Here is a 288,358-nt window from a genome sequence, read left to right as displayed (position 1 = left end):
GTCCAGTGGTTAAGAATCCTCTTTGTAATGCAGGGGACACGGGTTTGATCCCAGGTTGGGGAACTAAGATCCTACGTGTTGCAGAGCAACTAAGCCCAGGCACCACAACTACTGAAGCCTGTGTTCCCTGGAGCCCTCTCGACACAACTAGAAAGACCCAATGCAGCCAGATAAGTAAATAAATATTCAAAAAAGGAATATTATAAATGTAAATTCAAACTCCTCAAGGGGCCACTGCTGAGAACTCCTAGGACTGTGAAGGAAGTGCTATTTGAATATGGGGAAGAAGAGATCCTTTTGTGTATTGACTCACAGTTGGGCAATTTTGTTGCCTATGGAGATTTGAAAAATAGAAAGGGTACTTGAAATAGTCATGGGCTTGACTACGGAGATTTCTAGCCAGGATGCAGAAAGTGCTAACTGGCTCCTTCTACTGATTATGTAACTACATACTGTATTATTCCATCTATATCTATTAAGTTCATGTCAAGTCGCTTCAGTCGTGTCCAACTCTTTGTGACCCCATGGACTGTAGCCTGCCAGGCTCCTCTGTCCATGGGATTCTCCAGGCAAGAATACTGGAGTGGGTTGCCATGCCCTCCTTCAGGGGATCTTCCTGACCTAGGGATTGAACCTGCGTCTTCTATGTCTACCTGCATTGGTGGGTGGGTTCTTTACCACTAGTGCCACCTGGGAAGCCCATATTAAGTTCAAGAACATGCAAATTAAGCTATGATGATGGGAGTTGTAGGAGAGGCTGGCTTCCTCCAGGGAAAGATGAATTGACTGGAATAGGTCATAAGAAAACCTTCTAAGGTGATGGAATATTGTAAAGCTTGATCTGGGTAATGGTTACATGGCTGGATACAAATATAAAAAATTGTGCTGTACAATTAAGGTTTGTGTATTTTTACTGTGGCAATTATGTTACAATTAAAGCTAAGTAAATTGGTTCTGTCCTGGGAGATCTGGGCTTTCCTGGTGGCTCAGATGGTAAAGAATCTGCTTGCAATGAAGGAGACCTGGGTTTGATCCCTGGGTCAGGAAGATCCTCTGGAGGAGGAAATGGCAACCCTCTCCAGTATTGGGAATTCCACAGCCAGTGGAGCCTGGCGGGCTACAGTCCATGGGGTCTCGAAGAGTCGGACACAATTGAGCGACCAGGCCCACCTGGGAGATCCAGGGGCAGTAAACACACGTGCAATGAGAGAATTCTTTTTGCAGTGCACCGCCCTCTGGGCCAGGCATCAGTAGGGCTTAATAGGGCATCTGTTTATTCCTTTCCTTCAATATTAGTGAAGAAGGAACTTCATTTTAGTATCCGAGAATCTTCATACCAATCATGATTTAATCAGTGCTATTGTACTTCTTGTTTTCTGTTAGAATATTATTTCATTTTTCATCTCTCTCTCTGGAGGTTCTTACGTTAACTTTGCTCTTGGCATTTCACTTTTGACTTATCCTGATTTTGGAAGCCATCACTTTTCATCATCATTTTTATTGTATAGCCTTTCAGTGTCAGTTGTTCCCAAATCCATCTTCAAATCACAGTCGAACAATTCAAATGTTTGAATTTGAAACAATATGTTTCATATTGTTTATGGCTCTCATTGTCACTGTGTAAATTACCTGCCCTTATAGCATAATAGCTTTTATCATTAGGAGAAGCTACGTTACTTTGTATATGAAATTATATCTTGTTTTCTGACAGGTAATCTGGTTTTATTCTTCCCTTTTTTCCTCCTTAGCTTGAGATAAATTCACTGCTTATTGTGTGTTCCAAATTTAAACCTGACACCTAGAAAGAAAAGTGACAAACAGGAAGTGATTGAAGGAAGAAGCTCTTCCTACCATGTTTTTGATACCATCAAAGCAGACACTTTTTGTAAAATCTTTTTCTTTTTGTGCACAAAGGTGTGGGATGGTAACAACATCCATTTATACACTTATCCTTCTGCTAATAAAAAAATGTCATTGAACCATGAGTACAGTCTCTTCCAGTTCTCATACATAATTTGGTTTGAATCAACAAATTCTTGCCTAAGATTTGGTCCAGATTATTTAGTTGAACACCCTTTGCTTGAAGAGTCACACACCAGTGATGATAATAAAACACAGTGTGTCCCTTTTGGGACATTTTCCTTGACCCTAGACAAGAGTAACTGCATGAAAGGAGGCTGTCCTCTGTTGACTTAACGTGTGAACTTTCAGCCAATCTCTTAGATACAAGTGTTTCCACCTTCTAAACAAAAGTGAGATTGGAAATAGGCCATGGTTAAGGTGTGAAATTCAGGATGTTTCATAATCATGTAGGCCAACCCTGCTTAACTTTTTAGATTAGATTTTTAATTGTCAGAAGAATGCACACTCACCACAAACACTGAGACTGCGCAGAAACGCGTCTCTCCCCTTCCTCACAGCGAGGTCATGGTCCGCTTGCAGGTCCGCTTGCAGGGCTCTCTGCCTTCCCGTGTGTTTTCCGCTTAAACACCCCATGTATGTACACAACACGTTTTCTTTCTCTCTTCACCCAAATGAAGCTGTACTGGACATAATGACCTACAATTTATTTTGTTCACTTAAAGTATAATGTGGGTATCTCATCTTGCTAATAATGGTTATCTTTTGTTTGTTTTTTTTTAAATGTGGGCCTTTTTTTTTTTAAGTCTTTATTGAATTTGTTACAATATTGCTTCTGTCTTATCTTTTGGTGTTTTGACTTCTAGGCATGTAATGGGATCTTGGCTTCCCAGCCAGGGATAGAACCCACACCCCCTGCATTGGAAGGTGAAGTCTTAACCACTGGATCACCAAGGAAGCCCCACTCGTAATTTATCTCTTCAAAATTTTGAAATAAAAAATTTTGTGGTTTATTTTAAAAATTGTTTTTACTTTTTACAAAAATGTATTTTCACGATCAAAGTTAAAATGTTACAAATGGGACTGCAGCTCTTGTTACCATGCTTTGATTTCTGTCCCGGCCTCAGCACTCTCTGGGTCGCCCCTGTGAGCAGCTTTGAAAATGTGCTTCCAGGCCTTATTCTTTGCATTTATGTGCCATTACCTACAAATTCATAACAATTTATACTATTGCTTTGTATATTCATTTAACTTAATCTTCCATGCAGATAATGTTCTACCTTGTTCTTTTTCACTCTGCAACTTTATCTGGAGACCTGTTCATGTGAATTCACACAAATCTACCCCCATGCTTTCAATAATGTAAGGAACCTGCCGGCCAGTGCAGGAGACATAATAGATGCAGGTTCAATCCCTGGATCAGGAAGATCCCCTGGAGGTGGGCATGGCAACCCACTACAGAGTTCTTGCCTGGAGAATCCCATGGACAGAGGAGCCTGACAGGCTATAGTCCATAGGGTCACAAAGAGTTAGAAATGTCTGAAGCGACTTTAGCACACACATATGCACATTTTGCTTAGCACCTCCATTATTAATAACTGTTTTGGTTGTTTCTATTTTTTCATGCTTATCAATAATGGTATATAACTCTTGTAACTTTAAATGTAGTTCCTTATATAATAAATGCACAAAATGTATACATTTATTAATGCATTAAAAGCAATAAATGCCTAATAAAAATTTTAGGTTATGACTGGAATTCAAATGGTAAAATTTTATTTAACTAATAATAAATTGTATTTAACTGATAGCAAATTTTATTTGTGATAGTATTTAATTTTATTTAATTGATAAAGTCATGTATGGATGTGAGTTGGACGGTGAAGAAAGCTGAGCGCCGAAGAATTGATGTTTTTGAACTGTGGTGTTGGAGAAGACTCTTGAGAGTCCCTTGGACTGCAAGGAGATCCAATCAGTCCATCCTAAAGGTGATCAGTCCTGAGTGTTCACTGGAAGGACTGATGTTGAAGCTGAAACCCCAATACTTTGGCCACCTCATGCAAAGCGTTGACTCATTGGAAAAGACCCTGATGCTGGGAAGGATTGGGGGCAGGAGGAGAAGGGGACGACAGAGGATGGGATGGTTGGATGGCATCACCGACTCGATGGACATGAGTTTGGGTGGACTCCAGGAGTTGGTGATGGACAGAGAGGCCTGGTGTGCTGCGATTCATGGGGTCGCAAAGAGTCGGACACAACCAAGCGACTGAACTGAACTGAACTGACTGAACTGATAAAACATGTGGAAAAACATGTGACTTTGTCGATAATTTTGATGATATCAAAACGATTCCTTTTAGTTTATGACAGTACTTTTTGTTCCACATTCTTTCCAACCACTGGTATTATTAAATTTTGGGTCAGTTTTATTTCTGGCTTTCTGCTGGGGAAGTAGGGTTATCTTCTTGTGGTTTTAACATTTATTTTCCAATATCTTTAAAGTATCTTTTTCATATGCTTATTGATTATTTGTTTATCCTTATTTGTGAAATGTTGTTGTCTTCTGCATATTTTTATTGGGTTGCCTTTCTTTTTCTTAATGATTTGAAAGATTTACTTATATATTGTGGATGCAATCTTTGTCGATTACGTGAGTTACAAAATACTCTTTCACTAAGTGAAAAAAAAATGCTTCCTTTTGCACGGGAACAAAGGAGGTTACTGAGAAGTGGAATTACTGGGTCACAGAGGTACATATTTTTTTGTTTCAATATATTCTGCTGAATTGGCCTCAGAACTGTCTGTAGGGATTTCAGTTCCCCTCGTTTACATTATTGCTAACACTTGATATTGTCAGATTTTAAAATTTTATCAATCTGATAGGTGAAGAATGCTCTTTAATTGGTTGTAATTTGAAATTCTCTGATTACTAGTGAGCTTTAGCATCTTTTCAAATAAGGATAAACAAATAATCCATAAGCATTTGAAAAGATACTTTAAAGATATTGGAAAATAAACATTAAAACCACAAGAAGATAATCCTACTTCCCCAACAGGACTTCTCTGGTGGCTCAGATGGTAAAGCGGCTGCTTACAATGTGGGAGATCTGAGTTCGATCCCTGGGTCAGGAAGATCCCCTGGAGAAGGAAATGGCACCCCACTCCAGTACTCTTGCCTGGAGAATCCCATGGACGGAGGAGCCTGGTAGGCTGCCGTCCATGGGGCCGCTGAGAGTTGGACATGACTGAGCAACTTCACTTTCACTTTTCACTTTCATGCATTGGAGAAGGAAATGGCAACCCACTTCAGTGTTCTTGCCTGGAGAATCCCACGGACAGGGGAGCCTGGTAGGCTTTGGTCTATGGTGTCGCACAGAGTCGGCCATGACTGAAGTGACTTAGCAGCAGCAGCATTCTATATCAAGACTGTGCTGAATGTTGCAAGGTTTACATAGGGGCAAGGTATAATAGCATGAGAATTTAAGAGAGATTTGATGTCTCTGCTGTTGGTGGTGGGAGTGGTGTATTTGAAGGAGCCCAAGGTTATAGAGGGTCTAGTGGTATTTAAGATATTTCTTGATTTTTATGGAAGATTATAAGTGGCCACAAATCTTTGACACTGTTCCCCCTGAATGTGGATGGGACTGTGACTGCTTTGATAAGCAGAGGTTGCTACTAGTGACACCCTGCCAGTTGTGGACCTTTCAGGGGACTGGCTTTGGTTTCTGAATATCCTGGGTTGCCATGACGACCTTGATGCAGAGCAACAGAGGAGAGAAGGTGAGCCCAGCCTTTCTGCTGCTCCTAAGGCACCAAGATAAGTGAAGCCATCTTGAAGCTTCTGGGTAAGCTTAGCAACCTTGAACAGCACCCAGCAACACTCCTGATCCCATGTGCCTGAATTCCTGACCCAGGGAATTGTGATGCATAGTAAACCAGCTTATGTTTCCAGTTAGTGAGTTTTAGGGTGATTTATCCGCTGGAGGAGGGCATGGCAACCCACTCCAGTATTCTTGCCTGGAGAATCCCCATGGACAGAGAAGCCTGGTTGGGCTATGGTCCATGGGGTCACAAAGAGTCAAACACGACTGAAGCGACTTAGCGTAGCACAGCACATGCAGCAATAAATGACTGGAACAAAAGCCAATATAAGAGTATGATCTAAAAAGAAAGTAAATCCTGCAGTTGTAGTTTAAGGCTCAACACAGAGCTTGCAATGTGAATTCCTTGCAATGTAAAATTTTCACTTATTTTATAGTAACAAAGCACCATTCTTTCATACATATGCTTATTTATTTAAACTGAAGTATAGTTGCTTTACAATGCTTTGCTAGTTTCTGTTACACAGGAAAGTGAATCAGCTACCTGCTTACACATACGTCCTCTGTTTTGGATTTTCTTTCCATTTAGGTCACCACAGAGCATTGAATAGAGTTCCCTGTGCTATACGGTAGGTTCTCGTTAGTTTTTTTTTTTTAACTCTTCATCTTTTTAATTGTTTATTTATTTTTGACTGCGCTGGGTCTTCGTTGCTGTGGGCAGGCTTACTCTGGTTGTGCAGAGTGTGGGCTTTTCACTGTGGTGGCTTCTCTTGTTGCAGAGCACTGGCTCCAGGATAAGCACAGGCTTAAAAGTAGTTGCAGCGTGTGGGCTTAGTAGTGAGGTGCACAGGCTTAGCTGCCCAGCAGCATGAGGATCCTTCCAGACCAGAGATAGCACCTGTGTCCCCTGCATTAGTAGACAGATTCTTTACCAATGGACCACCAGGGTAGTCCATCATTAGTTATCTTTTTTATACACAGTGGAGTATATATGTCAATCCCAATCTCCCAATTCATCTCACCCCCCCACCCCACCTCGGTGTCCATGTTTATTCTCTGTGTCTGGGTCTCTGTTTCTGCCTTGTGAACAGGTTCATCTGTACCATTTTTCTAGATTCCACATATATGCATTAATATACAATATTTGTTTTTCTCTTTCTGACTTACTGCACTCTGTACAACAGACTCTAGGTCCATCCACATCTCTACAAGCGGCTCAATTTCTTTCCTTTTCATGATTAATATTCTATCATATATATGTACCACATCTTATTTATCAATTCCTTAGTTGATAGACATTTAGCTTGCTTCCATGACTTGGCTATTGTAAATAGTGCTGCAATGAACATTGGGGTGCATGTGGTTTTTTAACTTTTTGTTTTCTCGGTATATGTCAAGTAGTGGGATTGCTGGGTCATATGGTAGATTTATTCCTAGTTTTTAAAGGAATCACCATACTGCTCTCTGGGCTTCCCCAGTGGTAAAGAATCTATCTGCAATGCAGGAGATGGGGGTTCAATCCCTGAGTTAGGAAGATCCCCTGGAGGAGGGCATGGCAAGTGACTACAGTATTCTTGCCGGAAGAATCCCATGGACAGAGGAGCCTGGCAGACTGGAAGTCCATAGGGTCACAAAGAGTCAGACATTTTTGAAGCAACTTAGCATGCATGCATACTGTTCTCATAGGGGCTGTATTAATTTACATTCCCACCAACAGTACAAGAGGATCCCTTTTTCTCCACACACTCTCTAGCATTATTGTTTGTAGATTTTTTGATGGTGGCTATTCTGACCAGTGTTAGGTAATACCTCACTGTAGTTTTGATTTGCATTTCTCTAATAATTAGTGACGTTGACCATCTTTTTATGTGCCTCTTGGCCATTAATATGTCTTCTGTGGAGAAACATCTATTTAGATCTTCCACCCATTTTTTGATTGGGTTTTTTCTTTTTCTATATTGAGCTGCATGAGCTGTTTGTGTATTTTGGAGATGAATTATTTTTTTGCAAGTATTTTCTCCTTCTGAGGGTTGTCTTTTTGTCTTGTTTATGGTTTCCTTTGCTGTGCAAAAGCTTTTAAGTTTCATTAAGTCCCATTTGTTTCTTTTTATTTCCATTATTCTGGGGGGTGGGTCAAAAAAGATCTTGCTGTGATTTATGGGAAAGAGGGCTCTTCCTATGCTTTTCTCTAAGAGTTTTATAGTGTCCGGTCCTACATTTAGGTCTTTAGTCCATTCTGAGTTTATTTTTGTGTAACTGAGAGAGACTGAGTGACTTGGCTGAGGACTCATAAGGGATTAGTGGCAGAACCTAGGACAGAACTTTGGTTTCCTGACTCATTGGAGCCTTTTGCAATTATCTGTACTGCATCATCAGCCCTGAGCATGTGCGTGTGGGTTGTGCACAGACCCACTGGGCCAAAGAGATGACTTGGCTTCAAAATTGTGTAACTCATTAGTTTTAAAACTATATTACAATCTGATTTCTAGGACCAAACAATCATTTTAATCGCCAGTGTGTGCAGTGGTGTGCTGGTAAATGTGTAACAACTGCTTCTTTGAAAAACAGAAGTGTTCTAAGTTGTAGCATTTGCTAACTGCTGTGGTATAGATGAACCCACTGTGGTCAAATTCAAGCTCCCGCTGTGATGTCACTGGGTGTGAACTTGGGAGCTGGGCAGAAGAGCATGGGGCGAGATGGCCCAGCACACCTGGGAGGACACCCCTCAGGAAAAGTCAACGTAACCACGCCCGCCTTCCTTTGAAAGGGACCCATTTGAAGTAACTATTCACAAAAAAACTCTATAAAATTAGTCACTGTATTGCTTGCTTCATTGAAGGGCTGAAACTTTTAAGTACACTTAAATATGATACGCGGATCAATATTTTAATTTACTTATAGTGTATAAATAATGAATCTTTGCCAGAAACATTGATAGCCCTTGTGAATAATACTCACCAAATATTCCCCTTGCCCCTTGCATCTCCCAGCCTCCTTTGCTGCTGGGTCAGGCCCACATGACAGGTTCAGCTCAGTGGCTTATGAATGGAGGGATGTGTGCCACCTGGGGACCGAGGCAGCGCAGACTTGTGAGTTCTCCCTGCTTTGTCCTGCACAAAGCTCGGAGGTCCAGGTGGAAGCAGTGGCATCACATGATGAAGGGAGCCTAAACTCTTGGATCATTAAATGGAAGATGACTTTGCAAGAATGAGAAATAATTTTATCTGTGTTGAAAGCCATTGAAATTCAGGGGTTTGCCCCTATACCACAGTGAAGATTATCTTGACTAATACAGTTATAAAAGCAACTTGAGAGCCAACTTCCTTTTCAAGATAGTTTTCATATATCTCAACTGGCAGAAATAAGAAAAAGACATGACTTAGAAGCAGAAGAATGAAAGTGAGATAAAAATGAGTGTCCAGATTTTTATTAACCAGCAACTGTTTCTGATGCTTTTTAATATGAGAATAAAATTCATAGAGTATTAGGTTGCCTTATAAGTATATAGCATTGATTTTTTTCTTTGGAGGTCTAACGAGTACATAATAATACTTACATGTCTCTTTTAGAGCTATCAAATCATTTTCATGTCCCATATGAATTCGTTTCTTCATTTATTTATTCATTAAACAATTATTTTTGGAATGTTGGTGGTGTTCTGGTGTGAAATTCTGGGAACATTATGGTGAGAATAAAACAGCATAGACTCTACCTCCATGGAAGTTGAATCTAGGGGGTTACACAGCTGTTAATCCAATAACCTAACAAGGCCGAAGGTTATGAAGGAAAAGCATGGGATACTGTGAAAATGCAACAGAGGTATTTCTTTGATGAGTTTGTGGTTGAAGTGGTAATGCAAATGACGTTCCCTTTCCTGAGGAAGAGACATTTGAATGAAATCTGAAGGATCAGCAACACTTAAATAGAGGAGTATGCGGGAAGACAGTATTAGTTTCTTCCTGCTGCTGTTAACAAATCACTACAAGCAGTGGCATAAATGAACACTATTCATTATCTTACAGCTCTGGGGTTCAGAAGCCTAAAATGGCTCAGCAAGGCTTCATTCTTGCTGGAGGCTCCCGGACAGAACCTGTTTAAGAGAAGGGTGGCATCTTCCAGATTCTAGCGCCCACCACAGGCCTTGGCTCCTGGACTTCTCCAGGCAGTGGCATTAGTGACATTGCTCTGAGGTCTGCTTCTGTGGTCAGCTCTCTTTCCCTCTGACTTGGAACCCCCTGCGTTCCTGTTACAAAGACACTCGTGGTCACATTGGACCACCCAGATAATCCAGATATGCCTCCCGTCTCAGCAGCCTTAGTCACATTTACAGAGTCCCTTTGTCACATCAAGTAACATATGGACAGGCTTTGGGGATTACGACATGGACATCTTTGGGGGCCACCGTTTTGTCTACCAGGGCATGTGAGACAGAGAGAGCAGAAGTGATGGAAACCCAGACACAGAGGGAGCTTGTCTCATGGCAGAAACAGAATGAGGAGCGGTGGCCAGAGTGTCACAGCTGGGGGGCAGGGACCCTGCTTTGAGGTTGGACCAGAGACACAGGCCACACTGGGTCCTGCAGACACCTGTCACCTGAGCCAGCTCAGGATGCTTGTAACAAAATACCCTAGGCTGGGTGGCTTAAACCACAGACGTTTATTTCTCAGAGTCCTGGAGGCTGGGAGGCAAGGTCAAGGTGTCAGCCAGTCCGGCTCCTGGGAGGCCTCTCCCTGGCTTTCAGACGATCATCTTCTTGCTGTGTCCACGTGGTGAAGACAGAGGACGAGTTCTCTGGTCTCTTCCTATAGGATCTCATGTCTCACCCAGACCTAATCACCTCCAAACACCATCACCCCCACGGACTGGGGCTTCAACATATGAATTCTGGGGGTGAGGAGCAGCATCTCTTCACAGCATCTGTGAACTACTTCACAGGTATAGGTCTGTGATTATCCTGGAACTCTTGGAAACATCTCTATTTGCCAAGAAGAGATCACCTAAATGAACTTTCAAGGTTGTTTCTAGCCCTCAAGTACTGTGGAATTCAAATGTACCAACTAAAATTCTTAATAACTTAATCTTGTAAAATGGAGATAATATTAGTGTCTGCAACACAGAGTTGACGCAAAGAAAAGAAAAAACTCCTTATGTAAAGCATTTATAACAATTTGGGGCACACAAGAAGCAATATGTAAATATTAGCAGTTATTCTCTAACTATGAAAATAAAATCTTATGGATCTGTAAGGATTTATACTATAGTAACTTGTTTCTGTGGGATTTTTAAAAATTGTTATTGGAGTATGGTTGCTTTACACTGTTGTGTGCCTTTCTACTGCACAGTAAAGTGAGTCAGCTATATGCATCCACACACCCCCTATATGTATATATGGATTTCCTCCCCATGCAGGTCCCCACGGAGCCCTGATAAGAAGAGCTCCCTGTGCTGTGCAGTAGGTCCTCTTTGCGGTGGTTTGGTCACTCAGTCATGTCCAACTCTTGCGACCCCAAGGACTTTAGCCCACCAGGCTCTGTCCATAGGATTTTCAAGGCAGGGATACTGGAGTGGGTTGTCATTCCTTCTCCAGGGGGTCTTCCTGACCCAGGGACTGAACTCTGGTCTCCTGCACTGCAGGTGGATTCTTTACCGACTGATCCACCAGGGAAGCTCTGTGCTACACCGTTGGTCCTCATCAGTTACCTGTTTCATACATAACAGTATGTATGTGTCCATCCCATGTCCCAGTTCTCCCCTACCCCATCTTCCCCTCTTGGTGTCCATGTGTTTGTTCTCTATTTCTGCTTTGCAAGTAAGATACTCTGTAACACTTTCCTATATTCCACATATATGTGCAAATATACAGTATTGGTTTTTCTCTTTCTAATTGATGGCACTCTGTGGGATGTTTACATGAAAGATGAGTTTGAGTTGGGGTGGGTGGGGGATGAGGAAGCAACAGAAGCAACAAAAACGCAAACAAAGTGGCTATCTAATCATGTCCCCGGTGAATCCAGTTCAAAGGGACAAGACAGACTGAGTACATCACAGAACAAATGAAGCACAGTTTGAAAATCTCTGGGAATTCTGAGACATCTTAGGCTTCCCTTGATGAAGCTGAAAATTGTGGTGAGCAGAATGCTGGACCCATGGAGTACTGTCAAAGGACAGGGGCCACTTATCCAAGCTAGACGTCTAGTGCTGTCACACCGATGCGACAGCGAGTGGCACTCAAGCATGGACATGGGCCATTTTAGTCAAGATAAATACTCCTCTGGGCTGTAGTATACTCTCAGTTGAGATCTGCTAAGGCACGGAGACATTGTTTGAAGTTACTTCACGATGACAACTTTTCTATACAGCTTGTAAGAAGCACCGTCCCACTGACTAGTAAGTGGGGCTTGTTGTTGTGCAGTCGCTAAGTCAGGTCTGACTCTATGTGACATGGACGGCAGCACACCAGGCTTCCCAGCCCTTCACTATCTCCCGGAATCCGCTCAAACCCATGTCCATCGAGTCAGTGATGCCACGAACCATTTCATCCTCTGTTGCTCCCTTCTCCTCCTGCCCTCAGTCTTTCCCACTATCAGGGTTTGACGCTGGTTGAATTTACACTGTTCTGGGTTGAGTTTCCCCAGAATAGACACGGGAACAAGGATTTGGGTGTGAGTAGCTTATCTGGGAAGCGATTCCAGGAAGTAAAGTGAGACAGGAAGAGCAATCAGCCAGTATAGCAGGAGGTAAGAGCAGACTTCTGCTGGGGGGACTGGGGCCCAGCCCCTCTGGAGCTCTTGAATGGCACAGAACCTCCCTAGGACTGTCTTCTCCCGGAGGGAGAGGGATCCAGGGTATGGACTTTCTAGTTCCCATCCGTTGTTGCCTGAGGGTGCTCGAGGGAGGGAAGGCCAACATTTGGATGGGGGTGAATCTTCTCTTCAGGTCAGAGAAAGGCCGCCTGCTTTGAGGAAGAAGCTGTTAGCACCCACTGGACAGAAAGCACCCAGAGAATATGGCCCCTGCTGTGTGGATCGCAAACGTCACATTCTCAGCATCTATGAAATACACTGAAATAAACACAGCATGACTCAGACCCCTCTCACCTACCCAAGGCATCACTCTAACAGTTTTCTCCTCTCTCCTCTGCGTCGTCAAAGCTTTCCTCTGAATTTGCTATGTTTTTCATCATTATAAACACATGCTCTGCCATTTTCCCATCATGACCCCAGTTCTCCCTCTGGTTGATGCCTGATTCTGCTCCGTCCATTTACAGAAAGCTCACTGAAAAAAAAATTCTACTCTATGTCTATAATTATTTTCCTTTACTTCTGGAATCAATTAGAAACATGTTTGCTCCAATCACATAATATGTCAAAAGGCCACCTGTGAAAATCAACAAAAAGTAAATAGCTTTATGCTTGGTTTGTTTAGTTTTAGTTGTTTTAACAGAGAAAGGAATGGTGCTGGTAACAGACAGAAGACCCGTCTCTTGCTGTTAAGTTAGTAATGTGTTTAGCAACTTACAGACAGACAATGTCAAGGTCATCAGTACCTTTCATGACAGCAAATCAAATGATCAATTCTCAATCCTATTTTAGTAGGTGTGTTGAATTCAGTTGTATATTCTTTTTGAATTTTATTTTTTAATTGGAGGATAGTTGCTTTACAATGTTGTGTTGGTTTCTGCCCATATTACGCAATGTGACTCAGTCATAAGTATACATATGTCCCCTCCCTCGAGAACCTCCCTCCCACTCGCCCTCCCTCTAGGTCATCACAGAGCACCAAGCGGAGCTCCCTGTGCTACACAGCAGCTTCCCACCAGCTATCTGTTTTACACGGTAGTGAATATATGTCAATCCCAATGTCCCAATTCAACCCCCTCTCCTCCCCCCACCCAGGTCCACATGTCTGTTCTCTATATGTGTGTCTGTATTCTTGCCCTGCAAATTGGCTCATTAGTATCATTTGTCTAGATTCCATATATATGTGTTAATATACAATATTTCTTTTCTCTGACTTACTTCACTCTGTATAACAGGCTCTGGGTTTGTCCACCTCAGTTCAACTGACTCAGATGCGTTCCTTTTTATGGCTGAATAATATTCCATCGTACCATAACTTCATCCATTCATCTGTAGATAGACATCTAGGTTCCTTCTATGTCCTGGCTATTGTAAATAGTGCTGCAATGAACATTGGAATACATGTGTCTTTTTGAATTCTCTTTTTTTGATAAACTTTTCCCCACTTGGACATCACGTTCTCTTGGTTCCTCACACCTGACTTATTTGTTTCTTTTTGCTAAATCTTTGCTGGTTTCTCCTTATCTCTCTGACTGCAAAATTCTGGTGCATCTCTACCCCCAACCACAGCCATTGGACATCTTCTCTTTACACCTACACTTTGGTGGTATCTATTGGTTCAATGACTTTAAATACCATTTGAATACTAATGACTCCCAAATTTATCAGCTCAGGGTTGTCTTCATAATCCATTTCCATTTCAGTGGTTCTTACCGCAGGACCTTTATCCTCTCACCTGGAGGATACTTAGGAATGACTACAGAATTTTTTGGTTGTCACCACTGGGAGGGCAGGGCCCGGGTGCCACTTGTATTGAGCGGGTAGAGGCCAAGGATGCTGCTAAACATCTAACGATGCACAGGGAGCTCCATGACAAAGGGTAATCCAGCCTCGGACATCCACAGTGCTGGGAGGACCTGCTCCACTCTCAATGACAGCCACTCAGTGTGTCCATGGGACGCCTGACCAACATCTCAAATAACAGCTCTGAGACTCAGCTCTGACCAACGCAGCCTTCCCCAGTTCGATTAAGGGCATCTCTACCCTCAGAGCTGCTCAAGCAGTAAATGTTGGAGCCATCCTTGGCAACTCCCCCAGCACACAGTCAGTCCATCAGCAAGCTCTGTGGCTCAGTCTTGATATCTCCTTAACTTTATGCTGTTATTCAGGTTCAGATCAACACCATCTGCTACCTGAATTACTGTCCCCACTTCCAAAGATTCCCACCACCCCATCCCTGGTTCCCTGTAGTCTTTCTGCACCCTGAAAGCCAGTAGTTCACTTAAAATACAGATGGAGTCAGGTCACACTTCTGTTCAACACCTTCCACTGATCTCTGTTGTCACTTAGAGAAAAAGTCAATGTCCTCGCAAAATAATTAAAGGTACATTAGACTCATCAACAAAATATGGAGCAAGAAGAAGCCTTGCACACAGCTTGTAAGAGCATCCAGTGGCAGAACCACTTTGGCGAAGCATGAGGAATTATCTGGTAAAGATGCAAGTTAACACATCCTGCAATCCAGCAATTTCACTCCTAACTATACAACTGGAGTCGACAAATTCCTGCTCCTGTGTATAGCAAATTGTTCACAACAAAAACTGAAAATAAGTTAAACATATATAGATAGAAGAGTGGATAACCAAGTTTAGGCACAGTAAAACATGAATGAATTACAGCTACACCTGCAACATGGATGAATCTCAAAATAATATTAAGAAAGAAAAGCAAGTTGCAGATGAATAGTGGAGTGGGTTACCATGCCCTCCTCCAGGGGATCTTCCTAACCGAGGGACTGAATCCATATCTCCTGAGTCTCCTGCATTCCTCTTTACCATTAAGCCACCGAGGAAGCCACACATATGTATACTTATGCATACATATGAATGTATGTATGTGTTGTCCCCATTTCCAAAGATCTCCCCCCATCCCTGGTCCCCTGTAGTCTATCTGCAACCTGAAAGCAGGTAGTCCTCTTAAAATACGGGCGGAGTTAGGTCACACTTTTGCCCAACACTTTCCACTGACCTCTGGTGTCACTTAGAGTAAAAGTCAATGTCCTCTCAAAATAATTAAGTAATGTGTACATATACACATACATATATTCATATATACATGTAAGTATATATGTATGGGACATGTAAGAACTGACTCATCTGAAAAAACCCTGATGCTGGGAAAGATTGAAGGTGGGAGGTGAAGGGGACGACAGAGGGTGAGATGGTGGGATGGCATCACCGACTCGATGGACGTGAGTTTGAGTAAGCTCTGGGAGTTGGTGATGGACAGGGAGGCTGGGCCTGCTGCAGTCCATGGGGTCACAAAGAGTCGAACAAGACTGAATGACTGAACTGACGGACTAAGTATGGCTTCCTCGGTGGCTCAACAGTAAAGAATCTGCCTGCAATGCAGGAGACTCAGGAGATATGGGTTCAATCCCCGGGTCGGGAAGGCCCAATCCCTGGGCGTGTAGGAGGGCATAGCAACCCACTCCAGTATTCTTGCCTGAAGAATCCCATGAACAGAGGAGCCTGGCAACTATAGTCTATCAAACAGTTGCAGAGTCGGACACTACTGAAGCAACTGAGCTCACACACACGCGCTTATATGCATGAGTGATGCACAAAGGCATTTAAAAGAATGATAGATATCAACATATATAGTTGATAACTGTCAACAAAAGGTAAGACAGTGATCAGCACAAAATGCTGGATACTGGTTACTTGGTTGGGGAGGCAAGAAAATATGCTTTTAGATGAACACCCAGATAGTTAACATCAAAGGATTTTGTAATACAAGTTTTTTGACCCGGGTGGTGGGTCATATATGATACTATAATTTTTTAAACCATATGTACACTGTATATTGTGCCACACGCAACTATTTTGTGTACATTGTACTAATATAAATTTCTATGGAATTAAAAGCATGAGTCTTGCATGTGTAAACCTTATATACTACATCCTACTGACCCAAAGAAGTCAACTGGTGCTGAGTTTTAAAAAACAAAACCTCCAAGTGTGCACTATACTCTTCTGTACTATTAGTTGTTACTTCCCTTATAGCTGTCATGTGACATGAAAATGAATACCAGGAAGGCTGCTAAAAATTGGACAGCAGTGATAAAAATTTTTTTAGTTAGTGTACAGATGGTTTATGAGCCAAGGATTTGGGAGGAAAATGGCACTGTTTTAGTTACCTATTAACAAATTACCAAACACTTGGCAGCTTAAGACAACATGCCTGTGTTATTTCAGTTTCTGTGGATCAGGAATCTTGCCAAGCCTTAGATCCTCTGCTTAGGGTCTCACAGGACTGGAATCAAGGTGTGGCTTTGCTGTGCCTGTGGCTGGGAGCTCTGAGCTTTGAAGCTCAGAGTTCATTTCCCCATGGCTGTAGGGTGGGATTTAGCTCTTGCTGGCTGTTAGCTGGAGGCTATGTGCACACGCAGAGGCTGCCTGTAGTCCTAGTTACGTGATCACTTTTCCTACATGACCACTTCCTCCATCAAGGAGAGACTTTAGGATACAGTTGTCAGCGAGAAGTGTCTTGCATAACATCATGCACCCACGGGAGTGATGTCCCAACACTTTTGCCATATTCTTAAGGGGAGGGCATTGCACACAGGCATGAACACCAGGAAGGGAGGTCGTGGGGGCCACTTTAGAATCTGCCCACCATGTGCACACATGAAAAAAAAGACGACTGATGAGAGTTTAATGAAAGTTCTATTTACAAACAAAGGTATGGGCAAGATTAAAAGCCGCCAAGAGGGCATGTGAAGCACGGACACCAGGGAGGCTCCATCACTCCCAGACTCAGGGACGGGCTGAGGGGGAAATACAATGGGTGCAGAGGGCTGGCTACCCACCGGCGGGTGCAACCAGGCAGCACAGCCACTGCCAACTTGCCGTCTAGAAGGGAGAGAGTCAGGAGCATCAATAGTTCAGCCAGCAGTTTCCAAAGCGGTGTGAGGACTCTCTGGTATCCTAAGAACTTTCATAGCTACTTGTGTTGTTTTCTCTCATTTTGTCTGGAACATACAGTGAGTTGTTCAGGGACCGCATGATGTGATGTGGTAACAGATTGAGTGGAGAAGCAGATATGAGAATCCAGCTGTCCTCTGTTAAGCCAGATATTAAGGAGATTAGCAAAAATGTAAACCCTATAAGTTTTACCACTAACTGTTACTTGTTTGGGCTTCCCAGGTGGTGCTAATGGTAGAGAATCTGCCTGCAATGCAGGAGATGTGGGTTGGATCCCTGGGTTGGGAAGATCCCCTGGAGGAGGGCATGGCAACCCACTCCAGTATTCTTGACTGGGAAATTCCATGGACAGAGGAGCCTGGTGGGCTACGGTCTATGGGGTCACAAAGAGTCAGACACGACTGAGTGATTGAGCAGAAATTGTTTGTTTGGAAAAATATATTTTTTGTAAAGCATTTTAATTATTTTACTGTATTTTGGAATTATTATTTTCAACTACATTAGTAAGTTAATGTAAAAATTCCCAATAGATGTAATTTTCTCTGTATCATTATCTATATCAACATCAATCTATTTTATCATGTATCTATATCAACAGATATAATTTCTTCCAGTTTTAACTTCTAATATGGTAAAAATCAATGGGCACAACTTTTGTGTTAATTTTTTATATCCACAGACATAATAATTCTTATCTTTTAAGAGTGTAAATGAGTCTTTAGACCAAAATGTTTGAGGTCTGTTGCCAAAATCCCATCCTTCTTCCACTTTCTGCTGTCCTAAGGGTGGTTCCCATCAGTGAAACAGAAGTGGAAGCCAGGGGAGAAGCCGTCAGCCTGGTGGATATAGCCCCAAAGTCAGACTTCCTGTGACCATTTTGGTCTTGTCTTCATCCTTGCTTCATAGCACTCAGCCCTGGGTCAGCTCTGATCCACTACAGTGCTTGTCTGAGTCAGAACTGTAGATCCTGAAACAGACATCTTATTCAGACCCCACAGCTCCATCTGCCTGGCATGAACACTTGGATGCCATGAAATATGGTCAGAACACACAGGCTTCACCCCTGCCTGTAGTACACACCTTTCAAGACTCTTCTACTTTGGTTCTTTTAGACACTGAAGTATGGCTGATTTACAATGTTAATTTCTGCTGTACATCAAAGTGATTCAGTTATAGACATAAATATATTCCTTCTTAATATTCTTTTCTGTTATGCTTTATCATAGGATACTGAATATAGTACTTGGTTATTTTTAGTCTGTGGTTTTCCAGAAAACTCCTGATGGCTTTTAAAAGTCTCTTGAGACTGGGAAAGGTTACAGGGATTTTGACCACATGTAAATATTGACCTACTGATACATACTTTTGTCTCCGCTTAGATAGTTGATTTCAATCGGTGTACAAGGCCTGACTGGTTCTGAGAAAAACAGTGAGGCTGAATTTCTGAATCTATACCACTGATCAGAGTTTGTCCTGTGGGTCCCAGGGCTCTCAGCACGCGCCTGCCAACCTCCCCCCTCTCCTGTGAAGATTTGCACACGCATGGGGGCTTATCCTAGTTTGTTCTTTGCTGTCTTAATTCTTTTTTCTAACTTGATGTCTTTGGTGACGTGATGTTCTGTTCTCTGCATCTTAAAAGAGAAGGGTGTTCAGGCTGACTGCTTTGTCATGAACTAAAGAGTGTGGGCCACAGGTGCTGTGTTAGGATGAATCCAAGTCATGTCTCTTATGATACAGTATTGGACTTCTGCTTTCAGAATTAGGGAGCAACTAGAACTCTGTTGGGAGGGACATAAAGCAGAGACTGTAGAGGGATCGACTCTCTGTGATGAAGCGATGGAGGCTCAGGTGGTGGAAAATAGTGCCTGGTAGATCTCGTAGGGCTGACTGGGATGAGGCTCAAGCCTTTCAACACAGCTCTCTGCCGATGAGAACTGGCTGACACCAACCAAGCACTGACTAGACAGTGCTTTCCTTGTTATTTGTCAGCTTCTGTGGTTCCCAGCCTCTCAGATTTCCTCATGGTCTTCATGGTCTCTCTTGGTCATTTTTATCCTGTATATTCCATTCTATGAATTTTAGTATCTGAATCGGACCTTGCTCTTTCTCTTCTATTTTTTGACTTTTGTCATCTTGTATTGATTTCTTATTTAGATCTTGGTATTAATAGCTGGGTGCAATAGACATCGAGCTTGGGCAAACGTCGGGAGATGGTGAGGGACAGAGAGGCCTGGTGTGCTGCTGTCCATGGGGTCACAAAGAGTCAGACATGACTGGGCAACTGAACAACAACAATAGTTAATAACTCACAGTTAACTGGCTCCAATATAAGGCAACAGAAGAGCACTTTCTACAAACTTATAATGACATATTCTAGCTCAGGATTCTAGCATCTAGCCTGTCATAGGCATTCCACAAATATTTGTTGAATGAATGAATAAATAAATGAATCAAAAATAGTCTTTAAGCTTCCATAACATGCACAAAACCACATATTTTTAGCAACAATCACACATTTTTATAACACAATTATCAGTCATATTACCTTGAAAAGAGAGTATAAATGTGTGGATATTTTTGATATGTTTGAAAGCAAAGCAGAGCATATACAAAACAGAATAATAGTAGGTAACTCAGACATCTATAGCTCAGTGCCAAAAAAAGGGTGTTGCAGGTTAAATGTATAAATGATAAACATGTTAAGTAAATCTCAATGGCTCATAAATAATAAAGTATAAGGTACTTTACATAAAGCAAACTGTGTATGTATTATTGTACTTTACTTTTAAGAGATGTTTGGAACAATTTATAAGCTTGACACTCAGAAATGAGTGATTCCTTCAGGATTCTGTTTTTCTGGCACAAATTCCAAGAGAAACAAGTATAGTTTTACACTTTGTCTCTGTTCTCCTTTAGTTATAAAATAATTTCTTCCTGAGGGATAGAGAGATGTCAAGACTTCCCTGCTTCCAAGTTTTCCTGACACTAGGCTATAGCAGATGGGTGTCTGGCTAACACCATTCCCATGCCTGGGAAAATACCACAATACTTTTTCCCCAAGTGAGCACAGACTTATCAATACTGACTTCCAGGTAACTCTTCTGCTGATCTTACCTGACTTCTTCAACTTAGGTTGTTTTTTACTTGAGGAAAAATATCATTTGCTAAACACCAGTCTCACTGGTGTATTTTTTTTTAAAAAATAGTGATTTTTCTCTTCTAAAGGGCCATTTTACCAAACATTGCCCTCCAGTGAGGATTTGGAGTTTTCTTTCTTTGGCGGATGCTTTGTCACTGATATTGCTGAGGCCTAGAGTCATTCTCAGCTCCTTGGAAGCCCAGAGTAGAGATGTCCATGTTTTGGGGAAGAGAGCAGCAGAAAGAGCATCCAATTGCCTCCATGGAGTGTTAGTCAGGCCCCACATGGGTCCACTTTCTTCTTGTTCCAAAATGCACTGCTGGACTCCAACTTGCTAGTGATTCTCTTGGGTGCAACTTCCCAAGGGTTATGGCCATGTCAGTCCTGCTCACTGCTGAGCGTTGAGTTCCTAGAAGTGCCTGGAATAGAGTGTGTGCTCACAGACGATGGAGGGAAAGAAAGAAGAAAGGGGGGAAGGGAAAACAGGAAGGAGGGAGGGAGGAGGAAGGAAGATAAGCTTGTTATCCATTCTTACTGCCCTGCTTCTCAGGCCTGCACATTCTGGCGCTGATTGCCGCTCTTATTCAGTGAACTCGACCCCATCCTCCGTACCCTTCCCCTGGATCATTTGTCCTGATATCTGTCTGTCCCCTTTTGGCTCTTGATTACTGTTCTAGTGAGTCAGTTCAGTTGCTCAGTCATGTCCAACTCTTTGTGACCCCATGGACTGCAGCATGCCAGGCTTCCCTACCCAGCACCAACTCCTATAGCTTGCTCAAACTCATGTCCATCAAGTCAGTGATGCCACCCAACCATCTCATCCTCTGTCCTGCCTTCAATCTTTCCCAGCATCAGGGTCTTTTCAAATGAGTCAGTTCTTCGCATCATGTGGCCACAGTATTGGAGCTTCAGCTTCAGCATCAGTCTTTCCAATGAATATTCAGGACTGATTTCCTTTAGGATGGACTGGTTGGATCTCCTTGCAGTCCAAGGGACTCTCAAGAGTCTTCTCCAACACCACAGTTCGAAAGCATCATTCTTCAGCATTTAGCTTTCTTTATAGTCCAACTCTCACATCCATACATGACTACTGGAAAAACCATAGCTTTGACTAGATGGACCTTGGTTGGCAAAGTAATGTCTTTGCTTTTTAGCATGCTGTCGAGGTTGGTCATAGCTTTTCTTCCAAGAAGCAATTTTCTTTTAATTTCATGGCTGCAATCACCATCTGCAGTGATTTTGGAGCCCAAAAACATAAAGTCTGTCACTGTTTCCACTGTTTCCCCATCTATTTGCCATGAAGCAACTGAAGGGACTGGATGCCATGATCTTAGTTTTCTGAATGTTGAGCTTTAAGCCAATTTTTTCACTCTCCTCTTTCACTTTCATCAAGAGGCTCTTTAGTTCTTTACTTTCTGCCATAAGGGTGGTGTCATCTGCATATCTGAGGTTATTGATATTTCTCTCAGCAATCTTGATTCCAGCTTGTGCTTCATCCAGCCAGGCTTTTCATATGATGTACTCTGCATATAAGTTAAATAAGCAGGGTGACAATATACAACCTTGACGTACTCCTTTCCCAAACTGGAACCAGTCTGTTGTTCCATGTCTGGTTCTAACTGCTGCTTCTTGACCTGCATACATATTTCTCAGGAGGCAGGTAAGGTGGTCTGGTATTCTCATCTCTTGAAGAATTTTCCCCACAGTCTGTGATCCACACAGTCAAAGGCTTTGGCATAGTCAGTATAAGCAGAAGTAGATGTTTTTCTGGAACTCACTAGCTTTTTTGATGATCCAATGGATGTTTGCAGGTTCCTCTGCCTTTTCTAAATCCAGCTTGAACATATAGAATTTCATGGTTCACATACTGTTGAAGACTGGCTTGGAGAATTTTGAGCATTACTTTGCTAGCATGTGAGATGAGTGCAATTGTGTGGTAATTTGAAAAATCTTTGGCACTGCCTTTCTTTGAGATTGGAATGAAAATTGACCTTTTCCAGTCCTGTGTCCACTGCTGAGTTTTCCAAATTTGCTGGCATATTGAGTGCAGCACTTTCATAGCATCAACTTTTAAGATTTGAAATAGCTCAACTGGAATTCAACTACCTCCACTAGCTTTGTTCATAGTGATGCTTCCTAAGCACCACTTGACTTCACATTCCAGGATGTCTGGCTCTAGGTGTGTGATCACACCATTGTGGTTATCTGGGTCATGAAGATCTTTTTTGTATAGTTCTTCTGTGTATTCTTGCCACCTCTTCTTAATATCTTCTGTTTCCATTAGGTCCATACCATTTCTGTCCTTTATTGTGCCCATCTTTGCATGAAAAGTGCCCTTGGTATCTCTAATTTTCTTGAAGCCGTCTCTAGTCTTTACCATCGTATTATTTTCCTCTATTTCTTTGCATTGATCACTGAGGAAGGCTTTCTTATCTGTCTGTGCTATTCTTTGGAACTCTGCATTCAAATGGGTATATCCTTCCTTTTCTCCTTTGCCTTTAGCTTCTCTTCTTTTCTCAGCTATTTGTAAGGCCTCCTCAGACAACCATTTTGGTTTTTCACATTTCTTTTTCTTGGGGATGGTCTTGATCACTGCCTCTTGTACACTGTCATGAACCTCTGTCCATAGTTCTTCAGGCACTCTGTCTATCAGATCTAATGCCTTGAATCTCTTTGTCACTTCCACTGTATAATCATAAGGGATTTGATTTAGGTCATACCTGAATGATCTAGTGGTTTTCCCAACTTTCTTCAATTTAAGTCTGAATTTGGCAATAAGGAGTTCATGATCTTGAGCCACAGTCAGCTCCTGGCCTTGTTTTTGCTGACTGTATAGAGCTTCTCCATCTTCGGCTGCAAAGAATATCATCAATCTGATTTCGGTATTGACCATCTGGTGTTGTCCATGTGTAGAGTCTTCTCTTGTGTTGTTGGAAGAGAATGTTTGCTATAACCAGTGCGTTTTCTTGGCAAAACTCTGTTAACTTTTGCCCTGCTTCATTTTGTACTCCAGGGCCAAATTTGCCTGTTACTCTAGGTGTTTCTTGGACTTCTTACTTTTGCACTCCAGTCCCCTGTGATGAAAAGGACGTTTTTTTCAGGTGTTAGTTCTAGAAGGTTTTGTAGATCTTCATAGAACCATTCAACTTTAGCTTCTTTGGCATTAGTGCTTGGGGCATAGACTTGGATTACCGTGATATTGAATGGTTTGCCTTGGAAATGAACAGAGATGCTTCTGTCGTTTTTGAGATTGCACCCAAGTACTGCATTTTGGACTCTCTTTTTGATTATGATGGCTACTCCATTTCTTCTAAGGGATTCTTGCCTAGTCGTAGATATAATGGTCATCTGAGTTAAACTCGCCCATTCCAGTTCATTTTAGTTCACTGATTCCTAGAATGTCGACATTCACTCTTGCCATCTCCTGTTTGACCACTTCCAATTTACCTTCATTCATGGACCTAACATTCCAGGTTCCTATGCAATATTTTTCTTTACTCCCATCACCAGTCACATCCACAATCGGGCATCCTTTCTGCTTTGGCTCCGTCTATTCACTGTTTCTGGAGTTCTTTGTACACTCTTCTCCAGTAGCATATTGGGCACCTACCGACCTGGGGCGTTCATCTTTCAGTGTCATATGTTTTTGTCTTTTCATGTTCTAGCAGCCACATATGATTTCTTGACGCTCTAAGGGTTGTAGCTTTTGTATTCTCTAGTCCTTAAAATATACTAAGTAGATTGCTTTTTGCCTGGAGTAACAATAAACCCTGACTCATTGCTTTAAACAGCAGGAATTATCAATGTTTCCCAGAATAAGAATTCCAGAGGCAGAGCAGCTCTGGGTGTGATCTGATCAGGGCCCTGCCTCTGCTCCTGGGGTCTCACAGCTCTGCCTCCTCTGTGTTGGCTCTTCCCCCTGACGTCCCCCCCTGCCCCCCACCCCCACCCCAGCATCTTCACTGAACCACCCGTTTATGTAGGAGAACCAGAGCCCTGCACTGGGTCTACACCAACGTAAGTCCCTTCCCTGGGGCTTGGGAGAGACAGACTCCCTTGAAGTCTTTGAACTTGAACTGAAACCTGGGAACTCCAGGAAAACTGACCTCTCATTAATAAGGAAGAAGAGAGTAAGTGTTGGAAAAACAATGGTCTTAGTTAAGTTACCCCGGAAGCGGATCCTAAAACACTGCATAAGTTAGGGGCAGGAGCCAGGCAACACGGAGGAAGAAGGGAAGTGAGAGAAAGAAGGGGAGGTCGCTAGTAAAGGGCACGTTGTAGGTCAAGTCACAAGGATGGGCGGTGAAGTTCACCAGGCTAGGGACGCTAGGGTGGGGCCGCGAAGAGTCAGACACAACCGAGTGACTTCACTTTCGCTTTTCACTTTGACACATTGGAGAAGGAAATGGCAACCCACTCCAGTGTTCTTGCCTGGAGAATCCCAGGGACGGGGCAGCCTGGTGGGCTGCCATCTATGGGGTCGCACAGAGTCGGACATGACTGAAGCGACTTAGCAGCAGCAGCAGCAGCAGAGTTACCCCAACTGGCTGTGCTGGGGGTTCCTCCCAGGCGTGCTCACTGCCCTACCCCCACCCGGGCCCCCTACTCCCAGCCTATGCCCGGTGAGGCCTAAAGAAAGCCGCCTGGCTGGGAGCTGGGGATGCTTCCGGTAGAACCGGTGCCCGCCGGATGTGGGAGGGGCGCTGACAGCATCTGCTCCTGTGCAGGGCAGGCTGTGCCATTAACACTAGCTGTTTAAATTTGTCATTTCATTCTTAGACTTGTGGAACCACAGGGCCAGACCCCAGTCTAATCTAAAATAAATGTAATCTTCATCAAACCATGTGCCTTATAAACAGGAACAGTTGTTCCTACTGAGCCACAGAGATTTTTGGAAGGAATTCCGTGTTCCTGATTACCCTTGAGACTCAGATGTCAACTTGGAGAACAAGTGGTGGCAGGGGTGGGCCCGCGGGGAGGCCTGCATCAGATGCTTTTCTATTTTTCATTCTTTTGTATAACGCTGTATATATTTTTTAACAAGGCATAACGTTTTCAAAGGAAATATCTTTTTAAACAGGAATGACAAGTAGCTGTAAGAACTTTTTTAAAGACTCAGTTTTTAAAAATTAAGGCGATACTTTTAGAGCAGTTTAAGGTTCACAGCAAATTTTAGGGGAAGGCAGAGATTTCCTGTATACCTCTGACCTCACACAAACAGAGCCTCCCCCACTATCAAGTTCCGACCCCCCCACCCTGCCACCCCGGGGCAGAGGGCGGGGTGGTACATTATAGTCACCCCAAGTCCGTAGTTTACCTTACTACTCACTTTTCGTGTTGTACATTCTATGGGTTTGGACCGTGATGTATTCATTATGGTACCCAAAGTATTTTTACTGCTCTGTTCATCTCTTTATCCTCAACCAGTCTCTGGCAACCACCAATCTTTTCACTATTTCCATAGTTTTGCCTTTTTCAGATCACTACACAGTGGAAATCATGCAATATATATCCTTTTCAAATTTTTTTCACTTATGCATTTATGGTTTCTCTATGGCCTTTCATGGTTTGATAGCTCATTTCTTTTTATTCCTGAATAATGTTCCATTGAATGGATGAACCAGAGTTTGTTTATCCACTCACTTCCTGAAGGACATCTTGATTGTTTCCAGTTTTTAACAATTATGAATTAAGCTACTATAAATATCCACTTGCAGGTTTTAATTTCAACTCCTTTGGGTAAATACTAAGGAGCATAATTGCTTAATTGTTTCAGAGTATACTTATTCTTGTAAGAAACTGTACAAATGTCTTCAAGAATGGCTCTTCCAGTTTTCATCCCCCAGCTATGAATGAGAGTTCCTGTTGCTCCACATCCTCACCAGCATTTGAGGTTGTCAGTATTCTGGATTTTGCTATTTTAATAGCTGTATAGTGGTAGCTCATAGTTTTAACTTGCATTTCCATGATAACATATGATATGGAGCATCTTTTCATATGCTAACTTGTCATCTATATATCTTCTTTGGTGAGGAGTCTGTTAAGATTTATGGGTCCAGTTTTAAAATCAGGTTGCTTGTTTCTTATTGTTGAGGCTTAAGAGTTGTTTGTATATTTTGGGTAACAGTTGGCTTTTGCAAATATTTTCTCCCAGTCTGTAGCTTGTGTTTCTGTTCTCTTGAAAACATCTTCCACAGAGCAAAGTTTTGAATTGTAATGAAATCTAACTTACCAATTATTTCTTTGCTGCTATCTGAAAAGTCATTTCTCTTATATAATCTTCTAGAAGTTTTACAGCTTTGCAATTCACATTTAGGTCTATGATCTGATTTGAATTAATTTTTGTGAAGGGTGTAAGGTCTGTGTCTAATTTTACTTTTTTATGCTTATTTTTTAGATGTGCAAGTCCAGTTGTTCTGCCATTATTTGCTGAAAGAGTATCTTTACTGTATATTGCCTTTGCTCTCCTGTCAAAGATTCAGTTAAGTCGCTCAGTCAATGTTTGACTCTTTGCAACCCCATGGACTGCAGCACACCAGGTTTTCTTGTGCATTACTAACTCCTGGAGCCTACTCAAACACATGTCCATCGAGTTGGTAATGCTATCCTACCATCTCATCCTCTGTCGTCCCCTTCTCCTCCTGCCTTCAATCTTTCCCAGCATCAGGGTCTTTTCAAATGAGTCAGTTCTTCGCATCAGGTGGCCCGAGTATTGGAGTTTCAGGTTCAGCATCAGTCCTTTCAATGAATATTCAGGACTGATTTTCTTTAGGATGGACTGCTTGGATCTCTTTGCAGTCCAAGGGACTCTCAAGACTCTTCTCCAACACCACAGTTCAAAAGCATCAATTCTTCGGCGCTCAGCTTTCTTAATAGTCCAACTCTCACACCCATACATGACTCCTGGAAAAACCATAGCTTTGACTAGATGCATCTTTGTTGGCAAAGTTAAGTTTTTACTTTTTAGCATGCTGTCTAGGTTGGTCATAGCTTTCTTTCCAAGCAGCAAGCGTCTTTTAATTTCATGGCTGCAGTCACCATCTGCAGTGATTTTGGAGCCCAAAAAAATAAAGTCTGACACTGTTCCCATTGTTTCCTCATCTATTTGCCCTGAAGTGTCAAAGATTACTTGACTATATTTATATGGGTCTATTTCTGAGCTCTCTATTCTGTTTCATTGATCTAGTTGTCTATTCCTTCATCAATACCACACTGTCTTGATCACTGTAGCTTTAAAGTAAGACTTGAAGATGGGTGGGTTTGATACTCTAACATTTTTGTCTTTCTTATTTTCCTTTGGGTCATGATTCACCTTTTTTTAATTTTCTCCTTTCTACAGTATTTTGTATTTCAATATTATATTGGTTATTCTGAATGTTTTGCCTCTCCATATACACTTTATAACCAGTTTGTCAATGTTCACAAAATAACGAGCTGGGATTTTGACCAGGATTGCACTCATTCTATACATCAAATTGGAAAGAATTGATATCTTAATAAGTCCTCATATCCACTAACTTGAAATATTTTTCCATTTATTCAGTTTTCCTTTGATTTTGTTCATCAGAGTTTTATAGTTTTTCTCATATAGCTCATGTACGTATTTTGTTAGATTTATACCAAAGTATTTCATTTTAGGGGGTGTTAGTGTAACGGCACTGTGTTTTTAATTTCCAATTCCACCTGTTTATTGCTGGTATATAGGAAAGTGATTGGCTCTTGCATATTAATCTTGTATTCTTCAACCTGACTATTATCACTTATTGGTTCCTATAGGTTTTTGTTGACTCTTTTGGATTATTTTACACTGTCAGTCATATCATCTTCAAACAAAAAAGTTTTATTTTTCATTCTCTCTCTATATGTGTATGTATTTTATATATATCCTTTATATATACATACATATATACCCTTTTATGTCTTATTGCATGTTAGAATTTTCAGTATAATGTTGAAAAGGAGTGGCAAGAGGGAACATCCTTATCTTGTACCTGATCTTAGTGGGAAAACTTAAGAGTTTTTCCACCATGAAGTATCTTTTTGAACTGGCTATTAGCTATAGATTTTTTAGTAGATATTCTTTATCAAGTTGAAGAAGGTACTCGTCCACATTTTTCTAAACTAGAAAAGTTCAAATGGAATCTCTTTCTGGAGAGGGCATAAATAACTGTGAAATAAGGAGATTCATTTCAGTGTTGTGATGGGTTGAATTGTGTCACCCCATATTTATACATTGGTGTCCTAACCCCAGCACCTCAGAATGTAACCTTATTTGGAAATAGGGTTGTTGCAGTGTGACTTGTTAGGGTAAAATGAGGTCATCCTGGAGCGGGTGAGCCCCTACTCCAATAGAACTGGTGTTCTTATAAAAATAATAAGTGGTGAGGGACAGACCCACAGCAAGAAGGCCACATAGATGTGAAGACAAAAGTGCAGGAGATAAGCCTGCATCTAGAAGCCAAGCAATGCCAGAGAACTGCGAGCAGCCAGGAGACAGGCTGGGAGCAAGTTCTCCCTCAGAAAGAACCACCCCTACTCGGACCTTGATCCTGAACTTCTAGCCTCCAGAACTGTGAGAACATACAGTTCTGTTGTGTATAGCACTTGGTTATGGCAGCCCTAGAAAACTAATACAATGTCTGTGAAAAATGTCATTTTAGAGCTAGTGTAATTGCTACTCAAGATTTTTGAGAAAGGTTGTCCTGTTAGATGTGGCTAAGTGTTTGTGTTCCTGGTCACTCTTTTGGAGGGGGCAGGGCACGTGACTGGTGGGATCTCAGCTTCTCAACCAGGGCGTGGGCCCAGTCTCTTGGTTCCAGCAATAAATCAAAAAGATTTGGGTCTCCTCACCCTGGTTGCAGGTGTGAAGGAGACTGTGTGAATACATATTTCAGGAGTAGTCAGACCTGTGCAGATTTTTCAGGACTAAAATCATTACAGGAAAAACATTTCTGTAGTGATTGCTGAGAACTTTCAATAATTTTCTTCAGTAATTTTCTTTTGTGAAGCTGTGTAACCCCTCCCTTGCTGTGACGACCACTTATGACCTGTTTGTTTAGTGAGGCTGGTTAGACCAGTGTTAGAGAAGGCATGTGAGCCTCAGAGGGGAGATTGGGTCACCTTGCCAGGAAAGTTGGGATACCGGGGCTGGGGTGGGGTGGGGGAGAAGATGAATTACAGTTCTGTGATTCAGCTCAATTTCTGTTTTAAAAGGAGTCTTTGGGACTTCCCTGGTGGTCCACTGGTTAAGAATCTATTTTCCAACATAGGGAACTCGGCTTTGATCCCTGGTAAGGGAACTAACACCCCCACGTGCCATCAAGCAACTAAGCCCAGTACGCTCTGGAGCCCGAGCCCCGCAACTAGAGAGCCTGAAAGCTGCAACTAAGACCTGACACAACCAAATAAATAAATTTTTAAAAGTGACTTAAAAGAAAAAGGAATCCCTCAATGGCTTCTCAAAAATTATTCAGCGCCCCCATTCAATAAATGTTGCTGCAAAATTCCATGTGCATATTAAGTGTGTTACTATGGGAGGGGGGAGAATGTATTGTTTTCAGCAGAGGTTCAATGCGAAGTACAAAAAGTGATGTTGACAATAATTTGAAAATCTCTTTGTCAGGTAGTATTGGTTTTTTGAAATGCTGTTAAAGAAACAAGAGATGTATGAGATGTGAGTTCAATCCCTGGGTCGGGAAGATCCCCTGGAGGAGGGCATGGCAACCCACTTCAGTATTCTTGCCTGGAGAATCCATGGACAGAGGAGCCTGGAGAACTACAGTCCATAGGGTCGCAAAGACTTGGACATGACTGAGTGACTTAGCCTGCATGCATTGTTTATGTTTATGATATTGAAGTACTCTGCACCAAGCAATGCTTTGCCTTTCTGCTATTAATGCTTTAAAGGCAACCAGGTAGTTATTATTGTTTCTACTTTGCAGATGATAAATCAAAGGCTTAGAGAAGTTAAGTAATTTACCTGAGGTCACAAAGCACATGAAGGGTCAGGACTCATATCGGCCTGTCTTGCTCTGAAGTCTGTGTTCTTATTCTCAGTCTCCTGCCTCCGTATTTGATAGTAGTCTTTCTTTCTTTTTTTTTTTCTGGCTGCACCCTGCGGCATGTGGGATCTTAGTTCCCCCACCAGGGATTGGACCTTCACCCCCTGCACTGAAAGTGCAGTCTTAACCCCTGGATGGCCAGGGAAGTCCCTTGATAGCAGTCTTTTGTTTGAGTCTCATTAAAGCCAGCTGTAAGTGCCAACTACGGTAGGAGACATTTTTACATGGAAAGGGACTATAAACAAAGTCATCTGAATGGCAAATCTCACCTCCGTGCCCTAGTCCATAAGCATTAGAGAGGGAGGGAGGCTGTTATTACGGTTACACTGGGCTACAGAGTGGTAATTCGGTTTACTTGGGGCCAACCTGGACATCTGATTCTCTTCCTTCAAGTTTCCCCTGGTCTTCCTCACCTTTCCCACATCATATCCCTTAAACCTCCCTCCAACCTCCCTCTTGGCCACATGGGCCCCATTTCTGGGTGGTAAACACATGCCTGCTGGTTTCTGTCTCAAGGAGTTGGCTGTCCTTCTGCTTGGAATGCTTCTCCCGACCTTCACAGGCCTCCCTTCTCACTGCTGAGTGTGTGTGGGTGCTCAGTCACGTCTGACTCTTTGTGGCCCCATGGGCTCTGTCCATGGGATTTCCCAGGACAATACTGGGAGAATACTGGAGTGGGTTGTCATTTCCTACTCCAGGGGATCTTCCCAACCCAGGGATTGACCCTGCGTCTCTTACATCTCCTGCATTAGCAGCTGGGTTCTTTATCACTAGTGCCTCCTGGGAAGCCTGCCACTGCTGAGACTTCAAATATTCCCTCCACAAGAGCCGCCATGGTGGATGTCCAAGGCTCCCCCACCCTTCACTCACCCACTTCCATCACAGCCTCCTGCAACTCCTCCCCAGCAGTTGGCATGGTACTTCTTCTGCAGGTCCACTGTCTGAGTTCCTCCACCAATGACAAGCCATGACTGGGAGCAGTTTCTCAAAACACACACGTTGCTTAGCTGGCTGCCTTTTAGAAATGGTAGCTACGCAAATAACTCTCCTGTCTGGAAGAACAGAGATGCTTTTGTATGGAGCATAAGGATCTGGGCCCGTCTGCCTCTTCATCCTCCCTAACCATCCGGCTCCTGCCAGCTCTAGTCCGTCTTATAGCCCCTCCTGGTGGGACTTCCCTTCCTCTTTCATTATCACACCTTTCCTTCTTCTTGACCGGGGTTGGCACCTCCACTGGAATTGTTTCACTTCCCTAAGCCACGCCCTCATCGTGTCCTGCGTTTCTATGACGCCAACACCCCCACACTCTGTAATCTTTATCTGGCTCATTGTACCTAGATGCTACCGGGGCATTGCGCTTGCTCAGTGAATGAATGAATACACAAGCATGCAGATCTCTCAACATACCTGCTTCACTCTTCACTCTCTTGGATTTTTACATCTTTGCCTTTATCCTAAAAATATAACAGTTCTACACACCAGGCATCAGCGCCGGATTTATCACCACCTCCTGATTCATCTTCAATTTGTAGATGTTAGGAGATCCTGCTGCCCACAGCATTAGTGCTAAAACCTGCAGCCTCTTATTAGCTCTCAACATCTAATGAGTCACCGCATGCGGTACTTGTTTAAAACTGTCTTGCTTTTTTTCCAGTGCCTGGTGCCAGGCATCTGCTCTCTTGTCCCTTTAACAGAAAGTCTCCTTATTGCCATCACTGTGGTCAAAACTGGTGACTACACCTGCTGTTGGATTTTAGTGGCTCTCATGGAGTGCAATCAGCTGTTGCTTGAGCTGTCTCACTTCAGCATTAGAATATCGGTAGATCACATCCTGCCTGGCACAGGGCAGTAGATACACTGTCCCAGAAGCAAGCTAGATGTCCTGACTATCTCTGAATTAGTGTGATGCTGAAGTCAAGATTATGGGCGTACATGTACCCCTGACCTCTGCCAGCTGTACACCAGATGATTGTGGAGGATGAGTGTGAAATAGTGGCAACTTTTACTTCTCACTTTCTTATTTGTAGTCAGGCTAGGGCATCTAATTCTTTAAGGATGTTAGTATATACAGAGAACATCCATCATTGTTCAAGTTGAGAAGCCGTGTATTAGGAGCCCTGGACCAGGACTGTATGAGTCAGATCTTAGTCCCTACATGCTTGTTTATCAGGGCTTCCCTGATGCCCTGATTCAGTGGTAAAGAATCTGCCTGTACTTCAGGAGACCCCGGTTCAAGTCCTGGGTTGGGAAGATCCGCTGGAGAAGGGATAGGCCACCCACTCCAGTATTCTGGGGCTTCCCTGGTGGCTCAGCTGGTAAAGAAACTGCCTGCAATGCGGGAGACCTGGATTCGATCCCTGGGTTGGGGGAAATCTGCTGGGGAAGGGAAAGGCTACCCACTCCAGTATTCTGGCCCAGAGAATTCCATGGAATCGCAGAGTCGGACACGACTGAGCGACTTTCAGTTTCACATGCTTGTTACCTGACCCAGGGTAAGGGTCAGTTTCCTTGCTTGCAAAGTATAAGTTTTAGAAGTAGACAATTTACAGGGCTCCTGAACAGGCGATGTGTTTCCCATGTATGACAGACTACATCCTCCTCCTCTTCCTGCTCATCATTCCATTCTGGTTGTTACTCAGTCAACAAAAGCAGAGAACCATCCATCTGGTAGATCTTGTGTGTGTGTGTGTGTGTGTGTGTGTGTGTGTGTGTGTGTGTGTGTGTGTGTGTGTGTGTGTGTGTGTGTGTGTGTGTGTGTGTGTGTGTGTGTGTGTGTGTGTGTGTGTGTGTGAAAACAGATTAAATTTTAATTACTACCAACATCACACTTGAATTTGGCCTAGGACAAATCACATTCGGTGGAGGAAGAAATGATGAAAGTATCCCATCACATTTTAAAGCTATTTTAAAGTTATTACAATAAATTGCCATAATTCATATCCCTGTTCTGTTTCTGCCTTCCTGTCCCCCTTCCTCAGCACGCTGTTTTGTCAGATCACAGTCAACAGGGGGCTTATTGTAGCTGCTCACAGGTCTGTACGGTGAACTCAAGGAAATTTCTGAATACTTTTTCTTTTTAAGAAGACTACAGAAGTAACACATGCTAGCTGTAACAAATTTAAGGAATACAAAAGAGAAAATGAAAATTGTAGCCCAAACCAAGCAATTAAAAATAAACCTTTTCCATTCCAATTCCCTGCCTGCATGTAAGTCATTTCAGTTGTGTCTGACTCTTTTGTGACCCCATGGACTGTAGCCCACCAGGCTCCTCTGTCCATGGGATTCTCCAGACAGGAATACTGGAGTGGGTTGCCATGCTCTCCTCCAGGGGATCTTCCTGACCCAGGGATTGAACCGAGTCTCTTATGTCTCCTGCATTGGCAGGCAGGTTCTTTACCAGTAGTGCTGCCTGGGAAGCTCAATTCCAATCCCAACTCCCAGGATTACCATGGATAACATTTGGAAGTGTATTGGAGTATATCGTTTCATATGTCTGTTTGTCTATGTGCTCACCCCTAAAAACCAACAAGTCCCATTTTATCTGTGACTCAGGGCCCAATTCAAATGGCATCTTAATTTCCTTGATTGTTCAGATAATTACTTCTGTAAGTAAACCTGGGTTCCCTGAAGTCTTTATCTTTTAAAAAATATTATTTCCAACTTTATATTTAGTGTTTTATTTACACACTGATCTTCCCTGTTATACACAAACTTCTTGAGGATAATGTATGAGTCAAGACTCATCCTGTTATAAGAGATACAACCACAGCTTAAGCAAAACAAGACAAGTGTTATCTCAGGACTCCGAGTCCAGCAGGCTTCAGGCATGGTGGTCCAGGGCCTCCACCTCCTTCTCTCCTGAGCTCTGCTTTTCTCAGCGGGGCCTCTTCCTTCTCATAGGCTTTTGTTCACATCCTTTTCACTGAAAAATTCCTTTTGAAACAGCATCTCTTTCTTGATGAATCTGGCAAAACAGTCCCAAACAAGACTCTTACTGGTCTATCTTCAGTAGCTAATCTGCCCTGAGCCTGTCACACAGAGTAGAAGACAAGAATGTGCTGATAGAAGGCCTGGGTCGTGGTTACCAACTTGTGCCTGAGTATGTGCTCGAGGAGAAAGCAGAAATGGATGCCAGGGATCCAGAGATGCCCTGGACATGGGTCCTCATCTGACTCTTGGTCGTCTACGGTTCTCAGACGGTGCCCTGTTTTGCACTTGCTTAGTACTCAATAAATATTTGCTGAGCAAAATGACCACGTTCATTAATTACTTTCTGCTCAACAGCAGGTGAAGAAGGTGCAATGATCTTTCTTCAGGTATTTTGAGCTCTTTGAGGTCTATTAACAAAATTAAGAGGACCAAGTTTGCTGTCTCGAATTGTTTCTTTAAAAGAGTCCCATGAAGGACTTCTCTGGCAGTCCAGTGATTAAGACTTTGCCTTCCAATGCAAGGAGTGCTGGTTCCATTCCTGGTGGCGGCGCTAAGATCCCACATGCCTCGCAGGCAAAAAACCAAAAGATAAAACAGAAGCAATATTATAACAAATTCAATAAAGACTTTTAAAAAGTGGTTCACACAAAATAAAAGCATTCCATGTAACTGATTTCTTGTACGAGGAAAAGAAAGTTCAAGGGGAAGGGATGCCTGTCTCTTGTAGCAAAAAGTGGAGAGAGAAAGGTACTTATCTGAGGTCGCTTCCCTGTGCCCTCCTGCCTCACTGCCCCTGGGTCTGCACCAAGATGGCACCAACAGCTTCCTCCCCACTCTGGTTTCCCACTGGCGTAGCTTACGGGCAGCCCCTGCAGAAAATCAGGGGCAGGAAGTGGGCAGGGTAGGGTGTGGGCTCCTCTCACCTCTGCATTGCCAGGTCATTCTGGGCTGGCTGCAAGGCTCTTCAAAAAGCCAGAGTGTTTCATAGGTTTGGGTAATGGTTCTTTCCTTGTGCTGTTTCAGTCCCGAGGATGACAGTGGTTACCAATACTGTGTGTGGATGATTTTCCTAAACCCCTTTCACACCTTTATAAACACAGCTGATCCTTGAGTAACACAATTTGAGCTGTACAGGCCCACTTACATACAGATTGTTTTCAGTACTAAATATTACAATCTATATGGTCTGCAGTGGGTTGACTCCAAGGATACCAGGGAACCGAGGATAGTGAGTTATACTCAGGTTTTGACTGTGTAGAGGGTCAGCACCCCAACTCCTGTGATGGGGGGGTCAACTGTACTCTACTCCCCTAACTCTCCTTAAATTTTCAGGTAGATTCCATATATATGCATTTAATATATGATATTTTGTTTTCCTTTGTCTGACTTACTTCACCCTCTATGACATGGTCTAGATTCAACTGCATCACAACAGTGGACTCAGTTTCATTCCTTGTTATGCCCGGGTGATAGTCCATTGTATATATGTACCACTTCTTTACCCACTCATCTGTTGATGGACATCTAAGTTGCTTCCATGTTCTGAGCTATTGCAAACAGTGCCGATATGAACATCAGGGTACACATGGAATCTAGAAAAATGGTACCGATGACCCTACTTGTGGGGCAGGGATAGAGTTGCAGGCCACAGAGAATGGTTGTGGACACAGGGTGGGAAGGAGAGGGTGGGATGGACTGAGAGAGCAGCAGTGACGTTTACACGCTATCACTGTACAACAGCTAGCTAGTGGGAAACTGCCGCACAGCACAGAGAGCTCAGCTCAGTGCTCGGTGATGACATAGATGGGTGGAATGAAAGGGTGGCAGCGAGGTGCAAGACAGAGGGGAATATGCGTATACATATGGCTGATCCATGTTGCTGTACAGCAGAAACTAACACAACATTGTAAGGCAATTATATTCCAATAAAAAAAATTGTCAGATAGAGTGTTCTCTGCATTCCTGTTGGTACTTGCCCAATGAAAACGGAAAACAAACAAACAAAAAATCAAAGCCTATATTCTGATAAACTTAAGGTGTTTATTTTAGAGGGTAGAGTGGGGAGGAAGACAAGTTGGTTTCTTGAGAGCTACATCTTTGGAACCCTGAGTCTTCATACACTGTAACATTTGCCTCATTAAAACTACCTTTGATGGTCTTTTTTCTGAATTCTATTGGTACAAAAAACTTTTTGTTTTAAGAAATAACATTATTCCAGCCCCAATAGCCAGTAGCATTTATGAATTTTAATATTTTGAAAGCTAGAGTTTTACTTCTAGAGACAAAGAAAGCATAAATCCATTGGTCCTCTTAACTAATGATATAAGAAAACAGGAGGCAGGAAAAACGTTTCATTGATCACCACTGCATTGAAACCGTTTTTAGGAACCTATTTTAAAGGAACTAGCGAACAAGTCCATTTTCATGGGGCTCGAATGAGAAAACATGCCAGGAGTTTTAAAAAAGAAAAGTGTTTCTCTCCTTTCAAGTAAAGAAAATTAATATTAAGGGATTTCAAATGACTGTCTGCAAGCATTGTGACCAGGTACGTAGTTTCATCACGTTCTTTGGTTTTAAAGTGAGTTACTTCTGCAGTGAAGGTAAGGATGTATTATTCTCCTTCACCGTGACATTTACTCCCAGGCTGTTTATGCCAATGCGGCTGCTGAGAAAGTCAGTGCTTTTTCTTGTTCTTTCTTTTTTCATTCTCTTTCCATTTTAAAGGCATACATGTGAGTCATCTGACCCAGGTTGCACATGAACTATACAGCATATGGTAGGGGTAAAGAACGTCGTCTTTTGTTCAACAGTTTTTTTATTTCTTTCCAGTCTTTTGCTTCTCTGGTCCTCAAATAAGGCTAATTACAAAGGGGAAAAAAAAAAAGGTGGGACTGTTGGAGAGGGAGGCTTTAAAACCATTCCTTTTGCAGCAAGGAACAAAAGAGAGTACCAAGGGCATGGCTAGGCCTCAACAAAAAAGAAAAGAGAAAAATCACCTAATGAGGATGTCGAGATAAGTGCTTGTGAAGAAAACTGGCAAAAAAGAGCTTTTAGTCTAAAATCCATAAATAAGTGTGCATCAGATGGGTACTAGAACATTTTTAACAAGACAGGCCATGAAAACTCTATCCCTCTATGCAAGAGCTGCACACCTGACAAAAATCTCCTTTCTTTACAAGACATTTTTTCTTTCAAATATTAATTTAAAAAGAAATACTTGAAAATTAAGATGTTTTATTCATGTCTCTGAATCCATTATAGAGTGGGTACCACATAAAGAATTGTTTTTGAGATATAATTATCAATGCTGCTGGCTTCTTAGAGGTCAAAGGTTTTGCATGAATATATGAAGTTGCTCATGAAGAAAAGCTGAACAGAGGATATGTTGACCTTGGAGACTTTTGTAGCATTTTCACTGTTCAAATGGAAGAAGCAGTAGATATAGTTTAAGTTGTTAACTCTATACAGCTCTTCTTTCTGTCTTTTCTGATATGTTTGAGCCTTGCCTCCTCTCCTGAAATTGGGAGACTGGTTTTGCTGTATTGGAAGCAATGATGATTCAGACATACAGAATGTGACCTCAATGGCACCCTACTCCAGTACTCTTGCCTCGAAAATCCCATGGACGGAGGAGACGGTAGGCTGCAGTCCATGGGGTCACTAAGAGTCACACACAACTGAGCGACTTCACTTTCACTTTTCACTTTCATGCCTTGGAGAAGGAAATGGCAACCCACTCCAGTGTTCTTGCCTGGAGACTCCCAGGGACGGGGGAGCCTGGTGGGCTGCCGTCTGTGGGGTCGCACAGAGTCGGACACGACTGAAGCGACTTAGCAGCAGCAGCAGCAGCCTTTGGTTGTTCCCTCAGCCAGTGCAGTAATCTTTTCTAAATCAGTGGTTTACCTGGGCAGGTAAGCACCCCGGCTCTGAGGTCAAGTAGATTTGTATTCAAACGGTGCTGTTACTGTCCTCCCTCTGTATCTGCAGGGGGTTAGTTCCAGGACCCCTGTGGATACCCAAATTAGTGAATATTCAGGTCCCTTATATAAAATGGCTTAGTGAACTCTGCCTTCTGCACCTGTAGGTTCTACATCGCCATGTTCTGCATTTGCAGGTATGGAGTGCCAACTGCATTTACTAATGATATTGGCCAAAGTATTTAACTTTTGTAGGCTCACTTATCTCATTTGTAATACTGGAGATAAAAAGTTTGCCTATCTGAAATATTTATTGTGAAAATCAAATGAGAAGATATTTGCAAAGTGATCAGCATACTGCTTTGGTGCATGGAACACAACCCAGTAAACGGTCGCTCAGTGGTGTTCGACTCTTTGTGACCCCATGGACTATACAGTCCATGGAATTCTCCAGGCCAGAATACTGGAGTGGGCAGCTATTCCCTTCTCCAGGATATCTTCCCAACCCAAGGATTGAACCCAGGTCTCCCGCATTGCAGGCATTCTTTCCCAGCTGAGCCATGAGGGAAGCCCAAGAATACTGGAGTGGGTAGCCTATCCCTTCTCCAGGGGATCTTCCCAACCCAGGAATTAAACCGGAGTCTCCTGCACTGCAAGCGATTCTTTACCAACTGAGCGATTAGGGAAGCCCTAATAAATAATAACTATCATTATAATTATAATCTCATTGCAATCCTGAGAACCTGCACTGTCCTAAATAGTGGTTCACAACCCTCCTAGAATCAGTGCCACAAAGATGAATATCAGGCTCCTGATACTCATAGGTTACAAAAAAAAAAAACACAAAAACCCAAGAAACCCTACCTATAAATAAAGGAGAGAGAAAAAGAAAGTAGTTTATAATGAAAGAGCCACATGTTTACTTAAATTAGAATCCACATCAGTTTGAGAGCTACAAAACTGACTGTTTGGTATTGAAACACCAGAACCAACATTGCAGTTAGGAGCATGATATTTCAAAATGGAGAACATGTCTTTGTAAAATTATGAACAAAACAAAGGGCAATCTTCCATGGATTTACATGATAGATACATTTCTGGAAAGGTCAGTGAATCTAAAAGTTGTGCTAAATATACTTTGTGTTAATATGAAAAGCAAAGTTAGGTTTTCATCATTTTAGCTTTCATCATTAAGGCTGACAAGTGACATAACTGAGTGGAATGCAAACTAAGAGGGGACATCCAAGAAACAACTACATACTTGTGTTACCGAAAGTGGGTCTGGCTGCTCACCACTCAAAAGTCAACAAAGAGGCAAGGATGGTGGAAAGGAAAGTTAGATTTATTTCAGAGGCTGGCAACAGGAGATTGGGTGTACTTCTGTCCAAAGGCTAAATCCCCAACCACTGACGATCAGTCAGCAAGAGCTTTTATAGGCAGAGGGAGGGGGCTACATGCAGAGCATGGTCAGCTCTGAAATGTGCTTTAAGCCATAAACATAAAGCCAGCAGTGATACACATTATAAGCAGTTATACTTTGACAACTTCACTAGACAATTTCTTTATCCTGAAAACTGGAGTCAAAAGTAAAACAATAAAATCTTTTCATTAGAGTTTAACAAATTTTTTACTAATATTTTTTTCTGAGATGACTCAAGGGCCTTCTGGAAAACTCAAAGTTAGCTAGAGAAACAAACTTACAATCTTATCAAAAGCAGCTCAATATTCCAGGAGAACTTTTGTTCTCTTAACAGAGAAAACAAAATTGTCTTGCATCATTTCTCTGTTAATAACAAAATTAATTTACTTACCTAATTAAATTCAATCTAATCTTAATTCTGACAATGCACAGAATTTTTTCTCCAAGTTCCTTTTTCACAAACATTTTATCACTTTTTTGATCCATATTAATTTATCCCTTATTTTCCTATACATAAGCCACCAGCCCCAGGAAAAAATTATTCTTTTTTTTTCTCAACAAACATATCTTCAGTCTTTATAACTTCTCTTGCTGGCAGCACATACCCTACTTCCTTCACACAGTGAAATGCTTCCCTTGTCATTTGTACATATTACAATTTTCAACCCTTGAAAACCTACCAAAACCAAGAAACAAGTAACTGAACGGTTATACCAGAACTTTCTGACTGGCAAACTTAAGAACATATTTCATAAACTCTAAGAAATATATTGTTTTCATAACACAATGTCTCTTTTATGGTACAAGATGTGTGTTTAATAAACCTAGCCCTCTTTCCTCTCTTTTGTTTTCTTGGCTTGTAGTTTTACTTATTAACTCAAAGCTGAAGTCTCCACAAAGTGGGTAGTTTGCATTTTAAGGACATGATAAGAGTTAACGTCAAGCTTTCTCTTAGTCATATTTCTGTTCTCTCAGGGTCAGAATTCTGAAAGCAATATTTTATCAACCTAACTTTCTTTAATTGCGTATGCACAAAAGAACCAGTTTTGGAGTTTTTAAAGTTTCATCTTAGCCAATTTTCTCCAAAGCATAAATAATACATGGGCAAAAAGTCATCTTTCTTTTTTTTTAGTCATGGTTTCATAGCTTAAGTTTTTCTGAGTTGAACCTGAATTCCTCATTTTACAAAAGGCAGCAAGAATACCAATCCCACAAATGGAATACGCGCTCACACACCGGAAGACAGAACTGTCAGAAGCCCTCCAAAGGAGGACCCATAAGGAGTCCCAGACAAACACTTGTCGACACAAATGGGCCTCGATGGCAGACACACGTCAGAACCGACTGGCAAAAATGCCCAAACAGCACACTTGGTGCTCAAAGCAGAAGTTAGCTGGGTGCACACCGGTGGACTTACTGCCCGCTCGTCCAGAGGCGTCTTCCCAGTCCAGAGGCGTCTTCCCACTCCGCCGAGGAAAGCGTACCTTGGCCGCCAGGGCTGAGCAGGGGAGAAGCAGGGAGGATCCCAGAAACAAAGCTTTGGCAGCTGCTAGGAATGACCCTCAAGTCCACTCCTGCGGCCAGTGAGCCAGGAGCAACAGGCTTCTCACAGGCCCCCCAGCTGTCATCATGGCGGTGGCTCCACTTGGGAAAACCTCGGGAGCGAGATACCGCGAGAAACGCAGCTTCCTGTTGGCGCCAAAATCCGTTCTTGAAACCGGGTCCAGGTGCTCACAGCTCAAAAGCCAACAAAGAGGCAAGACTGGTGGGAAGGAAAGTTTGCTTGTTTTCAAAGGTTGGTAACCAAGAGCAGTGGGGGGAGGACACCTGTCCAAAGGCCCACTCCTTCCTCCCCCTGCTGACAAGTCTCCACAAAGTGGGTTGTTTGCATTTTAAGGACATGGTAAGAGTTAACTTCAAGCTTTCTCTTAGTCATATTTCTGTTCTCTCAGGGTCAGAATTCTGAAAGCAATATTTTATCAACCTAACTTTCTTTAATTGAGTATGCAGAGAGAAGTAACACAAGTTACTTTCACTCACTGGTGACACCCCTGCCCAACCAGAGGAAGTCAAGCCGTTGTGCAGAAGACTGCAGATTGGAACTACTGGATGAATAGCCGCCAAGACTACTGAGGTAGGCTGAATAATGGCCCCAAAATATAAGGTCCTAATACTGAGAACCTGTGAAACCACCTTATTGGAAAAGAACCTTTGCAGATGGGATTAAGCTGGGGATCCTGAGGTAGATCCTAAATGACACAAAATGTATTCAAATAAGATGGAGTAGTTGTGATATTGTAATTTATTATAGGAAATATATATTTTATCTTAATCCTGTTCCTGGCACGGAGCTTCTAAAGCTCTTTGAATTTCCTGTGATGAGAGCTATCAAGGTGTCTTTTGTTGTGTTAATGAGTGACTTAATAAGCCTCTGGGCTCCTCCCCACAGACCTGACTGGTGTGTCTCTTCCATCTGTCTGTTCCTGAGCTCTATCTTTCCACAATAAATGGGTGATCCAGTAAGTACAATGTTTCTTTGAATTTTGTGAGCTGCTCTGGCAAAGTAATCAGACCCAAAGAGGGTGTTCATCAGAAACACCAGTGGCACACGGACTTGCAGTTAGCATGACTTTGGGGAAGGGGGAGAATGGCCATCCTGCAGGACTGGGCCCTTGACCTGTGGTATCTAACACTCCTTCCAGATAGATGGTGTCCATGAGTTTAATTACAGGACACCCTGGTAACAGAGAGGTGCTTGGCGGTGTGGAATAAAAACATACGTTGGAATCAGTGTGGAAATCTTAGAGACTGAGGGAGACTTGACCCACAGAAGAGCAGGAGTCAGAGTGGAGGGATGTTGCCACAAGCCAAGGATCCTGGTGTTCACTGGAAGCAATTCTCCCCTGAGCCTCCAGAGGGAGCACTGCCCTGCTGGCACCTTGGTTTCTGCCCAGAGATACTGTTTTGGATTTCTGGCCTCCAGAACCTGAGGGAATAAATTCCTGTTGTTCTGCACCACCAGGCTTGTAGTAATCTCTTACAGTTGCCATGGGAAACAAATAGAATGAAAGTATCGGGTACTGTAAATGTATTTTAGACTCACTTTGGGACAGCTAAACCAGTCATGACCATGACCACATTAAAACCAAGCCAAGATGCTAAGCTGCTAAGCACAGAGGCATCAGGCGAGATACCTGGACTCAGGGACTCACAGGACTGAAAGAATCACAGTGGCATTCTGCAGCAGTTTGTACTGCACTATCCTCACTACCTTAGAAAACTCCCGTTACAAGTTATAGTTAAGTTTGGAAACAACCGAAACTTACGACAGATAAATGGATAAAGAAGATGTAGTACATATTAATATATACAATGGAATATTACTCAGCCATAAAAGGAACAAAACTGGGTCATTTGTAGAGATGTGGGTGGACCTACAGCCTGTCATAAAGAATGAAGTAAGTCAGAAAGAGAAAAATAAATATATATTAATGAATATACGTGGAATCTAGAAATATGGTGCAGATGAACCTGTTTATGGGACAGGAATAGAGAGACGCAGACATAGAGAAAGGACATGTGGATCTGAGGTGGGGGAGGGGGAAGAGGAGGGTGGGACGAATTAGGAGGTTGAGATTGACATATATTCGCTACCATATGTAAAATAGGTAGTGGGAAGCTGTTTTATAGCACAAGAAGCTCAGCTTGGTGCTCTGTGATGACCTAGAGGGGTGGGATGCAGCAGAGGTGGTCCAAGAGGAAGGGAATATATGCACATATATAGCTGATTCACTTGTACAGCAGAAACTAACACAATGTAAAGCAATTGTGTATGTGTGTGTGTGTGTGTGTTAGTCACTCAGTCATGTCCGACTCTTTGTGACCCCATGGACTGTACCCGGTCAGGCCCCTCTATTCATGGAATTCTCCAGGCAAGAATACTGGAGTGGGTTGCCATTCCCTTCTCCAGGGGACCTTCCTACCCAGGGATTGAAACTGGGTCTCCTGAATTGCAAGCAGATTCTTTATCTTCTAAGCCACCAGGGAAGCCCTGTAAAGCAGTTATTCTCCAGTAATTTGAAAAAAAAAAAGAAAGAAAGAAGTTTATCTGTGGATAACCTTTCCAAAAAAAAATACTGTGGTCCCGGGGAGTACAGATGCATGCAAGAAACTGGCCCAAAACTGGCAGGAAGAGAACAGCAATAGATTCGTCTCTGGTCTGTGGTCTGGGAGAGAGTCGACTGGCTGAACTGGCAAATGACAACCAGGGAAGATCTCTGAAGGGTCTGGACGCTTCTCACGTGTTCCTGCGGGAAGGAAATCTAGTCAGCACCTGGGTTCCTGAGATCAAACAGATGGAGACACAAACCACCGTGACTTGGCATTTAAAGGAAATGTAACAAGAAAACAAATTTTAAAATCACAGTCCTTACAAAGCTTGGAAAAACATACAACTCTATGATCTCATTATACTAACAAAGAGACCTAGGCTCACAGGAGTCAGAGTCTCAGTTTCTCTGTCTTTAAAGTCAGGAAGATAGACAAGATTATATGAAGTGCTTCTGCTTGGTGGAGGGAACGGCTGGCAGTGGGGGAGCGGGGTGGACGGTAACCGAGTGTTTGCTGAAAATTTTGCTGAGTGTAGACAGTCCTTCAATACCTGCTTCTTTTTTTTTTTTCTCTTTAAATCCAGGCTTCTAGGGTTTTGTTTTGTTTTGTTTTTTAAAGTCTTTATTGAATTTGTTACAATATTGTTTCATTTTGGCTTTTTAGCTGCAAGGCTTGTGGGATCTTGACTCCCCAAACAGGGACTGAACCACTGGACCACCAGGGAAGCCCCCAATACCTGCTTTCCTATAAAACTTTAAGGTTGGGAATTACTGCCTCATTGTAAAATGTACTATTTGTTGCTGAGGCTTTTGTTGCCTGTTGTTTCTGCCTTCTGACAAACCTTTGGATATTGGCCAAGAAAGGCTAGCTTGCTCCTGGGCCAAGTGAGGGCATGTCACTTTCTCACCTGGAAAGAACCCTCTAGAAAAGGCCATTTCTCCTTGTATTATCTACTGGTCTACCACCAACCTCTAGGCCAAAGCTGAATATATATTTTCTGTCAGCCTCCTGTGTGTCTGCTCCAGGACCAAGCCTGAACCTGAAATTTCCTTTGTGCCGGAGAAACTTCCAGACCGGCCCCCCACTCCCCACTCAGCTTCTCCGTGGGCGATAAAGCAGCAATTTCTGGCACCAGTGTCCAAACAGCAAATGAGAAGTGATGGTTTGCGTGGAAAGTACTGTCTGGGAAACAAGAAAAAGAGGCAGCGCTTGTGACAGAGCTGTTCACACTTTCCCTGCACAGCTGGGAGACATTAGCTGATCTCTCCAGACTGGTCTGCTTTCTGGCACCGGTGAGTTAAAACCCCCCAGAGCCTCCAAGGTAAGCTGGACTTCTATCATATGCATTTAGCAGCTAAATCAGCAAAAGTCGTTTTCAAATATTCATGCAAAGCTGAATCTTTACCCAAGGTCAGGAGTTCAATAGAAGTTAGCGCGCGCGCACACACACACACACACACACACACACACACAAAGGATTTGTGGGCAGGAGGCAAGAAAAGAAACAGAAAATATGGATTATCTCGGTTCAAAATCTGCTTTCTCTTGGAGGGGGTTCGTGCTCTGGAAAGTCGATAAAAAATAGTTCTGCAATAAATAATGTAGAATATATAATATGATAGAAGGATGGATATAAATAACATTTCTATGTACGTTGAATTCCACATCTGACACTATTGAGTGGATGAAAAGCAGGTTAAGCATTTGAAATTTAGTAAATAACCCCCATTTTAGAATGCTTTCTTCACTACACTTATATCGAGCAGTCTGGTCTACCTCCATCAAAGGCTGTCAACTGATTTTATCCAAAAGTAATATGAAAAATATGTTTAAAATGAAATTGATTTAGTAGCAAAATGTGGGGGGCTCAGTCGCTTCAGTCATGTCCTACTCTTTGTGACCCCAAGGATTATAGCCCACCAGGCTCCTCTGTCCATGGAGACTCTCCAGGCAAGAATACTGGAGTGGGTTGCCATGCCCTCCTCCAGGGGATCTTCCTGACCTAGGGATCAAACCTGTATCTCCTGCATTGTAGGTGGATTCTTTACCCACTGAACCACCTGGGAAGCCCCAGTAGCAAAATATGCAGTCTCTATTGCCTCTGTTGACATATCTTAAACCAGATACCAGAAATGTTGTTTATGAACACGTTTAAGATCTTGTGTTATTTGCATAATGGAAGGGAAAAATATAAAACAGAGCCTCAGAATAGAAAATGGATTCCAGCCCTACCTCATGATCAATTAACAGTGAGATTTTCAGAGTATCATGTGACTATGAAGCTCAGTGTCCTGCTTCCTTCACTATAATGGGAACTTAATTATGAAAAATTCTACTTTTCTCAATATCAAGTGATCTGTTAACAGCTTTTGATTCCATAGTCAGGTGCTATCTCTGTACTTTTTGTTTCAGTTCAGTTCAGTCGCTCAGTCGTGTCTGACTCTTTGTGACCCCATGGACCACAGCACGCCAGGCTTCCCTGTCCATCACCATCTCCCAGAGCTTACTCAAACTCATGTCCATTGAGTCAGTGATGCCATCCAACCATCTCATTCTCTGTTGTCCCCTTCTTCTCTGCCTTCAATCTTTCCCAGCATCATGGTCTTTTCCAGTAAGTCAGTTCTTCACATCAGCTGACCAAAGTATTGGAGTTCCAGCTTCAGCATCAGTCCTTCCAATGAATATTCAGGACTGATTTTCTTTAGGATGGACTGGTTGGATCTCCTTGCAGTCCAAGGGACTCTCAAGAGTCTTTTCCAACACCACAGTTCAAAAGCATCGGTTCTTCGGCACTCAGCTTTCTTTCTAGTCCAACTCGCACATCCATACATGACTACTGGAAAGACCATAGCTTTGACTAGATGGAACTTTGTTGGCAAAGGTCCTTTTGTTTATACCCACCTTATTCCAGAAGAAATTCCAAGTTGCTCTATGGGCAGCTTATAGGATTTTGAGGTAGCCCTTGGATTTTAAGTGGTTTTCTTAATCTAAATGTCAACATCAGAACGGATATTGAAAGCGTCAGTTCTACCTTAAAATGGCTTACAACAGGGTTGAATCTAGAAATTTTCATTTATAACTTGCACCTAAATAATTTCATCTTGCTCACTTAAATGATCCATGTATTCCATTCTGCCTTGACATAGAGAAAAATTTAAAAAAGACAAACATCCTTCCATATGTTAATGATATCCATATGTTAATGATATTAAGATTATATTAACATTAATATTAATATTGTATATTATATTAATATTACAATATAAGAATGTCCTCAAGGACTAATGGGGGCTTCCCAGGTGGCTCGGATGGTAATGAATCTGCCTGCAATGCAGGAGATCCATGTTCGATCCCTAGGTCAGGAAGATCCCCTGAAGAAGGGAATGGCAACCGACTCCAGTATTCTTGCCTGGAGAATCCCATGGATCGAGGAGCCTGGTGGGCTGCAGTCCATGGGTCACAAAGAATAGGACGTGACAGAGCAACTAACACACCCAAGGAGTAATGGCACCTGCTGGCAAATTGCTAATTTAAACAAAAAGAAAAAAGAATTCTACTCAAAGACCACACTTTTGGCATTTATTTCATAGATCTGTGGTTGCTCTCTTTTCTAGAGCCAGTGGCTCATCAGAGCAGAGCTAGAGAGACGAGAGACAAATAGAAACAGCTCTGGCCTTGCCCACCCCTCAAATAGGAGCATTTTCATTGATGGTAGTTTTATTTATTGGGCTTGTACATAAAATTCATTTAAAGAGAAGGATTTCTGTTTAGATTTTTATTTTATATTGGAGTAGAGTTGATTTACACTGTTGTATTAGTTTCAGGTATACAGCAAAGTAATTCAGTTATACATATACATATATCTCTTCTTTTTCAAATTCTCTCTCCTTTTTTTTTCTTTGCCTTACCACCTCATGTGGCACGTGGGACCTAGTTCCCTTACTAGGGATTGGGAATACGAAGTCTTAACCACTGGACCACCAGGGAAGTCTCTCAAATTCTTTTCCCATTTCTCTGTTTTTAATGTTACAAAAGCTTTTTATTTTATTATATTATTTTATATTGACATATAGTTGATTTACAATGTTGTGTCAATCTTCAGTTGTGCCGCAAAAATGACTCAGTTTTACACATATATACATTCGTTTTTCAAAATACTCTTTTCCATTATGGTTTAGCCCAGGAGATAGGATATAGCTACCAGTGCTATACGGTGGGCTTCCCAGGTGACTCAGTGGTAAAGAATCCCCTTGACAAGCAGGAAGCTTGGGTTTGATCCCTGGGTCGAGAAGATCCCCTGGAGAAGGAAATGGCAACCCACTACAGTATTCTTGCCTGGAAAATCCGATGACCCGTGATTAAATTTTTAAAACTGTGTTGCCAATATTTAAAGGCAAGTCATTTTACACAAAAGTCTGGATTTCTGGGCCTCTTGACAATTGGGGAGAACTGAAAACACTGGGACCTCGTTCCCATAGATAGCCCAAGCTGGGTGCCGGCTGCTCCTGAGAAAGTCAGAACCCACCAGGCCCCAGGTCCCCGCACATCTGTCAGCCAGAGTTGAGGGGTTCTGTAAGGAGAGCACTCTGAGAGTACAGAGAAAGAAGCAGCAGAGGGTTAGTCCTGACAGCCCCCAGCTCACTACATTTTGGCATGTCGCCCAAGAGGCATGCCTGCTCGAACTCCAGCTTTGTGGCTTAGACAAATTGAGCTTGAAGGAACAGAACTCGGCAGCTTCCACCAGGGCATGGTGCAGCTTCAGACAGATGGGGATTCAGCTGCCTGATCTCCTTGGTAGCATTTTATGAAGAGAGGCTGGTGCTAGCGGGGTTAACTTCAGGTAGAACCAGGACAGCATCAGTTTCCTATCACTGTATCTAAGGATAGTTGATTCAGCTCTGATTTTATCTGGAGCTTCCCTGGTGGCTCAGCAGTAAAGAAAGAATTCGCTCTCAATACAGGAGCGGCAGGAGACATGGGTTCCATCCTTGGCTTGGAAAGATCCCCTGGAGAAGGAAATGGCAAACCACTCCAGTATTCTTGCCTGGAGAATCCCATGGACAGAGGAGCTTGGCGGGCTACAGTCTATAGGGTTGCAGGGTCAGATATGACTGAAGCAACTTAGCATGCGCTGCTTTTATCCAACAGCCTGGCATCTTCCTTCTTCTCCAACTTATAGTGATCTCAGAATCACAGCTGAGATGAGTCAGTTCTGGAGGGTTGTGAAAGAAGAACTTATCAAACCTATTTGTATCATGACCTGCAGTATGGATTATATTGTGTCCTGTATACACACAAACTCATACGCACACAAGTTTTGTGTTCTGGCACTTGCCTTTGCTAAGTACAAATATCCCATTTTCTGTTCAAATCTAGTGTTTCATTTTAAAAGTGCTGCTTTTCATCTACTATGCTGATTTCACAACTGCTACTAGGTCATGATCTGAAGTTTGAAAAACATGATTTAAGAGACATGTTTATTTATATCCTAGGTTTTTAAAGTTCTCTCTCTACACTAGTGGTCGTAATAAAGTAAGGTCTATCTGTTATTATCTTAGGTCCTTTAAGATGTGCTGTAATTATGTGAATTATGTGAAACAATTATGTTTCATTTTGCTTTTATTTTTAGGGATGTAAAAGAAATCTGATGTATTAGTCAGGGTTCTCCAGAGAAACGGAACCATGAGAATATCTATTGATATATAAGAGGAGATTTATTGGGCTTCCCTGGTGGCTCAGACAGTAAAGAATCTGCCTGCAATGTGGGAGGTTGTAGGTTTGATCCCTGGTTCAGGAAAATCCCCTGGAGAAGGGAATGGCTACCCACTCCAGTATTCTTGCCTGGAGAATTCCGTGGACAGAGGAGTCTGGGGGCCTACAGTCCACAGGGTTGCAAAGAGTCGAACACGACTGAGCGAGTAACACTTTCCTTTTCTAGAAGAGATTTATTATAGGAATTGGCTCTGCGATTAGGGAGGCTGAGAAGTCTCATGATATGCCATCTGCAAGCTGGAGACCAGGAAAGCTGAGGTGTATTTCATTCTCAGTCCAAAGTCCTGAAGAGACAGATGGTAGAACTCCCATCTGAGTCTGAAGGCCCGTGAACCAGGATCACTGCTGGAGGCAGAAGACAGTGGATGTTCAGTTCAGACTGAGGGTAAATTCATCCTCCTCCCGTTTTGTTCTCTGGCCCTCAGTGGATTGCCTGACACCCACTTGCACAAAGGAGGTAACAATCTGGTTCAGACCAGTCACCACCTCAAACGCTAGTCTCATCCACAAACACCCTCACAGACACAGCTGGAAGGGGTGTTCAATCATCTAGCTGGGAATCCCTTAGCCCAGCAAAATGAGCACACAAAATTGACAATTACTTTTGGGCTAATTTGGTTTTCTTTTAACATAAAACGTTTACATGAAATCAAAGACAAAACTATGAAACTGATTGCACTCAGATAAGTGGGGATTCCATCTCTTTCCTTTTCACCTTGCGCCTTCCTTCCCTTTATACATAACTATTTATTTTTATTTTTAGTTTATTGTTCCATTTAAAAGATCACATGGACTTTTATACACCTTATCTGTTAAAAAGGTAGCATAGTATAAACACTGTTCTAAAGAGGATCGTGCTTAGGAGGCTATAGGAGAAAGTTCTCCAGGTCTTAAGTTGCAACTCTTATAAGAATAGTTATTTTTATTATTAAAATTCAGTACATTTGGTATAAAATCACAACTGTTAGGCTACAACTCTGGTAACCTGAAGAGAAACATTTCATTCAGTGAACGATTATATTTTCAGCATTTGTTATGTGCCAGGTACCGTCTTATTAATCTTCATGACATCATCATTAGTCATCTATTTTATGTGCATGTATACTAAGTCAGTTCAGTTGTATCCGACTCTTTGTGACTCTGTAGACTGTAGCTCACCAGGCTCCTCTGTCCCTGGGATTCTTCAGGCAAGAGTACTGGAGTGGGTTGCCATGCCCTCCTCCAGGGGATCTTCCCCACCCAGGGATCAAACCCACGTCTCCTGCATTGCAGGTGGATTCTTTACCACTGAGCCACCAGGGAAGCCCCTGTCTATTTTATACATGGTGTCAATAGGGTGTATATGTCAATCCCAATTCATCCAGCACAGGCAACTCTACTCAATGCTCTGTGGTGACCTAAATGGAAAGGAAATCCAAAAAAGAGGATGTATATGGAAACAAAGTGAATGTCTGGTTCACTTTGCTGCACAGAGAAACTAACACAATATTGTAAAGCAACTATACTCCAATAAAAATTAATTAAAAACATAATAATCCTTATGACTTCCCTATGAGGTAAGTGTCATTATAAACTTCATTTTGGAAATAGAGAAACTAAGGCAAGATGGGTTAAGAAACTTGCATTCTGAAATCCCAGCTCCTGAACGGCAGAGCTGGGCTCTGCACTCACACCCTGGCCTCAGAGTTCAGGCTCTTGGCTGGTACCTGTCCTCCAAGGCCAAACCTTTACCTGTGTCCTCTTGTCTCCTGTTGTCAGCAGCTTTGCAGTAAACATCCTGAATATTAGTTTTAGTTCAATTAGTGTTTTCTTGTAGGATCATTTCTCTAAATGAATTTTTGAGTTGAGAGGTTAAGCATATTTTAAATTAAGTATTTTGGAATTTTTAAAAAATGATCTTTAGCTCAAGAAAGTGAGAAAGAATCCTTTTGAGTATACTGACAGTGTGTCCCCATGAGGTTTTTTTTAATTCAACATACAGTAAAAAGTATCCAATTTGATTATATGGTTCAGCGTTTTGACAAATGTATACAAATGTGTAAACCCATGTAATCAAAACCATAATCAAGAAATAGAACATTTCCAGCAGCCCCAGAAGTTTCCTTGTGCCCCCCTTCAGATCCTGCGAGTTTTGGGAACTGATTCCTTTTACTTGAAGTGCTCTGTTTAGAGAGAGAAACTCTGGAAACAGGCCATCTCATTCCCAAATGAACTATCTCCAGACGGAAATTAATTTTTGTAACTGTCTGTCTTCTCTTCTGCTAGGTCCATGTCAGAAAGCATGGACTTGAAGCTGTCAATATTAAAACTGCTTTCACTATGGAAGCAGAAGGCACGCATCCACTGGGCTCTTGACACCAAGCCTAAATTTCTCACGTTTCATGGCCATGCCCACCACAAGCCCAGACTTTTTGCATGTGTATATTTAATTTTCATTTTGATACAGAAACACTTAAATAGCTGTAATGCCTGTTTCCCTGTGGGAGTGTTGTATATCTGTCCAAAAGATGGGAAATTTCAGTTGTTAAATGATCAGGAAATGTCACTTTTAATCCAAGAATAAAAATAACTTCTATAGACATGACCAACTAAACTAGTGTATAATTATGAAATATTATAACTTTAAATGGTCATCTATGTACAAGAAAACTAAAAGCCAAAATTAAGTGAAATGGCTGGTACAAGGTCCTGTTATTTAAGGAATAGTTGAGATACTCCTGGGGATATATCCAGAAGGAAAACTGTAATTCAGAAAGATACATGCATCCCAAATGTTCATTGCAGCACTGCTTACAATGGAAGCAACCTAGGTATCCACCAACAGATGGATGGAGAAAGAAGATGTGGTACATGTAGACAAAGGAATACTACTCAGCCATAAAAAGGAGCGAAGGAATGCCATTTGCAGCAACATGGATGGACTTAGAGATGATCACACTAAGTAAAGTTAGACAGAAAGACAAATACTGTATGATATCAATCATATGTGGAATATAATTTTGAAAATGTTATAAATGAACTTATTTACAAAACAGAAACAGATTTCAAAAACAAACTTCTGGTTATGGAAAGGGAAATGTCAGGGGAAGGGAAAAATTAGGAGCTTGAGATTCACATACACACACTACTATTTATAAAATAATTGTGCTACTGTATAGCACAGGGGATTCTACTCAATATTCTACAATGACCTATATGGGTAAAGAATCTGAAAAAGAATGAAGGTATGCATATGTATTAATATAACGGAATTACGTTGCTCTATGCCCAAAACTAATACAACATTATAAATCAACTATACTTCAGTAAAATAACAGGAAAAAAGAGAAGTTGGGATAAAAAACTTTTCTAATAGGATAAACTGCCTCTTCTTCTCACACCCCAGCCCACCATCTCCATCTCATGTTCTTTTCATCAGTATTATGCTGCCATTCCATATTGGCATTCCTCAGGTATGACAGTTCCCAGACGAAAATGACAAATATTGTATTCACCGCACTGAGGAGATTGTCCTGGCCCTCATTCTGCACTGTCATCCAGATATCACTCACAAATCAGCCTGATTATACCCATCGTCATACTGATTTGGTGTAACACACATCTGCTCAGGGCTGCCCTTGTGGCTCAGCTGGTACAGAATCCGCTAGCAATGCGGGAGACCTGGGTTACAACATGTGTCAGAACTGGAAAACGTAGGACACTTCTCTGCAAAATTGCCACAGAATGGTTCCACCTGGTTACCAGTTAGAAAGGAAGCTACTGCATGCTTTCTGGAACATTCCCTTGTGATCACATGGGGAGCCCCACAAAACAGTTTGAGCTCTGTAACCTTGAAAACTAGCGACTTTTTAATTGAAAAACAAAGCATGTCTTTTTGAAAACATTAATGATAAAATATTAAATAAATACAATGAAAATTGTCCCCAACATGTAAAGATTGACTCTCACTATTAATATTTTGTTGTATACTTCCCCAAACTTAAAATTTCAAGTATTTACTAGTTTAGTTTTCATAGCACAATCAATACATGAATAACATTTCTTCCTATTAGACATAGTACGGTATATTGATCAATGGCACAGACCCGAGATTACCTGGTTACCATCTAGGATCTGCCAATTACTAGTTGTGTGACTGTGAGTAAGTTCATCTTCCTGTGCTTCAGCTTCCTCATGTGTAACATAGTGATAATTTTAGTGCTTGCTTCCTAGGATTGTGGCCAGAAGGAGACGAATTAATATATGTAAAGTATTTAGTAGCAAATGACATATTATCACTGCAGTATCATCATAACTGAATTTATTTCCAGGGCAGGAATAGAGACACAGACATGGAGAATGAACCTGTGGATACGGGCTGGGCAGGGGAGGGTGGGAAGAACTGAGAGGGTAGCATTGAAATATATCCCCTACCTGTGTAAATAGACAGCTAGCAGAACACTGCTGCATAGCCCAGTTCATTGCTCTGTGATGACCTAGAGGGCTGGAATGGGAGGGGTGGAGGGCGGCTAAGAAGGGAGGGGACATATGTGTACTTATGGCTGATTGTTGTGTGGCAGAAGCCAACACAACATTGTAAAGCAATTATCCTTCAATTAGAAAATGTGTAAGGAACCAATATCATCATGACTAATAAAAACCCTTTAGCCAATGCAGATTCACTGAACATCCCCCTTGCTCACCATCTCTCTCCCCCGTTCCAACCCCCTCTGCAGGGATGACCCAGATTAGACTCACAGCAAAGAACCCAACCTTCCCAGTGGTGTGATCTCTAAGGATAAATTTCTGAGCGAGTTCTGGCTCCCACTAGAGTTAAGAGGGTTAAGAGAAGGAAACACTTTCAGCATCTTAAGGATGCTTTGTGGACGGAGTGAAAGTAGAGAGGGGCAGGAATTGTGGGGCCGAAGCTAAATGGTTTCTCAAACGGAGAAAGTGACCGACTGTAAAATCGCCCTGCTTCTTCTGCAGGTTTAGGTTGGAAAAAGCAAATGATCTCAGGGCTGCCCTGGCCAGTCTTGACTGTTGCTACCAAGGCTGGGTACCATGGTCTTGACACACTTCTACAATGCTATGTCACAGTTTGTACCTTTACCTGCATAATTAGGGACAGTAGAGTCAGACTGTCCTCTCTGCCATTTCAGAGACTTTTGTCCTCTGAGACTCAACCTCAAACATCTTCGTCCGTGTTTCTCACCTCGTGTTGTAGGATTTGTCATCCTCTCTGACTGCGGGCTGGTTTGCTCCGCGTGGCTGGAGACATCACTTCGTGACGGTTCACAGTTTCTCACCTTGTGCTTCTCATCATGGCTGGAGAAGGAAGATCTCTTTTTACTTAGTTCGAATTCTGGGCAAGGTGGGTCTGCATTGGGTCGGGTGCTGGGCCGCTGAAATCAGCAGCTAAGGATGCGGCGGCTGGTGGGAGAGCGTGTGCCCCAACAGAGGCTGGAGCCGGGGGGCCGGCGCTCTCTCAACGACGGTGGGGGCCGAGCACCTCCGCCACGACCCTTCCTCGGTTTCCTTCTGCGCTCTGCCCCGCGTCCCTCAGTCTCATTACTCAGTGCATGCTGTGGGTGTGACTTTTGCTCTTGTGTGCCACTGGCGCCATCTGCTCCTGCCTCTCTCCTTTGATGTCATGATGCAGATGGCAAGGCCACACGGCGAAGCGGCACTTGGTCCAGTATGGCAGCTCGGGCTCCGGCCCGCCCACCCCGGCATCAGGGCTGCTGGTGAGTAATCCAGCTCATGTGAAAGTCTAATAATGGAATCACTCTTACGTTTAGGTTTAGCCTCTGAAATCCCATTATAAATGACTGGAACTAGATGCACTCTTTCCAAAATATGCATCTTCTACAATAGCAGTGAATATCTAGGATTGTTTAAAAGGTAATCCAATCGATTTTTTAATGGATCGTGACAACTTGCTACTAACAACCCAGGAAAGTTCAGGAATATTGTTCCTATTATAAACAATAGAAAATATCTTACAAATATGCTTGTTAATTTGACCATGTAGGTGTCAGAGCTAATCAGTCAACAGCTACAGCTAATGCAGGGAAGAAGAAAAATTAATATTCATTAGACTCTTGTTTACACTTCTGTTGTCAAGGTTAATCAGTTTGCTTTAAGCACAACATTTCACTCTTATTAAAGTCATTAGTGCCCTTCAGTACATAAAGAACACTTGGGTTCACTAGTGTTTGATTTATACTTTGCACACATTGCAAAGGGAGCCATGCTTAGACCATGTTTTTCTGCGATGTAGACATAAATCTTTTTTAGATCAATCAATTATTATTCTTCACAATAGAATAATAGCTAAAAAAAATGGAACCAAAATTTAGGTGTTTGGTCATATTCTCAGTTGCAGACAGTGATTCCACTTTTCAGCTTTAACACATGCATTACATAGACCCAAATCAAAGCAATCTCTACCAGCGCTGGAGATGCAAAAAGGAAAATTTGGTATTTTGTTTACCCTTGTGTCACAAATGATCATTGTAAACAACTGTGATTAGAGGGGTTTTTTTTTGTTTGTTTTACTGAAGAATAGTAAACTAGCTTGCATTCCACAGTTGTAATCTTACCAGGGGCTTCCCTGGTGACTCAGTGGTAAAGAGCCCACCTGCAATTCAGGAGACGCAGGCTTGATCCCTGGGTTGGAGAAGGAAATGATGACCCACTCAGTATTCCTGCCTGGAAAATCCCATGGACAGAGGAGTCTGGCAGGCTATGGTCCATGGGTTCAAAGAAGAGTCAGACATGACTTAGCGACTAAACAACAACAAATCTTATCAGAGGATTCACTTTTCCTATTTCAAATAGGAAATGGCTCTTTTTAGTAATTTTTCACACCCCTCCAAGTGTGGAGCTCGTAATCTGATGGATATCTCAGCCGGATATCATTCTGGTTTACTTCTCAACAGCAGTTTGCGCAGGAGAAGTGAACCTGGGAAAAACTCTCTCTGCTCTTAATCCCATGGAGAAAGTTGATAGAAGTCATGTAATGTGGATCTCAGCTTTCACCTGTGCTTCCTTAGTGCTTAGTTCCAGAAATGGGAATTATGATGGCTTACTCAGCAAAGACTCATCCTGACACCCAGGCACTTCGAACTCTGAAGCCTGATCAGGATACATCAGCATAAGGCTCAGACTCCATGGAAACAGTCTGTTCTTTAAGCTGCAATGGGGCTGTATTGTTTTTCCTTTTTTTTTCATCCTGTGTCCCAATGATGAGGATGCTCTGGAGGAAATGCCCCTTAGCAATAAGAAGTAGAACAAACAATATTTCTTCTGTATCCAAATTTACACGTTTTCATGACAGTGAATATGGAGGGGCCTCAGAGGACAAAGACTTGTTTTAGTAACTGCTGTAAGAGGACTGAATATTAATTATTCTCAAAAGAAAAAGTTATTTTTAGCATGTTGCTTCTGAGACTTAATATATTCATACAGTAGGAGAGTTCATTCATTCCTTGGTGGGCCATTTGTCATCCATTCTGGTAGTTTTTTTTTGCCTGAAAGCTCTTAAAAATAACTGGATATTCCATTGGAGCACTCTTGACATTTTCTGTAGACAGATGACATATAGAACTTTCAGCAAAAAATAATCTCCACAACACCATAGAAATGTTGAGTACAGTATTTGGGAGTAGCATTAATTATTTATGAGTGAGAAAAGACTGAATCTGCTGCCATATTGAAAACAGCCATCTATCTGGCCTGGAGTCTTGGTTTGACTTCTTTAAGTTATTTACCACCTAAATCTGCACTGCCTAATACAATAGCCACTAGCCACTTGTAGGCATTAAATTAAAGTTTAAATTAACTTAAACTAAATAAAATGAAAACTTAAGTTCCTCAGCCATATTTAAGTATTTAGTATCCACAGGGGCTGGTGAGGAGAATATTCCTGTCATTTCAAAAACCTTTATTGGACAATGTTAATATAAAACTTAGGCAGTCCTCATCAATCACAAAAACAATCTATTCTTCAATCTCTTTAGAGATTTTCATTTGTTTTGCTGAACAAAAATCTTTGATAACTCTAATTATTTGTATATACTATACAATAAAAAATAGATCTAAAGCAAAACAAAACCTGGCCCAAGAAAATAACTGCAAAGTATTTAATATTCAATTTTTAAAAAATCAAACTCCCTGTTTAAAGAATAAGCAAGCAAACATATAACACACTTTTGGATTCAAATCGGGAAGAGTATCAGTTATATACTTTCAAAGTGTAAGTTGTATGAAGTGAATAAGCTAATAAGTATATGGACCCCCTTTTTCAGTGAGGATTTGAGGATGTAAAATACATAGACATCATGGATGCAACACAACAGTGCCTTGTTAAAAGCAACCACAGGCACATTTCTAATCTCACCCTCAGAATTCACAATAAGGACTCCCACAGTTATTAGCAAGCACAGAAAATAGCCTAGCTGGCTGACAAGGAATCCTCTTTCAGGTCCAGTTTGTCAAAAATGCACCAGTACTAGTTAGCCTAACATCTTGACCACATTTATGGTGTCAATGATTATATAAAAATCCTTAGAGCACTCTTTTTCAGGAGATTGAGATTGCCTAAGAAGGAATACAAAAACCCAAATTATCATGAAGCATTATCACGAACCCCTGGAACTCCTGTTTCCCACCAGGTCATCCTTTGGAACACTGGTGATGCCTCCAGGCTTTAATGGTACAGAAGCTGTTAGGTTTTTAATGAGGACGGACTCTCTGCTGGTCCAGTGGTTAAGGCTCCACACTTTCCATGGAGGGGAGGTGGGTCTGATCCCTGATGGGGGAACTAAGATCCCACATGCTACGGGGCAACTACTGAGCTCACAAGCTCTGGGTCCCTGAGCTACAGCTAGAGAGAAGCCTGCATGCCAGAAAGAAGATAGTCCACACATCACAACTATGGCCAGATGCAGATAAGTAAATAAATATGTTTTAAATGTGAATGGATTCACACTTACAGTTTCTTCTGAAATCTGATGTAAAGAACTGAGTCCATGGCTAATCTCAGGGTGATTATGTATTCATGGAGATCTAGTGAAATTCTTTAAGATTAGATTTTAGAAGTAATACGTTATGGGAGACAGAAAATCCAGACCTTAGAGACTAATTTTGATTCTTATGTAAACAGTGGGAATCAGGAGAACATTTGGGTGTTGGGAATACACCCAAAAGGTTTGGCTAGAAATAAATCCTTCTATTCTCCCCTCCTGGAAAGGAGCTAAGACTGATTGATCAGAGGGAATCTGTAACTACAATAGATCTTGATTTTTCTCTTCTCTTCCTTCCACTTGGTCACGGGTCCAACACAGCTCTCAGTTCTAATCACGGTATTTATTCCTATATTGTATGTGTTCTCGGAGAAGGCAATGGCTCCCCATTCCAGTACTCTTGCCTGGAAAATCCCATGGACGGAGGAGCCTGGTAGGCTGCAGTCCATGGGGTGGCTAAGGGTTGGACACGACTGAGCGACTTCACTTTCACTTTTCACTTTCCTGCATTGAAAAAGGAAATGGCAACCCACTCCAGTGTTCTTGCCTGGAGAATCCCAGGGACAGCGGAGCCTGGTGGGCTGCCGTCTATGGGGTCGCACAGAGTCGGACACTACTGAAGCGACTTAGCAGCAGCAGCAGCAGCAGCAGCATATGTGTTCTGGGCACATTAGCAGTTATAGGGTCCAAAAATAACTGGTTAGACTGAGTGTGTGGTAAATGGTGCATTTTTGATTGCACTTAAGATATTTTCAACTTACTCCGGGTTGAACAGGACATAACCCCATTATAAGTCAAGGAAGGTCCTTATATTCATAGACACAAAAAAAGGCATCTGTGTTGCCTTTTGTGACAACATGGATGAAGCTTGAGGGCACTGTGGTAAGTGAAAAAGTCAGAGAGAGAAAAACAAATATTAAATGCTCTCATTTATATGTGGAAAAAAAAAACCTGAATCATCCAGGGAACTGTGTGCAATATTCTGTAATAACTTCTATGGCAAAAGAATCTGAAAAAGAATGGATACATGTATATGTACAACTGAGTCAATTTGCTGCACATCTGAAACTAACACAACATTGTAAATCAACTATGCGTGCTAAGTCACTTCAGTTTTGATACCTCACCCCACTGTGCTCTCTCCCAGGGCAGTGAAAAGTGTGTGAAAGTGTTGGTTGCTCTGCCATGTCCAACTCTTTGTGACCCCATGGACTGTAGCCTGCCAGGCTCCTCTGCCCAACGGATTCTCCAGGCAAGAACACTGGAGCGGGTTGTTCCCTTCTCCAGGGGATCTTCCCAACCTAAGGATCGAACCCATGTCTCCTGTGGCTCCTGCAGATTTTTTACCACTGAGCCACCAGGGAAGCCCCGTATGCAAATATAAAATCAAAATTACATTAAAAATTTTTTTCTAAAAAGCTGAATCGTAGAAATAAAGAGCAGAATGATGGCTGTCAAGGGTACGAGAGAGAAATGAGGATGTGAGAGGAGTGAGAGATGTTGCTCAGGGGGCGGATGCTTTCAGTTATGAGATGAATGAGCTCGGGGCACCTAATGTACTGCCTAATGGCCATAGTTCACACAGTATCATACACTTCAAAGTTGCTCAGAGGCGTTCTTAAATGTTCTCACCACCAAAAAGAAACAGTAATTGTGTGAGGAGATGGAGGAATTAATGACCCTTATTGCTGTAATCATTTTGCAATATATATGTGTGTGTATTAAACCTATACAGTGTTACATGTCAACCGTATCTTAATAAAGCTGGAAAAAGAAGAATTCTACATTATCCCACATGTGCATATGATAGCAAATGATGAAAGGAGATACTTCTTCCATGACTCTTTTAAGTGTCTAAACTTAGTCATTATCTAGATGTTGGAAGATCAGAGGGAAGTTGGAGAAATAATAAATCTTAACACGAGTCGCCATGAGAGCAAGCAGAAGCTCATGGAATTCCAGCCTGCATTCATGAGTGTGTTCCAAATGTGATGGCTGATGTCTGCTCTGCTCACATTATGGAGGGGCTGTACTTGCTCCAAGAGCCCAAAAAGTCAGAGGTTTTTTTTTTTTTTTGGTGGTGCCATGCAGCCTGTGGGATCTTAGTTCTCCAACCAGGGATCAAAATGGAACCCTTGCAGTGGAAGCTCAGAGTCTTAATCACTGGCCCACCAGGTAAGTCCCGAGTATCTCAAAGGAGAGAAGCAGAGAACAAGCTGACAGTCTCTCTGTTTAGCATAAGGCAGAACCTGAAAATTTTGATTCAGGGAACTGGAGAAGAAGAAGTTTTTGTTCTGTATCATTCTGAGTCAGGGTTCTGCCCTCTGCTCTCTGAGATATCTCTCAGGATATTCATCTTCCTGTCTGTTTCAAGTCATTTGTGAAATTTGAGGCTAATAACCCTGAACACTCATCATTCAGGATGACCATGCCTTCAGGTGACTGAAGAGCCAGCTAACCTGGACTCAGTCCATAAAGGCATCACCTGTTCATGCAGGAAAAACCTGCCGGTGAAGGTGAGTTGTTCTTGGGCTACCCTAGCAGTTTCCTCCCATCCAAGTACTGATCAGGCCCGACCCTGCTTAGCTTCCAAGATCAGACAAGATCGGCCACGTTCACGGTGGTATGGCTGTAGACCCCAGGAGCTTCCTGACGGGAGATGTGCAGGTCCTCTGGCCTTCCCTGACTTTCCCACCCCTGCTGAAATGGCAACAGTGGTTCCGGATGTCTCATTCTCACACTTTGTAGTTCAAGTTTCAAGCTGGGAGCATGAGAGCAGGTAGGGGAATGAGCGAAAGAAAATTCCCCAAACTGCCCATCTCCCTTCAAGAAAGAGGCAGTGTCTTCCAAGGACCCCCTGGGCAGATTTTCCCATGTCTCCTTGGACAAAACAATTCTCTCGCTGCAAGAGAGGGCGGGAAAAAAGCATCTGGTTTGCCATCCTCTGGGGCAGGAGAGATGGAGAGACAGAGCTGGCCACCTCAGACCAGAGCCGTGAATATTAAACGGGATAAAACAGGTAAAACCATGTTCACAGGCACACGTTGGGAATATTCAACAAGAAAACAACACTTAGTTGCTATTGTTATTTGCCTTGAAGGGAGAGCATTTTAATGGAGAGACTTTTTTTTTTGCTTCCTTTACATGTTTGAGTGTAGTGATATCTGTGATGAGAACAGAATTGAAATCATAGTAAGTTTCTGTTAGATCTGTTTCAAAATGATGGCTTTGATGGTGAGTGCACCATTAACACAGTTTTCAAGCAGGATTAAAATGATCTCTCTTCTTTAGGTGGGAACATGTAGTCTGGGATTACTTAAGCTTCTACATTTCTACACTGTAACCGCTAGAGGCTCAAGACACAAGGTCTTTCTCTTAGCTTAAAATGGACTTAATTTATGCTTCCTTAGTGGCTCAAATGGTAAAGAGTCTGCAGGAGACGCGGGTTTGATCCCTGGGTTGGGAAGATCCCCTGGAGAAGGAAATGGCAACCCACTCTGGTATTCCTGCCTGGAGAATTCCGTGGACAGAGGAGCCTGGCGGGCTATAGTCCATGGGGTCGCATAGAGTCAGACATGACTCAGAGACTAACACACACTTTATGTATGGGGTTAAATTGCAGTGTTTTGGCTGGGTCCAGAATTTCTAATATGAGGACATAAGCAATGATTAAAAGTCCACAATTGTGGTGAGATAGGCAGTTCTTTCACGATTATCAGAAGAGAGCCTTTGCCTAGACACTGAGGACTACAAAATAACATTAAATTTTTTTTCGTGTTGAGAGGTACAGAACTCCTTTTAGTTCTAGACCTTGAAATTCCAGACACTGTTATCTCTTCAAATTAAAAATGAGCACTGGATCAGTAGCTTTCCCACACTTTTTTAATCGGTTCATCTACATTTTTTTAAGGTAAGAAATGGATTTATTTAGAGAGAAACACATTCCACAGACAAGAGTGTGGGCCATCTCAGAAGCTGAGAATGGCCTGGAAGTACGGTGTGGTTAGTTTTTATGGGCTGAGTAATTTCATAGGCTGATGAATGGGAAGATTATTCCAACTGTTTGGGGGAAGAGGCAGAAATTTCCAGGGATTGGGCCACCACCCACTTTTTGGTCTTTGGTGGCCAGGCTTGGAACTGTCATGGTGCCTGTGGGTGTGTCATTTAGCCTGCTGATGGATTACAATGATCATCCATTCTGAAAATGATGATTTATTTCCCATTTTATGAGTTTCTCTGTCCCATGAGCATTCTCCATCCCTTTGTTAGGATTTTGTGAGTGCGCTATGAACGTGTTAGGATGGTGTAAATGATATTTGCAGTGTATGATTTGTTTCCCCGCCTCAAGTCTGCCAGGAGAAGGCAGGTTTATATCTCGAGAGACTCTCTTACCAAGCCCAAGCTTTAAATCTATTAAACTTGTACAGATGCCAACATACCATCTTGATATAACCCTGGGCCCTGAAGTACATGGACAAGCAGAATGACAGCCACGTTGGAAAACTATCTCTGACAAGAGTAGCTGGTTGAAAAACACCAGCAGTGACTGAACCAGGGGAAAGGGAGACTCTCTCAAATGGAAAGAGGTGCTGAAAGTTACATAAACTCTGCCTGCGCTATTTCATGCTTCTCTAAGCTATCCGAGGAGCTCACAGCAGACACGCAGAGCTACTTACCGAGAAGCTTAGGTACTTGCTTCATCCCTCATCAACATCTTCCGTCTCTTTCCAGCTGGCTTCCATGCTGCCACTCACCAAAGCTGTTCTGCTCGAGGCACCAAGGACCCACACTTGGTGACACTTTACGGCTATCTTTCTGTCTTCACCTTCCTTGTCTTCTGAGCATCATTCAACGGGGGTGACGATGCCTTCTTCCTGTGTGGCTCTGCTGACGTCAGTCTCCCTGTGCTGTTTCTTCCAGTCCAGCTGTTCCTCCTCAAGATGTTTTCCTTGGCTGTTGTTGTTCAGTTGCTAAGTCATGCGTGACTCTTTGCAACCCCATGGACTATAGCACTCTAACCTGTCCTTCACTGTCTCCTAGAGGTTGCTCAAATCCGTATCCATTGAGTCAGTGATGCTATCTAATCATCTCATCCTCTGCTGCTGCTTTCTCCTTTGGCCTTCAATCTTACCCAGCATCAGGATTTTTTCCAATGAATTGGTTCTTCGCTTCAGGTGACCAAAGTATTAGAGCTTCAGCTTCAGCATCAGTCCTTCCAATGAATATTCTGGGCTGATCTCCTTTAGGATGGACTTGTGGGATCTCCTTGCAGTCCAAGGGACTCCCAAGAGTCTTCTCCAGCACTACAGTTCAAAAGCATCAATTCTTCAGTGCTCAGCCATCTTTATGGTCCAACTCTCACATCCATACATGATTACTGGAAAAAGCACAGCTTTGACTCTACGGACCTTTGCTGGCAAAGTGATGTCTCTGCTTTTTAATACACTGTCTGTATGTTAAGTCGCTTCAGTCATGTCCAATTCTTTGCAACCCTATGCACAGTAACCCACCAGGCTCCTCTGCCCATGGGATTCTCCATGCAAGAATACTGGAGTAGGTTGCCATGCCCTCCTCCAGGGGAGCTTCCCAACCCAGGGATCGAACCAGCATCTGTTATGTCTCCTGCATTGGCAGGCAGGTTCTTTACCACTAGTGCCACCTGGGAAGCAATACACTATCTAGGTTTGTCATAACTTTCCTTCCAAGAAGAAAACATCTTTTAACTTTATGGCTGCAGTCCCTATCCACAGCGATTTTGGAGCCCAAGAAAATGGGCTCTTTCCTTGACTCTTCTTGCTTTACTCCAGTTCCTATTATTGCAGGTCACTGATCTTCAGTTGTGTTCCTCCTCCTCTTTCCTGTGCACACTCTTACTAAGTCTTGACATTTCATCTTTAGCCAAGGCTGACCCGTCTCCCGGGAGGAACTTCTCCTCTGAATCCCATCTCCGTGAGCGACCAGTGGCTTTCACACCAGACATGTGCAGAGGGAGTCAGGCTTTCCCTTCCCCCACTACCACCATGTGACTTAATTCATGTCCCACCACCCCCAGCCCCCGCCTTTCGTGGAAAACGGTACCATCACCCACTTAATTAATGACTCCTTAAACCTGGGAGTCATCCTTGAATACTCCTTCTCTAGTGCCTTCATGACCAGCCAAGCAGCAATTCCTGTCAGTTCATCCTCCAAACTTGTATCACGTTCATCCACTCCCTTTCTCCACCCCCACCACCGCACCTGGTCTAACTACCAGCATCCCTCACCTTGTGTGATGCAGCAGCCTCCTAGCAATGCTCTCAGCTTCTTTCCTTGGCTTCCCAATAATTTATTCTCGGCCAGTGGTCAAAACTAGGATCATATACAACACCCCCTACTCAAAACTCTGGAAAGGTTCTTACCACTCATTAAATAAAACCCAGACTCCTTACTGGGGTCTAGAGGTGCTTTACATTCCAAACCCTGGCAATGTTTTCAACATCACAGCCATTCTTGCTCTTTCTGACTGAGCCTCTGTCCAGCTGATCTAGTGCATCAGCCTCTTCTTTGCTGCAGGCCCTTTGCCCTTGCTGTTTCTTCTCTTGGAGTCGACTTTGGTGCTTTGCCAAGCTTACTCCTCCAGCTTCAAGTCTCAGTTTAAATGCCACCTGATCAGGAATGCTGTTGTCACTACTTTACCTGTGGATTTATTACTTTGTTTGTTTACTTCTTATTTAGACTGGTAGGAAGACAGTCTTTTCCTCTGGAATTTCAGGCACATTTAGAGGAAAACCTGGAAAGGATACGAGAAGCAGACGCAACACTAGTACTGGGAAGACAAAATCAATTATGATGAGAAGGACCCCATTTGAACACCTCTTGTGGATCTTTTAACTTTCTACCAAGAATGATAAGCTCTAAACCCACTGGGGTCTTGCAGTCACTGAAATGATTGTGGTGGACTGTGAGTAGAGTAGTCAGGTGTGGTATAGCTTTCAGTAGATGTCTATGCAAAAGGACTCAAGATGCAACCCTAAAATGCTGCCCAGAGACTTCCCTGGTGGTCCAGTGGTTAAGACATTGCCTTCCAATGTAGGGGATGCAAGTTTGATCCCTAAAAACAAGAGAGTTCCAGAAAAACATCTATTTCTGCTTTATTGACTATGCCAAAGCCTTTGACTGTGTGGATCACAGTAAACTGTGGAAAATTCTGAAAGAGATGGGAATACCAGACCACCTGACCTGGCTCTTGAGAAATCTGTATGCAGGTCAGGAAGCAACAGTTAGAACTAGACATGGAACAACAGACTGGTTCCAAATAGGAAAAGGAGTATGTCAAGGCTGTATATTGTCACCCTGCTTATTTAACTTATATGCAGAGTACATCCTGAGAAATGCTGGGCTGGATGAAGTACAAGCTAGAATCAAGATTGCCGGGAGAAATATCAATAACCTCAGATACACAGATGACACCACTCTTATGGCAGAAAGTGAAGAGGAACTAAAGAGCCTCTTGATGAAAGTGAAAGAGGAGAGTGAAAAAGTTGGCTTAAAGCTCAACATCCAGAAAACTGAGATCATGGCATCTGGTCCCATCACTTCATGGCAAATAGATAGGGAAACAGTGTCAGACTTTATTTTTGGGGGCACCAAAATCACTGCAGATGATGATTGCAGCCATGAAATTAAAAGATGCTTACTCCTTGGAAGGAAAGTTATGACCAACCTAGATAGCATATTTAAAAGCAGAGACATTACTTTGCCAACAAAGGTCCATCTAGTCAAGGCTATGGTTTTTCCAGTAGTCATGTATGGTTGCAAGAGTTGGACTGTGAAGAAAGCTGAGCACCGAAGAATTGATGCTTTTGAACTGTGGTATTGGAGAAGACTCTTGAGAGTCCCTTGGACTGCAAGAAGATCCAAGCAGTCCATCCTAAAGGAGATCAGTCCTGGGTGTTCATTGGAAGGACTGATGTTGAAGCTGAAACTCCAATACTTTGGCCACCTCATGCGAAGAGTTGACTCATTGGAAAAGACCCTAATGCTGGGAAGGATTGGGCGCAGGAGGAGAAGGGGACGATAAAGGATGAGATGGCTGGATGGCATCACCAACTCAATGGACATGGGTTTGGGTGGACTCAGGGAGTTGGTGATGGACAGGGAGGCCTGGCGTGCTGTGGTTCATGGGGTCACAAAGAGTCAAACATGACTGAGTGACTGAACTGAACTGAGTCTACATGCCTCACCACCAAAAAACCAAAACATAAAACAGGAGCAGTAATGTAGTGTATTCAATAAAGACTTTAAAAATGGTCCATCTAAAAACAAAACTTAAAATAAAATGCTGCCCTTCAGAAGCTAAGCCTGGCTAATGGCTGAATTTGGCCAGTGAGTCACCAGTTCAAGATCCATACCTAGATATCTCTCATTTGTTGAATACATGAGAGCATTCCCAGTTCTATACACATCAGTTTTATATGCTTCAGTATGTACATTACTAAAAAAAATATCGAGTCATAAAGAAAAGTCTGGAAGCATATATTCTTTACCTGCCCTTTAGACATTTTTCTCTTCTTCTATCAGTGTTTTTGAAGTATTACAAATTATCATTTTATATAACCATATTTACCTAACTTAGTTTCTAGCCTGAATGCTTGGAGGTGACTTTGAAGGGGACTTTGGAAAGCTCTGAACCATCAGAGAGATCATTTTTGTGTGTTAGATCACCACATCTGTGTATTGGGAAAATCACCCCAGAGCAGTGTGGAATAAGAATTAGAAGTAGAGGAAGTTGGGACAGTGGTTAGCAATGACTGTAGTCATTTAAATGAGAACTGATGACAGCAAAGACAGTGACTTTGGAGAGATGGTAAAGAAATAAACTAGAAAATCCAAGTTAAGAAAAGCTACATCAGACGTGAATTCAAGTTTTAAGTTTCCTAACAGTCATGGCAAAAACAGGATATGAAAGATGTTATTCTACAAGAATCATCTTGTAAAATACACAGCCAGGACCAAACTTTCCTTGAACTCCAAGAGGAATACATCAGGAATGCTGTGCTGTGCCCAGTCACTCAGGCTTGTACAACTCTTTGCCGCCCCATGGACTATCGCCCACCAGGCTCCTTTGTCCATGGGCAACAATACTGGAGTGGGTTGCCATGCCCTCCTTCAGGAGATCTTCCTGACCTAGGGATCAAACCTAGGTCTCCCTCATTGCAGGTGGATTCTTTACCAACTGAGCCACCAGTGAAGCCCAGGAATACTGGAGTGGGCAGCCATTCCCGTCGCCAGGGTTTCTTCCCAACCCAGGAATCAAACTGGGGTCTCCTGCATTGCAGGTGGATTCTTTATCAGCTGAGATACCAGGGAAGCCCACATAAGGACTCTCACCCTGCAAAGAACACTGTGCATGCATATGGTTGTGTCTTATCTCAGCCTTTGATGAAAGACAAGGGTAAAATATTAATTCATATTGTTAGTAATAGTCATGATTATTTTGAAACTGTTTATTGTTAGAATCAGGCAAAGAAATAATTTTATTAATTGAATATCATTAGATACCAAAATTCACAGTATATAAGAAAGGAGATATAACTATAAAAGCAAATAAGTTAAATAAAAAATTGTAAATTTATTTTAATATTAGTTCATACTCATGAAATATTTTTTTTGAAAAAAAAAATCCTAGTTCTGTCCTTTGAAAGGCCTGTGGCAATAAGCACCTTTATGCTTAGACTGTGGTTTCTAAATACCATTTCCCACTAAAAGGAAACAGTGTTGTTGGAGTAAATGGCTGAATCCAGACTCGGGTAAATACCAAAAGAGCCTCTTCTGCCAAAAATCAAGGAAGCTATCAAAAAAACTAAAGGAAAGTGAAAAAGAAGATATTTTGAGGCATCTCACTTTGAGAAAGGTGGAATAATTCTTCCATTCAAAATATATGATTTCTATGTATTGAAACACATCAAAACTTTTTTTAATCCATGAGTTCCTAATAACAGGCATTTTTAAAATCATAAAACATTTGTTCTATTTTTATTGTATATACTTTTGCTTCGAGGTAACTAGTGGAGAACTTTATAATAGTTGGATCAGGTTGAAAACCCGTTAACCCATTTATTTTTCTTAGTATCACCAAAAGAACAGACAAGACATAAAGCCTACTAATGTGATATGACAGAATTCAGGACCACTGATGAAATACTCTTGCAAAAATAGTAAAACCAATTCTGATCAAGCCTCTGGGTCTAATTATCAGTTTATTGGAAAACCAGACACTAAAGTAAATGATACACATGACTAGTCAGTAAATCTATAAAGTGGGAAACTATACATGACAAATGACCTTGTTTGTTCAATAGATAAATAGGAAACAAAAAAGTGGAAAACCTATGAATTAAATGAGACAATGCATCTTCATTTGAATAAGAAAGAAAATATATCAGATAAATATTATAAGACAACTGGAGGAATTTAAACCATGACCACATATTTAATGATATTGAAGAATAATTGTTATTTTTATTTTAGGCATTGTAATGGGTTTGTGCCTGCATTAAAATAAAAATTTCTCTTTAAAAGATACATTTTGAAGTCTCTATAGGTGAAATAAAAGGATGCTGAAGATTTGCTTTAAAATAATCCCGATTGGGGATGAAGGGTAAAGTAGGTGGGATTATAAATGAAGGAAGTTACACAATGTGATGGTAATTGTAGAAAGTGAGTGATGCATTCAAGGGGTTTATTATCCTAGTCTCTCTACTTTGGTATATGGTTGAAATTTTCCATAATAAAAAGGTACCGCCTGATTCCTAGTGTAGTTTTTGGGTTCTTTGTTCTTTTAAAACTGTTACTGTTTTACGGTGGATGTCTGTAATCAAATTATGGGCTAAGGCTTCTTACAATTGAATCAAAACAAGATATGGGAGTGGGTGGTAGGTAGGGAGCCACCGGTACATTAAACCTAAAAAACTCCTGGTTTTTAGGTAATAATCTATTACTGTATAATTGCATGTGTCCTCACTTTCGGTTGACTTCCAATGAAGTGGCATTTCTTCATTTTGCTGCCGCTGGGTAACAGTGTGGGATGAGTGTCAAGCATAATTAAAACATAGCCGAGCACAAGGAAAGACAGTGTCAGCAGCTGGTGAATACAGGGCTGTTTTTCATCTAGTCAAAAACGGGGCCACAGGCAGCTGAACAGATGCCGCATTTAACTCGGAGGAGTCTGCAGAGCAGGGAAGCAGTTTCACAATGCAGTGTAACCCTGTTCGTCTCCTCTCCCAGCCCTTCCTTACCTGGACCATTCATAGAGTCTCTTATTCACGGAGTCTCTTACCTGTTTTGTTGCCTCGAGGCTATTCCTCTCTGATCCTTCTTAGTTTCCTAAAACTTGTGTGACTTCACACAAACCTCCAACAGAGCATTCCTGTTATTATTGCTGTTTCTCTAGTAACAGACGATTTTCCTTCAGGCTTTTATCGTGACCTTGTGACCTTACACCTTCTTATGTGGAGCGTCCCTAGACATTGACACAAGTTCGTTGTGTAGCTCAAAGCGCATTACCTAGAGAGGTCTTTCCTCTTCTAAACACAACCAAACTCCTCATTTAAAATTGCTACCTGTTACAGCCACCTTCCACCCTTTGCTGCTCTCCACCCTCCATCCATCCATTCCCCACCTCACCCTCTTAGTTAATCTGACAGGTCATTAAAATTTTTAAAAATGTTCTTAAAAACCTCCCAATCTTTCGACTGTCATTCCCTACCTCAAGATCTGCCACTGGCCTTTCAAAGTTATGTACATTTGTGTTCGACGGTCGTCTCCAGACTCCAAAGCCATCTGTCACTTTCCTCCCACTGCCATCACTTTCCGGCATCTTTTCACTCTCACAGTCCCTTCTTGCTAGTTAGGCTCTGGTTTTTACCCTGTAACCACCAGGTCCCTACAGTCTTCACCCTTTGTAGTAATTACCTGTTAAATGTGTATCTCCCCAATTAAACCATCATTTCTGACATGGCACCACGTTTGTCTTTGTTGCATTATAATCCCTAGGTCTGGAGCAAAGAGACAAAAACAATTATTTTCACTGGATGAATAAATGCAGCAAAAATGTCTTCACTTTATTGCCTATTAATTATCCAATGTTAATTTTGTTTTCTCCTTACGTTAGTGCATCCTGCACTCCATGTCAGGAATAATTTTTTTTTCCTTTCCTTCTTAGAAAACATTTCCTAAATCCAAAGTTCCCTTACACCAATTTTTTTTCTGCATATGCCTAAACTCTAACAGTCATAAAATATCCCAACAGAGTATCTACTTGTCCTTACATATCCATATCAAGGCTCCAAAACAGGAAAATTGAACAATCGATAAATGTTTGGGAAAAAGTTCAATCTAATCATAGAAAATGAGGAATGTATAAGATCAGTCTTGGTACACTGCAGCCCATGAACCAAATCCAGCCTACAGACTATCTGTGAAAATGATGTCTTATTGGAACCCAGCCACACTTATTCATGTAAGACTGCTTATGGCCAGGACAGAGTTGAGTAGTTTTGACAGAGACTCTGTGGCCCACACAGCCTAAACTATTTACTATCTGCCCTTTACAGAAAAAAATTTTGAGGACACCTGGTATAAATGATTTTTTTAAGGGAATAATGTAGGGATGATTTGAGTTCTGGTCAATTGAGAGGAAAGACAATGACTTCCCCAGAAGACAAAGGAACTGTGCTTACAGGGCATTTTCTTTGTCCTTCTAGAGGGTCTCCCAGGTGCCATATGTTCTGCTCGGACTTGCATGTGTAATAGTGAACCTTAGTATTTCTTAAGGGAATACTTGCTGCTGTAAGGAATAAACTCCAAACCTCAATGGGTTAAGCCAACAAACATGTATTTCTGGTTTCTATAAAGTCCATGATGCAGGAAAAGGGAGGGGGCTCTCTGCTCCACAGAGTGATTCAGAGACTAGGATGATGGAGGATCTGCTATCTTCTGGCCATGGTTTCCAAAAGGTCCTAAGTTAGCAGATGAGGGATCAGAGAGCATGGAGGATGAGCCAAGCCCGGAAGGGATACACCTGTCTTCCATGTACCTTCCATTGGTCAGAAGTCAGTCGTGTGGCCCTGCTTGATGCAGAATGCACTGAGCAATGATGTCAATGGCTAGAAATCCCTTCCTTGCAACAATTCTATGCTGTTAAAGAGATGCATGAACTTTTGCCAGCTGACCATGCTGTCTCTCTTTCCTATAAAGATGAGACACCATTAACAATGACATGTATAAATATTTGAGTGGGAGCCCAGCTCTGAAAAAGCAACCTTGCTATGAGGGCAATAGAAGCTCACATCTTCTGCCAGAAAAGGGAAAGTTTAGTAAGCTGTATCAGACCCTCTGGATGCAAGTTAGGGTGGTTTCACACCAAAAGTAGAAAAAGACAGATACACACAAAACAAAAATTAATGTAGAGGTTTTGTATTTTTCAGTGTAACTTTATTTTATCACTTTCATTAGGTTATTCCACTGTTTTCTCAAAATTTTTTCTTCTTGAATTTGCTACTATGATCTCAGAGGATGCATCAATCAATCAATCAGTCAGTCTTTGTTGGAAATTTACTTGATGAGTATCAGTCATAGTACTTAATTATATGTTAACAGCAACCATAAAAATGCATTAATAACATTTGCAATCCTGAACTGATTATCATGAGATTGTGTGGCTCGTGTCGTATTATAATGTTTTTGCCAGAGAAAAAATTCAGAAGTTTTTGACTATCACAGAACTCTAGGTTTTAATTAAGTAATCAGATTCCACAAAGTGTGTATTAATGTATGATCACATGCCTGGGGGGCATTAAAAAGCTGAAATCTGTTATCTGAAAGTCAATTACAATTTGTAGTGTCACAGTATCACTGTAAAATGTCCTAAATTGTAACTTCCCTCCAGAGTTGGGAAGAGAAAGTTTCAAACCTTTTTCTGTGGATCACTCAGTCTGAAAGGCATTTACTTCTAGGTCTGTGGATAACTCTACTGTGCAAGAGTTTTTACTGAACTAACATACAAGTAAAATGGAGCAGGACCCTATCATCCTTGCCTGCAATGTTCTCAGCTTGCCCTTGTCTGTGGGAAAACTTTAGCCAAACAATACGTTTAATTAGCGAAACAAAGGAAAACCGTCAAACTAGACCAAACAGTAATAGTTTGGTCATTAAACAAAGTCAAGGATCTTTAGTTTGTTCTCAAGGGCTGTCAATAATACTCTGAGCTATATGCTGGGAACTGTCTTCTAGATACAGAAACTCCCATCAGGCGGAAGAAGTTAACTACATGATGACCAGACTATAGTCATGACATAAGCCACCACAATTCTAAGAACTGGCCTCAAAAAAATGGAACAAACGGACCCTGGAACTGATGATTAACTATTCCTGAAAGAATCAAGATAACGCTGATCAGACCACTGCACGACCAATTTCAACATGACCATCAGAGCCGACTGTGCTGTTTCTGCAGGAATCCCTTCCTTGCCTCCATCTAAAAATTCTCTTGCCCACTGACTGTCCGTGGGGAGGGGAGTCAGACTTTGGACAGGAGTCCATCCCACCCATTCCACTCCCGCCCTCCGGTTGCCAGTCTCCAAAATAAAGCAAACTTGCCTTTCCACCAACCTCGCCCCTTTCCTGACTTTTGAACTGTGAGCAGCTGAACTCACTTTTGCTAACAGGTTTTGGCGCCAACGTGAGGCTGCGCTCTCGCGATATCTGGCTTACGGAGTTTTCTGAGTGGAGCTGCCGCCATGGCGTCGCGTCCGGATGCTTGCAGTCCGCCGCTCCTTGTGGCTTGCTGGCCCTGGAGGGGTTTGGGAGGCTGTTCCTAGCAGCTTCTAAAACCATTCGTTTGGGGATCCTCCCCGTTTCTCTCCTGCTTGGCACTGGTGGCCAATGTACGCTTTTCCTCGGTGAAACGGAAAGATGCCTTTGGACAAGCTGATGAGCTCGAAGACCCAGTAAGTCCACCCTTGTACACCCAGCTACCTTCTCTTTTGACCTCGAAGTGCTATTTGGGCATTTTTGCCAGTTGGTTCTGACGTGTGTCTGAGTTGAGGCTCATTTGTGTTGGGAAGTGTTTGTTTGGGTCCCTGTATTATTCACCTTCTGGAGAGTTTGTGAGAGCTCTGTTCTCTAGTATGTGAGTGTGCATTTGTGTGACTGGTATTCTTGTTGCCTTTTGTAAAATAGGAGATTCAGGTTCAATTCATTAGAAAAATCTCAGCCTCCCAAATGATTAAAAGAGGGAAATTCCATTGCTCATTTCTCCCAGGGAAAATGATATCTCCAAAATTCACATCAGAACTCAATAACCGATCACCAGTACATGTCCCCAAGTATGGATTATTTCATATTTTTATTAATAATAGCTTTCTTAAGATACTGTTGAATGTAATTCACATACCTTAACATTCAGTATTTTAGCATATATAATTTAGTGCTTTTTAATATATTCATCTGGGGCTTCCCAGGTGGCGCTAGTGGTAAAGAACCTGCCTGCCAATGCGGGTTAGACGTAAGACACACCAGTTCGATCCCTGGGTTGGGAAGATCCCATGGAGAAGGGAATGGCAATCCACTCCAGTATTCTTGCCTGGAGAATCCTGGGGACAGAGGAGCCTGGTGGGCTACAGTTCATGGGGTTGCACAGAGTCGGACATGACTGAACCAACTTAGCGCGCACACACACAGTATATTCACAGAGTTATGCAACCATTGATACTGTCTAATTTTAGAACATTATTACTGTCCCCCAATGGAATCATGTTCCCGTTAGCAGTTATTCCCTTCTTCTGCCCCCTGCTCTCAGCTTCTGGTATCAACTAATCTACTTTCGGCCTCTATGGAGTGTCTATTTTCAACGTTTCATATGAATGAGAGCCCAGCCTATGTGGCCTCTGGTGACTGGCCTCTTTAACATAATGTCTTTGGGTTCATCCATGTAGTAGCAGGTATCAGTACTCTCTTTTTGTGGATGAATAGTATTCTATTGTATAGATGTACCGCACTTTATTCATTAAACAAAATGGATGATGGACATTTAGTTTGTTACCACTCCTCAGTTATCAAGAATGATGCTGCTGTGAACATCTGTGTACAAGTTTTGGTATAGACATATGTTTTCAATCTTGGATCATTCAATCTTAGAATTATTAATACATATGGGCCATAGTCGTGTCCCTTTTTAAAATCTTTATCCTAGTTTGAGATGGTGAAGCTACACACCAGTAGTAATTCCCTGTAACTGGCATAATAAATTGCCATACTTTGGTTTAAAACCATACAAATTTATAAAAAGTTCTAGAGTTCAGAAGTTTAAAACGGATCCTGAGGCTGAACTTAAGGTGTTGGCAGGTTCCTTTTCTGACTTCTATAAGTTGTTTGCAGAGCTTCCCTGGTGGCTCAGACGGTAAAGAATCTGCCTGCAACACGGGAGACCTGGGTTTAATCCCTGGGTTGGGAAGATCTCCTGGAGGAGGGCATGGCAACCCACTCCAGTATTCTTGCCTGGAGAATCCCCATGGGCAGAGGAGCCTGACAGGCTACAGTCCGTGGGGTCACAAAGAATCGGACATGACTGAGCACAGCACAGCACAAGGTGTTTGCATTCCTTGTCTCCTCACATTAAATCTCAATGATTCTTCTGCCTCTTTCCTCATTGAAAGGACTCCTGTGGTTATGCTGGGCCCACCTGGAGAATTTAGGATGATCTTCTTATTTTAAGGTCAGCTGATTAGCAACTTTAATTCCTCACCATGTAACACAGCATATTCATAGATATTGGCACAGAAATCATTGGAGGGGGGGTGTTATTCTGCCTGCCACAGTACCTCTTCAGCTGGCTTAGTCTCTGCTCCTAAGACTTGAAACACACACACACAAATGAAAAGCGATAAACTATAGATATGCTATGCTATGCTATGCTAAGTCGCTTCAGTCGTGTCTGACTCTGTGCGACCCCATAGACGGCAGCTCACCAGGCTCCGCCGTCCCTAGGATTCTCCAGGCAAGAACACTGGAGTGGGTTGCCATTTCCTTCTCCAATGCATGAGAGTGAAAAGTGAAAGTGAAGTCGCTCAGTCGTGTCCGACTCTTAGCGACCCCATGGACTATAGCCTACCAGGCTCCTCCGTCCATGGGATTTTCCAGGCAAGAGTACTGGAGTGGGGTGCCATTGCCTTCTCTGAAACTATAGATATAAGATGGTCTAAATAGATGTCTAAAAAAATCTATCTTGTGGGAATGCAAAATATACAGCCACCTTGAAAGACAGTGTAGCAATTTCTTAGAAAGCTGAGCATACGCTTACCATATGCTTCAGAAATCATGCTCCTTGATATTTAATCAAATGAATTGAAGATTTGTGACCACACAGCAACTTGCAGCTTTATCCAAAACTGCTGAAACTCAGAAGCAACTGAGATATCTTTCAGTAGGTGAATACACCAGCTGTGGAACATGCAGAAGATGGAATATGATTCAATGATAAAAAATGAGCCATGAAAAAAATGAAAGATATAGAGGAAATTTAAATGGATATTGCCGAGTAAAAGAAGCCAATCTGAAAAAGCTACATAGTGTATGATACCAACTATAAGACATTCTGGAAAAGGCAAAAATACGGAGATGGTAAAAAGATCAGTGATTCCTGAAAGGTTGAAGGGAAAGACTGAGGGATGAAGAGGTCTCAGGATATTTAGGGCAGTGAGACTTCTGTCTTTAACACTATGACCATAGAAACATGACATCATACATTTGTCAAAACCCTTACCATGTAAAATGGGAAGAGTGAACCTAATGTAAATTGTGGGCTTCAATTAATAATCTACCGATGTTTGCTCATCATTTGTAACAAATGTGCATACTAAAGTGAGATGTTAATAATAGGGGAAACTGTATTGGGGGAGTGAGTGGGTATAAGTGAACTTCGTACCTCCTCTCAATTTTCTATGAGCCTAAACTGCTCTAAAAATAAATTTAATTAATTATTTAAAAATGTAAACTATAGAGATATACTCTTACCACTATAAAAGTCAGATTTCACATTATTTCTCATAACAGTGTAGGTCCTTGTATCTACCCTTCTCAAATGTCTAGATTTCAGAAATCTTTTTCTCACGTGTACAGTTAAAAACCCATCAATGTGGATTACCCCAAACAAGAGGTCTGCTGGCTTCAAAAATAAATTGGAGCCCTTAGCTCATAAAACACAAAACTTCTAAATGTATGGCCTGTTGCAGTCCATGCAGTCGCAAACCGTTGGATACAACTGAGCATGTAAATAATATTTTTTTAAAAAAGCAAAATCAGCTCATTAATGTTTTGGACACTCACAGGGCCCACTCAGTCCCCGTCACCTTGTTATACCTATACCATGATTCAGAAACCCAAGAGTGGGTTTTGGTGCTCAGTAGCCATTTGTATTAGCTGAAATTCAGAGGAATTTCGTCTCAGACAATAGCCGCTGTACATTTAATCTCAAAGTAAGCTATTTTTGCACCTTTTAAGTCATTGTCAGACCCTCTGGGATTTGCTTCTTTACAAAAGGAAAGATTCTCTCCCAGTGAGTCCTAAAATAGACATCTGAGCACTGCCACCATCTCCTGTTTTCCGTGAGGATTTCTAGCAGGTCAAGTTCACTCATCATTAACACTTCTCTTCAAAAGTTATGAAAATGCAAGTCAGTCACCAAGAGAGTGAGTTCATTTAAATCTTAAGCATGCTTCTGGGCTGAGAATGGGGATACAATTTTCAAGGAGACAAAAAAATTACAATTAGTTTAATTCAAAACTGCTCAATTTAGTTGTTCTTTTGTATTAAGCACATCACAGTTAGAAATCTCTGTGACTTTTTGTCAAGCACTATGGTGTGGGACTTCCCTGAAGGTACAGTGGTTAGGACTTTGCTTTTCAATGCAGGGGGGCAGGTTTGATTCCTGGTCAGGGAGCTAAAATTGCACATGCCTTTGGGGCCAAAAAATCAAAACATAAAAAAAAGGAGACAATATTGTAACAAATTCAGTAAGGACTTAAAAATTGTCCATGTCAAAAAATATCTTCTAGAATGGATAAAGAAACTGTGGTACATATATACAATGGAATACTACTCAGCCATAAAAAGGAAAGCATTTGAATCAGTTTGGCCACCTGATGTGAAGAACTGACTCATTTGAAAAAATCCTGATGCTGGGAAAGATTGAAGGCAGGAGAAGAAGGGGATGACAGAGGATGAGATGGTTGGATGGCATCACTGACTCAATGGACATGAGTTTGAGCAAGCTCTGGGTGTTGATGATGGACAGGGAGGCCTGGTGTGCTGCAGTCCATGAGGTCGCAAAGACTCAGACATGACTGAGCGACTGAACTGAACTGAATGAGGTGGACAAACCTAGAGCTTATTATACAGAGTGAAGTAAGTCAGAAAGAGAAAGATAAATATCGTGTACTAATGCATATAATGGAGAAGGCAATGGCAACCCACTCTAGTACTCTTGCATGGAAAATCCCATGGACGGAGGAGCCTGGTAGGCTGCAGTCCATGGGGTCACTAGGAGTTGGACATGACTGAGCGACTTCACTTTCGCTTTTCACTTTGACGCATTAGAGAAGGAAATGGCAACCCACCCCAGTGTTCTTGCCTGGAGACTCCCAGGGACGGGGAAGCCTGGTGGGCTGCCGTCTATGGGGTCACACAGAGTCGGACACAACTGAAGTGACTTAGCAGCAGCAGCAATGCATATAAATGGAATCTAGAAAGATGGTACTGATGAATTTATTTTCAGGACAGCAATGGAGAAAGAGACATAGAGAACAGACTTATGGACCCAGGGGGAGAGGAGGAAAGAGGGTGAAATGTATGGAGAGAGTAACAGGGAAACTTACATTACCATATGTAAAATAGATAGCCAATGGGGATTTTGCTGTATGGCTCAGGGAACTCAAACAGGGGCTCTGTATCAACATAGAGGGGTGGGATGGGGAGGGAGATGGGAGGAAGTTTCAAGAGGGAGGGGACATATGTATCCCTATGGCTGATTCTTGCTGATGTTTCACAGAAAAAAATCTGTAAAGCAATTATCCTTCAATTAAAAAATAAATAAAATTTAAAAATGTCTTTAAAATAAATAGAAACTGTGAAGTGTCTGGGATTTTATTCCGCTTATATGCTAAAGAAACTGTCACAAGTTCATAGATACAGGTGGAAAGCTGAAGACTCCAGAATCAGGGGAAGAGGCTTTGTTACTCAGCACAGCAAGCACAGGGCACGGACATGTACGTGTCAGCCTCCTTGTCCCTGAGCCCCACAGGAAAACACAGTGGAGGAGACTCGTTACAGGAGATACACCTTAATTCAGCTTAGGGAACAGATCAGCACTTTCCTCTGAGGAAGACTAGCTTCAAGGCTGCAAGCACATCTCTTTCTCTGGAGGGAGGCATTGTCTCTGTCTTTCAAGGATTTCAAGAAACTTCTTTGAAAGAATATTCTGGGCAAAGGGCTTGTAAGACATGCAGCAACGTATGACCCAAGGAGAAGCATCTCCTCATCTTTCCTGAAGTTCCTGGTCTGTGTGTGCTCCCCCAATAACATAATCTTACTGACCTGAAAAGTCCACACCCGCTTGTTTATTTTTAATTTTACCTTTATTTTTTATTGTATATTGGAGTATAGTAGATTTACAGTGTTGTGTTAATTTCAGGTGCACATCCACTTTTAATTATGTGTTTTGAGTGTTTCTTCCTATCAGAAGCAGTTCTTTGCCCCGAAAGGTCTAAATTTTCACCTAGTGCTCCTTGTAACTGAAGTCTGGTTCGTGATGGTGTTGGTGGTCAGACATGAATCCAAGCTGATGGATGGATGGCCACTAGAAACCATCTATTAGATTCAGGCAGACACAGGGAGCAACTGTGACTGCTACCTAACCCTAACCCTGCCATCTAACCCTAATAATGCCACCTAACTCAAACCCAGACTCTAACCTACATCCAGTCACTCACCAATCCCGTTGACCCACTTGGATGTGTGTCCAGCCCCCTTCTGCAGCGGTCCATGCCCTCACCCGGCCTTGTTAGGCCTGTTGGATTTTCTGCTCACTGGCTCCCTTCTCTCCCAGTTGCCGCCTCTCTTCCCAGTCTTATCCAGCTCCACTTCACCACTCACACAGCTGCCAGAATAAACTTCTAAAATGCAACTCTCAACGTGACACTTCTGAAAAATCTATAATATCTTACAGACTGCAGGGTAAATTTCAACTTCTTAGCATGAAACATGGATCTTCCTTTAGTCTGGCTTCTGATTAAAACTTTACATACAACACTCATTTTACCCTGCCTTCTGCCTCTAGCACTTTTACCTGCAAAATAGGTAATAATAGTATCTGCCGCCTAGGTTGCTATGAGAATTATAGGTGTAAATACATGTTAATTGATTAGGACAATGCCTCATAATTGCTTGGGAAAAGTCAGGAGAACAGTAATTCACTAACCACATCAAACTGCTATGCATGTGTCCAATAGGCTAGATGACCCATTACCAACACCCTGTGGACTTTTGAGGAACTCTGTCATTTTGGACGCTACTTTTTCTCATTACAGAACCTCTAATAAAATATCGCCTTAAAAATGCCCTGAGTCTACTCTCCGCATTTTAGAATAAAATCCAGGAGACAGGTTTGTATTTTACTGGTATTTGGATTCCTAAAGCCATTCCATTGTCTGACACATAAAAGGCACTTAATTTGTTGAACCGTGGTATGCTGTTTCTGTTTTTATGGGTACAAATGGAATACTACCAGGAGATCTTTCCATGTACTTTTCAACTCTAGATTTTGTAACTGTAGCCTTTACTTACAGGTCTTCTGGGTGTCTTTGTTCTAGTTTTTTTTTAGTGTTAATAGTTTTTATTGAAGTATGGTTGACTTACAGTGTTGTGTTAATGTGTGTCAGCTGTACAGCAAAGTGATTCAGTTACGTGTGTGTGTGTGTGTATATACACACACATTTTAAATATTCTTTGCCATTGTGGTTTCTCATAGGATATTAAATATAGTTCGCTCTGCTATACAGTAGGACTTGTTATCCGTTCCACACACAGAAGCTTGCACCTGCTAACCCTATCCTCCTGCCCCATCCTTCTCCCATCCCCGCCCCGGCAACCACAAGTCTCTTCTCTGTCTGCCGTTCTCTTTCTGTTTCAGTGATACGTTCATTTGCGTCGTGTTTTAGATTCTCCATATAAGCGATGTCATACGGTATTTGTCTTTCTTTTGCTGACATCATCTCTAGTCGTACCCATGCTGCTGCCGAGGCGTTGTTTCATGTTGTAACGGCTGAGTAGCATTTCATTGTCGCCCTGCTTATGTAACGTCTGTGCGGGCATGAGAGATGCCCGGCTGGCTGAAGCGCAAGCTGGAGTCAAGATTGCCAGGACAAATACCGACAGCCTCAGATACGCAGATGACACCACTCTGATGGCAGAAAGTGAAGAGGAACTAAAGAGCCTCTTGATGAAGATGAAAGAGGAGAGTGAAAAAGCTGGCTTAAAGCTCAACATTCAAAAAACTAAGATCATGGCATCCAATCTCATCACTTCCTGGCAAATAGAAGGGGAAAAATCAGAAGCAGTAACATTTTATTATTCGTGGGCTCCAAAATCACTGCAGATGGTGACTGCAGCCATGAAATTAAAAGATGCTTGCTCCTTGGAAGAAAAGCTACGACCAACCTAGACAGCATATTAAAAAGCAGAGACATTACTTTGCCCACAAAGGTCCGTCTCGTCAAGGCTATGGTTTTTCCAGTGGTCATGTATGGATGTGAGAGTTGGACCATGAAGAAGACTGCGTGCTGAAGAATTGATGCTTTTGAACTGTGGTGCTGGAGAGTCCCTTGAGAGTCCCTTGGACTGCAAGGAGATCCAATCAATCAGTACTAAAGGAAATCAATCCTGAATATTCACTGGGAGGACTGATGCTGAAGCTGAAGCTACAGTACTTTGGCCACCTGCTGAAAAGAGCCAACTCATTGGAAAAGACCTTGATGCTGGGAAAGATTGAGGGCAAAAGGAGAAGGGGGTTGCAGAGGATGAGATGGTTAGATATCATCACTGACTCAATGGATATGAATTTGAACAAACTCTGGGAGAGTGAAGGACAGAGGAGCCTAGCATCCTACAGTCCACAGGCTCACAAAAGAGTTGGACATGACTTAGCGACTGAACGGCGACAAGTATCGCATTGAATATACGTACCACACCTTTTTAATCTATTCATCTGTAGAAGGACGTTTAGTTTGTTTCCATTACTTGGCTATTGTGAACTCTGCTGCTCTGAACACAGGGGTGCGTGTATATTTTTGAATTACAGTTTTGTCTGAATATATGCCTAGGAGTGGGATTGCTGCGTCATAGAATAATTCAATTTTCAGTTCTCTTGAAATCTTTTGCTCAGAAACCTACTAGTTTCTGATTGTCACATCTCATCTGCAAACTCCCCTCCCCATACCTCCACTGTGGCTAGAATTATTATATGTGAATAATTCAGGAGTCATATTCACACTCTTTCTTGTTGATAAATCTATCAGGCAGGATTTTGGGTACTGAATTTTTAGTTAGTCCAGAAACTCAGTGTAGAAATATCTCACCTTATAAGATCCATTTACTTAGGATTTAAGTGAAAGAAAAGTGTTATTTCTTTGCTGCTATATTTTGTCTCACTACACCTTGTTAGTTTTCATTTTTGTATGTAGTTTTCTATGTAGGTGATGGAAAATAAAACAAGAAACATTTCAAGGAATCTCCTGTGTACTCAATTATCTTTAAGAATACAGGATTTTAATCACTTTGTTAAGATGGTATCCACCAGCTTTCTCATTGCAAAGCTGCTATTTATCCTTTTGTAATTAATCAGTATTCTTATGGAGATGCTTGGAGATTATATAAATATTCTGTTCCTCATCAGACTTTTTTTTTTAACTTTTTATTTTGTGCTGGGGTATGTAGCCAATTAACAAAAGGTTGTGATAGTTTCAGGTGAAAAGCAAAGGGATTCAGCTGTACATATACATGTATCCATTCTTCCCCTAAGTCCCCTCCCATCCAAGCTGCCACATGACATTGAGCAGAGTTCCATGTGCTATACAGTAGGTCCTTGTTGGTTACCCTTTTTAAATAAAGCAGTGTGTACGGGCAATCACAAATTCATCCTCTAAGTCTGTGAGTCTCTTTCTGTTATGTAAATAAGTTCATTTGTATCATTTCTTTTTAGATTCCATATATAAGGGGTGTCATACAATATTTCTCCTTCTCTGTCAGACTTATTTCACTTAGTATGACACTCTCTAGGTCCATCCATGCTGCAAATGGCATTATTTCATTTTTTAAATGATTGAGTAATATTCCATTGTGTAAATGTTCCACATCTTCTTTATCCACTCCTCTGTCAGTGGACATTTAGGTTTCTTACATATCTTGGCTATTGTAAACAGTGCTGCAGTGAACATTGGGATGTACGTATCCTTTTGAATCGTGTTTATCTCCAGATATATGACCAGAAGTGGGATTGCAGGGTCCTATGGTAGCTATAGTTTTAGATTTTTAAGGAACATCCATACTGTTCTCCATAGTGGCTGTACCAATTTACATTTCCACCAACAGTACAGGAGGGTTCCTTTCTCTCCACACCCTCTCCAGCATTTATTGTTTGTGGATTTCTTTTGATGATACCCATTCTTGCTGGTATGAGGTGACACCTCAATGTAATTTTGATTTGCGGTTCTCTAATAATTAGTGATGTTGTACATCTTGTCATGTGCCTCTTGGCGATCTGCATGTCTTCTTTGGAGAAATCTCTATGTAAGTCTTCTGCCCATTTGTTGCTTGAGTTGTTTGTTTTGATGTTGTTAAGCATCATGAGCTGTTTGTAAATTTTGGAGACTAATCCCTTTTCAGATATATCATTTGCAAATATTTTCTCCCAATCTGTTGGTTGTGTTTTCATTTTGTTTATTGTTTCCTTTGCTTGAAAAAGCTTTTGAGTTTAAGTAAGTCCCATTTGTTTATTTTTGTTTTTATTTCCATTATTCTGGGAGATGGGTCAAAAAAGATGTTGTGATTTATGTCAGAAAATGTTCTGCCTATGTTTTACTCTGGGATTTTTAGAGTGTCCAGTCTCACAGTTCGATCTTTAATCACGTTTGAGGTTATTTTTGTGTGTGGTGTTAAAGAAGGATCTAACTTCATTTTTTTTACCTGTAGCTGTCCAGTTTTCCCAGCACCATTTGTTGAAGAAACTGTCTTTCCAACATTGTGTAGTCTTGCCTCCTTTGTCATAGATTAATTGACCATACTTAGTTTCTGTTGATAATTGTTGCCTGGATCAGTTATTACTATGAAGAGTTCCAAAAGTGATGACTTTCAAACCCACATTAGGTATCCTTTCTGTAATGCATTAATAATGAGAAAACATCACATAAGTAGTTGTTCCTACCCAAAATGTGTAACTTCAATCTGATATGAAAAAACATCAGACAAGTCCAAATTGAGTATATTCTACAAAAGAAATGGCATGTAATCTTAAAAATGTCCATGTTGTGGAAGAAAAAGAAAGGCCAAAGAAGTATTACAGAGCAAAGTAGCACTAAGAAACATAACACTGACATGCAATGTGTAATTTTGGATAAGGTGCAAAACCAGAAAAATTCAGTATAAAGGGCATTATTTGGAACAATTGGTGAAACTGGGATGTTGACTGTGGATTAGACAATCATATTGTATCAGTTTTAAGTTTCACAAGTATGGTAACTTGCCTTGTGGTCATGTGAGGAGGATATCATTATTTAATAAACATATACTTGGTACTAATGAGCAACGCAGGATGATGTAGGCAACTTACTCTCATGCTTCAGAACAAACAGTTTACATATATATTCTGTTACGAGAATGATAAGCTCATAAGAGCAGTGTGGCAAAATGTTAAGAATGGGTGACTCCAGATAAAAGGCTTGTGTACTACTCTTGCAGTTTTTAAGTTTGAAATTATTTTTAAAACAATTCAACTCTTGTTCTGCATAAAAAAGAATATATGATTTTATGATCTTGGACATTTATTACTATTTTTGAATGTGACAGATACTCAATACTCAATAAGAAGTCTGTCCTTCCTTTAGTTTATACTTCTTAACTGTGAGAAACTTGTATATGTACTCCCCAATTGCAGAGAAATCTCTATTTAACAAGACAAAATAGGCGAGACTCTATAAAGTCAGTAAAGGGCACGAGAAATATTGACACAGTTAGGCCTTTGAAGGCCTGGAACATCACTCATTGTAATGAATGATTTTTCTCTGGAAAGCCAGCTCTCTTGACTTCCCCTTAGCAGCTGGTAGCCACTGGTCCCTTACCTAAAGTACATGCTATTGCTATTCTCAGGACTTGGCTTTTTTTTTTTTTCTATCACATATCTCTTCTACTATATCTGTTTCTCCTTGTGTGTCTTGCCTTGAAAATTTTTCAGAGGAAGGTTTGGTTGGTCATTTAGTCACCATCTAAATCTTGAGCCTTGCCATTGGGCAGGGGCCTCTCTCCAGAGCATCTCAAATGCTCAAAGGTCTCCCCTTGTCACGCTCAGGATCCCAGTTCAATGTGCATCAGTATCAACCATATACAAATTCATATGTAAATTCATAGCAGTGATAGTATTCTATGTTGTAGCATGAATTCAGGCTGTGGTCAGTGGATCATAGAACACAAAGAAAAGAAGCATATGAGAATAGGACCACTCATGTCACGTTCTTCAAAGGGGACATTCCCTGCCCTCTCACTCAGACCTGTCAGGGGAAATGAAGACTGGCTGGTGCCTATGTGAATAAATCTATTTATCCCTCATGGAAAAACCAGATGTACTGTATCTGTGCCGTAGGGCAGGTGTAAGAAAGCATGGTCATTTGTGCCATGAAGCACATCGAGTCTGAAGTCAAAGAAACTGGCTCCAGTTCCCACCCCATCACTTGTTGGCTCCATGGCTTTGGGAAATTAACTTGTCTAAATTTTCAATTTCCCATTGACAGAACAAAGATGACAAGAATAGTCCCTTGGAGGACTAACTGACCCTTTGAGAGGAATGCTGTGGAGATTAAATAAGATGATATATAGAAAGCATTTACATAGTGTTTGGCACATAATAGGAGGTCAGTAACTTGTAACAGTTGTTATTATTACTATAAAAATCTGCTTTAGGGCTTGTGTGCAGCTAAGGGCAGTAGAGAAAGCTTTTTTCAGTATTTGAAGCTGTGTTAATTAGTCTACTATGAGGATCTGACCTGTATTTTCACTTCCTTTTCTTTCTGATTCCTTTTTTTAAAAAATTTATTTATTAAATTTATTTTTTATAAATAATTAAATAATTGCTTTAACTATGATAATTGCTTTACCGAATTTTGTTGTTTTCTGTCAAACATCAGCATGAATCAGCCATCAGTTCAGTTCAGTTCAGTCGCTCAGTCGTGTCCGACTCTAGGTTGATACAGAGCCCCTGTTTGAGTTTCCTGAGCCGTACAGCAAATTCCTGTTGGCTATCTCTTTTACATATGGTGATGTAAGTTCTCACTTTCACTTTTCCCTTTCATGCACTGGAGAAGGCAATGGCAACCCACTCCAGTATTCTTGCCTGGAGAATCCCAGGGACGGCGGAGCCTGGTGGGCTGCCGTCTATGGGGTCACACAGAGTCGGACACGACTGAAGCGACTTAGCAGCAGCAGCAGCAGCAATGTAAGTTCCATATTAATCTTTCCATACACCTCACCCTCTCCTCCCCCTCCCCATGCCCATATGTCTATTCTCTATCTCTGTTTCTCTACTGTTGCCCTGTAAATAAATTCTTCAGTACCATTTTTCTAGATTTTGTATATATGCATTAGAATACAGTATTTATCTTTATCTTTCTGACTCACTTCACTCTGTATAATAGGTTCTATGTTCATCCACTTCATTAGAACGAACTCAAATGCGTTCCTTTTTTGGCTGAGTAATATTCCATCTTGTATATGTACCACAACTTCTTTATCCATTCATCTGTCGATGGACATCTAGGTTGCTTCCATGTTCTAACTATTGTAAATAGTGCTGCAGTGAACAATGGGATACATGTGTCTCTTTCAATTTTGGTTTCCTCAGGGTATATGCCTAGGAGTGGGATTGCTGGGTCATATGGTGGTTTTATTCCTAGTTTTTCTCCATACCGTCTTCCATACTGGCTGTATCAATTTACATTCCTATCAACAGTGCAAGAGTATTCCCTTTTCTCCACACCCTCTCCAGCGTTTATTGTTTGTAGACTTTTTGATGAAGGCCATTCTGACGGGTGTGAGGTGATATCTCATTGTAGTTTTGATTTGCATTTCTCTAATAATGAGCGATGTGGAGCATCTTTTCATGTGTTTGTTAGCCATCTGTATGTCTTCTTTGGAGAAATGTCTGTTTAGGTTTTTTAGGTTTTTCCCACTTTTTGATTGAGTTGTTTGTTTTCCTAGTATTGAGTTGTATGAGTTGATTGTATATTTTGGAAATTAACCCCTTGTCAGTTGTTTAATTTGCTATTATTTTCTCCCATTCTGAGGGTTGTCTTTTCACCTTGCTTATAGTTTCCTTTGCTGTGCAAAAGCTTTTAAGTTTAATCAGGTCCCACTTGTTTACTTTTGTTTTTATTTCCATTACTCTAAGAGCTGGGGCATAGAGGATCTTGCTTTGATTTATGTCATCAAGTGTTCTGCCTATGTTTTCCTCTAAGAGTTTTATAGTTTCTGGTCTTACATTTAGGTCTTTAATCTATTTTGAGTTTATCTTTGTGTATGGTGTTAGGAATTGTTCTAATTTCATTGTTTTACATGTAGCTGTCCAGTTTTGCCAGCACTATTTATTGAAGAGGCTGTCTTGGCCCTATTGTATATTCCTGCCTCCTTTGTCAAAAGTAAGGTGCATGGGTTTATTTCTGGGCTTTCTATCTTGTTCCATTGGTCTATATTTCTGTTTTTGTTCCAGTACCATACAGTCTTGATGACCGTAGCTTTGTGGTATAGTCTGGAGTCAGGAAGGTGATTCCTCCAGCTCCATTCTTCTTTCTTAAGACTGCTTTGGCTATTTGGGGCCTTTTGTGTTTCCATATGAATTATGAAATTTTTTGTTCTAGTTCTGTGAAAAATGCCATTGGTAATTTGATAGGGATTGCATTAAATCTGTAGATTGCATTTGATAGTATAGTCATTTTCACAGTATTGATTCTTCCTACCCAGGAACATGGAATATCTCTCCATCTGTTTATGTTGTCTTTGATTTCTTTCATTAGTGTAATTTTCTGTGTACAGCTCTTTTGTCTCCTTAGGTAGATTTATTCCTAGATATTTAGTTCTTTTTGCTGCAATGATGAATGGGATTGACTCCTTAATTTCTCTTTGTGATTTTTCATTGTTAGTATATAGAAATGCAAGTGTATTGATCTGTGTATTGATTTTGTATCCTGCAACTTTATTAAATTCACTGATTAGCTCTAGTAATTTTCTGATACTATCTTTAGGGTTTTCTATGTACAGTATCATGTCATCTGCAAACAGTGAGAGCTTTACTTCTTTTCCGATCTGGATTCTTTTCATTTCTTTTTCTTCTCTGATTGCTGTAGCTAGGACTTCCAGAACTATATAGATATAGAATAATAGTGGTGAAAGTGGTCACCCTAGTCTTGTTCCTGGTCTTAGGGGGAGTGCTTTCAGTTTTTCACCATTGAGAATAATATTTCCTGTAAGCTTATCATATATGGCCTTTACTATGTTGAGGTAGGTTCCTTCTATGCCCATTTTTGAAGAGTTTTAATCATAAACGGGTACTGAATTTTGTCAAAGGCTTTTTCTGCATCTATTGAGATTATCATATGGTTTTTATCTTTCAATATATTAATATGGTGTATCACATTGATTGGTTTGCATATATTGAAGAATCTTTGCATCCCTGGAATAAACCCAACTTGATCCTGGTGTATGAGGTTTTTGATGTGTTGCTGAATTCTGTTAGCTAAAATTTTGTTGAGGATTTTTGCATCTGTGTTTGTCAGTGATATTGGCCTGTAGTTTTCTTTTTTTGTGTTGTCTTTGTCTGGTTTTTGGTGTCAGGGTGATTGTGGCCTCGTAGAATGAGTTTGGAAGTGTTCCTTCCTCTGCAATTTTTTGAAAGTTTTAGAAGGATAGGCATTAGCTCTTCTCTAAATGTTTGATAGAATTCTCCTGTGAAGCCATCTGGTCCTGGGCTTTTGTTTTTTGGGAGATTTTTAATCACAGCTTCAATTTCAGTGCCTGTAATTGTGCTGTTCATAATAGAAATTTCTTCCTGGTTCAGTCTTGGAAGATTGAACTTTTCTAAGAATCTATTCCTTCTAGGTTATCTATTTTATTGCCATATAGTTGTTCTTAATAGTCTCTTATAATCCTTTGTATTTCTGCACTGTCTGTTGTAACCTCTCCTTTTTCGTTTCTAGTTTTGTTGATTTGATTCTTCTCTTTTTTCTTGATAAGTCTGGCTAAAGGTTTGTCAATTTTGTTTATCTCCTCAAAGAACCAGCTTTTAGTTTTATTAATCTTTACTATTGTTTCTTTCATTTCTTTTTCATTTATTTCTGCTCAGATAGTTATGATTTCTTTTCTTCTACTAATTTTGGGGGTTTTTTTGTTCTTCTTTTTCCAGTTGTTTAGGTGTAAAGTTAGGTTGTGTATTCGATGATTTTCTTGTTTCTTGGGGTAGGATTGTGTTGCTACAAACTTCCCTCTTAGAACTGCTTTTGCTGCATCCCATAGGTTTTGAATTGTCATGTTTTCATTGTCATTTGATTCTAGAAATTTTTTGATTTCCCTTTTGATTTCTTCAGTAACCTGTTGATTATTTAGAAATGTGTTGGTTAATCTCCATGTGTTTGTGTTTCTGACACTTTTTTTCTTGTATTTGATATCTAGTCTCATAGCATTGTGGTCAGAGAAGATGCTTGATACGATTACAATTTTCTTAAATTTAGTGAGGTTTGATTTGTGACCCAAGATGTGATCTATCCTGGAGAATGTTCCATGTGCACTTGAGAAGAAGGTGTATTCTTCTGCACTTGGATGGAATGCCCTGAAGATATCAATGAAATCCATTTCAACTAGTGTATCATTTAAGACTTGTGTTTCCTTATTAATTTTCTGTTTTGATGACCCATCCATTGGTGTGAGTGGGGTGTTAAAGTCTCCTACTATTATTGTGTTACTGTCAATTTCTCCTTTTATATCTGTTAGTGTTTATCTTATGTAGTGAGGTGCTCCTATGTTGGGTGCATAGATATTTACAATTGTTATGTCTTCCTCTTGGATTGATCCCTTGACCATTATGTAGTGTCCTTCCTTATCTCTTGTAATCTTCTTTATTTTAAGGTCTATTTTGTCTGATATGAGGATTGCTACTCCAGCTTTCTTTCACTTCCCATTTGCATGGAATATATTTTTCCATCCTCTCACTTTCAGTCTATATGTGTCTTTAGGTCTGAAGTGGGTTTCTTGTAGACAGCATATATATGAGTCTTGTTTTTGTATCCATTCAGCCAGTCTGTGTCTTTTGGTTGGAGCATTTAATCCATTTACATTTAAAGTAAATATTGATATATATTTATGTTCCTATTGCCATTTTCTTAATTGTTTGGGGTTGATTTTGTAGATCTTTCTTCTTCTTTTGTATTTCTTGACTATATAAGTCCCTTTAACATTTATTGTAAAGCTGGTTTGGTGGTACTAATTCTCTTCACTTTTGCTTGTTTGAAAGCGTTTTATCTCTCCATCCATTCTGAGTGAGATCCTGGCCGGGTGCAGTAATCTTGGTTGTAGACGTCTCCCTCTCAGCGCTGTGAATGTACCCTGCCACCCCTCTGGCCTGCAGGCCTTCTGCTGGAAGATCAGCTGTTAAGTGTGTGGGGTTTCCCTTGTGTGCTACTTGTTGCTTTTTTCTTGCTGCTTTTAATATTCTTTCTTTGTGTTTAGTCTTTGTTAGTTCGATTAGTATGTGTCTTGGCATGTTTCTCCTTGGGTTTATCCTGTATGGGACTCTTTGTGCCTCTTGGACTTGATTAACTATGTCCTTTTCCATGTTGGGGAAATTTTCAACTATAATCTCGTCAAAATTTTTCTCATACCCTTTCTTTTTCTCTTCTTCTTCTGGGACCCCTATAACTCGAATGTTGGTGCTTCTGTTATGGTCCCAGAGGCCTCTGAGACTGTCCTCAGCTCTTTTCATTCTTTTTACTTTATTCTGCTCTTCAGAAGTTATTTCCACCATTTTGTCTTCCAGCTCACTGATTCATTCTGCTTCAGATATTCTGCTATTGATTCCCTCTAGAGTATTTTTAATTTCAGTAACTGTGTTGTTTTTTTTTTTTTTTTTTTTTTTATAAATTTATTTATTTTAGTTGGGGGCTAATTACTTTACAATATTGTAATAGTTTTTGCCATACATTGACATGAATCAGCCATGGGTTTACATGTGTGTTGTTTGTTTCTGTGTGTTCATTCTTTAATTCTTCTAGGTCTTTGTTAATTGACCCTTGCATTTTCTCCATTTTGTTTTCAACGTTTTTGATCATCTTTACTATCATTATTCTGAATTCTTTTTCAAGTAGTTTGCCTATTTTGTCTTCATTTATTTGGACTTCTGTGTTTCTAGTTTGCTCCTTCATTTGTGCAGTATTTCTCTGCCTTTTCTTTTTTTTTTTTTTAAGTTATTTTGTTTGAGATCTCCCTTCCCAGGCTTCAAGGAACGTTGAATTCTTTCCTTGAAGAAGCTTGAAGTCTTTATTCCTTTGGTTTCTGCCCTCCTAATATTGGTCCAGTGGTTTCTGTGAGCTTTGTGCTAAGTTTTTGTTTGTTTGTTTGTTTTTCCCCTTATGGGCAAGGCTGAGTGAGGTGGTACTCCTGTCTGCTGATGATTGGGTTTGTATTTTTGTTTGGTTTGTTATTTAGATGAGGCGTCCTGCATAAGATGCTACTGGTGGTGGGGTGATGCGGGTCTTGTATTCAAGTGGTTTCCTTTGTGTCAGTTCTCACTAGTTGATCCTCCCAGAGTTAGTTCTCTGGTAGTCTACGGTCTTTGAGTCAGTGCTCCTACTCCAAAGGCTCAGGGCTTGGTCTCTGGTCAGGAACAAAGATTCCACAAGTGGTTTGTTATGGCATTAAGTGAGATTAAAACAAGTATTCAAAAATAAGAAGCCAAACATGAACCCCAGACAAATGGCAGTTACAAAGTCAGGCAAATAATAATTAAAATAATGGAATATACACATATACCCATAAGCAAAATCAAAAGAGTCCAGCGAAAATAAAGTACAATAGACTGACCCGGTGAACAAAGGAAGCCAAAAATTGTATCTACCAGTTAAGAACAAAACTGATTAAAGCACAAACTGGAAAACAAAACTAAAGTAAGGCGGCAATTGAGGAATAAAGCAATGAAAATAAAACTAACAAATATGTTGAGAGGAAAGAAGAGAGAGGAAAGAAAGAATAGATATGCAAAGTTAAATAGAGGTAGATAAAGAAGATTTATATACATTAAAGATTAACTGCAAGGGGAAAAGAACAGTAGCAAAAGTAAACAAAGGAATAAATGTAGAAAAAAATAATAGGTTTAAAAAATTAAAATCAAAAAAAGAAAAGAAAAAAAGAAAGCTCCACAGAATTGCAGAAGCCCAATGTAAATGCAGAGGTTTATGACAATAATAAAAAATGTGACTGAGGGGGAAAAAAAGCTCAATAGCTTAATTGGATTTCTTAGTGCCAATAAAACCAACAACTATAACAGGGGAAAAAAGGAAAAGAAAAAAGAAAAAAATCCAAAAGAATCTACAGAACAAGTGAAAAAAATAAGAATAACAAATGTTTTTCTTGAGTCACTGCTGTCAGAGTCCTTTCCCTCACTGGGGGTCACAGTCCACCTCACCTCCCTAGGATGCCCTCCAACACTGTGCTGATCTCTGGACCTGCTGTGGGGGCAGCTCAGATTCTAACCTGGTCCTACTCCTGTGTATTCTTGCCTCCACTGTCCACAGCTATCAGAACTAGAACATTTTCTTTTATGGGAGCTCTCAATGGCCTTTTATATATTCCATCAACATAGAGTCTGCCTAGTTGATCGTGTGGATTTTATCTGCAGCTTATACAGCTGGTGGGAAGGTTTTGGGTCATCTTCTTTGGCTGCTCCTGGGTTTCAATTGTGGGTTTATTTCCACCTCTACATGTGGGTTGTCCACTGGGGTTTAGCTCCTGATGCTGCCCTGGAGGGCTTGGGTTTGCCCCTGTGAGGAGGGCCAGGTGTGGAGGTGGTGCAGCTGCTTGGGTCGCAGGGATTCTGGCAGCACCAGGTACTCAGGGGGGTTGGCGGCTAGGGCAGCAGGAAATATAGTGCTCTAGGAGGGTATGGAAACCTGTATTGGCCAATACATTCCAGTGTTCTTGCCTGGAGAACCCTGTCTCTGACAGAGAAGCCTGGCAGGCTACAGTCTACAGGGTCCCTAAGAGTCGGACATGACCTAAGTGATCCTATGTGCATAGATGTAAGACTTTTTTTGCCTTTGGCAGCTCTGCCCCAGTGAGAGTTGAGTGTGAAGGTGGCGCAGCTGCTTGGCTTGTGGGGACCCTGGCGGCGCCAAGTGTGCAGGGACACGGATTGCCTCTGCTGCAGGAGTTATGGCCCTATCAGAGTCTTTTCTTTGAGCCTCATGTAGCTGGTGATCAGAAGGCCTCTTTGGCCAGTCTCTCCCCATAGCTCCGCCCGTTCAGGCACTTAGAGGCTCCCTTGCCCAGGGTCCTTCTCTGTTGTCCAGCGCGTTGGGCACATAGAGCCCCCCCCAACCCTGGGTGGGGTCCTACTCTGTAGTTCAGTGCGTCGGGCATTTGATGGCCCAGCCTCTCTACTGTTCAGCTGCCCGATGCTGGCGTGTGGGGAGAGAGAGGCTATGGTGATGGCTCCACCCCCTACACGTGACTCAGCAGTATCGCCTTGCTTCCATTGCTGCCTGGCTTTCCTCCACCATCATTTCCCACCACGATCTCCTTCCTCACACCCCCTCGATCCATCTGTCTGCAGTCAACAGCAGCCCTCGCCCTGGGATTGCTCCACAATCCCTAAATTCCAGCTCCCAGCCGCTGCGCCTTCCAGGAGACCAGCATTCCTGGCTGGGGTATGTATGGCTGCGGCAAGGACTGTCTGATTCTCATTCCATTTAGGCTGCCACAGATCAGCTGTTTCACCCTCAACCTTAAATGTTTCTCCTCTGACTCAGACAGTTGCCCCGCTGTGGAGATCGGACCCCTGCTTCAGTTCCCCCACCTGCTGAGGGCAGGTCCAGTGCTACTAACACTTCTGTTTTCCCCCCAAGTTCCTCATCCTACCGAGTTTTGCGTGGTTCTATATATTCTTTTCCACTGGTCAGGTACTCCTCTCCACTCTCAGCTGGTGTTCTGCACGCACTTCTGTGTCTGAAGGTGTATTCCTGATGTATCTGTGGAGAGAGATGTACTCCACATCCACCTACTCCTCCACCATCTTGTTCTCCAACCTCTGATTCCTTTTTAAAAAGAATATTACTTTTTTCTTTTTGGGAGTCAGTTGGACTCACCAGAATTTGCACAATTAGTTTCAAGGTATCCTTTAGGCTGCTTCACCCAAAGATAACATCTTATATCAGCATTGTATTTCCTAAACCAGGAAATTGACATTGGAACAAACTATGAACTCAACTATAGAACTCATATGAGTTCACTGGTTGATTTCCTTTCTCCTTTCTTTCAATTCTCTTCTACCCTAGTCCATTTTTCTCTTATTCCTGATGCATTTCTAGAGTACAGATGACACATTTCAAACTTAGAATTAACGAAAACGAAGCCTCCTGTTTCACTGCACAGTTTCACAGGATGCATGTGAGCTCCTGATTGTCATAGTCATCATGCTGTCAGAAAGGTGAACTGTGACCTCTCAGAAAGGTTTTCTGTGACCCCAGAAAACGCTGGGTTTCTCTTTCTGAGTGTGACCTGAAGACTAACAGAATGGCTCTATCAGTGGCTCTTCTTCTTAATAAGAAAGAACCGCACAGTGTCTGGCTGGAGGGGAGGAAAAACTGTCTAGTGGATTCAAGCCCTGTATTTGGCAGCCCTGCCCTAGGGTGAACATTGTAACCCAAAGTTCACAACGCCATTATGCACAATAGCCAAGATAAGAAAACAGCATAAATATCCATCAGCAGATAAATGGGTAAAGAAGATGTGGTGCATATATACAATGGAATACCACTCTGCCATAAAATGGAACAAAATTCTGCTATTTGCAGCAACATGGATCGAGTTGGAGGGTATTATGCTTAGTAAAATAGGTCATACAGAGAAAGACACCTATGTTTTCACTTCTATGTGAAATATAAAAAATAAATAAAACAGAAACATATTCACAGATATAGGGAATAAACTAGTGGTCACCTCTAAGGAGAAGCACCAGGGGGAAGGGCAAAACAGGTGAAGGGGATTAAGATGCAAACTACTGGTATTAAACAAATATAGGACAGGGAATATAGGCAATATGTTATAATAACTTTGTCTGGAGTGTAATCTCTAAAAGTATCAAATATCATATACCTGAAAATAATATTACAAGTCAACTACTCAATAAAACTAAAGGAAGCTCCTACTTGTTGGGATTAGGATAGTCTTTGACTTATATCTGTTAACTGAATAAATAGATTCTATCTGGAATAGAAGAATTAAGTATTAAGTTTTCTTAATTTAAGAAAACTTAAGATTTTGATTTTATACCACTTTTAGTTAATGATCTAAAGAAGTGGAGAGTTTTTTACCTTTGAAGAGTAGATAAGTGTGTGTATGCTCAGTCACTTCAGTCATGTTTAACTCTGTGACCCCATGGACTGTAGCCCACCAGGCTTCTCTGTACATGGGGATTCTCCAGGCAAGGATGCTGGAGTGGGTTGCCACATCCTCCTCCAGGGGATCTTCCCAACCCAGGGATCAAACCCACATCTCTTATGTCTAACTGCATTGGCAGGTGGATTCTTTACCACTTTCCTCTAAAAGAAAGAACTGTCTTTGGAAAAACATACTGGGAAGTGCTGGGGCAGAATGTGAATCCCCCAAAAATGAGTATAAGTTGATGCCAGAAGAAGGGAAAACTCCTCTTCCTAAAACAAGAGCAGGAGTTGGTTGTTTTCATCTCAAAGAGGAAACTCTTGAGAAGGTGGATGCTTGTGGTTCCTCTTAAGATAAGTTACATGGCTGTGGTTTGAGCCCCTCTTTATCTGAGCCCAGAGCTCGTCAGTGACGTCTGGTAAACTCATTCATTCATGTTTCTCACGTGTGCATTCAGCAGACTTTAATTGATCGACTTTTATGTCCTCAGTATATTCTGAATATTGTCTGAGTCCAGTGATCTCCTGGAGCTTATAGTCTAGTTGAGTGGCAGACAAACAGATGAATGAATATATAATATATCAACAACTCTCAAACATAGTGAAAAATATTAAAGCAGGGTATTGAGGTAGAGACTGAGATGGGGATGTGTTATTTTAGGTAGGGCCTGGAGGAGGTGACATTCCAGCAGTGACTTGCATGATGTGAGGGTGCAATCTGGAAGAGCAGCATTCCAGGCAGAGGGACCAGCAGGTGTAAAGGTCTTTGAGGAAGAAGAAGTCAGGTTGGCGTGTTTAGTAGACAGTAGCCTCGTGTGCCTTGAGAGCTATGAAAAATGGGACGAGTTTTAGGACATGATGTGCATGATTGCTATGGACAATAACAAACATCTATGTTCTGTGTAATGAAATGAGTGGGACAGAAGAAAATTCCAGGACTCAGGGGCCTGAAAGTTGTGCCAGATTTGAGAGTATAAGCCATCATCTTCTTACACCATCCCAGAAAACTGAGGTGCTAGTTGGGACTTCTGAAGAAAAGGAACTATTGAGGGCTGAAGCCACTGTGGTCTCATTATGGAGGGGCAAGGAGACCCTAAATAACATACGTTTTCCTCTGATGTGGCCCTTTAGAAACACTTGAACCTTATCAAAATTTTAATTTTAGGTCATCACAGTTTTCAAGAAGCTGTTGTGTTACTACTATTTAATAAGACACATTAAATTCTGGTAATAAAATCATGCAACAGCATCTTACTTCCATACTTCTCAGCTCCTACAGAAATGCCTGGCACATATCAATATATTTGCTAAAGGAGTGAAAGTGGCAAAAATATCATTCAAGTTTGAAATCCAAACAGTATGCATACTCCTCTTTAAAGCAGTAAATTTGTTTATTTATTTAAAGCTTTGCTGTTATGGATAATTTTGTGTTGGTGATTTTTCTCTAGCCCACGGGTAAACAGCACACAGCCCATGACTTCATCTTGACTTCTAAGAAGACTATTTTTATGAAAGAATATAATTTGATCATAGAACATCTGTAATAAAGCTGCCAATATTTTCAAATAATAAATGCTCTTAATTTAGATAGCCAGTATTCTCATCCAGATTTTACATCATATCAGTTTGAATAGTGTCAATTAAATTGAAAATATGCCAGGTTTGTTAACACCATCATTAACAGACTTTTTAATTAAGTTGCTGATTCTGTCAATAATACTGTTTACTGTTGTTTCTGAAAAGAGTTGTATAAGCATTTTTAAAATAACTTTTGTTCAGTAACTTTCATTTCATACAGGTGTGGAATGGGGTGAAGTTTCAACAAAAGTGCAAGAATCCAAACAAAATTTCATGATGTTTTTTTATTGCTGTAAAAATAAAGGTGTTTTAATTTGCTCCTCCAAACAGAAGTCTTGCTTATCAGAAATTTAAATGTACTAATGAATTAATTGAAATTTGTTTCTTTAGACTTACAGATTGCATCTATGGAATTCTGGTTCTTGGATCCATGGTTGATGGAATTGTCAACATTTGTTTATCTTAGAGCTTTCAGTGTGCTAGAAGTGAAAACCACATTTCTCATGCATTTTTCCTACTTACAAGGATTTCTACCTCTACTATCCCATGCTGTAATAAATGTTCTTTGTCTCTGTGTCAAACACATGGTACAAAAAAGATCAACATTCTTAAAACCTGGATAAGATATAATATTCCAACCTTGTTAGATAATTCATGTGTGTGTGCTTAGCCGTTCAGTCACGTCTGATTCTCTATGACCACATGGACTGGAGCCTACCAGGCTCCTCTGTCCATGGGGATTCTTCAGGCAAGAATACTAGAGTGGGTTGCCATGCCCTCCTCCAGGGAATTTTCCCTACCCAAGGATCAAACCCAGGTCTCCCGCATTACAGGTGGATTCTTTACTGTCTGAGCCACCAGGGAAGCACAAGAATATTGGAGTGAGTAGCTCCACTCAATATGCCAGCAAATCTGGAAAACTCATCAGTGGCCACAGGACTGGAAAAGGTCAGTTTTCATTCCAATCCCAAAGAAAGGCAATGCCAAAGAATGCTCAAACTACCGCACAGTTGCACTCATCTCACACGCTAGTAAAGTAATGCTCAAAATTCTCCAAGCCAGGTTTCAGCAATACGTGAACCGTGAACTTCCAGATGTTCAAGCTGGTTTTAGAAAAGGCAGAGGAACCAGAGATCAAATTGCCAACATCCGCTGGATCATCGAAAAAGCAAGAGAGTTCCAGAAAAACATCTATTTCTGCTTTATTGACTACGCCAAAGCCTTTGACTGTGTGGATCACAATAAACTGTGGAAAATTCTGAAAGAGATGGGAATACCAGACCATCTGACCTGCCTCTTGAGAAACCTGTATGCAGGTCAGGAGGCAACAGTTAGAACTGGACATGGAACAACAGACTGGTTCCAAATAGGAAAAGGAGTACGTCAAGGCTGTATATTGTCACCCAGCTTATTTAACTTATACGCAGAGTACATCATGAGAAACGCTGGGCTGGAAGAAACACAAGGTGGAATCAAGATTGCCGGGAGAAATATCAATAACCTCAAATATGTGGATGACACCACCCTTATGGCAGAAAGTGAAGAAGAACTAAAGAGCCTCTTGATGAAAGTGAAAGAGGAGAGAGAAAAAGTTGGCTTAAAGCTCAACGTTCAGAAAACTAAGATCATGGCATCCAGTCCCATCACTTCATGGCAAATAGATGGGGAAACAGTGGCAGACTCTATTTTTTTGGACTCCAAAATCACTGCAGATGGTGATTGCAGCCATGAAATTAAAAGACGCTTACTCCTTGGAAGGAAGGTTATGACCATCCTAGATAGCATATTAAAAAGCAGAGACATTACTTTGCCAACAAAGGTCTGTCTAGTCAAGGCTATGGTTTTTCCAGTGGTCATGTATGGATGTGAGAGTTGGACGGTAAAGAAAGCTGAGTGCCGAAGAATTGATGCTTTTGAACTATGGTGTTGGAGAAGACTCTTGAGAGTCCCTTGGACTGCAAGGAGTTCCAGCCAGTCCATCCTAAAGGAGATCAGTCCTGGGTGTTCATTGGAAGGACTGATGTTGAAGCTGAAACTCCAACACTTTGGCCACCTCATGCAAAGAGTTGACTCATTGGAAAAGACCCTAATGCTCGGAAGGATTGGGGGCAGGAGGAGAAGGGGACGACAGAGGATGAGATGGTTGGATGGCATCACTGACTTGATGGACATGGGTGTGAGTAAACTCCGGGAGTTGGTGATGGAGAGGGAGGCCTGGCGTGCTGCGATTCATGGGGTCACAAAGAGTCGGACACGACTGAGCGACTGAATTGAACTGAACTGAACTGAGCCTATCTCTTCTCCAGGGGCTCTTCCTGACCCAGGAATTGAACTGAGGTCTTCTGTATGGCAGGCAGATTCTTTACCAGGTAAGCTACCAGGGAAGCCCTATATAATTCATATGTTGCTGCTAAGTCGCTTCAGTTGTGTCCGGCTCTGTGCGACCCCATAGACGGCAGCCCATCAGGCTCCGCCGTCCCTGGGATTCTCTAGGCAAGAATACTGGAGTGGGTTGCCATTTCCTTCTCCAGTGCATGAAAGGGAAAAGTGAAAGTGAAGTCGCTCAGTCGTGTCCAACTCTTACCAACCCCATGGACTGTAGCCTACCAGGCTCCTCCGTCCATGGGATTGTCCAGGCAAGAGTACTGGAGTGGGGTGCCATTGCCTTCTCCAATATAATTCATATACCCTATCAAAAAAGCAGAAACTTCATTTTCTTCCCTGGAAGGAACAGTATTTGAAAGATTCCTACTCTTTGAATGTTGGAGCCATGTAGTCCAAATGAAAATATTTTCCCTAGATATAATGCCATTAACAGTCATTAATTTTTCTGTCAATATTTTTGGACTTCCCTGGTGATCCAGTGACTAAAGCTTTGTGCTCCCAATGCAGGGGGCCCTGATTTGATCCCCAGTCGGGGGACTAGACCCCACATGTTGCAACTAAAGATCCTGCATGCTGTAACTAACACTCAACACAGCTAAGTAAATAAATAAAATAAATACAAAAAATACTTCACCAAACGACGTGGAGTATTAGAAAAGTTATCTTTCTGTGCGGACTGATTTTGGTTCAAATCTTTTACTGTGAAGTTAGATTTGTTTCAGCTCATGGAACCTTGGAAATTTTTGTTGTATTTCTTTCATCAGTTATCATTCCATGTGTCAACTTGGTCTTTTGTATGCAATTCTCGTTTGAAGGTATGTGTCCAGGTTGGAAAAGAATTTCCACACACAGAGCATTTCAGAAGCAAGTGAGTTTATTAAGAACAAAGAGCAGAGATAATGTGGGCACTGCAAGCACAGCAGGCTGAGCTCCTAACAGACCAGGCAGAGTTGACATATTTCGTGGGTTAGTAGCCAATTTTTACAGCCTCAAGACAAAGAAAATTCCTGCTGATTGATTAGGGCACTACAAGGTGCTTACCGGGGTGGGGATTTCCCCTTAATTTGGGGTCAGGAAGCTTCCTGGTGATGATCAGGAGGCTTTTGAAAATGGTTGCAAAGGGACTCAGTCACCTTAGGGGGTGACTCTGTTCTAGGCTCCGCTTCTGTGGCCTTGGTGCAGGGCCTTGGACTTGTGGCCGTGGGGCACGACTCCATAGTATGGATTCCTATAAAGAGAAAGGCACATGTGGCTTTTAAAGGGGATACTGTTTCTTCTAAGAAAGTACAGTTCAGTTCAATTGCTCAGTCGTGTCCAACTCTTTGCGACCCCATGGACTGCAGCACACCAGGCCTCCCTGTCCATCACCAACTCCTGGAGGTTACTCAAACTCATGTGCATCACGTTGGTGATGCCATCCAACCATTTCATCCTCTCTTGTCCCCTTCTCTTCCTACCTTCAACCTTTCCCAGCATCAGAGTCTTTTCCAATGAGTCCGTTCTTCGCATCAGGTGGCCAAAGTATTGGAGTTTCAGCTTCAGCATCAGTCCTTCCATGAAAATTTAGGACTGATTTCCTTTAGGATTGACTGGTTGGATCTCCTTGCAGTCCAAGGGACTCAAGAGTCTTCTCCAACAACAGAGTTCAAAAGCATCAATTCAGCCATTTAAATTTCTAATCCATCCCTGCCAAGCTTCTGCCAAGGGGTCTGTTTAGCTCTTGTGGTGGATTGATTGCAAAAATGTTTCAAAATACTCCAGTTCTCCCTCTGTAGCTGCTCCTCTCAAGAGGTGGATTCTGTTTCCCTTTGAGATCAGGTGAGCCCAAGCAGAACAGCAGAATCAGCCCGAGATTAGTGAGCAAAACAAACATTTTCCCTGAGACGCCACTGAGGTTTGCTGGCTGCTTGTTGCACAACATCGTTGCAGCAACAGATAACTAACACAGCTCTTAATATTGTTTTCGTCTGATTGGCTGCAAAGAATCTTGCAGGGTAGTGTTACTCAAGCCTCTAGTATTGAGTTCTATGTACCTAATATGATTTTTAACCCGTAGTAAGGGCTCACAAATAATTGTTTACTGAATTTACAAATGTCAATTAATATACTGAGCATACTCTAACTGGTGTTATGTGAGACACATTTCTTTGGCTTAAGAAGGTTATATTTCCACAAATATTAAAAATTAGGAAAAATTCTCCCTACAAATGACCCTGGAAGGCATTCTGTCAGTTTCCAGAAGGGAGATGGAGGTGATGCCCCTACTCTCCGTTTCCTCAGAGCCTCAAGCGGGGTGGGGTGGGTGCCACTGGAACTGTGACTGCTCTGTTTCATCCTGCTCTTTGTCCCTGTGGTTCCAGGAGTATCAGGCCGCCTGCACCACCTCCTGGTTTCTGCTCACTGCCTCCTCTGCATCATCACAGCTCTCATGGGGCCTGAGTTTTAAAGCCTGGCTCCGGATCGCAGGCAGCTAGCTGTTCCACCCTTCCCGGGGTTGTGCTGACTCAGGTTTCTCCCTTGATGCCCCCACCCCGTGCTTTTATCCTCAGTGTCGCAAGTTATCCTCGAAGCAACTCTCCAGAGCAGGTGTTTTCTTTCCTGAAAACAGGTTCAGAGAGGTCCTGTCACTTGTCCTGGGTCACACAGGAAGTAGATAATGGAGAGTCACAGCTAGTCCGGGGATTCCCTGATAGCTCAGTTGGTAAAGAATCTGCCTGCAATGCAGGAGACCCTGGTTCAATTCCTGGGTCAGGAAGATCCCCTGGAGAGGGGAAAGGCTCCAGTATTCTTGGGCTTCCCTTGTGGCTCAGCTGGTAAAGAATCTGCCTGCAATGCAGGAGACCTGGGTTTGATCCCTGGGTGGGGAAGATCTCCTGGAGAAGGGAAAGGCTACCCACTTCAGTATTCTGGCTTGGAGAATTCCATGGACTGTATAGCCCAAGGGATCACGAAAAGTCAGACACGACTGAGCAGCTTTCCCTTCACTTCACAGCTAGTCTGACCCCATAGCCTGTACCCGAGATCCCCGTGCACTCAGCTACATACCGCTGCTCCCTTATTTGTACCAACAGGCAGTGCTCACCAGCGGTGAGCAAGTTTGACTATCCTGGGTCTCCCTTTCTTCATTTTTTTAAAAAATATTTATTTATTTGTTTGGCTGCACGGGGTTTTTGTTTCTCCCTGCAGGATATTTTTTTTTTTAGTTGTGGCATGTGGGTACTTAGCTGTGGCATGTGGAATCTAGTTCCCTGACCAGGCATTGAACCTGGGGTCCCTGCACTGAGAGCTCAGAGTCTTAGCCACTGGACCACCAGGGAGGTCCCCCTTTCCACACTTTAATATGAAGGCATGGGTCTAAAATGGTCTGTGATGATCCATCTCATTTCCATGATGATTTTTCTTTGTGTCACGAGTTATTTAGACATGTGTTTTTATTTTGCAAATATTAATATTTTGCCTTTTTAGATTCAAAAATGAACTTTCAATTTTTACCTCTTTTGCCTTGTGGTTAGAGAACGTGATGTGTGTGAGACTTGGTATCCAAAAAGGTTGAGGTTTGTTTTTTTGAGCAGCACGTGATAATCTTTTATGAACATTTTAATCCTTGGGTTTAGGAGTCTGTATGTGCTTATTAGCTCAGTCAAGCACCAGCTGTAAGTATAGCCATTGTGTTGGATGGGGCATCTTTACTATAGCAGGTTTAATAGGGTCTGAGAAATATGATTAATGGTCATTGGTCTGGCCATCTTGTCTACCCCAATAAAGACAGGAGACCAGAAACAGTTATGGTCAGACAGCACAGTCAAGAAGTGTCTAAATGACAGGTTTGCCTCCAGCTGGCAGCTGCAGAGAGCTGCCCTGACTGAGGTCACACCCTCTGGGGCCACCTGTACCCAGGGACTGAGCCAGGCAAGGCTGTATGGGCCCAGCATCCCACCTGACCCTGGACAGTACAGTGCAGCCCCTGCTTTTCCGGTTTGCCATCTCTCTGCCCAATCCTGCTGCTCCCCCTTCCTTTGGTACATGTTGATGGTGACTCATAAATACCTTGTACCCCACAATCTGCCTTCGCATCTGCTGTTCTAGAGAATCCCAACCGTGACCCCCCTGCCCCCCATAGGCCATGCAGCAACACAAATTCAGACATGACACAAGCCCATGAGCTTTCAAAGGTTCAGCTGTGCAGACTCACTCTCACCACGTTGTTAACATTCCTGTGATTTATCCGTATGTTTGACCCCATTGAATGTTTAGGGCTCTATTTATAGCGTCCTGGTAGACTTTTTGTTTTTTTTGTGTTGTATTTTATTATGTAGTATTAATCAATACTTAAATCTTCCTCTGAACTGTCATCAAAACAAGAGTTTTCCCTGTTCCTTCACCCTCTCCAGGGCAATGGCAGACAGGCCGGCTCTCTTTAAGGAGGAAGCAAGGAGATAAAACCAGTCAATCCTAAAGGAACTCAACCCTGAATATTCACTGGAAGGACTGATGCTGAAACTGAAGCTCCAATACTTTGGCCACTTGATGCAAAGAACCAACTCATTGGAAAAGACCATGAGCTGGGAAAAATTCTGCTTCCTTCTCGACTGGCTCATGGAGCATCAGCCTTCTCCAAGGCTGAGGCCCAGAAAGCTGTCCCAGGGCACATTCTGCCCTTTGCTCCGGTAGTTGGAACAATGCAGGCACCTCCTGGATGCTCGCAGGGTATTGGATATTTACCATATCTGAGCACTCCAGCTGAATCTTTAATTTGAAATCCTGTGTGCTAGAGCTATTTCCACTTTCTTCTGCTTAGTATTTGTGTGGTCTTTCTTTTATATTCTTTCATTTTCAGTTTTTCTGCATGTTTATCCCCTAGAGATATTTCTTGTGAAAAGCATGTAGGTGGATATTTTTGCATTCAGTCTGTCAGTGTAGGTAGCAGAGTTGGCCAGCTTTCCAGACAATTCTGTGGCTGGCATATGTGAGTAGTAGGGGCTCACTGCCTTTCCAGGAGCAGTCACGGGGCTTTCAGAGGTTGCTGGTGGCGGCCTTAGCTTCATCTTTCTCTTTTATCTTCATAGATCTCAGCTTGTCCAGCTAATCAGCCCATGGTCTCAGCCTCTTTATTGCCTTTCCCCAAGCATCAAGGGATGATCTGATGCTTCATCCACAGGCAGACACCAAACAAATGTTCACTTTCTCACAGGAGAACTGCATTCTAGTGGACAAGAGAACTCCTGTTTGATTTAAAGCTAGGGGAGAAAACACTTAAACATTGACTGGAGAAAGTTTTGTAGAGGTCTCACAGAGGCCAGAAGAGAGATATTATCCCAAATATCTGACTAGGGAAGAAAAGCTAACCTTTGATATGTTTCCCTATGAAGGACTTCTACAAGGAATAGACAGAGTTTTGATGTACACCAAACACAAAGATGTAACATGATTAAAATGTTAAAGTGGAAAGAATGAAATTGTGATGTTTTATTCTTTATGTTGGGGAAACAAGACTAATATATCAATTAGAAAGCTTGAAGCTGCAAGTAAAAGATTCACCAACTAACAGTGACTTAAGTACTATGACAGTTATTTCACATAGCAAGGAATCTAGAGGTTCCAGTTTTAGGGCAGCAGTTCAAAAAATGTCTTTACAGCTCCAAATTCTTTTCCATCCTTCTGTTTTTATCATTCTCAGAATTATTATTGGGTCTTGGTTCTTGTGCCTCATGGTCACAAGATAGTTGCTGTGGCTCCAGTCATCATGGTTACATTTAAAGGAAAGAAATAATAAGTAACATGGCCAGAGAAGCAAAACAAACAAAAAACTCGTTGCAGGGTTTATTTCTCCTTTTATTAGAGAAGAGAAAATATTTTAAGAACCAGTTTCCTCCTTAGCAGACTTGCCCTTAGATCTCATTATAGAAAACAGAATTAACTTTTTAAAGCAACAAAATTCTGTTTTTATAAATAACTTTTTATAGGGAGTCATTAATGGTCACAGTTAGGATGTACATGGCCCTTGAAGTTCACCTGCCTCAAGAAACTTGCCTCTGAGCAGAGCATGTGGGCAGACCCTGCGTAGGACATGGGTACAAATTACAGAACCAACAGCTGGGTCAGAATCAGCTGCTAGGCTTAGGAGGCCACAGTGGGGAGGAACCTGGTACCCGACCCTGGGCTGTTTTCCATTCCACATGAGGCCCAGGTACCTGTGGCCTTATCCTTCTTCTTCCCTGCTGCTCTGCTCCTTGTAGCCAGAAGACTCTTAATTAGACACGTGCACACACACACACATCCCCCTACACCCTCACATTTCCTACAGAACTAATATCCTGTCCTGCCATCTATGTGCTCATATTTTTTATGCATATGTAAATAAATTAAAACACACATGACTGGAAGGACATATATAAGGAGCCACTTCCGGTCCCAGTAATATTATTTTATCAGCTTGAATGCCTGGATGAATCTGATCTTAACACATAGCCCACTGCATTAACACCTTCTTGGTAAAGCACATAAGGTACAGAAGACTTTAAAAAATAAATAAATAAAAATTTTGCCAGCTTTTAAGGACAGTTTGAAACTCAGTAAAGTTAGTTACTTTTCCTCTTCAAAGTTCATTCTTTCCTTGTAAATCATCCTGAGGCATTATCAGTTTACTTTGAAGCAACAACAGATTTCTGACATAATCTTGATATCACTCCCTGAACGTTTGTTGTTGCTGAGCTGCTCAATCGTGTACAGCTCTTTGAGATCCCATGGACAGCAGCATACCAGGCTTCACTGTTTTTCACTGTCTCTCAGAGTTTGTTCAAACTCACATCCATTGAGTCAATGATGCCATCCAACCGTCTCACCCTCTGTTGCCCCTTTCCTCCTGTCCTCAATTTTTCCCAGCATCAGGGTCTTTTCCAATGAGTTGGCTCTTTGCATCCGGTGGCTAAAGTATTGGAGCTTCAGCTTCAGCATCAGTCCTTCCAGTGAATATTCAGGGTTGAGTTCTTTTAGGATTGAGTGTTATGATCTCCTTGCTGTTCAAGGGACTCTCAAGAGCCTTCTCCCAACATCACAATTTGGAAGCATCAATTCTTTCTCAGCCTTCTTTATGGTCCAGCTCTCACATCCATACATGAATACTTAGAACAAGTATATTGTTCAAAGTCTGACTGAGATCACCTCTCTGCTTGATTATCTGGATGCTGCCTTGGAATCTTTCTCAACATGGTGATTTAGGCAGCAATTTCCAAGAGATAAGTGTTGGTACTCAGGATAAAATGACACCCGACTTTTTGTCCTAATGGTAGTTTTATAGCTTTAAACAGGGATAACTGTGGTAAACAATGCACACTTATTGAAAGCAAACCCATCTCTTACCAAGTTCCAGGTACGTTATTAAGGCCCACGTATATTATGTAAATTAATCATAGAAGAAAGGAACAAAAATAAAAATTAAATCTTCAGCTCCACATCACTGCCACATTGAGTAGGCATGAAATAACAAGTCCTAGATGTGAAGTTTGATTTGCTTGTCTCTTGATTCAGCTTAGGAAAGTAATACTGGGTTGCCATTTTTCAGTGAAACCCTTTTATAAAGAACCTGGAGACAAACAAGGCATCCTGGAGCATTCAAGTGTCTCCTCTGTCCCTTTTAAAACAGAGCAAACCAAACACAACGCGATACAGCAGGAGTTCAGCCTGCAGAAAAACACAGGGAGTCCCCAAATGACAAGCCCCGGTTCTCGGGGGAGCCCAGCTGTGTCTAACGGTGAAGCGGTTGGGATGTCAGTTTCCCATCAGTGGTTGAAGCGATGGCAGAGGTGTGGGGACAGTGTGCTCTGAAGAAGCTGGTCTGCTTTTTCCGCTCTCTGAGAGCTCCTGCCATCGCAGTGCAGTTTGACAGTCCCAGGAAAACGCCCGCAGACCTGACCCCTCGGCAGCGGCTCTGTCACCGTGCGGCTCACGCAGGCAGATTGGCATCTGCAGGCACATCTTTAGCGAGTTGGCAGCCTCCGTGCCCTTCGCAGGTTGCAATCAAACCTGCCTTCTACAGCGGCCTCTTTCTGGTTGATTAACTTTAATGTAATTTTAATTAAAAACCACAGTGTCAAAGGGTTTAGCTACTCGAGAAGTGAGCACAGACTGTGGCCCAGTGGCAGCAGTCACTTGGAAAATGGAAATATGTCTTGACAACGCTGTGCGGGGGCCAGATAAACAGGGTCGCTGTGGTGCTTTGCAGGCAAAGCAGCATCAAAACTCGAGGCCGTGTGGACATCATGGGCTCTAACTGTGAATTTCAGGAGCCATCGACAGATTTAGAGCACGTCCAGTCCTAGCACAACACGCACTCCACAGTGGCTGGCCGAGTCCATTCTGTTCTCCTCTGAAACCAACACATACATCTGAGTTGAATATGAACCAAATTTCAAATGAGAAAAAATAGCCAAGCATCACTATAGTCTTCAAGTGTGGAGCCTCTCTGTCTCCTTTTTATTATCTATCTTTTCTAGGAGATCGGGGCTTTTAAATATTAAACATAGACTTTCCTTTCAAGGAAATGGTTCCTTTGGGTTATGATTCCTTGCCTTCCTTACAAACAGTGCCAAGGAACGAAATCAGAATGATGTCTTCCACAAAGGCTTGCTGTGCTGCTTGAATTGGACAAATGGGAGGGGATAACCTTGCAAATATGTTTGCTCACACCATGTTTAGGAAAACAGATTTTCTCCACTGGATCTTCTTATACATTAAAATATAAACCCTGTGCCCTTTCTAGTTAGCCTGAAGATCTTATCTTTTTCTATTCCTATTTTTCTGGCAATGCTTCTAATGGTGAAAGGCGTGCTGTGTAGCAGAAGCATTTTATCCGTGCCAGCACGGTGAGCCCCTCTACTCCACACTGCAGTGCCATTTATTCTTCCTCAATGTAGCTACATTTTCAGGACACAACTCTCAGGAGAACACCTAGTGACGTCAATTCTTCGGAGGAGAATTTCCTCCACCAGGTTCACGAGATGCTGGGGCTGCTTTGCTGACAGATGGGGCTGGTACAGGTGGGCCCCGAGCCATCCGAACAGAAGGGGCCCCGGCTCCTGACAGAGAGGATAGACAGAGCGGTGGGGGAGAGTTTAGGGCAGTGGACAGGGAGGGGCGAGAGGAGGCCTGGAGGATTTCTGCCCCACGTCCAGCAGAGAGGAAGAAAAGCAAAAACAAGCAGATGGGTGGACAGAGAGGTGATTTGAATTGTATAACTTGCTTAAGAGACTAATAAAAAAAAAACATCTCGGGGGATAGAATTTCACTGCAGGCAATCTTGGAAAATTAGAAATTTATCTGAGATTGCCAAAGCAGAGACAAACGCCAGGAAAATCAACATGAAACAAAGGTAGCACAATGAATTGTGTGTCAGCTTGTGGGGTGAGTCCTTCACAGGGCCCCGGCGGTCAGCCTGTGGCTCTTTGGAGGGTAAAGAGCCACTGTTGCCTCTCATCTGGGTTGCTTTCTCTATTAAAGGACAAAACAGAATTTTGGTTGTCAGTTCAGCACCTGCTGTAATTGATCAGAATGGACTTAGGAAAATGCTATACCTTTACAGAGTTCCTATGATGACAACCAACAAAACCAAACAAACAGCTACCTGAGTAGGATCTGAATGAGTTAAACCAGAGCATTCCAAAGCTATCTTCCCTGGAATATTATTTTTTCAGTATATTTATACATATTTTGGAGAAATGGTCCTATGGTGAATGAACATGGGAAGGCCTGGGTTACACGCCAAATAGATTTTTTATTTTAACTGCAGGACTTCTCAGGACCGTTGTGTGCTCACTGATGTATGAAGCTTTTCTTTAGTTTTTTTTTCAGGGAGTCTCTCTTTTTTTAATGTATTTCTTGGGGCTACTTTGCAAAGTACATACATCAGGAGCAGAGTGAGACTCTTAGATCAGGCAGCTGAGTCTGGGGCTTTGTCCCTGCCAAGGAGGTTTTCTGTGTGGGTGCGTCTACAGTGGGCATGGGTCTGCGTCTGGGCTGCGGCTTGTGGTCAACAATGGCTGACTCTGACCGATCAGTTTATATCTAATAATCAAAATCAAAATACTAAAAAACTCTTTCCAGGTGACTATAGGAGTGGTGGTATTTTTTTATCTCCTTGGCAGTAGATATTAATATCTTGAAGTAAAGAGTCTGTATTTGGGGACCTTCCTGGTGGTCCAGTGATCTTTGCAATGCAGTGGACGTGAGTTTGATTACTGGTCGGGGAACTAAGATCCCACACGCTGAGGGGCAACCAAGCCCGAGCAGTGCAGCTACCGATCCCGAGCGCCGCAACGGAAATCCTCGCGATGCACCTGAGACCCGATGCAGCCAAATACATAAATACATAAATACTAAAAAAGAGAAAGAGTCTCTATTTGGTTAGAAGTGATAATAAAGACTTATTTCTAAAAGTTTTGGCTGAAACACTGACCAGAATGGATTCTGGCCATATACACAGTTGGACCTGAGTGTGCCCACAGAATGCCAAAACCTCTGTCTTTTTGGTGTTCATTTATAATTTACGGTGTCCTCATTTATGATTAATGGCAACCACCCCTTAAGCACTATGAGAACAGAAACATGGACGTCTTTCCTTACTCTTGTGTCTCCAACACTGATGCCATCTCAACTCAAAAATATGATCGGAACCAATGAATTTTCCCTCTGGGTAATGTTGGCTGGCAGTTAGGAAAGACCAGAACGCACAGGAAACTTTGGTTTCCAAGCAAACAGTGTTGGAAATGAAACAGCTGGAATGAACTTTTCTTTCTCTTTGTTAAGAGTAACATTGAGCGTAAGTTCAATGTGAGTCACTCAGCGATGTACCCTGGGAGATGAAAAGGTGAAGGCAACAGGAGAGGGGCTCTTTAGGGAGCAGATAATTCGGTGGGGTGCAACTTCAACATGGGAAGGATTAAACCAAATTTTGGGGGGAGGCTGGTGGGGCTTGGGATTGAGGAGTGTGGAGTGAATATGGGAAGCTCAAGCTTCCAAATAGGGAAAATGCACTGCATTTAGAGGCCATCCATCTACATAATCAATGTTGGTGTTAACTTGGTTGTGAGACCAACCAGGGCTCTTGGCCTCTTTAATCAATAGAAATTGATCAGAGGCCAGACGAGGAATTCAGGCACAGCTTTACTGGGGCACCTGCTGCGGCAGGGGGAGCAAGAACAAACAACAGTTCCCTGGCTTGGTCACTCACCGAGAGGCTGTGAGCTGGATCCTTATGTGGGGTGACGTTAGGGGTTTGTCCAGGGTCAGGCTGGAGGGGTGGCTTAGGTGGTCTGCCCACCGCTTAGATGGTGCTGAGTGCACGTGGCATGTGCAGCACCCTGCTTTTGCTTCAGAAATGGCAGTAGGAGGTTTTATTTATTTATTTTTTTTGAGGGAATGGTCATTTTGTATCTTGTGGTCCGTAATTTGCCCCAACTGCACATGCATGCAGTTATTTTTAGTCCCTTCTAGTTTCTTTGTATTTTGTTGCTTGGAGGAGGCATTTGTCCAGATGCAAGCACTGCAGCAAAGGTCCCGGGTCCCAGCCTCTCAGTTGGGGAGAGCAGGACAAGCCAGAGGTCAGAAGGAAAAGCACCTTTGATGAGGCAACACCTTTCCTCCCCATGAGCAGGCAGAGTCCAGGTCTTAGGAGACGGCCCAGCAGGTGTGAAACAGTCTCAGCATTTCTCTTCCCAGAAGACAACAAAAATCCTCATATTTGCATAACAGATTTTTCACTACTTTAAAATCCATTATTGCACTTAATCCTGAGGACAACTCTGAGTGGAAAGTATTTTTATTCTAATTTTATAGATAAAAGGAAACAGGCTCCGAGCAGTGGAGGTCTTCAAGGTGCTACAACCGGTAAGCTTACTGTTGACAGGAGTAGCACTTACATCCTATTGGCCTGTGTCTGAGTCCTTCATCCCGAGGATTGCACTTTCATCAGCACAACCACCTTAAAGGCAGGCAGTTTTATCTTTGCCTTGAGGCCCCACTGAATGCAAATCTAGAGGAATCTTGCTTCTCTTGAGCCTGGGGCCCTGTTTGGTGGTATTCCACATGGCCTGAGCGCCCAGCAAGGCTGTCACTGGGTTCCTCAACACCTGGTGCTTTGTGCATTATTTGCCTGTCTATCCACTAAGGACAGATCTCCTGGAGAGACAGTGTATGTTACTCACCTGTGAATCTTAAAACCTTTTGAGACCTCGAGGCAAGTAAAAGTCATACTCTTTCAAATGCTTATAGCTTACAAGCATTGTTTAGGACTAGACAGATAGTACCATGCAAACATAGTTTGATCTCTATCCTTGAGAAAAATTTTAGTTTTGTAATTCCAAAATAAACTGAACCCCAGTCACTGTTGTCATATAAGCTTCATGAAGCTAAAGCAAGATTTGTCTTTTCTATTCCTTGTCTCGAGCATCTTTCTTGCCCTGGAACACAGTGCTGTTGTTGCAGTTGCTAAATAGTGTCCAACTCTTTGCCACCTCTTTGTAGCCTGCCAGGCTCCTCTGTCCATGGGATTTCCCAGGCAAGAATACTGGAGTGGGTTGCCATTCTCTTCTCCAGGGCATCTTCCTAACCCAGGGATCGAACCTGCAAGTCTTAACGTCTCCTGTGTTGGCAGGCATGTTCTTTACCACTGAGTCAGCTGGGAAGCCCTGGAACACGGTATTGATGCTCAAAAATTGTTCACTACATGATTAACATTGCATTTTTTCCTTTCAGGGGGAGATAAGGTTTTGATAAGTGCTGGAGATAGAATATGGTAGTGACTGCTGATGCTAAAGTTCTGTTTTCCCTGGTAAATTTCACTGCCAACCTGATATGTGCAAATGTTGAACAAAATCCATCCTGGAACTTCCTTGGTAGCCAATGAATCTGGATAGCAGAAATGAGGCATTAGATTATAATTGGTATTCATTATCAGCCAGTAAAGCAGATTTGGGGACAAAATGGTTATTGCTGTAAAGCTTGGGATTCCACATTCTGACATCTTATTACATTTTTCCTTTAAGCCTCTATGTCCTCAGGAAGTGTAGGTAAGGAGCACTAAGGAGAAACCTCTGCTGCCTGCACCAAGGATTCCATGCTGGATACTTGCAGTTTCCACGATTGTATTTAATTGGTATGACTCATCAGGGAAGATCCCCTGGAGGAGGAAATGGCAGCTCAGTCCAGTGTTCTTGCCTGGAGGATCCCATGGACAGAGGAGCCTGGCCTGCAACAGTCACAGGGTCACAAAGAGTCGGACACAATTTAGGACTGAGCACAAGTATAACTCGTCAGAATGGGTCTTATTAGGTCCAACCTAGAAATGGGGACGTTAAGGCTCAGAGAGACAGCTAACTAAAATAAGTCATAAGTACAACCTAATCAGTGGGAAAATACACTCAGCAATTCCCTCACTGCTAGAGTCAGCTTTCTTTTCTCTCCGCAATTCTGTGCCGTGTATGAGTGATAATTCTAACATGCCATCTGCTCCACCTTGTTTGAGTCATTTGTGTACAGGCTTGTCCTCCATCACAGACCACTACTGTTTCCTGAGGAGTCAAGTCAGGCTCAGGGTGCATTCCTGAGCTTTTATCACGATTCCTCCTCATGGAGTAAATCAGTGACTCTCAGACTCGAGCAATCATTAGAATCAGTGGCAGGGCATATTAAAATTCAGAATCAATAATGAAGATTTTGGCTTCACTGGGTCTGGGATGAAGCCCATGATTCTGAATTGCTAACCATTCCAGGTACTGTTTCTGCCGTGGGTTAGGGATGGCACTTTGGTTGAAAGCACTCGATAAATATTATTTGTTTAAGTGTATGCTGACTGGGGAAAATGTAAGCCTCAAACATTTACCAGTTCCTTCTAGGTGTTAACAATCTCCTTGGTTATGTTAGCTTATCAACCATAGTTAGTGAAAATGGCATTTATGAAATTGAAAGACCTCAAAGTAAAAGTGAAAGTATTAGTTGCTCCGTCGTGTCTGACTCTTTGCGACCACGTGGACTGTAGCCTGCTAGGCTCCTCTATCCAGGGAGTTCTCCAGGCACGAATACTGGAGTGGGTTGCCATTCCCTTCTCCAGGGGATCTTCCTGACCCAGGGGTTGAACCCCACGTATCCTGCATTGCAGGCAGATTCTTTACCGTCTGAGCCAAAACATTACATTGCCTTTTGCCTCTTCCCATTCTTAGGGCCACCAAGGAGATGCATCCCAAGCAGAGTCTTTATTTTGCTGCCTGGGACCTTGGATGTGTGGCGAAAGGGTGAGGATAAGAAAGCTGCGTCCGCTTACACAACATTACATTGCCTTTTGCCTCTTCCCATTCTTAGGGCCACCAAGGAGATGCATCCCAAGCAGAGTCTTTATTTTGCTGCCTGGGACCTTGGATGTGTGGCGAAAGGGTGAGGATAAGAAAGCTGCGTCCGCTTACACAAGGTGAGGACAGTGATTGGAGTGGGGGGTGGGGGAAGCGCAGAGATGGCAAGGGCCAAGGAGGCTGCAGGGAGACGGTAAGAGGAAAGGGGACCACCGCAGCTGGCGCTGGGGATGGACGATTGTCAAGAACAGGGAAGGTTTTCAGGAGGCTTTGAAGAAAAATGTGTCGTTATATGCGATCCAGCTCCTTCCTCTTTCCGCCAGACTGTAGGTGAAAATGCCCACCGTCATTCCACTTCTGGAACTGCAGTGTGGGGACCTCTGTGGGCTCCCTCCTCAGAGAAACAAATGTGGCAAATATATTTAAAAAAGAAGCAACAATTTATTGCTGAACTTGTACTGAGGTCACTCAGCAAATGAGGCAACATTTACTCAAAATCCACTAAGTCAGGAAAGCAAATGTCCATGGCACTTGAGCAAAGGGTGGTGAGGAGACTGGTTTTGATAATGAATGTGACAGAGCCTGGCCTTCTGCTCTGCCCTCAATCAGGTCATTTTCATGCATAACTCTTCCCATTGGCAGAATGATTTTTTTTTTTTTGAAAATTAGACTTGGAAAAGAACAATGAATGGAAGCGTAGTCATCTCAATAGTGGTGTATTTGTATTCTGTTTTAGATGTGAAAGGGGAAAATAAATGAGTATTCCCTCTTATATCTGAGATATAGATAGATGATAAATTGATAGATAGGTATAAATAGATGATAGATGTTATATCTATACCTATATAGATATATTTGATATATATACAGGGCTTCCCTGGTGGCTCAGACAGTAAAGAATCTTCCTTCAATGCAAGAGACCTGGGTTCAAGCAGATCCCCTAGAAAACGGAATGGCTACCCACTCCAGTATTCTTGCCATGGACAGAGGAGCCATATGTAGAGAGATGATAGATGATAGAAAAGAGATGGAGATATAGCTATATATGATAAATATATACATAGGGAAAGAGATACTATATATTAATATATAGATAGGGGGTTCCTTGGTGACTCAGCAGTAAAGAATCTGCCTGCAATGCAGGAGTCACAGGAGACACAGTTTCCATCCCTGGGTCGGGAAGATCCCCTGGAGGAGGGTAGGGTAACCCACTCCAGTATTCTTGCCTGAAGAATCCCATGGACAGAGAAGCCTGGTGGGCTACAGCCCATAGTGTCACAAAGAGTTGGACACGACTGATGTGACTTAGCATGCGTGCACGCATAGATAGATAAATGGATAGATACTCTATATGAGTGATAACAGAAGAAATCTGAGCCCAAGCAAGAGTGACCAGATGTCCCACAATCCAGACAGGCGAAAGAAGTGATGAAGTTAAGCATCCCACCTGGCCTGATTCCAGGCCTGGTTCTCACTGTGCTAAGATGGGGCAGATCCCTGGTGCAAGCTCCTCTGCATTGGTTGGAATCTGCTGAACCTAAGGACATCACAGCAGTGGTGGCAGCCAGCCAGCTCCAACCATTCCACAGCTGGAGCCCTTGTGGCCCAAGCCTGGAGGGGAATCCCTCTATGGAATACCCATAGGCATCTTACTGCTGTATGCTAAATTGCTTCAGTCGTGTCTGAGTATTTGCGACCCTATGGGCTGTAGCCCACCAGGCTCCTCTGTCCATGGGATTCTCCAGCAAGAATACTGGAGTGGGTTGCCATTTTCTTCTCTAGGAGCTCTTCCCGATCAAACTCACATCTCTTAGGTCTCCTGCATAGCAGGCAGGTTCTTAACCACTATTGCCACTTGGGAAGCCTCTCTTATTGCTAGATAAGAACTCAAAGGTCAATCTTGACCCCTCATCCTCACCTTGAGTCTTTTGACTAGGTCTTGTTCAATATTGTTTCACCCTGGCGAGTTTTTACTTGTCTAGGAATACTCTGCAATAGTCCTGTAGGCAGAAGTGGTGCAGATAAATAAGTCACTTAAGAAGGATTTATTGAGCATCAGTGACCAAAACAAAGATAGTGTCCTCTTAACCTTCACATCACCAGATGTCTTGATCATTCCTTCCTGCTCATCCCTCCTTTGCCTTTTCTTTTAATCAAACTGTAGTTGATTTACAATGTTATATTAGTTCCAGGTGTATAGCATAGTGATTCAGAATTTTTGAGGATTTTATTCTAAGTTATTACAAGAGAATGGCTGTAATTCCTGTGCTAAAAAGCAAATCCTGGTTGCTTATCTATTTTGTGTACAGTGGTTTGTATCTGTTAATACCACATCCCTAATTTGTCTCTCCCTGCTTCCTCTTCCCTTTGGTAATCATAAGTTTGTTTTCTCTATGTCTGTGAGTCTGTTTCTGTTTTGCTTATACATTGACTTGTATTATTTTTAGATTTCACATATAAGTGACATCATATAGTACTTGACTTTCTCTGACTTATTTCACTAAACATGATATTCTCTAGGTCCCTCTGTGTTGCTGCATATGGCAGTATTTCCTTCTTTTTTATGGCTGAGTAATATTTCATTGTGATCGTACACCACATCTTCTTTATCTGTTCATCCGTTGATGGACACTTAGGTGCCTTCCATGTCTTGGCTCTTGTAAATAGGGCCGGGGTGAACCTTCATTGCCTCCTCACCTTTGACACTTTAGCGGACTCTTCATGGCACGCTTTCTCATTCCCCTTCACCATTATTTAGCAATTATAAGGAACTGAAACTGTCCCCAGTAGTGCATGACTGGCGTAAGTTAGAACTATGGCTGGAACCCAGGTCTGTATGAAATCAAAGATCAAGAGGCAAACACATCTTGGTGATTTTATTCATGGGGAGGCAGCCCAGATGGCCCGCCACAATACATGCTTCCAAATCAGAGAACATTTCCCCCAAGGACATTGTTAGGACACTGTCCAGCTAGAAGATATTCAGAGAAAATTCACTCCTTTACCTGCCCTAGGGAAATGGGAAAATTCAATGCCTGAACAATTTACCCTAGAGAATAATCCATGCTGGAAATTTTGCTTAAAGTATTCTTTTAAAAGGCCCTTCTGTCTTTATTATGACTATACGGCTGCTGAGTCTGCCTGAGCATATGAGATTGCAAAGAGTATTTCTTTTGATTCAGACCTTGCATTCTCTATAAAATGAAAAGATTCTTGGCACATAGTTGGCAATTACTATCTAGGTTTTCTGCATAACATAGGTTTTTTTCACTAAGCTTTTAACTCAATAGACATCAGGCTCTAGTGAAAATACATGTGGACTAACACGAGCAGAAATAAACACGATTCTAATCAATTTAGTTGTTGACAAAAGCATGTGGTTTCATTGCTTGGGGCCAACGTCTTATGAGTGGACTCTGATTTCATGCAGGCACACCCCTTATTTATGTGTGCAAATAGGGTAATTAAGTGTCCAATTACCAGAGTTGCATTGGCAAATGGGCACTTTGTGTGAGTAAAATTCTCCATGGTTTGGGACCAGCTGAAACTTAGGTCTTTTATTTTTGAATCCATCCCCCACAGTCACGCAGGCTCGATGAAGTTCCCATCTTGTCTCCATCTGAAGCCATGATTCAGGACTTCCCTATAGTGTGGTGATTCAGTGAAGCCAACAGCCAACATCAGGAGCTGGAGATTTTTCTTTCATACTCTCTATGCCGAAAAGTAACAAAGCATTTCAAGTGCTTTCAGATTGTCCTTTTTTCCTGCCTCTGTAGAATGGATGACAAAAGCTGAAATACCTGTAAATATTATTCACGAAGATTTAAGATTGAAACACCACTGATTTAAAAAAAAAAAAAAGCTTTCTTCTTTTCTTCCTTAACCTTTGGGTGAAATCTAATAAGTCCTAGGACTTTTCAAGCTTCAGGTAAGACATTTTCAGGACACTTTCAGTCACTAAGCTGGTCTCTTCATGGTGATTACGACATTCTTTCTTAATCTCTCTCCAGTCCAGAGAGATACCACGTACTCCATCCTGTCTCTCTCAGTGAATGCAGTGGCACAGCCTGGGTGTTAAGCTCCCGGAGGAGCCTGACGGTGAGCAGTGGCTGGCAGACAGGGGAGGAACCCGGACTTCCAGCACCACTGAGCGCGTGCTGAGCGCAGCCGTGTTTCCCACCAGTCAGCTCCTGCTTTAGCCCCAAAGGCGGCAGGAAACCCAGAACCAGGGCTTACAGAAAGAGCTCCACGAAAAGCTCTTTAATTTTGGTCTGAAGAAGGAGAAAGGGGGCCCTGGGGTCTGAGAGGGAGGAAAGCCCTGCTCCTGTTTTTATTCTTCCTTTACGTCCCTTCAGCCCCAGCTCCCAGGAAGCCCTGTGGTAGTGGTAATGGCAGTGGCGGCTCATCAGGGACCCCAAGCTCCAAAGAAGAGACCTTTTCTTACCTGACAAGGTGAGAGAAGAATTCACATGCTTCCCCTTCTCTGTCCTCTCGCTGCTTGACCTTGGAAGCAGAAAGAACTGGCCCTTTACCCTTTGTCTCATAGCCTTTAATTTGCAGACAGCCTGTACGCTTCTGGAATAGTCCTTGGCTACACTGATCTCCCAATGTGTGCCTGTATTTCATGTCCAGAATAAAGCTCCCTCAACTGAAAAAGTCACCTTTTCAGAGGCAGCTTTACCCCCCCCCCCGTTAGAAGACTTGGTTACAATCACAGCTGTGCCTAGTTCACAGGCTGCCATCTTCCTCCCTGGCTCCATCCCCACCTTCCAGGGCTTGGTTCAGTGCTTTGATAAACGTTTAAATAAATCATCACATTTATTGCCCTCTAAATGAGATATCCCCAGAAATATGAAAAGGTATGCATTAGGATATCAGTCAAACACTGAAAGTCCTTAAACAGAAATGAATGTATATGAATATTTTATTTATAGATAAGACTGCCATACAATCTGTCGCCCAAACTGGGAAATCTCTGAGGTTGAAAGGGGGAAGAGGCACAGAAATAAACGGCAGTGTTTCATCTACAGCAGGTGAAAACTGAAAGCCACTAGAACTCTCGTCACAGACTTTGTGGCAAATGCCACTCCACCTCTTGTTAGAATTTTTCTCCATCCACAGTTCTGGACATGTATATATACATGTTCAAACCTCCATAGAAGGGCTTCCCCAGTGGTCCAGCAGTTAAGACTTGACCTTCCAGTGCAGGGGCTGTGGGTTTGATCCCTGGTCAGGAAGCTACAATCCCACATGTCTTGCGGCCAAAAAACCAGACCATAAACAGCAGAAGCAATATTGCAACAAATTGAATAAAGACTTTAAAAACGGTTCACATAAAAAAAAAAATTCTTAAAAACAAAACCATAGAAATGTACATTTTAACCTCATAGATTAGACTAAGCCGGCTAAGGAAAAAAAAGATGTGGAAACTTGGATACTGCTTGTAAAGTAACCATGCAGCTTCTATCTTTATTTCCATCTTTTCCTCTTACTTTTTTCTAAACGTGGTTTTTCCAACCAGAAGAGGACGGCTCCCTGACACCTAGCTCTACTGTGCTGTTTCTGGTCAAGCATCCCGACTTTCAGAATCATTCTCATGGGTGAACATCTATGTTTCGCTATGTACCATCTATGTAACCTCAGTTTGATCATCTGTAAAGTGAAAATAATTCTGGTAGAATCTCTGAGGGATGCTATGCAGATTTAATGAAATAATTTGCATTGAGGTTCTGAGCAGATGTCAGTGAACCTTTCATTCGAGTGACCACATAATTCATATAATTTGTTTGCAACCTGACACTGCACACATAATTTTGTTGGGATAGCAGGCATGTGCTAGGGGCACGGGCTTGAAAGAGGTTATCCCAGTTAAACCAGAACATGTGTTTGCCTCTCCTTGCCTTGTAAAGGACCCTCTAGGGAAGCACTCTGATCATCAGTTTACTAGAATGCCGTGGAAGGGGAGTTGTTGCATGCTCTACACAAGCCCAGCATCCTAACAGAGGTTTAACCTAGGAGATTTTCTTAGAGATATTTCATGTCTTCTAAAACAAAATCCAACTCTCAGGCTGAAATGTGCAAATCCAGTTTGCCCAGTATTGAACTGGGAGATGCTCCTTTCTAGTTCATTCAGTTCAGTTCAGTCGCTTAGTCGTGTTTGACTCTTGGTGACCCCACAGGCTGCAGCACTCCAGGCTTCCCTGTCCATTACCAATTCCCAGAGCTTGCTCAAACTCATGACCATAGAATCAGTGATGCCATCCAACCATCATATCCTCTGTTGTCCCCTTCTCCTGCCTTCAATCTTTCTCAGCATCAGGGTCTTTTCCAGTTCTTTGCATCAGGTGGCCAAAGTATTGGAGCTTCAGCTTCAGCATCAGTCCTTCCAATGAATATTCAGGACTGATTTCCTTTAGGATGGACTGGTTGGATCTCCTTGCAGTCCAAGGGACTCTCAAGAGTCTTCTCCAACACCACAGTTCAAAAGCATCAATTCCTCGACGCTCAGCTTTCTTTATAGTCCAACTCTCACATCCATACATGACTACTGGAAAAACCATAGTTTTGAATAGATGGACCTTTGTTGGCAAAATAATGTCTCTCTAGGTTGGTCATAGCTTTTCTTTCAAGGTGCAAGTGTCTTTTGATTACATGGTTGCAGTCACCATCTGCAGTGATTTTGGAGCCCAAAAAAATAAAGTCTGCCACTGTTTCCATTGTTTTCCCATCTATTTGCCCTGAAGTGATGGGACCAGGTGCCATGATCTTAATTTTCTGAATGTTGCGTTTTAAGCCAACTTTTCCCCTCTCCTCTTTCACTTTCATCAAGAGGCTCTTTAGTTCTTCTTTGCTTTCTCATATAAAGGTAGTGTCATCTGCATATCTGAGATTATTGATATTTCTCCGAGCAATCTTGATTCCAGCTTGTGCTTCATCCAGCCCAGCATTTTGCATAATGTACTCTGCATATAAATTGAATAAGTAGGGTGACAATATACAGCCTCAGTGGACTCCTTTCCCACCAGTCTGTTGTTCCATGTCCAGTTCTAACTGTTGCTTCTTGACCTGCATACAGATTTCTCAGGAGGCAGGTAAGGTGGTCTGATATTCCCATATCTTTCAGAATTTTCCACAGTTTGTTGTGATCCACACAGTCAAAGGCTTTGGAGTAGTCAATAAAGCAGAAGTAGATGTTTTTCTGGAACTCTCTTGCTTTTTCCATGATCCAACAGATGTTGGCAATTTATCTCTGGTTCCTCTGCCTTTTCTAAATCCAGCTTGAACATCTGGAAGTTCACAGTTCACGTACTGTTGAAACCTGGCTTGGAGAATTTTGAGTATTACTTTGCTAGCATGTGAGATGAGTGCGATTGTGTGGTAGTGTGGGCATTCTTTGGCACTGCCTTTCTTTGGGATGAGCAAGTATCATTTAAACAGCTATTGCATTGGAGGAAGGATCCTTTTAGGATGGAGGAGGAAGAAGGAGCTGGCAAAGAAGTTAATAACCAAATCTTAAGCCAAATCCCAAAGAAAGCCAAGACCACCACCACTACCACAGCAACAAAACATCACACCAGATTGCTGAATTCCTGAACGAAACTAAATTTCTTTTTCAAATCCAGAATATTTCCCCAGAGTACACTCTAATGATCAGTTCTCACCAAGCCTAAACCTACGTGTTCTAAAATTATCAAACCAGATCAAAGTTAGATGACTATCTGCCTTCAGTTCAGTTCAGTTCAGTCGCTCAGTCATGTCCGACTCTTTGTGACCCCATGAATCGCAGCACGCCAGGCCTCCCTGTCCATCACCTACTCCTGGAGTCCACCCAAACTCATGTCCATCGAGTTGGTGATGCCATCCAGCCATCTCATCCTCTGTCGTCCCCTTCTCCTCCTGCCCCCAATCCTTCCCAGCATTAGGGTCTTTTCCAATGAGTCAGCTCTTCACATGAGGTGGCCAAAGTATTGGAGTTTCAGCTTCAACATCAGTCCTTCCAATGAACACCCAGGACTGATCTCCTTTAGGATGGACTGGTTGGATCTCCTTGCAGTCCAAGGGACTCTCAAGAGTCTTCTCCAACACCACAGTTCAAAAGCATCAATTCTGCGGCACTCAGCTTTCTTCACTGTCCAACTCTCACATCCATACATGACCACTGGAAAAACCATAGTCTTGACTAGACGGACCTTTGTTGGCAAAGTAATGTCTCTGCTTTTTAATATGCTATCTAGGTTGGTCATAACTTTCCTTCCAAGGAGTCAGCGTCTTTTAATTTCATGGCTGCAATCACCATCTGCAGTGATTTTGGAGCCCCAAAAGATAAAGTCAGCCACTGTTCCCACTGTTTCCCCATCTGTTTGCCATGAACTGATGGGATTGGATGCCATGATCTTAGTTTTCTGAATGTTGAGTTTCCTGAATGCATTCTGAATTTTCTGAATCTGAAAAGCCAAGTTTTTCACTCTCCTCTTTCACTTTCATCAAGAGGCTCTTTAGTTCTTCTTCACTTTATGCCATAAGACACAGATGTAGAGAACAAACGTATGGATATCAAGGAGGAAAGGGAGGGGCATAGGGTGAATTGGAAGATTGGGATTGATATATATACACTATTGATACTATGCATAAAATAGGTAACTAATGAGAACCTACTGTATAGCACAGGGAACTGCTTAATTTCCTTTCCTAAATGGGAAGGAAATTTATATATATATATATATATATATATATATATATATATATATACACACACACACAGACATATGGCTGATTGACTTTACTGTATAGTTGGAACTAAACAGTGTAAAGCAACTATGCCCCAATAAAATTTTTTTAAAAAGCTAAATTCAATTTAAGAAAAAAGGGGCGGGTGCAGACTCTTAAACAGTAGGTGTGGAACTGGGGCCAGACAGCGCTGCTGTTTCTGGTCCATGGGACTCATTTTGAGTAGGAAGACGTGTGGTTTGGAGTGGGAGTGTTCATGTGTGTTAGTTACTCGGTCGTGTCCAGCTCTTTGTGACCCCATGGACTGCAGCCTGTCAGGCTCCTCTGTCCATGGAGTTCTCCAGGCAAGAATACTGGAGTGGATTGCCATGCCCTCCTCCAGGGGATCTTCCTCACCCAGGGATCGAACTTGGGTCTCCTGCAGGGCAGGCAGATTCTGTACCATCTGAGCCACCAGGGAAGCCCTATTCATGTACCTGAGTGCGTTTGTGTATGTGCGTATTCCTAACAGAGATGTTCCCATCGCCTCTGAAAACCAGGCTTGTCTTCTTTTTGGGTTTCGACACGGCATGGCCAGGGGAGATTTTCCGCTTGTTTGTGGAGGATTCCTGATGAAACCACCTGCATAAGTATGCTGCCTGGTGACTGATGCACGTAGAAACCTCCTCAGGCCATCAGGATATTTCTTTTTGCAGCTATAGCTCAGGTTTCTGCTCAGACGTACTTGTGCCGCTTGCTCTGGAGGGGCTCTGCTGATAATGGATGAGGGCATTCAATTAGCACGTCCAGGTCTCTCTGCTTGTAGATACCTCCTAATTTCTTCACTAATGCAGTTGGATCTTTTCTTTTTCCAAATCATTAGGCATCTCTGCCATTTTACTTTTCACTTTTCAGCCTGTAGTGGATAAAGATTCTATTTTAATACCATTTCAACACATTTGCGTGTTAGGATAATTTGGGAAGAAGCCAGGTGCTAACATTTTTTTTTAAAGGAAAGTTTTCTGTTTCTGAATCCCACTGGGACATCGATCCTGCTTCCTGTCTTCATTGAAGGCCAAGTAGGAAGCCTTGGCCTTGATCGTCAGAGCAGGAAGTTTGCATCTGTAGATGAGACTGAATCTGGGGAGATAGGTGGGCAGAGAGCACAGACTCCTCAGGGTCATGCCTACAAGAGTGGGAGGTAAGGACCGCCTCCCCTTTGGGGAAAGGACAGAGGTGGTACATTCCTCAATTTGTCTTGAATCTTAGCATCTTCGGAAGGAGAATCTCAAGTGGGGCCAAGGTAAGACTTGGGGGTGCTCCCTCTGATGTGAATCAGGTGGGAGGCACCATGTTTTAGGGTTTCTCACGATTTAATATGCACAGGGATCCTCTGCAGATGGTATTACAGACATAGATGCTTCTTGGTTGGGGCAGGGCGGGGCATGAGTGTGAGTTTCTGACAAGCAACTGATGCTGACGCTGAGGACCACACTTACAGAGGCAAAGGCTCGGGGGCAAAGTCTTCAGCCTTGGCTTCTCAGAATCATCTGAAAAGCTTTTAAAAAACCCAATGGCCAGGCCTTACTCTAGCTGTTGTTGTTCAGTCACTCAGTTGTGCCTGACTCTTTGTGACCCCATGGACTGTAGTACACCAGGCTTACCTGTCCTTCACCGTCTCCTGGAGTTTGCTCAAAGTCATGTCCATTAAGTCGATGATGCCATCCAACCATCTCATCCTCTGTCATCCCCTTCTCCTCCTGCCCTCAATCTTTCCCAGCATCAGGGACTTTTCCAATGAGTCAGCTCTTTGCATCAAGTGGCCAATGTATTGGGGATTCAGCATCAGTCCTTCCAAGGAATATTCAGGGTTGATTTCCTTTAAGATTGCCCGATTTGATCTCCTTGCTGTCCAAGGGACTCTCAAGAATCTTCTCCAGCTCCACACTTCTCGACATATTTGTAAATCAGAAGTCCATGGTGGTGAGCCCAGGAGTCAGGAGTTTTGGAAACTGCTTGTATGATCCCAGGGTGCAGTGACCTGGGCTGGGGAGGAATGAAAGGGAAGAGGGAGTCAGTTCTCAAAGTGTGGTCCCAGGACCAGCAGCATCAGCCTCACCCAGGAAATTGTTAGAGATGCACATTCTATTACACAGATGGATGCCTTCTGTGGTAGGATGCCTCCTTTGAGCTGTGAGCTTGAACAGCTTCTTGGGAATTGGCATGTGGGGTACCAGAATGGGAAAAACAATCCCTGGAAGAAACATAAACTGACACCTGAAGGATGACTCTGAAGAACAGGATGCTGGGGGGTGGGGTGGGCTGGCAGAATGTTTCAGAGAGAGAGGGGGGCTTGTGTATTCAAAAGCCCAGAGACAAAATGGAGTGTGACCCCGAGGTGGCTGGAATATTACTTTGATTTATAACCAGTAAAATCACTTTTAAATTCCTTTTGCAACTGCTTCAGTTTAATCAAACGTATTAATTGGATTTTTGTTTAAAAGCTATTCCTGTTCTTCCAAAATAATGAATTCCCTGTGATATTAACACCCAACCAGATGATTCTCTGTTTGCATGTGTGGCTTTCACTGAACAAGCATGATCACTGAAATGGCATCTGTATGTTTGTTTGTTTTTCGATCAAGGGGTAGAAGGTGGAAGGTCACAAAGTCCATGGAATAATTTTTAGGAAAATTACAAGTCTCCAACATGTCAGGATTTAACTGTCAATGTCATTTAGGATTTGATCAGCCCCTGCTAGGATCCAGTGGCTTTGCTTGAAGCAACAGCAAGTAAGTGATGTTCCGTCATACTTCAGTTGGGAAAACAAATGCTTTTCTTTGGAATGAATGCAGAACAAATGTCCTAATTATTCAGCATCTGGGCAGTATCAGTGGAAGGAGAAATTTAATATCTGTGCTCTCACCAGTCTTTGAAATAAACTTAACCACTCCTTCCCTAGAAGTTGAAGAAAGCTTACAAACTTCCTGGTTCATTCTTGCTATATGCGACACATACAGTGAAGCTGGTAACTTGAAGGCTGTCCCTGGTCCCTATCTCCTTCTCCTTCTCCTTCTCCTTTATATGCCGCCCCCCAACCCCGCCTCCCTCCCCATTCACCTTGGAGGATGCTCTCCAGATACAATAGTACTCAGTTATCAACAACTGGTCTTGAACATTTGTGTTAGTGTTTTGTGATCAGAACCTAAACTTTGGGACCAAATAGAAAGTGAAAGTGTTAGTCACTCAGTTGTGTCTGACTCTTTACAACCCCATGGACTGTAGACCACCAGGAGCACGTAGACCTGGGTTCAACTCACAGATTCAGCAGCTGCCAACAGACTGGAGTCATTCCGCCGTTGTTCCATGGGCTCCTTGTCTATACAGTGAGGACAGCAGGTGTCCACCTGGCAGGGTTTGTGAATGTAGCAGAGACAGTGATTGTCTCCCCTTTCAATCATGCTGTTTTGTGATCTTTTGATTTTCAAGGTTGTATTGGGAGACTGATCCCATCAGAGGAGAGAGTAAGTCCTGCCTGGATCTAACAACTTATTGTTCACCTTCTAATCTCAAAGCTAACTTCCTTTCCCCCTTCTGTCTTTCCTTCCTCACTCTCTCCTTCCCTTCTTACTTCTTTCCTGTTTATATATAAAACTTACATATAGTAATTTTTTAATGTGTTTACAGTTCTATAAAAAAAATTAAGTAGATTTTATTTTTTTAAAGCAGTTTTAAGTTCACAGGAAAATTAAATGGAAAATATAGACATTTACCATAGACCCCCATCCTCACACAAGCACAGCCTCCCCTACTCTTAACATCCTCTGCCAGTGTAATACCTTTGTAGTTGAAGAACATGTATTGACACATCATTATCATTTGAAGTTCATAGCTTACATGAGAGATCGCTCTTAGCATTAAATCCTGTGGGATTTGGCATTATATGTTATATAATGACATGTATGCACCCCACCTGATTGGACTGGCCATTGCTGTCATGAGAACCTGTAGTAGCTGGTCTAGGGGGAGGAGAAAAAAATCACAAGTCTTAGTTCTATTGTCATTCTTTCAAAAATGCTCAGCTTTTTAGTTAGATGGAGACAAGATTGGGTCCAGAGCAGTGATTGGTTGAAGGCATGAGGAAAGTTGATTCCGAGTCCTAGAGCTGGATTTGATTCACTTGTGTTGAAGAGTTTGTATTAGAACTCACTTATATTGGAAAGTTGATATTCAAATTAACTCAGAGACCATTTGCCTCTTAATTCTCCCACTAGTTTTAAATTCAGCATCATGAGAGGCATCAAAAAACAGCAAAGACCACAATATGCAGCTGAAAGATTTCTGTCCAGTTTCTTGCCTTCTGCTTGCCACTAAAGGCAGATTAAAAAAGGCATCATTTTCTTTGACACTTGCAGCATGCAGTCATTTTGCCTGTTCGACTGAGGGAGGGGTGGACTTCAGGGGGAATTTGCATATGCATTTCCATCAGGATTCAAGACACTGAAATCCGCATCACCCTGGACCACAGAATTGTGAATGCACTATTACGGAACCAGGCTGAGCCTGTGTCACAGCCGCCTTTGGCAGGTTCAAGTCTTGCTCTGGGTGTAATATTTTGTGACTCATTTTTCCTCAAGCATCGAGTAATAGGCTTTAACTTCGCTAAGCTTTTTTGCCAGCCCTTCGCCCCCTGCTGTTCCATTATATTGAACTTGTAAGCAGGACGCTCTGTCGGCCTCACCCAGATTACTGCAGCAAGGCGCCCCCCGCCGAGGGGCTGGTGTCAGGATAAGTGATGGGGAGGGAGGTCTCCATCTTGGCATGCTGTTCTCAGCTTATTAAATTCAGCTTTGTGGAAGCGGGGAGTCTGCCTCTCAGTCACACTGGCTCCAGCCTGATCCAACTGCTACTGTCAGACAATATGAAAAGAGGAACCACCACAGCTCATGGCAGGTGCTCTTCACAGCTGAGAAAAAAGGGAAGAGGAAGGAGGAGCCCAGGGTTAGGGTTAGGGTGATTACCGTTAGGATTTCATGAGCCCGTGTGAGCACGCTTTGTTTTCCTCGTCCAGATGCTTCACGATTGAAGGCCTGATTCAGAGAGCCTCGTGTTTTTGAGAAATGCACAGGTTTCTGAGCTTTGGGGCATGGAGACAGATATGTGGGATTGGAAGGCTGCTTTTATCTCCATTCTTTGCTGTGGGTTCCAAGGAAGCTCCCGTTTAGATGAAAAACGACAACAATAGACAAACACTCATTACATCCCCAGGCATCACGAGGGACTAAAATCCTTCCTCGTGAAATCATTTTCTTCCTCGTGAAATCTTAGTGTAACAAGATGGCGGAGGCTCTGCTCAGAGACGTCCACTGAACAAATCAGAGACCACAGCCCTGGAAAGAAGTCGCTGGGTGAGTCCTCATCTTCACCCCACGTTTCTGCCTCACCTTGCGATCTGGTTACACATAAACCACTCCGGCCTTTCATGGCTCACACTGACAGGTGTCTCCTTATTCTCTGTGCTCTGGGAGCTGGCACCCCGAAGACGGGACCCTAAAATGACCGTAGCCATCTGCGGCCTGTCCAACGCTGACCTGACACGTGGGGCTGGTTCTCCTGTTAAACGGGCCTCCTCAGATGCTCTTCTGCTGGCCTCACTGGGCTCTGCTTGAAGCTGCACTCAGGTTAGGGTGGGGCTGGGCGTCCAGGGTCCTTCACTCCAAGTGTGACCGGCATCTCGGCAAGGATGCCCGAGCTGGGCTTGGTGGTCAGGGGCTGAGGGGGAGGGCTCACTTTCCCTTCTCCGCTCACAACGGCCTTTGCATGGGGTGTGTGCAAAGTAGCCGGACCTCTTATGTGGTGACTCAGGCTGCCGGCCTTGACACTGTCCTGCATTCCCTCCCTCATCCCATCAGCTGAAGAGAGTCACGGGCCCAGGCCAGTCCAGCCTCTAAGTGCAGGGAGACTAGTGGGTGGGGCTCACTGGGAATGAGCTTTGACAGAAAAGCAAGTGTATTCTGGACTTTGGTCTTCAGCTTCCAACAGGAATCTAGTGATGTCATTAGGCCTGTAGGACAGACCTTCCTGCACTGTTTATTTACTTTCATTTTTATTTTCTCTTGCACTGTATGGGTTGGAAAGATCCCCTGGAGAAGGGAATGGCTGCCCACTCCAGGATTCTGACGGTTTCCCTGTAGCTCAGACAGACAAGAATCTGCCTGCAATGCAGGAGACCCAGGTTCACAGGAAGATCCTCTGGAGGAGGGAATGGCAACCCACTCCAGTATTTTTGTCTAGAGAGTTCCATAGACCATGGGGTCTTAAAGAGTGGGACACATCTGAGCAACTAACACTTTTCACTTTCATAGTTGATTTACCATATTGTGTTAGTTTCAGGTGTATAGAAAAGTGATTCAATTATACGTATATGAATATATATATCCATTCTTTTTCAGATTCTTTTCCCATATTGGTTATTACAGAATATTGAGTAAGTCCTTGTTGATTATTTTATACACAGCAGTATATATATGTTAATCCCAAACTCCTAATTTATTCCTCCCCATTACCTTTCCCCTTTGGTAACTGTAAGTTTTTTTTTGAGGTCTGTGAGTCTATTTCTGTTTAATGAATAAGTTCATTTGTATCATCTTTTTAGATTTCCCATATAAGTTATATGCTATTTGTCTTTCTCTGTCTGACTTACTTCGCTCAGTTTGATGGTCTCTAGGTCCGTCCTGTTGCTGCAAATGCCATTATTTCATTCTTTTTTATGGTTGAGTAGTACTCTATTCTATATGTGTACCACATTTTCTTTATCTAATCATCCGTTGATGGACATTTTGGTTGCTTTCATGTCGTGGCTATTGTAAATAGTTCTGCTATGAACATTGGGGAGCATATATCTTTTCAAATTCTGATTTTCTCCAGATATATGCCCAAGAATAGGATTGCTGGATCATATGGTAACTCTATTTTTAGTTTTTTAATTTTTATTTATTTGGCTCCATCAGGTCTTAGTTTTGTCATGCAGGATCTTTCATTTAGGCATGCTGCTGCTGCTGCTGCTAAGTCGCTTCAGTTGTGTCCAACTCTGTACGACCCCATAGACAGCAGCCCACCAGTCTCCCCTGTCCCTGGGGTTCTCCAGGCAAGAACACTGGAGTGGGTTGCCATTTCCTTCTCCAATGCATGAAAGTGAAGTCGCTCAGTCGTGTCTGACTCTTAGCGACCCCATGGACTGCAGCCTACCAGGCTCCTTGGTCCATGAGATGTTCCAGGCAAGAGTACTGTAATGGGGTGCCATAAGGACTCTAATTGTGCTCAGGGATTGTGGGACCCTAGTTCCCCGACCACAGATTGAACCTTGTCCCCTGCATAGCATGGCAGTTTCTTAACCACTGGACCACCAGGGAAGTCCTTATTTTGAGTTAAGGAACTTCCATGCTGTTTTCCATAGTGGCTACACCAATTTACATTTACACCAATAGTATAAGAGGGTTCCCTTTTCTCCACACTCTCTGCAGCATTTATTGTTTGTTGAATTTTGATGAAGGCCATCCTTACAACCTTATTGTAGTTTGGATCTGCATTTCTCTAATAATTGGCAATGTTGGACATCTTTCCATGCTACATGGATAATTTAGTCAATTATTGTATAACTATTTCAACTGAATGCAAGTTTAAGCCTCTGCTTAGCTGTCTATAAAATGGAACACTCATTGCAATATGAAGTTCCTTTTGAGGCAGTTGAGACTCCATATAATCAAGGAGTGTGGATGGACAGAGAATGAGACTGGGGGGATATAGAAGGCAGGTTGCTAGGTTCTTGAGTCAGGATGAAGCCATAGGTACACAGTTGTCCCTCAGCATCCAGGGCTGAGGGTGGTTGATTCCAGGACCTCTGTGGACACCACAATTCATGGATGCTCAAGTCCCTTATATAAAATGTGACATATTTGCATGTAACTTACGTACATCCTTCTGTATGCTTTAAATCATCTCTAGATTACTTACAATACCTAATATAGTGTAAGTGCCATGTAAATAGCTGTAAATACAATGTAAATGCTATTGAAATAGTTGCTGGTCTGTGGCAAACTCAAGTTTTGCTTTTTAGAACGTTCTGGAATCATTTTCTCAAATTTTTAAAGTCACAATTGGTTGAATTTGCAGCTGTGTTTTTAAAATTGTCTTTTTAATTGTAGTCATTCCAGTGGCTCTAAAATGAAAACTTACGGTGGTGTAATTTGAAGGATGTCATTTTAGAAAGCCTTATCTCTGGGTTAAACCCAGCATGTGTTTTTTAAAAGGCAAATGCCAGAGAGAAAGTGTCATAGAACCATCAATCCTGTTTTTTTGTCTTTGCTCAGAATTACTTATCAGGTTATCATCCTTAAGACAAATAATGAGGATAAAGGAAATTAAGTGATTGCCAAGGTATGAGATGTTGACCATTGATAATATATGTACCAGAAAATATGGTATCTGCATCTTGTTATTGTTCAGTCTCTTAAGCTATGTCTGACTCTTTGCGACCTCATGCAAAGGCTCCTCTGTCCTTCACTATTGCCCTGAGTTTGCTCACATTCATGTCCATTGAGTCACTAATGTAATCTAACCATCTCATCCATTGCCATCCCCTTCTCCTTTTGACCTGAGTTTTTCCTAGCATCAAGGTCTTTTCCAATGAATTGACTCTGCATCAGGTGCCTGAAGTATTGGAGCTTCAGCTTCAGCAACAGTCTTTCCAGTGAAAATTCAGGGTTGATTTCCTTTAGGATGGACTGGTTTGATCTCCTTGCAGTCCAAGGGACTCTCAAGAGTCTTCTCTAACACCACAATTCAAAAGCATCAATTCTTTGGTGCTCAGCCTTCTTTATGGCCCAACACTCACATCCATACATGACTACTGGAAAAACCATAGCTTTGACTATATGGGCCTTTGTTGGCAAAGTGATGTCTCTGCTTTTTAATACACTGTCTAGGTTTGTCATAGCTTTCCTTCCAAGTAATAAGCATCTTTTAATTTTGTGGCTGCAGTCATCATCTGCAGTGCTTTTGGAGCCCAAGAAAATAAAATCTGTCGCTGTTTCAACTTTTCCCCTTTCTATGGATGTGAGAGTTGGACTATAAAGAAAGCTGAGCACTGAAGAATTGATGCTTTTGAACTGTGGTATTGGAGAAGACTCTTGAGTGTCCCTTGGACTGCATGGAGATCCAACCAGTCCATCCTAGAGGAAATCAGTCCTGAATATTCTTTGGAAGTACTGATACTGAAGGTGAAACTCCAATACTTTGGTCACCTGATGTGAAGAACTGACTCATTTGAAAAGACCCTGATGCTGGGAAAGATTGAAGGTGGGAGGAGAAGGGGACAACAGAGGATGAGATGGTTGGATAGCATCATGGACTGAATGGACATAAGTTTGAATAAGCTGTGGAAGTTGGTGATGGACAGGGAAGCCTGGCGTCCTGCAGTCCATGGGGTCGCAAAGAGTCAGACACGGCTGAGCTGAACTGAACTGAATTTGCCATGAAGTGATGGATGCCACGAACTGGATGCCGTGATCTTAGTCTTTTGTGTGTGGAGTTTCAAGCCAGCTTTTTCACTCTCCTCTTTCATCCTCATCAAGAGGCCCTTCAGTTCCATTCTGCCATTAGAGTGGTATCATCTGCATATCTGAGATTATTGATATTTCTGCCAGAAATCTTGATTCCAGCTTGTGATTCATCCAGCTTGGCATTTCTCATGATGTACCTTGCATATAAATTAAATAAGCAGGGTGACTATATACAAACTTGATGTACTCCTTTCCCAATTTTGAACAAGTCAATTGTTTCATATCCAGTTCTAACTGTTGTTTTTTGACCTGCGTACAGGTTTCTCAGGAGGCAGGAAAGATGGCCTGGTATCCCCAACTCTTTAAGAATTTTCTGGTTTGTTGTGATCCACACAGTCAAAGGCTTTAATATAGCCAATGAAACAGAAGTTTTTCTGTAACTCCCTTGCTTTCTCCATGATCCAACGAATGTCAGCAATTTGATCTTTGCTTCCTCTGTCTCTTCCATACCCAGCTTGTACATCTGAAAGTTCTCAGTTCAGGTACTGCTGAAGCATAGCTTGAAAGATTTTGAGCATAACCTTGCTAGCATGTGAAATGAGCACAATTGTGCAGAGTTTGGACATTCTGTGGCATTGCCTTTCTTTGGGATTGGAATGAAAACTGACCTTTTCCATTAGGTCCATGAATCCATGTAATTTGGACATGGTCAAGCAGGAGATGGCAAGATTGAACACCTTATAGCAAACAAAAGAGTCCAAAATGCAGTACTTGGTTGCAATCTCAAAAACAACAGAATGATTTTGGTTTGCTTCCAAGGCAAGCCATTCAACATTATGGTAATCCAGGCCTATGGAGCTATAAGGAGGAAGAGCCTGTGAGCCAATTTCTACACTGAAAATGTACACAAGTGAGAAACCGATCTTGATTGTGTTCATTCAGTGAGATCCTGTCCTTGTTTGTTATAGCATCTCTCCCACCCTGACTAATACAGAAGATACTACTTGCGGCTTTCCTGTAGAACTGCCAGAAATGTAAAACATGTGCTTACTGAATTAATGATCAAGGAGTAAACCAATAATTGATATGGAAAAATAAAAGGTATGAGTTGAGGAGTGGAGGTGGGAAAAAACATTTTGGTTTCTCTGTCAGTTTGCTCAGGTTTGGCCCATGGTAGAGGAAATGATTTTAATTTCCTTGCTCCCTGGGTTTTAAATTTTTCTGTTCTCTTATGGGCCAATTAAGAGTTGGGAAAGCTTGAGAAGGTGACATCCAGGGCTGTTTATTAGCAGCCGTTTTGTTGTCTCTTTACTAGAGTCCAATGCCTCTCTTTTAAAATATTTTACTGCTGTAGGAATGGTACCTGGTATAGAAAAATCAAAACCAAACCAAACAAGATAATAATCATATTTTAAAAGATGATTTCCTGGGCTTATGTGAATCAGGAAGGAATGTCTCCAGCAGTCAAAGCATCAGCAACAGAATGAGATTTGAAAAGTGCTGCGCCGGCTAACCCTACTTGTTTATTGCTTCTCACCTCCTTAATAATCCGCAAACTCAGTACTTCTCACAGAAAACCCAGCAGTCTCACCCCGCTTTTCCACCAAGATTTCATAGCCAAGAGCTGTAATGAGGTCTCTGACTAGTGTAACTCCCATCATGTTTACCAAACGTGTTATGGTATCTTTACTGAAAGAGTCTTGTCAACAGTGTGTGTTTCTCTGGGCACAGTTTACAGGGTGATTCCGTAAACTTGCATCATTTTTTTTTTTTTCAATTAATTCTCCCTCCCAAGAAATGTGCTAATCTGTACTGGGCCTCCTTGTCATTGGTGTGAATTATCTGATTTTTACTGTTTACAAAGGCATTTTGCATATTCATAATATGTTATCATTCAAACGTACCATATTAACCCAGTGTACATTTTAAGCCAAAGATAATTAATTCTGTTTTGGATAAATCAGTTAGAATTTGAGTAGAGACTACTATTCTGGTTTTGTTTTATTGCTTCTAGAGAAGTATGTGCAATACAGGGAACTGAGAACCCGGTTACAGCCTTTGTGAAATCAAACATTTTCTGAATCGACTAGCAGTAAGTTAATCATGGTACATAGGGCAAGGGTACGTCTAGTTGTAAGAAAATTCAATATAAACAGTCAAGCTTATGATGAATTTAAATGATGGGGCAATTATTTGCAGTACAAGTTAACTATTTGCCTCACAGGAGTTTTGTAATTTATTAGTAATTTGACCAAAGAGGCGAAGAGGTTAACTGAAGGCATGAGTTTTCTTTAAAAAAAGAAATATTAAAAATATTTTCATTTTTAATATTTATTTAAATACTATTTTAATATTTATTTAAAATTATTAATTAAATAATTTAAAATATTAATTAAAAAAGAAATATTTTAAAAATGGAAATATTTTAGCTTTTTGTGTTCCTTATGTTCTCTGTCACAACTATTCAGCTGTGCCTTGGTGAAGTATGTGTAAAATAAAATCAGCAGTGAATAATAAATAAATAAACACATGTGTTTCAATAAAAATTCATTTGTGGATGCTAAATTTGAATTTCATATGATTTTATTATGTTACACAGTAGTCTTATGATATTTTAGCTTTGGGGCTATATGAAACCCAAGGGATGGCTAGATTTGGCACAGGAATTCTAATTTGCCAACCTTTGATTTAAAGTATGATGAACAATCAGAGAGAGATGAAGGTAAGATGCCTGCTAGCACAGTGAGCCTGGAGAGGGGGCTTCCACACAGAAGTGCAGCTTGGAATTGAACATTCATCACTGGAAGGGCTCTGGGCTCTGATCCTTCCTCAGTGATCAGTGCAAAGAAATAGAGGAAAATAATAGAATGGGAAAGACTAGAGATCTCTTCAAGAAAATCAGAGATACCAAGGGAACATTTCCTGCAAAGATGGGTACAATAAAGGACAGAAATGGTATGGACCTAACAGAAGCAGAAGATATTAAGAAAAGGTGGCAAGAATACACAGAAGAATTATGCTAAAAAGATCTTCACGACCCAGATAATCACGATGTGTGATCACTCACCTAGAGCCAGACATCCTGGAATGCGAAGTCAAGTGGGCCTTAGGAAGCATCACTACAAACAAAACTAGTGGAGGTGATGAAATTCCAGTTGAGCTATTTCAAATCCTAAAAGATGATGCTGTTAAAGTGCTGCATTCAATATGCCAGCAAACTTGGGAAACCCAGCAGTGGCCACAGGACTGGTAAAGGTCAGTTTTCATCCCAATCCCAAAGAAAGGCAATGCCAAAGAATGTTCAAACTGCTGCACAATCGCACTCATCTCACACGCTAGCAAAGTAATGCTCAAAATTCTCCAAGCCAGGCTTCAACAGTACATGAACCATGAAATTCCAGATGTTCAAGCTGGATTTATAAAAGATGTTCAAGCTGGATTTAGAAAAGGCAGAGGAACCAGAGATCAAATTGCCAACATCCGTTCGATCGCGGAAAAAAGCAAGAAAGTTCCAGAAAAACACCTACTTCTGCTTTGTTGACTACTCCAAAGCCTTTGACTGTCTGGATCACAACAAACTGTGGAAAATTTTTCAAGAGATGGGACTACCAGACCACCTGACCTGCCTCTTGAGGAATCTGTATGAAGGTCAAGAAGCAACAGTTAGAACTGGACATGGAACAACAGACTGGTTCCAAATAGGAAAAGGAGTACGTCAAGGCTGTATATTGTCACCCTGCTTATTTAACTTATATGCAGAGTACATCATGAGAAACGCTGGGCTGGATGAAGCACAAGCTAGAATCAAGATTGCCGGGAGAAATACCAATAACCTCAGATATGCAGATGATACCACCCTTACGGCAGAAAGCGAAGACCTAAAGAGCCCCTTGATGAAAGTGAAAGAGGAGAGTGAAAACGTTGGCTTAAAACTCAACATTCAGAACATGAAGATCATGGCATCTGGTCCCATCACCTCATGGCAAATAGATGGGAAAACAGTGGAAACGGTGGCAGACTTTATTTTGGGGGGCTCCAAATCACTGCAGATGGTGATTGCAGCCATGAAATTTAAAGACACTTGCTCCTTGGAAGAAAAGTTATGACCAACCTCGATAGCATATTAAAAAGCAGAGACATTACTTTGCCAACAAAGGTCCGTCTAGTCAAGGCTATGGTTTTTCCAGTAGTCATGTATGGATGTGAGAGTTGGACTATAAAGAAAGCTGAGTGCCAAAGAATTGATGCTTTTGAACTGTGGTGTTGGAGGAGACTCTTGAGAGTCCCTTGGACAGCAAGGAAATCCAACCAGTCCATCCTAAAGGAGATCAGTCCTGAATATTCATTGGAAGGACTGATGCTGAAGCTGAAGCTCCAGTACTTTGGCCACCTGATGCAAAGAACTAACTTATTTGAAAAGACCCTGATGCTGGGAAAGATTGAAGGCAGGAGGAGAAGGGGATGACAGAGGATGAGATGGTTGGATGGCATCACCGACTCAATGGACATGAGTTTGAGTAAACTCTGAGAGCTGGTGATGGACAGGGAGGCCTGGTGTACTGCAGTCCATGGGGTCGCAAAGAGTCAGACACGACTGAGTGACTGAACTGAACTGAAAGTTTATTTCTTTGTTTTTTGCAGATATAACACACCATTTTATACATATATATGTATGTAATTTTTAAAATTTTGGCTCAATGTTAAAGAATCCACCTGCCAAGGTAGGAGACGTGGGTTTGATCCCTGGGTCAGGAAGATCCCCTTGCAAAGGAAGTAGCAACCTATTCGTATATTCTTGCCTTGAAAATCCCATGGACAGAAGAACCTGGTGGGCTACAATCCATGGGGTAGCAAAGAGTCAGACACAACATAGCGACTAAACAATACCAATAGTTGATTAACTATTTAATTAGTCAAATAGTTGATTAACAATGTTGTGATAGTTTCAGATGGAAAGTAAAGTGACTCAGCTATACATATACATATACATGTAACCATTCTCCCCCAAACTCCCTTCCCATCCTGGTTGCCACATAGCATTGAGCAGAGTTCCCTGTGCTATACAGCAGATCCTTGTCGGTTATCCATTTAAAATATAGCAGCAATTCATAAATTTAAATCACACACCATTATAAGTAACATGATGAAATCTTGCACCGTCCCACTCCATTCTGCCAGGGACCCCCATGGCCCTGTGATCCAGGATCAGCCAAAGCTGATCCTCCTTCTGATGGTCCTCCTTCTGATGTACCAGAAGGTCAACAGTAGCCCAATGCTAGGTCAGAACACCTACATCATCCACCTCCTCCATCTCATCACATGGATGTTTTATCAACTTGCATCATCAGGGGAAGGATGGGTGCAGTGCAGTAAGATATCTTGAGAGAGAAACCACATTCACATAACTTTTATTACACAGTGTTGTTATAATTGTTCTCTTATTATTAGCTATTGTTGCTAGTCTCTTCTAGTACCTAATTTGTAAGATAAACTTTGCCATAGGTGTGTATGTAGAGGAAAAACACAGTATCTGTAGGGCTCAGTAGTATCTGTGGTTTCAGGCTTCCATTTGGGTCTAGGAGTGTATTCCCAAAGAATAAAGGGAGGGGCCTGACTGTACATTCTGTTGTGACATAGCAAGTCACAAGGCCATCCTAAAGTCACTAGATGGGAAATGGGCTCCGCTTCTTGATAGCAGGAGTTGCAAAATTACTGCACAAGGGCCACTGATATCAGGAAATGTGCTGGCTTGTGGTGATTCCTGTGATCTGTCTTAAGGACCCCTTCTCTCTACTAGGAAAACTGTTTCTCTAAGTCAAATCAAAACCACACTTCAGCTTATTACCAGCTTGCTATATTCTTCTTTGATGATAGCAAATATTCACTAGCTCCTTACCATAGCTTTTCCTCAAGTTAATAGCATTAATTTTCCCTTCAGCTCTCTCTTATCCTCAGAAATAGTTGATGTATTGTATATATAAAACAACCTGAGAAATTGACCCTTGAGAAGGAAAGGTAGTTATATTAACTGGATACTTTTGAATCCTTTGAAATTTTATTATCTGAGAATAAATGCTAGCTTGATCATGCATTTATGCTCAGCAATAGTAACAACCACCAATTCTTCCGTAGCACCATTTGTAATCAGGCACTGGTCTAAGTGCTTTACTTTAATCCTCACAAACCCCTCTGTGACAGGTACACCATACTCGCCATCCCCTTCAGTAAGTGGGGGAACTGGAACACAGAATTGAGCGGTGATGCCATGTCTTCCCATGTATGGATGTGGAGACTCAAGCAGTCTGTGTACCTGCAGATCACTGTAAACATGTGAGACGTGATTGACTTTTCTCATGACCCTGACCTGGTCATGTTCGTCACTAAGCCCTTGGGAAGCGCGCACGCCGTTACACGGTTCTCCTGTGCTGCTTACACAGAGGAACGGATGGTGTCTGTTTAAATGCAAATCAGTCTGCAGTGTTAATGAAGTCGCTATCAGTGTGATTTCAGGTTAACTATTTTCGTGTGAGATCTTATTTTCCCACCAAATGTCCTTCCTCTCGTCTTTCTCTGTGGATGAAGACAACTCTGGTAGTGAAATTCGAGGGAGGAATAAGAATGCAAGCTACCCTTCAAGTCTGTTGCACCCACTTCCCGTTTTTGCTGGAAATTGTACTCACGTGTATTTGTCCCCAAGAAATATTTTCCGATTGATATGTCTTCATCATCATGAACCCAATTTACAGCAGCAGGCATGCAGTGTGTTATTTGTGGAGCGGTGCTATATACACTGCAAAGAATTTGCACATGAGGGCAAAATGGAACAGACAACTGCTTTTGGGGACTGCACAGATTAGTACATCATTGCAGACTAACAAAGTGCTAATTGCTCCTTTGACCACGGGCCCAGTTTACAGAGCTTTTGCACAAATGTGCTCTGTGCACTAAATTACAAAACTAACACTGCATTATTTCTCAGTACAGCTTGCAAATTCTTGTAGGGCAGTATGAATTAGCATTAATTAAACCAGAGAAAGAGAGAGGCAGAGAAAGAGAGAGGCAGAGAAAGAGGGGAAGAGACAGAGAGGACTGGCTAGCGAGAGCGAGATGCATTGTAGAAAGAACAGACCAGATGCTAATTACTTAGGTTACAAATGCTGCCCTTGTTCTGAAATGATACTAGTATAAGCAAACAGTATCTCTTCTCAAAGTTTGTCTTTTGAGAAACAACAGTTTCAAGCCTGAAGTGAATATGAACATTGGTGGTTAATAGCTGAAATAAGAGTGATTGGCCTTAGCTGTTATGTGTTTTATCAGATGCATGTGACTAAGTCTTAAGGGGATTGCTTGTGTTCAAGATTCCAAATACATGTTTTCAAAACAGCTGAGAGAACTGACCATGTGGTGGATGAATAAGATTTCATCTTTGGAAAGTATGCAATGTTCACGGATAATTTCTCTCACCCTTCTTTCATTTAGTGTAGTGTTTGCATCCTTCCATTTATTCAACATAAATGTAGATTTATTGAACTCTGCATGTGCTAAAGTATTTGAAAGTACCTCAGAGTGGACAGTTTTCTTATTTAATAGATATTTGTTGAGTATCGAATATGTGCTAAGCACAGGGAGCTCAAACAGTTGTTGTCTTCAAGCGGCTCAGAGTCTTTCTGGAAGGAGGCAAATGCTTCCCTCAGAGGCTGAAGAGAGGTGCAGCTGTAGGGAATGGAAGGCAGACAGCCATTTCACCTGGAAGGGTGGAGGGGCAGAGACTTGCCAGCAGGTGCAGCTGGAGTGACACATTCAGATGGGGGACACGGCTAGTATCTCCAGCCGTGGGGTGGGGGTGGAGATCCAGGAGCGATGGATGGTAAGACTGAACTTGGACCGTGGCGAGGCAATGGAGGACGAAGAACAGATCTGACGACCTTTGCAGAGGGGGCCCTGAGAGCAAGGGATGCACACTTGGTCTTGACAAGTGAGGGAAACTGACGTCAGAGCTCTGCGCACGGTGGACGGTGAATGCACTGAGACCAAAGGAAGGGCGGAGTGAGGAGGCGGGAGGCGGCTGCTGGCTGTATGGAGGCAGGGGCTGGCATGGCTGGTTCGCTGCCCATAACCCCCTGGGACTTCTTTACCAGCCCCGGTGGGTTTGCACACTCAGCCAACACTTGGGAACACTCAGGAGTAGCTGGAATCTGTGTGTCTTTGCCAACAGCCCATCTCAGCTACTGAAACATCTTCACCTGCATTCACAGAGAAAGAAAACTGCTGGGGATCTATTAAGAGGATTAAGGAGACTAAGACCAGCCCTTACTCAAGGGTTAGTACCTCAGGGAACACAGGTATTTCTCCATCCTTGTACCTAACTGGGACAACTTTGATGTGTGACCTACACCTGTGTTTCTCAAATTTTAGTTTGCTTATGAGTCACTTGAGAGATCAGTTGACATTTAGACTCTGATTCAGTAGGGCTGGTGTGCGTGCACGCGTGCTAAGTTGCTTTAGTCGTGTCCAACTCTTTGCAACCCTATGGACTGTAGCTCACCAGGATCCTCTTGTCCATGGGATTCTCCACGCACGAATATTGGAGTGGATTGTCATGCCTTCCTCCAGGGGATCTTCCCAACCTGGGGATCGAACCCCCATCTCTTGTGGCTCCTGCACTGCAGGTGAATTCTTTACCACTGAGCCACTAGGGAGACCCAGTAGGGCTGCTGTGAGGATCTGAATTTCCCCAGTTCTAACAAGCTGCTAGTGATGGATGCTGCTGGTCCATGGACCATGCTCTGCATCGCAAGGAGTTACCATAGTCTACAGAGTGCCCAAGGGACTGAACCAGAATGATACACTCTCTTTCTTGACATTGCTTCCTTGCTTAACTTCCCTCTGTTCCTGGTCCAAATTCTCCTCTCTCCCACTAAATTTTTCTGGGAGCCCTTCTCAGTAAATCATGCCCACAGGAATGCTCATTTCAGCGTCTACAACTGGGGAATGCAACTTAAGACAGGGCCCTTAAGTTTGGTTTTGAATGTGACATATGAGGTGTGGATGAAACATACAGGATGTAATAGCCAATAGGTAGAAGGCAGTATTCATCCCTTCCTTCTCTGAGGTCTCCCTTCTGAGTGTCCTGAGAATGCAGAACATGAGGCAGAACCTGGTTGTCTCCAGTTTGTCCCTAACAGTTTCAAAGAGCAAGATTCTATCTTGTTAGATTAATCTTTGAAAAGATGTGGTACGTATGACAAGTCCCAGTGACCAAAATATTCTGTTAGTTGAGCACTTCTCAAACAAAAATTCATGTAAGAATCAACCATTGATCTTGCTGAAATACAGGGTGTGATTGTGTAAATCTGGGGAGAGGCCTAAGAACCTATATTTCTAACAAGCTCCTTATGGATACTTCTGTGGTCTCAGACCACATGGACCACACTTTGAGAAGCAAGGATCTAAAACACTTGACTTATTCTGAAGTGTAATTTTCAAGGAAATACTCTGAGTTTGAATGAAATGCTGATAGCAGCAGCAGTAATAGAAGTACTAGAAGTAGTAATAGTGGTAGTTCAGTTCAGTTCAGTCGCTCAGTCGTGTCCGACTCTTTGCGACCCCAAGAATTGCAGCACGCCACGCCTCCCTGTCCTGTAGTAAGCACGAAATTAAAGTTTTGGCGTTTGTACATACACATGACGCCATCCTGACAACCAGGAGTGAACCCAGCCGTCGTGACCTGATATTCCCTCCTGCCGCCTTGTGGTCATTCCTCCCCCCTCAAGGCCACCACAGAACTGCTTCCTGTTACTATAGGTGAGATTGCGTTCTCTAGAATTTTATACACATGGAATCAAGCCTTGCATCCTCTTTATCGTCTGATTTCTTTCATTCAACATCATTAAGTTGAGATCCATCCCCGCTGTTATGAGTGTCAATACTGTATTCCTTTCTGTTGCTGACAGATGTCCCATTGTATGGATATGCCCCAGTTTGTCCATTCTCCTGTTGATGGGCATTTGGATTTCTTCCAGTTTTGAATGTTACAAATAAAGCTATTATGAACAATCATGGAAAAAAGTAGTAGCAGCACTGACAGCTGACATTTATTACTTACACTGGGTGAGAAGGAGAACTTCCTCTGTGCTCGGCCCTTTTCAAATTGTGGTGTGTATACTAACTCACTTGTTCCTCACAGTGACTCTAAGAAATCTAAGAATAAACAATGATCAATCTTTTGATTAGAGAAGGAAATGGCAACCCACCCCAGTATTCTTGCCTGGAGAATCCCACGGACAGAGAAGCCTGGCAGGCTACAGTCCATAAGGTCACAAAGAATTGGACATGACTGAGTGACTAAAAACAACAATCTTTTAATAGGCTGATTACTGTTCTATACAAATCTTCCTCAACTTATGATGGGTTATTCTAAGTAGAAAATGCATTTAATGCTCGCAACCCTCACGGCTTAGCCCTGCCTGCCTTTAATGTGCTCAGAACACATTCATTAGCCTACAGTTGGGCAAGATCATTTATCACAAAGCCTATTTATAATAAAGTGCTGACTGTCTCATGTAATTTATTGATTACTGCACTGAAAGTGAAAAACAGAGTAGGTGTCTGGGTACAGAATGGTCGTAAGGGTATTGACTGTTTGCCTGTACGGTCACTTGGCTGCCTGGAGACTGAGACCACCCAGCATTATAGGAGTATGTATCTCATCTCTCTAGCCTGAGAAAAGATCACAATTCAAATTCAAAGTACCGTTTCTACTGGATGAGTATCACTCTCATATCTTTGTAAAGTTGAAAAATCTTACACCATCATAAGTCAGGGATCGTTGGTACTGAGGACTTCAGAATAGTTGGGTCTTAAAATACTTGGATTTGTTTTGCTGGTCACCAGGATCTCTGAGTGCTGTGCTTAGTCCCTTGGTCGTGTCCCGTTCTCTGCAACCCCATGGATTGTAGCCTACCAGGCTCCTCTGTCCCTAGGATTCTCCAGGCCCTCCTCTGTCCATACCCTCCTCCAGGGGATCTTCCCAACCCAGGGATCGAACCCAGGTTTTCCTCATTGCAGACAGGTTGTTTAACAATCTGAGCCACCAGGGAAGCCTGAGAATACTGGAGCGGGTAGCCTATCCCTTCTCCAGGGGATCTTCCTGACCCAGGAATCGAACCAGGGTCTCCTGTACTGCAGGCAGATTCTTTACCAGCTGAGCTACCAGGGAAACTCCATGATCTCTAAGAGGAGAGAATATTTCTGGGAAATATTTGATATTTCTGGGAACAGAGCCTAACTTACTTTTATCTGGGGAGCCCTGGGAAGGCACCAGAACAGATGTATGAGGTGACGATGAATGAAGTAGCTTCTGTGATGATGTCACAGGTTGCGTGACTGATTTTAAAACTCAACTTAACCCCCACTTTACCCCACCCTTTTGAGTCAGCTTTGGACAGTTGGGTCTGAAAATGACAAGGATGACTCAAGCTTTGAAATCTCTATGAAAACAAGAGACACCTCTTCCCACCCTTTGGCAATCTTTGTTTTCTTCCAAATGCTAAGAATCCACACTTTAAGAAAAAAAAAAAAATGACAAACTATGTACAAAATCTTCTGACTTAATCAAAACAAATATTTCTCCAAATTTTCTTTATTTGTACTTATGAAACCTGAAATAAAGTTTAATTAGCAATGCAAAGAAATTGAATATCACTGTATTTCCTTGTTTTCAGAAATCAAAGATTGGATATAATCAGGAAGGTTTATAATTGTGAAAAGAACCTGTTTTGCTTTTGCATCAGGTTTTAATTGTGAGCAAGAAGACCTACATGGCTTGAAAGAAACATATGGATGTTTCTATTTCTCTCTTACTAAACATCGGGAATCGTTCATGAAGTATGTGTTATGGCTGCTCTCTAACACACAGATTTAAACCTTGTAGTTGGTTAAAGTGGAGCAGAAGGAAGCGAGCTGGCTCTGGGTGGGGGGTGGGGAGGGGGCAGTGATAGCATGGCACATTCTGGGCAACGACTGAACGTGGAAGAATGTGAGAGGGCCCTCTTCTTGGTGTTATATGTGTGAAATAGTCATCAGCGTAATGAATCCCATTCCGAAAGTCCTCTCTTATGTAAAGAGAGGAATCGTTGTTAGCACCCAAGGAGTTACAGATGATGGTAAACTCAGGCAAGAGGAACTGGACTCAGGCTGTGTGAATGATGCCTGTTTAGCAAATGATCTTAGAGAGGAGGTAGGATTCTGACTAGAGAATGGGAAACACAGGGTTGAATTTTGCAAACAAGAAGTAGTCTCTCTGGTTACTGGGAAGGGAAATTAATTTATGATGTTGACAGGAATTCCCAAACTGTATCATATGGAAGAACATTGCATTAAAAGGGTCCTTTTGTCAAATAAGTTAAGGAAACCATGCACACCATTTTTGCTTGTGAAGAGTCTCAAAGCGCGCAAATATACAAGTGGTTCTGAGGGGACCTGCTTCTGGTCTAACTTTGCTAAAAAAGGGTTCTCAGAAAAGAGTATGACGTGAAACTCAGTTCAGGAAATGGAGGAGAATTTTTGGAAGAGTACTTGATTGCACAGAGGTGTCTCATGACTTAACCAGTAGGTTGAGTTGCTTACTATGAAGAAGTAAAGAAGCTTTATTGAAAGCATAGCTGTAATACTTGGCCAGATAGAGTACTTCAAGCAGAATGGAAGAGACAGAATGAAAAACTTTGGGCAAGTTAATGGTCCTGCCTAGGAAGCAGGCTAATCAATTCCTTGACTTCAGGTCCTTAAGAAATCAGTCATCTGTGCTCAGTGAGGTCATGTCTTTTATGCCTTTGGATGACTGTGCATGGGAGGAGGAGGGCAGTTTCCCCCCTCCTGGTAGTGAGGGGGGCAGTTTCCTTGTAAATTAAATGTTCATTCTTATTTTGCCAGAATCCTAAAACAGTCTGTCTTTACCTAATCCTTGGAGGTAAAGGATTATTATTATTATTTTGAGCAGAAAATGACCAAATCTGACTATTTGAACTCAAAATTGCCCAGGTTGAATTTTTGATCCGCATGACGAAGGAGGCCAACCAGGCATAGCAGTGCCACACACAGAGCCACAGCCAAGGTCAGAGGGAGGCTGGATAAGATCTGCAGAAAGAAGAAATCCAGGCTAGGTGAGCAGGAAGCAGGAATGGTTGCCCTCCCTCCCGGGCGTCCCATCATGATCCCCTTTGGCTTGAATTGTCTGTCCTGACACTTTGGAAATTCTCAGCTACCCTGGAAGGGAACCGGGGATTTCTGCCCCCCACTCTCTCTTTTTCTTCTTGCCTTTGTTCAGTTTGTGGCCTCAGAGCCATCCTGAGGTTGAGCTGTCACTTCGGGCTTGTTAGTCAAATTGTGGTGATTAATGCAAACAGCCAACATGAACTTTGGGCTGCTCAGATGTTAGATAACCCATGAGCTGGCAGGGAGCCATCCTTCTGCGTCTCCTAAGTGACTCAGACACCTTTCAACACCAAAGAGAGTCTTCCTCAAGCACAAAATTCCGTGATTCCTAAGTGACTCAGACACCCTTCAAAACCAAAAGACAGCCTCTTGGTATTTGATATAAATGTGATGGCCACATTCTTTTCATAAGATAAAAATAATGAGACTGTTCACAAGCAAATGGCTTCTGGTGAGAAAGGGTTGACTCCTAGAGTGATGCTTAGCTTTACGAGAGGGTTTCCAGTAAAATCCAAGCCTCCATCCTCTCTTCTTCTAAATGGGGTCATTTTCCTTAATTAGGTGTGAGAAACAGTTGAGAGCCCACCTTGTTGCGGGTTTAACTTGTACACGTGATAAATGGCCATGTCTTCGTTTCCCCCTAATTTGAAGCAGGTAGTTTCGAGATTAATGAGAAAAATAAACATAAGATATGTAGAGCTTTGAAAGAAGCTTACTTATAGACATTAGAGAGGTTATTGTTTATTACATAATAAAGGAAGCCTCAGTTCTGAAATTCTCCAGAGAATAAGTCACCAAACTTTCTGACTTGTTGTGAATTTAGAACCCTTACCACAAGGGACTTCCTGCCTAGATTGATGTGAAGAAACCAACTATGAGAAAAATGTTCCAAAAACATAAGTTGAAGTTTTACTGCCAGGGGATACCCTATGAAACCAGGCATTTCCATTAATGCACCACTGTATGACTTTATAATAAAGAGTGCTCAGCAGGAGCAGCAAAATTTTGGTGCAGTTGGTTTTGTCCATCTTTTCTCTTGTGGGGCCCATCATCTAAGACCAGATGTTAAGACCCAGTGTCTCATTCACTCCCCACTATTCACAGCTTGTTGATACTATATGTATAATTATTCCATCATGAAGACCCGTCTGTCTCCACTTTCATCATAAGGAAGTGAGATCATTAAGTCTGGTGTTGTCTTGGGTCAATTTTTACGTAACCCAGTGGGTAACATAGGAGTATGGAATTCATTTTGATGATTAATTATTTAGAGATTATGGACTGACCTAGCACCATAACCAAGCTTTTCTTTTTGAAGTCAGGAATTATTTATATAGGGGTTCCCTGGTGGCTCAGCTGGTAAAGAATCTGCCTGCAATGCAGGAGACTGCCTGAAATCAGGAGACCCCAGTTCGATCCCTGGGTCAGGAAGATCCCCTGGAAAAGGAAATGGCAACCCAGAACCTCTTGATGAGGGTGAAAGAAGAGAGTGAAAAAGTTGGCCTAAACTCAACATTCAAAAAACTAAGACTATGACATCTTGTCCCATCACTTCATGGGGAAAAATTGGAAGTAGTGACAGATTTTCTTTTCTTGGGCTCCAAAGTCACTGCAGATGGTGACTTCAGCCATGAAATTAAAAGACTCCTTGGAAGAAAAGCTATGACCAACCTAGACAACATATTAAAAAGGAGAGACATTACTTTGCCCACAAAGGTCTGCCTTGTCAAGGCTATGGTTTTTCCGGTAGTCGTGTGGATGTGAGAGTTGGACCATAAAGAAGGCTGAGTGCTGAAGAATTGATGCTTTTGAACTGTGGTGTTGGAGAAGATTCTTCAGAGTCCCTTGGATTGCAAGGAGATCCAACCAGTCCATCCTAAAGGAAATCAGTCCTGAATATTCATTGGAAGGACTGATGCTGAAGCTGAAACTCCAATACTTTGGCCACCTGATGCGAAGAGCTGACTCATTGGAAAAGACCTTGATGCTGGGAAAGTTGGAAGGCAAAAGGAGAAGGGGACAACAGAGGATGAGATGGTTGGATGGCATCACTGACTCAATGGACATGAATCTGAGCGAACTCTGGGAGACAGTGGACAGGGCAGCCTGGCATGCTGCAGTCCATGGGGTCACAGAGAGTCAGGCACAACTTAGCAACTGAACAACAACAACTATTTTTATAAAGTAAAATTTATCTTTTTAAATATACATTTCTAGCAGTTTCGACAAACACAGTCATGTAATTGGATCACTGCCAAAATATAGAACATGTCCGTCACCCCCAAATTCATCTCATGCCATACGTAGGCACTTTCTTATAAAGTAAAATGCACATGTCGTAACTCAGTAACTCCCACAAACAGAAAAATATGTAAGCATATGTTTATAAGTGAGTTTTTCATTATTTCCCCAAACTGTAACCAAGTCAAATACTACTCCCCACACTCCCAGCCCTCGAGCAACCACTGATTAATTTTCTATCTCTGTATCTTATCTTTTCTCTTTCAGTATCATATAAATGGAATCATACAGACTGTAGTCTGAGTTTATGAGTGAGGGTAGTGAACTGGCTTGGGGTTCTTGGATATCCTTGGATCTGTGGTTTATGCCTTTCATTATTTTTAAAAAATTGTGTCTACTGTCTTTTCAACTTCTTCTTTTGTCTTGAAGTCTCTTCTTCTAGGATACCAGTTACTTGTATGTTAGAATATTTGACAGTGTCTCACAGCTCTTAAATGCATTGTTCTTTTTTCCTTGCTCTTTTCCTCTTTGTGTTTCAGTTTTGATAATTTCTGCTGCTCTCTTTTCTTGTTCATTATTTATTTTCTTGACTCTATCATAGTTGCTCTTGAGCCTGTCACAGACATTCTTCATCTCTCTTTTCATGATTGTATTTCTAGCATTTCCATTTGGCTTACCCTCACAGTGTCTGCTCCCCACTTATTCACGAATGTTGTGCCTCTTTCCCACTGGGAATTTGAACATGTATATGATGTGTGCTGTGTACGAAGTCATTTCAGTTGTGTCTGACTCTTTGCAACCCCTATGGACTATATAGCCCACCAGGCTCCTGTGTCCATGGGATTCTCCAGGCAAGAATACTGGAGTGGGTTGCCGCCTGCCAATACTGGAAGATTCCAGGGGATCTTCGCGACCCAGGGATTGAACTGTGTCCCCTATGTCTCCTGCACTGGCAGGCAGGTTCTTTACCACTAGCGCCACCTGGGAAGCCCCACGTATATGATAGTTATTTTAAATTCCCAGCCTGATAGTTCCAAAACCTGGGTCATGTCTAGGTCTATTTCTGCTAATTGCTTTGTGTTTATTTCTTCTTGTTTTTGTGTATACCTCATCACTTTTTATTGTGTTATAGGCATTGTGTGTAAGACAAAATACACTGGGGTAATATTATGGATTCCTGCAAATAGGCCGTTTTTGGGTACTCAGCCATTTACATGGGAGCTGGGTGGACCAAACTTGATCTGAGTCTAGGTTTGTCATTGCAATGGTCATCTTCCTAAACACTGGCTTCAAAGTGCTCAAGCATTCTCCTGTGCTTGGGGTGGTGGCTATGGGATTGGAAGGTTTTTCTTAATGTTTTGCTTCCCCCCTCAACTTTAAGCCTTCTCTGGGATCCTGCCCCACAGCACAGTCTCTCTGGGACAGCCCCTCAGTGCCTGCTGGCTTGGGGTGGGGGGTGGCGTGGTCCCTTACTCTTCTGCTCTATCCTCGGTCCCAGTGATCCCAGGTGCCCGAGCCTTGTATGGGAGGCGTCCTCAGAGATCCTGCACCTTCTGTTCATGCCAATCACACTGACTTGTGTCTTTGCCAGTCTTGTGCTGAAGAGTTTTTCACCCCCTCCCAAAAACAGAAGACCTTTAATGTTATTTGTACAGGAACTCAGACCCCAAATGGTTTCCTGCCCTTCCCCAGGGATGAAGGGTTTTCTTCTTCTTTCCTTTCTTCCCTAGATGCAGTGGGTTTTCTCCTGTGCCATCAAAGTGACAGGCTTGCTGCTTCTCCTCTGACATCTCAAGGCTTACATTTTGTGGGGTAGAAGGGTACAGATAGGTCTCTTTTCTTCAGCAGCCACTGCCCATCGTCTCCAGACTTTCACATGAGCACCTGGTAGAGCGGTCATGGAGAAACTGTTTGAGCGAGAGGAAATCCTCAAATGTCTGAGTATCCTACCTGGTTGCCCTTAACCTTTAGGAATTTGTTAAGAACTTTAGCTGAATTCTTCACACCTGCAGTGTCTTCATTTCATCTGCTGCTGCAAGTGAACCAATGCTCTTCCCCAACATTTCCTTGGAGATGCCCCTCTTTCCTTGGATTTCAGGCTACTTCTTTGCCCTATAACCTCAGGAACCTTAAGAGTAGAAGAAAAGTTGTGATTTTGTGATATATTCAGCTTTTGTTGTTGTTAGGTTGGAAGGGACACTCTGTCCCATTTCTACGGCCCAGGTCACAGTGGAATTCTGAATCAAGAAAAAAGAAGTAGTGAACAGGTTGGGAGGAGATGGGAAAAGTAGTAAGGGCTTCCTTGGTGGCTCAGACAGTAAAGAATCTACCCGCAGTGCAGGAGACCTAGGTTCAATCCCTGGGTTAGGAAGATCTTCTGGAGAAAGGAATGTAGGGGACAGGTCAGGAAGGGATGGGAAGGTTTTAGTCATAGACATGTTTCTAGAACTTTGGGGTCGTGGATCTCAACTTGAACTGACTTGTCAGAAAGGGAGGGGTTGTTCTCTTACTTCTAGATTAGTTTGAAGAAGCCGTGGGAATTGAGCTTGAGTCCACTTTGGATCTAATTCCCAGTTATGCCCCCTCAGTTAATCCAACATCTAGTGACAGGTAGTAAGCTTGCCCTCTTGTTCCTGACTTAGTGCATTTTCAAGCTGTTTCCCCCCCACAGTTGAAGCGGGACTGTTACTAGTCCAGTTCTTCCTGGTGTGTGTCTGTAAATGCAACCTCGACCATCTGGTCTCTCCCTCCCGGGTGGCCAAATGTTATCCTGCCCAGTGCTGTCATTTGCTGACCGGTGTGCTCATGAAATGGTGACTGTGCCTGAATGGAAGGGAAAGGGTAACAGAGTATGAATGAGACAATAAGGAAAACCAGCGCTCCTCTTTATCAAGCACTCGCCAGTCACCAGGACCGCGCGCATTGCTTCCCTGCACTGTCTCGTTTGAGTCGCGTAACAAGCCTATGGGAAGGTGCTATTATTATCCCACTATTAATACGAAGAAGTAATAAATGGATTTAGTAAGTGGTGTTGGGAAAACTGACAGCCACATGCCAAAGAATGAAACTAGACTACTATCTTATACCATACACAAAAATTAACTCAAAATGGGTTAAAGACCTGAATGGAAGACCTGGAACCACAAAACAGAAAAAAATATAGGCAATAAGCTCCTTGACCTTGGTTTGGTGATGACATTTGTGTCTGAATCACCAGGCAAAGGCAACAAAAGCAAAAATAAGTCAGACTACAGGAAAATAAAAAACTTCTGCAGAGCAAAGGAAATCATCAACAAAACGAAAAGGCAGCCTACTGCGTGGGAGAATACGTTTACAAATTATATACCTGTTCAGGGGTTAATATTCAAAATATGCAAAGAATTCATACAACTCAATCTCAAAACCCCAAACAATCCAACAAAAAAAAATGAGCAGAGGACCTGAATTGACGGTTTCCAAAGGAGACATACAGATGGTCAACAGGTACATGAAAAGATGTTCAACATCACTTATCATCAGTAAAGTGCAAATCAAAACCACACCTGTTAGAATGGCAACAGGATAGGAAATAACAAATGTCAAGAATGTGAAGAAATTGAAATTCTTATGTACCATTGATGGGAATTCAAACTAGTGTAACCACTAAGAAAAAACAGTATGGAGGTTCCTAAAAAAAATTAAAAGCAGAACTACTAAATGATCTAGCAATTCCATTTCTGTGTATTGATTCAAAGAAAATGAAAATACTAATTTGAAAATATATATATGCACCCCCATGTTCACTGCAGCATTATTCATTATAGCCTAGACATAGAAACACCTTCCGTGTCCACTGATGAATGGATGGGTAAAGAAGATGTGATTTATCTATCTGTCTGTAGATACACACACACACACACACACACACACACACACAGTCATAAAAAAGAATGCAATCTTGCCATTTGAAACAACACAAATGGACCTTGAGGGGATTATACTTAGTGAAACAGTCAGACAGGTAGCATATGGTCTCACTTATACATGGAACACAAAGAAAGGAGAACAAACAAAAAGTCAAATAAACACAAAGATGAAACAGATTGGTGGTTGCCAGAGGTAAGAGGTGGGCAAAATGGGTCATGGGGTCAAAAAGTAGCAACTTTCAGTTTTATAACTGAAATAAGCCCTGGGGGCATAATACACAGCATGGGGATTATAATTAATAATACTTTATTGCATATTTGAAAGTTGCTAAGAGGAAAAAAAGAGTCTGAAGCACAAAGAATTGAAGTAACTTATACACGTTTGCAGACCTGGTAAGACATAGACCCAAATCCAACCTAATATCTTAACTAGTCCTAAATTACATTGACATCTGCCTAATAACATTTTTTTAAAGGAAACTGTTTGGTTTCTAGAGTGATGGCACTCATAGAGAATGTCTCAGATCAATGGAAATTTTCTGTGGAAGTGCTGACTTTTGGGGATGCCATCAAGGGTCTTGGAGAAAACGTTCCCTCGGAGAAACCCTGTCGTTCCTGGATGGTAGAAGTCTCTCTGTCCCTAGTGTCAGAAGCCTGCTCAGACGTCACCCTCAACAACAGCAGCAGCTGTGACAGTAAAAGGCAGACCGTGGAGGGTATAACCAAAACCCCAAGTCCCTGCCTCCCACTTTGGGGTTGACAAGCCACACTGAGCCCCGTGGCCTGGGTTTGGGACCCAGCTGCTAAAAGCATTTCCCTTGGTTTCTCCTAAATGGGCTGAGAAGCCCAGTGATTGTGAAAGCTTTAGACAGGCACAGCTGTGGGGGAGCTGGGGAACTTCTTGCTGCCTTCCTATAAAGAAAACAAGCTGAAGCCCCGACCATGTAATCTGGATCCACCAAAGGATGGGGAATGTACTTCTTTTCAAGCTTGTTGTAACTTTTGAGGCAGAATAAAAACATTCAGGTGCAGGGAGCCACATTTTGTCTAGTATTTTTTTTGGCCATGGGGCAGGTGGGGATCTTACTTCTCTGACTAGGGATTGAACCCGTGCCCCCTGCAGTGGGAGCATGGAGTTTTAACCACTGGGCCACCAGGGAAGTCCAGATTTTGTCTAATCTTATACCTGTTTTATTTTTTTCTGTGCTTCTTGTGGGTGCATGTCAATGCATTTAATTCTTATCAAAATGATTGTGTCACACATTGTGAGGCTTTTTTATATTCTGCAAAACATTTTACACATACTAGTTCATTTCATCTTACGAGAACAGTAAGGTAGATGTAGACATCAAAGCCCACTCTAGCAAAGAAACGTACACAAGAGAACAAAACAAGGAAGGCTCAGAGATGAGTCTAGATTGGCACACTTTGTGATGGCTAAACTTGTCACCCGGGACCTGTGGTCCAGGCTTTACCCTGGAGGTGAGTCAGGGGGACTATGTATCCCTGTTCTCTCTCCATGCAGCCCCGTCCATTTCTAGGAAAATCCTGGCCAATTTATAGTTCCATCTGCAGTGCTTGCCTGCATCCTCACCAGCACTAGCAATTCTCAATTGCTTAAATTTTTGCCCATCTTATTACAGGTGGAAAATGGTATCTCATGGGCATTTAAATTCATCTTATTCTTGTTAGAGGTTGAGTATCTTCTCGTATAGACTGTAATTCTTCCTTATGAATTGCCTCTCCATCTCCGGCTTGACATATGTTCATAAATATTTTCAATCTTCAAATCAGCTTTAAAGTATTTCCCTTAGAAACCACATGAATGCAGCTTTTTTCTCTTAAAACTTAACCTGAAAGCTTTTCTCTTTCTATGGGGAAGTTCGAATCCTTTGCTTTTCCTGGGAAGACGTATAGTTAATCTGATTCTCATCTCTGTTTGCTGTAATCTTCTCACTCCTGTCACTAGATTGCCTGGATTTCCTTTGATGCTTTTCTGATTTTATGTTGTGCATTGCCTCCAGTATTTTGGGAGCTGTACATCTTATTTCTGGCCATCTCATGTTTAGCCGTATATTTTTAACGTATTGACGTGTATTTTCCTACTGTTCAGAATAAGTATTTATAACCTACACCGTTCAAGCCGAGTTTGACACACTTTTATTTCTTCCTTTCTCCTTAGAATTATTTTGGTTCCAGAGGTGAAATTTTTTATTTATGACTTCTTTCTCTCCAAACTTTAGTGATTCCTGTTTGTCCATTTAATTTGATAGATTGAAGGCTGGACTCATTAGCATAAGCAGAGTATGAGTTTCTCTCAACATATATGAGGTTTTAGGTCTGCTTGAGGCTCTACTTTCTCTGGGAAGATTCTCTTCAATAGACAGTGAAAGACCGGATCCGAGCTTCTGGAATGTGGGGGGAGAGCGTGGTCCCTTTGCCCCTGGTGGCCAGATGTCGGAGTGTAATATTTCACACTTCAGCGGAAGAGATGCCTTTCTATTTTATATCCAAATTCATAGTTGCAGCGCCCGTTGCTTTCCTGTCCCAATGCTGACCTTTCATTCTCAAAGCAGACCCCTGATTCACTTAGAGACTATGTTTGTAGTTTTAACCTGACCCCCAAACTATGGCCGTGTGTTGACCACATGGGGATGGATGGGGGAAGATCAACTGGTGTAACAACCAGCTGTCCTTTGGTTAATTATCTCTGAGTGCAGCACTGACTCAGCCCTTGCGGAATTTCCACTGAGAAGGCTTGACTGCCTTAGACACCCGCTCATTCACCACAAGGCTTGAGATTGTCAATGAATGCCTTGATGTTTCTATCAGTAAATCATTTCTGTTTCTGTCTTCCCAAACACCCCCAAATTTGTGATCCAGAAATGACACCTTTCCTCACTCAACACGTTTAATCAGAATTACTGATATTGCAGAGACCAGGAACCTGAGAATTCAGGAGAGCCACCCTGAGAAGGAGGAGGTATCATCCAGGGGTACCGTGGGGCTCCTGCAGCGACAAAGGGGCGGAGGGAAGGCCGTTCTGGGAGTCAGCTCTTCTTTTCCCATCAGAGGGCAGGGAGCGCCTTCACCCTTTTAAAGCACCAATGGTGCTCTCTCAAATGGTACTCTCTTCAAAAGAAACAAAAGTACTGTGTTGAAGAATGGCCCCAGGGACTTGCCGGGTGATCCAGTGGTTAAGATGTCACCTTCCAATGTATGGGGTACAGGTTCGGTCTCTGGTGGGGGAGCTAACATCCCCCTTGCCTGGTGGCCCCAAAACCAAAAACATAAAACAGGTGCAATATTGTAACAAGTTCAATAAAGTTTAAAAAACGGCCCGCGTTTAAAAAAAAAAAATCTTAAAAAAAAAAGAAAGGTCCCATTCTTTAAGAAGATGCTGTTTATGGTCTGATCTGGGTGGGTGAGACCTGCCATGGGCCGTCGGAGCACATTGCCCTTGAGTGGCTGGCGAAACATGGTGGCTGGAGCAGGCGGAAATGCATGAGGAACCCCTCTCCCATCACCCTTTTGTTCATTTAACCCAAATGTGTTGAGTGCCCGCCCGTGACTGTGTATTCTGTTCACTGCTGGGTTCACTGTGTACGTAAAGTAGGCAAGCTTTCCGCCCTGTGGAGCCTGTGGTCGCATCAGCTATCAGCCCTTGGCTTCTCCGTTTGTTTCTTTTATCTCAGTTGTCCTCATTCGGAAACCCTACTAGTCAATGCAGTTGAGCAACTGCTTTAATAGGAACTTGGAAGCTATCTTTAGGACTGTCCTATGAGAACAACATAGAATTTTACCAACGTTGAATATTGGCCAAGAGAGTCACACATTTTTCAAATGACTTTTGGTTTAGATCTCTTTAGAAAGGCACTGCAGTGAAGAATGCTTATCCAAAGTTAATGCATTGATTCACGGGGAGCTTCTTTATTTTAATTTTCAGTTTATCCTGTAGTATAGTTGATTAACAATGGTGTGTTAGTTTCGAGTATCCAGCAAAGTGATTCAGTAATACATATACAGGTAGCTATTCCTTTTCAAATTCTTCTCCCATTTAGGTTGTTACAAAGTATTGAGCAGAGTTCCCTGTGCTATAACAGCAGGTCCTTGTTGGTTCTCTGTTTCATATATATTAGTGTGTATGTGTTAATCCCCACCTCCTAGTTTATCCTTTCTCCCCTTTCCTTTTTGGTAACCATAGTTTGTTTTCTAAGTCTGCGAGTCTGTTTATGTTGTGTAAATAAGTTCATGTGTATCATTTGTCTTTTTAGATTCTACTTATAAGTGATATCATGTGATATTTGTCTTTATAAACCGCCTCTGCCCTGTCGGATGATGTATTGCCGTCTACATCAATGGGGATTTATATATGATGTGGTCAAGGTGAGAGATCAAGTCAGATTCAGAGTGGGATCAGAGCTTCAGGTCACATGTGGCTTTGGACATATGCCGGGCTCATACCTGTGTTTTGAGTGAAGGAAGCATGGCACTAGATGATGTCTGAGGTCGTCTAACAGGAATGTTTCCTGAGGTTATGTTAGTAACAATAAAATATAACAAACTCTGTTTTCATCTTTTTACTTCTACCCACAGAAGACTTCCCTTGGGGTTAGTGGATGTTCTATGCAGGAGGATCAGAGGCAAGAGACGGCACTGGACCTATAAAGTGACAGTCTCACACAGCCACGTGCTGCTGTTGCATGGAACACCTCAAGTTCCCTAGCAAGGTGTCAGCACGAGCCACTTTCTGAAACAGGGCTTGTGTCTGAATGACCGGACAGATGCCTTTGTTTTCTGTCTCTGCAGCCTCGGCGATGGGAGGTACCCATTTGGGGAGAAACATCAAAACAGGATGGCTCTGTTCATGTTTATGAGACAGTGTGGGATGGAGAGGTTTTTCTGGGTTTGGGATTTTGTTACCCTTCCGTCCTCCCCCATTTCTCATCACCCTCACCTGCCACTCCTGCCCCCTCTCAGAGTAGATCTGCAGAAAGTGAGCTTGGGGAGCTGAAAAGGTTAGGACTTACTTTTTACTGCAATTCACACCTTCCCCAAGGAAATTCCTTAGAAACTCCAGTAATTGGTGAATTATGTTTATTGAGTTGGTCTCCTCAAATTGTCACTGGGAAGGCGTGAGAAATTGTTATACATCCTGCCAGCAGCGTGCTGTGGAGACTCGGGCTTAAAGGCCCCTTTAGACGGCCTGGAAGATGGCCCGTCAAGACCCGTGCCACATTTCCTAAGATGCCCCGCTCCTTCGTCTTGCCCTCATGGCACCTCCAACCCCTCCCCACCAAAACCCACCTCTCTGCATGCCGGACACACACGCACGCACACTGACACGAGTATTTGTAAGGAACCTGTGGAATGTATTTGAGGACGAAAGCTCAGGAGGCAGACGGCGCGGTTTCTCCATTTAGCGGCTCTGTGATCTTGGTCATTTCACCTTTTTGTGCCTCAGTTTCCTGTACATCATGCGGTTGTGATGAGGAAGAAATGGTCTCATCCGCATCCCGTGCTCTGTAAACACGAGGTCCTGTTCCCATGATGGACTGTCACTGCGCTTTCATTCTCGGGGCTGTGGATACCTTGGACCTTGAGATTTCAAGTACCGGGCTGTCAAAAAGACCAGCAGACTGAGCTGCATTTCCCTGTGTGGGCGGCGGGGAGGGAGAATGCCGTGTGGCTTGCCCTTTGTTCTCACATGAGTTCAAGTCCAGAAAGAGCTTAGGGACCGGGTGGTAATGGCCTCTAAGTGCCCTTTCAGAGGAGGCAAAGTTAAATGTCACTTGCCAGGTGCTGAAACTTACTTCTAAGGAGAGGGAGTGAAGGGGACCGGTCGTGCGCAGCAGAGCTGGGAACGGACCTGCTGCGGTCAGCCCATCCCGGCAGAGCCCCCAGAGCTCCCCGGCCGTGTCTGCATCCCTGCCCCTTCTGTCAGTGCCACCTGAGCATCACTTTGGGAAGGAGCGAGGAAGGGTGGGCGGGTGGGGACTTCTGATGTGATTCTGACAGATTACGAGCGATGGGAAACTTGACAGTTTCTGTCCGCATGCGCTCCCTCTGTTTTCTGTTTGCTGCTTTTCTCAGTTGCGATGGGCTCCGGGTTCCTTCAAGTTTAGTTTTGAGTTTTAACCTTAAGTAAACCCTGGTTGCAGGGCCAATGTGATTGCCTTGTTACGCAACCTGTGGTCGCACACACAGGCTGCACAGGATGCCCGATTGCGAAGGATTGGCCCTCCGATTCGCAAACGTGGCTTCCATCAGGTGAAACTAGAAACTAGTCCTTTGAAACCTCCTCTCCCAGTTCAAAAGTTGCCCAGAGGGACAGCAAATGGCAGAGTCTTAGCCACCAGCCATCTTGCTTTTGTGGGAGGTAGGGCACAGATTTTCCATGGTGCCAAGAAGCGGAGAGAAATACTCATGTTAGTTGAAAGCCCGTGTGTCTTACACAGTTTAGGGAAGAGTAGAACCAAAAACACCTTCCCACCTTTTCCCTGAGTATAATCGATGGTTCTAGCTAACATGCATTGAACTTACCACACAACTTCCTGTGGCATAAACACACAGGTCCCTAAAATAGACAGATTTTATAAGAAATCAGAAAAATAGAAAATAGGAAAAATGCTCCATCACACGGAGTACACCAAGCTTTGTGGAACTGACTAAGGAGCTATCAAAAGCTGGTAGTTGGAGGCTAGGATAATGAATTTATTAGGGACCTCGACACTGTTTAAGGAGGCGGTGCTAACCTTTCAGGAACAGAAGGTTATTTTTCATTTTTGTGAGGTTTGATGGCTACAAGAAGACAAAGATTGTGGCAGGGAACTTGCTAGGATAGTGTCTGGTGAGGCTGTTGGATGGAGGTGGAGGACGGTGCTCTGAGCCTGTATCCTGGACTCCTGCCAGCCAGCGTGTGTGTGTGTGTGTGTGTGTGTGTGTGTGTGTGTGCACGTTCAATCATTCATTCACTCACTGAGTCATCCATCTGTACTTCTGGCTGATAGCACCAGCTCAAAGTTAGAGCTGGGGCTGTCTGCTGGGGGAAAAGGAGTTACGATGATGGGTAAGACATCCGTGGTGACTTACTTGGGGAGAAGAAAGTCATGGACCTAGAGACCCAGCAATCCCTAAATGTGCTTCTTTGGTAAAAAAAAAAAAAAAAAAAAAAACAACCAAAAAACAAAGTTAAACTTAGGGGAAAGCTGTGTTCTCGAAAGCTATGCATTATGAAGCTTTGCTTATGAGGCTTACAAATTCCTGTGAGCCGTGGAGGTGATCAGGACTTTGACTGATGTTGGGAGGAGGGAAAGGCAAAGAGCCTATGAGAGCTGCACGGGGAATCAGCTGCCTCTGTCTGAAGTCTCCCGGAAGGCAAGGGTCCCTTTCAAGGGAGCCATCCCAGGACCTCCCCGGGGAGGCGGGCAGCCCTTCTCCCCACTCGCCCTGCACCAGCAGGAAATCTTACACCCAGAAACATGCTCCCTTGCTGATCTGTGCCTTTGAAGTATGGGTTCACCCACAACATGTGAGTCAAAGACACATCAAACAAGTGGCAACCCCCACGGACCAGGTCAGGCCACCACTTAGAGAAGCAAGCTTGGGAATCAGTGACAGTTCATGCAGGGTAACCTTTGCCTGCCTTTTTTACAGCTCATTTCAAAAGAAATCCCTTTCTTTTTCAAGACATTCTGAAAATTAAAAAAAAAAAAAACTCTGGCCAATCTACATATGTGATTATATCAGCCTTCACCAGAGTTCTGCATTGTGTCTCAGATTATGGTTGGAAATTTGTCTTATTCAGTCTGTTTTGTGATCTCTGCTTACTCCTTACAACATCTCCAAATACATGGCAGAAAGCCGAGAACCTTCCATTTTTAACTGATCAGGCTTTAACTTCCACAAATGACTATCATGGATTTGCATATCTGAACTGGAATAATAAAAACTAAAAAGTCAACCCTATTTCTAAAATGTGTGAGCGATTTCCACAGAGGCCAACTGAACAATTTTTTGTTATTTTTAAATTTAAAAATTTTTATATTTTTAGCGAAAGTGAAAAACAGTCTATCTCTAGGATGGTAGGTCCAAGTAGAACCACACAAAGGCTGCCTGACAGGTTTTTGGTTTTTTTTTAATTGACGTATAGTTGATTTACAAAGAAGTGCTGATGTCTGCTGTTCAGCAAAGTGACTCAATTACACACATATAGACATTCTTTTTTAAGTATTCTTCTCCATTATGGTCTACCCCCGGAGACTGAATACAGTTGCCTGTGCTGTACAGGAGGACTTCTTTGTTTATCCATCCTAAATGTGCTACTTTGCACTGAAAGCTACGTCTGTGAGACGTCAGACATCACCAGTTCAATGTGAGAGGAGCAGAAATAAGTTAGAACTAACACGTCAATGCATGCCTTTAAAAAAAAACACCTTTGCTACTTTCGTAAAACAATTCTATTAAACTTATGATCGTTGTAAAGTTCACATTGGTCAGAGTTGTGAAGTGAAGAAAATGCAGTTTTCTCTTTTCTTCCCTTCTGAGCAATTCCCCTTCAGATACTTTCTCTCCTTTTTCACAGAATATTCCTTTTGGAATGGTGTTTTTCTCACTCAGTCAATAAACAAGCTATCACAAATATTCAACAGGAACCAAAGCTAAACAAAGCGTAGTTCATCCTTCTAAACCCTGTTTCATCTTCCTGGCCTGGCAGATGGGATGAGAATGTCTAAGTACCACTGTGATGTCTTTCCTTTTCTGTGTGTTTCCACAGCACCTGGCGCCAGGCTTAGCGCACTGATATTTTAAGTGCTGCTCATTTGTGATTTTTCTCCATCATCCGTAGGTTTTTTACGTCATCTTTCCTTGCATCCTGGTTCCCCTGGCTGGCATACAAGTGTTTCAACTGGCATGTATATGAGTATTTCAAACTGCATCCAAGAATCTTACCATTCCAGTTTCAAATTTTTAGAAGCTAGATTTTTCATTGGTATTATCAAGTGTACTGTTTGGCTAGCACAGCCATAATAAAATTCCACAGACTGGGTGCCTTCAACAACAGAAATTTATTTCTGGAGGCTGGAAGGCTGAGATCAAGGTGCTGGCAGGGTGGGTTTCTCCCGAGGCTGCTGTCTTTGACTGCAGCTGTGTCCTCACATGGCTTTTTCTCTGTGAATGTGCCTTCCTGGTGTCTCTTCCTCTGCTTATAAGAATTCCAGTTTTCTTTTAACTTGGATCACCTCCTTAAAAGGCCCATCTCTGAATACGGTCACATTGAGGGTTCAACATATGAACTGTGGAGGGACCCTTACCGTCTGTAACACCTGGTATGGTAACCAAATGCCAAGATGTCCCCTCCCCCTGATGTGAAGATGAAGGATTTTACTCCTGGGACTGTGTGTGTGCGTGCTAAGTTGCTTCAGTTGTGTCTGACTCTTTGAGACCACAGGGACTGTAGCCCGCCAGCCTCCTCTGTCCATGGGATTCTCCAGGCAAGAAAGCTAGAGTGGGTTGCCATGCCCTCCTCCAGGGGATCTTCCTGAGCCAGGGATCTGAACCGGTGTCTCTTCTGTCTCCTGCATTGGCAGGTGGGTTCTTACCACTAGTGCCACCTGGGAAGCCCTCTGAGAGTCACACTTGGAGTAAACATTCTATACTTCAGAAACTGGTTTTACCCTTGGGGCTGTGGGAAGGCTGAGTCTATCTTCTCTTTGCTTTTTAGTAGTTTTGATTAGTCAAACTTCTCCATGGAGTTGGTACAGAATCTCTGATGTTGCTAATGTCAGAAATTGGAGATTTGTAGTAGTGATGGTTAACGTTCGTTGAAGATCTGCTACGTACCATGCACTATGTTTACAGGTTGTTTACATCTGATAACCTCCATGTGGGATAGGTAGCTTTGTCATCTCCATGTTGGAAACCAAACTCAAAGTAGGTAAATAACTTGCCCAAGATTACATGGCTTCTGGACTGGAGTCACGGTTCAGATCTAGGACTTCTTTATCCTTCTAGTCATTAATCTCCACAGCCCTTCATGCCTAACAGATCTGAAAATAGAAAACAAAACAAACCCACATGCCCTCTCCTTGCTCAATCAGGGGAAAATGCATTTTTCTTTTGTCCTCCTTTCTGATTCCAAAGACTTGTTTGAGACGGACCCATGACCATGGTTTTGATCTGCAACATGTTTGAGAAACTATTGCCGTTGACAAGTTTCTGTGAGATTTTTCAGTCATGTTGAGGTTGGAGGCTCTTTGGTTGAGCACAGGTTTTTCTGAGGTTTCTGAAATGCAGAAACACACCAAAACCTTAGTTTGGGTGGGGATCAGAGAGATAGAGAACAAAGCATCATAGAAGAAGAGCATTTGGAGCCAGGGGGTGGGACCGGCTGCAGGCTGTGGACGGTGTGCGGGGAAGGACCACGCAAGTGTCAGGGCCTTAGGAGAAAAGACAAACCATGAGAAGGTCCTTGCAGGGAAACACCTCTGAAGAACAGCTGGAGAACATTTAGATACCAGCATATTGTTTCCTCCACTGAACTCTGGTTTTCTTTGCCTCTGTAACCCCCAAACTTCCAGTCTAAAGCTGGAGAGGGCTTCGTGTGGGATGGAAGGGACGGCCGGCCCAGTGAAGACGGTGTGCTGGCTTCCTCTCCAGCTCTGTTGATGCCAGCCTGGTGGCAGCAGCGCCCCACAGAGAAAGGCCAGCACCCCAGAGCTGCAGACAGTGAAACCAGCAGAGGCCCAGGCCCCGTTCCCCCAGGACCACAAACTGGACCCTGCCTTCACACCGCTATGGGAGTGACTCAGCAGAAAGGCATCCCTACCATAGGGCTTCACAGCCTTGTTCTGTGGGAGTCTGGGCCTTGATCATCTGGCTGAGGGCAAGGGGTGGGGGGCTGTCCTGTGCTTTGTGGGAAGTTTAGCAGCATCTCTGGCCTCTACTCACTAAATGCCGGTATCACCCTTCTCTCCCCAGCTGGGACACCAAAATGTGTCTAGGCATTTCCAAATATCCTCCATGCGCAAAATCTCCCTGTTTAAGAACTGCTATGTGTGGTGCGTGTGTGAGTTCTTCAGTCATGTCTGACTCCTTGTGACCCCATGGACTGTAGCCCACCAGGCTCCTCTGTCCAACGAATTCTCTGGGCAAGAATACTGAAATGGGTTGCCATTCCCTTTTGCAGAGGATCTTCCCGACCCAGGGATTGAACCTGGGTCTCCCGCATTGAAGGCAGATTCTTCACTGTCTGAGTCACCAGGGGAGCACTGCTCCCCTACAACAAACCCTCCAGAAAGCCCGGGAAGGGTTCAGACACTCACAAAAGCATGGAGTGTTGCCTTACACAGTGGGACTAGAGAAATCCAGACTGCAGATCTTGGTTACAGTAGCATAAGCAGACATGTAGCTTCATAAACTGTTCGGGAGCTAGGGGTGGTTGTGTTGTGTGTCTAGGTGTTTATGTTTAACTGGAATTGGTCTCTAAAGCCCTTCCCCTCCCCCCAGGAAACAGAAGTTCTGAGGGTCTCTCACTGTTAGCAGGCTATGCTGTTTGCCCATTTCAAATACAGCTTCCCCTTAAAAAAAATTCTAAGTGTTTACCTGTGGCTGAGTCATGTTGATGTATGGCAAAAACCATCACAATATTGTAAAGTAATTATTCTCCAATTAAAATAAATTAATTAATTTTTTAAAGAATAAGAAGAAGAATTCTAAGTATTTAATTGAAATGGCCAAATGGAAGGCCCCAAATGAGGTTCTTCCATTTTGGTTACCAACAGGCAAAGACTATGACTTGGTTCAAGCTGCTCAGGAGCCGTCTGCCTGCCACGGGCTCTGCATTTATAGCACCCTTGATTCGATGTGACATTTTCTCACTCTGACTCTTTTGCCCATATTTGAAGAGACCCACACAGGGGACCTTATTAAAATCTGCAGAAGCCTGTGACGACGTGAAGATGCACTTATGTGAACAGGAGGGAGAGAATGGATTTTTTTATCTTCTGGGAATCTGGCGGCTTTATTTTATAGGAATTTAACAAAGGAACAAGATGCTGGTCTCGTCTCAAAGAGACTGCCACGCGTCCTCTGCTGGAAAATCCAAGTGGCCAGGGTCAAGTTTCAATCGTTTCCCTGGCCGACCAAAGCAAGAATTGCTTCTTCTGTTAAACTCCAGACTCCTTGGTTAATTACAGTGCAGAGATGCTGCAACGATCACAGAGCAACAGATCACACATGGATGACCCCCCCATACTAGGTCCCGACTGCTCAAGTCTGCTTATGCTCAAAAAAAGACATGAATTCCACTCCCTCCCAGTCATGTTCTCAGCCCCCCTACCCCGGCTTGCTCTTTCAGTTAAGGACCTGGGCCCCAGTAGTGGACTGAGTGAAAGTCGCTCAGTTGTGTCTGAGTCTTTGCAACACCATGGGCTGTAGCCCACCAGGCTCCTTTGTCCATGGGATTCTCCAGGCAAGAATACTGGAGTGGGTTGCCACGCCCTCCTCCAGGGGATCTGCCCAACCCAGGGACTGAACCAGGGTCTCCTGCATTGCAGGCGGATTCTTTACCAGCTGAGCTACCAGGGAAGCCTGTAGTGGCGACCAGGCTCCAAATGAAGACTGTGGAACAGGCCAAGCTTGTCCCCATGTCCCTTTTTCTGTCCCTTTTCTATCTTGGGAGAGCTTTGCTCTCCTTCAATATTCACATGCTTTTCTGGATGTAAACAAAGGTGACAGAGTGACCACTGAGGCATGGGATGTACTGGAGGCTCCTTTGGGCTGCTGTGGTCAGGGAGGGTCTCTCTCAGGCGGTGAGATTTGAGCTGAGTCCTTGGCTACACAAAGGGCTAAGCCTCGGAGTTTCTGGAGAAAGAACATTTCAGGAAGAGGCCTGACAAAGAAAGAAAGGAGGGCTGTGTGGGTGGACACAGGAGTTAAGAAAGAGCAGCAGGGGGTGAAAAGGACAGGGAAGAAGGGGCAGGGCATCCGGGCCTCAGCAGGTCACAACGAGGAACCCAGGGTTTGATCCTGAGTATGATGGGAAAACATCGAAAACATATTTTAAAAAACCCCTAAGAGTGAGTGGGAAAAAACCAGCAATGGAAAGTTCATGAGTAGATTGCTTATTTAAAAAAAAAAGGAAAGAAGTACAAATAGCTCGTATACATATAAAAAAATGCCCCATTTCAATTTCTGATGACAAAGCAGTGGGGAAACAGACTGGTGGGAGTGCAGGCGGGCCCTAGCCCGACGAGGGCCAGACCTTGCTGATGGGTTAGATACGGGAAGAGGACCGAGGCAAGAATCGGAGACGGTGCCCAGGCGTTCAGCTTGGACAGTAGAGTAGGTTACGGCACTGTTTCCTGAGCTGGGGGAAGTGTAAGAGAATGGGGTGAAGGAGACCGCTTGCTGTGCAGTCCTCTCAAGCTCCAGTTCGAGTGTGTTACACTGGCATGGGATGGGCATGCTGGGAGCTCAAGGCAAGATGGGCATTCAGAACTCGGCAGCTTACCTTTGCTGTCAAAAGCCACAGCCTCAGTGGGTCCCTACACACTTGCCACCTACCTCCACATCGTCCCCGCCTGGAGTAGATTGTAATAGCGCTCAACTTTCAAAGTTCATGAGAATCTGCGGGAGAGTTTAAAAACTCCCTATTTCTAGATGTCATCCCTAGATATTCTGATTGTGCAGGCGAGGAATCTTCCTTGTTAATACACAGTCTAGATCATTTGATGCTGGTGCTGTGAAGGTCATGCAGTGAGAAACAGCCTTAGAAATCTGCAGGGCCTAGTTCAGAAACCACAGGAAGACCTTTTAAACGATATAAACCACTAACATTTATATGTCGATGGATCTGGAATACAGGCTAAGTGTTTTATGTTCATCAAATCAATTCTTTTCTTTTTCTAATTTTTTATGTTTAAGAAGGTAACACGTTTACATGGTGAAAAGTCAAAATAATATAAAAAGGGAAATGTCAGAAAGCATTGCTTCTGCCATTGCTACTGCCCATTACATTTCTAGCTTGGTTACCCACAAGGACTCCTGTTTCTTTTTGTTCATTTGTTTGTTAAAGATTTTTTGACGTGGACCATTTTTAAAGTCTTTATTGAATTTGGTATAATATTTCTTCAGTTTTTTCTTTATGTTTTGGCTTTTTGGCTGCAAAGCACATGAGATCTCAGATCCCTGACCAGAGATCTAACCTGCACCCCTGCATTGCACTGGGCTCCCAGGGAGGTCCCAGCACTCTGGTTTCTATTAGTTTCTTCTGGATGCTACAAATACTTATTTTTGAAAACTAAGCAAATATCAGTTCAAATTAATTAAGGAGGTCAAACAGAGAAAAGAAAATAAATAATGCAGATGATGTTAAAACTGACAGAAATTTTGAAAAGGAGAAACAAATGTAAATATATTTTCTTCCCCTTCCTTAGCCATTTGTGTGCTGTATCTGACATTTTTCACAGAGACTTTTCCACATCACTACACAGAGAGCACCCTTCTCTGTTTTATAGCCACATAACATTCCATGGTACACATCCCCCCCGTTTTAATACCATCAGTTTTCTGCAGATGGACTGATGGATCGTTTCTAATCTTTTGCTAGTAGTGAATGCTGCATATTAGTGTGTATTAATTGCATATTATATTTGAGGTATATCTGTAGGATAAATTCCCAGAAGTGGGATTTCTGGGTCAAAGGGTAAACGAATTTGTAATTTTGATAACAGTTGCCAAATTGTCCTCTGCAGGGGTTGTACCATTTTGCACTCCCACCAGCAATGTACGAGAGTGCTCATTTCTCCACCACCTTGCCAGCAGAGCGGTGTTAAACTTTTGGATTTTTGCCAGTCTGATAGGTGAAGAAAGTTATTTCACTGTATTTTCACTTTGTCTCTTATATGAGTGAAATTGAGCCTCTTTCCATGTATATGTCTCTATATAGATATACATATATCTCTACCTATATGTATATGCATATATATGTGACAGCTGTTTGTATTTCTATTTTTTTCTATAAACAGTCTATTCTATAAAACTTTTGGCCATTTTCTTCTCACTTTCTAGGAGCTCTTTGTATGTTAAAGAGATGAGTTTTTGTGATATTAGACAGATATCATTTCCAGTTTTCTTAGGATTTGATTTGCTTATTTTTAAATGTATTTAAGTGTATTCATTTTTTTATGGTCCCTGGATTTTGAGTGCTTACAGAAGGCCTTCCTCCACTCCAAGCTCATGAAAGAATTCACTTACTACAGTCACTGTTTCAACACTCCTCTGAGTCCTTATCATTAGTCTTGTTTTTTGGATGAGGATACTGACATCCAAATCTGGACCTCCCTTACTGCTAAGCTTTCTCAAAACACTATTCAAGGACTGGAAAAAAAAAAAAAAGATTCCTCTTCTCCATGTCACTTTGAATCCTTTTTGCTGGGAGATTTGTGAAGGTTATTCTTTGTTCTTAGTTCTGAATCTCCAATTTTACTGCTAACACACCTGTGACCATTGCCCTCAAACTTTTGCAAAATGTTATCTAGATTGTTAAAGAAGGTGATCCTGTCATTTCTGAGGCTTTAAATAAACACAAAATCGCCCAGGTCCTGTAAGCATTCATGTTTGCCTTTAAACAAACACAAAATATCTCCCAAATCTTATAAACATCGATGCTGGATGCCAGAACGTTGAAGCAGCCAGGACCACGCGCACCACCTACGGACGTCAGCAAATGTCCCTTTTAATTGAACGCTCAAAAGGATATCTGCGGGCAAGCAGAGCCACCCTGCGGGGGCCAGGCTGGACCGCATTAAGGGCACCTGGACTCAGTGGCAGCCCTTCATCCCTGTCTCTCCCTTTCTCTCTGCCAGAGCCAGCAGGTAGGGAGATGCTGACGTGTCTATTGAGGACTAGGAAAAATACTCTGTGTGAGAGCCAGTCCTCTGAAGGCGGATGACCCAGTTGTAGACTTACATCTGAAGCCTCCTTTTTCACACTGAACTCCAGAGCCCTGAGAAGCAGTCGCCTGAGCTCTTCACCCACAGGCTTGGTAGGATCATCCTCAGACCCTAAATCCTGATGTCTTTTTCCCCCTAAGACTGGCTCCGATAAACTGTTAAGCACTGCCTACAGCACTGGGTTGAGATGCATTTCAAGGCCATTTCCAGGCACTGAGCTACGGTATGGTGCTGAGATTGATTAGTGATGTCTGTCTCCTACACAGTATGGGTAGAAGTTACAGGCACAGGAGCACCTGCCAATCCTGATTTACAGGTTTATAGTTGGTTTACCGGAGAAGGCAATGGCACCCCACTCAAGTACTCTTGCCTGGAAAATCCCATGGACGGAGGAGCCTGGTAGGCTGCAGTCCATGGGGTCACAAAGAGTCGGACACGACTGAGCGACTTCACTTTCACTTTTCACTTTCATGCATTGGAGAAGGAAATGGCAACCCACTCCAGTATTCTCGCTTGGAGAATCCCATGGGCAGAGGAGCCTTGGGGTCGCAGAGAGTCAGACACGACTGAGTGACTGAGCACGCACGTGGATATCCTTTCGCCCTAAATCTCGAAGATTTTCTCATATTTCCTGTTTATAATTGTATATTTACATCAGCTGTCCATTTTGAATTCGTTTTTGTTTAAAGTGTGAGGTTTAGGATGAAGTTCTTTTTATTTTTTTATTTTTAAACATGTATTTGCTTATTTATCCAGTATCTGTCTGCCTACCTACCTGTCTCTCTATCTATGGCTGTGGATGTCCAATTGTTCTGACGTGGTTTGTCAGAAAGACCATCCTTCCTCCAAATAGTTGTGTTTACACCTTGTTCAGAAGTCATCAGGACAGATTCGTTTGCGTTTATTTCTGGGTTCTTTACCCTGTTCCACTGACCTATGTGTCTATTCCTCTACCAGGGCCACACAGCCTTGATTATAGACTTGAATAGAATTAAGTCTTAAAATTCCTTCCTCCCACTTTAGTCTTCATTTTCAAAATTGTATTTAGCTATCCTAGTTTGCTTCCTTTTTCATAGAAATTTTATAATAATCATGTATATATCTACAAAAGAAATCTTTCCAAGATATTGATAGTAATTTTAGTTTGAGGAGAACTGATATCTTTAGCATGTTGACTCTTCTAATCATGAATATAGTATATCTGTCTATTCATTCAAATTTTGAAAAATTTCTTTCATTAGTGTTGAACAGTTTTCAACATAGAAGTTCTGTACATATTCTGTTAGACTTGCACCTAAGTATTTCATTTTTTGAACAATTTTAAGTAGTTACTTTTAGTTTCAATGTCCATGTGTTTATTTATAATAATTAGAAATATAGTTGATTTTTGTATGTTTGTATTGTATCCTGTGACATTGATAAACTCACTTAATAGTTCTAGGATTTCTTGGTAGAGTCTTTGAAACTTCCTACATAGACAGTCATGTCACCCACATGTAGGGACAGTTATGTTTCTTCCTATCAGATCTGTCTCTGTTTTGTATGTATTGGGTTGGCCAAAAAATTCACTTGGGTTTTTTCCATACCATCTTATGGAAAAACCCAAACAAGCTTATATTTTAATTTTTCTTCATTGTCTTATTGCATCAGTTAGAAATTCCAGCACTTTGCTGAATATGAATAATGAGAGCAGATATTCTTGCTGTGTTCCTGATCTAGGGAGAAAAACATTTTATCACTAAGTTTAATGTTAGCTATAGGATTTCTGTAGGTAGTCTTTGTTGAGAAAGTTCCTCTCTATTCCTTTTCTTTCTTTCTTCTTCTTTTTTTTTGTTTTTCTTAAAATAATCATGAATGGATTTTGGCTGTTGTCAAATGCTTCTTTTCTGCGTTGATCAATACAGTTATGTGATTTGTTTCTTTGAGCCTGTTAATATAGTGGGTTACATTGATCAATTGTTAAATATTGAACCAGTTTTTGCTCCTTGCAATAAATTACTCTTGTTGATGATGTGTAATTCTTTTTATTTATTGCTGAATTTCATTTACCAACACTTAAGACTATCTTTTCCTTCTTTTTTCTGTCTTTTTCTGCTTTTAATATATGAGTAGAACTAACTTCATAAAGTAAACTGGGACGTGTTCCCTTCTCTTCAACTTTCTGGAAAAGATTGTGTGGAATCACTGTTTATTTTTTAAATGTGTAATAGAATTTCTAGTGAAGCCACTTGGGCTGGAAGGTTTCTTTTGGGGGTGTTTTAGTTATAAATTCAGATTCCTTAATATGATTTTTTGAACAATCTATTTCATATTGGGTGAATTGTGGTATTGAATTGTTTGTGTATTTTGAGGAACTGGTCCAGTTTATCTAACTTGTCAAATACACACGTGTGGAGGTTATTTTTTTCAGGATTCCCTTTTGATAGCTGAAGATTAGTTCATTATTGATGTTGGTTATTTGTGTTTCTCTCTTTAAAAATAAAAATCATTCGCTTATTTGGCCATACTGGGTCCTACGTGCAGCATGCAGGACCATTGGTTGTGGCCTGTGAGCTCTTAGCTGTGACATGTGGCGTCTAGTTCCCTGACCAGAGAGGGAACCTGGGCCCCTGCATTGGGAGCGTGGAGTCCTAGCCACTGAACCACCAGGGAAGTCCCCGGGTTTCCCTTTTTGTTTTGGCAGTCTTTTATTTAGAAGTACGCTGTTTAACTTTTAAGTATTGGAGGTTTTCTTGTTATCTTTCAGTTATTGATTTCTAGTTTGACTTCATTGGGATTAGAGGACATAGTCTGTATTCTTTTAAACTTGTTGAAATTTATTTTTTGGCCCAGAATATGGTCTATCTTGGTGTCTGTTTAATTGGCACTTTAAACAATGTGTATTTGGCTGTTTTGGGATGAAGCATTCTATAAATATTGATTAGATTCTGTTGGTTGAAAGTATTGTTGAGCTCTTTCTTGCTCATTTTCTGTTTAGAATTTTTCATCCATTAATGAAAGAGGAGCGTTGAAATTTCCTATTGTAATTGTGGACTTGTCTTTTTCTCTTTCAGTTTGCAAGTTTTGACTCAGAAATTTTGGAGTTTTGTTGTCTGGAACCTTTAAGTCTGCTGTGTCTTTTTGGTGTGTTAATCATGTTTCAGTATATGATATCCCTCTCTGCTTCTAGTAATTTTCTGTCCTCTGAAGTCTACATTTTTCACTTAATACAGCAATTATTTTTATTAATATTTGCATTAAATCTCTTTTCCTTTCACTTTCAACCTGCCTGTATCATTATATTTGAAGTGAGCTTCTTATAGACAGCATACAATTAAAGTGTATTTTATTTGTATTCATTTAATTTTTTATTCTTTTTTAAAATTGAAATATAATTGACATACAATATTATATCAGTTGCCACATAATGATTTTCATACATTATTAAATGATCACCACGATAAGCCCAGGAACCGTTTACTCTCATACAGTTATTACAATATTATTGACAACACTCCTAATGCTGTACTTGACCTGACAGTGACTTATTCATCACATAAGTGAAGATTTGTGCTCTAATCCCCTTCACCTGTTCTCCTGCCTCCCAACCCCTCCTTTCTGGCCATCATCTGACTATTCTCTGTAACTATAAGTCTGTTTTCTGGTGTTATGTTTGTTTTGTTGTTTTTTAGATTCCACGTATAAGTGAATAACACCATATTTGTGTTTCTCTGTGTGACTTATTTCACTAAACAGTCATTCTTGTAGCAAATGGTGAAATTCCTTTTTAAAAATAGCTGAGTAGTATTCCATGATGTGTGTGTGTGTCTATATATATATATATATATACATATGTATGTATGTATGTATGTACACATCTTCTTTATCCGTTTGTCTACCACTGGACACTTAGGTTGCTTCTGTATTTTGTTTGTCTCAAGTGAACACCCAGGAATGAGATGACGGGATCACATGGTAGTTCTTTATTTAATTATTTGAAGACCCTCCATACTGTTTTCCACTGTAACTGCACCAATTTATAATCTCATCAACGGAACATAAGGGTTCCTTTTTTCCACATTCTCACCAAGGTTTGTTACTTGTGTTGTTTTTAACAATAGACATTTTGATAGGGAGTTTTGATTTGAATTTCTCTGGTGAGTCCCTTTTAATGTATCTGTTGGGTGTCCGTATGTCTTCTCTGGAAAATGTATTTTCATGTCCTCTGCACATTTTTAAATCAAGGTGTTTGTTGGGAGTTTCTAAAATTACGGATTCAGTTTCATTACTGACAATGAGTCTGTTCATTTTTTTTTCTATTTCTTCTGATCTAGTCTTAGAAAAGTGTGTTTCTAGATACATTCTTCTAGCTTATCCACTTTATTTGATGTATAATTGTTCTTATTAGTCTCTCATGATCCATTGTATTTCTGTAGCATTTGTTGTAACTTCTTCTCTTTCATTTCTGATTTTATTTATTTGAGCCCTCTTTTTTTTTTTTTGTGAGCCTGGCTAAAGGTTTATCAATTGTATTTATTTATTTAAAGAACTATCTCCTACTTCATGATTCTTTTCTGTCTCTATTTCATTTATTTCTCCTCTTATCTTCCTTGTTTCTTTCTTTCTACTAACTTGGGGTTTTTTTCATTCTTTTTTCTTCCATTTCCTGTAGGGATCCTTAGGCTTCCCTACTGGCTGAGACAGTAAAGTATCCACCTGCAATGCAAGAGACCCGGCTTCAATCCCAGGTTGGGAAGATCCCCTGGAGAAGGGAATGGCAACCCACTCCAGTATACTTGCCTGAAGAATTCACGGGCAGAGGAGCCTCGCAGGCTATAGTCCATGGAATTGCAAAGAGTTGGACATGACTGAGAAACTAACCCTAGACTGCTTATTTAAGATTTCTCTTGTTTCCTGAGGTAGGCATGTATCTCTATATGCTTCTCTCTTAGAACTGCTTTTGCTGAGTCCCATAGATTTTGAATTGTGTTTTCACTGTCATTTGTGTTCAGGTATTTTTAATTTACTCTTTGACACCTTCAGTGGCTCATGGATTGCTTGATAGCATATTGCTTAGCCTCCGTATGTTTGTGTGAAGCATCACTCAGGTGCATGTAACACCTGCTAAGAAAGGATTTGATTCGGCTTGAACTACAGGAAGTAATAGTGGATGTGGCAGCCAGGAAGCCTGTGCCCTAATCTCTATCCACAGCTGGTCGTGTGCTCTGGGTCCTAGTCTCAGACCTGGGTCTCAGTCTCCAGACCTGTGAGGTGTGGGAGGTTGAACTCAGGGACCTCAAAGGTACTTTCCAACTCAGTTGCTGTGGTCTCCTGACAGTTGGTGTCCTCTCTGTGCATCAGGACAGCTATCTCTGGATGGGAGGGCTGTGGGGAGGACTCGTGGGCCACCTTGATGACAACAGATAGCTCACTTTGAGGAGAGATTACTATGTGTCAGATACGGTGCTAAACACTCTATGTGTGATATTTCCTTTCCACTTACAGATGGAAAAACAGAGGCTTAAAGAGTTAATTTACTCAAGCTCACAGGTGTCTAGCAAAGGCTAATCCTAATGATTCCTGCCTTGGTCCCTTTGTGATTCTGCTGTTTACTAGATACATTTATATAAAAATGAGAGTCTATCTTGTGCAAAAGAACATTTGACAAGCATCTTATTGCCATTAACGTTGACTCTAAATCTACATCTGTATTTAAATTAAAGAGACCTCTCTGATCTCTCTCAAGATTATACTCAACAGATATTTTTTGTTGTGGATTTTTAAAGTCTGGTCAACTTGTTGTATATCCTGCCGAGGAAATATTTTTGTAACATAGCACATGGACTTTACTGGTACAGGTTGGAACCGTCAAAAGATGAGCAAATTCCAACAAACAAAATATGTGTATAGACAAGGTGCAAGACAGGTGCTGGGTTGAAATGAAAAGCAGAACAAAGTTGCAGTTTTTGGTGTTTATCGAATAGGAATAAGCTAATTGTGATGTACTGAGCCTCTAAGTAACATAAACATTTCTTCAGGAAATTTGGGAAGAATAGTTTTTTCTTTTCTCTCTCTCTCCCTTTCCTTCCCCCTCTCTCCCTTTCCTCCCGCCCCCTCTCCCTCTTCCCATCCCACCTCATCAGTTGTTCATCTCTTTGAAAATGTATGTAGAGTAATATTCATGAAAGATGCTCTTCAGCTGACAACTGAACATGAGTATGTATTTTCAAGGCTGATAAACTACAGACTTAAAACTAAGGAAACAAAGATCCTGGCCCAACAATTGCATTTTTCATGACATATCCTCTTTATTCAAGATATAAAAAGGTAGAAGCAGATTGATACAGATTTCCAAGATGACTACATAGTTAATGAGATCAACTGAAGACTCTTTGGGGCATATTACAGGTGATTTGGTCACACAATGAAAAATAAGTATTGTCTCATCTATTCGGAAATGGAAATAATGGAGTTAGTGTAAGTATCTTTTAAGGACATAAAGACAGAATCAAGACCACCCCACAAAGTCCTAGAAGTATGCGCCATACAGAGATAAGCTATAGCTTCATTGTGTCCTTTGAGTCTTGTTTCTACAGCATCACTGTCATTTAATCTTTAAATTACAGTGGATTTCAAGTTCTCCTGAGAAAAATCACTATGATTAAATATCACTAGAAGTAATGGATTAAAGGAGACAGGACTTAGCTTGGTGGAAGAGAGAAATCTTGAGGAAGAAATAGAGCATCTGACCCTCAACCCCAGCAAATTTGCCTAATCTGCTTGCAGAGCCTCAATTTCATTGAAGCGAGTAGGGGTGGGGGCCTCTATATGCAGCTTGCCGTGTCTTTAAAAATAAAATGTAGACATAAGTTCTTTAAATAAAGACAAATGGATATATACACATGTCAACTGTTTCAAGACAAATTTCAAAATGAACACAGAGCAAATTTGGCCATAAGACACATACGCACCAGGATCTGTAAAAATACTGTTCATTGATGCTAGACACACACAAACCTAGAAAGCTAAGTTTCATTATTTTTGAAAATTAATGTGTTACAAATAAAAAAACTTTTAAAATCCTCTTTAAACTCCTTAGTCTTGAGAGAACTAAGGCACCAAGAGATCGCTGAGGTCACCTACTGAAAGACACTGAGTTTCAAGTCAGCACACACATAGTATTTGGTTGCTTTAATTGTTTGTTGTTTCACCCCTTTCACCTCAATCCATTCATGAGCCCATATTATCTCCTTATACTATTGGGGTCACAAAGAGTCGGACACAATTGAGCGACTTCACTTCACTTCACTTGTATTGTTGAAGTATGTTTCATTTTCTGCCACTGGAAATTAAGAAGATAGAAGCGCAGTTTTATAATTTTTGCCACCTATATTTTATGATACTTATGTAGTGACAGGAACTAGTTGGAGTAATGTGGGCTTCAAAGCAAGATTGAAAGGCACTGAAAAGATTGAAACTAGATTAAACAGCCCCTATTAAAGTCGTTGGGAAAATCCATGCCCTTTAAGTGTTTTATGATTTTCAGTTTGACTGGTACTTTGTTTCTTATGATTAACTCAGCTTAGAGGTGCTGCTTTAAAGAATACACAACCTACATTAGCATGTAAAACCCAGTGATTAAAAAAAACATACTAATATTAGATGAATAGATAAAATATAATTAAGGTTTTTACTTTTCATAAGCTTATAGCTCTATATATTATGTTTTAAGTTTGATCCAAAAGCTGGAACCTTTTTTTGAGGGCTAAAGGTCAAAATGATCTTATTATATGTTTGGTCTTCTCCCCAGGCATGTTTAGAAGCTTTGGAACATTTTGAACTAGCCAAATATTCCCTTTCTTTTTTGTCTTGTACATTGTTGCAGTTTTCTTATCTTTATGCTTTCTAATGCTATGTTTCAAATTAACCAACCCTCTTCCTATAATTTAACCAATCAAATAAAGTGAAAATGGGAATGTACAAGTCAAAATTTTAATTTATAAATAAAGTAGTATTTAGAAAGAATTGACATGAACTTGGCCTTAACGCTTCTGGAATCTACAGAGTCCCAATAAGACTGTACATTCTGCATAGATGTTTATGATAACATTTTATATTAGCTTCAGTGGTGAGCATCTTGAATAAATGTCACTTTGGAATAAACCAAGAACTGGTTAATATCCTTATTTTTCAGGCTGAAGTGTTCAGAGAGACAAACAAGGTCAAATGAGAAGACCAAATGTGTCACGTATTTCCTCCTTCTTCCTTACGTCAGTGTTCCTACTGTACCATCGATTGCACCCAGTGGTTAATCTCTGACTGTTTGAATGTGTGTTCTTACTGCCACCACCCAGAGGAGCCCAGTGGCTCTCGCACCTGTGATTGGGACTTCATGCGTGTAGCAGTAAAAAGAACAGAGTTTGGAGACAGACAGAGCTGAGTTTGTATTTGACATTTAAACTCCACATCTCTAAGTATCACACTAGGCATCCTGATGTTTTAACTGTAAGCATTCTCTATTGACTTTTTCTATAGAAGAAAAAGATTAAGTTTTCTTTCACCCCTTTCACCTCAACCCATTCATGAGCCCATCTTATCTCCTTATACTATTAGTTACATCACAGTCAGGGTTGACTTGACTGTCAATTCTCGTCACAACTAAGCATGGAGTATCCTATACTTTTATTTCCCTGTACAACTTTTTATTTTTTCCTGCAGCTAGTAATAGTGTTAATTTCAACTTTTTTGCTGCTTGATTAAACATGAAAAACACCAATCAAATTCCATTCTACTGTATTAATCTTTTAAATCTCCTCTTTAGATATTAAATACTTCTACATTGCTATATTTAAAATGGATAACCAACAAGGACCTATGTACAGCACATGGAACTCTGCTCAATGCTATGTGGCAGCCTAGAGGGGAAGGGGGATTGGCGGAGAATGGATCCATGTATACGTATGGCTGAATCCATTCACTGTTCACCTGAGGTTATCACAACGTTGTTAATCGGCTATACCCCAATACAAAACATAAAGTTTTAAAATAGATATGAGGTAAGTCTCACATGCTCAATTCCTATAGAAATGTGGGAATAGAAGAACCTCCTGACACGCTTCAGTGCGGTGTGCTGGCCTCAGGTCCAGTCTGGCTGACAAATGGCCTCTCCCTTCTCTTCTGAGCTGAAACCTCAATCTCCTGGGCCCTGGGCCTTTTTCTTTCATAGTTTATGCTCTTATTTTGGTGGGGCACATATTCCAGTTGCTTCATAAGAAAAGAGAAATAGCAGATAAAAATTTTGAGAACTTACATTTGAAAAAGTCAATTTTTGCTTCATAGTTGATTGATGATTTGGCTAAATATTGAGCTCTGGGTTAGAAATCATTTTCCTTAAGAATTTTTAAGGCAGTGCTCCAATTCCATTCAGCTTCTAGTGTTGCTCTTAAATATCCCAAACCCTCTCTGTCTTTTAATTTTTGTATGTACTATTTTTTTTCTTTTTTTCATTTTGGAAGTGTGTAGGGTTTGCTTTGGGGTCTTATGTCTAGCATTGTGAAATGCTGTGATTATATGTGTTGGTGTGGGTCTATTTTCCTTTTTCCTGTTGGGCACTTAATGTACTCTTTAGTCTAAAAACTGAGTTACTTCTGCCTTCCTTACTTCCTAGGAGTTCTTCCTGTCTTCTTGGGAAGTGTAATTCTGGGAAACTGTGCTGAATAATCTCTAAACTTCCCCCTTCACTTTTCTCTGGATGAGACGGTCTTTAAAATCATGCCATAAATTTTAGAAGCAGAGGGATCACAAGAGGACATCAACACCAAACCTCTAGGAGCTGAAGACCTACTAAGGATTATTGTTACCAAATAATGGATAAGGACACCTGGTATCTAGAGTTTGTAAGTGACTTATCCATAGTCACCCTGCTGGTTAGTCTTAAAAGTATAACTAAATCCCAGTTCTCTGACCTATAGGCTTTCTACTACATAAGACTGCCTCCAAAGTAAAGAGTAAAATGACTCTCTTAAAGAGTTTATTAATTATTCAACCATAAAAAGGAACAAAATTGGATCATTTGTAGAGACATGAATGGATGGAGAGGCCGTCACACAGAGTGAAGTCAGAAAGAGAAAAACAAATATCATATATTAATGCATATATATGAAATCTGGAAAAATGGATATAGATGATCTTATATAAAAAGCCGAAATAGAGACACAGATGTAGAAACCAACATATAGACACCAAGGGGGAGGAAGTGGATAGGATGAATTGGGAGACTGGGATTGACATATATACACTGAACTCTGTATAAAACAGAGAACTAGAGGGAATCTACCGCATAGCACAGGGGACTCTGCTCAGGGCTCCGAGGGGACCTAAATGGGAGGAATCCAAACAGAGGGGATTTCTGTGTGCACGTAGCTGCTTTACCTTGTTGTACAGTAGAGACTAAGGCAACGCTGTAAAGCAACTGTACTCGAATACAACTTTTTTTAAAAAGAAGAAAATGATAGCTCCATGTTTAAGAATATAAAATCTGTATACTTGAGCAGACTCTCCAAATGTTGGTTTGAATCAGAAGTATTGCTTCTGATAAAGCTCTTATTAATAATAAAAAAAAGGGGGGTGTTGTTAAGTTCATTCTTGGTATTAATTGAAAGATGCTAAAGATTTTTCGGCAAAAAAAATTATTACTTTTTAGTCCCATTGGCATCCAGCCATCCAGCTGTTTCTATTGTAATGCTCCCAGCCCATGAGACCTCGTATTTATGAAATAAGAAGCCATTTGTTTACTTCATGTTCATCGTTCAGTTTAATTTAAAGGCTTATTTTGTGTAACTTTGGCATTCTGAATTTCTAGCACATGTCATACACATACTATTTAAGTTCTTGTTTTAGTTAATTACTTTCTTCATGTTGCTTCTTAAATATTTATTCATTGAAAAATTGAGGGCTTACTCCGTATGCTCAAGGACTCCAAAACATAACAAAATGGTTTTTAGGGAAGAAAGGCATAAGTGAATTTTATCCCAATCATCCTTATGTAGCATTTAAAAAACCAATTTGAATCCCCTCATGTATGAATTGTGAGGTCCTTTCTAATTATTTTTCTCTTGGAAGCTTAGTTAATTTTAAAGGTTGGTATGAATTGCACACCTTGGAAGGATTGGCTTTGTACTCTGAAATATTTGTCATATACATTTTGAGCTTTTCATTTGTTTGAATTTTGATATTTACCTTTCAATTCACTTGACCCAAAAAAGTTTAATCCTTTGCTATTTTCCACTTGGAAACTTTTCTTCAACCAGAGATTTTAAAAATATTTTCCCTACCCAACAATTTTCAACATAATCATTTGTTACTTTTTATTCTTTTATTTGTGTGTGTGGTGTGAGCAAAACATCTCATCAAGTGATTTTTTCCCCTAGTAATATCCCAGAATTGTTGTATAATATTTTCATTGCCTCTTGGTTTGCAAAACCTACTTTATTATAGGTTACATTTTCATTTATTCTCAGATTTCAGTTCAGTCACTCAGTCGTGTCCGACTCTTTGCGACCCCATGAATTGCAGCACTCCAGGCCTCTCTGTCCATCACCAACTCCCGGAGTCTACCCAAACCCATGTCCATCGAGTCGGTGATGCCATCCAACCATCTCATCCTCTGTCGTCCCCTACCCCTCCCTCCCCCAATCCTACCCAGCATTAGGGTCTTTTCCAATGAGTCAACCCTTCGCATGAGGTGGCCAAAGTATTGGAGTTTCAGCTTCAACATCAGACCTTCCAATGAACACCCAGGATTGATCTCTTTTAGGATGGATTGATTGGATCTCCTTGCAGTCCAAGGGACTCTCAAGAGTCTTCTCCAACACCACAGTTCAAAAGCATTAATTCCTTGGCACTCAGCTTTCTTCACCGTCCAACTCTCACATCCATACATGACCACTGGAAAAACCATAGCCTTGACTAGACGGACTTTTGTTGGCAAAGTAATGTCTCTGCTTTTAAATATGCTATCTAGGTTGGCCATAACCTTCCTTACAAGGAGTAAGCGTCTTTTAATTTCATGGCTGCAATCACCATCAGCAGTGATTTTGGAGCCCAAAAAAATAAAGTCTGACACTGTTTCCACTGTTTCCCCATCTATTTCCCATGAAGTGATGGGACCAGATGCCATGATCTAAGTTTTCTGAACGTTGAGCTTTAAGCCAACTTTTTCACTCTCCTCTTTCACCTTCATCAAGAGGCTCTTTAGTTCTTCTTCGCTTTCTGCCATAAGGGTGGTGTCATCCGCATATCTGAGGTTATTGATATTTCTCCTGGCAATCTTGATTCCAGCTTGTGTTTCTTCCAGCCCAGCATTTCTCACGATGTACTCTGCATATAAGTTAAATAAGCAGGGTGACAATATACAGCCTTGACATACTCCTTTTCCTATTTGGAACCAGTCTGTTGTTCCACGTCCAGTTCTAACTGTTGCTTCCTGACCTGCATACAGGTTTCTCAAGAGACAGGTCAGATGGTCTGGTATTCCCATCTCTTTCAGAATTTTCCACAGTTTATTGTGATCCACATAGTCAAAGGCTTTGGCATAGTCAATAAAGCAGAAATAGATGTTTTTCTGGAACTCTCTTGCTTTTTCGATGATCCAGCGGATATTGGCAATTTGATCTCTGGTTCCTCTGCCTTTTCTAAAACCAGCTTGAACATCTGGAAGTTCATGGTTCATGATTTAGTTCTGGATAATTTGTTTTATTTTATTGATCAAGATACTTTAAAATTAGTATCACACTGATTTAATTGTTGTAATTTCCTAGTTTTTTAAGAAAATAATATGACTATCTTTATTACTGCAAAAATTTTTGTAAGCTAAATCAGCACACATTTATTGTAGCAACTGAATTGGAGAACAGTGACTCCCAATCCCAGAGTCAAATCCCCTAAAGAGGGCATATCAAGCTTGAACTACACCCATCTACCTTTGCAGAGATTAAACTGTGCCCATTTGGGCATCACCTTATGTAAGGAATAACATTGCTATGGGGTTTCTCTAAATTTCTGTGAGTAGTACGGAGGCAAGAAAGAGAGGCTGCGAAGATTTTATTTCTAAGTTGAATTCTAAGTTAAATTCTATTCATATTTTGTTTAAAATGGAATTATTTTTATCCATTATTTTGAGGGAAAATGTGAATTTTTGCAATATTTAGCCTACTTACATAGAAACACAGTTTTCTTTCTACTTATGCATTTTTTTTTATTTCTCTCATTTTGTAGTTTTAATTCACTGGGACCCCACATTGGGGTCCCACGCATTTCTTGCTGAGAGATGATGCTTAATTTAGGTATTTTATAATTTATGTATGTGGACTGTTTTTTAATATCATGTCTATCTGAATCTTTTAATGTTAATGATTTTATATATTTATTTAAATTTTTATTTTATATATTTATTTTGTTTATTATTTAATTTATTTTAGAATATTGCTTTTATGTATTTATTTATATTTATTTGTCATGGAACCAAACTGCTTATTATAGATCCTTAATCCATAACAAAACCTGGGAGACAGATGTATTTTTTTAAAAAATATTTTACAGTGGCATTCTTTGTTTTATTTCTGTTTATTTATGTATGAGGCTGTGCCGTGTGGCGTGTGGGACCCTAGTTCCCCGACCAGGGATTGAGCTCATGTCCCTTGCATTTGGAGCATGGCTTAACCACCGGACCACCAGGGAAGTCCCAAAACAAACATGGTTTGAAACTCTAAAGTTTAGATTTTTGGAAAGGTAATGGTGTACCTACAGCGCATGTTGTTTAATATCCACAGCAGGGTTGAAGGCAACAGCCCATAATCAGTGTGCTGATAAACTGATATTCTTACTTAGAAAGGATAAACAAAGACTATAAACATCCTGACATTCACTGAATTCAGAAAAAGAGTGTGGGCATCAAACTTATGCAAGGAAGTCTGACTTCAGAGCTGCCTGGATTTCTGAAATATACGTGTTAGTGACCAATAATTCTAATACTTCATGGTTCACCCTCATATTATTTAGGAAAAGAGTCACTTTTCCCCTTTTCAATTAATATTAAAATATGCCTCTTTCATTTCTTACTGTATTTATGAAACTTGCAAAACAATGTTTAAAAGAACAAAGTGACACTGTGCTATGCTGCTCTTTAAAACTGACTTTGTCATGCTAAAACAGTGTTCTCTCTAAGTCCTTAAAAAATTAACATTGAATGTGAAACTTTGTTGTCTTTTCTGGCTTCCCTGGTAGCTCAGCTGGTAAAGAATCCACCTGCAAAGCAAGAGACCCCAGTTCAATTCCTGGGTCGTCTTTTCCCCTTTACATTAGTTTCTGGTTGCTAAATTACCACAAATTTGCTGGCTTAAGACAATTTATTTTCTAACTGTCTAGAGATCTGGTCTCAAATCCGTCTCACTAAGCCAGAGTCAAGAGGTTGTCAGGGCTTGCTTCTTCTAGAGGCTTCAGGGAGCATCCTTCTCCTTGTTTTTCCAGCTTTTGGAGGCTGCATTCCTCATGTTGTGGCCCTTTCTTCCTCTTCAAAAGACGTCACTCCAGCATCTGCCTACATTGTTACATGACCTATGTCCATGTCCGCCACCTCCTTCTCATAAGGGCCTTGGGTTTACATTGGGCCCACCTGAATTATTCAGGGTAATCTTCTCATCTCAAGATTCTGCACTTAACCATACCTGCAAAGTTGCTTTTACCTTATAAAGCACATGCTCATAGTTTTTGAGGGGTCGTTATTCAGCCTACCATTCCCTTCTATTAAGATTAACCATATATACTTTCTTATTTGAATATTGATGTCATCCTGCAGGTTATGTTGACCATTTCTTTATAATAATGAGCCCTCTTTGCATTCCTGAGATGTACCCTATTTGGTTATAGTAGGTTAATCTCTTTGTATACAATTTTAATGCTTTTTTTTTCATGCTATTGCTTCAGTTCAGTTCAGTCGCTCATTTGTGTCTGACTCTCTGCTACCCCATGGACTGCAGCACGCCAGGCCTCCCTGTCCATCACCAACTCCCAGAGCTTGCTCAAACTCTTGTCCATCGAGTCGATGATGCCATCCAACCATCTCATCCTCGGTCGTCCCTTCTCCTCCTGCCTTCAATCTTTCCCAGCATCAGGGTCTTTTCAAATGAGTCAGTTCTTCACATCAGGTGGCCAAAGTATTGGAGTTTCACCTTCACCATCAGTCCTTCCAATGAATGTTCAGGACTGATTTCCTTTAGGATGGACTGGTTGATCTCCTTGCAGTCCAAGGCACTTTCAAGAGTAATGTTCAAAAGCATCAATTCTTTGGCACTCAGCTTTCTTTATAGTCCAGCTCTCACATCCATACATGACTACTGGAAAAACCATAGCTTTGACTTGATGGACCTTTGTTGGCAAAGTAATATCTCTGCTTTTTAATATGCTCTCTAGGTTTATCATTGCTTTTCTTCCAAGGAGTAAGCCTCTTTTAATTTCATGGCTTCAGTCACCATCTGCAGCGATTTTGGGGCCCAAGAACATAAAGTTTGTTACTGTTTGCATTGTTTCGCCATCTATTTGCCATGAAGTGATGGGACCAGATGCCATGATATGCATTTGAATGTTGAGCTTTAAGCCAGCTTTTTCACTATCCTCTTTCACTTTCATCAAGAGGCTTTTTAGTTCTTCTTCACTTTCTGCTATAAGGGTGGTGTCATCTGCATATCTGAGGTTATCGATACTTCTCCCAGCAATCTTGATTCCAGCTTGTGTTTCATCCAGCCCAGCATTTCGCATGATGTACTCTGCATGTAAGTTAAATAAGCAGGGTGACACTATACAGCCTTGACGTACTCCTTTCCCAGTTTGGAACCAGACTGTGGTTCCATGTCCAGTTCTAACTGTTGCTTCCTGACCTGCATGCAGGTTTCTCGGGAGGCAGGTCAGGTGGTCTGGTACTCCCATGTCTTTAAGAATTTTCTTAGTAATTTTTCTTAGAAAATTTTCATTTTCTTAATGATATTTCTTAGTATGGTTGATTCTATATTCATACTTACTATTGGCCTACAGTTGTGTGTGTGTGCGTTTTATTAAGTCTGGTAACGGAGTTAACCTGACATAGTGTCCAAATCTGATTGGGAGTTAAAAAAGCTGGACGATTTCATGCGAACTTAGGTCTCTCTGTGGGCTCTGCCTAGGATGTGCCATGAGTCAGCTTCTCCCTCTGCCCACTCCTGGTTCCTTTGTCTTCCTTCCACAGATGCTGATTCTCAGGACACTGCTTAGTAAACATCCTGTGTGTTGAACACAGAGTTTCAGTCTGCTTCCTAGGGAACACAACCTTGGATTTCAGTTCAGTCGCTCAGTGGTGTCCAACTCTTTGTGACCCCGTGAACTGCAGCACATCAGGCCTCCCTGTCCATCACCAGCTCTCAGAGTTTACTCAAACTCATGGCCATTGAGTCGGTGATGCCATCCAACCATCTCATCCTCTGTCGTCCCCTTCTCCTCCCGCCTTCAATCTTTTCCAGCATCAGGGTCTTTTCAAATGAGTCAACTCTTTGCATCAAGTGGCCAAAGTATTAGAGTTTCAGCTTTAACATCAGTCCTTCCAATGAACACCCAGGACTGATCTCCTTTATACTTGGGGTGAAATAATTTGCTGGAGCGACTGAAAACTAAAACCACTCTCATCATCTCAATGTCATTTGATACTGTTATATTTAGGGTTTTCCTACTTAGTTATACATGAGATTCATCTACAGTATTCTCGGCAGTAGTGGGAGCTGGGTGTGCTTCAGATCCAGTTTTGTACTAGTGCTGGTGTCCTTAGGAGAAAAAAAAGAATGAGATTTTCTTTCTTTTTTCACCGTGATATGCCATGAATCACTATAAATAGAATATTTCCATATTTTAAGCTTTAAGGACGAAGTTTTCCTGTAAAACTAACTGGGCCCAGAATCTTTTTTAAAAACCACTTTTTGATAAAGGAAGAAAACAATTGCCATGTTATTGCCTAAGTTCAGTTCAATGCTGCATTTACACTCTTGAGCTAAATAAAGGCAGGCAGACTTCCTTCACTGACCCCACTCCTTCTGTTTTAACAGTTTCAACCCACAGTTGCTGTTTTGCTTCAAAAGGTAAAATGTGGGTATCTCAGGATTTTTTTCTCTAATCAGCTCCATCAAAACTATAGTTAATTGAAATTCTCCCTTCATGGTAACATATAGCATTGTCTCTTTCTACTTTCAGAGCTGTTTTAGTCTCTTTCTCTCTCTTCTCGAATTTTTATGTACACATTCGATGAAAATTGAGAGTTTATCAGGAAATTCTAACATCACACCACATTGACACAGAAATCCTAATGTCTTTCTTTCCGAAGAGAAGATCTCACACTAGCTTAAGCTGTCATCTCTCCTTCTCTCTTCACTCAGAGAACAGCCCTTGCACAGTTCTGGGCAAACACACACACACTGGAGTGCTGAAGGTGTTCCCTTGATTGCATTAACTGTGGGTAACAGTGCATAACATTAGCACTTCTACAGTGTTTGATAAATGTGATCAGTTTCAACTGGGGGCAGCATGATATTGGGGAATTCTTAAGGCAGAATTTCCCTCTTGGATTCCACAGTTGCCTTAAAGAGTGGTGAAATGACAAGGTGCTTCTCCAAGGAAACTCCCTGATAAATCTTTTTTCTGAAGAAAAGTAGAAGAGACTTGAGGAGAAGGGAGTTGAGGGGCGAACGCATTTAAATCTGGAGTCTCTACTTCCGTTCAGCTGGAACACCAGACATTGAGAGTTCAATGATGGGGCTCTGAGAGTCCTCATGTATTTCGTTTTTTTCAACAACTAGTATAAACAGTGCTTTATAAATCTGGCAGTATGATTACAGACCAAAGCAAACCATGATTTTCCTAAAGACAATCCATAGTCTCCATACTTAATAAAGAACTAGATTTGAAATATAGGGTAACTGACTTCAGTAATTGAAGTTGTAGGGTAGCCCCAAGGTTTGTAGTGGGCTTCCCTGGCGGCTTACTGGCAAAAATTCCTCCTACAATGCAGGAGACTCACGTTCAATCCCTGGGCCAGGAAGATTGCCTGGAGGGGGAAATGGCCACCCACTCCAGTATTCTTGCCTGGGGAATCCCGTAGACAGAGGAGCCTGGCAGGCTACAGTCCATGGGGTTGCAAAAAGAGTCAAGAGTCAAGTCGGACACAACACAACAAAGGTTTGTAGTAGAGACTTGAAGTTTGCTGGGCTAAACTGTTAATATTACTAGAAAAAAAGCTGTTTAGACAGAGGAGGGAGGCAGATAACTGCAGTCATTCCTTAGACTTAACAGAACCAGCATGTTGCCAATGACTTCTCACATGTGCTTGTAGAAGGTTTTGTTTTGACCTGAAATAATAATTACCAGCCCTGAACAAATAAAAATGAATGCCTACAATGTCATTCACTTTTGTTTGTCTGCTTGTTTGTCCTGATTTACCTCTACAACTGCCATAGGTGGATGAAAATGTATTTATCTATAAGATTTTTATTAAAACAAACATTTTGATCCCTGAAAGCATCAAAGGCATTACCTCTTTTCTAGCAGTGTGATCTGTAAGCAGATCTTCTCAAACATTAACGTGGACCCAGTTCACCCAGAGACCTCCTTAAGATGCAGATTGTGACTCTGTAAGTCTGGGATGGATCCTGAGGTTCATCATGAAGTGTGGTCCATGAACCGCACTTTCACTAGATCAGGATAACCCAGCCCTTCTCATTCTGGGTTTGTCAACAAGTGGTTGTGGGTGATCTTGGGTATATTGCCAATCAGGTTGAGAACCTGGTTTTCCATTTTTTCAATGTAAGATTGTTTGCTGACCCACATATAAGGACTCTCTTAAAAAAATCTGGCATGGGAATTCCAAGGTATCAAAGGATGAATCATCAAAGGTATCAAAGGTCATCATCCTCATTTTAAAAAGATTTCTTTTTAAAGCTTAGAACTCACAAGGGGGCTTTTTTATTATTATTTTTACTCATACATATTACATTTTGGCAAATAGTTTCATTTATTTCAAAAAATATTTATCCCCTTTAAAGACTTGCAACAAGCCTTTCTCTCTTCAGGCAAACCAAAATTAATGATGACCCTGTTCCTGCCCTAATGCAGTTTTTACACTGGGAGATTATTAGGAGCACTTAGTAAAATTTATTATCTAATATCTTGGGAAAGATCTTAAAGGATGAAAAGGGTGGCAGTCTGGTGGGATGTCGATGACAAGTCTCAGGAGCTTCTCATTTTGTTTGCCAGTCCATGGACCAAAGAGGAGTTTACTGACCAAGCTATGTGACCTGCGCTGAAAGCTTCGGGGCTCATCCGAGGATTGCTTGTGAGGTTTTCACACAGCCTTGTCCACTTGCATCTACAATTGGAGACAGAAAACCAAGCAGCCATGTGGGTGCTCCGGGAGCTGACTATCAGCTATGCCCCAGGGGTGCTGCCTTGTGTTTTGCTTCTGACGGGTCTCGGGGTGGGGGCTGTGACTACAATTCTGCTCCTTGTTGGTCTAAGGCCAATAAATCTGACCTGATAAATAAGGTAGAGAAAACGTAAACATCACAAAAGAAAGGTTGTTGTAGTGGTCAATGGAGTCAGAGATGACATTTTGGTGCAAAACCATCTATGACTCCATGATGAAGGTGGTGTTTGAAATGGATCTGAAAGAAGAAAGAAGATTTAAACAGGAGCACAGGGCAAAATAGGCATTTGGAATTGAGGTGAGGTTGGGGGGTGGCCACAGAGAAGCAAAGGCAAGTCCATCAGCTTCTCCAGTTTGGCAAGTAGAAGGCTTACATATAAGACTTTAGTAAGAGAGACTAAGGGTAGAGTGGCCAGCAGGAGCCAGACTGTGAGAAGCTCTGAATGGCCAGCAAAGAGTCTAATTAATCTGCCACACGGTGGTGATTTGTTACAGGTTGCAAGCAGGTGAGTTTGAACGAGGGCATTGGGAAGATGAATCTGACTGCTGCATAGAAGATATACTGGGAAGGAGGCCAGTGGCAAAAGGAAATCAAAGCAAGGGGCGATTTCAGATTCCTTCCAGATGTAGATCAAAGAGACTTGACAACTGCTTCCAAAATGAGAGCAATGAGCTGATCACAGTTCACAGATAACGCTGGAGATGGGCGAGGACAGAATTTCCATGTTCAATGTTGGTGCCTCTGTGGATGGAAGATCATCAGAAAGTCTCTAAAATAATAAGAAACAAACATTTAAAGTCCAATTTTTCTGAGGACCTTTAAGGGTTGTTGGATATGTTTAAGGCTAAGTCCATTCCCCTAGGAACTGATCATTGAATATGTGAAATATGAGTCAATTACCAAAGACTGTTTATTTTCTCTCCACTAATATAGGCCAGCTATGGTGATCATATTTTTTTTTTTTTTTTTTAGAAAACAACTTACCAATTACTTTCTTTTGAGCTGTCCTTCTATTTTAATATTTCAATCATGGAATTTGGGAACTTGAAAGGAGCTTAGACTTCTTCTATGGTGACTCATGCATAGTATACAGGACATTTAGGTCCTGACAATAATAATTTGCCTATGGCCACATGGCTGGTTAGGGATTGAATGATTGCTGGTCTAATTGAGAGAAAATAATTCAGCACAGCATTTTATTTAGTTCTTTTAGATTTTTATTGGAGAATAGTTGATTTACAGTGTTGTGTTACTTTCAGGTGTACAGCAAAGTGAATCAATTATACATATACATGCATCCACTCTTTTTAAGATTCTTTTCCCATATGGGTCATTACAGAGTATTGAGTACAGTTCCCTGTGCTACATGGTAGATCCTTATTAGTTATCTACTTTATATATAGTAGTGTATGTAAGTCAATTCCAACTTCCCAGTTTATCCCTCTCCCCTTACCTCCTGGTAACCATAAGTTTGTTTCCTCCATCTGTAATTCTATTTCTGTTTTGCAACATAGCACTTTAAATGTAGCTCATATTAGCAGAATTTTTGGATATTTTGGATTGCTAGCCCAAATCACAATTTTTAATAGTGAGAAACTTTATCATGTATGTAGAAAATTTTAAAAAATCAATAAAAACACTCCTGAAACAAATAACCAACAATAGCAACACTGATATATAAATATTGATTGTTTTCCTGTATAACCACAAAGAACAAGTGGAATTTGAAATTAAAAACACAATACCATTTACACTAGTGGAGGCTTACTTGCCTAGTCGTGTCCGACTCTTGAGACTCCATGGACTGTAGCCCGCCAGGCTCCTCTGTCTGTGGGACTTCCTAGGCAAGAATACTGGAGTGGGTTGCCATTTCCTTCTCCACCGAATCACACTTATTATGACAAAGTGACTCTGAAGTCCCACACTTCCTCAATATGAAGGACCCTCCAGTCAATGACGCTGGGTTTTCTTTGGAATCTGGCTGTTTTTATCCGTTTCACACAAACAGAGCCGGTGGGCAGGGGACAGCGAAACAGCCCTGTACCATGGCTCCAGGGTCCTAGGAAAAGGGTCACAAATCATTACCCTCATCTGCTTTTATTATTTATTCTTATTTTACTTAGGCAAGAGGATGTAAACTCTTGCCTAAAATGTCAGTATCATTTCACCCGATATATTCAGAATCCACTCAGCCATAAGAGCCATAATGTGCTATTCGCCACCATGGAGCATGGCTTTATCTTCCTACCAAGGCTCACAGGTGGCTAACGGATCAGATCATTTGACAAAAAGGCTTGTCTTTGTGCCACACTCTTCTAAAAACATTTTATGTTTAGTTGATTAACAATGTTGTTAGCTATAGATGTACAGCGGAGTGATTCAGTTATATGTATCCATGTGTCTGTTCTTTTTCAAATTCTTTTCCCATTTGGGTTATTACAGAGTTCCTTGTGCTATATATAGGAGGTCCTTGTTGGTTGTCTAATTTATATATAGCAGTGTGTACATGTCAATCCCAAACTCTCAGTCTATCCCTCCCCGTGACCCTTCCCCCTGGTAACCATAAAGGCATTTTCTAAGTCTATGAAGTCTGTTTTGTAAATAAGCTCATTTGTCTCGTTTGTTCATATGCATCCCCCTATACGCAATATCATATTATTTGCCTTCCTCTGTCTGACTTGTTTCACTTAGTACGATCACCTCCAGGTCCATCCATGTTTGCTGCGAGTGGTATTACTCCATTCGGTTTAACGACTTTTTGGTCCTTTCTGGTGCTGTCTCCATCTATCAAGGCCCCCCTCACCAAATTCTCTTTCCATTTTCTCATATGACATTCAAACCAGTGATGGACAGTTTCGGCTGAAAGCGCTTGTATCCGCACCCTCCTTTTCACAGTTGCTTTGCCCCCACTTTTCCTGCGTGCACAGAGGCACTTCAGCTTCACAAGTCTGTTTCTGCTGCCACACGCTTTCCGATGTGGTCCTGCTGGCGCTTTCTCTAGGAGAGCTGGCAACCTGACATTCTTCCCTCCTACCTACTTCAGCCACTGCCAGGAATTTATTTTGTTTTTTATCGCCCTATAAAAACAACAATATGCCATCTCAGGTGCTTCTAAAAATGGGCCCTTGGTTCTGGGACTCATTAACATAATTTCTCAGTTCAGCTTCATCCACTCATCTCTGCCCTGTTCTGACAGTAGCCTCCTTTCAGTTTTCAGTCTGACCCAGTAAGGCATCCCTTCCCAGCTTATCTTTCTCTTCTCTCGAGTGTGAGTGTAAGATTTCTCAGTTATTGCGCTGTTTATTTTTTTTAAGGCATCTAGCTTTGTGTCACTGTCGATGTCACTATTTGCAAACTGGCTTTGTCATTGCGTGGATAGCGCTTGGGTGCAGCGCTCCCTGTTAATATATGCAAACTCACAGCTCCCAGCAAGCTCCCCAGCCCTGTTAATGAGAGGATTAGCAAGAGCACTGCACTGTATTTAACCTGCGGCACTAGCTCTGTTTCAATAAGACTTCAACAGCCTATTAAATGGAGTGGGGTCTCAATTAACCCACACAAAGGCCACTCTCCTGAACGTGGCGGGGAGGACCACATTTAGCATCTGCCTGAGCAGCTTGTTGGAAGCTGGAAATAAAGAGGGTGACATGTTCTTGCCTCGAGCTATGACATCACTGAAATGCTGATTCTAGTTCATCTGGGCCTACTGAATAGGTGACAGCATTGAAACCTACTACTATCTCGCCATATGACAGTTTTTAAAAAAATCAGAATGTACTCAGTGGCCATGCCACCCAGTCATGCCTTCTTCCAAGGGAGCACAGCATTGTTTCTGGGTTGGTAGGAGTCATGGATTAAGGATGTGAGGGTGGAGGGTGTCAGGGTGTGAAAGTTTGTGGTTGGGGAGGGGGAGACTGGTGTCCACAGAGATACCCAGGAAACGCATGTGTTCACGCCAGCATCTCGTCACCTAATTAGAAGACAGAATTGAGTCCTCATCTCAGAAACATGCTTCACTGAACTGCCAGCCATTTCCTTCTGGGAACCAAGGGACGAGTAATGGCAAGTCACTGAGCTAGACTCTTAGAAACCTTCACTTGAATATTGTTAGAATTATTGGCTTATATGGCTTGTAGAGTCAGCTCTCCATTGGGACATTCATACTGCCTTGACTATTCCAACATTCAAGCCAAAAATGAAAGCTGATTAATTCAGTAGAACACTATTTTTTTCAGGATGACTTGAATCCGACCATGGTGACAACCCAAAATCTCCTTTAATCTTCCACATGTGAATTTCTTCATGTGATAAGATCAAAGACTTGAAAAAAAAATGATTGATGTTTCTTACTAATTTTTTCCAATGGAAGTTTAGTTTTTAAACTACATTTTCTCTTGAAACTCAACCATACGTACACAAACGTTGTTATGTATGACCATGTAACTCTGACTATGTGTTTTGATTTTTTTTCCATTGTGTTCCCAAGGACAAAAGTGTGAAGTATGTGCCTATCTAAATGTTAATTAACCCCCTAGCCTGTTTTACTCACCTCTCATTGCTTGTCACCTCCTAACATACTATATCATATACTTAATAATTGCGTTCATTGTTTATGTCTTTATTTCATTGTTACAAAGTAAGCATAGCAAAGGTGAGGATTTTGTTTTGTTTACAGATGTGGCTCAGGTATCTAGAATGATGTCCAGCATATAATAGATTTTCAGTAAATATCTGCACAATGAATGAATCTAAAGAAGAAACACAAGTTATATTCTCATATAGAGAATAAACAGATGGTTCATTAGATGAGATTCCTGGATAAGAAAATAGTCACTGCCACCCACAAAAAATAAAGAAGTCTCTACATTCTAGGTTGACAGGTGAGACAGTCACCAGAATGGCTGGATGGGGTACCATCGTTTTATACCCAAGTGGTGGAGGGCTGGTGGAGTGTGATTTCCAAAACTGGGCCAATGAGAAAGTAGGTTGAATGCTCACTGGATCTGCACCCTTTAAAGTACTCATTCTGGGCTACGATCAAGGTTTAATCAGGGAGAATTAAGAATCACACTTTCTTTTTTTTATTAATTATTTTAATTGGAGGCTAATTACTTTACAGTATTGTAGTGGTTTTGTCATACATTGACATGAATCAGCCATGGGTGTACATGTGTTCCCCATCCTGACTTACTTCCCACCTCCCTCCCACCTCCCTCCCTATCCCATCCCTCAGGGTCATCCCAGTGCACCAGCCCTGAGCACCTGTCTCATGCATCGAACCTGGACTGGCGATCTGTTTCACATATAATATACATGTTTCAATGCTATTCTCTCAGATGATCCCACCCTCACCTTCTCCCACAGAATCCAAAAGTCTGCTCTTTACATCTGTGTCTCTTTTGCTGTCTCGCATATAGGGCCATTGTTACCATCTTTCTAAATTCCATATATATGCGTGAATCTACTGTATTGGTGTTTTTCTTTCTGACTTACTTCACTCTGTATAATAGGCTCCAGTTTCATCCACCTCATTAGAACTGATTCAAATGCATTCTTTTTAATAGCTGAGTGATTTTGTGGTCCACTGGAGAAGGGCATGGCAAACCACATCAGTATTCTTGCCTTGAGAACCCCATGAACAGTATGAAAAGGCAAAAAGATAGGACACTGAAAGAGGAACTCCCCAGGTCAGTAGGTGCCCAATATAATAATGGAGATCAGTGGAGAAATAACTCCAGAAAGAATGATGGGATGGAGCCAAAGCAAAAACGACACCCAACTGTGGATGTGACTGGTGATAGACGCAAAGTCCGATGCTGTAAAGAGCAATATTGCATAGGAATCTGGAATGTTAGGTCCCTGAATCAAGGCAAATTGGAAGTGGTCAAACAGGAGATGGCAAGAGTGAACATCGACATTCTAGGAATCAGCGAACTAAGATGGACTGGAATAGGTGAATTTAACTCAGATGACCGTTATATCTACTACTGTGGGCAAGAATCCCTTAGAAGAAATGGAGTAGCCATCATGGTCAACAAAAGAGTCCAAAATGCAGTACTTGGATGCAATCTCAAAAATGATAGAATGGTCTCTGTTCGTTTCCAAGGCAAACCATTCAATATCACGGTAATCCAAGTCTATGCCCCGACCAGTAACGCTGAAGAAGCTGAAGTTGAACGATTCTATGAAGACCTACAAGACCTTCTAGAACTAACACCCAAAAAAGATGTCCTTTTGATTATAGGGGACTGGAATGCAAAAGTAGGAAGTCAAGAAACACCTGGAGTAACAGGCAAGTTTGGCCTTGGAGTACAGAATGAAGCAGGGCAAAGGCTAATAGAGTTTTGCCACGAGAACGCACTGGTAATAGCAAACACCCTATTCCAACAACACAAGAGAAGACTCTACACGTGGACATCACCAGATGGTCAACACCGAAATCAGACTGATTATATTCTTTGCAGCCAAAGATGGAGAAGCTCTATACAGTCAGGAAAAACAAGACCGGGAGCAGACTGTGGCTCAGATCATGAACTGCTTATTGCCAAATTCAGACTTAAACTGAAGAAAGTAGGGAAAACCACTAGACCATTCAGGTATGACCTAGATCAAATCCCTTAAGAGTATACCGTGGAAGTGACAAATAGATTTAAGGGACTAGACCTGATAGACAGAGTGCCTGATGAACTATGGACAGAGGTTCATGATATTGTACAGGAGACAGGGATCAAGACAATCCCCATGGAAAAGAAATGTAAAAAAGAAAAATGGCTGTCTGAGGAGGCCTTACAGAGAGCTGGGAAGAGAAGACAAGTGAAAAGCAAAGGAGAAAAGGAAAGATACTCCCATCTGAATGCAGAGTTCCAAAGAACAGCAAGGAGAGATAAGAAAGCCTTCCTCAGCGATCAGTGCAAACAAATAGAGGAAAACAACAAAATGGGAAAGACTAGAGATCTCTTCAAGAAAATTAGAGATACCAAAGGAACATTTCATGCAAAGATAGGCTCGATAAAGGACAGAAATGGTATGGACCTAACAGAAGCAGAAGATATTAAGAAGAGGTGGCAAGAATACACAGAAGAACTGTACAAAAAAGATCTTCACGACCCAGATAATCACGATGGTGTGATCACTCACCTAGAGCCAGACATCCTGGAATGTGAAGTCAAGTGGGCCTTAGAAAGCATCACTACCAACAAAGCTAGTGGAGGTGATGGAATTCCAGTCGAGCTATTTCAAATCCTGAAAGATGATGCTGTGAAAGTGCTGCACTCGATATGCCAGCAAATACGGAAAACTCAGCAGTGGCCACAGGACTGGAAGAGGTCAGTCTTCGTTCCAATCCCAAAGAAAGGCAATGCCAAAGAATGCTCAAACTACCACACAATTGCACTCATCTCACATGCTAGTAAAGTAATGCTCAAAATTCTCCAAGCCAGACTTCAGCAATACGTGAACCATGAACTTCCAGATGTTCAAGCTGGTTTTAGAAAAGGCAGAGGAACCAGAGATCAAATTGCCAATATCCGCTGGATCATCGAAAAAGCAAGAGAGTTCCAGAAAAACATCTATTTCTGCTTTATTGACTATGCCAAAGCCTTTGACTGTGTGGATCACAATAAACTGTGGAAAATTCTGAAAGAGATGGGAATACCAGACCATCTGACCTGTCTCTTGAGAAACCTGTATGCAGGTCAGGAAGCAACAGTTAGAACTGAACATGGAACAACAGACTGGTTCCAAATAGGAAAAGGAGTACATCAAGGCTGTATATTGTCACCCTGCTTATTTAACGTATATGCAGAGTACATCATGAGAAACGCTGGGCTGGAAGAAACACAAGCTGGAATCAAGATTACCGGGAGAAATATCAATAACCTCAGATATGCGGATGACACCACCCTTATGGCAGAAAGTGAAGAAGAACTAAAGAGCCTCTTGATGAAGGTGAAAGAGGAGAGTGAAAAAGTTGGCTTAAAGCTCAACATTCAGAAAACTAAGATCATGGCATCTGGTCCCATCACTTCATGGGAAATAGATGGGGAAACAGTGGAAACAGTGGCAGACTGTATTTTGGGGGCTCCAAAATCACTGCTGATGGTGATTGCAGCCATGAAATTAAAAGACGCTTACTCCTTGGAAGGAAGGTTATGGCCAATCTAGATAGCATATTTAAAAGCAGAGACATTACTTTGCCAACAAAAGTCCGTCTAGTCAAGGCTATGGTTTTTCCAGTGGTCATGTATGGATGTGAGAGTTGGACGGTGAAGAAAGCTGAGCGCCGCAGAATTGATGCTTTTGAACTGTGGTGTTGGAGAAGACTCTTGAGAGTCCCTTGGACTGCAAGGAGATCCAATCAATTCATCCTAAAAGAGATCAATCCTGGGTGTTCATTGGAAGGTCTGATGTTGAAGCTGAAACTCCAATACTTTGGCCACCTCACGCGAAGGGTTGACTCATTGGAAAAGACCCTAATGCTGGGTAGGATTGGGGGCGGAAGGAGAAGGGGACGACAGAGGATGAGATGGTTGGATGGCATCACCGACTCGATGGACATGGGCTTGGGTGGACTCCGGGAGATGGTGATGGACAGAGTGGCCTGATGTGCTGCAATTCATGGGGTCGCAGAGAGTCGGACACGACTGAGCGACTGAACTGAACTGAACTGATATCCCATTGTGTATATATACCACAGCTTTCTTGTATGTTCATCTGCCAATGGACATCTAGGTTGCTTCCATATCCTAGCAATTGTGATCAGTGCTGCGATGAACATTGGGGTACACGTGTCTCTTTCAATTCTGGAAGAAACACAGTTTCTGAGGCGTTGCATCCCAGACTCACATGTGAAGGTAGAAGTGTTACACTCAGTGCGCCATGTCCATTGCAATTTTGCAACATTGAGCTATGATTGCCGAAAATGGACCACATATTGATAGTATCATGTAATGCTATAGATTGTATAATTTATTATAATGAGATACTAATAAGCCATTTATTATGCAAATATTTATTTACTTGGTGAAAACTGGATTTGAATTATGGTTTGATCCCCTGTTAGCTTAGTGGAGCCTCAGTGATCGCATCTGTGAAGTGGAGATGTAAATAGTTACCTCACTGGCTTTTTGTGGTGATCAAACACTAAACACTAAAAACTAAAATAGAATGCTTCTCCCCATGCCTGGCTTATCATGAGCTCTTCATAAACAATAGCTATTGTTGATGCTGCTGCTGCTGCTGTTGTTGTCACTGTATTCTGATAAACTCCAAGAAATAGTATTTTCCCGTTATGGCTGTGTCAGATTGTGGGAAACCTGTGACTCACTGTGGCTCACCTACTTAGTCTTGTCAATTTCTCTCTTCCTCTTCTCTTTCATCCTCCCCACGGCTCTTCACTACACCTGGGCTCACGAGCACTTACCCTCGCAGCCTGTCTTCCTTCATAAATCACTCTCCTTTCTGGGTAAAGGAGTGAAATGGATGGAAAGCCGAGGGGTTTGAGCATCTCTATGGAAAAAGAGATGAAATGAGGTAGACAAGCGCTTTCAGATACTCGAGGACGTTGCTAGTGAACTTTAGGGGTGTCTAGAGATGAATCGGAAAATTAACTGTGCTGTTTGGAGGGCGAGGTGGGAAAATTTTCAGTGCTTATTAGGATGCTGAAAAGAAGGTTCTCACCTCACATTCTGTCCTCAAATATCTGACTTTTCCACTTGACTGTGAGATCCTTGACATCAAGGGACATTTCTTTCCTCCTTTCTTCCAATCCTATGTATCAAGAATGTTGATCAACTGAAATAGAGTTGCTGAATGATCCAGCAATCCCAGTCCTGGGAATATACCCAGATAAAACTGTAGTTCAAAAAGATATACATTGGAAAAGACACATGTGCCCCAATGTTCACTGCAGCACTATTTACAATAGCTAGGATATGGAAGCAACCTAGATGTCCACCAACAGATGAATGTATAAAGAAGTTGTGGTACATATGTACAGTGGAATATAAGTTGGCCATAAAAAAAAAACACATCTGAGTCAGTTCTAATGTGGTGGTTGAATGTAGAGCCTATTATACAGAGTGAAGTAAGTCAGAAAGAGGAAAATAAATATTGTATATTAACACAATATACATTATATATAATATATATATATAATAATATATATAGTAATATATATATATAATATATAATATTGTATATATATATGGAATATAGAAAGATGGTACTGATGACCCTTTTTGCAGAGCAGCAGTGGAGATGCAGACCTAGAGATGCAGACATAGAGAACAGACTTTTGGGTACAATGGGGGAAGGAGCTGCTGCTGCTGCTAAGTCGCTTCAGTCGTGTCCGACTCTGTGCAACCCCGTAGATGGCAGCGCATCAGGCTCCTCCGTCCCTGGGATCCTCCAGGCAAGAACACTGGAATGGGTTGCCATTTTCTTCTCCAATGCATGCATGCAGGCTAAGTCGCTTCAGTCGTGTCTGACTGTGTGACCCCATGGACAGCAGCCCACCAGGCTCCTCTGTCCACGGGATTCTCCAGGCAAAAATACTGGAGTGGGTTGCCATTTCCTTCTCCAGGGGTAAAGAGAGGGTGGGACCAATTGAGAATGTAGTATGGAAACATATATACATTACCATGTGTAAAATAGATAGCCAGTGGGAATTTGCCATATGACTCAGGGAACGCAAACTGGGGTTCTGTGACAACCTAGAGGGGTGGGAATGTTGGGGAGATGGGAGGGAGGTTCAAAAGGTAGGGGACATATGTATACCTATGGCTGATTCATGTTGATGTATGGCAGCAACCAACACAATATTGTCAAGTAATTATCCTCCTATTAAAAATAAATAATTTTTTTAAAACAAGATACATGCACTGCAGTGTTCACAGCAGCACCATTCACAGTAGCCAAGACGTGGAAACAACCGAAACGTCCATCAACAGATGAATGGATAAAGAAGATGTGGTACGTGCATGCAATGGAATATCACTCAGCCATGAAAAGAAGGAAATAGTGCCATTGGCAGCAACACGGGTGGACCATACTAAGTGAAGTGAGTCAGAAGAGAAAGACAAATACCATTTGATGTCTCTTATATGTGGAATCTAAAATATGATACAAATCAGCATATCTACAAAACAAAAACAGACGCACAGATACAGAGAATAAACGTGATTGCCAAGGTGGGGTAGGGAGGAGGGTAAGGAAGGATGGGAGTTTGGGTATAGCAGGGATAAACTATTATATGTAGGATGGATAAACAATGAAGTCCTACTGTATAGCACGGGAAACTAGTCAAGCCTCAATGGAAAAAATATGAAACTATATATATATATATATATATATATACGTATATACATATATGTTGTTGTTTAGTCGCTAAGTTACACCTGACTCTTTGTGACCCCATGGACTGTAGCCTTGGGGCTAGACTGCTCTGTCCATGAGCTTTCCCAGGCAAGAATACTAGAGTCAGTTACCATTTCCTTCTCCAGGAGATCTTACCAACCCAGGGACTGAACCTGCATCTCCTGCATTGGCAGGCAGATTCTTTACCACCGAGTCACCAAGGAAGCCATATATATGTATATAAATGTACAACTGAGTCACTTTGAAGTACAGAAGAAATTAACCGAGTATTGTGATAAAGTAGCTAATACTTCAATAAAATTTAAATGAATAAATAAATAAAAAGAAGGTACTGACATCAATATTCTGGAAGCAGAAAGCAAGTATAAAGAGAGAGATGAGAAAAAACACGAGAGGAGGGGAATGAAGGAAGAAAACTTGGAAAACCAGAGATCATTCCAGAGTCAACCCGGCTTGAAGGTGTAAAAGATGAGTTTGGAACCAAGCATATCAATGGGCAGTATTCTTAAACCTGGTTTTCATTCTGAAGATAACTAGTCTCAATAAGAAATTTGTGGCTTTAGGGACTGTGGAAAGTTAGAGAGATTAAAGCTCTTGCCCAACTTAATGGAAGGTTTAGATCATCTGTTTCCCGTAAGTGGTCAAACATATCTTTACTCTTGAATACACAATAAATTTGTTTGTGATTCTTTAAGAAAAATCTTTTTCTGGAAGTATAATGTACCTATTGAAAAATGCAAATATCATAAATGTTCAGCTTGGGGAATGTTCACAGAACCTAGCCTCCCACTAATACCCAGATCAACAGACAGGGCATCACTAGACCCTCCCAAGGCCTCCTTGTGCTCCCACCTGGCTGTTAGCTCAAACTCCCAGCCTCGCCTGGGGTACTGGGAAGGTCCCAACACGTAGAAGCTTAGAATAGCATCCCTGACTTTGTATTAATGCTTTATTTCAACAAAGTCATATAGTAGTTATTCTTAGTGTCTGGTTTCTTTTGCTAAGACCTTAAATATTAAAAATTTATATAGTTTTCTAAACAAAGAGCCATGGTATGCATGTATATATAAGAAAAATTATATATATATAAATTGAGTCCTTCATTTATTCCATTGGCATTTATGCCACGAGGGATATAAAGCAGGGGGAATAGACAGATACCTGCCCTTGAAAATTATCAGGTCTCTAGTGAAGGCTCAGTGCTCTGCGGCTCAGCAGAAGCAGAGGATGGAGTAGAAGATGGCGTGTGAGTGGACAGAGCGAGCTCCTGGACCACCTCTGTGGGGAGGAGAGTTTGACAGGGCAGGGCTTCTCCCCACATTCAGGCAGGAGAGGAGTGCTTGATCTGTAGAGCATTTAAAAGTCATAAAGCCTAAACGAAAATACTTTTCAATATCACCATGTAACAACAATTCTAAACCCTAATTATCATCAGTGACAGAATAGCTCCCTTCCCACAAAAGTTTTGGGGGTCTGTGTTCTAGATGATCACTGTATATGAAAGCTTCAAATTAGCACTAGAAAAGAATCTTTAAAGAATAGCTTTACTCCAAATTTGTGTAGGAAACATGCTTCTCAAAGAAACTACATTGCTTCTTTGAAAACAGACGAGGTCCCATTCCAGGAGGATTTTCATGTAGCAGGTGAATGGGCACCAACTAGCGAGCAGAGACGCCGCGAACAAGAACAGCCTGTCTTGCCCCGTATTCTGAGCGGGAGGGCGAGTGTGCTTTTGTGGTCAAGTATGGCATATTGGAGTTCTGTTGTGTGAGGTTTCTTTGAAATTTTACATTTCCACTCATGATAAAAATGGTGCCATAGGACACCCAGCAGTAAGGGGTGTAAATAACTTATTGAAACCTTCTTGATATATGTGCTATCTCACAACAAATCTACTTCAAGGCAAACCTAGAGCATTGCAAGAGAGTGGACTTTTGATGCCTAAAATGTGACACAGGAATGTGGGAAATTGCTATTTATTTTTATTTAAACAAAAGTTTTAAAATAAACCTATACCATTCAAAATGAGAATCCTAAATGTGTATTTAATATCATTTTAGAAGACTAGTTTTTTCTCTCATTTGTAGAATATTTTAGCACATTTTTATTAGTAAACAGGTCATACTACTAAATAGGTAAACTGTATGGGAGTTAGCTTAAAAAATGCCCGGTTGCATGGTTGACCTCTGACCCCTGTGGACTCAGCTACGTGTGTTTGTTTCAAGGGTGAGCTCCTAGGGATCCTGAGTCATTCAAGCCCGTATCATAGGGCACAGTTTAGTCTTCAGTCCCTATGGTGAATCTGATATAAATAACAATTGACAGAAACAGAATTTGAGTTACTTCATTTTATCTTTCTTTGTGATCACTTGGAATTTTTCTGAGATTTCAAAATTTAAAGCACTGAACCAGGGTATGGACCTCCAGCTGCAGTGTCTTGTTTGGGTGTGTGTTCGGTGGCTAAGTCGTGTCTGGCTCTTTGTGACTCCATGGACTGTAGCCGGCCAGGCTCCTCTGTCCATGGGTTTTCTCCAGGCAGGTGCCATTTCCTCCTCCAGGGATCCAACCAGTATCTCCTGTGTCTCTTGCGTTGCAGGTAGATTCTTTGCCCACTGAGCCATCCAGGAAGCCAGTGTCTTGTTTGGTAAGTGCAGATTGTAGTTCATAGATTAAATATTTTACATCATTTGAATATCTTTAAAATTGATATTTCTTCTTTTGTATTTCTTAATTAACTAGGACATGAATGATCAAGAAACTACAGTGTTAAATCAGTGATATGATTTCATGGTTCCCTGAGTTGGACTTTTTGCATTTAATTGGAAAACTCTTTTGTTTGTTTGTTTGTTTTTTAGTTTTTACCTTTTGGCCACACCATGGGGCACGCGGGGTCTTAGTTCTCTAAGCAGGGATCAAACCCTGACCCCCTGCAGTGGAAGCATGGAATCTTAACCACTGACCCCTAGGCAAGTCCCATGGAAAGTTTGGATTCATTCCTTTTATAAAACATTGATATTTTATATTATTATATTTTTATTAACATGAGCATATGTACGAAACTCAATAAGAGGAAAGTTTCAACTGTTTGCATTGATTTTCTAGCCATGATCATCCATTTAATTTCATGATTATTGCCCCAGATAATTTTGTCATAGAGAAGAAGTTGTGTTAAAAGCGGTCCATTCAGGGCATCAGGTAGACAGAGGTGACTACTGAGCAGAAAATCACAGGTATTTCAGCTCTTCAATGTGCAGTTGCTAGTGGATTTTGAAAGTTATTTCCCTAAATTTGGGGAAGGACTGGTTTGTGTCTTGCCCCAAATGAAAGTGAAAAGGGGGCTTGCCTGAAACTGGGAATGCTTAGTGAACGGTAGATTTTGGAACTCAGATGAAGCATGGAGCCAACATGGCAGTTCAGGAGGTCCAGGGCAGCTTGTGCAGTTTGGGAAGGGCTGACCATCTGCTTAGGGCTTTTTAAAGGCGCTTAAGTAGTCTGAGATGGGCTTTGTTGCCTTGGGTCTTTGTGTTGGGGTGTATTATTATTCCAAATTGTTGGAAGCAAGTCTTGCAGGAGGTAAGGTTTTGAATTCCTGATGGTGTGTGAATGTTTATCCCCGAGGTTTCTCTCTCTGGGATGAATTGATTTGCGGGCCAGAAAAGAGGCTGAATTCCTACATCAGGTTAAAGGCCCAAGGGTGTTTGGTTTAGAAGCCTGCCCCCAGCCCTCATTTGCATACGGATAAAGCTTTCTTCCCTCTCTGCCCAAGCTTGGCAGTGGCCAGTGGCTAATGCAAGCTGTTGGCGGAACAAAGCAGAAATCAATCTAGCTTCCCCCTGAATGGAAGTGGGGCCTAAAAGAAAGCTCCCTCGTCCTCATTAAACCTTATTCATTTTTCCAAAATTTTGTTCATTTTTCGCTGCACTGGGTCTTTGCTGCCGCACGCAGCCTGTCTCATTGCACGGAGCAGGGCTGTGCTCTTGTGGCCGGGCACAGGATCCAGGGTGCGCGGCCTTCAGCAGTGGTGGCTTAGCTTCCCCGCATCATACGGGATCGCCCCACACCAGGGGCTGAAACTGTCCCCAGCATGGGCAGGCCCATTCTTAGCCACTGGATCGCCAGAGAAGTCCTCCTCATTTTTTAAAAAATGCAGGCAACCATCTCTAGTCCCATTTCACAGACTACTTCCATCTCAGACACTGAAAGAACCTCAGCTTTTCTTTATCTTTCCCTCTGCCTCATTCAGGCATCTCTTCCCCAGATTTTCTCAGTGTGTTATTTTGCCAGGGCAGCTGTAACAAAATACCATGGGGCAGGTGGCTTAAATAACAGAAATTTATTTTCATACAATTCTAGAGGCCAAGAGTCCAGGATCAATGTGTCAGCAGGTTGGTTTCTTCCAAAGACCTCTCCCCTTCTTTGTCTTCGTTATGTCTTCTGTGTCCATGTTCCAATCTCTCCTTAAAAAGGTACTGGTCACACTGGATTGGGGCTCACCCATATGACCTCATTTGGCTTTAATTACCTTTCTAAGACCCCCAAATGCAGGCTCATTCAGAGGTCCTTGAAGTTAGGATGTCAACATATAAATTTCAGGAAGGACACAGTTTTGGGGGGAACATAATGCATAGGATCTTTCAAGTGCTGCTTGGACCCCAGAATAACATTTCTGGTGCTGAATGATGGATCAGTCATCTTTTCCCTTGTATTGGAAAATGTTCTGGGTAGAAATAAAGTATGATCTCAAGACAGGCTAGTCCACAGATGTCCTAGTCCATCAGCTTTCAGTGGCAGAAATTGGTGTTTCTTTGGTCTGACACTAGGGGATGAGTCTGCCAACTCAGGGCTTCAGAAGATACTTGACTAAACTAAAAAGAATCAAACTTTGGGAAAGCCTCTTGTGTTGGGAAGAGTATGGGGGAATTGTTATTAAAGTGAAGTAAAGTCGCTCAGTCGTGTCCGACTCTTCTGACCCCATGGACTGCAGCCCACCAGGCTCCTCCGTCCATGGGATTTTCCAGGCAAGAGTACTAGAGTGGGTTGCCATTTCCTTCTCCAGTGCATGAAAGAGAAAAGTGAAAGTGAAGTCACTCAGTCGTGTCCAACTCTTCTCGACCCCATGGACTGCAGCCCACCGGGCTCCTCTGTCCATGGGATTTTCCAGGCATGAGTACTGGAGTGGGTTGCCATTTCCTTCTCCAGGAGGTCTTCCCAACCCAGGGATTGAACCCAGTCTCCTGCATTGCAGGCAGACGCTTTACCGTCTGAGCCACCAGGGAAGCTCATAATGTACTAAGGAACACAAATCAGATTTGCAGTTATTGAAGTGGACGACAGAGGATGACATGTTATTAAGATTATGATTTTTATTATTTGAAAATAATGTCTAAGTTCTCTTAATGAGCAAATGAGTCAAACGTGATAAACAATCTAGAAAGTCGGTCAAGAATTCTAGGAGGATAGGATTTAGTCTGTGTAAGGGGATCCAGGTACATTATTTTAGCCATTTTCCTGATGAATGAAGATTATACAATTCCAAGGCCAGAAACTAATTGTTGTGGTCCATGCTCGAGTAGGAGAAGAATTTCCAGACATGAGGCAGGATGAGAAGAGAATCAAGTTTATTAGAGTGGGAGATGCTATTAGCCAGCTCAAGAGAGAGCCAGACCCTTTTGCAGGCTAGCAGCCAATTTTTATAACCTTAGGACAGAGAAAATTCCTGCTGGAAAGGTGGCATTAGGTGATTGGTTAGCATGCTATAGATGGGTAATAGGGTGGGTATTTTACCTAACATGGGGTCAGGGAACTGGCCAGTTTAGGTTTGGAGGCCCATGGCAACAGTTGCGCTGGGGCTTGGTCAGTTCTAGAGATTTTTATCCTGTGATCTGGGTGGGGCTCCACGCTAATAAGACCTGGGGTGGACGGTCAGAGGGGCATGTTTGTGTGTGAAGAAATCCACTAAAACTGTTCCTTTATGACCGTAGGATGCGCTGCTTGTAGCTGGGAAAATGGGGGATTTGGTCCAATTCTATGCTGGGATATTACAAGGAGAGAGCACCAACTAACATTTGAACTTGTACTAAAGGGTGTTTCTGCCTAGAAATTTTCTAGATTAGAAGAAGAAAATCCATACATTTTGAAGATAAGTAATCCAATTCAATCTGAGAAAGCAGTGAGGAATAACTTGATTTTAAAACATATTAGAGCCTCTGTTATTGTGATCAGGAGAAAGAAAAGACTGGTGTGACACAGATAGTTCTTCTGATTTTGTTTAAATATAACTGACTCTAATGTGTTTTCTCTGTCCCTGTTGCTTTTACTTTTTTTCTTTGAATAAGCATCGCTATTAATATCGAGGCTACAGTAGACCTGCAAGGATGGAAAGGGTCACACTGCTCTGGAAAGGTGGTCTGACGTGTAGCAAGGAGAAATGTCCCGATAGCAGTAATGAAATGAAGCCTGGGCCTTGAATTTATTAACTGATTCATTCAGTCAACAAAGGTCCAGGTACTGTGAAGGTGTTTCTCTGAACAGCCAGGAAGTCCTTGTCTTCAGGAAGCTGGCATTCTTAGTGGATCGACTATACTGCATAACAGGCACAGGCGAATCACTAAGATAAATGGTGATTTTTCCACAAGCAAAATTTGGGCACGTTTTATAAACACTCAAAAGATACAACATAGCAGAAACTTTCAGTCTCTTCTTTGAAGGCTGGTTCTGCTCCGACGCGTTAGACCTTGGAAAGTCTCTAACATGAGAAGATAAAATCATTTACCCCATAGGAGCACTAAAGGAATCTGCCCATGAGGGGTAAAAATCAAAGAAAAACTTTTACCTATCAATTTGAAATTACTCATAACTCTTACTATGACTAGCGCTCACAAACAGCTGAGAAACTCCACTCAGAGCCCAAGTTACATCTGAAATAGTCCAAGTCCAAACAGTTATAGATCTGACCTTCTTCCTTAAAAAAGAATATGCTGTCTACCCTTGATCTTTTCTAGGGTAATATTGTGCTTGGTTTAAATCAGGTGTTAATTGCCTTACACTTTGGAGAATCACCCATCCACTGATATAACCATCGTAAATCCATCCAACTTCCTCCCATTCATCCATCTATTTAGCAACTCACCCAGTATCTGGCTCTTAGCAAATATTTGTTGAATGAATAAATAAATCCACAATCCTTAGTTGCCTACTATGTGCCATTTATAATCTACAGATCCAGTAGCTAATTATACCTGGAGATCATTTGGTGCCACTGGCTTTCTACACGATTCACTCATTGGTTTTCAAGAAGAGTTTGTATTCATTGTTATCTTGATGAGGGGGTGGGTATCATTTTATTTCAAATAGCTTTCCTAGTATAAACATGTTTCAATAATGTGCAACTTTTAGATATACCTAGGAAGAGTTATTAAGAAGGTTAAGCCCCAGCTTAACTGTTGGAGAAACTTACAGGCAATATAAAGCCTGATGCTCATGGAAGTTCTAAGAACATGGTAGCCGAGTGTTTGGACTGAGAGTTGTCACTGTCTCTGGGAGGAGAATACCAGTGACTGGGATTCACTTGAAAACCTCCAGGGACTTGCTGAAATTCTCCTTCATGTACCTTTGGAGGAATTAAACTCACTATGTCAACCAGTCTTCAAAGGATTTCTCGGGCCCCCAAGGGAATGAGAACAACCGTTTGTGGAAAGAAGGGGTGGGAGGAGGAAGAGGCTTGGTCCTGGCACATAGCTGACCACATTTACTCCTGTTCAGCCCATTCGCATCCAGTGCCTGGCTCTAGGTGGCACTGAAGAAGCTTAGCAGATTACCAGATGCATCATTTCAACGGGCAGTTTTTGATGTTTTATGGTTTACCTGTTACTTTCTTACCGTGCTTCTCAAGCTCCTCCTCCAAACTACCCCAAGAGCAGAGGGCAGTGAACATGACCCCCCAGACCCACAGGAGTAGCATCAAGCCTCATGAAGCAAACCCGAGATGCGTTCTGAGGTCTCCTAATATCTGATAGAAACTCGTGCATATTTTGATTCTTATATAGCTCTGGGTTTGTTTTACTGTGGAACACAAGGCTTTAAATTCATTGTCAGGGAGTAAAATGTTCCCTTGGTTAATTGCTTCTTACCCAAGAAGCAGTATATTCCTATTCAGTAAAAAAGCTGATAATCACCTCCATTTATGAGTACTCACCAAAATGCCAGACATTTTCTAAAATGGTTTCACACGCATCTAGTTCTCTCAGCCACCTCATCACCACCATTTCAGAGAAAAAGAAGCCAAGAATTGTCAAGGTCACAGGGTTATAAGTAGTGAGGCTGGATTTGAGCCCAATTTGCTTGACACCAAAGGACCCACTCTCCGTTAGAGCATCACTATTTTCCAATGTCTCAAACACATTTTTAATTCAATCTGACTAAAGTAATATGAGGCGGAGCATCCTCTTAAAGTGGATACCCTTTTATCCACCAACTCTTGAAGGGGATCAGAAGGGAATCTATGAAGTGTGATTTACCTCCTTGAACTTGGAAGAGCTCAGAGGAAAGTGATGTAGAGACTGAGGTTCCTTATCCCTCAACTATGGAAACAGGCAAACAAGGTTCTCCCGCTAATCATGCTGCAGTGGCCAGTATGTGCTGTGTGCTGAGCCAGGTGCACTTGAGAAGTTCAAACACAACCGTGATGGTTAACACACACACACTGCTCTACATAAAACAGATAATCAACAAGGACCTACTGAATGGCACAGGGAACTATGCTCACTATTCTGTAATAAGTGAAATAGGAAGAGAGTCTGAAAAAGAATGGATACACATGTATGTATAACTAAATCAAGTTGCTGCACACTTAAACTAAGACAGCATCGTCGATCCACCCTGCATGCCTGCGTGCTAAGTCACTTCAGTCATATTTGACGCCATGCAGCCATAAGGAGTGCAGCCTGGCAGGCTCATCTGTCCATGTGGTTCTTCAGACAGGAGTCCTGGAGTGGGCTGCAATGCCCTCCTCTAGGGGATCTTCCTGACACAGGGATTGAACTCTTGTCTCTTACACCTGACCTGCACTGGCAGGAGGGTCCTTTACCACTAGCACCACCTGGGAAGCCCCCAAATCAACGCTCACATGTCCAAATTCCTTCTGCCGGACTTCCTGGTTCTCAGAAGTTCCCAGAGGAGGTGGAAGTGACCAGGCTGACTGGGGTGCTTCCTGCAGCCCTTTCCTCCTCCTCGCATCAAACTTCACGTGCACATCCTTCTTCCTCTCTTCCCCACATTCATGTGTTTACCCATATGTGCAATTAGGCAACATGCGTCTCTTTCTTTTTTAAAATTTTATTGGAGCATAGTTGGTTTACAATGTTGTGTTAGTTTCAGATGTACAGCAAAGTGATCCTATTACACATACACATATATTCATTCTTTTCTCAAATAGGTTATCTCATGTCAGTTTCTCATACAGAATATTGATTACAGCTCCCTGTGCTATAGGGTAGGTCCTTGTTGGCTATCTATCTTGTAAGTAACAGTATATGTATGTTCATCTCAAGCTCCTGTTCCTCCATCCCATTCCCTGGTAACCATACGTTTTTCTACATCTGTAACTCTACTTCTGTTTTGTAAAGAAATTCGTTTGAACCCTTTTTTAAGATTTCATGTATAACTGATTTCATATGATATTTGTCTTTCTCTGTCTGACTTACCTTGATAAACTCTAGGTCCATGATAATCTCTAGGTTCATCCATGTTGCTGCAAATGGCATCATTTTGTTCTTTTATATGGCTGAGTAATATTCCATTGTATAATGTACCACATTTTCTTTATTCCTCTGTCGACAGACATTTAGATTGCTTCCATGTCTTTATGAACTACTTTTTAAGCACCTATCAGGTACTGAGTATGATAGTAAACAATATAGAAATGATATCTGCCTTCACAGAGAGAAAAGATGTCAAGTAAAGAGAAAGGACTCAGAAAAGTTAAAAATAAATGCATGTATTTTCTATTTTCCATATTTCTTTTTCGCTATTCACCTTTTGGAAACACCTAAGCCTCCCCATAGTGAGAGAACTTTCCCCAAGAAGATGAGGTCACCCTTCTGTTCTCTGTCACACTCACACCTTCCTGAAATAGTCTTTCTAGACTCCAGCCTGAGCAACATGATTGGAAATAATCTTACGTTGCGCATGGGCTCTTTCTGAACCCCACAGTCCACTTTTGGCAAGTTGTACTCCTAGCCGAGAAGCAGTTTTTGGATTGCTTATTAGCTCCAGCAATTAAATAACCATTGCTTAAAAAAGAGTATATGCATCAGTTGGAAGCAGTAGGTGCTACATGTTGGATATAAAGTTGCCTGGACTTGCTGTGTCTGGTGTTGATAAGGTAGCAGATGGTCTAATAGACTCCATCCTTGAGCAGCTAAATTGGTAGGTCTTGGTTTAATAATCTTGTGTTCTAATGATTTAGGCAACTGATGAAAAGCAGTGCAATTACTCACTTGTAATGATGCCCAGTTGGCCTGGATGGAAGGGCACTCACTCCTCATGGTGGGATGTAATTAACTCCTGGTCCCCAGAAACAGGACTCTTTGTAGAGAGACTACCTTGAGCAGACACATTTTACCTTTGTGTTGAAACTTAAAAGCATTTTCCAAGTGAAAATGGCTCTTTGTTATTTATTTAAATTACAAGAGGAGAACATTTTCTAACTGAATGTGGTTGTAGTGTCTCTGTTTCCAAAACATGTCCATGAACATAATTTCAGTGGATTCTAAAATATGTTGCTGGGGGAAAGGTTCACGTGTTAAGAAATGGCTCATGTGTTATGAACCACTTGTCATTGGAAGGACTGTCTGAGCCACAGAAAGATTCTGCAGGGCGGTTAGAACCCAGGGATCCTGAGGTTCCCGCTCTGACGCACTCGTCAGTCTCTGCTCCCCAACAGTTTCTTCCTGTCCCTTCGCACAGCGTCTCATCGGTTCTTCGAGTGTGCTGTGTGATCTGTGGACTTAACTTGTATCTTCTCCTATTTTTCACTTCTTAAACTTCTGCTATGGATCAATTGAATGATTTGTACACAGTCAAAATATAGGCAGTAATTCATTATACTTTAATATTCCCCATGATCTGGTGTGACTTACACACAGTACTAACAAACATTTGTTAAATAAAATTCTTCTTAAAATACTGATTTGTAAGATCAACCCACAAAAATCAATTGCATTTTTACTAACCACAAACATGTAGAAGGCAACATTTAAAACAGTATCTTTTATAACTACTTCAAAGGAAATTAAACACTTAGATACAAACTTGATAAGCCATGGAAACTACAAAATTCTGATGAAAGAAATTTGTGAAAAACCTAAAATAGCTGGAGAACACACCCTGTTCATGGATTGAAAGACCCAACATACTAAAGATGTCAGTTCCCCACACTGACATACAGATTTAACATAATTCCTATGAAAATTCGAACAAGAGTTTTCTATAGATATAGACAAACTTATCCTAAAATTTATATGGAAACATGTACACAATTTAGCTATACAGTAGCTAAAAAATTTTGACATAGAAAAATAAACTGGTAGGAATCAATCTCTATCCCATGTTAAGACTTATTGTGTAGCTATAGTAATCAAGACTCTTGGTCTTGGCAGTGGAATATATAGATAGAACAGAAGAGGGTAAACAAGCCAGCAATCGAATAGAATTCACGCAAATATGCCACACTGGGCTTTTTATGGGTGCAATAGCATTTTAACGGATGAAGTTTATTTAGCCTTTTCAACAAGTGGGGCAAACAAACAGAAGAACTAACTTTACCTAAGCCTCACATGTTATAAAAAAGTATCTCAAAATTCATCATGGACTTAAAAGTGAATCAGGAAAACTTTTAGATATAAACAGGAGAAAATCTTTAGGATCTAGGAGCAGGTAAAATCATTATCCAAAAAGAAAAATTTGTAAGTTTGACCTCATCAAAATTAAAAATGAACCCTGTTAAGAGAATGAAAATAAAAGCTACATTTTGAAAGACTATATTTGCAAACCACATCTCTGACAAAGGCTAGCATCTCAAATATATGAATTGCTCTCAATTTAAAATAGTAAAGCAAACAATCCAATTAGAACCTGGGAAAAAGACATGAGGGGACATTTCACCAAAGATATACAGATGGCAAATAAGCACATGAAAAGATGTTCAACATTATTAGCCATGAGGGAAATGCAAATTAAAACCACAATGAAGTATCACTACACACCTATCAGAATGATTAAAATAAAAAATAATGAAAATGCCAAAATGCTGGCAGGATGTGGAGAAACCAGATGATTCGTATGTTGCTGATGGGGGTATGAAATTGTTCAGCCACTCTGGAAAACAATTTAGTGGTTTCTTTTAAAAAAAAAAAAATCAAATTATCATACAACTCTGCTATTGCACACCTGGGCATTTATCCAGAGAAATGAAGACTTATGTTCACATACAAATCTGTACAAGAGTATTTATAGCAGTTTTGTTCATAATAACTGTAAACTGGAAACAACTCAGATGTCCTTCAACTGATAAATGGTTAAACACACTGTGAAACATATGTATCATGGAATAGTACTCAGCAATAAAGGGATGAAGCATTAATTCAGCCAGTGGTCTGGATGAAATCCAGAGAATTGTGCTGAAAAGCCAGTCACAAGAAGCTACATACAAATGTTTCCATTTGATAACATTTTGAAATAACCAAATCACAGAAATGGAGAACTATTGATCTGTTGTCAGAGGTTAAGGAGGGAATGAACGCAGGCAGGAGGAAAGGGGATGTGATGGCAGAAGGGTACCATGAAGCATCTCTGCGGTAAGGGGGCTGTTCCCGTCTGTACTATTTTTTTTAAGTGTAAGAACATTTTCAACTCTAGCCTCCTTTAACTCAACTGAAAAATATTCAAAGAAAAGAAATATGTGATTTCAAAATGTGGTATCTTTGTCAGTATCCTGGTAGGAAATATCCATTACCTAGAAGTTGGCTATTAGTCAAATTAATCAGCCTTTTTGTCCTGCAATTTTCTCACCTATAACTTGAAGTCATGAATTAAAGATAGTTGTAAGGATTCTTTATATTTTAAAGTTATCTACATCACCATCTGATAGTCTGCAGTAATTTATTCAGAAGATTTGACAGCAGATTTTGAAACTTACAGCCAAACTTCATTAAAATTTTTTTTATTTGAATATAGTTGCTTTCAAATGTTGTGTTAGTCTCTACTCTACTGCAGTGAATCGGCTATGCATATACATGTACCCCTTCTTTTGGGGATTCCCTTTCTATTTAGGTCACCACAGAGCGTTGAGTGGATTTCCCTGTGCTATACAGTCGGTTCTCATCAGTTATCCATTTTATACGTATTATCAATAGTGTATATATGTCAATCCCAATCTCCAAATTTCCCCTCCTCTCCCCCCCTTGGTATTCATAAGTTTGTTCTCTACGTCTGAGTTTCTCAGACCCAAATTCCTGACACTCTGAGGAATCACTGGGTACAAGCTGACTGCTGTCTCTGCCTGGGACCGCTTCCCAGTTGGATGGATCACGGCAGATGTCGCGTGGTGTGGGTCTAGATAGTTAGACAGAGGTAAGCTCATGTTTCCTGCCAAACATTGGCACATACTTAAGCAGATGTTAGGGATGAGTTTTTTGTTGTTTTCTTTTTGTTTGTTTGTTTTTAGCTCTTGGCTTCCAGTTCCTGTGATGCATTTGTTTCTTTGGTGATATGCTGCGTGATTTTTCAAACTGGGAAAAACCCTTCCGGCAAGAGCTATTTTTTTTAAGTGTAAGAACATTTTCAACTCTAGCCTCCTTTAACCCAACCAAAAAATATTCAAAGAAAAGGAACATGGGGTTTCAAGTAGAAGAAAAATGGAATTGAGCCTTGCAGATTCAATGATGATTTCATTCTGTCTTCACCCTACACAGCGAGAAAATAAACACTGGGATATCTGTAAAGCTTTAGCACTTCAGGACAGTTGTGAGGAACCAAAAAGCCCTGGGGGAGCATCGGAAAAGGGGATTTCTTTTTTTGATTGCTAAGGAAATTTTGCAGACTTAGTTTCATTTGCTTTCTGAAAATTCCACATCAGACACTTGGGTTTGCCTAACATGGCAGCTGACCTACAGGGTCTGAGATTGTGTACTTTCTGTGTTTACTTGTCAAGGAATGGCATTTTAGTGATGATGCTGATCTGAACTGGCACCCAGGTAAGAAGTTTCTGGGACTTCCCTGGTGGTCCAGTGGTTAAGACTTCACCTTCCAATGCAGAGGTTGCGGGTTCAATTCCTGGTCAGGGGCTAAGATCCCACATCCCTCGCAGCCAAAACACCAAAACAGAAAACAGAAGCAGGATCATAGCAAGTTCAATAAAGACATTTAAAATGGTCCACATCAAAAAAGTCTTTCAAAAAAAGTCTCTTAAGCACTGGGGAAGTATTGAATTGTGTGTTTTGGGGTGAAAAGGTGGTTCTGGGAGAGTTAGATGGGGGGAAAGTTGCAAACAATATTATAATACTGTCCAAGGTGAGCATTCCTGAGGATCTATCTGGAAAACTCTCTCTGAAGACAAACGAGATATTTACACTCATCTTCAGTAACAAATCCTGTGTACCCACCTCATTTCTTGGGTCTCTAGTTAACATGCCTGGTACACAGAGTTTGGCACAATAAGGCTTCATGGTGAGCATTTAACATGCTTATTGCACGACAGCAAGAAATGAGTGGGTGAATGAATAAATGAATGAATGAGAGATTCTACTTCCTACTCCCAGGCCATTTTACTAGAATGAAAAATCTAAAGTCAATGTGTGGTGGATGGATTCTGATTCTAGAATAGCAAAGACATAAATCTGAAGCCTTGCTGTATTACTTACTAGGAGTATGTATTCTGCAAGTTCATTAACTTCTCTGAGACTTAGCTACTGTATCTAATGATGAGAGGAATATGAGCACAGATCTCACAATGTGGCAGTAAGAACTTACATATTCCTATAAATTTCATAATGCCTGGGATGTAATAAGCTATAATATAGATTGGCTACTGTCATCATCACCGTCATTTATAGAACAAACTGAAGTAGTCAATAAACTTCCCACAGAGAAAACTCAGGCCAAATGACTTCACCGATGAATTCTAACATGTAAAGATGAAATAACATCATTCATTCACAAATTATTCCAGAAATTACAAGAGGGAAAAACGCTTCCATTATTCTGACTCCAAACCAAAGATGTTCTAAGATAAGAAAATTGTAGCCTGCAGCTACACTGTCCTGAATGCACCTGACCTCAGAAGCTAAGCAGGGTTGGGCTTGGTTAGCAGTACTTCGATGGCGAAAAGAAAATTACAGACCAATATCCCACATGAGCATAGAAGGAAATTATCTTCAAAAAAAGAAAGTAAATTAAATTCAACAGTATATAAAAAGGATAATTCAAGATGGTTGTTCCTGGGGCATGTTATTTTAAAATCTAAAAATCAGTGGAACCATAGTAACAGATAAAAATAACCATATGATTATCTCCACAGGTGCAGAAAAAGTTTTTGATAAAATTAAACATGCATTCATAGTAAAAACCTAAGCAAACTAGAAATAGAAGGGAAAGGATACTAAATAAACCAAAAGAAAATAGAAGGAAGTAATTAAATTAAAAGCTAAGATTAATAAAGAAAACAAAAATTAAGAAAAATTGACGCTGCTGCTGCTGCTGCTGCTAAGTCACTTCAGTCATGTCCGACTCTGTGCGACCCCATAGACGGCAGCCCACCAGGCTCCCCTGTCCCTGGGATTCTCCAGGCAAGAACACTGGAGTGGGTTGCCATTTCCTTCTCCAATGCATGAAAGTGAAAAGTGAAAGTGAAGTCACTCAAGTCACTCAGTTGTGTCCGACTCTTAGCAACCCCCTGGACTGCAGCCCACCAGGCCCCTCCGTCCATGGGATTTTCCAGGCAAGAGTACTGGAGTGGGGTGCCACTGCCTTCTCCGAAGAAAAATTGATAAATGAGATTAAAATAAGCTTATTCAAATACCTGAGTATAATGGATAAATACTTGATATACTAAAGTAAGATCATAAATGAGGAAAATAAACAAAAAATACTACATTAGGAATGAAATAGGAAAGAATTAAAACAATTTTGAAATAGGTTCCAATAATGTTAAGTAACATTTTGCATCCCTTTTGTCAAAAATTTGAAAATCAAGTTTGAATGAATGACTACATAACCAAAATAAAATGGGGAAAATGCTCAAGAAAAAGAAAAGTCAAGTAGACTGAAATCCAAAGAGGAAAATGAAAGCTTGTCAAAGATCTACCATTTGAAAGGGTGCCAGGCTCAAAGTATATCTAATAGGTAATTCCATGTTATTGAGACCACAGGTGAACAAATTTCTTACATCAAAACTAGAAGTGATAGCCCTAGAAAGAAAACTGCTGAGTTATTAAATATTCACATACATGTAAAGATTTCTAAACAAAACATCAGTAAATCCAATGCCGAAAAATTAAAGGAAGAACCCACAATTTTCAAAACTGAATCAACACTTTTAAAAAATCTATGACACATTTAGTTTCTTAAGGTGTGTAATGAAAAATGTTATTGTAGAAAGTGGTACCCCAAAGGGCAATAAAAATATTAGAATACCTAAGAAGCTCTAAAATTGTATTGAAAGACATGAAATAGTGTCTAAATGAAGAGATATGCCATACCGCCAAATGGAAACACTAAATATATAAATTTAAGATGATTCAGTATAAATCCCAGTCATTTCATATGTGTGTTTGGTTTTTCACTTGAAAAATTGCTTCTAGAGTCCTCTTGAGAGAATAAATGAGTGAAAATAGCCAAGATAGCTGGGAAAGTGAGTTATAATGAGAAGATTAACACTGTCAGGTGAGCCAGTTATAGGAGCAAAATCTTGAGAAATTCAAGAATGAGTAGAAAGTTAATATATATTAAAGATAATATTTTAAATCCTAGGGAGAAAATGGATTGAAGTAAATTGTGTTAAAGCAATCAGGAATCCATATATAAGGAAAATAGGTGCTAGCTTATACACAAAAATTAATTTCACCTGGATTAGAGATATAAATGTAAGACCAAAATTTGAAATGTATTAAGAGAAAATGTTTGGGCATTACTTTTCTAAGTTTGGGGTTGGGAAAGCTTTAAAATTCAAAATTCCAAAGCCAAAACCTAATAAATATAACTGTGTAAGTATTAAATGCTTTATTAAAGCAAAGAATACATAAGTAAAAATAAAAGTGGCAGACTAGGATAAAACATTTGCAAAATATTAGAAATAAAGGGTTAACAATCAAAATATAAAATGGGTTTATACGAATGAATATGAAAAAGTCAATCTAATAGAAAACTGTATGATGCAATATGCAATTCACACAAAAATAAATACAAAGGACCAGTAGATATGGAAAAAGAGGGTAAACCTGGGCAATAACCATGGAAATGCAACTTTGAAAACAGTAAGAAGGCATTTTGCTTATCGGTGGCAAAAATTTAAAAGGTTAAGAGCCAATATAGGCAAAAGTTCTAGAAAAGAAGCATTCCCAGTTATTAAAAGACTTACAAGTATAACATTTTGAGGAAAAAGTTGGCGGCAACAAATCTAACTTCAGGAATTTCTCCTAAAGTAATAGTGTCTATATGCGAGACAGAATAAGAGACACAGATGCATAGAACAGTCTTATGGACTCTGAGGGAGAAGGTGAGGGTGGGACGTTCTGGGAGAATAGCATTGAAACATGTATATTATCATATGTGAAACAGAACACCATTCCGGGTTCGATGCATGGGACAGATGCTCAGGGCTGGGGCGGTGGGATGGCTCAGGGGGATGGGATGGGGGGCGTGGGAGGGGGGTTCGGGATGGGGAGCACGTGTGGACCCATGGCTGATTCATGTCAATGTGTGGCAAAAACCACTACAATATTGTAAAGTAATTGGCCCCCAACTAAAATAAATAAATTTATTAAAAAAATAAATAAATAAAGTAATAGTGTCACAAGTACATAAAGATATATGTACAAACATATGCACTGCAGGAGCAGGTTACAGTGGAAACTGTTAAAACGTCATCGATAAGAGAATGTCTACATAAGTTATGCTACAATAATATGATGGGAAAATGCCCATACAAAAGAATGAGATAGATCCATATTTGCAGACCTGGAAACAGGGCCAGGATGTGATTTTAAGAAGCTGCAGTACCGTATGTCTGGCATTGAGACAGGCTGGGACCTGGGACCTGGATCACTTTGCTGCAGTGCTTGCATCTGGACAAACATCTCCCAGCAACAAAATACAAAGAAACTAGAAGGAACTAAACCAGGTGGCTCAGATGGTAAAGAATCTGCCTGCAATGCAGGAGACCCAGGTTCGATCCCTGGGTTGGGATGATCCCCTGGAGAAGGGCATGACAACCCACTCCAGTATTCTTGCCTGGAGAGTCCCATGGACAGAGGGGCCTGGCGGGCTATGGTCGCAAAAGAGGCAGATATGACCTACCAACTAAACAACAACAAACAACAAATGGACAACAAGATATGAAAAGAGCACGAAGACCAACTGCCACTTCTGAGAAGCTGGGGACAAAAGAAGGGTGCTGCACTCAATACCACCAAAGGGATGAGCAGACCACCTAAGCCACCCCTTCAGCCCGACCCTTGGGCACACGCCTGCCCTCACCCCAGAAAAGAAGCGATCTCACCCCACCTCGGTGAGCGAGCAAAGGAACCTGTTTCTTGATCTCACTGCCCGCTGCTGCAGCAGGAGCCCCCAGTAAAGCCTTGCCTGAATTTCTTGTCTGGCCTCTTATCAATTTCTATTGATTAAGGAGGCCAAGAACCTGGGGTCGTAACAGTATGAGTCCACTGTTGCATAACAGTTACAATAGTTGGTGTTGTGGGTGATCTTTATACTCATTTGGTTATCTTTATGCTCATCTTGTTATCTTTAAGTCTTCCTTTTGGCTTCTCAAACTTCTCCTCCACTCTTCAACTGCTTCTCCAAATCTTCTTTAAGCTCTTGTGCTTCTGAGCAAAGTAGAAACTCAGGAGTTACATGATCCACCCTCATCTGGAACCACTTAGAACCAGCAAGAAGTACCTAGGACTCTCACTTTCAAGAAGGGAACACCTGGGTACTTTAAAAATATATAAAAATATATAAAATGTGTGTGTGTGTGTAGTTTAACTGATATCGCAGTTAGAGAAAAACATTTAAAACATTTCTTAAGTTGAATAGAAATTCTAAATCTGGTTGTTGGTATATAGAAGATACATGCTTCAACCGTTATTCATGTATTCATTGAACACTCAGTCAGTAGATCCTCACTGAGTGCTTACTGTGTGCCTTGCACTAGTCTAACTGCTGGGAATACAGCAGCAAGGTGAAGTACCTACCTTGATTTTGTTGTTCAGCCACCCAGTCACATCCAGCTCTTTGCAATCCCATGGACTGCAGCACGCCAGCCTTCCTTGTCCTTCACTATTTCCTGGAGTTGGCTCAAAGTCATGTCCATTGGGTCAGTGATGCCATCCAACCATCTCATCCTCTGTTGTACCCTTCTCTTCCTGCTTTCAATCTTCCCCAGCATCAGGGTCTTTTCCAGTGAGTCAGATCTTTGCATCAGGTGGCCAAAGTACTGCAGCTTCAGCTTCATATCAGTCCTTCCAATGAATATTCAGGAGTGATTTCCTTTAGGATTGACTGGTTTGATCTCCTTGCAGTCCAAGGGACTCTCAAAAGTCTTCTCCAGCACCACAGTTCAAAAGCATCAGTTCTTTGGCACTCAGCCTTCTTTATGGTCCAACTCTCACATCCATACATGACTACTGGAAAAACCATAGCTTTGATGATACAAACTTTGTTGGCAAAGTGATGTCTCTGCTTTTTAATACACTGTCTATGTTTGTCATAGCTTTTCTCCCAAGGAGCAAGTCTTTTAATTTCATGGCTGCAGTCACCATCCGCAGTGATTTGGGAGCCCCCCAAAATAAAGTCTCATTGTTTCCATCATTTCCCTGTCTATTTGCCATGAAGTGATCGGATCAGATGCCATGATCTTAAGTTTTCTGAATGTTGAGTTTTAAGGCAGTTTTTTCACGCTCCTCTTTCACCTTCATCAAGGGGTTCCTCTTCACTTTCTGCCATATGGTTGTGTCATCTGCATATCTGAGGTTGCTGATATTTCTCCCGTCAATCTTGATTCCAAATTGTGCTTCATCCAGCTCTGCATTTCACACTATGTACTCTGCATATAAGTTGAATAAGCGGAGAGACAATATACAGCCTTGATGTACTCCTTTCCCAATTTTGAACCAGCCCACTATTCCATGTCTAGTTCCCCCACTAGGATCAAACCCATGGCCTTGCATTGGAAGCATGGAGTCTTAACTACCAGGGAAGTCCGGGTTCCACCACTATTTATTGAGCATAGTTTATGTGCCAAGCACTTTTCAGGCACTAGGAGTAAAATAATGAACAAAATGGACACAGATCATACCCTCATGGACCTCACATGAAGAGAGTAAATACACAAATAAATCAGGAAACTGGTAGTCGAGAAAGTCTCCACTTTAAGTAACATTTCAGTGGAGACTTGAAGGAAGCCACAGGGCAGGCTGTTGTTGATGTGTCTGAGGGCTGTGTACATTAGACAAACAGAATAGGCAGTGCAAAGGCCCTGAGGCAGGAGGGTGTTTGACATGCTTGAAGGACCCACATGGCTGAAACAGAAAAGCTTGAGAGGGGCCAGCCACGTAGGGAGAGCTCTGCGAGTGGGGACCCTCCGTTCAGTTCAGTTCAGTCGCTCAGTCATGTCCGACTCTTTGAGACACCATGGACTGCAGCACGCCAGGCTTCCCTGTCCATAACCAACTCCCGGAGTTTACCCAAACTCATGTCCATTGAGTTGGTGATGCCATCCAACCACCTCATCCTCTGTCATCCCCTTCTCCCGCCTTCAATCTTTCCCAGCATCAGGGTCTTTTCAAATGAGTCAGCTCTTCACATCAGGTGGCCAAAGTATTGGAGTTTCAGTTCAGCATCAGTCCTTTCAGTGAATATTCAGGACTGATTTCATTTAGGATGGACTGGTTGGATCTCCTTGCAGTCCAAGGGACTCTCAAGAGTCTTCTCCAACACCACAGTTCAAAAGCATCAATTCTTCAGTGCTCAGCTTTCTTTATAGTTCAACTCTCACATCCATACATGACTACTGAAAAAACCACAGCCTTGACTAGACGGACCTTGTTGGCAAAGTAATGTCTCTGCTTTTTAATATGCTGTCTAGGTTGGTCATAACTCTTCTTCCAAGGAGCAAGCATCTTTTAATTTCATGGCTGAAGTCACCATCTGCAGTGATTTTGGACCCCCAAAATAAAGTCTGTCACTGTTTCCACTGTTTCCCCATCTATTTGCCGTGAAGTGATGGGACCAGGTGCCATGGTCTTAGTTTTCTGAATGTTGAGTTTTAAGGCAAATTTTTTACTCTCCTTTTTCACTTTCATCAAGAGGCTCTTTAGGGGACCCTAGGACACAACATTTCCACTGAGTCAGATGGGACGGCACTGGTGAGAGTTAAGAATAGTGTCACGAGCCAACGTGGTTTACAACCATCACTCTGTCCTTCATAGAGTCTAGACTGTAGGAGGACCCAGGGGTGCTGGAGCCAGTTAGGAAGCTGTTGCAATGACCCAGGTAAAAGATGATGGTGGCTCAGGAATCATATTCTGTATCTGTTTTGAAGAAGACAGACTGATGTAATTTGCCAATGGTTGTGCTGATGGGTGGCTCAATGGTAAAGAATCTACCTGCCAATGCAGGAGATTCAGAAGATGTGGGTTTGATCCCTGGGTTGGAAAGATCCTGGAGAAGGCAATGGCAGCTCACTCCAGTATTGCTGCATGGGGAATCCCATGGACACAGGAGCCTGGGAGGCTACAGGGTCGCAAAAAGTTGAACACGACTGAGGGAGAGTACACCCACTCACATGCTGATGGTTGAGTATGACAAAAATGATTAAAAGCGCTACTGGAATCGAAAGCCAGTAGGTTCTGCCACTGCTATGTATATAATTTTTTGTATACCTTTCACAATGCTTGGCACACCTTAAATGTTCAACAAATATTTGCCAAATGCATAGATTTTAACCTTTTTAGAGGGCTACTCTCGGAATTTTTCTCACTCTACCAGACACCCACCATAAATGATGAAACAAATTAGGGAAAAACCCAAATTCTAATAGCACACACCGAGACTGTGTTTTCCTGTGACTTTTTGTCAGTGACACTACTTCTGGAAGCTTAAGGAAGAAAATATACTGCAAGGACATTTGTTTGTGACATTATTAGTGGAACTTTCAAGAAGAAAACAAGTACAAAAATCTCCCATCCAACCATGATGGAATTTACCTGCTGTGTCAGTGGCTGTTCAGATCAAGTCATTTTCACACTTTTGTGTGGGAATCACACGAGGGCATATTAGGTGAGAAAAAACAATTGAGGTGGTAGCTGTGTGTAGGAGATGGAAAAAGGAAGAGAAGAAAGAATTTTTAAAAAGATTTCTCCAAACTAGCAAATGGAGTAAAATTCGTGAAAGAAAGACTGTCACCATGGACTCAAGTTCAAGATGCTCAAGGCCATCTGCCGAATGAAGAGCTGTAATGTGGAGATAAGTAACTCTTTCTAGCCATTTTTTTCTCAAAAAATAACCCTGGACTTTCATTCTTTGAGTATCTCTGGACTTATGGATTGGTACAACATAGAATTAAAAAGTTAGAAATGAGTTCAGTGATATTGGGTTGGCTAAAATGTTCATTTGGTTTCTCCAGTAAGATGTTATGGAAAACCCTGAATGAACTTTTTGGCCAACCCAATACTTTAGGGTCTAGTCCAGTTGTTAAATGATTTTGTGTTCAATGAAAGCCCTCAGAAAACAAGAAGATGATTCTAAACCCCAGTCCTCCTGACACCAAGGATGGGGTCTTTCCTTCATTCCCATCTCCCTAACCACTTATTTCTCTACCACCACCACCCACCCACGGAGATTAAATTGATGATCTCACTAACATGAGACTACTCATCTCACCCAGCTTGAAACTCTTTCTCCATGGGCCCTTGAATCTGAAACTCCATTAGATACAAGAGAGATTCTCAGACAAATGTTATTTAGGCAAATTCAGTGACACTTGCGGAGAAGGCAATGGCACCCCACTCCAGAACTCTTGCTTGGAAAATCCCATGGATGGAGGAGCCTGGTAGGCTACAGTCCATGGGGTCGCTAAGAGTCGGACACGACTGAGTGACTTCACTTTCACTTTTCCCTTTCATGCACTGGAGAAGGAAATGGCAACCCATTCCAATATTCTTGCCTGGAGAATCCTAGGGACGGCGGAGCCTGGTGGGCTGCCGTCTATGGGGTCGCAGAGAGTCGGAGACGACTGAAGCGACTTAGCAGCAGCAGCAGCAGCAGTGACACTTGGGCCTTGGAAAGCTGGAGTAGGTTCAAGCACTGAGTTTTCAAGTATCCCATCCAAGTCAGTGGGCAGCCTTCCCTTTCAAAGGTTGAAGGAGGAGAAATACAGCACAGGACAGTCTGCGATGAGCTAGCACTCTCAATTCATCTCCTTCCTGTGGCTCCAGCGGGGAGAGGATTTCATTAACAAAAGCCAAGCCAGGTCAGACCCTGCCAAAGTTATTGATTGTCTTCTCGGAGGGCCCACGTGCTCTAGCCCCCTCCTTGGTTCCCATCAATACTGTCCTTCCAAGTCCAAGATGATTTTCTGGCTCTTGTTTTGATGTCTTTATTCTTTCTATTAACTTACTTCTCTTAAGGAAAAATTTAGAGAAAAAGAAATCACCAACATAAGGAAAAGTTAAAAGCAATAATGACCAACAGCAGCGCTAAGGAAAGATAAAGATTGCAGACTGGTGACTTTTTTAATGTTACAATGATTAGTTTTAAAATCTAGCTTCTTCTCTGAAGTTTGGAAAAAAGCTACCAACAACACCAATTCATGGGGAGATAGACTGAGCTGGATCTTGCTCAGGCCTCATTGAGTCATTAGTCATTAGATGATGTGTGTTACTTCTAGACCTGCTGAGCTTTATTTTGGACAGTGGGATATGACAGGATGATCTCCTTGTGTTGACTGCAAAGAGCATCCATATTTAAGAGGTTGGAAAGAAAGACGTGATTATACTCCAGTCACAGAATTTCTCTTTGCAGCCAGCATACGTGAGAAATGCAAAAACTAAAGATAAGCCTGGCACTTTAGCCATTTTCCTTGGGAATAGCACTGGTTTCCCCAAATGCTCTTCATTGCACTCTGCCCATCTCCTCTGTTTTCTGACTTTCTACCATTTAGCCCAGCTCTCTATTTGCAGTCTGGGCTGAAATACCCTTTTTTCTTTCCTGGAGGGACAGGACTAGAACTGATATTTCTGAGATTTCAAAATGCAGATGAGCCCTCTCCCAGCTTTGGTTAAAGCCTAATTGGATCCTATGTTGCGTCTCTTTAAAAAATAATTTTTAAAACCACCATGCAGGGAGAAAAGGGTTGTAATGGAAGAGTTGGTGGCATTAGAGCCGTCTAATGAAAGCTTTGGTTTTTCCAGTAGTCATGTATGGATGTGAGAGTTGGACTATAAAGAAAGCTGAGCCCCAAAGAATTGATGCTTTTGAACTGTGGTGTTGAAGAAGACTCTTGAGAGTCCCTTGGACTGCAAGGAGTTCCAACCAGTCCATCCTAACAGTCCTGAATATTCATTGGAAGGACTGATGCTGAAGCTGAAACTCCAATACCTTGGCCACCTAATTCAAAGAACTGACTCATTTGAAAAGACCCTGATGCTGGGAAAGATTGAGGACAGGAGGAGAAGGGGATGACAGAGGATGAGATGCTTGGATGGCATCACCGACTCAGTGGACATGAGTTTGAGTAAGCTCCGGGAGATGGTGATGGACAGTGAAGCCTGGCGTGCTGCAGTCCATGGGGTCTCAAAGAGTCGGACATGACTGAGCAGCTGAATTGAACTGAATGTGATTAATAGAAACACACACAGCTCGTGGCAGGCAATCATGGAAGAAGCCAACTTCTCCATGACCTGAGGATCCCCAATTTTTTGAGAAAATTGAACAGGTACTGTGGGATGTGATGGCAGAGATGTGAACAGAATGAATATAGAGACCAGGCGTCCCTTTTCTCCAAGCTTTTTTTCTGCAAATAAAAGGAAAGCTAGAGATGCTGCCCTGGGCACTGGACTGCGGATTCTGGCCACCCCATTACTTCCCTGCAGAAAACTGGGGGGATTTATAAAGAGTTGGGGATTTTGTAAAGAGAACTGGGGGATCTGAAAAGAGTTGTGCCAAACTGTACGGTCACTCTGCCCAGAGGAGTATTTTTGCTAAAGGGAGTGTCGGAAAGGGAGGTGGGGGAAGAACCCTATACGCTGTTTTGCTCAAACGCAGAATTGAAAACATCCAGCTGTAAAACTCGATTTCCTTAGTTTGTGTACTTCGCTAAGCTAGTGAGTTATAAAGAACCACAGATGAAAAAAAAAATTTGTTTTTCTCTCAGGAATTCACAGGAGTTTTGTGTATATACATTCTGTTTCATGTTGTTTTCCATTATGGTTTATCACAGGATATTAAATATAGTTCCTGGATCTCACCATTCTTGAGTTAACCATGATGACTGGATTTTCTGTCAGAAAGAGAAAGACAAATATCATATGACATTGCTTATATGTGGAATCTTAAAAAAAATGATATGAATAAACTTATTTACAAAACCAAAATAGACTCACAGACTTAGTAAACAAACTTACAGTTATCAAAGGGGATGTGGAAGGATAGATTGGGAGTTTAGGATTGACATTTAATTATACACTACTGTATTTAAAATATATAATTAACAGGACCTACTGCATAGCACAGGGAACTCTGCCCAGGGCTCTGTAATAATCTAAATGGGAAAAGAATTTGAAAAAGGACAGATACATGCATATGTATAACTGAACCACTCTGCTGTACACCTGAAACTAATACAACATTGTAAATCAACTAAAGTCCAATATAAAATAAAAAAATTTTAAAAATAAGTATATTCACACATACATCCTTTTTTATGAAAAAATATATAGGGTATGTTTTTGCACAAATGTGACTAAATTTGTAGAATACATTTGCAAAAGTGAATGTGTACTCAGTCGTGTCTCTTTTTTTTTTAATTTATTTATTTTAATTGGAGGCTAATTACTTTACAATATCATAGTTCTTTGGCCATACATTGACATGAATCAGCCATGGGTGTACATGTGTCCCCCATCCTGAACCCTCCTCCCACCTCCCTCCCCATCCCATCCCTCAGGGTCATCCCAGTGCAGCAGCCCTGAGCATCCTGTGTCATGCATCGAACCTGGACTGGCGATCTGTTTCACATATGGTAATATACATGTTACAATGCTATTCTCTCAAATCATCCCACCCTCGCCTTCTCCCACAGAGTCCAAAAGACTGTTCTATATATACATCTGTGTCTCTCTTGCTGTCTCGCATATAGGGTCATCTTTCTAAATTCCATATATATGCATTAATATACTGTACTGGTGTTTTTTTTTCTGACTTGCTTCACTCTATATAACAGGCTCCAGTTTCATCCATCTCATTAGAACTGATTCGAATGTATTCTTTTTAATGACTGAGTAATATTCCATTGTGTATATGTACCACAACTTTTTTATCCATTCATCTGCCGATGGACATCTAGGTTGCTTCCATGTCCTGGCTATTATAAACAGTGCTGTGATGAACACTGGGGTAGTCATGTCTGACTCTTTGTTACCCTACGGACTGTAGCCTGCAAGGCTTCTCTGTCCATGGGGATTCCCCAGGCAAGAATATTGGAGTGGGTTGCCATGCCCTCCTCCAGGGGATCTTCCCAGACCAGGAATTGAACCAGGGTCTCCTGCATTGGAGGCAGATTCTTTACCAGTTGAGCTACCATGGAAGCCCAGAAGTGAAAATATTGGGGTCTAAATTATAGGCCTTTATAGTTTTAATAGATAGGGTCAGATCCTCACTTTCAAAGTTGTTTTAATTAGCATTCTAACCATTGACCCATGGGAGACTTGCAGACTGTCTCCTATCACGTGTCACAGAATCTTCAGAGCTTTGCCAAATGCATAAGAAAAGCATGCTGCCTGGTCCTTTCAGTTTGTATTTCATTAAGGTAACAGCATTCTTCCCCAACTGGCTATTGATTTGTACTTCTTTAAATTAATAATAAAGCTCTAAATTTTTCTTTTTTTCTTGATGAGTCTTGCTAAAGGTTTATCAATTTAGTTTATCCTGTCAAACAACCAACATTTAGTCTCAGCGATCTTTTATTGTCTTTGTCTCTATTTCATTTATTTCTGCTCTGATCTTTATGATTTCTTTCCTTCTACTAACTTTTGGTTGTGTTTGTTCTTCTTTCTCTAGTTGCTCTAGGTTCTACATTTCCTTGTAATGCCTCCATGGTCTACTTTCTTTTCTTTTTTTTTTTGAGTAGTGCAAATTCTACTCAAGGTGTTGTCCTCAAACCAGCAGCTTTGATATTACCTGGGAGCTTTTGGAAGTGCAGAATCTCATGCCTTACCCCGGGCCTGTCTGAACCAGAATCTGCATTTTATAAGATCTTCATGCATATGTATACCTGCACCATTCTGCTGTACACCTGAAACTAATACAACATTGTAAATCAACTATAGTCCAATATAAAATAAAAAATTTTAAAAATAAGTATATTCACACATACATCCTTTTTTATAAAAAAAATTTGTAGGCATATTACATTTGAGAAGCACCATTATAGATAGTCTCCCCTGGCCATAATCTAGAACTGCACCGAACTTGCGCCTGTCATTAACAATACTGTATTGTGTATGTCCAAGTTAGAAACTTTCAAAGCATTCCACTTGTTCGTGTGAGACAGTTGTGTGGTGCTTGGCTAGGAAATGGTTACTGTCCTCACCATGGTGTGGCTTATCGCAGCCTCCCGCCTTCCTCCCCACCCCCACCCCCAGGGCCTAGACAGTCTATTTATAACTTGTACCCCTGTCACCTCTCCACATGTCACTTCTTTATTAATGGGGTCTATGCAGCTGAGGATTTAAGGAAAGTGTGTGTAACCAGGTCATGTAAATACACAAAACTACCACAAATTGGTTAATGCATTCTCTATTCATCACATGCACTTAATCAGGATTTAAACATCCTGGGCTCAGAAAGTTGACTTAGAGGTGTGAATCTAGAGCTCCGCAAAGAAAGAGCAATTTCCCTACTTCTGGAAAAACAGACTGATATCATTGCCTCTGTACATGCAGCTTGGTAAAGAATTCCCTTAAAAAACAGATTTACAACAATAAGAAGGATCCTTCTGTGTTAGTTTGCTGGGGCTGCTGGAACATGCCCTGGGGAGCTGAACCAATACACATGTATTTTTCTCATAGCTCAGGAGCTAAGAAGTACAAGTTCAAGGTGTCAGTAGAATTGATTTCTTCTGAGGCTTCTCTTCTTGGTATAGAGATGGCCATCTTTTGTTTGTCTTTCATATTTAAAACACTTTTCTAGTTGTGGTAAAAACACCTAACATGCGATCTACCCTCTTAATTTCTAAGTACACAATACAGTATTGTTAATCACAGGCACAAGTTGTGTATAGACCTCTAGAACTTGTTCACGTTCCAAAACTGAAATGATAAACTCACTGAAAGCAACTCACTGATTCCTTTTCCACATTCCTCTTGGCAATCACATTTCTTCTTGGCTTCTAAGGTCTGACTATTTTAGATACCTCATGTTAAGTGCAATCATACAGTGTTTGTCCTCCTGTGATTGGCTTATTTCGCTTAGTTGAGTGTCCTCCAGATTCAGCTGTGTGGTCAAATTTAGCAAAATTTCCTTTTAAAGGCTGCATAATATTCCATTATATATTTATCTCACAGCTTCTTCGTTCCTTCATCCTTTGGTGGACATTTAGCTTATTTCCATATCTTGACTATTGTGAGTAATGCTGCAATGATCATGGGACTGAAAACAGCTCTTCCAGATAGTGATTTCAGTTCTTTTGTACACACACTCAGAAGTAGAATTGCTAGATAATTTGGTAACTTCATTTTAAAATGTTTTAAGGAACGTCTGTAGTTTTCCATAGCATCTGCACCGTTTTACATTCCTACCAACAGTGTGCAAGAACTTCAATTTTTCCACATCCTCACCAACACTTGTTTTCTTTTCACTTTTTGATAATAACCATCCTCATAGGTGTGAGGTGACATCATGTTATGGTTTTGATTTATATTCCCCTGAAGACTAGTGTCGTGTTGAGCATCTTTTTATATATTATACTATACAGATACTTAATGCTTAATGCTGTTCTTCATGTTTGTTGGCTATTTTAAATCTTTTTCAAAAATGTTTTTTCAAGTGTTTTTGCCCATTTTTAATCGGTTTATTTGCTTTTTTGCTATTGAGTTGTAAGAATGTCTTGTATCGTTTGGATATTAACCCTTTATCATATAAACTGTTTTCAAATATTTTCTCCCATTATGTAAGTTGCCTTTTCACTCAGTTGATTGCTCCCTTTGCTGTGTAAAACCTTTTTAACTTGGTGTAGTTCAACTTGTGTATTTTTGCCTTTGTTGTTTATGATTTTGAGGTCATATCCAGGAAATCATTGCCAAGATGAACGTCATGAAGCTTTTCCCCTAATTTTTCTTCTAGGGTTTTTATAGTTTCAGATCTTATGTTTAAGTCTTCAATTAAAGAGCTGATTTTTGTGTCTTATGTAAGACGAGGGTCAAATTTCACTATTTTGCATGTGAATTAGACGGTCATTTTCTCCCTGTGTTTTCACATGAGTCCTCCCTCTGAACCAATCTGTCTTCAATATCCTCTTCTCATAAGGACACGAGTCATATTAAATTAGGGCCCATTATGATAACTTCATTTTAGTTTAATTACCTCTTTAAAAACTGTGTCTCCAAAAACAGTCACATTAGGTTGGGACACAACTCAACACCTTCCAAATAAAATGTCTTGATTTCAAAACTAAGGATGTAATGGCTGGCTTCCTTTTGTGATTTTAGTGAATATAAGTGCTATTAAAGTATTCTAGAGAAAATATACAGTGGAAAGCAAGACATTGTATGATTTTGGGTAAAAAGTTTACCTCAATTCTTCATGTCCCATTTTTTCTGTGTATAATCCAGGAAACAAATGTATTCCCTATTCTCTCTGAACTTTTCCAAAAGACCACAAAATTTCAGTCTTTACCAATGGTTTTTGTTAATATAAAAATCTTGGTTTTTTTCTCTTCTCTGTGGTCTTCATTGCAGTGTAGCCATTTTTCACTTGCGTCCAATGATCACAAGTTCACGGCAGCCCCAGGGTCTGGGTGAGCGAGCAAGTGCTCTGACACCATTTTGCTGATAAGGAAATCAAGGAGGTTAAGGAAACTTACATTTCCAAAGTCACAGGTAATAAATTGTGGCTTTAAAAACAGAATCAATTTAACTGTTACATCAAAAAGAATGAGATACCTAGGAATAGACCTACCAAAGGAGGGAAAAGACCTATACTCTGAAAACTATAAGATGCTGATGAAAGAAACTAAACACAACACAAACAGATGAAAAGATATACTGTCTGCTTGGATTGGAAGAATCAACATTGTTTAAATGGCCATACTATCCAAGGCGATCTACAGATTCAATGCAATCCCTATCGAATTACCAATGGCATTTTTCATAGACCTAGAACAAAAAATTTTAAAATTTGTATGGAAACACAAAAAACCCTGAATAGCAAAAATAATCTTGAGAAAGCAGAACAGAGCTGGAGGAATCAGGCTCCCTGACTTCAGACAATACTACAAAGGTACAGTATTCAAAACAGTATGGTACTGGCACAAAACAACATCTCCTCAATAAGTGGTGCTGGGAAAACTAGACAGCTACATGTAAAATAATGAAATTAGAATATTCTCTAACACCACACACACACACACACATTCAAAATGGATTAAAGACTTAAGTGTAAAACTAGACACTATAAAAATCTCAGAGGGAAAGATAGGCAGAACACTCTTTAATATAAATAACAGCAGTATTTTTTGAATCTGTCTCCTAGAGCAACAGAAATACAAACAAAATGAACAAATGGGACCTAATTAAACTTAAAAGCATTTTTGTACAGGAAAGGAAACCGTAAACAAAATGGACAGGCAGCCTGCAGGCTGGGGGGAAACATCCACAAATGAAGCTACCACAGGGATTAATTTCCGAAACATACAAACAACTCATACAGTTTAATATTTTTAAATATGCAATCAAAAAATGGGAAGAAGACCTAGATAGACATTTGTCCAAATAAGACATGCAGATGGCCAACAGGCATGTGAAAAGATGCTGAATATCACTAATTATTGTTCTTCAGTCACAAAGTCATATCCAACTCTTTTGCGACCCCATGAACTATAGTCTTCCAGGGTCCTCTGTCCATGAGGTTTTACAGGCAAGAGTACTAGAGTGGGTTGCTCTTTCTTTCTCCAGGGGATCTTCCTGACCCAGGGATGAAACCCATGTCTCCTACATTGGCAGACAGATTCTTTACCACCTAGCCACCAGGGAAGCCCCATCACTAATTATTAGAGAAATGTAAACCAAAACTACAGTGAGGTACCTACCAACTAACACCAGTCAGAAAGGTCGTCATCAAAAGGCTACAGAGAGTTTGTACTGGGGAGGCTGTGTAGAGAAAGGAACATTTCTACACTCTGGGTGGGAATGTAAATTGGCTTAGCCACTATGGAGAACAATATGGAGGTTCCTTAAAAAAATAAAAATAGAATTACTAAGTGATAGAGTAAACCCATTCCTGGCCATATATCTGGAGAAAACTCTAATTCAATAGCCAAGACATGGAAGCAACCTAAATGGCCATTGACAGAGTAATGATAAAGAAGATGTGGTATATATGTGTACGTATGTGTGTGTATATATGTGTGTGTGTGTGTGTGTATGTGTGTATTGGTATATCCTCAGCCGTGAAAAAGAATGAAATAATGCCATTCTCAGTAACATGGGTGGTCCTAGAGCCTAGAGATGATCATACTAAATGAAGTAAGTCAGAAAAAGACCATATCATATGATATCACTTATATGAGGAATCTAAAAAAAGATACAAATGAACTAATTTACAAAACAAACACAGAATTACAAACCTAGAAAACAAACTATGGTTACCAACGGGGAAAGAAAAAAGGGTAGAGGGCAGATAAATTAGGAGTTTGCGATTAACAGATATACACTACAATATATGAAATAGGTAGACAACAAGGTCCCATAAAATAGGTAAACAACAAGAGAACTATACTCAATCAGTTCAGTTCAGTTCAGTCGTGCAGTCGTGTCCGACTCTTTGCAACCCCATGAATTGCAGCACGCCAGGCCTCCCTGTCTGTCACCAACTCCCAGAGTTTACCCAAACCCATGTCCATCGAGTCTGTGATGCCATCCAACCATCTCATCCTCTGTCGTCCCCTTCTCCTCCTGCCCCCAGTCCTACCCAGCATCAGGGTCTTTTCCATTGAGTCAACTCTTCGCATGAGGTGGCCAAAGTATTGGAGTTTCAGCTTCAACATCAGTCCTTCCAATGAACACCCAGGACTGATCTCCTTTAGGATGGATTGATTGGATCTCCTTGCAGTCCAAGGGACTCTCAAGAGTCTTCTCCAACACCACAGTTCAAAAGCATCAATTCTGCAGCGCTCAGCTTTCTTCACTGTCCAACTCTCACATCCATACATGACCACTGGAAAAACCATAGCCTTGACTAGATGGACTTTTGTTGGCAAAGTAATGTCTCTGCTTTGGCTATCTAGGTTGGCCATAACCTTCCTTCCAAGGAGTAAGCGTCTTTTAATTTCATGGCTGCAGTCACCATCAGCAGTGATTCTGGAGCCCAAAAAAATAAAATCTGACACTGTTTCCACTGTTTACCCATCTATTTGCCATGAAGTGATGGGACCAGATGCCATGATCTTAGTCTTCTGAACGTTGAGCTTTAAGCCAACTTTTTCACTCTCCTCTTTCACTTTCATCAAGAGGCTCTTTAGTTCTTCTTCATTTTCTGCCATAAGGGTGGTGTCATCCGCATATCTGAGGTTATTGATATTCCTCCCCGCAATCTTGATTCCAGCTTGTGTTTCTTCCAGCCCAGCATTTCTCATGATGTACTCTGCATATAAGTTAAATAAGCAGGGTGACAATATACAGCCTTGACGTACTCCTTTTCCTATTTGGAACCAGTCTGTTGTTCCATGTCCAGTTGTAACTTGCTTCCTGATCTGCATACAGGTTTCTCAAGAGGCAGGTCAGGTGGTCTGGTATTCCCATCTCTTTCAGAATTTTCCACAGTGTATTGTGATCCACACAGTCAAAGGCTTTGGCATAGTCAATAAAGCAGAAATAGATGTTTTTCTGGAACTCTCTTGCTTTTTCGATGATGCAGCGGACACTGGCAATTTGATCTCTGGTTCCTCTGCCTTTTCTAAAACCAGCTTGAACATCAGGAAGTTCACGGTTCATGTATTGCTGAAGCCTGGCTTGGAGAATTTTGAGCATTACTTTACTAGCATGTGAGATGAGTGCAATTGTGTGGTCGTTTGAGCATTCTTTGGCATTGCCTTTCTTTGGGATTGGGATGAAAACTGACCTTTTCCAGTCCTGTGGTCACTGCTGAGTTTTCCGTATTTGCTGGCATATCGAGTGCAGCGCTTTCACAGCATCACCTTTGAGGATTTGAAATAGCTCAACTGGAATTCCATCACCTCCACTAGCTTTGTTCGTAGTGATGCTTTCTAAGGCCCACTTGACTTCACATTCCAGGATGTCTGGCTCTAGGTGAGTGATCACACCATCGTGATTATCTGGGTCGTGAAGATCTTTTTTGTACAGTTCTTCTGTGTATTCTTGCCACCTCTTCTTAATATCTTCTGCTTCTGTTAGGTCCATACCATTTCTGTCCTTTATCGAGCCTATCTTTGCATGAAATGTTCCTTTGGTATCTCTAATTTTCTTGAAGAGATCTCTAGTCTTTCCCAATCTGTTGTTTTCCTCTATTTGTTGGCACTGATCACTGAGGAAGGCTTTTTTATCTCTCCTTGCTATTCTTTGGAACTCTGCATTCAGATGGGAATATCTTTCCCTTTCTCCTTTGCTTTTCGCTTCTCTTCTCTTCCCAGCTATCTGTAAGGCCTCCTCAGACAGCCATTTTGCTTTTTTGCATTTCTTTTCCATCCCTGTCTCCTGTACAATGTCACGAACCTCTGTCCATAGTTCATCAGGCACTCTGTCTATCAGGTCTAGTCCCTTAAATCTATTTGTCACTTCCACGGTATACTCATAAGGGATTTGATCTAGGTCATACCTTAATGGCCTAGTGGTTTTCCCTACTTTCTTCAATTTAAGTCTGAGTTTGGCAATAAGGAGTTCATGATCTGAGCCACAGTCTGCTCCCGGTCTTGTTTTTGTTTTTGCTGACTGTATGGAAAAGAATCTGAAAATGTATATATATATAGACACATATATATATACATGTAAATATGTATATGTATGTATATATATATATATGGTGAAAGTGATAGTTGCTCAGTCGTGTCTGACTCTTTGTGACCTCATGGACTATAGCCCACCAGGCTTCTCTGCCCATGGAATTCTCCATAAAAGAATACTGGAGTGGGTAGCCATTCCCTTCTCCAGGAGATCTTCCTGATGCAGGGATTGAACCTGGGTCTCCTGCATTGCAGGTGGATTCTTTACCACCAAACCACCATGGAAGTCTGGATATATGTATAACTGAATCACTTTGCTGTATACTTGAAACTAACACAGAATTGTAAATCAACTAAACTTCAATAAAAATGTTCTTAAATGGAATCGATTTTTTTCTGGCCTATTCTCTAGTGGTATTTTAACTATACTCTTAAGATAACACAATTTTGAGCAGCAGTTTTTGACGTGAAATAGGATCAGAGGACACTATTCTGAGACTAAATAGCTGGAAGCATTAAGAATCTTAGCACTTTTCTCTAGAACTGGCTTTCATTTCCCTAAGGGTGACTGGAGTAGAGCATCTTATTAATAGCATGGCTTCAGCGCAAGTAGAAGTACTGGCATCATTATGTATCTGTACCTTTTCAGGCACTGTGTTTATAGAATGATGGTGAGTCCCTCCCACAAATGGGTCATGTTCTGTGGTTTAGATATGTTTCCTCAGCTGATAATCATGAACTGATTATCATTATGGCTTTTTCCTGGGCTGGTTTCAATGCTGAATTTGGTTTAAAGAGTGTACTCACACATCTGTTATCTTGTAATATCCTTTGACAACTCCATTTCTATTGGGTTCTTGGGCTTTCATGTATTAAGCCCCTTATGTAGTACTGGAATTTACCCTGTGTATTAAATGGATTGTAAATATTTTTATGGAATATTTGCCACATGAAACTAAGATTTTGTTTTACTATTCATAGTAAAAATCTGTTGAATTTTACCTTGTTTCTGAATTTAATGACTTTCTTGCCAAGATTATGTAATAATTATTTACATTTTGGCCTAATATTTTACAGTTTTTAAGAACACATTTCATTTGTAAATTTACCTGGATTTTTTTTGTATTTGTGAAGAAAGAAAAGAAATGCAAAAAAGCAAATCCTGAAAGATGATGCTGTGAAAGTGCTGCACTCAATATGCCATCAAATTTGGAAAACTCAGCAGTGGCCACAGGACTGGAAAAGGTCAGTTTTCATTCCAATCCCAAAGAAAGGCAATGCCAAAGAATGCTCAAACTACCGCACAATTGCACTCATCTCACACGCTAGTAAAGTAATGCTCAAAATTCTCCAAGTTAGGCTTCAGCAATACGTGAACCGTGAACTTCCAGATGTTCAAGCTGGTTTTAGAAAAGGCAGAGGAACCAGAGATCAAATTGCCAATATCTGCTGGATCATCGAAAAAGCAAGAGAGTTCCAGAAAAACATCTATTTCTGCTTTATTGACTATGCCAAAGCCTTTGACTGTGTGGATCACAATACACTGTGGAAAATTCTGAAAGAGATGCGAATACCAGACCACCTGACCTGCCTCTTGAGAAACCTGTATGCAGGTCAGGAAGCAACAGTTAGAACTGGACATGGAACAACAGACTGGTTCCAAATAGGAAAAGGAGTATGTCAAGGCTGTATATTGTCACCCTGCTTATTTAACTTACATGCAGAGTACATCATGAGAAACGCTGGGCTGGAAGAAACACAAGCTGGAATCAAGATTGCCGGGAGAAATATCAATAACCTCAGATATGCAGATGACACCACCCTTATGGCAGAAAATGAAGAAGAACTAAAGAGCCTCTTGATGAAAGTGAAAGAGGAGAGTGAAAAAGTTGGCTTAAAGCTCAACGTTCAGAAGACTAAGATCATGGCATCTGGTCCCATCACTTCATGGCAAATAGATGGGGAAACAGTGAAAACAGTGTCAGACTTTATTTTTTTGGGCTCCAGAATCACTGCTGATGGTGACTGCAGCCATGAAATTAAAAGACGCTTACTCCTTGGAAGGAAGGTTATGGCCAACCTAGATAGCATATTCAAAAGCAGAGACGTTACTTTGCCAACAAAAGTCCGTCTAGTCAAGGCTATGGTTTTTCCAGTGATCATGTATGGATGTGAGAGTTGGACGGTGAAGAAAGCTGAGCACCGCAGAATTGATGCTTTTGAACTGTGGTGTTGGAGAAGACTCTTGAGAGTCCCTTGGACTGCAAGGAGATCCAATCAATCCATCCTAAAGGAGATCAGTCCTGGGTGTTCATTGGAAGGACTGATGTTGAAGCTGAAACTCCAATACTTTGGCCACCTCATGCGAAGAGTTGACTCAATGGAAAAGACCCTGATGCTGGGTAGGACTGGGGGCAGGAGGAGAAGGGGACAACAGAGGATGAGATGGTTGGATGGCATCAGTGACTCAGTGGACATGGGTTTGGGTAGACTCCGGGAGTTGGTGATGGACAGAGAGTCCTGGCATGCTGCAATTCATGGGGTCGCAGAGAGTCGGACACGACTGAGCGACTGAACTGAACTGAACTGAAGAAAGAAAGGATGTAACTTTATTTTTTCTCGGAGTATCTAATCAATTATCTGTGCAATAATTTTTATTAAATTATTAAAATTATTATTTTCTGCATTTCTATCATGTATTTAATTCCCATTGTACATAAGCAAGGTGCTGCTTTCTCTGTTCTTCCTTATTAATTCTTTGGTCTGTTTTTATACCACTCTCATACTATTAAACTCTGCACATTTCTATCATGTTTTGATATCTATTGGGAAATTTCTGTATTTTCTATTATCTCGATACTTCTAGCACAGGTATTCTTCCAGTTTTAAAAATACCTTTGGGCTTTTATTTTAATTCACTTTCATTTTAAAAACTATTAACCTATTAGACCAAAAGAAAAGCTGTTATTATATTGCTCTGAATTGACTAAGAAACTAGATTTTGCTGCTAAAAACTTTTGCTACACAAAACACTAACTTCCATATGGCAAATTCATCTCCAACAGGATTCAAATGCAGTTGACAATGTCAGAAAAATACTTGCAGTATCTAATGAGCAACTTCCTATGTCAGACATAAGGCATTGGGCCATGAATAATACAAGGAATGTTTCCTGCCCTCATGGCATTTACATGTGGCAGGGTATGGCTGGCAATAAACAATAAATATAATGAGTAATTATGTGGTCATCAGAGGGCAGGTATGCTATGGAAAAAAGATGAAAAGTAGGGGCATGCCATCACTTCACGGCAAATAGATGGAGAAACAATGGAAACAGTGAGAGACTATTTTTCTGGGCTCCAAAATCACTGCAGATGGTGACTGCAACCATGAAATTAAGAGACGCTTGCTCCTTGGAAGAAGAGTTATGACCAACCTATGCAGCATATTAAAAAACAGACATTACTTTTACCAACAAAGGTCAGTCTAGTCAAAGCTATGGTTTTTCCAGTAGTCATGTATGGATGTGAGAGTTGGACTATCAAGAGAGCTGAGCGCCGAAGAATTGATGCTTTTGAACTGTGGTGTTGGAGAAGACTCTTGAGAGTTCCTTGGACAGCAAGGAGATCCAACCAGTCCATCCTAAAGGAAATCAGTCCTGAATATTCATTGGAAGGACTGATGCTGAAGCTGAAACTCCAATACTTTGGCCACCTGATGTGAAGAACCGACTCATTTGAAAAGACCCTGATGATGGAAAAGATTGAAGGCAGGAGAAGAAGGGGACAACAGAGGATGAGATGGTTGGATGGCATCACCAATGCAAAGGACATGAGTATGAGTAGGCTCTGGGAGTTGGTGATGGACAGGGAAGCCTGGTGTGCTGCAATCCATAGGGTGGCAAAGAGTCAGACACGACTGAGCAACTGAACTGAACTGAGCTAAGGGGAATTTGGTAAGGGAGTCTGAGTTCTGGATTGGGGTGGCAGGTGGAAGCTTTGAACAGTGGGTGTGATCAGGAAAAGCCTCACTGAGAAAGAAGCAGTTAAACAAAACTTGAAGAAGATGGAGTATTTAGCTATGCAGATACCAAAGATTATCTCTTGGGATCGGTGGCTAATATATAAAACTCATTCGGCGAGATGATAGATTATTGATTCTTCCTACCCAGGAACCAAGTATGTCTTCCATTTATGTAGGTCTTCCTCTAATCCCTTCAGAAAAATTTGTATCTTTATGGATTTTGGGTATTTATGGATCTTCCACAATTTCCATTAGGCATATTCCTAGGTAATTTATGATTTTTTTACTTTTTCTATTTCTGAAAAGTGAATTTTTCCATTATATTTTATAATTTTATTTCTGGTATATAGAAAAAGTATTGATTTTTGCTTATATATCTTATAGCCATCTATCTGATTCAACTCTTTTATTAGTTGTAGGGGTTTTTTTAAGAATTTTTTTTTTAAATGTGGAACATTTTTAAAGTCTTTAATTTGTTGCCATATTGATTCTGGGTTTTTTTCTTTTTGCTTCTGTTAAAAATTTTATGTTTTGCTCTTTTGGCCATGAGGCATATGGGATCTCAGCTCCCCAATCAGGGAACGAACCCGCATCCCCTGCATTGGAAGGTGAAGTCTTAACCACTGGACTTCCAGGAAATCCCAATTGTAGGTTTTTAATTTCTTAACAAGGTATAATTTTTCAATATGTAAACAAATTGTGTTGTTTAGACAACCATATTAACTAAAAAATAAAAATAGTTCTGTTGTTACCTTTTATCTGTCCTTTTTATTTATCTATCTCAAATATTGACTAGAATTTAAAAAATAACATTGAATACCACATGTAGTAATAAGTATCTTAATTAACCATGATATAAATGGGGATATTTCAAACTGTTTCACCATTGCTGCTGCTGCTGCTAAGTCGCTTCAGTCGTGTCCGACTCTGTGCGACCCCGTAGACGGCAGCCCACCAGGCTCTTCTGTCCATGGGATTTTCCAGGCAAGAACACTGGAGTGGGGTGCCATTGCCTTCTCCTCACTTTTATAAATTTACTGAAATTTAGGAATCAGAACCAGATGTTAAAGTAACTAGTTTTTAAAAGTCATCTATTGAAGCGCCTCGTCTTGGGCGACTGTGGCGGCGGTCGCCGTGATGCCTGCGGGGCTGGGCGGCCGACGGTGGAGTAGGAACGGGCCGTGCGCCCAGAATCTCGGCGCCCGTGGCTCGAGCGGTCTGCGCCTGGGCACCTCCTCTGCCTCCTCGGAGCACTTCGAGAAACTGCAGGAGATCTTCCGCGGCCTCCAGGAGGACCCACGAGGGGTGCCGGAGCGGCTCCTGGGATGGCAGGGGCAGAAGAGAAGAAGTTAATCAGAGATTTCGATGAAAAGCAACAGGAAGCAAATGAAACGCTGGCAGAGATGGGAGAGGAACTACGTTATGCACCCCTATCTTTTCGTAACCCTATGATGTCTAGGCTTCGAACCTACCGGAAGGACCTTGCCAAACTCCATCGAGAAGTGAGAAATACACCTTTGACAGCCACTCCTGGGGCCGGAGGAGACATGAAATGTGGTACATACGCTGTGGAGAACGAGCATATGAATCGGCTACAGTCTCAAAGGGCATTGCTTCTGCAAGGCACTGACAGCCTGAACCAGGCCACCCAGAGTATTGACCGTTCTCATCGTATTGCTGCAGAGACTGACCAGATTGGCTCAGAAATCATAGAAGAGCTGGGGGAGCAACGTGACCAGTTGGAACGTACCAAGAGTAGACTGGTAAATACAAGTGAAAACTTGAGCAGAAGTCGGAAGATTCTCCGCTCAAGGTCCAGAAAAGTAACAACCAACAAGCTGCTACTTTCCATGGTCATCTTACTGGAGCTAGCCACTCTGGGAGGCCTGGTTTATTACAAATTCTTTCGCAGGCTTTGAACCTCCGATAGAGAAGTGTTTGTGGACCAGAACTGTGACTCTGTGAATGAATGGCATTAGAGGTGTGGAAAAAATCTTACTGCTGCTGTGAACTAGCGGTTCAAGAAGGCACTGTGTAGCCAGACTGTGGGTGGAGGGAGGAAGACGGAAAACCACTGAAATGTGAAGGAACAGCAATAAGACCAGTATGATATACCAAGGTAATAAATGTCGTTTATGACTTCTTTAAGTTTAAAAATAAAAATAAAATAATAGTCATCTATTGCAATAGTTATGTTATTTTGTGACTTTAAATATATATGTATTAATCTGTATATATTAGTTTAATGAATGAATGAGTGAATTTTAATTTTCTGAACACTTAGTTAAATGTATTTAGTTCATCGTTAGGATACTTATTTTTAACATAATACTAAATTCAGTTGATTCATGCTTTATCTGCATGTTCACATTACATTTCTTAGTGAGATTGGTGTATCATTTTCTTTTTTGTACAATAATATGAATTATCTCTCTTGGAACTTAAAAGCAACGGCCTTGAAAATTGTCTGAACTTTGTGTATCTTTTCTTGTTACTTGTTCGGTTTGCTCAGTGGTTACAGATCTAGTCAAGTGTCTAGCCCTTGATTTTGCTAAAAGATCATCTAGATTTCATCTAGATTTTGACATATTTTGACATCTAGATGCACAAGTTATCCTCTTAAAATTTCTGTTTTCATTGCCTGCTTCAGAGGGATGACCTCTTTTTTACCTCTAGTCTCGTTTATTTATTTGTTTTCTCATCTTTTGGATCAAACTTGCCCAAAGTTTTACTGTTGCATCGGGCTTTTGTAAGAATGATTCAGTTTTATTGTCTGCTCTTATTATTTTGTTTTATTTTTACTGTTTTTAATGTTTTTTTATTTTACTTTATTTCAGTTTTGTCTTTATTGATATTTCCCTTCCACTTTCTTTAGATATCTTGCTCTTCTTAACTTTTAAAGTTAACTGGCTATACATACATTTCCTTTTCAAAACTAATGCAAAATGTTAGTCAAATAAAAGATTATAAAATCAATTACCAAGTTCCCTGCCCCACTGACTCCCAAATTCCAGTTCTATTTCTTACAGTAAACCACTGTCAAATCTTTTACTATTGTATTTGGTCCTTACTATCCTATCAGCAAAGACTACTTACATTGCTATTTATTGGTCTCTCAGTTTTAAATATTAAATATTATCTATTAACTTCTGTTATACTTTGCTCTGTTATAGGAACTCCATATAATTTAACATGTCTTATAACTTGGTGTAAAATTGTACTCCATATTTACAATATTTTCATGATGTAAATACAGTCTGCTATTGAGTCACATAGTATTTTCTTTCCTGTCCACTTCTTGTTTTTTCTGGAGTTGATATTTGTCTCACTTTTTCTTTTGTTTAGTAATCCATGTATTTAAGACTATGATTTTCCAAATGTCGCAAGAAAAACCCATCCGTTTTTTCCAAGCACTAAACCAGAACGGACAATCTTCACTCCATTTCTGTTCCGGTGGCTTCCTCGGCCCAGCTCTCCAGGCCGACTGTAGAGCGATTGCTGAGGGCTTCCTTTCACTCTTTTCTTACATAAAATTCCGTATTTCCCGATCCCATGCTTTCACTTTTTGTTTTACTCTCATTTTACTGAAGCACGTCTTCCAAACATTTCTCAGAAAACGATGGACAGGAGGGCCTTATAGGTCTGAAATATCTCAATATTAGGCTCATGTTTAATTGATTGTTTGACAAGCCATGGAACTCTAGTTTTAAAATCATCTTCCCTTAATTTTGAAGGCATTGTTCCATTATCTCCTAGCTTTTAGTATTGAAGTTAAAAAGCCCAATGATTCTCATTCCATTTCCTTATTTTTAACCTTTTTGTGCATCACTTTTTCACAACAGTATTTTTGGATTTTGTAATCATGGATGTTGGTATGTCTTTTTCATTCCTTGTGATGGGCCCTTTCAATCTGTAGGTCGCTTTCTGCAGTTGTCCTTTGTTTTTTCAAGGTTTTCTTGTAATTTTTCTGACAATTTCCACCCCTCTATTCGTCCACTATTCTCTCTATAACTAACTCCTAACTGTGGGACGCCACACGCTCGGATTGATCCTCCAATCATATCTTCTTTCTCTTTGTCCATGTATTTGTTTAGTCATTCTTTGATTTACTTCCATTTTAATTGAAATGAATTCAGAAGAAAATCACTTTGTTTTTCAGAATTATTTTTATGCCACTCATTCCAAATTCCCTAAGACCGTTGTGGCAGGTCCTTAAAGCTTAAATAGACTCCCATGACCAATGCTTTTTTTAAGATCGGTTTTCTTTATTAATAACTCTAACTATATTTCTTTAGATACAGGAATTTTGAACTCAAACACTTAGGAGAAAACAAGTTAAGTTTGCCTTATCCTGAGATTCATTACCAGTAACATCCTGCAAGTGAAACAACTTGGAAAAGAGGTGGGAGGAGAAGGGGAATGAGGGAGGGAAGATAAAGAAAAGGAATTAAGTTGATCAAGTAGAATTTTTTTTCCTTTTTTTTCTTTTTAAAACTGTTTACAATAGCCAGGACATGGAAGCAACCTAGATGTCCATCAGCAGACGAATGGATAAGGAAGCTGTGGTACATATACACAATGGAATATTACTCAGCCATTAAAAAAAATACATTTGAATCGGTTCTATTGAGATGGATGAAACTGGAGCCCATTATACAGAGTGAAGTAAGCCAGAAAGAAAAATACCAATACAGTATACTAATGCATATATATGGAATTTGAAAGATGGTAACGATAACCCTATATGCGAGACAGAATAAGAGACACAGATGCATAGAACAGTCTTATGGACTCTGAGGGAGAAGGTGAGGGTGGGATGTTCTGGGACAATAGCATTGAAACATGTATATTATCATATGTGAAATGGAACACCATTCCAGGTTCAATGCATGAGACAAATGCTCAGGGCTGGGGCAATGGGATGACCCAGAGGGATGGGATGGGGAGGGAGGTGGGAGGAGGGTTCAGGATGGGGGACACATGTAAACCCATGGCTGATTCATGTCAATGTATGGCAAAAACTACTACAGTATTGTAAAGTAATTATCCCCCAACTAAAATAAATAAATTTATTTAAAAAAAAATTTTTAATGAATAACATGAGATGCATAAATCCGCTTGACCTTGGAACAGCTCTGAGGTAAAGCCAGTTGCTCTAAAATCTGGCCCATGTAATGGATGAGATGAAAAATGGGTGTATGTGTTTACTGGAAAGTCACATGGTCATGCCTCCTACCCCTGCTTGATAGCAATCCCCCTCTCCCCACACGCACTAAACCTCCTGGGCTCCTCTGCTGCTTCCACCCTTGAACTTGCTCTCTACCACCTCTAGCTCCACAGCTACTTTCTTTCATGTATTCTTTGAACAACTATCCATTTAAAACTTAATAAATTCCAGGCCTACTCTTGGCGCTGCAGATACAGCTATCAATAGTTCCTGTTCCTCTGTCTGGGTCACCGTGGAGACCTAAAACTGGGTTGGGTCTTTATTATAAAGAATTGGCTCACATGATTATGGAGGTTGACAAGTCCCAAGTCCGCAGTTGGCAGCTGGGGACCCAGAAGAGCCCGTCATGGTCCAGTCTGAAGGATGCAGGGTGAAGACTCAGGAAGAGCTGATATTTCATTTTGAGGCCTTCAACTGGTTTGATGAAACTCACTTGCATTACAGAAAACGATCTCCTTTATTCAGATGGCCAATTGAAATGTTTATCTCATCCAAAAACACCCTCACAGAAACACTCAGTATAACGTTTGACCAAATATCTGGGCATTCCAAGGCCCAGGGATGCTGACACATAAAATTAATCATTACGAGTTCCTTTTTGGGGGTGACAGAAATGTTCTAAGATTAGATAGTGGTGGTGGTCCACAACTCTGTGAATATACTAAACCCACTGAATTGTGCACTTTAAAAGGGTGAATTGCATGATACATAATTGTCTCAGTAAAGCTGTTTTGAATTTAACAAAAACAAAACATACTCAAAAGTCAAAAACAAAAGCAAACACAAGAGCAGGCATGATCCTAATAGTGATATTAGTGCCATGCGATGTTCATCTAGAAATCCATCCAGTATTTTGCTTCTCAAAGTGTGGTCCATAGGTCAGCAGCCTAGACATCATCAAGGAGTTTGTTGGAAAAGTAGACTCTCAACCCTTGCCCCAGAACTGCTGACCCAGAATCTGCATTTTAACAAAATCTTTAGGGAATTCGTATGAGAGTGAGAAAGTTAGTGAAAAACGTTTCTGATTTGGTGGTCTTCATTTTACTTATTGGTTCCTTTTATTTTGGCTGTGCTGGGCCTTTGTTGCAGCCCTTGGGCTTTTCTGTTGCAGAACAAGAGCTCTGGAGCACGCAAGCTTCAGTGGTTGTGGCGTGCGGGCTTAGGTGCCTGGTGGCGCGTGGGATCTTAGTTCCCTGGCCTGGGATCAAACCTGCGTCCTCTGCATTGCAAGGTGGATTCTGAACCACTGAACCACCAGGGAAGCCCCTTATTGGTTTATTTTGAAGAATAGAATCATTTCTTAATCAACATCTCGGACCGAAGCTTGATCTAAGAAACAGCGAGAAGATAGCCTCTTTGGTTGAAGAGAATCAGGGAGCCCTGAGCCCCGCTGGCTGTCCCCATCTTAGACAACGCACAGACCCTCCTTCCCCAGGAATCCAACCCCAGGGGGTCAGCGTGCTCGCTCTCTTTCAAGTAAAGTTTATAACAGTAGTAGTAGGCAGAGTCACTGGAGAATCAGTCCTCTCTTGGGAAAAGCAGAAAGAAGAAGGAAAAGAAGCCCTAACATAGACCACCTCCTCTGCCCCCCGGAGCCCACGGCCTCGCCCAGCCTTGCCGTCCCTCCCCACCGTGTTGTGACCCTGGGGCCCGCGCCTCCCTCCAGCTGACAGTGTGGACTCGCCCATCCTGGTGCACACTGCAAGGAACAGACACTTCCCGGCACCTGTGTGTCTGTGGGTGCCTCCAGCTAAACCCCGCCGTTGAACCGTTGGAAATGCGCTGACCTTCCCTGAGGAGCTGATGCCCTTCACTCACAGTGTTCACCGGGCAATCAGACACCATCCCAGTGACACTTCTTCACAGCTGCTGGCCATGGCCTTTAGTTCTTCTGGTATTTAACCAGGGTGACGCAGCCCCTGGCTATAGCATGTTGGTTGGTGTGAGCTGAGCCGGGCTTGTCTCTGCACCCCCTCGCCCAGGATTTCACACCAACTTGCAGTCTGAGGGCACCTCAGCCACCGCAGCACAAAACCTCTCCTTCCTCTGCTGCTCAGGCTTTGCATTTTTATGCTCCCTTTTGAGCGGCTCTCTGTCAACAGAGAATTGCAGGATGGAGCTGGAACATGGCATCTTAATGATCAGTAAAATAAGACAGAGACGACCATCCAAGTCAGGACGCTACCTGAACTCAGTCTTTCTGATTCCAGATGTCTTTGCCCTGGACAAATACTGTCCCACATCCTTCAGCTGATCACAGGTCAAAGTCCAGCAACAAAGCACCCGAATCACAGGAAATCCTCTGGCATCTTTGTTTCCTTTTTTTTCCTTCCTGTGTTGCTGAGATGTAATGGACACACAGCATTGCCTAAGTTTAAGGTGTACAGCATAATGATTTGACAGTGTACATCATGAAATGATTCTCACAGTAAGTTTAGTGAATGTCCACCATCTACTACAGATACAAAACAATAGGAAAAGGAAACATTGTTTTCCGTGTGATGAGAACTCTGCTCCTTTGCTCACTTTTCTTTCCCAGCACAAACCAGCTTTCTCCGTCCCAATCTGGAGGTTCTGTACAGATCGCCTTCAGCCTGGGCCTTGGCGGGTGACTCCCACAACCGGATAGAACTGGTCCTTGAAGGTTTCTGTGACATCTGCTCCCATCAGGGAGAATGCGCCACTGCAGCTGTGACCCAAGAATCTGGAAGCCACCACCCTCTCAACACGAATGTTTCCTGACAACCACGAAGGTGGGGCATAGACACAAATGTTGCTTCAGAAGACTCATAGCTAAAAACATAGCAAAACAAGTAGTCAAATGCACTTCTGCCTGCAGATTCTCACAGGAATGCATTAGTGAGGGAATCTAATTTGAATATACAGCCCTGGCTGTGAAGGGGCCCGGGGAATATTATTGTTTACCCTTTGACCTCTGAAGCACAGGAAGGCATGAGATCAGAAAGGGGGTGAGAGTCTAAGGGTCCCTCAACCACGTCGGACACACATAGTCAGACCACGTTCAGAGAGGTGGAAATGTTACATAATCAAATTGGGCATTCTTCTTCTTTGTAACTTTTTCTCTTGCTTCAAAGCTTACAGTCATCCTGCTCCAGAGAGATATAATAAGTATTACACTCTGATTTCTTCTTATCTTCTTATTGAAACAGTGAGTCCCCTACATATGAACTCAGTTCCATTCTGAGAGCATGTTCACAAGTCCAATTTATTCATAAGTCCAACAAAGTTAGCCTAGGTACCCAACTAACACAATCGGCCACATAGTGCCATACTGTAATAGGCTTATAATATGTTTCACACAAATAATGCCCCCAAAACAAGCACAAAAAATAAACATTTTTAATCTTACAGTACAGCACCTTGAAAAGTACAATAGTACTACTACATCATGGCTGCTTTTACTTTTGCTTCAGGACACCCTGGGCTTAAAGATACTATACTCTGGGCTCCCAGGTGGCTCATTGGTGAAGAATCCACCTGTCAATGCGGGAGATGCAGGAGACACTGGTTCGATCCCTGTATCAGGAAGAGCCCCTGGAGAAGGAAATGGCAACTCAGTTCCAGTATTCCTGCCTGCAAAATCCCACGGACAGAGGAGCCTGGTGGGATACAGCCCATGGGGCTGCAAAGAATCAAACATGATTGGGCATGCATGCGCTCATGCATGCACTCTATACAGTACTGTACAGTGAAGGGCACAGAAGCACAACTCCTTGTAGAGGATACACAGACATGACAATGTAGGCCAGCTTACATGACTGGACATGCAAACGCATGCTGATGTCTTTGAAAGTCTGTAACCTGAAGGTTGGTATGTAGGGGACTTACTGTACTCTCATTTGAAATGAAGATGGACGTGGAAACACAAAGATGAAATAATTGTTGGGGAATAGTAGATTTTTTTCATTGTTGCTCAAAACTGTAATCAACAGTTATTTGTAAAATTTAAAAAATGATCTTAAAAAGTAGCAATATACAGATTGTTCAAATCTACTTTGGATTTCTGGTTACTGTAACTGCCTGTGGGCAAATCATGTCATAAACTAGGCACCAGTTAACACTGATGTGCAGTTTTTAAATACACAGGTAGAAGTTATCCTCAACTTCGCGCTCTCACAAAAGTACAACTTTGGTCTGTTCTCACAGGACAGCTGATGGGACAGAAGTCCACAAGATCAGGAAAAACAAGGCAAGTCAGAAGTCATAATCATTAAGTGATAGTCTCTCTCTCATGAGAAGCTTAATTCAGAAATGATTCCTTCAATGAGGACCTACTGTATAGCACAGGGAAATCTACTCAATATTCTGTAATAAACTAAACCGGAAAAGAATCTGAAAAAGCATGAATTCGTATATATGTACAACTGAATCACTTTGCTGTATCCTGAAACTAGCACAACGTTATAATAAATCAACGCTGTGTGCACGCTAAGTTGCTTCAGTCGTGTCCAGCTCTTTGCAACCCCATGGACTGTAGCCTGCCAAGTTCCTCTGTCCATGGGGTTCTCCAGGCAACAATACTGGAATGGGTTGCCGTGCCCTCCTCCAGGGGATCTTCCCAACCCAAGGATTGAACCCACCTCTTTTATGTCTCCTACGTTGGCAGGTGGGTTCTTTACCACTAGCGCCACCTATCCAAAATAAAATAAAAATTAAACTAAAAATTAAAACAAGTAATAATTCTCCTTATAAGATTTTAGCTTGAGACTTTCCAAAATCTTTAATTCTTTTAAAAAAGTCAGACTCCCCTAAGCTTTCAGAATGAACCTCTTTTCCCAGTACTTTAAAGACCCTCACCACCCCACGGAGATTTCTTTTCATCACAACATTCTGCCTGTGCTCTGCATCCTCCTGATGACGGCTAGGGGCTGGGTGCCCACGTAGGGGAGGTTTCCCAGAGCAGCATCTGTGTGGCACAGTGGTCCTCAGAGTCCCCCCAGCACTACAGTTGGTTGTTTTAGTCAATTGAGGAAACCTACCTTCTCTGCTGTGCCTTTGGCTAAGACTCTGTTGAACCCCTTTTCCCATCTTTGTTGTGGACAATCATGCGAGCTTATCCTTTTTCATGTGGTCTGTTGTGGAAAGAAAGTCATTAAGGCTGGTTTTCCCAATCTTTACTAAACATCAAAATAACTTTCAGAAATTAAAAACATAATATAGATAGACCCAGAGATTCGTATTCAATGATCTGGGGTGACATGCAGGCATCGGCCTTTTGAAGCTCTCCCAGGAATTCTATTGTGCAGCCAGGGTTGAACACCACTGGTTGGGGGGAGGCGGGGTGGGGGGGGAATGGTGGCTTAGCACCAGTGACTGTTTTGTTCTTGTTTGCTTGAGATTTGTCTCATAGCCCAGGAACCCCCCAGTCACAGGTAAACCAAGACAGTGGGTCACTCGAGGCCGAGAAATTTCTTCTCTCAGATTTCTTCCAGGAAATCCCGTCCCATAAATGCACCAGTCTGCAACAATGCAGTGCAGACCCCGAGGCCAGGCCGCAGCCCTTCTGAGCCCCCACCGCTCACCCCCAGGTGTGGCCCGGGGCTCACTGGGCTCTTCAGGGAGAGGGTTTCCTTATCTTCTGCTCCCTCACTTCCACATCACGGGGATCAAGCACCCACCCACAGGACAGAAGGGGAGAGTGAGGCTGGAGGAGGCTGCTGACTGACGATGCTGGGTCCCTGGTTTGGGGAGAGCCTCAGCAGCCCCCCAGGACAGTAGGACATGCCCATGCCCCCACCTCCTCCCCTGGGACCACTCACTCGGCATGAACCCACATCTGCAGCTCAGACACTATTTTTGGAAGTTGTCGTACAGCCTCACTCTCAAACTCTTCCCTCTCAAAATGTAGCTAGGTGTCCCACAAAACTGGGCTTTCCAGGTGGTGCTAGTGGTAAAGAACCTGCCTGCCAATGCAGGAGACAGGAGAGATGAGACACGGCTTAGATTCCCTGGAGGAGGGAATGGCAACCCACTCCAGTATTCTTGCCTGGAGAATTCCATGGACAGAGGAGTCTGGTGGGCTACAGTCCAAGGGGTTGCAAAGGGTCAGATATGACTGGAGTAACTTAGCATGCATGTACACAAAATATTATGGTGACCTTAAAACTGTATTGTGTTCACTTCTATAGTAACTTCCTATCACCGGCCATCTGGAAAATGAAACGTGGTACCCACAGACACTCTGTGATGCAGGAGGAATACGGGGGCCCTGCATCTTCCAGAGACGCCGAGGCGTCCAGGGGCTGCTTGTCTTACATCCAGAGTTATTGGCCTTTTGACTGCACACTCTCACAATAAAACCTTTGAGCAAACTTACTTCTTAAAAACTTAGTTTCAAAAATAAATAAGGACAACTAGCAACTTGTTTAAGCGATGTTCTCGTCACGGGTTGACTGAGCAACTTGGTAGGACCAACTCGCCCGTCTGGAGTTGAAGGGACAGAAAGGAACAGATTTTTAAAATAATTATTCATAAGATGTCAACTCTCATAACAGTGTTTCTTGATTATCTCCTGACCTGAGGGGCTCTTGCTCCACTCTCAGAATAATGTGTGACGTGCTGACATCCGGCTGGTCAATGGTGATGAGATATTTAGTGGGTAAAAGAAGGCTGGAGTAAGTCCAGCCTCAACCCCGCTTTGTCTGCAATCCACTGGGACAATTCACATAACATTTCAAGGGCTACTTGGTAACATGAACTGAGAGTTTACTCCTAAACATTTATGGTCTAGGTGGGAGGGGGCAAAGAATAAAAATGATCCAAGAAAAATGTAGACTTTCTTGAGGGAATTTTTAAGCATCAAGGGGATGTGCAGAATAGAAAAAATGGCTGTCAGGAAAATTTCAAATCCCCCTCCATCAGTGTTCTGGCTGTGTGACCCTGGACAAGTCATTTAAACTCTTTAAGCCTCTTTTCCCATCTTAAAAATGAGGTAAAACACCTCTGGGGACAGTGGTGATGATGAAATGCAATAGTCCACATAAAGTATCTTGTGCATAAAAACATTATCCAAGTGATACTAAATCGCAAGATTTAGATGTAAATCATTAGTATGTTAAATTTTAATGTTTCCTTTTTGAACTGGACTTCCAAACATGTTTTGTTGAATGTTGCATTTGATGTGGCATGTGTACTGCTTTGAAGACCATGATGTGAGTAGAAATGCTGATTTAGAGAAAGGTTCTGTGATTCTCAAGGAGCAGTGACATTATGCTTTTTAAAAAATTCACAGTGGCTTTTATTTTAATTAATTTTCATTTCTGTTTCTTGGAAATATCATAGTGTGTGTATGCCCCTAATTTTTTAAAAAATTGATTTACAGTGATGCATTAGTTTCAGATGGACAACAAAGCAAATCGGTTTTATATACACTTGTATACATTCTTTTTCAGATTCTTTTTCCACATTATGTTTGATTCAAAGTTGCCTCCAGGTTGGTCTCAGAGGTGCAGGTCTTCCTCGCGTTTCTGCTACATATGAGCAAAGCGGCCTTGAGAGGGGCGAACTGTGCAAGACGAGGCGCTCGTCTCATCTATAGTTATGGCACTCTGACCCTTCCCCATCACAGGGTTCCTGGAAGAACTAAGAGAAAGTGTATACGAAGGTGTCAAGTCCCGTATAGGCATGAGAAAGACCATGATCGTGAAGAGTCCAGTGAACTCCTGACATGTAGTCACAGCTGTGGGTTAGGGATGTGGGTGTATGCTGAATGCGTGCAGTTTGGAGCCCCAGAGGAGTCTCCTACAGACACCAGCTTGGAGCCAAGACGGCCTCCTGGCGGCGCCCCACCCCTCTGCACACTCTTAGAGAGGGTCGCTCTGTCTCAGCTCTTGGCAGGGCCACCCCTCAGGGGCAGCCAGTGTCCCCCCTCCCTGTCCCTTGACACTACCCGCAAGGTCACGGAGTAAGTCCCCCCCAGAGAAGAGCACCCACTGCACTGGTGAATGTCCATCGCATGATTGCCATCCTTGCCCGCAACACAGGGGCCTGCTTTAGACCAAAGGTCAGAATGTCCACGTGCAGGGGCCACCCGAGGAGGTGGCGTTGAACTCACTGCTGTTTCTGTCTCAGCTTTCAAAAACCAGTGAAGAAAATGGAATCTTAGGAAAGATATTCAAAGGGCCATGCTACCAATTTGGCTGTCTAAATCATGACTCTTGATCTTTTAATATGTGAGTATTCTTTATCAGCCAAAAATTGTCCGATTCTTTTTTTAAAATGGAGATGTAACTGACATACCACATTATATTAGTTTCAGGTTTACAACCCAATGGTCTGATATTTGTGTACACTGTGAAACGATCCCCACAATGAGCCTAGTGGTCAGTGACTGCTATTAGAGCTGACAGGACTTTTGAAACTGACTCACACTAACCAAACTTAAGAGACGGATGTATAACCAGAACACGTGCATGTGATTTCACGGCAAGGGAGGCATCCATTCAGCAAAGAAAATCAGTGTCCACCACCCAGCACACTACCTCCCCTGTGAAAGTACACACTGTGAAAGTATCTGGGGGTCAAAATACTCATCAGAGCTTGGCTGGTAAATATTGAGTTTGGCACAGAATCAACCATTTCTCCTTTCCATTCACTTTTCCTAGAACATTAAGGCATTCTTCAAGACAGTCTCTGTGCTTGTCTTTGTCCCTCTCTGTTGGGCTTCTACTAAATATCCATCCAATGTGAAACGCCCCTACCTCCTTGGTCGACTTCACACAGAAGTAGATCCCTCGAAAAGGAATTAGTTCAAATCATTTATTTGGAGAGGAGCTGGGAAGTGAGACAAGAAAGGGAAAGAAACCATTGCAGGGTGTGTTGAGGAGGTTGTCACTGTGGGCATCTGGGTCTCAGTCCCACTGGGGACTCACGTGGAATGATGTAGAGCACCCCTGAGCGAGGAGGCTGGGAGCTTCTCTTCCAACTCCATCACCGTCACCAGCTCCATCACCATCGCCAGCTCCATTTCCATTGGCCAAGGGATGCTCCCAGAGACATCATTTCCCCAGAGCCATCCTGAGCCAAGTGTACACTGAGTATTTGCTGGCATAGAGAGTCACAGGTGCTGGCAGCGTGAAGTGGTCGGGTGAACAGGCATGGCAAGTTGGGGTGGGAGGTGGGAGATGTGCAAGGCACTGCAGCGTCTGCTAACATCCCACTGGGCATGATTTTTATCAAGTCATTTTAAAGACGGTTGACTCATAATTTACATATGATTATTCAGGGATTAGATGGAGGCGATCAAGGCAGGTTTTCCTCAATTCATGGACAGCACCCTGAAAACTTGTGTGACTTTTTTCTTAAGACAAGTGCAAACAGTTTTAAACTTCATTTCCTGCCTACCTACCAGAGTTCCTGGGTGGTTGAGGTGATGAAATAAGATAAAGGGTATAGAACAGAAACAAGGTTGATGACAATGTATCATTGTCCACAGCTGCTATAACGAATGGCCACAAATATGGCAGCCAAAGCAGCACATATGTTTGCCATCTCACAGTTTCCATGGACCAGAAGTCCAGGGACAGCTTATAAAGCACAGGATTGCACATGGCTGTGATCAAAGTATCAGCCAGACTGCGTTTGTATCTAGGGAAGATGTCTGCTTCCAAGTGCGTTCAGGGTATTGGCAGCATTCATTTCCTTGTGGTTATGTGATGGAAGGGTACCCTGAGTCTTTGCAGGATGTCCGTTAGGGACTATACCTAGGTCCTAGAGGCCTCTCAATTTTTTTGCCATATGGGCTTCCTTAATATGGCAGTTTACTTCATCAAGTCAGCCAGGAGAATCTCTGCTAGGAAGGAATCTTGTGTGTGTGTGCATGTGTATGCTTAGCTGCTCAGTCGTGTCTGATTCTTTGAGACCCCATGGACTGTAGCCCGCCAGGCTCCTCTGCCTATGGAATTTTCCAGGCAAGAATACTGGAGTTGGTTGCCATTTCCTCCTCCAGGGGATCTTCCTGATCCCGGGATCAAACTGACATCTCTTGCATCTCCTGTGTTGGCAGGCAGATTCTTTACCGCTGTGCCACCTGGGAAGCCTCAGGAAGGAATCTTACATAATATAAAATCATCACAGAAATGGCAGTCTATCATTGTTGCCTTATAATGTAGCCTATTCAAGGGAGTGACACCCATCACTTTGGACACACTCAGTTGGGAGGAGGCAAGTCCCAGGTCCGGCACACACTCCCAGGAAGCAGATGACACAAAGGAGTGGACTCAGGAAGTGAGGGATCATTGAGGGGTCACCTTAGATCCGTCTGCCGCAGATATGCAGTGCATACTCAGAGCACACTCAGTTTCCCTGGTTTAGACTCTTCCGTGCCCGCACGTATTACTGCTGTCACAGTACATTTATGCCAGAATAAGGACTCCTGATGGATGTGGATTCTCTGGGATTGAAAACACAATGCAGACATGACAGCTGCATGGTGATGAGGAGCACTGTCAGATCCCATTACCCGCCCGCGCCCAGTTATCACACATTTAATGTGGTGAAATGTTATGGCCACATCACAGTCAGGCTGAGCTGATGGTTTTAATTTGGGTCTAACGCTAGGGCTATGCTGATGCTTTTCACCACTGGCTAGACCCGGGGAGTCATATTTCCGTGAGCTTCTGCAATCAAGAGGAAGTCTTTGTTCCCTCTTCATCTTGAAATTTTCAAGCAAGTGAAAGCTAGTATTTACCAGGTGGAAAAAACTGTCATTAGACATTAGTCCCTTGCATTTTATATGAGATGAGATTCTGAGTGAGTTATGCAAATAGAGGGGTTGATACATTCAGGCTTTGGGAACTCTAAGTGGCGATCGAAATCTGGCTTCCTAAGGAACTGGTGAAAATAAAAGAGCTCATACAAGTCCGCAGCAGCCAAGATGTCACCTGAGTATGAGCTGCAAAAATGCTTTATGTTCATGCAACTACCATTGACCTTTGGACAACACGGGTTTGGACGGCATGGGTTCATTTATGTGTGGGCTTTTTCATTTCCCATCACAACCCGAACCCTGCTGGTTAGAGCTCCCCCAAAAATGACTTGGCAGTCAACCTTCCCTGCAGCAAGGAACATTCATGACTAAACTTGGAGGATCATGTTCTTGGAGTGACCTCTGTTGATTTTGGAGAGATTGAGCCCATTTTATTGACTGGTGATGGTACTACAAATGTATATGGATTCAGGAATCCATAAGCAAAGTATTGCAATCTTTAAAATATCATCTTCTATGAATTCAGAACCTGAGAAGTCTGAGGTTGTGATGTTGGAAAGAACAAACGTTGTGAAGAAGACAAACACTATCCTACAAGTTCCAATTGATAAAATTCTGTGTCCACGTATAGATTCCTTGAGGACCTGGTGGAAAGGGTCCAGTTGATTCTAAAATCTCCTTTTGGAGATTGGAGCCAAAAGGCACTGGGAACATTCCCCAGTGTTTGTGCAAATGACCACAAAGGCTGTAAATAGTTTGGAACTGATTGACTGTGATCAGCTCAGTCTTATTATTGGTGACAAACTCTCAGAATATCCATTTTTGTTTATATATATATATGTATAACTGAATCATTTTGCTTTACAGAAGAAATTAACACAGCATTATAAATCAACTATATGTCAATAAATTTTTTTAAAAACATCAAACCTTAAAAAGAGTTATTATGAGGAATTATTGAAAAGGTTACCCATTAATCAGATGCAAAGCTGAGAAAGATCGTGTCACAGTTCCCAAATTTTAAACATCTACAGATTCACACATCACATGGGGAGATGATTCTGTCATTATTTTTTCTAATAATTTTCTTCTACTTGATTTAGGCTTAAATAATGTATTCATCGTTTTAACTCAGATAGATACTATTAAGGGCTTCCCATGTGGTGCTAGTTGCCTGGAGAATCCCAGGGATGGGGGATCCTGGTGGGCTGCCGTCTATGGGGTTGCACAGAGTCGGACACGACTGAAGCGACTCAGCAGCAGCAGCACAGGCACCTACTTTGGCCACAGTAATAGAAATGCAGGACTTTTCCATGACACACGTATCAGGTCCTGTCTACACCAGCCCCACATACTTATGGGATTGAAAGCTTGCAGCCTGTTGACTCTACTCTGCTGGTTATCAAGCTACTGCAACCCGAGCCTGGTCGTATCTGGAGAGCCTCATCGCCCCCACCAGCTGAGGACCAGCTTGCTCCTGTTTCCCCAGACCTGGAGATCTGGCTGAGGCCCCCCCGGGGCCTGTGCCTCTTCAGCTGTTACCTCTTCCTTCTACCCACCATAGGCTCTGCCATTAGTATTATCTTGAGTGTGCATTTAAGATAGTTTGGCACAATGGGCTGGCTAAATTTACATGATAATTTTGTCTTAAAATCAGTTCAGTCTAACATAAGTATATACTAATATATATTCAGTCTTTCTCCATAGTATGTATTAATGACCATTCCTTTTGCTTGAATACAATGATGCTAATATTTAGGCAGCAGATCATCTGCTTAAATACATGCCTTCATGCCAGTATTCATGTGCAGATGATCTTTATTGCTTATCATATTGCCATTACAAAAAGATGTTGAATAGTTATGATAGAAACCATGGTTTAGTCAATGTTTATATTTAACTTATGTGATGTGTCCACCATTTTGTTTCACCTGAGCACTATTTCAACAATCTGGCCTCCTGGGCCTCTGAGAGGATGTGTACTGAAAGCTCAACAGTCTATTCTGTAAAAGCTGTTTATCATTTAGTTGGGGAAAACCATGCAAATGAAGGAGATATAGCTCAGTAATGTTTAAGTTCACCTAAAACACCATGAAGCTCTGGGCACCCAGGGGCCGGTACCATGGGAGGCGGGAAATGGGCTGAAGAGGTGGACCGGGTTTGAGTGACGCCTCTGTCACTTACCAGTCTGGGGGGCAGCAGGCCAGTTACACAACCTGGTTACTTCCTAGTTTCTTCTCCTAACTTAGTTTCCTGGAAAACAAAAACAACAGAACCCCTAGTTAATGGGAGTGACTGTGAAGATTAAATAATGTCACATGTGATTGTTCCAGAAGGAAAAGAAAGTATCCCTCACTTGATAATCTGAAAACATGTCATGAAGGAGATGATACTTGAGTTGGATCTTGAAAACTGGTAAGATTTGTTTGGTCTTTTTTTTCCAATATTTTTTATTGGAGTATAGTTGATTTACAATGTTGTGTTAATTTCTGTTGTACAGCAAAGTGATTCAGTTATACATATATGCATCTATGTTTTCTTTTTCATATTCTTCTCCATTATGATACTGAGAATATTGAATATTCTCACAGGATATTGAATATAGTGCCATGTGCTATACAGTAGGACCTTGTTCTTTATTCGTGTTTGTCTTTTTTTTTAGTATTTTTAAACATGAATGAATCCATTGTATAAAATATTAAAGTTAATTAGAAAAAAATCACTAATGATTCCATCATTCAAAGATAGTCCCTGTTACTATTTTGGTGTGTTTTCCTATCTACCGCTTGGTCTTTTTTATAATTTTATGTAAAACAGCAACGTCTTTAATACGACTCTTCCTATCTCAGGGTTGGCCAATGTCCCTACATTCTAAGGCAGGGTACAAGAGCATCTATGCAGGATTTTCATTTGGGGTGTTCTTTTGCCAGCATTAGCTCACCACCCATCTTCATAAAAAAGAAGAAAAACTAAAGTAATTAAGAAGTAGGGAGGTTTGTAGAAAAAATGCCTTTAGGTCAGTGGCTCTCAGGTGGAGGCAGTTTTACCCCCAAGGGACCTTTGGCAATGGTTGGAGACCTCACTGGTTGCACAACTGAGAGCTGACGCTACTAGCATCTGGTGAGTAGAAGCCAGGGGTGCTGCTTCTTAGTCCACAACACATGCGACAGCCCCACAGTAAGGACTCATCCAGGCCCAGATGTCAGTGGTGCTAAATTAGAGACGCCCTGCCTTACAAAGAGCGTCATCCTAGAGCAGGGGCACCGTTCCACCCCACAGCTTGCCCGGAGCACCTCCCTCTCGCCTTGATCTAAGTAAGGAGACTCAAGAAAAATACCTGGATGCCTTGGGCCTCTTGAGCTTGCTGGACAGAGTAGTGGTATTTGATTCTCTCCTGGAAAAAGAAAAGATGAGGAGCCGAGGGAAGTAATCAGTGCCAGCAGATGGGGTGGGGAGCCTGAGTTAAGAAGTACCTGCACGTCAAAACAACAAAAACTGTACTGTATACTTGAAGTTTAAGAAAGTATGTCTTAAGTGTTCTCACCAAATGTACAACAAAAGGGGCAACTACGTGAGATTGTAGATATGTTGATTAACTTGGTTGTGGTCATTTTTTCACAGTATATATGTATATTAAATTATCACATGTACACGTTCAATATGGGGCTTCTTGGGTAGCACAATGGTAAAGAATCCACCTGCCAATGCACGAGGTGCAGGGGACATGGGTTCAATCATTAGGTTGGGAAGATCCCCTGGAGAAGGAAATGGCAACCTACTCCAGTATTTTGCCTGGAAAATCTCACTGACAGAGCAGCCTGGCAGGCTACAGTCCACGGGGCCACAAAAAGCCAGACACATTTGGGAGACTGAGCATGCAGGCACACACACCTTAAATATATATGATGTTTATTTGACAATTACATCTCAATAATGGAGAAGGAAATGGCAACCCACTCCAGTATTCTTGCCTGGAAAATCTCAAGGATGGAGAAACCTGGCAGGCTACAGTCCATGGGGTTGCAAAGAGTTGGACATGACTCAGTCACTTCACACATCTCAATAAAGCTGGAAAAAATTTCACATAGTTAATGTAATTACAGCTAAGTAAATGCGAGTTTAATGAAACATATGCAAAAATCTATATTGTACAATATGTTTTCTCAACCATTTCACAACATTCTTTGTTCACTCACCAAGATTTCCAAAATTGGAGTACAGCCTTTGCATTTTCATAAAGAACAAAAATTTGCTTTTAAATGTTTATAATCTGCTTTTCTGACTATGAATTGACACTGCTTCCACAAAAATAGACTCCTAAAAGTAAAAAAGAAAAGAAAAAAGAAACCAATTGTAAAGAAACCAACCAAGTCCTTTTTCAGGAGAGAAGTTTATGTTAAATCAGAGACTGAAGGTTGGATATTAGTCTAGACTAGACTTTTTAATATCTTCAGATGGCTGGAAAAGCTAAAGGATTTGCTCACAAGATCATCCTGGCAACAGAAGGAATGAGTATTTAGAATTTATCTGAAATGTTGTGTGAAAAAAATAAAGCTACATTGTATTTGCAACCTACCAAGTACAGTTTATGCAACAAATTGGTTACATGCATTATATAATATATATGGTGTAAATATATATATGTGTGTAGAGAATATATCCATGTATAATTATATCATATATATAACAAATAGGTATACATACATATGTGTATGTATATATATTACATATTTGGATCACGTTGTATCAAGAGTTTTATATCATGATTTATTCACTCAACATTTTACTATAAGATTATTTTCATGTCACTGAAATAATATGTCATATATGTATATCAACAATTCATGTGACCAACCCCTAATTTTGTTGTTGGAAATTTCGAGAGTGAATTACCAATTTACTACTGGAAATAGCACCATAATGAATATCCTTATGAATCTCTGCCTATATTATGATTTCCTGGACTTAAGTTATGAATTTGGAGTTCCCTGTCTGTCCAGTGGTTGAGATTTCATGCTTCCACTGCAGGGGGCATGGGTTCAATCCCTGGTTGGGGAAGTTCCACATACGGTACAGTGTGGGAAAAAAAAGATTATTAATTTTTTCTTAGTACTATTGATATTTTTGTCCAATTGCTTTTGAGAAAGCTTTATCATTTTTTAAAATTACTGTAACAGTCATAACATCTTAACATAAATCTTACCATCTTAACCATCTTTAAGTGTACAGTTAGAAAATTAAGATTATGGCATCTGGTCCCATCACTTCATGGCAAATAGATGGGAAACGATGGAAACAGTGACAGACTTTATTTTGGGGGCTCCAAAATCACTGCAGATGATGACTGCAGCCATAAAATTAAAAGACGCTTGCTCCTTGGAAGGAGGGTTATGACCAACCTAGACAGCATATTAAAAACCAGAGACATTACTTTGCCCACAAAGGTCCTTCTAGTCAAAGCTTTGGTTTTTCCAGTAGTCATATAAGGATGTGAGTTCAGTTCAGTCGCTCAGTCGTGTCCGACTCTTCGCGACCCCATGAATTGCAGCACGCCAGGCCTCTCTGTCCATCACCAACTCCCGGAGTCTACCCAAACCCATGTCCATCGATTCAGTGATGCCATCCAACCATCTCATCCTCTGTCGTCCCCTTCTCCTCCCACCCCCAATCCTACCCAGCATTAGGGTCTTTTCCAATGAGTCAACCCTTCGCATGAGGTGGCCAAAGTATTGGAGTTTCAGCTTCAACATCAGACCTTCCAATGAACACCCAGGATTGATCTCTTTTAGGATGGATTGACTGGATCTCCTTTCAGTCCAAGGGACTCTCAAGAGTCTTCTCCAACACCACAGTTCAAAAGCATCAATTCTGCGGCGCTCAGCTTTCTTCACCGTCCAACTCTCACATCCATACATGACCACTGGAAAAACCATAGCCTTGACTAGATGGACTTTTGTTGGCAAAGTAATGTCTCTGCTTTTAAATATGCTATCTAGGTTGGCCATAACCTTCCTTCCAAGGAGTAAGTGTAATTTAATTTCATGGCTGCAGTCACCATCAGCAGTGATTCTGGAGCCCCCAAAAATAAAGTCTGACACTGTTTCCACTCTTTCCCCATCTATTTCCCATGAAGTGATGGGACCAGATGCCATGATCTTAGTTTTCTGAACGTTGAGCTTTAAGCCAACTTTTTCACTCTCCTCTTTCACCTTCATCAAGAGGCTCTTTAGTTCTTCTTCACTTTCTGCCATAAGGGTGGTGTCGTCCGCATATCTGAGGTTACTGATATTTCTCCCGGCAATCTTGATTCCAGCTTGTGTTTCTTCCAGCCCAGCATTTCTCATGATGTACTCTGCATATAAGTTAAATAAGCAGGGTGACAATATACAGCCTTGACGTACTCCTTTTCCTATTTGGAACCAGTCTGTTGTTCCATGTCCAGTTCTAACTGTTGCTTCCTGACCTGCATACAGGTTTCTCAAGAGACAGGTCAGATGGTCTGTTATTCCCATCTCTTTCAGAATTTTCCACAGTTTATTGTGATCCACACAGTCAAAGGCTTTGGCATAGTCAATAAAGCAGAAGTAGATGTTTTTTTGGAACTCTCTTGCTTTTTCGATGATCCAGCAGATATTGGCAATTTGATCTCTGGTTCCTCTGCCTTTTCTAAAACCAGCTTGAACATCTGGAAGTTCACGGTTCACGTATTGCTGAAGCCTGGCTTGGAGAATTTTGAGCATTACTTTACTAGCATGTGAGATGAGTGCAATTGTGTGGTAATTTGAGCATTCTTTGGCATTGCCTTTCTTTGGGATTGGAACGAAAACTGACCTTTTCCAGTCCTGTGGCCACTGCTGAGTTTTCCAAATGTGGTGGCATATCGAGTGCAGCACCTTCACAGCATCACCTTTGAGGATTTGAAATAGCTCAAGTGGAATTCCATCACCTCCACTAGCTTTGTTCGTAGTGATGCTTTCTAAGGCCCACTTGACTTCACATTCCAGGATGTCTGGCTCTAGGTGAGTGATCACACCATCGTGATTATCTGGGTCGTGAAGATCTTTTTTGTACAGTTCTTCTGTGTATTCTTGCCACCTCTTCTTAATATCTTCTGCTTCTGTTAGGTCCATACCATTTCTGTCCTTTATCGAGCCTATCTTTGCATGAAATGTTCCTTTGGTATCTCTAATTTTCTTGAAGAGATCTCTAGTCTTTCCCAATCTGTTGTTTTCCTCTATTTGTTGGCACTGATCACTGAGGAAGGCTTTCTTATCTCTCCTTGCTATTCTTTGGAACTCTGCATTCAGATGGGAGTATCTTTCCTTTTCTCCTTTGCTTTTCGCTTCGCTTCTCTTTCCAGCTATCTGTAAGGCCTCCTCAGACAGCCATTTTGCTTTTTTGCATTTCTTTTCCATGGGGATTTTCTTGATCCCTGTCTCCTGTACATGTGAGAGTTGGACTATAAAGCTGAGTGCTGAAAAATTGATGCTTTTAAACTGTGGTGTTGGAGAAGACTCTTGAGAGTCCCTTGGACTGCAGGGAGATCCAACCAGTCCATCTTATAGGAAATCAATCTTGAATATTCACTGGAAAGACTGATGCTGAAGTTGAAACTCCAATACTTTGGCCACCTGATGCGAAGAGCTGACTCATTTGAAAAGACCCTGATGCTGGGAAAGATTGGAGGCAGGAGGAGAAGGGGATGACAGAGGAGGAGGTGGTTGGATGGCATCACCGACTCAACGGACATGAGTTTGAGTAAGCTCTGGGAGTTGGTGATGGACAGGGAAGCCTGGCGTGCTGCAGTCCATAAGGTTGCAAAGAGTTGGACATGACTGAGCAACTGAACTGAACTAGTTGCATTAAGTATATTCATATTGTTTTGCAAGAAATTTTCAGAACTTTTTCATCTTTCAAAACTGAAACTATGCCCATTAAACAACAACTCTCCATTTCCTTCTCCCCCCAACCGCTGGTAACCACCATTTTACTGCTTCTATGAATTTGACTACTTTAGATAACACATGTAAGTGGAATCCTACAGTATTTGTCTTTTCATAACTGGCTCACAATGTCCCCAAACTTCATTCATGTCATAGCAGGTGATAAGATTTCCTTCTTCATTCTACATATATGCTACACTTAGTTTATCCATTCATCCATCAATAGACATTTAGATTACTTCCACATGTTGGCTATTATGAATAACACTGTTATGAATAATGAGTGTACAAATATCTCTTCAGAACCTTTTTTCAGTTCTTTTGCATAAAGGGCTTGAGTAGACATTTCTCTAAAGATTATATTAAAATGGCCAATAAACACAGGAAAAAAAACATGTTCTGCATCACTAATCATAAGAGAAGTGCAAATCATAACCACAGTGAGATGCTGTGTTAAGCCCATGAGGGTGACTACTACCGAAAAACAAACAGAAAATGAAAAGTGTTGCCAAGGACGCAGAGGCACTGTAAGCCTTGGGTACTGTTGGTAGCACTGTAAAACGGTGCCACCACGATAAAACATAGTATAAACTGGAAGTGTCAGTCGCTCAGTCGTGTCTGACTCTCTGCCCACCAGGCTCTTCTGTCCATGGAACTCTCCAGGCAAGAATACTGGAGTGGGTTGCCATTCTCTTCTCCGGGGGATCTTCCTGACCCAGGGATCGAACATGGGTCTCCTGCATTGCAGGCGGTTTCTTTACCGACTGAGCCATTGAGTACTTCATAAAGTTAAACGTAGAACTACCATATGATCCAGGTTTATCAGTTTATATGCACACCAGCAATGTGGATCTTTACACATTAGATGCACAGCATCACTTCTATCCTGTTCTATTGTTCAATACAAGTCAGACTATCGCAATTCTAAAGAAAAAGAAATACACGCCACCTCTTGATGACAGGTTAACATGCCTGTTACAGCAATGGAGGAATTCTAGGTGACTATCTTTACAGACCATTTGCAATAGATAATTTGATGGATGCATGGTGATAATCTTATGCTTTACTGTGCATTTCTTTGATTACTCGTGAGGTTTTTCTCATGTGTCCCAGTCATTTTGTAGTTCTGTGAATTATCTGTTCATGCCTTTAAAATGTCTTTAACAGTTTTTAAATTTCATTTATGAAATCTTTATATATTAGATTTGTTGACTGTAAGAAAATATGACATTAACTCATTTTCTATATTTATTGCAAAACTCTCAGTCTATCCTATAGCGTTAAATATTTATATGTAAAAAGCATTCTAAAATCTTTAATTTTTAAGAGCAAAGTCTGTAGAGTTTTCTTGTAACATATTCAGTGATAATACACAATATATGTAATCATGGTGAACAGTCATCATCTTTGGCAGCTCAACATCTTAACACTTTTCCTTATTTGACAACATTTCCAATTGTTGGGTTTGGAATGAGACAAGGCACATGCCTGGTGGTGGTGTGTATGGTTCACTAGGACAGAACAGAAAAAAACTGAAGTATCTCTATTCATTGTTTTTTTTCTCTTTAACAAATATAGAAATTAAACTTTACTAATACTTAATAGGGACATGAGCCCTGGAATTGTACTTGGATCACATTTCAGTTATAGGAGGTACCCTGGGAGAAGGCAGCAGTGATGCCTGTCTATCTTCCTTCCTTTTCAGAGGATTTCAGTGTGTTACCATTTACAAGTGCCTAAAAAGTGGATTTATAGATGATAGTACCCAGCTTTATTTAAACTATCCTTCAGATATGGACACGTGTGTAGAAACTTTCCTGCAAACAAATGTGGAACGGACACACTATCATCAACGCAAAAAGAAGTGAACAACAAAAGAGCCATGGAACTGACACCCCACTTCTTGGTATCCACCTTCAAAACCCATCAGCTATGCCAAGAGATTAGCCATCAGAGTTAAAGTGAATGCGAAGGCTATCTGACACACACAGATAGATTGATGCCCCATGAGCACATCTCATCTCAATAGCTAATAGCAACAGGAAGTCACAGTAATTGGCAAGACGATCTACATAAAGGTAAAAACAAACATCAGTCTTTTTTTTCACACATTAAAATTCACATGATGCTCATTCGGTACTTCTTTTTCTCCCCTAAACTTAATGATAGATGTTTATACTGAAATTTTTTACTGAAAAATCTTTCTGAGGAGAAAAATTTCAGCTGTGACAGCATTAAAAGTTGGTATTAAAATAAACTTAAGAAACAGTTCTTTGGATACACTCTTAAAATAGCTAAGGCAATATTGAGGTGGAGCATTTTGAATAATGCTGCTGTTTACAAACTATTATTTATAACCATTTGAGGGTATAAGCAAAATACTTTACCAGTACTACTGCTAGTATAAAATAAATACGATAAAAAATGCAAAAATTTCCATTTTCATCTTTATATCACTTAAAATGTATATTTTTCTGTGACTTTTATATATATTTACAAATAACCACATATAAAGAAATAAATATGCATAATCAGGATACTGCTGTCCCAGAAAATAGGCAAATTATAAACAGCATTCTTAGAATACACAATGGGGAAAAACAGCCTCTTCAATAAATGGTGTTTGAAGATTGGAGAGCTACATGCAAGAGGATGGAACTAGGCTGTTCCTTACATCATATACAAAATAAAGTGAAAATGGGTTAAATACTTAAATATAAGACCTGAAACCATAGAGCTGAAAAGATAGACAGCAAACTCTTTGACATCAGTCTTAGTAGTATTTTTTTTATCTGTCTTCTCAGGGAAGAGCAACACAAGCCAAAATAAACAAATGGAGCTACATTAAACTATAAAGCTTTGGTCCTATGAATAAAACCATCAATAAAATGAAAAAGACGACCCACTGAATGGGAGAAGATATTTGTAAATGATATATCCTCTAAGGGGTTAAAATCCAAGCTATACAAACTCAACATCAAAAAAACCAACAATCCAATTGAAAATGGGCAGAGGGCCTGATTATACATTTTTCCAAAGGAGACATACACATGGCCAATAGACACACAGGAAGACCTGCACATCACTAATCACTGGGGAGACGGCATCTTACCCCTGTCAGAAAGACTGCCGTCAAAAAGGCAAGGGGCACCATGCGCCGTGAGGACCCAGACCAAAAAGAGCCCTTGTGCCCTGCTGGCAGGAATTTAAATCGAAGCATCCACTGTGGAAAACAGTACAGAGGCTCCTCCAATAATTAAAATATAGACCTACCGGGTGATCCAGCAATTCCACCTCTGGGTCATTACCCAAAGAAAACAAAAACACTGTTTCAAAAAGATTTTTGAATTCTGATGTTCATTGTACTGTTATTTACAATACTGATGATACAGAAGCAACCTCAGTGTCCACTGATATTAATAGATGAATGGATAAAAAAAATTGTGTGATACACAATGGAATATAGTCAGCCATTAAAAAAAAAGAATGAAATCTTGCCATTTGTAACAACATGGATGGATATAGAGGGTATTATACATAGTGAAATAAGTCAGACAGAAAAAGACAAATGTTGTGTGTGTTTGCTTTCATGTGAAGGTAAAAAAAACCAAACAGGACAGAAATAGACTCATAGACACAAAGAACAAACTGGTGACTACCAGAGGGGAGAGGGTTGGGGGACTGGGCAAGATAGGTGCGTGGAACTAAGAGGTACAAACTTCCGGTAATAAACAAATCATGGCATATAATATATGACATATGTATATAAATATATATAATATAGAGCATATATATTATATATATAGTATACAATGTATATAATATATAGCACAATATAGTCAATAATATTGTAATAACTTTGCCTGGTGACAGACGGTGACTAGGTTTATTGTGGTGATTATTTCATTTAGTATTTAAATTTCAAAAGACTGTGTTATACACCTGAAATGAATATAATAGTGTAATTCAACTATACCTAAATAAAAAAATAAGACGGCCCCTCACACTTTCAAAAAAATAGTGCTCTTTCATTAAATAAGTTTTTTACTAATATATTCCTTAAAAATATATTATTTATTTCTACAAGCCACAAAATTACCAAATATGCTGTGTAAATTATAAAAATAAGATTACCAAACATAAAATAATAGAAAGTGAAATTTTTAAACAAAATAATTACAAATAACACAGTCAATTTATTTTTAAACAATTGTTTTACAGAAATGAAACATTTATGATGATTTCAATGCTTCCTAGCTCCCTAGCTGCAGTATGTCATTTTCCACAGAAATCACCTCAGATCGACTTTCTAATTTTCTCGAGATACTGCTGATTAACTTAAGTAGTTTTAAGTACATTTGAGATTTGATACTCTGTATTCTCCACCAGCAAGTCTGACAGTGCCACTTTTCCTACAGACTTTGCTCACTGCATGTCTCGGTGTCATGGTTTAGTAATTCTGGCAATATTTCAAGTTTCCCCGAAATTGACAACCCACACCAGTAGTCTTGCCTGGGAAATCCCATAGACAGAAGAGCCTGATGGGCTACAGTCCGCGGGGTCACAAGAGTCAGACAGGACAGAGACTAAACAGCACCAGCAGCAAAAAGATTATGACGCCCCAAAGGCTCGGATGCCAGTGTTTTATCAGCAGTAAAGCATTCTTTAATCTTCCTGGGTCGGGGAGATCCCCTTGGAGAGGAACATGGCCACCCGCTCCAGTAGTCTTGCCTGGGAAATTCTATGGACAGAGGAGTCTGGCACGATACAATCCATGGCGTCTCAAAGAGTTGGACACGGCTTAGCTGCTGAATCACCACCAGCACCGCATCTGTGTAGACAATGCTATAGCACACGATAGGCCCAAAGACTGTGTAAACATAGCTTTCAGACCCACTGGGAAAGCAAGGAATACCTGTGACTTGCCCGGCTGCGATATTAGCCTTGCGGTGATGGCCTGGAAACGAGCCCACAGCATCTCCAAAGTGCCTGTATTTGGAAACGTGGTCAATAAATTTTTGTGGAAAACAGCGCAATAGTGAAATTGCAATATCTCAGGGGAAACCAATCAAGATTTTAGAAAACAGCTTAAAAATTCTAGTTTCTCGAATATTCGTGACTCACCAATATCACATCCTCTGTTACAGTCATCAGTGGGTGGCAATGATAGCTTTTTATGTTGTTGTAGTATTTCATAGTACTCATACTTCCTCAGATGACATGTTATTTAGAATATCAAACAGACAAGGTATTTGCTTAGCATCACAAAACTTTCTTTAATGATTTCCTTAATGACAACATCATTGCATTTAATACAAAAACCGAAATTTGTGACTTGGAAAGTTTGGTTTTGGATCACAGATGGGTTGATTGTGGGATTCCCGGTCAAAATCGGCCCTCTTACTTTTAGTTTTTATCTAAAACAGAGAAGTTCAGACCTGTGTCAGCAAGTTGCAGGGGTTTTTTTTTTACCACAATAATAAATTCTTCAGAAAAATCACAATTTCTTTCTAAAAGGAATCTCCTACTCTCTTTGAAGTTTTGAGAATATTATATCTTTTGAGTTTGGTTTCTGCAACATTTTGCTTATAACTTTCACATATTAAACATATGGTAAATTAGTACTAACCAAATGTTATGAATGTTATAAAGTATAAATGTTGATACTTTTTCAAGTTTACTTTGGTTTATATTCTAGAATTCTTAGATTAATATCTTTATTAATACCATCAAAATAGTCTAAAAGAGCTTTAACTTGCTTCAACTTGTGTTTGTATTAGTATGATGTTACCAATTTCATTTCCTATGAAAAATTCAATGGTGGCCAAGTACGTATATTTGGCAAATGTGTTTTCAACAGTCTTCAACTCCTATTGAGTCTACAAAGCAGTTGTACAGTTTGTGCAAAAGATAAAAGCTGCTCAGTGTTGTTAGATTTTTTGCTGTCTCATTTCCTCCCAGCTTAAAAATGCACAGAAAGCAGAATGCAGGATATTCTATCATTTTCAAACATCGTCAGTTGCAATTTGGTATGTTTTCCATGAACAGCTATGCTCTTACTGTAGTCTGATTTTAGATGTCCAGATTATATCTTTGTAAGTAGTCCATTACACATATATAGAATCATTCTTGAGCTGGTGTTACCTATAGGTTACAATTGTAAAAAACAGTCACATTTAGGATACAAGACTTGCATTTTGAAATTCACACATCAAGCAGCTATGTCATCTGTTGTACGTGACTTAGATTGTATGTATAGGAGCCAGATTGCACTGGTTGGTGAAAGCCGATTGTTAAAACATGCAGGAATTTTGTGAGTCAGTTATTAAACCACTGGAAACTTGAAATAAGCTTTGTTAGTGTTGTTTAATTTACCATTCAGTGTTACCATTGAAATTGGCTTTTTTATTTCTTTTTTAATAGAGTCGGTTTATCAGCACACCACTAGTTGTATCTATAGTAATTGAATAATAATTAGCAGAGCTCACCTTCATGAAATTAAATAATTTGTTACTTTCATCATTTATAATCTTAATTTTTGGTTTTGTAGTTCATCCCCTCAGTAATGTACAGTGTTGTTATTTATCTTTGATGTTTATATTATGGATAAGTATGAGTCATGACATTGTCAAATTCTGCTATGATTTCTACCAAATGAAGAAAAATCCCAGTTTGGCAATTTTTTCTCTGAATGCTAATTGTTTTGCTAACCACATAGATATTTATAGTATATATTACTAGTAGCATGTTACATTTTCTTGTTTTAAAATAATTATTTTCTGTCACATCAATAATTATATCTTCTTTTCAAGAATTTTAAATTTTAAACATTCAGTAACATGTTTGTGGTGCATTTCACTCGATTCCTGTTTTACAACAATTGACTGATAAAATCTGCCACCATTTCCTTCACTTGGTTGTTTTTTTTCCATCCTTAAAGAATTTACAAAATAAAAAAAAAAAATTTTTTTTAGAAAGAAAGGCTTTCAAGCTTAAAAAAAAACTAGTTAGAATTTTTTTCCCACTGTCAGAATTCTTGTGTAAAAAGTTTCCAGAAACTTCTTACCTGTGCTTTCTTCTGCAAGATAAACGTTTGTTACTTGAGATGGATCATCTCTTCAGGAGGCGGTTCTGCGGTTTAATATTCAAAGACAAGTAACTAAATCAACAGAAAGTACATATCGTTTAATGGATTCTCCATTTTTTTCTCTCATTTTTTTTAAAAGGAATTCATCCATTCTTATTAACGTGAAAATAAAGGGTGGATTCACTATCAACCCCTCTGAGATAGTGTTAGGTGTCTGCACTGGATTCTTCTGAGACTGACCTGGCATTGAACAATCCAAGTAATTTTCTTTCATTTTACTGTTTAGTAGATTCCCATTTTCTATTTTTTCTGACTGTGATATGCTGTTTTCTTAGCGTTCGAATACTGGGCGGAAATAATGTGATCATTTAATTTACAATCAAATGTGTATTCTTTTAAAATTATATTTATTTAAATGAGCCATTAAACTTTAACAGCGATCAAAACTGCATGATAAAATGTTCACAACAGCCAATAAATAATAGCTGTGATATAATTCAATGATTATGTGGCCATGGAAAATAAATATTAGGTCCTTATTACATAGTCATTCATGTCAGTTTAAAGTGTTGTTAGACTTAAATTGAAATACTGCGATATTATTTTCATAAAATAAATTACAGTACTGTGAACTGCAAAACGAGACATCAGATTTGGCTGACTTTTACTATAGGGACTTTCTCTTTTTCATCTGAAGATATTTTCTGATGCATGTGTGCTAAATCGCTTCAGTCGTGCCCAACTCTTTGCCACCCCTTGGACTGGAACCCGCTAGGCTCCTCTGTCCATCCTCTGTCCGTGGGATTTCCCAGGCAAGAATCCTGGAGTGGGGTTGCCATTTCCTCCTCCAGGGGATCTTCCTGACCCAGGGGTCGAACCTGTGTCTCCTAGGTCTCCTGCATTGCAGGCGGACTCTATCGCTGAGCGACTGGGGAAGCAGGAACGTGTAAAGGACCTTCCAGTGTTAGGAGCGTTGTTTATCGCTAAACAAGTCTTCTGTTCGTGGAACCGCTTCCTTCTTCAGGTGTCAAAGCAGAGTGATACCTGTCTCCTCTGTCAGTGAGAAGGTATGTCACTTGGTTGGTCAGGGAACCGACATAACGAATACACAAATAGCCTGTCTTTGCAGCCTAAAACATTCTAATAAAACTATAAAAAGTATTTCAAAATAGTGGAAGTCTACCCTGTGAGCAGTCGCGCGCATGCATAGGACACAGCCCGTACATCTGTGAACAGCAGCCGTGCTCCTCTGCGGACACGCGCTTGGGAAGGTTCAGAGCCCACTTCATCACCGCGGTGTGAGCCCCGCACCAGCAGTCAGTTACTGATTTTGCTGTTTCTAGCACTAGAAACAAAACTTAAACTAGTTAATTTGATCAATCCATTCCTTTTGTGATTTCCTCCTCTGGTTTTGCTTTCTATTTTTGCTTCTAGAGTCTTTTTTTTTTCCCCCCTCTCTGAGATCATGGCACTAATGTAATTTCTGTTATTTTGTTATATTAAGAAAACTTAATATAAACTTTATATTAAGAAAACTTTTCAATTCTGTGCAGTTTTTTGTAGTACATAATATATAGTGAGATTCTAGCTTGCTCTATGGTGTACCCACCCTTTATTTGACAAGGTAAATGTTATTGTGATAATTGTTCACAAACTAGCATTAGCTTCTGTAACACCTCTTTTATTTGTACCCATTTTTGGACCATTTACCAGCTATGCTACCTGGCATAGCTTTATAATACACTTTATTATTTGGCGAGATGACTCTTCACTCCTTAAGCTTTGGATCTCTTTGTTCACAAGACGTTTTTGCCTGTTTATTCTTTCAGATACACGACATGGGGCTTTAAAGAGTGGAGATAAAGAGAGAAAAGATATTTCAAAGAGGCAAACAGAGAAAAGGCGAAAGAACTTGCAGTGGAGAATCACACTTCGGGTCCAGTGGAGCGCTGAGTTTGAAGCAGGAGGGGCATCTTTTCTCCTCATCTCAGCTATCTCAAAGCTACGTTTGCTGATAGAAGATTGTGCAGGTAAGAGACTTAGAGAAGAGAAGGAATGCATGAATATTCTAGTAGAATGATTACAGCTGCCTTGCCACAGCACTTGCTGCTTATTGAATTTGCTCTTTACAACATGTCATATAAATAGAAAGTCTCTAAAACATTCTGAGAAAGTAAAATTTTATTTTTATAATGGTTTCTCCTAAACCTGCTATTTGTTTCACACTGCCCTCCACAGAAACCTTACCTCCTACCAACTTTTGTGAAGTTGTCATATATTCTTTTAGTAAACCCGAGTCAAGATTCAAGGAAGCCCTGGTTTTAAAATGTAGAGGTTTTGGCTTGGTTTCATTTTGAGGTTTTGGGGGTTATAGAAACTCAAAGCAAAATGAAGTCTCTATAAATCCTCAAACCTCCATTTTATAAGAAGTATTTTTGTGATACCCTCTGTTCTATGCCATGAAATTTATAATTAACCTATCTACACATAAAGATTTTTAAGAATTAATGTCTACATTTAATATAAAGAATAAATAGAAGGAAAGACATTCATAATCTCAATATGTAAATGCTTGGTCACAGTCACACGACAAGGTGTCAAGAAGTTGTAGATACTTGTAAATCTATGTAGCAATCACCATGAATACTGTAGCTGTTCGTGAGGTGCAAGGTGTTGGCAACTCAAAAGCCTGAGTTGAGAGACTGTCAGTAACATGATTTTCCAAAATGGTAAACCACTGTTGATAAAATTCAGTCTAAGACAAAAAACAATCTTCTCTTGATTTTTATGTGTCTACATCCTTGAAAAAGTCAGTGTATACAGAAAACAAGTTGAAGTTAGCCTCAATTCATCACATTCATCCACTGTCTAATGCATTCCAGAAGTACTATAATGTAAACCCTTGACATTCCTAAAGGATAGACTCACAGACACTCAAATGGGACATTCCCAGTATCATAATGAGATGAGAGACTGGATCCACCGTTATAATCTCAGACATGTTAGACAGATAGGAGTGAGCACAGATAGAAGAAAGGGGGATGGGTGGGTGATCACACCCAAGACAAGCTCTCAGACCAAAATTCCAGACAATGCACGGAAAACAAACACCAAGAAATTCAGCCAACAGAACCAACAGCCAGGAAATAGAGTCAGCCTCTCTAAAAAAAATTTTTTTAAATATAGAAGAGTCTGAAAATGATTCCACCCGTCATCCTCAATGAGCTCTGTTAGCTACATAAATAAAATATTTTCACTTTAAAAAGTCTGCTATTTTTCAGGATAATTACGATTACACATATAACCTGAGCTGGGTGTTTTCTTTATGTGGACCACTTTGAAAGTCTTTATTGAATTTGTTGCAATGCTGTTTCTGTTTTATGTTTTGGTTTTTTTCTCCACAAGGGATGTGGGATCTTAGTTTGAGCCCGCACCCCCTGCACTGGAAGGCGGTCTTAACCACTGGACCATCAGGGAAGTCCCTGAGCTGGTCTTTACTGCAGTTTTTTCTTGAGGGAGTGTCACATGCCACAACAGGAAGAAAAAGGCTGTTTCAAACTGAATTTTAAATCATTTTAACCAACAGATGAAATGTCCTAGGGGTTCAGAATCAGAGACCTCAGCATCATTCACTCCAATGCCGATCCCACCAGAATCTCAGACCTCTCCACACAACCCACAACACCTTCACAACCCTCTCCTAGTGAAATCACTACTTCTGAGGGCAGTCTAACTATAAAGGTCTTTGTCACTACATGAATTCAGAACACGACTGGAAGCAAAGTGAGGCCGCGAGCCCTGCAGCAAACCTGAATCTGTCACTTACGGGCTGTGTGAATTCAGGCAGGTATGATACAACATCTGCACACCTCCACTTCTATACCTGGTAAATGCAGATGCTCATAATAGTACCTGCTTCCCCGGTGGCTCAGTGCTAAACACTCCGCCTGCCAATTCAAGAGACACACGTTCGATCCCTGGGACTGGAAGGTCCTATGGTGCGCTTCAGTCCCTGGGGTTGAAAAGAGTCAGACACAACTGAGCAACTAAACAACAAAAACGACAACAGGAACACCTACTGAACTGTTTGTTGCAAGAATGAAGAGTTAACTTGTATAAGATGATTGAGAGTTCCTGGGAGATAGAAAGCGCTACATAAATGTTCACAGAAAGCCCCATGTGGTCTGCATTTAACTCTGAATACTAGAAAAGTGCTGGAGTTGCAGCTAAGACCCCAGGTCCTCGTTTGCCTTCTCACATGGTGTGATTGCAGCCCATTAGGCTGCATTTGGCAATACTCTTGAAAACTGGGTTCCTAGATTGAATCCTTAATTCAGGTGTGTTTGGACCTGTGTGACGCAGAATGCATTCAGGCAGCAAATTAAAAGTACTCTACTTCTAATAATAATATGTCCAAAAATCATATTTGTACAGGGAGCTTGGATCTCAGACAAAATGAGGTGGTCAAGAACTTGTCTTTGTTGTTCAGGACCTGAGTACGGTTTGTAGTGTGAGTCTCTGGGGGCAGAGACTTAACGAGTCCGTTTGCATCAGCTTGCTCCACTTCCCCCAGGGTTGCATCAGAACTCTCGGGGGGCTGTAGGTTCACAGAGCTCATTGTGTCAGAGTGCCAGGGTGGATGGGTTTCCCAGGTGCTGCAGTGGTAAAGAATCTGCCCGCCAGTGCAGGAGACACAGGAGACAAGGGTTTGATCCCTGCATCGGGAAGATCCCCTGGAGAAGGGCAGGGCAACTCACTCCAGTATTCTCGCCTGGGAAATCCCACGGACAGAGGAGCCTGGTGGGCTACAGTCCATGGGGTCACAAAAGGGTCGGACAGGACTTAGCGACTAAACAATAACAATGACAACTGGGGGGACTGGGAGAGGGCACCCGGTTGTCAGGGGGCATCTACACTACTGCCCACTCAGGTGCCCTGGTTTTCCTGTGAGATGTCAGTCACTGGTCGTTAGCAGACCAGCACCATAGCCTCCTACCCTACCGTGTCCTTCCCATCTTTTTAAGACCCCAGTGTCACACCTGTGTGGGGGGAAATTCTACTATATGCTGCAACTCCGATCTTGGGAAACTGCTGTGTTTTCAGGTGCTAGACCCATCCTTTGTGCAGGGCGTGTTCACACCAGGAACCCCTGAGGCCGTGCCACACAGCACTGAGGCTCCCCATCAGCTGCGGGTAGGCAATGGCTCCGTGTCTCCCCAGCTCCACCCCGGGCAGCACCCAGCGACAGAAGCCCGTGTCTTCTCTGCTGTCCTTCCTGCAAACTTAGCTCCGTTTCCTCTACCCTCGGCCCACCCCACTGCCGCAGGAGGCTCCCGGGTCTCATCACGTCCCCTCTGAATCTCCCCAACATTCAGAATAAGGAATCTTTGTTCATCTCTTTGAAGTAAATACTGACTCTGATTCATCGTGTTTTCTTCCAAATGAGACGAGGCCCTTGAAAAGCCGAAACTTCTGACCTTTATCAGATTTCTTAAAGTCCGCTTTCTGCTACGGCATCCCTTTTCCAAAAAGAAGGCAAATGCCCAGCTCCCCAGTTGAAGGTAGACAAAAGGAGAGTGTTAAGAGCGACAGGAAACATGAGGAAAAAATACTAGTTAGAGTTAGAAAACTTGTCACATTATTCCTTTTTGGATGTCATTCAACCAGACTGAATCAATTCTAAGATCAAGTAAGAAATATTTTCTCAACACCTACCATATAGACCAGATATTGGGCTGGTGCTAAGTCATCAAAGATAAATAAGGCCTGGACCTTGCTCCCAAGAAACTTATTCTCTTATACCTCAAGCAGGTCTCATTCTCCTCATTTCCTCTTCTGCTTTATTTAAGATCATATAATTTTTCAGTTGTATAAGTTTGTCTATCTCCCTGCATAAGTTTTCTTATTTTCTAGTTTTATGCACCTCCTACTCATTCTTCACATTGCCTACTGCATAAATCGAATCACATCCTTGTTTTACTTAAAAATCTGCAGAGGGCTCCATCATCTTCAGGACGAAATGCCTGGCATGATCTTAGTGCTTAAAAATATTTCTTTCAATTCTGAAAACAATTCTATCAGGTAGTTATTATGATCTCAAGTTTACAAACAAAGAAGTTGAAGCTTGAGAAGCTGAAACCATCCTGATCGAGTTCACAGAGCTGGGAGAACCAGCACCCAAATCAGTGTTCTTGTCTCTACACTCACTGCTTTTAATGTTAGACTTACTGCTCTGGTCTCCAAACTCAGTCTCCCTCTTACATGGAGGAGTGATTTATAGTGGGACTACTGGACTACTGCCACTGTGACCCCATTACTCCATCAGTGTAACAAGTAACCGTTGCTTGTTACTTATTAATAGTTTCAAGCATAGTTACAAGCATGGTCGCATGCTATTATTTATCTTCACAATGAAAAAGGAAGTAGGAGGAGGACACTTACCTTGTCAGCCAGATCAGTCCATCAGTCACGTGAACCTTATCAGTTCACGGGTGACACAATTGAGCCAATCACCCTCGAGTCCAACATAGGGTCCACAGAGACTTAAAGATGAAACACTCAGTGACCTTAGTGTTCTTAGATACTCAGCGTGCATGCACTACGTCACTGAGAAAGGAGAATGGAAATTCCAACCTCCCAAATCCTCTGTCCACTAAGCCATAACGCAACACACAAATCCACTCATCCAAATGAGCCTTTGCATGAGTCAGCCCAGTGTAACAAGCAGCTTAACACTTTCGAAAGCTTCAAAATATGGCACTTAATCACATATCTAGGAAGAGTGTGGTACAGCTAAATACAGCTAAATGGCGGCTCACGTGCAAACCTCAAAAACACCAACGTTGCTTCTGACTGTAAACCTCACTCAAAACTTTTTCCCAAGTGGTTTCAATATTCAGTTGGAAGAGTAACAGTTGAACTTAATGGTTTTCTTTTCTCACTTTTCTTCAGAAACCAGTCCATCTCACTGCTGCGGTGCTTGGAAACCTTTTTAGACCCATGACCCTCTTGGATAAACCTGAAAATCTCATGACACCATCTGCCACCCCACCTCTAACTCCCAGCTTGAGCTTGTACAGGGAACAGGTTCTATTTCCTGCATGTCATGGCAGACAAGAAAAAAATTCTGGCCTTTAGTTTTCAAGTTATGTGAAAAAATATATTTTACTTTCCATAAGAGATAAGTGAAGTCAGTCGAGTCCGACTCTTTGTGATCCCATGGACTGTAGCCTACCAGGCTTCTCTGCCCATGGGATTCTCCAGGCAAGAATACTGGAGTGGGTTGCCATTTCCTTCTGCAGGGGATCTTCCTGACCCAGGGATCGAACCCAAGTCTCCCGCATTGCAGGCAGACGCTTTACCCTCTGAGCCACCAGGGAAGTCATTACTTTCTTTGTAAATACATTTTAAAAACTTTTTTCAAATCACGTAGCATCCTCTCCTAACACCCCACCCTGTCCCTTCCAGCTACTCCATCAACTAAGTGCTTCCACATGGTGATAATGCATGGTCTATTTCATGCAATATTGAGGCTCAGTGTAAGGCTCCAAATGGGTCTAATTGTGAAAATAGTTAGCATATTTGTCCTTCATAAAAGAATTTCTAGTTAAAAAAGAAATCAAGTAATAGACCCGAAATTCAGAGACGAAGCTATTCAGGTGTTAAGGGCACAAAAGGATTGTTTAGCCTCAGGCTTTCCATGTCAGACTTACGAGGTCCAATTTTTGACCCTGAGGCCTAGGGATCTGGGTTATAAACAAGCAACCGAGATCAGTCTAATAACCACTTGGACTGGGGACCCAGTTACTCAGTCTTATCCCATTATTTGGCAAGTGAGGAAACTGAAATGCAAAGAGATGATAGGCAGCTTACCTAGTTCACAGACCTCACTTCACTTTCTACTGGGTATAAGAGCAATTAAAAAAAAAATCTTTCAAATCTGATATATACTTGTCAGGCATAAAAACCTTGAAGACATGGTACTAAGTAATTTAAGTCAGATTGTTGTGTTGCTGTTTAGTTGCTAAGTCATGTCCAACTCTTTGCAACCCCATGGACTTCTCTGTCCCTGGGATTTTCCAGGCAAGAATACTGGAGTGGGTTGCCATTTCCTTCTCCAGGGGATCTTTCCCTGGATCAAAACTAGGGATCAAAACTACATCTTTTGCGTCTCCTGCATTAGCAGGTGGATTCTTTACCACTGAACCACGAGGGAAGCCCTTAAGTCAGATAGAGAAAGAGAAATACTGTATGATCTATGATCTCACTGATGTGAAAAAAAATCTCACAGAAACAGAGACCGAATTTGTGGATCCCAGAGGTAGAGGATGAGGAGTAGGTGAACTGGGAGAAGGGGGTCAAAAGCATAAACTTCCAGTTATAAGAAAACTAAGCTCTAAAAATGTACAACATGATCACCATAGTTAAGAATACTCTATTATCCATTTGAAAGTTAAGAGTAAATTTTAAAAGTTTCATGAGAGAGAGGGATCAGCATTAATGGAAGAACCAGTTCTCTAGCAAATCACCCCAAAGCGATGACAGCCTTATATCTGTATTAGTTTGAGAGGGTTATCATAACCAGATCCCACAGAATGGATGGCTTAAACAAGATAAATTTATTTTCCTTTAATTCTGGATGGCTGAGATCGAGGCATCAGTAGGTTGGCTTCTTCTGAGGTCCCTCTCCTTGTCTTATCTTTTCCTTCTGTCTTCACATGATCCTTCTGTGGTCTGGGTATCCCAATCTCCTCTTAAAGACACTCAGCCACATACAACTGGGGGCTCCTCATATGCCCTCATTTTACCTTTCAGAAGACTCTGTCTCCAGATGCCATCATATTCTGAGGTCCTGGGGGTTAGGACTCCAATATAAAATTTTTATAGGAACACGAGTCCGTAAGAGCTTCTAAAGGATTGTTAATGCTTTACTTATAATCACGGTCATCAAGAATCATTAGACATACAGAAAGCTCTCTAAACACACTCACTCACTCACTTATTCAACACACCTCAAAGAAAATTAATTTACATAACAGGGAAAACTTTAAAGATACCAATTAATATCTTCAGAGAAATATGAGAATATCTCAGATTGCCAAAACCAGAACTGACTGTTATGAAAGAAGAGCAATCAAAAACAAAGAATTTGAACAATTCAATGATGATAACAAAATATAAATAAACACACAATGAAGAGAAGAGAAAGTCTAGGATATCCCTCAGAAACCTGAAGCCCTCCCCCCGACAATATATGAGGCTTCTCAAGGGGCGCTAGTGGTAAAGAACCTACCTGCCTGCCCACGCAGGAGATGTAAGAGACTCGGGTTCGATCCCTGGGTTGGGAAGATCCCCTGGAATAGGAAATAGCAACCCACTCCACTATTCTTGCCTGGAAAATCACACAGATGGAGAAGCCTGGCGGGCTACATCCACGGGGTCACAAAAAGTTGGACATGACTGCCATGACTTCGTACACATGCACACAAAATATATGAAGGTGAACCTGTGAAGCCAATGAGAGATTAAGAAGCTCAATCTAAGAGGTTGAAAAGCTATTAAGAATTTCAGAAAGAGATAGCAGATAAAAATGAAGAGGATATCAGAGAAATAGGACTGAGTGTTCTGAAATCTCTATGTCCAACCTGTTCCTCTGTCTTGAACACCCCAGGACCAGGGAAGGGAAAAAGGAGTTTCTCCAACACAGCTGACTTTTGGGCAAAGCTTTGATACAGGCAACATTGTAAGAAATTTCAGAACTACAGAGTGAGGGCCCAGTGAGGGTAAGAGGCATGGTGAGCGTGGAGTGGGGGAAATTTTAGGCACGGGGTCGTCCCCGGTCCTTTTCACCTCCAAGAGCTAGTTATGCTTTTTTTCTTCTAGACGCTTCCCCACCCCCATAACCGCCATACTTCCCAGCAGAGGAAACTTCTCTCGGCTTTCAGCCCGGGGGAGGAGGCTGGCCCCCTGAGCACTCTGCCGCAGCGCTAGGACCCTGTCCTCTGTCTCTGTCTTTACCGTTTGACTGTGAGTCCCTTGAGGTCAGGGGACATTTCTCTCCTCATTGTTTCCTCTCTGAATGACTCTAGCATAGGGATCAAGAATGTTGACTGGCTGAAATAGAGTTGCTGAATGATCCAGCAATCCCACTCCTGGACGTATACCCAGATAAAACTATAGCTCAAAAAAGATGCATGGACCCCAGTGTTCACAGCATCACTATTCACAACAGCCAAGACATGGAAACAGTCTAAATGTCCATCGACAGATGAATGGATGAGGAAGAAGCAGTACGTATATGCAATGGAATACTACTCAGCCACGAGAAAGAACGAAATGATGCCATTTGCAGCAACATGGATGCGACCAGAGATTATCAAGCTAAGTGAAGTACGTCAGAAAAATAAAGACAGATACCATATGATATTACTTATATGTGGAATCTGAAATACGGCCCAAATGAACTTAACTATGAAACAGAAACAGATTCACAGATATAGAAAATAAACTTGTGGTTGCCAGGCGGGGGACTGGAGGGACAGCGATGGAGTAGGAGGTTGGAATCGGGAGATGCAAACTGTTACATTTAGAAGGAATAGACAACAAAGTCCTATATTCAACCTCCCGGGATAAACCATAAGGGAAAAGGATATGAGAAAAGGGAGATATATATATATATATATATATATATATATATATATATATATATATATGTAACTGAGTCACTCTGCTGTACAGCAGAAATTAGTACAATTTTTGTAAATCAACTGTAGTTCAATTAAAAATTTTAAAAGTTTAAAAAGAATGTTCATTGACTGAACGATCACTTTTCCAAATGCATGGTCTTCCAAATATAGATGCTCAAACACGGCAGAGCCCATTCACTAATCGTGTCCAGAGGCAGAAAGGCCTTGATTTTTGTTTTTGTTTTTGTTTGTTTGCTGATCTTACAACAAAGGTCGATGAACTCAAACATCCTCTGCGGCTAGACAGGCCAAGTGCATGAGACGGGGAGGCCAGTCGGAGCGCACACTGATCCTCAGAGGCGGACAGCTGGCACTCCCTCCGCGGAGCTGCTGTCCTGGGACACTGTGGGCCCAGCCTTGCTTTGACCAATTTTTCAAAAGAAGCCTGAAATCCAGATGTTGTGTGGTATGGTAGCCAAGTCAAGCAAGTCATCAAGGCCAATCACATCTGTGGTCTGAAGTTGGCCCGAATCCTGGCCACTTGCAGCCTCAACCGAGAGAGTCTTATCCTTCTTTCTGCTCAAGCGTCTCTCCATCTAGAGGACTGTCCTGAGCACTGTGACTCCACCAGCACTGCACACACACACACACACACACACACACACACACCACACTTATATTTGATCCTCTTAAGTTGCTTAACTTTTCACAGCTACTATCCCTATCTGGCATTATTCCTCAAACTACTTTGTGTATTTTTTTTTTCTTATGTGTGTCTGCTACTAGAATGTCATTTTCACTACAGCAGGGTCCCTGTGTTTTGTTGACTTCCCCAGGACATGAAACAGTGCCTGGAATACATACGAGACAAAATGTCAACTGCTTAAATAGTGAGTGTTCCTGTCTCCTCTACTTCTCTGTGGGATGCATGCCCTTGTCAGACACCCAAATACATCAGTAGAGATTCTTGTAAGTTTCTTGTCCCTAGTCCTGAACTGGAATTTCACCATAAGTGCCTCCAGTCTTCCAAAACTGTGATGGAGGCTCACGCTATCAGATGAAAATCTAAGCCCTCGCCAGAGACTTAAAGCTCACAGCTGAAGACCTGGAACCAGCTGGAAGAGAAAGAGCCTTCAGGGGCTGTGAAGGGGTTCCACAAGGGGGCCAGTCTGCAGGCAGGCCCTTATGCTGACTGGGGAAGGAGGAGGCAGGAGAAGGGGCCAAGTTCACAGGAGGCGGTTCTTTACTTTCCTCCAACAAGTTCAAGCCTGGGAGAGCCCGTCTCCAAGGAGCCTGAGATGAAGATGGGTGAGAGGAAGGGAGGGGCAGCCTGGGGGCCAGGATAGTTGTCCCATGACCCTCGGGGCACAGGCTCTGGGAGGGGGTCTGTGAGGTCATGTGAACACAGAGGCACCTGTCTTAACCCCCTACCCCCATCTCATCTTCCTTACAGTTTCCTATGTTTTACCACATATGTTTACTTCCTTGTTGTCATTCATTATTAGTTTTTTCTATAAGTGAATCTAGCTGCAAAATTATTCCATTTACTTCAAAATAAAATTTCATGTGACAAGCACTCATGATCACTATACCCTTTCTCCTTGGAAGAAAAGCTATGACAAACATAGAATATTAAAAAACAGAGACATCACTTTTCTGACAAAATTCTGTATAGTAAAAGCTATGGTTTTTCCAGTACCTATGTATGGGTGTGAGAGTTAGACTATAAAGAAGGCTGAGCACGAAAGAATTGATGCTTTGGAATTGTGGTGCTGGAGAAGACTCTTAAGAGTCCCTTGAACAGCAAGGAGATCAAATCAGTCAATCCTGAAGGAAATCAACTCTTAATATTTATTGGAAGAACTGATGCTGAAGCTGAAGCTCCAATACTTTGGCCACCTGATGTGAAGAGCCGACTCATTGGAAAAGATCCTGATGCTGGGAAAAATTGAAGGCAAAAGGAGAAGTGGGTGGCAGAGGATGAGATGGTTGGATGGCATCACTGACTCAATGGACATGAGTTTGAGCAAGCTCCAGGAGATAAAGACAGGGAATCCTGGAGTGCTGCAGTTCATGGGGTCGAAAGAGTCAGACATGATTTAGTGACTGGCCACAACATACATAAATAGGTAAAACACACACACAGGCATTGAGAACAAAATAGTATTATTAAGTCCTAGATAGCGGCCAAAGTTCTTTGCATAGACTGTGGAGTTTTTTTGCTATTTGCTGTTTTTTGTTCTGTTTGGTTTTTTTTTAATTAATTTTGTTGGGGGGCATGGTTGCTTTACAACATTCTGTTATTTTTCACTCTACAGCAAAGTAGAGAATATGCAGACATATATCCCTTCCTTTTTGGATTTCTGATATTGATGGACCCAGAGACAGTCATACAAAATGAAGCAACCTAGAGCCTGTTTTATTTATGCTCATCTAAAGCGCAGTTTGTTGTTGTTTTTAGTCACTAAGTTGTGGCCAACTCTTTTGCCTCCCCATGGTCTGTAGCCTGCCAGGCTCCTCTGTCCATGGAATTTCCCAGGCAAGACTCTGGAGAAGGTTGCCATTTCTTCCTCCAGGAGATCTTCCTGACCCAGAGATCAACCCGTGTCTCCTGCAAACCCATGGCGGATTCTTTACCACTGAGCCACCCGGGAAGTATTCTTGACCTACCTGGAAGGAAGGCAGGAGAACTTCCAAAGGAGCAAGTCTACATGATCCTGACAGTCAACAGTATGGCCCTGATTCATGGCCCCAGGTGCACACAGGAAAACACAACTCCCAGGCTTGGGAGTCGCCTGGGACCAGCAACCCCTGCAGGGAACGATGGAACTTTCCATCGCCAGGCCGGCTTGGGTGTGGAACCTTTACCTGGAGGGTCTTCGTCGCTGCGGGTGGTGGGCTGGAAACAGCAGGGCCTGCGGAGTGAACAGGAACCAGGGGACTTTAGTGCTGCGCCTTCTGCTGGTTCAGCCTCCATTAAACTAGACTGCGCAGCTTCTAGCCCCATGATTTCAAGGTTCCAAGTGGGGAAGGGCAGATGCAAAAGAAAACAGGTCTCTTAAGATAGAGGCCCCAGGACTGGAAGGAAAGCTCATCAACCACATTCTACTTGTCGAAGTCCTGAGAGAGCTCCATTCAACAGGGATGAAAAATAGGTCTAAGTTCTTGAAGGGAGTAGAAGCAGCATTGCTTGGCAAAGGGGTGTGGACTTACTGGGGACTCCTGTCTTAGTGACCTATCTTCTGTGTAGCCACCTTTGTGGGCCCCGAAGCTCTCATATCTCTCTAATCACACTCTGCCTTTTTAAAGCTTCTTGGTGCCGCTGTTTTATACAGTGAACTAGGTTGGGAACTGCTAACAGGAGCTCCGTGCTGATGCAATTGAATTTAAGCTAAGCACTCAGACCCCCAGTTTGTTATCAATAAACAGAGTGAAAGTGGGTGTTTTCTTTGATAGTTAGGCTCTTTTTAAATTTAGTTTCTATTTTCTATTGTGGTTGTTTTACAGTGTTGTGTTAGTTTTAGGTATTGAGCTAAGTGATCTATTATACATCCATCCATCCATTCTTTGTCAGATTCTTTTCCCATATAGTTTATTACAGAGAGTTGAGCAGAGTTCCCTGTACAGCAGGTGCTTCTGGATCATCCATTTTATATATATTATTGTGTGTGTGTTAATCCCAAACTCCTAATTTAGTCCTCTGTCTGCATTTCCCCTTTGATAACCGTAAGTTTGTTTTCTATGTCTGTGAGTCTGTGTCTCTTTTGTAAATAAGTTCATTTGTATCATTTTTTAAAGATTCCACATATAAGTGATATGATACGATATTTGTCTTTCTCTGACTTACTTCACTTAGGGTGATAATGTCTAGGTGCATCCATGTTGCTGCAAATGGCATCATTTCATCCTATTTATGGCTGAGTAATATTACATTGCATGTATGTAGCACATCTTTATCCATTCATCTGTTGATGGACATTGAGATTGCTTTCATGTCTTGGCTATTTTGAATAATGCTGCTGTGAACACCGCATGTATCCTTCTGAATTATGGTTTTCTCTGGGTATATGCCTAGGAGTCGGATTGCTGGGTCATATGGCAGTTCTACCTTGAAAGTGTTTTTTTAAAAGACAGTACTGTTTTCTTTTGTCACAGCACCGAGAAGTAAGTCCCCGCTAGCTTGGAGCAGTACAACATAATGCAGTGTACCACTGTTAGAAATGCTGCCTGCCAGGTTCCACCCCGGATCCACTGACTCCGAGTCTCTTGGTTGGGTCCCACCATTTGGGTTTAACAATCTTTTCCGGGGGCTCTACTGCGCGCTGCAATTTGAAAACCACCGACGTGGTGTCAGACATCCTACCAGACTCAGCATCCCTACTCCGCTGCTTTACCAGCTGCCTAGCTTTGGGTGAATTAATCTCTCTATGCCTCAGTTTTCTTTTCCAGAAAATGGTCAGAGTAGAGAAACGTATCTCACCGAGTTGTTGAAAGGGTGAGATGAGGTAATGATATAAAGCTCTGAGAACCACACCTTCACCTTCTGTGTATAGTGTCAGGGTCTGTCACTGCTCGGCTCCTGGATCATGGCGTTTAGAGCAGCAGTCTGGGTATGATACAGCTAAGGGCATTTTTGACGGAAAAGAATATTGACCGATGACAGAGGGTGGGGAAAAGCATTGAAAATCAGGATGTTTACAGGGAACTCTACTCTCAATATTCTGTAATAATCTATATGGGAAAAAATCTGAAAAAAGAATATATATATACATATATATATAAAACTGAATCACTTAGCTATACACCTGAAACTAACACAACATTGGAATATCAACTATACTCCAATATAAAATAAAAATTAAATTAGAAAAAGAAAATCAGGATCCTTTCAATTGTCATTAAGTGGAACATGGTCATGTCAGAACCAGGTTAGGGTTAGCTTTGGTTTCCCCAAATAACTAGTTTATAATTACATCTGTAATGTTAGAAGAAAGGCAAGGGTGAATAAACCCTGGGGTTGATCTCGGAGTGAAAGCTAGTAATTCTAAATGTGATGTAAGAATTCTGTCCTGTGAATTCTGTGTTCTATAACAAGATCACAGAATGGAAAGGCGTCTCTCTCCACCCATCTCCTGCAAGCTTCTCTTGCCCTCTTCTCTCAAGTCTGTACTCAAAGTCCAGTTCTGTGTCAGCCTTCCCTGGGCAACCTCCTTAAAATTTACATGCACACACATATACACAAACATACACACATATAAACACACACACATGCACACATACATACATATACACACATACACACACATACATAGATACACAAAAACACATAGACACTTATACACACACCCATAAATGCTTCTGATCCCCCTCCCTCTTCTCCATGTTATTTATTTACCCTTAAGAATTAGTGACTAGGCTTATCATGATCATTTTGAAATGTGTAGAAATATCAAATCACTATGTTGCATAACAGGACCAACATACTGTTGTAGGTCAATTATCTTCAAATTGAAACAAGAGAACTATTAGAAAAAGAGATGAGATTTGTGGTCATCGTAGGTGGGGGCTGGGGAAGGGGGAATTGGCTGAAAGCTGTCAAAAATAGAAGCTTCTGGTTTTAAGGTAAATATGCACTAGGGGTGTAATAGTGTGCAACATGGAAAATATAATGAATGCTGCTGTATGTTATGTGTGAAAGTTGTTCAAAGAGTAAATCCTAAGAGTTCTCATCACAAGGAAAAATATTTTGTCTATCTTTTTAATGTCCCTGCATGAGACGCTGGATGTTCACCAAGCTTATTGCGGTCATCATTTCATGATGCACGTAAGTTGTATCGTGATGCTGTGTACCTTGAACTTATACAGGTCTGTATGTCAAAGAGTATATACATATATATATATATAAAGCTGGGGGAAATAATGACCCCCATCTCACAATGTCTGCACTATTTCCTTTGTTTCCTGCTGGTAACAGACAGCTCAGCTGAAACCCCGTGGAAGTAAGTTCTCAGAGGACAGGAGTTTCGTCTGCTTTCTTCACGGTGTACCCCAGTACCTGGCCCCTAGTAAGTAACCAGAAACATTCTTGAATAAACGGGTGATATTAATACCTTTAATTAGGTACTCTCTCAAACAGAGAGAGTAAAACAGGATCTGGAGAACTGAGGTTGTGACTGGGGAAGGTGAGGCTCACCTACAGGTGAGACAGAACCATTGCGCACCCAGGATGCTGCAACTGAGCCTGGGGTCAGGAGTCATCGGGCGCCTCTCAGGCACAATGGAGAGATTCTATATTCGGTCTCTACCGCAGACCCATCAGGTGCATAACCTCATCTCTGAAAACAAGGAAACCCAGGCTGGGAGACCTGTACGTAACTCATCAAGGGCTTGTACAGCTGGGGAGAAGCAATGTAGACACTAGATCCAGGCTTGACCTCCAAGCGCAAGTCATTTCTTCATTGTCAGTGCAGGAGATGGATCCTCAGAAAGGTGAACTTGGAAGGCTGACTGTGGAAACTGGGCTCCACATTTTTTATTTTTGTCTAGACCTGCCCTAGTAATTTTATTGACGGTAATAATATAATAATAATAATTCATCCTAGCCAGTATTGGTTTGGTGCTTAGTATGTGAAGGTATCTTACATAAATTACCTCACAATTCTCAGGATGACCCCTATAAAATATTTTCTTTTATTATCTTAGCTACAGTCCATGGAGTTGCAAAACTCAAAGGTGACTTAAGTGACTAAACCACTACCACCACTATCTTATCTTATAACAGGCGACTCCTGGGGCTTAAAAATTTCAAGATTGCCTAAGGTCACACAGCTACTGAGTGGTGGAGCTGAGGTCCTTTGTTAGATGTTTGAAACAATAGCATTTAAAAAATAAATCCGCAGAGATTGATAGTAGCAATGTAACCAGGTTATACTGAACCCCGTCTGCCTGTTGGTAAATCCAGCCCTGAGTACACTGACATTTGTGAATCTCTGAATGTTTTCCTGATTTTTCTATCCTAGTGACAAGCAGATTCCCTTAAAAGAAAGAAAACAAAGACTAAACATACAGAGTTAGTGAGGAAGAATGCCTCCAGGATGGTCACCTTCTTTGTAGGCGCCTCACATTCTTTGTTTCTCCAAAAATAGGAAGTGATTTCTGTCTAATCATATCTAATGCAGGATTTCCAGTTCTCTCCACTTATTCTGCCATATCTTTAAGGGTTTCCCCGCCGTGAGGATGGGAGGTGACATTTCAGGAGTTCTCTGCCCGAGCACCCGCTTGCCACATCCTTCACGTTGGTTTTCTGATGTGAGCTATTATCCACGAGTCCCAGAGCTGAGACGTGAACTCCGTTTCCTGGAGGACTCTGACCAGAATTCCCTGAAGTGAAAGGCCAGTCTTTTACCCACCAACATCCCACTTTTTGTAGCTAATCAACTGGCTAAGTCCTCTGAAGTGAAAAAATGCACATTTTTGTTGCCTGCAACTTACTGAGGCTGAACGCCTCTCACAACAGCAGAGCCTGTGGAGTGCCTGCATATTAGGGATGAGTGATTTCTCACACTTAATCTGTTTCTACCCACGACAGCCGGGCTGGTCCACCGGGCCTCCAAACTGAGATATCATATTTCCCACATTTCTTGCTTTTCCTTCTACTTGTGCTCCATTATTTATTAAGGTCTTGAATGCACCTGGGGCTCACCGCCAGCTGGGGTCAGACTTCTCAGGCCTCCTTGTTCTCAGGAGTTGAATTTTTATGAGTGTGAAAGATACCCTGCAATAACCCCGAACAAGCAGGCCGTTATGAAGAATAGAAATGGAGACACAAAAGCTCAGCTGAGAGAAGGTATTTCCAGGACTTGAGGTCCAAAGACCAATCTATCACCTCTTAAGATCTGTTAAGAGGAACCTTAGCACTGTGTGTTATGGCAGAAGCTGATCAATTATGTGTCTCTGGCAATTAGGACACCTTTACTTACAAGTCATAGAAACCTTAATTCAGAGGATCCCCCACCTCCACTATGTAAATGCAAAGTCTAGGGCTGTGTTAGGGTTCTAGGAATACTGAACACAGGGGCTCAAAAAATGTCCTCAGACCTCGTGTTCCCCCATTTCTTCCTGTACCCCTTCCTCTGTCAGCTTCTCTCTCTAGCAGTGAAGAAACATTTGATTTTCTGCACGTGCCCTCATATGCCTTTTCAAAAAGTTACATATTTTATTTTTAAATTAATTGTTATGGAGTATAGTTGCTTTACACTGTTGTGTTACTTTCTGCTGTACAGCAAAGTGAGTCAGCTATATGTATACATATACCCCCTTTTTTTGGATTTCCTTCCCATTTAGGTCACCACAGAGCCTTGAGTCGAGTCCTGAGCTATGCAGTAGGAGTTCACTAGTTATCTATTTTATACACAATATCGACAGTGTAAGGGCTTCCCTGGTGGCTCAGCAGTAAAGAATTCACCTTCCAATGCAGTAAATGCAGGTTCAATACCTGCGGTGGAAAGGTCTCCTGGAGAAGGGAATGGCAACCCACTCTAGTATTCTCCTCTAGTATTCTTGCCTGGAGAATCCCATGGACAGAGGAGCCTGGCGGGCTACAGTCCATTTATGATAAGTCGCTTTAGTCATGTCCAACTCTTTGCGACTCCATGGACTGTAGCTACATGGGCTAGAGTCCGGAGGTCGCAAAACAGTTGGTCATGACTGAGCAACTAAACAACAACAAATTCCATGTTTCTAGATTCCGCATACATGTGTTACTATATGATATTTGCTTTTCTCTTTCTACCTTACTTCACTCTGTATGACAGCCTGTAGGTCCATCCACATCTCTGCAGATGGCACAGTATGGTTCCTTTTACGGCTGAGTAATATTCCATTGTATACAGATATTTCTTTACCTGGTGCCTTTCACTTCTGAGGGCTTCCTCGCATTTTGGTTCTGAGGCAGCATTGCCTTCTGCTTCCCTGAGAGTCAGACCTGTCTAGGAATGTAAAAGTCCAGATGCAGAGGTGTCAATGCCCAACCCCCTCACTCCGACCAGAAGCACCTTTGCAGGGGGCTCTGCAGTGTCCCCAGAACTGTCCTACCTCCCCAAGAACTGAGCCGCAGTTACAGAACTTTGCCTACTATTACATCTGTGTTTGGCCTCCCTCCCTTCCAAGTTTGACTTCCATATGCCCCCTTGGGTTTTCCTGGGAACAAAATCCTGGGATAAGGGGAATCCCACTAAAGACAGGCAGATTCCTTATAGATGCTGTTTCAAACATTCCCAACCTACCCCTTTCTAGATTGAAATCCAGAGCTGTCCAAGCAAGAATCCCTTCATTTAAGTTAATTTGACTCCAGCTCGGGTACTCACCTCTAGTCAGTCACAGTGAATAGAGGGTCACAGGATGTTTGATCAGACTTGGGTCACAGGCCGACTGCTGGGTCAAGAGTGGGGACCAAACCGTCTGAAC

The 288,358-nt window shown here is 41.6% G+C and overlaps 4 long non-coding RNA genes across 6 annotated transcripts; 2 read left to right on the top strand and 2 right to left on the bottom strand.

Moving 5' to 3' along the window:
- Window positions 1-27,879: 27,879 nt before the first annotated feature.
- On the bottom strand, window positions 27,880-36,986 carry LOC145520491 (uncharacterized). The gene is made up of 2 exons (XR_014064511.1): window positions 35,159-36,986; window positions 27,880-30,309 (listed from the first exon to the last, which is right to left on the bottom strand). It is a non-coding gene; the product is annotated as an uncharacterized LOC145520491 (long non-coding RNA).
- A 36,597-nt stretch (window positions 36,987-73,583) lies between these two features.
- LOC145520487 (uncharacterized) lies at window positions 73,584-273,578 on the top strand. Of its 2 annotated transcripts, XR_014064504.1 has the most exons (4): window positions 73,585-73,810; window positions 114,125-114,230; window positions 201,136-201,183; window positions 270,038-273,578. It is a non-coding gene; the product is annotated as an uncharacterized LOC145520487 (long non-coding RNA). The 2 variants fall into 2 exon arrangements; XR_014064503.1 differs by lacking the exons at window positions 114,125-114,230; window positions 201,136-201,183 and adding an exon at window positions 145,416-145,537 and having other exon boundaries at window positions 73,584-73,810; window positions 270,038-273,215.
- LOC145520486 (uncharacterized) lies at window positions 237,865-266,270 on the bottom strand. The gene is made up of 9 exons (XR_014064502.1): window positions 266,246-266,270; window positions 266,037-266,110; window positions 257,375-257,495; window positions 257,150-257,246; window positions 256,516-256,572; window positions 255,363-255,431; window positions 252,721-252,863; window positions 247,453-247,545; window positions 237,865-238,545 (listed from the first exon to the last, which is right to left on the bottom strand). It is a non-coding gene; the product is annotated as an uncharacterized LOC145520486 (long non-coding RNA).
- A 10,397-nt stretch (window positions 273,579-283,975) lies between the features above and the next one.
- On the top strand, window positions 283,976-286,376 carry LOC145520490 (uncharacterized). Of its 2 annotated transcripts, none has more exons than XR_014064509.1 (4): window positions 283,976-284,515; window positions 284,670-284,758; window positions 284,868-284,958; window positions 286,112-286,376. It is a non-coding gene; the product is annotated as an uncharacterized LOC145520490 (long non-coding RNA). The 2 variants fall into 2 exon arrangements; XR_014064510.1 differs by having other exon boundaries at window positions 283,992-284,515; window positions 284,630-284,758.
- Window positions 286,377-288,358: the final 1,982 nt, after the last annotated feature.

Source organism: Giraffa tippelskirchi, chromosome 9 (assembly GCF_054371585.1).
Source record: "Giraffa tippelskirchi isolate mGirTip1 chromosome 9, T2T-mGirTip1v1.2.pri, whole genome shotgun sequence".
NCBI lineage: Eukaryota > Metazoa > Chordata > Mammalia > Artiodactyla > Giraffidae > Giraffa > Giraffa tippelskirchi.
Note: the sequence above shows the minus strand (reverse complement) of the source record. Positions and strands in the feature narration are given on the sequence as shown.